We start from the raw sequence: 288,358 nt of genomic DNA on the forward strand, positions 1-288,358 counted from the left end.
TGAGGCAAGTGCTCTATCACTGAGCCATAACCCCAGCCCTGTGTTTTCTTCTAGCAGTTGCAAAGTTTCTTGTCTAATTTCTAGGTCTTTAAGCCACTTCGAATTGACCTTTTCACACGGTGAATGAAAGGCATCTAGTTTCGTTCTCCTACATATAGATATCCAGTTTTCCCAGCACCATGTATTTTAAAGGGCTATTTTTTCTCTAGTATGTGTTTTTGGAACATTTATTAAGTATAAAATGATTGTATCAAAGAGGGTTTGTGTCTCTCTCTTTTACTCTATTCCATTGAACTTCAAGTTGGAAAGACCTCCCATGTTCTTGGATAGGCAGAATTAATATTGTCAAAATGGCCATATTACCAAATATTATACAGACTCAATGCAATTCCCATCAAAAGACCAAAGACATTATTCACAGGTCTAGAAAAGGCAGTCCTAAAATTCATAAGGAGGAATAAAAGACCCAGAAGAGCCAAAGCAATACAGAACAAGAAGAGTGTTGTTAGAGGCATCATAATACCTGATCTCAAACTCTACTAGAGCTACAGTGATAAAAACCAGCATGGTATTGGCATGAAAATAGAAGGTAAGACCAATGGAATAGAATGTATAACACCCTTAAATGTTTAAGTACCTAAACCAAATGACAATTCACACATGGATGTTACGCTTTCTGGCTGTCAAAATATATTCATTAACTGGGTTTAACTTTCAAAAGGGTCTATACCAGTATTGTAGCTATGTTTCAATTAGGTTAAGGTCATTTTGCAACCTTGTCTCACAGTTTAGAGTAAAAATTAATCTACAAACAACAAGGATCCTAATCCTATCTGTCACTAAATAACTAGGCCTTCCATCTCCACTGGACATTCCTCATGTGGTCTTTCTGAATTCTGTCATCACACTCTTCTGATGTCAAAATCCAGCACAGTGGAGGGGTAAATCTGTCTTATAATAAGCATTTCAGAAATATTAGCTCTTGCTTTTTTAATTAACCTCAAGTTTTACTAGGCTTATGTACTTTTAAATTTTTAATGTTTGTTTAAACATCTGAGACATACATTCCATCAAGGATAAAGTTCTATTTCCTGTAGTTTCAGTTATCTGGAAACATGATCAACATTCTTCAAGTTCCTGATGAGCAAAAAAATGTTGTTGCCCTGAGCTCTCATTGGAAAGCAATTTTTGTTTTTAGATTATCTTTAACACATGTCCCCAAGTTCTTCTTTTCAATTGTATTATTTAGTTCCTCAACATGGAGCCTTCTCCAATCGGGCAAAAGAGAGAGATGCCTTCAGAATCCCTTGCTTCTAACCCCCCCAGGAAGGATTTGGCTGCACAAAACCTCAGGAGGGAAGCAGAGCCGCAGCAAAGAGGGAGCAGAGGACAAGGGATTGCTTCTGAGCACAGAGGGCTCTTGGTTGCAGGCTCAACCTGAGCATGTGGGGCTCTATTACTGAAAGAGGCATAAGAGAGTTCACCAGTTACATAGGGGTGACCACTTGAGGGAGTTACAGTGTGGGAAGTTGAATAGGAACTATATAAAAAGAGAAGACTCCAGGCCTGGGATTGTGATTCAGTGGTAGAGCGCTCACCTAGCATGTGCGAGGCCCTGGGTTCAATCCTCAGTACCACATAAAAATAAATAAATAAAATAAAGATGTTGTGTCCAACTACAACTAAATATATATATATATATATATATATATATATATATATATATATATATATGAGAGAGAGAGAGAGAGAGAAAGAGAGAAGGCTCCACTTACATAAATAAGCAGATAAAAAGGAACTGGTGCCAGTGGAACAAGCACTCTGATTGTATAACCCTTCATATTCTATAATTTATCCTCACATATGTTGTCTCATTGAACCTTGGTCCTTTACCAGTACTATAATAAATAAATAAATGTTTATGGAATGTTTGGTAGGATGTAATAATAAAAAGATCAACAAAAATAATGAACATGTTGAGTGATTTTTATGTGTCTGATGTATTTCTAAACATTTCATAAAATTATCCCCTTGGGTCTTCATAACAACCCTCTGAGTATTTATTAATGTATTTATCCACTTTAAAGATGAGGAATCTAGAGTTCATAGATAATAAGTCTTTTGACTAAGACGTAGTGGTAGAAGTAAAATAAGATGTGACTCCTGAGACAGATATCATGAGCACAATTACAGCATATGGTACCGTATACAGTATGGTAGTGTCCAACATAGGAGCTACTGCTGGAATTAAAGAAGTGCTAGAGCAGTCAAAGGAAGAAGCAACTCAACATGCTGGAATGTGTTTGTCCAGGAACTCTCTGATAGGAAGGTACAGAGGGAGGCATTCTTTGAAAGCCCATGCAAAATCATAGAGGCATTAAGAAGGATTGAAGAGTGGCCTCACTCTTTAAGAGAATTAAAAATTGATTCAGGGAAACAGAAGAGAAACCAACAGCAATACCAACCATGTGAAGTAGAAGCCACAGGGTTTCCCATGGAAACTGAGGAAACAGAAATCCCTAAGGATTTGATATTAGTGTGGCTTAGATTTGGTGCCTAAGTGAATCCAACATGAACATCTGCCATTAAGAGAGCTTGGAGGGTCATCGGGAGGGACCCCAGCTCCTTCAGGACATCAGTTTTCCAATGCCTTTTCCCTATAATATGGGAGTGAGAGAGGAAAGGATAGGGTTTAGCCTTGGAAGGTCTTGGTTGAAAACCCAACTCTGTTTCTTCCTCTTTGAGTCTTTGATTTCACACATGTGAAATAAGCACAAGGTCCCATGCATAGCTAGTATGAAACTTGGGAATTATCAAATAGTTTGAAGCACTAAATTATAAATAAATTGGGAATATGAACATGATTCCTGTTTTAGTCAGCTTTTTCATTGCTGTGACCAAAAGAACAAGCAAGAACGATTTCAGAGGAGGAAAAGTTTCTTTGGGTCTCATAGTTTCAGAGGTCTCAGCCCATTAGATGGCTGACTCGTTCCTTGAGGCTTCAGGTGAAACAGGACATCATGGCAGAAGAGTGTGGTGGAGAAAAGCAGGACAGGACATGGCATTAGAAAACAGAGAGCTCTCTTCACTGCAGACAAAATATAAACCCCAAAGACATGCTCCCAATGACCCACCTGCTCCAGCCACACCTACTTGACAACAGTCAGTTGAGGATCCTATCAGTGGATTAATGCATTGTTCTTATGACCCAATTATTTCATCTCTAAACTTCCTTGTATTTTCTCACACATGAGCTTTTGTGGGACATACCATTTACAGAACATAACAGTTCCCTTTCATGCCACTAAAGGAGAATATACAGAGGTAACCAAAGATTAGGTCTAGAGTACAAATTTTTAAACAGAACAAACTCAAATCTTCTTTCTGCTTTTGGATTACTAGATATTTGACTTTCAATAATTTATTAACTCTTTAAGCCTTAGTTTCCTCATCTGTAAGAATTACTTTCTACATCATAGATTTATTGTGGGAAATATATTAAATGCAACAGATGCACAAATCACTGGACTTGTAGTAGGTTCTTAATTTATGATACGCGATAAAGTAGGCAGCATTGTGGTCAGCATTGAAAAGTGTTAAAAACTTTAGCTAAGAAGATGGATATGAAAACAAAGGAGGAAAAAGAGAAGGAGGAGGAAGAGGAATAGGAGAGGCTGAAGAAAGAGAAGAAACATCATGAATGGACATGAGAGAAATATGCAGTTTTCATAAGAAGAGAAGTGGTAAGAATTTAAGTAGTATGTGCAATTATAGAAGTCTGAGCTTGCTTAACCTTAGCTATTTTTAGTAATATGAAAAATACAGATATCATCATTGCTGACCATGGAGAATCCCACACCCAAGCTGGACAATTAAGAGAACTCTGTGGAAAGTTTCAAGCCTTCTCTTGACATATTTTCCATAATGGGCTGCTCAGTGACTTTCTTTCTAGGCTTGGGTGGCAACAGTATTGTCATATGAGTAGCCAACATCCACATGTCCCACATGGTCAACAGCCTCTCCAGCTATATCAGTGGCTCTGCACTGCCACTGATCCTTGGGCTGGATGCTCTATAAGCTCAAGAGTATCAAGTTAACCTTTAACTTTCTAGCCCTTGTCTTCTTCTGACCCTCATCTCCATGACCACTGTGCTGTGCTCTTCTGACCAGTCTGGTCCTTGACCACTGCACTCCAAGCAAAGCATCTGTGGGAGTCTCGAGGACTTGGATTTTAGCAATCCCCCTCACAGTGCCCTACTTGATGTTTAAGGAAACAGTCATAGCAGATCATCTATTACCTCAGCCAATATGATCTGTGGAATGAAACTCAAGGAAGTCACTGACCATGCAGAAGAAATCATCTTCTTCAGAAGCAAACACTATTTGCCAACAGGATTTTTTCCCCATTACTTTATTCTCCCTAAGGCTGTCATCACTGACTGCTATATCCTTGCAGCCCTGAAGTCATGACAGTACCAGCCATCCAGGCTCAGCTAACCTTTTGGTGTCTTCATGGCCAGAATGATTGCTTTCTTATTCTGCTGGTTGTAACATCCCTTTGGGTGAATTTTGCATCCTCCTGAGAGATCAGGGGAAACATGATCAGGTAGCTTGCTCATAAGTGTCCTGGCCTCATCTATGGCCTTTATCAACAGCTGCCTCCGCTCAGCTCTCAATGTCTTCACTGGGCACAATTTTCATGAATTCTTGCTTCACTCTCCACCAGGTACCTTAGAATGAGTGCCCAGTTTCCAGCTCCCAGACAAATGAATCCTTTATAATATGACCCAATTCCCCACTCTATTTGATCACAACTCACTACATATCCCTAGACAGTTCTGTGGGAATCCAAGATGCAACAGAACTTAACTCACACAGCAAAGATAGGAATCTTGATGTAGAGCTGGTCTAAAGTAGGATCAGGACACAAAGCAATGACTTAATGCTAGAATCTACAGCATTGACAGGAAACTGCTTAAATTTTTATATACAAGGCCAAGCTTGGACATAAGCATCAGGCAAAACTTGGTGGGGATGAGCTAGTTTAGTCTTGAAACTTCAGGAGATAGCTCAGTGTCAGTGAGGTCCTTTTGATGACTTGATGATAACATGGACTCTTTGGATGAAGAAATTGAGAGAATGAGTCGAATGCTCTGCTTATGTATATGTTATATACTAGGTTTGGTGAATTTTTACTAAGGTTAAAGAGTGAGGGAGGAAAATTAGCAAGACATTTCAGTCATAGTCAACATTCAAAAGAACTTCTAGCTGTAATAATGCATGTTTATCTTTCAAAACATCAGCACATAAACTTGCACACACACACACAGAGAGATTTTTAACTATCTTAATAAACATAAGAATGGTAACTCTACCCCTCCTCTTGCCTAAAGAGAAGAAATGTTTGCATCATGGATGGTCCTGGTAGTAAACCTAACATCAAGGAGGTACTCAGCAAAAGAAAAACAGGAAGAATGCATTTTCCCTCTAAACTCAAGTTTCCTTGTTAGTTTATACTCCCACCTCCCAGGCTCACTTGTGACACTGGACATTGTGATCATAGCTGCCATCTGGCTTCCTAGAGTATGCCTGGTAGCCAGTAACCACTCCTATTTCACACAGAATGGAAGAAGAATCCTCTCCCATTTTTGTACCAGCCCATACATAAATGGCAGTGATAATCTTCCACTTCTTAGGAACCGTAAAGCTATTCACAAGAGAAAAAACTGGGAGTCACCAATAGAAGGATTTATAGGCCCATACAGGATCAGGGCACCAGGTCCTGAGTCTTTTGATTGTTCACCAGAATTCTGATAAGGTGACTTGAGTTGAAGAAGGGTGTAGGAGGGGAGTTTAATGATCATCTAACCTGCGAAGGCCAAAACAAACAGGAATCTTTCCCGTCCTGATGTTCATGATATATGGGATGTAACAAAATCCCACTGGGTTATAAGTAATCAATCTGTATTTAAGTGAAGATGATTCTGATTATCAATTTTGCCTTTCTAAGCCCATATAAAGGAAAGATCTAGAGAGAGGACACAGATCAAATACTATAATGAGAACCTAATTCCTTATAAATAAGCAGGAGATAAGATAGAAGATGTTTGCCATTTCAAAGAGAACCCTATCATATCAGGAATCATATACAAGCAATAATTCCAAGATTGGTGCCTATGCCAGAATTAGAAAAATCTAAGAGAATAAAGATTTGAAACACCACATTTGAAAGACTAAGGAGAAGATTTCTTAGGCCAAATTAAATAAAATTGTTTCCACTTCATACCACGTTTCAGAGTTGACTTATTGCTAATAAAAGAATGTTAGGTGTACTTAATCAGAGGAAAATTGTCAAAGGGCATCAGGAGGACTGCTGTGGACTCCACCACTACCAACTGAAGGTAGGCGGGGCTTGTTTTAAACAGATGCTGTGATAGTAACAATAGGGATGTCATGGAGAATGTTCTAAACAGTGCATAAAAAGCTAGGCTCAGAAGTGCAGGCCTGTAATCTCAGCAGCTTGGGAGGCTAAATCAGGAGGATCACAAGTTCAAAGCCAGCCTCAGCAACTTAGTGAGGGCCTAAGCAACTCAGTGAGACCCTATCTCAAATAAAATACAACAAAGGGCTGGGGATGTGTCTCAGTGGTGAATGCCCCTGGGTTTAACCCCTAGTACCCAAAAAAAAAAAAAAGAAGCCCTTGACATATAGCAGAAATAATACCTGAAATCTAATAAGTATTCAATAAATGTTATCTGCAATTATAATTAGGCTTATTATTATTAGACAACAGATGGCAAAAGAGTCCATTTAACCTATCAGGTCACTTCCAAATAAAAATAACTCATGATTACTTGATTGCTTCATAGAATTAGCAGGAAGAAGAGCCCCAGGAAATGGGTCTCCCCCTGGAACCCAGAGGTAAAGCCAGAATCTTTACATGACTGGATCTTTTTTGGTTTTCTGATCCCAGTTTAAATGTCACCTCCAAAGAAAATGCTTCTTTTTGATCATCTCGTCTAAAACACACTCTGCCACCTACCCAGGTCAATCTCTTATACCTCTATTTTCTTTTCATTGAGTCATGCATCCATCACTAACTGATGATTTCTTGTGGAATCATTTGTTTATTAGTATGTTTCCATTCATGAGACTATCAGGAGTATGGGAGCAGGGATCTTGTCTGTTTCATACCTATCTTTACATCAGATGAAGAAAAGGCCAGACATACTTAGTGCTTTTTCAAAGCAACAAATGAATGAATACACAAAACTTGGAGAAAGGTGTTCATCTCTACTAAGTCTCCATTCATATGCCTCTTCTCCATGAGTCTTCCCCAGCCTCCTATACAAAATTTTAGCCTTTCTTCCTCCTCCAGCACAAATACAACTTCCTTTTTCCTTCTCTGCTTGACCTTTTATAACAGCCCTTGCCAAGTGACATGCTGTGCAATTTACTTGTTTATAATGTTTATTTTCTATCATAATTGTTCCCTTAACAATGCAAGTTCCATGAAAGTAAGGATTGGGGGTTGGTGCATTTTTGATTCTCTACTCTCTCCCCACTACACAGAATAATCCTGGGCACAGTTTGTGTTCAACAAAAAATGGATTGGAATAGAGAACAAATGATTCATCAAACAGATCAGATACCCCTTGGTAAGCCAGACATGGCCTAAACTGCCAAATAAATTGTAGCCTGTGTTGGCTAGTCATGGCATTGCCCTCCCAGATGGAAAGGCTTTTTGTATAGAAAAGAATCATCTCACCTTTACCCAGGTGGGGGGTAAATGTTGGCATTGGCAGCTCCCTTTCTCCAGGGAAATTTCTGGAAAAGCACTCAGCTGTGAGCCATCAGAGATGTTCACTTGGGAAATAGGAGCCCCTGTCCCGAAGGGCATCTGGGTGGTGAATTGCAGCATCCACTACAGTCATAGGTACTTTGAGTAAGAAAGTTATTGGAAGTTTTGAAAAGAAGGTAAACAATTCTTTTTAAAATTAGTTTAATAAATCTTTAGTTCTACCAGTGCACACATTTAGTCTCAGCTACTAGGGTCTAACGCAGAATGATAACTTGAGCCCAGGAGTTCAAATCATCTAATCAACATAGAGAGATAGATCTGCCTCTAAAAAAACAATTCTTTCAATAATGCGAGAAACTGATTTTTGTTTAAAGTTGTTAAAATCATCTTATATAAGCAAACATAAAAAGGCTAAAAGAAAACATGAAAGTATTAATAATAGTTGTTCCTGGGTCATGATGTTTTTTAAGGAAAAATATTTACTTTTTATATTTAATTAATATAATATAATATAATATAATATAATATAATATAATATAATATAACATAATATATTTAATTTTGACCATATTCTCTATCATAAACATGTTTTATAGTTGAAAATTGAAACTTGTTTTTTTAAAATCTTAAACATTAGATCCTTGTTAGAAACACTTTGTTTCCTTTGGTAAACACCATATTAGCCACCAGTGTTTGCCAAAAGTAATATGTAAACCTCAGCAGATGAAGTAGGAACCTTAACACTCTGATCTCCATTCTGAATTAAGTAGGCAATGTAAAGTTCAACTAGGAGATATCGTTAAGTGCTTGAGACTCAACATATTGTCTTTGAAGACTTTCTCCATAATCTTTTTCTGATAAAGAAGAAAGAATAGCCTGCTCACATAGTTAAGACATAAACTGCTTTTCCAGAGATAATACATAGGTATTTCAACAGCACCAATTTCTTGAATTGAGCATAAAGATATCTCCTGAATAGAGATCAGAGCCAATAAGAGTGTTAAAGTTCCTGCTTCATCTGGTAAAGTTTACATATTACCCTTGGCAAACACTGGTGGCTAATATGGTGTTTACCAAAGGAAACGAGGTGTTTCCAGCAAGGATCTAATGTTTAAGATTTTTAAAATTAAGATGTTGGTCTATCTCTGTGGTAATGAAGGACATGTACTGTGAACTCGCTCAAACCCATAAATATCAAGCCTAAGTTCTAACAGGATGGCCTCAAGTGCAGCAGTTATTATCCCATAAAACCTTAGCTTTTTCATCTGCTTGGTGTGTATTATAACTATCACTAATGTGTATAGTATCAAAGGGGTTTGATGACATTTCACAGACCTCTTGACATGGGATAAGTACTTTGTGAATTAGTTATTTCATTATTTATCACGGTTTTTGTTGCTACTGGTACCTTTATTATTCATTTGTTTTTGGTTTCTCCATTACCACTGGCTGAAGAAGGGTTACTTTTTCTTCCTAGTTAAAGACGTACCAGTAACACAACTGTCTTCCCAGTCCTTCCATCTAGTATCCTCACACCAATCTAGGCAGACGTTTTCCTGAATTCTGTCCATGCAGTAATTTACCTTTGATAAAATCCAAATCAAGCATTTTTGCCAGCTTTAAAGACCACTTGTGCCCAAGAGTCTTCCTCTCCTCAACTCTGACAAAGCCTAGACTTAGGGGAGAAGCCAACTGGGAATGGGGCTCAAACATATATTCACCCAAAAGGAAGCATCAAAACCTTCCAAATTTTGAATTTTTTGGCACATCCTTTATCTTTTTGTTTCCTTAAACTTGGGGCAAGGAGAAATCCCAATGGAAAACTCTTTAAGGCCCTGATCCAAAGCCCAACCCATATCTTGTAAAAATTTATTTATCATGTGGTCACCAGCCTCTCCCAAGGACCTCTAGGCAGCCTATTTCGTATTTGAACAATTCAGACCATTGATAAGTAAGTGATTTACGATATTTATGAAATTTCCAAGTTATGACCTTTACTCATCAGTCCTACTTCTACCCTGGAACACACAAAGGAACATGCTCCTCTTTTTGCACAACAGCCCTTCAAATGTCTTAGATCCCCTTATGTTATTCCTACATGTTTCTTATCATACATTTAATTATTCAATTCATTCAGGATGAAGTATTCACTTTCTACACTATCAGAAACTACCTTTACTCTAGGGGAAGTCAACAAGAGGAAAGATGACACTGTCTCTAAAATTCTGAATTTGACTTTGCCTTGTCTTTTTCCCAGGACAAAATTGCTCAGATTTCTTTCCCCAATTATTAGATGTATAGCACAGTTTCACCCCTCTCCCTCCTACCGCACCCTTCTGACCATACTCTAATGCATCTTTGTTTCTCTTAAGGGTTGGCCTGCAGCCCGTTGAAGTTGTGTTCTGATCAATGTAAACATGCAAACACTGGATGAACCTACTGCCCCCAATATCAGTTCCCCTCAAACCCTTATCATCTGAAGTCACCAAAGCATGAGTTTTTGAGATTTTATTCTATTCTTGGTATCCAGAATAGATTGGTATTCTATATCTTGGTATCTATTTCTTTTTAGGTTTTCCTATGGAGAAATTTCTTATATCCTTCCTTTGTTTTCTATATCTATTGTATTGCTCCAGGCTACAATAGTATTGTCAGACTGTCATCATTCCATAGTTCCTCCCAATTATAATCCATGCAAACCATGAGCAAAACAACATTCCTAAAACACATCCTTTCATCAGGTAACTTACCTGCTTAAAGGCCTTTACTATATCTCCTTTACATTCAAAGTAAATTCCAAACTTTTAATAAGACCTTTTCCAATCAGTTTTTAGGATTTCTTTTTCCTCCTTCCTGTCTGATTGCTTGTGCACTTAGGCAACCAAACCTGGGGTAGGGCCATGTCTCATTCACCTCACATTCTCCCCACACTCAGTAGATGCTCAAATGATGTTAGTCATACAAGAGGCTTTGCACCAGCTTTAGGACCTCTGCACTGTTCCTCTTTACTCTTATCACACTCTGAATGTCAAATCCACTTTTTACACATGAAAGAAGCTAGCTAGCAAGTTCCCCTGTATAACAGGAAGCACAGTTGCCCTCAATGGTAATCAAGCCAAGTACTCCTTTTTCATCTTACCTTCCAAGTTCCATCTTTCCTACTCTCTTCAAAGTAAACAACTTTGGGGGGCTCTGCCCTGTTGAAGAATAGAGAAGGGTTAATTAAAATAATGCAGCATGCTCCATTCTTTATTCTATTTTCCTAGCACTATTTGTAACTGTGTTAAATGATTAAAATTCACATAGCATTTTCACAGGTATAATTCATTGTACCCAAACTATTAATCTGTAGTAATCTATCACATTTATTTTGCAAATAAGGGCACTGTGGTCCATTGCTACTGTGAGGATCACAATATTATTCACTGAATGCAAATGATTCATAGCTTAACACCATGTGGTCAGAGCAATATGGAAACAGAGGTTTAAAGCCATGTTTGGAGGGGGAGGGGATTGTTGATGTACAGAGACTTCCCAGAAGAGATGAAATGTAAATTGAGATGCAAGTGAATTGGTTCATAACCAATCACAGAGAAACTACTAAGCCCTGATAAGGAATTTGTATTTTATCATAATTACAAAAAAGATGTCAATGGAATTTTTAATTAAGGCAGTTATATATCATTGTATGAACAGGGATGTCAAAACATTGTTATAAAGGATGGGTAAATCTAGAGATCTAAGGCATAACATGAGTATTATAGTTAAAAGAATTGTACTGCATATTAAAAATTTGCTAAGAGTAGATTTTGATTGCTCTTACCACACACATAAAAAGAATAACTATGTGAGATGAGAGATGTGTTATTAATTGGCTTAACTGTAAGTTAATTTTGCAACTAATTTTATTTGTTTGCTAAATGCCTTCCATACTTGTTATTGTTTTGAAGCAATAATTTAAATATGTATACCAAAATATCATCTTGTTTTTCTTAAATATGTGTAGTAACAATCAAAAAATATTTTCCTAAAAAGAAAGAGAAGTCTCAAGCATCTTGTAGTGCCAGAGAGTAAAGAACCATTCAAATAACAAAAGAATAAGGGCCTGCCAAAGAGCTGCAGGACCCGTGAGAAAGCCTTCCCCATGGAATGGCCAGCAAGGAGCCAGGTGCCCAATGAGAGAAAGATAAATAGCATGGTACTGTTATTATTTATCAAAGTGTCTGATCAGGGAAAATGATATCTTGTTACAGTCTGATCACTAATATGATTGCATCAAAGGGTTTTCTTCATACATTGACTTTTCCTCATCTGTAAATGAAATAGGCGAACTCAAGGATAGAACCTTTCAGGTCTGAACTTATGCTGTTACTGGTCCCCCCTCCCCACTTTCCTTTTTCTTTGCAGTAGCTTTGGTACTATTTATCACCATCTCAAACTCATTTTTACAACTTTCTGGACTCTTATTTCATTAGTTTTGGTCAGAGTTTCATTCTGTTATAACCACATAAATATGGTATGTATACTGAGATATAAGTCAATTATTCGATACACAAATTAAGAAATATGAGAGAAGAGACAGATCTTCCTTATGGATAAGTTCTAAATAATTGATGCAGATGCCCAACTCTTGGGAAGATGGAACTTAACTGTCTTCTCCCCGACATGGGCTGCACTCACTGACTTTATTCCAAACAGTAGACTATGAAAAAAGATAAACAGTAACTTTATAGTTGAGAAACACTACTTGGACCACATGAGAAGTTTTAATATCACCACTTAAGTTTACCATCCTGTTAATAGCATCTATCCTTAATATGTTATCAGAAGAGAACCTCATCTCTGTGATGTTCTCCTGCCAGATCCATAAATCCAGTCAAACCATGAGCAAAACAATAGAAAAATACCAAGACATTGAGAACATTCTAAAAACTACATGACTACTTTTCAGAAGTGTCCAGATCATGAAAAACAAAGAATAACTGTGGAACTTTCATAGACTAGGGGAGATTAAGGAAATGAAAAACTAAATGTAATGCAGCTTCCTGTGTGGAATATCAGTGCAAAAACTAGTGAAATTTGAAAAAAGCCTAGACTTTACATAAAGTGATGTACCAGTGTTTGATTCCTTAGTTTAGACAAATGTATCCAGGTAATATAATAACAAGGAAAACTGGATTCGGGACACACAAGAACTCTGTTCTCTATTTTCAATGATGTGAGTCTGTAAATCCAGAACTATTCCAAAATAGAACATCTATTTAGAGGGAAAAAATGGTAAAATGTACGGGGAAGGCAACTACTCAACCAATTGCTCTTGGTCTGAAATAAGGAAGCATCAGTCAAAGATAAAGGAAAACTGAGATTTTGGAAGTAGGTTCAATGTGACTTGGTGACTAGTTAGAGGACAAGGGAGGCTGGAGAATGAGGGGCAGAAGTCAGAGTGTTGGCAAGTAGTAGGACCAAGTCATAAATCCAGATACCCTGTGCCTTTGTATGACCATTAGATACACAGCCCATTGCACACAGGGGAGACCACCCGAAAAATTGGGGGACAATCCAGGCACAGAACAGAGTGGATGTAGGAGGAATAGAAAGCAAGATGTGGATAAAAGCTAAATGAAGAAAACTTATGACTGATTCCATTAAGGGCCATGGAAGAGCAGGGACCAAAGATCACTCTAAACATGAAATCTGAAGTAATGATATGCTTTCAAGAGAAATGAGAAAAACAAATGGAAAAGGAGAATTGACAGGAAGGTTAAATCGATTTGTTTGATTTGTATGCACGAAATGTAATCAGGGCAGCAAGTGGAAGTGCACCATATCATATATCATTCTGGGAACGGGAAGGTCAAAGAGTAAAACATTGTTATAAAGGATGGATAAATGCACCACTGTGGGCTGAGGCCAGGTAGAGTCTGGAGATGCATGCTGTGCTTTAGAGATGTGAGATAGGTGGGAGGTTTGGTTAGGAGTGGTTATTTGAAAAAAGCCTGGACTTTACATTAAGTGGTGTGCCAGTGTTTGATTCCTTAGATTAGACAAAGATATCCAGGTAATGTAATATGATAACTAGGAAAACTGGGTTGGGGAAACACAGGAACTCTGTACTCTATTTTCAGCAGAAGCTGAAATCTACTTCAATTGTTTTTACTGTCTTCAGGTGCTCTCCCTTCTGATATGAGTGTTCCCTATTTCCTTATTTGAAATATGGTTACTTATTAATTGATCTTTTGTCCCCAAAAATATGTTACTTCCTTTAGCTATAAGATTCTTTGCTTTCTATATATCACACACAAATTATTATTTTTCCAGTAAACATTCATAGTTCTTAACTGAAATACTTCCTTATCTTCCTGTTTGAACATTTAGTTAATCATTGCTGGAGGGGATCAGTCCAGGCTGGGAGAAGAGCAAAGCTGCTAGAAAGTGTGATTCAGGGGACTATTAATGAGGAAAGCTGTATAGAGGTGCTCACAACAGTTCTGTCTGTGTCCAGCACAGGTGGTCTCCAACAATGGCTTGCCCTTCTAAGAAAAGTTAAAACAGAAGTTTCCAAAGGTTTCTGAAAATTAAATATATAATAAAGACAGGTCACAATGATAAGAAAGAGAAAGGGCAGGTAGTCAATGCCAACATTAACATGAGCAAACCAATAGGCAGCAGTAATAACATTTACTAAATCTTTAGTATCATGGTCTAAGCCATGAGCTTTTCATGCATTATCCTCTTTACTCCTTGTAGTAAGTACAGGTGCAAAGTCCCCAATTTGTAATTTCAAGCCCCACAGAAATCTGAAAACTAAAGTATTTGCTTTGTTTAAATTTGTAGCTCATTTGAGTGAAACATTAAGGAGATAATTTAAGGCTATTTTTAATACATTTTTATATTTTTATTTGTTCTTATTAGTTATACATGACAGTAGAATGTATTTTGACATATTATACATATATGGCGTATAACTTCTCATTCTTCTGGTTGTACTTGATGTAGAATAATCATATGGTCATGTAATCATATAGGCACATAAGATAGTAATGTCCAATTCATTCTACTACCTTTCCTATTCTCATTCCTCCTCCCTTCCTTTCATTCCCCTTTATCTAATCCAAAGTACTTCTATTCTTCAATCCCCACTCACCTTATTGTGAGTTAGCATCTGCATATCAGAGAAAACTTTCAGACTTTGGGTTCTTTTTTTTTTTTTTTTTTTTTTGTATTGGCTTATTTCACTTAGCACAATAATTTCTAGTGTCATCCATTTACTGGCAAATACCATAATTTCGTTTTTCTTTAAGGCTGAGTAATATTCCATTGTGTGTATATACCACATTTTCTTTATCCATTTATCTGTTGAAAGGCTCCTAAGCTTTAGTTCCATAGTTTAGCTATTGTAAGTTAACTGCTATAAATATTGATGTGGCTGCATTACTGTAATATGCTGATTTTAAGTCCTTTGAATATAAACAGAGGAGTGGAATAACTGGGTCAAATGGTGGTTCCAGTACAAGTTTTCTGAGGAATCTTCATATGCTATCCACAGTCCTACTAGCAAATATATGAGTGTTCCTTTGGAAATCAAACAAAAAAAAAAAAAAAAAAAAAAAAAGGAGTGAGGGGAGACCTCTACAATGAAAACTACAGAACACGAAAGAAAGAAATTGAATAAAACCTTAGAAGATGAAAAGATTTCCTATCTTCTTGGAGAGACAGAATTAACATTGTCAAAATGGCCATACTACTGAAAGTGCTATACAGATTTAATGTGATTCCTATTCAAATCCCAATGACATTCTTCATATAAATTTTTTAAAAAGCAGTCATGAAATTCATTTGGAAAAATAAGAGAACCAGAATAGCAAAGCAACCTTAGTAAGAAAGTGAATCAGGTGATATCACAATACCAGGCCTTAAATTACACTACAGAGATATTTTATTATTTTTAGTAATAAAAGTGGTATGGTATTGGCATCAAAACAGACACATAGACCCATGATACAGAATAGAAGACACAGAGACAAACCCACATAAATAGTTATCCAATACTAGACAAAGGCACCAAAAACATTCACTGGAGAAAAGATAGCCTGTTCAACAAATGGTGCTGGGAAAACTAGAAATCCATATTTAGAAAAATGAAATTAAACCCCTATGTCTCAGCCTGCACAAAACTCAACTCAAAGTAGATCAAGGAATTAAGACTATCTATTTCCTTATGAACAATCCCCAACTCACAATGGTTCAACTTACATTTCTGCTTTATGAAAGTACCAAAATATGTTCATACAATCATTCTAATTTTCATTATCAGTATAGATTCAATAAGTTACATGAGATAAGCAACACTTAATTATAGAATAAGCTCTATGTCAGATGATTTGCCCAACTACATACTCTAAGGGCTTTGAACATGTTGAAGGTAGGCTAGACTAAGCTAAACTGTTCTGTAGTTGAGTGCCGCAGTCCGGCTGCAGCAAAATAACCGGGGGTGTCGAGCAACTTATGTACATTGATACAGCAGGAGTGGGAGCCGTTTATTGTAGGACAACAGAGGTATTTATACATTACACACAGCTTATCTTAATTAACATAAACTAGATACAGCAGTCAACCAATAAGGAATCTCCACACTTAATGGCTCGCTGGCGTTACTTCACAAACCACTCCCTCTGGCAAAATGCCAGGCGCCATCCAGACTTGTTTACAGACTCTAACAGTTGACTTAAATTAAATGCACATTTGATTTTTGATATTTTTAATTTACTAAGGGCTTATCAGGACTTAACCCCTTGTAAGCCCAGGAGCCTCTGCATGTTACATGTTTTTCCAAGGAATTATTGCAGTGCTTGATTAGAGGATGCTCCCCCAGACACTTCTGAGCTTTCTGTAAAGCATTGTTCAACTTTTCTAAAATTAAAAAAACTGAATCTCAAAATTCATCTAGCCACAGGGGTTTTGATAGAAGATTATGAAAACTGAATCATAAATGTGAAGTTTAGCTCAGACTCACATGGAGTTTGAACTGAGGTCTGTCCTTCTCCAAAGATGGGGAATTCAGTCATTTTATAATGTTCTAGAAATATCATTTTAACAGATGGAATCAGAATTTATCTTAGGGAAAGAGTTATCTTTACTTAGAAGTCATTCTGAAATGAATTTGTTGTGAATGTGGTATCTGCTGGGCTGGGGTGTCATTTGGTTCTGCTCTAGACAAGAAGTAAAACTGGTTGTTTGGTTCCAGAGTGGAGAATGTAGAAAGAAAAGGCCAAGCTCTATAAGTTGGCCACTGCTGGGAGCCAGGGGGTGGGAGATGGGTGGGAGGCAAAGAAGATTCCCAGGTAAGAAGGGTCATAAAGACTGACAACTCTTTGGAATTATTTTGTTGTCTTGTATATGGCACAATCTCCTCCACCATTCCTTTGCAAAATTATTAAATATACTATGACCACAAATGACTGGAATGAATTATTTCCATTTTATCAGATTCCACTGAACTGAAAGGTATTTTGACTCTGGATGTGAAATGAAAGGTCATGATGCCAAGGAGTTTAGTCTAACAGAGGAGAGAATTAAGAAAACTGAAAAAATAGAATTCCCTATTTAATATTCTGTAAGGGAGACATGCTTACGTGCAGAGTTTACTGGATGGGGGAGGGTCACTTTCTGCCCGGCTGAGGACCATTATTCCAGCTCTTCAACTGTGCAGCAGCCAAAGCCGGGAAGATCATGTTCTCATGATGCTGAAAAGTGCTTCTTTAATACTATGTGGGAGGTCACTGATGAATTACAGTTTTGTTTGAGTCTTCACAAGGCAGAGGGGTTGCTTTTCTGAGAACTCCTGATGGGAATCTATCAGTTGCAGATTGCTCAGATTAAAGCTGACAGCCTACATTAGCCCTAGGTTCAAACTCAGCCCCTGGAGGTGGATGTAACCTTCCCAGCCCCAAACAACTTGTTTTCCCCATCTTAATCCTGTTTTCCTCAAGAGGCCTGCCACACTGAAAACTTTTGATGTATTTCCCCTTAAATAAAAAATTGGGGCCTTGTTCCTTGTTCAGTTCCACATCCTTTCAGGGCTGGAAGACCCACCAGGCCCCAGCTTTTAAAACTATTTTCTATCTTTTTTTCCTTATTGATTATTTTCAGAACTTTTATTTCCCCACTCACTTCACACCTCTGAGCAGGAATTAGCTCTCGCGATGCTGGTAACCCAACAATACTGTTACTTGGAAATAACCCACCAAGATTCCCAGTGCTGAAAGACATTTGCCTATTGAATTCTACAGTTTTTGTGTTTTTTTTTTTTTGTCTGTTTCTCAGAAATCCATCATTCAAAAATAAGATTATCTCAAGCTATTTTCTTCCTTTATTACTCCAAGAGGAAATACTTATCACCTGACTTTTTATGTTGAAATACTGGAAGACTTTATGGAAAGTTTATGACACTATTTTTTTCCATTTTGGTAACTGATTAAAGGAATTAAGAGTTTTGAGTTTGTAAAAGAGAACATTGAGGAAGGGCCTCATAACTATCTTCCAAAATCTACAGTTGAAGTATATGTCCCCTCTTAAAACCCTTTTTAACACTACATCTCCTTTCAGACAACACCCCCTATTTCCTACTTCCTTTAGAATATAACTTCTTGCAATAGATGTCAGAACCTATATCTCCATTACCCCTCATTTTTTAAACTTATTTTAAATAAAATGTATATATTCCTTCTACCAACACTTAACCCATGTTAAGTCTAGGTAAGTGCTTGTTGAATTTAAATGTCAGTTCCATGGCTTCCATGTGCTATGGAAGGGGTCAAGTTGAGGCACTTCCCCATTTGTCTGACTCCAGGTAAAACCCTAAGCTGAGTGTCAGCAAAAGGGCAGAACCAAGACCAAAAACTTAGCAGCATCTCATGAGGGAAAACGAGATGGAAGAACAGCCTACATGTTAAGGTAAGAAAATGAATGTGATCCAGACATATTGTTAGAGTTTCAGTGTCTAGAGTGAGAGAGGGGGTGATATGCTACAGGTTAGTGCATTGTCAAACTGTCCCAGAATAAATTTCTAGGCTATCTACTTTAAAAACACAAAGACACAATGGAATGACTCTGAGGACAATCGATAGATTGTCATCATTATTAACAAATATGAGAAGGGATATCCTGGAGAAAATGGAGTAAAACTGTTCTGAGGTCAAGGATTAGGATAAATAGATGAAAATTCCAGAAGAAAAGATTGCAGCCTCATATAAATAACTGCTATTCCTTTTCCCCTGAAGTATGAAGCAGTGACTTGACAATCAACAGCAGATAGATGGGACTTAAATATCAGAGTGAGGGTTAGAACAGATGACTCTTATGCTTACGAGGAACATGGTTATTCTAGAGAACAATTGCAACCCCTGGAAACACATGGTGAGATGGTCAGCTGACACTTACTTTGCTTTAAAATGTTTTTTAAAAGACATTCAAATTCCCTAAGACTAACTAACCATGGGGTTTTCATAAAAAAAAAAAAAAAAAAAAAAAATGATGCTGCTGACATGTCCAGTTGATTGGAACAATGAGGTGCACCTAAGCTCAGTCAGTCCCTCACTGATGCCTGCACAGGGATGTGCTTATCACTATCTACAACATTCTTTCACTATCAAAAATCAAGCCCAATTCACTCATACATTGCTGGTGGGACTGCAAATTGGTGCAACCACTCTGGAAAGCAGTAAAGAAATTCTTCAGAAAACTTGAAATGCAGTTATCCAACTCCTTGGTTTATATCCAAAGGACTTAAAATCAGCATACTGTAGTGACACAGCCACATCAATGTTTATAGCAGCTCAACTCACAATAGATAAACTATAAATGTGGGGGAAAGAATAGAAGTTCCTTGGATTAGACAAAGGGAAATGAATAGAAGGGAAGGGAGATGCCAATAGGAAAGACAGTAGAATGAATTGGACAGAACTTTCCTATGCTTACACACAACCAGTGCAACTCCTGTCATATATATCTAAAAAGAACAAAAAAAATCAAGCCCAAGAAGAAATATTTTAACTCCAATTTATTCTTTACAGTATTAGTTAAAGGCTGTTTTAAGAAAGTGAAGTGGTTTGATAGGTCACAGTGAATTTTTCATAGCTTTTAGGGCCTCTACAAAGTAAAAAAAATGTTAGCCAATAACAAAGACAAGACATAGTGGGGACACAACTATATGTAATGTGCATGACAATATACAAAGAAAGTGCAGTGGTGAGGGAAGAACCAAATGGCAGAAAGGCAAACAGATGCTAGAGAGAGAACACACATTTGATTAAAAATCCAAGAGGCCATCTCAGCAAGGACAGACAAGAGAAGAGTATCCAGAAACTTCTCTACAATTACGTGGCCAATTGGTTTCCAACAAGAGTGACATCACACTGCAGTGGAAAAATAAAACAATATTTTTAGTTATTTAAAATAAGTTGATGGGGCTGGGGCTATAGCTCAGTGGTACAGGATTTGCCTAGCATGGGATTAAATCAATTAAATCAAGCACCACAGATATTTCAGCCATGCTTTATAAGTTGGGTACAAGTAAAATCTGGTTGGAGAGTAAGTAGTGAAAGGAAAAGAAGAGTGGTTTTGGAATGGCTATGCTATTCTCTGGATAACAAAATCAAAGGCTGAAGAGTAAAGACACAGTGATGTCAAAGAGGTCTTCAAATGTCAGGCCAGATATCACAGGCTTTCTATCTCTAGTTTCTGTCAATTTCCTTACTAGGCAAACCCCGGGTCATAGGGTGTGAAAATCAACAGGTGCCCAACCAAAATCCCCACCCCAGTGAGTTTTATCAGCACCCATTGGAGCAGTTCTCTTAAGTTTCATCATTCTTTAATCAGGTGAATAATGAGTCCTTGGGACAGAAGGGAGTAGGTCATGCCATATTTGCTCAAGTTCCCAGGGATAGACATGCAGAAATATGTACATAGAGGTAAAGAAGGGGGAGTAATTTACACAGGCTAGGCAATATAAACACAATAACTATGACTAATCGTCTAGCACAGTAGCAGTATTGCTCTACTCAATGCCACCCAACACTGCAGGACAAACAATATTTATTCCATCAAGAACTTGATCATGAAGCCTAAATGTATATCCATTGCTCCAGTCCATGAAAGAGGGTGATAATATTACTAGCTAGCAATTGTACTTCCAGGTAAAATGGAGGATAAAGTAACTGCACAGTATTTATATACAATTTCTAGTTTTATTTTCACACCAAACAAATATATTATGATATGCATTTTAGTTGTTAAGGATGTTGATTCACTCAGTGTCAGATCACAGTTGAAATGGCAGATTTATTTTTGCATCCTGGCCTGTCTTCTCCGTGTATTTCATTCATCCCCTTCTACTTGCTGTCACCAAAGGTCCATTACCTATCATGATTTTAGGTCTAATTTCTAACCAGAATTAGAAATTTCTAATTGCTAACCAGAACAAAGAAATGGCCATTAAAGCTTGGTAGAATGAGCAAGGACAGAGCTGGGGGTGGGGGGCAAGCAAGAGAAGAAGAAAGGAATCAAGTCATTCAGAGCCTACACTCTTCCTGGGGAGTTTGGACAATCAGAAACTAGAAAATAACATGACTATATCTGCATTTTACAAAGTTAATTTGTTATTTCCATGGGTAGAGTTTTGAGTAAAGAACAGTAGATGTTGGGAAAACATTTGAAGGAAATTGTGAAAAGCTGAAGAGGAAATACTGGCCTTATTTTAGATATGGCAGTGGAAGGTGATGAGCAGCATCCAGGACTGAGGTCATCCTGGGCATAGATCCAAGAAGGATCAATTAGGTGTGGAAGATGGTGCATGGTAAGGGGAAAGGGAAGCATCAAGGAGAACACTTAGGTTTGGACTTGAACAATCAGCTAGAAAGAAAAGAAGCAGTGGGAGAAGGAAGAGAAGAATATTGGTGGGAATGATCAAAAGAGTAGACTGGGATGCATCAGATCTGAGGTGCCTGGAGGAAGTCCAGATGAGGATGTCAAGAAAGCACTCAATGTCTTCTGAGTATTTCTCAACAGTAAAATCCAAAGTGCTTACTATACACTGCATGGCCCTGCATGATCTAGGCCCTCATTGTTTTCCTTATCTCATCTCCTATTTTTCTATCATTTTGCTCCAGCTAAACTGTCATCCTAGGTGTTTCTCAAATATCTCTGCCTCAGAGCCTCTGCACTTGGCCATTCTGTCTAGAATGCAAATTTTTGGATATTCACTTCCTTCTGTTTGGAATGTCACTTAAATAGCAAAACCTCTCCAACACAAATATATCCGAAATCCTCCTTTACCTTCTGTATCTTTTTCTCCTTAGTATTTATCATAATATATTTTATCATCATTTATGATACTTGTTGTCTGTCTCCCTCAACTAAAATAAACAGAAGCTCCAAAAGGACAGAGATCTTGTCATTTTTATTGACTAGGATATCCCTAGGGATTGGTACAGTGCTTACTAGATGTCAAGATCTGGAAAGGGTCTGAGATTTTACCCTATTTGGAAGCTAACAAGTTAGGCTGCCACAGTTTAATGGATGCTAGCAGAAGACAGACTCCTGGGTCAAGAAGACACCTACTTATTCTGTAGCAATGGCCAGAGGGACATCATTTGCTCTGGTTTCCTCAACCCCAATTTTCACAGGATGACATGAAGAGGTACAAACAACACTCACACAGAAAGTGACTGTGTACCAAGAAAAAAAAAAGCCAAGCTTTGCAAAAATTCTAAATCTTTTTAAAAGGACACCTGAATTTTGTCTTGCAAAAAGATATTCCTGTTGCTCTAGACAATAAACAAACTGACTCCTTGCATCCAAGGGTGATATTATTTTGTTTTTCAAGAACCTTTGTTATACAAACACCCTGGAAAAGACAGTCTGAAACAAAGGTGATGGATCTTCTAAACACAAGTCTTGCAGCAATATGAGAGAACAGAGAATCATCTCCTAATAACACATGATATACATGCAGTACATATTATTTTTTAATGAAAAATCAAAATTTTGAGTTAGATACTAATATTATTTCAATTTGCAGGTGAATCAATAAAGGCACAGCAAAAGTGAATCAACTATCCGGGAATGCACAGCTGCTAAGTGGTTCTTAGCAGCACCCTCCACCTCCACAGCATACACTTGATAGAACTCAATCCTCCCTAGCTCTGACCTGTCCCTCCATCAACCCCACCTGAGTCTTAGTGAATAGGTGATTGAAAAAGAGAAGAGAGAAAAGAATAATAAGAGTGGAGAAAGGGAACAAAGAATGGAGAGGGTGTTTTAGCTCTCCTTACTTGCTCTTGTATCCAGATCTACAGAGTAGACAGGAACTTTGAGTTCACCTTACACCTAGAAAACTGGAGTTCCAGAAGGGAAGAGCCTTCCCGTAACCGCAGAGAGTAAGGGTTCGAGTTAACTAGCTAACCGTCAGAACTGCTTTTTCCTGATAGAATTTGAGGTGCCTCTTCCTGTCACCTCTCATGCACACAGCTCTCTCTGAGCCTGGAGGCCAGGCCATGACAGTCAATCAATAACCAGGGGCACCTGCTACACAACACAGCAGGTGGAGCCTGTGCTGCCCATAGCCTATATGACCCTCCAGTTCCAGGGTTGTTGAAAGCAGTGGTAAGCTCTGTGCCTTTTTCATCTGACCTCTTGACTCAGAACCTCAGCTATGAAGTTGACAAGCATCTCTCTTCTCTGTGCCTTGACCTTGTTAAGTTTATGTGGTAAGTGATTTGCATATTTCTCAAATTTAAAACTGCTTGCTCTATTGCATTGCTAAACAAACATCTTTCTGGAAATTTAACATAGTCTAGACTTAATTAAAACTAGTTAGTCTTGGCTAGCCTTTTGGTCCCAATGAGATAAAATAAGATCAATAGTTAAGAATTATAGAAAGAAAAATTTTTAACATAAAATGAGAGAAACAATTCCAGTGGGAGGTGCCCAGAGATAGAAAGGTTTTCCTCTAGGCTGGAGCTGACATTCTATAAGGGATATGATAGAGAGAAAGTGGGGATACCTCAACCTTAAATACACTCTCACTCTGTAAATGCTTAAGGCCAATTTACAAATTTATAATTTTCATGGAATTGCATTAAATAGATAATAATGGTTGCCAGTTATTCAGTATAAAACGTATGGTTTGACTGATTAAAATTTTTATTTTTGATCTACAGAATGTTTCAAAGGAAAATATTCTGCTTGAGTAGATGGTATACATAGGTCCCCAAACTGCCTCTTGACAAGGTTAGCAGACAATTCTGAACCCACAGCCTTCAGATTACTTTTTATCATTGAAAATGTCTAACATTTTCAACTTCATCTCCAGTCCAGGAGAAAATATTACTGAGAGCCAAACCCGTACTTCGCTAAAGAGTAGAATATCATTTGTTATATTTGCTAAATATTTATGGGAGCAGAGGTCCCTTTTCCCTCCTCATACATATTAATTAATGCAAATAGATGCCTGTGGTGAGCACCTGCTCATCAATTTTTAGACTCATCTAGATTCTAAAACCCACGGGGACCCCAACAACAGCATCAGGTTCTGACTATTCCAGCAGCTCTTCTTCTCCATGCCCTCAGAGATTGTTGATATCAAAATTATATCTCATAAACATTTCCTACTTTGGGTGCTATCAGATTAATTTCCCTTCCTTTCAGGGAATTCTTCTACATTTACCATCCCCTACATGATGTTAGCAAGACCTGCAATTTTCTGAAGAATGCAGTGTCTATTTTGCTATTTGTAAATTCAAGAAATATGATTTGATCCATAGTCAGTCTGTGTCATAAAAGTGTGAGGAAAGGTTCTTGGGAACTGATGGTGAATTGGCAAAAAGGGTCTGGTTTTAACTTATGAAAAGGGGACTTAATGCAATTATATCTGAAGATCTAGTCAATGTTAGTGAGAACTATTTCATAGCTAGTTATGTAAATACCCATACCTTGACCCATAAACTCAGATAAAGATACTTACACTTCACTCATTGTGAAATCAAAGATCTAATGACTGGTTGTGAGAATGTCAGTGAGCCTTCAATGTCATTTACTCAGCACCAATTTCAAGCAGTAAGTACATAATTTCTATTTTCAAGGAAATGAATCAATGTTTCTGAAATACCAAATTGAGATACTTTTAGTCATAATAAGATTTTTACTTAACTTCTTAGGATTTTAGCAGACAGGGAGTAAATGGAATCCAATCATATGTCCTTGAAAGAGGATGGAAATAAGAGGTGGTCAGTGGAAAAGGCCAGCAAAGAAGTCAAGCCTTCTGTGAAAGCAGAGGGTTCTGGATAAGAATAGGTCTGCATCTCTCATTTACGATCCAGCTTAACATGTCTGGTTTTTTTCATTTGTTTGTTTTCTAGGTAACACTGAAGCTGATTCCCAAGGAAGAAAGGTAAAGAGAATTTTAGAATTTTGTAAGAGGCTAAAACTTTTGATCCAACAGAAGTGCAGTCTGTCAACTTTCAGTTTAACCTGAGGTTAGGATGAAGAGTAGGAATGCTAGGAACACTCAACCTGGTAAATACAGGCGGTAAGGTAGTTCCCCAGCCCACAGGCCTGTGTTGGAGGACACATTCACTGACGCCTGGGCAACTTCTATGCAGATGTCTGATGCTTGTTGTGAAGGAATTCAAGTATGCACTAGGACTAGCTGGAAAGACAAGCATTTGAGGTGGAAGCTTTCTCTAGTCCACTGAGTAGCCCTTCCTCTTAGGGCCAGCTTGATCATGTTGACATAAGTTTCCCCCAGTCACGGAGGTGCACCTCGAGTTTACAATGAACAGCAGAAAATAATGAACCAGGTTCTTCCTCTAGAAAAATAATTTTACACCTAACTTTTCCATATTTTCTTTTTTCCAAAAGGTAATTTCATTAAATTTGGTGACTAGGAGAAGAAGTTTCCATCTCTCCTCACACTTATATCTAGGCAGCTGATGAACTAAATGTTTATAAATGAATAAATTATTGCATTTGTGATAAATGTTATGAAGAAGCTCTGGTACCATTAGGAGCATCACATGGTTAAAAGAAGATGCCTCTAAATAAGTGACAGTGATTTTGAGCAATGAAGGATAAATAGGGCTGGCAAAACACAGGTGGGAACACTGTAACAGCCATTTGGTGATTATTAGCTCTTACTGGAGCAGAGCACACAGAGGACAAAGACTCCAAGAACGGAAGACACCTAGTGCTTTTGCATGCTTAAGGGAAGCATGTGTAGGAAAGAACATGCCCCAGGTAGCAACTAGCCTGAGAGAAGCAAGCACCTGCCATAATTGTAACCTGGGACATCATCTTCCTCACCTGAGGGAATCCTCATGACAGCACTATGACATTGATGGGAAATGGTAACATCATTCCCATTTTATAGATGAAGTGACTGAGATTCAGGAACCAAAAACACACCAACATCACACAACTTGCACATAGCAGAGACTTTACTTAGAACCAGATTTTTTGACTCCAGGTTTTAGATTCCTCTCCTTGGAACATTCAGTGTAATTCTCCAGATTGTAACCATGCACAAAAAAAATTAAAACCATTTAGTAATTTTGCCATCAACTCAAAGAATAGAGGATGATGGGAAATGATTGTGTTTAACTTCATTTTCAGGCTAATTGCAACAATGCAATTACTGGATGCACCAAGATTTATGACCCTGTCTGTGGAAATGATGGAAATACTTACGCCAATGAATGCATGCTGTGCCTTGAAAATCAGTAAGTACAGACTTTTCTTTTTAATATATATTTTAAGTTTACTGTCTTCAAACTTTTATATATCTTATTTTCCTAAAAACCCAATCAATATACCAATAGCATGAATCTTACTATGAAAAAATGTCAACTTTTTCCAAAACTAAGTTTTCCCTTTTTTATCTCTCTGATACGATAATATGATTTTAAAATCACTTAGAGGATAAAACTCATGTTTTAGAATAAAACAACAGATAGTCTAGATTCATAAAAAGCCTATACACAAAAAAGTTACTTTAACTTTAAAAAGTCATTCTTACTGACAGGAGTGATTGTATTTTCTAAAGCCCCCAAATATACAAATATAAATTATATAGATTTGGGTGCCAAAAAGTGAATTTTTGTATCATTTTAAATCATGGATATGATAGCTAACCTCAAAGAAGTTTCATTTTCTGAAGTGCCCGTAAGTGGGTGAAAGGAATTGGATTCAGGGGTGAGATGTAAGTGTGCCACCGATTTCATATTTCATTCAGCAATAGAACAATTAACACTAGCCTCTGCTTTCTTAATCTTATGACTAGGAGAATATAGGTCATGAGCACATGTAAGCCAGCACCTTATAATTTGTAGCAAATGCCAGCAGAAAAGACATAAGTATTACAGAAGTACAGCAGAGACTTGTTTTTAAAACTAGTGCTAGGATCAAACTCAGAGGTTTGAACATGCAAGAAAGTGCTTCATCTGCCTCTGAGCTACACCCATCCCTAGAGATTTATTCTTGATGAAAGGAATCAAGAAAGTATTCATGAAAAGAATGCCATTTAAACAGGATTCTAAGTTTTTGGCAGCATCAACAAGGATCATTCTAGGCTAAATAAATATGTGAATAATCCAAATAAAAGAGGTTCCATAAGTGATTCAGTAAACAGTTATTTTGGGGTTGACTTGTTATTAAAGACTTTGACTTAGGCTCAATGACTATATACATTTCCACTATTGCATGAATTCTCTTCCTATTAAACAATCCCTTTTTTGAGCAGTTTTAAACTGTCTCAGAAACTTCTCAGAGTTTACCAAGAAGTGTGAAAACAAAGATTCAACACAAAACAATATGTATTCTGCTGTATTGTGGGGAATTTGCTTCCACAGGAAAGACTTACAAAAAGAATCTGCAACCACTTGTTACTTTTCCCATGGCCCATGCTGTTGACATAAGATCAACTATCATATTTCCACCTAAGGGGAAAAAAGCAGAACAGCCCTGAGACTTGGGAAATTTCCAGATGCCAACTTCAAAAAGCCCAATATTGAGGGTGACACATTGGGAAAATATGAGCAGAGGGCTGGGACATTAGTTTGCCCTTTAAGACCTATTAATTCCTGCTGGCTCTTTTTATTCTTTCAAATATATGTAAATGTGGAGGGCAGAAAAATGTAACATTTCTTGCTCTTTCTATTTTTCTTAGATAAGAAAACTTAGGGGCTGGGGTTGTGGCTCAGCAGTAGAGTGCTCGCCTAGCATGGTGTGAGGCACTGGGTTCAATCCTCAGCACCACATAAAAATAAAATAAAGGTATTGTGTCCACCTATAACTAAAAAATAAATATTAAAAAAAGAAAACTTAGGTTTATAGGTAAAATTGGCTCTCTTAAATTACAACTTATTTCCTAATATATGATATTGCCTTTATTTCTATCATGTATTAAAGGCCCTCCCCAGGTGGAGATGTTTCTTGGTGGCAGAATGCTTGCCTAGAGACTGCAAGGCTCTGGGTTCAATCCCCAGTCCTGAAATACATACATACATACATACGTACATACATACATACATACCCCAAACAAATCGGTTGCACAGTAACTAGAGCCAAACTCTCATCCTAGATGCCAGGTTTTGAGGTAAGCAGATAATATCAAACAAGGGCTGGCATGTGGTGATCTCCTTTGTCAATATGCACCTGGAGGGTATGTTCAATTAGGACTTTTTCTCTTTGTTCTACATCTTTTTTGCTATAAGATCATAACCATCCAACAGAACTTTCTGTAGTGGTAGGAATGCTCTCTATCTGTACATAGCTACTAGCCGCTAGCACTTAAATGTGGCTAATACAATTGAGAAACTAAAATTAAAATATATATATACTGATACATACCAGTTATACAGAATAGTGGGTTTTTACTGTGGTGTGTTCATATATGCATGTGACATAATTTGATCAGTTTCTTTCCCTAGTACCTCTCCTTGCCCATTCTTCCCTCCCTGATGCCTTTCCTCTATCCTAACAGTCTCCCTTCTGTTGAAAAACTGAAATAATATATTATTTATATATAATAATATAATTTGTATATTATTTATATTATTTAAATTCAAATAGCCAAAAGTGGACACCAAACATGCTGACCCATATTAAACAGTAGGGCTATAGAAAACCAATCACCTCATGGGCTCTGTTTAGATCATTGTACTTACTGTATGCAGCTGATTTAGAAATCATTATTATTACCAGTTAATTGATTATGGGACAAGAAAGAATTAACTCTCTCAAAATAAACAACCAAAAAAGTCCAGTTAAATGGACATATACAAATAGAAGTATCAGATATTTTCCAGTAATGGAGAAATAGAGGAAATTTTGTAGGCCAGTATATTCAAGAAAAGGATGGCTAGAAACATGAGAGATCAGGATCGGTCTCAGGAACAATTACAGGATTTAGGGCTATTTAGCTTAAAGAAAGCTGCAGTATAAAGAGAACAGAATTTTTTATCTGGAAAGCAGGATACTTACCACTAGCTGACATTATATGGGCTACAGAAATGATTTCCCTCAACAAGACCTCACAGATTTGGATCCCCAGTTTTCTTTTTTATTTATATTTGTTTTATTTGTAGGTGGATGCAATATCTTTATTTTATTTTTATGTGGTGCTGAGGATTGAACCCAGTGCCTCGCGGGTGCTAGGGAGCACTCTACCACTTGAGCCACAACCCCAGTCCCATGGATCCCCATTTTTCTAAAACCAAAGATCAACTAGTTCTGCAGCAGCCTGGGCACCAGCTACGATGGAAACCTGGTAGCTAGGGCAGTAGCATCAGGAGCAAAAGAAGCAGCAATAGATAGGAGATTAATTTCAGGGGTCCACTGTAACACTAGACGTATAAACTCAGTAAGGACAATTTTCCTTTCTGTTTTATGGCTAGTGAAAGTAATAGTTAGCAACAAATACGTGATGAAAAAAGTGAGTGAATAAATGAATGAGAAAAAGACAAAGGAACACATCTTAAAACTTATATTTGTTTAATAAAGCTGGTGTTTTTCCCATTATTTTTCTCCCATAGTCACTTTTTGTCAATAAACTTTTAAGTTGATTTTCTTTTTCAATCTCTCCTACAGGAAGCGCCAGATTCCTATCCTCATTAAAAAATCTGGGCCTTGCTGAGAGCCAAGGCGTGAAATCCTTTAAGATCACCAAGATGTCCAGCTGACATGCCTGCTGAATAAATGTATTTGAACACAGTCGTTCTTCCCAAATGCTTTTTCCTTAAACACATGTGTGATTACACAGGGGACAAGGAACTTGGGAAAGACTCAGAACAGACCCAGTGTTAGCAACTTCACAATCCTGTGAGCTCAGACGGTGTTTCCCTTCTAATGCATTTTCCTTCCTATCTTCTTACATCCTGATGCCTCTGTCTTGGGAAATGTGATGCTGATACTGAATGACAGGACCCAAGGGACTGTGGACTCCTGTAATCCCAAATATAATTGCCTACTACCATAGGGGATAGTTGGAAAACTCTCAGTCCAGAAACATGTTACCTGTCACATTTCACTGATTGAAATAATTCCTTTATGACAAGCATGTTGGCACACACCCGTAATCTGTAATCCCAGGTACTCAAGAGGCTAAGGCAGGATCATCTCAAATTTGAGGCAAGACTCAGCGATTTAGGGCTGAGGATGTAGCCTAGTGGTAATACTACTACCACCATCATCATCATTCCTTTAGATTTCCTTGGGATTTAATTGGGCATTTATTTTGTATGGCACAGGTCTGTATATGTGGACACAGAGCTACCCTCTCTGGTAGAATAGAGTTGAGTCCTTGAGAGGTTTGGTTTGTCAGCCTATTGAACAAATTCATCCTATCTGAGAACTTAGAAGAAAGACATTTCTTAGGGCTCATAAGGATACCAAGCTGGGAACACAATCTCAAGCAGTAATGGGTCTTTGCTTCAACACTTTGCAAAATGGAATCTGAATATAAAGGGGAGAGAGGTGACATGCATCTTGTAAGGATTTTGGATTGATACTGGTAAAGGACATGTTGTCTTGTTAGTGCAGGACTGGACAACTATGATCATTCTCTGGACAGATTCTCATAAAAGCAAAGAAACGTTGCAGTCCAAAAGATTTGCTGAAAACAGCACACAGTATTCCAGGGAGTGATGGTTTCTTTGTTTGTTTGTTTGTTTTTTCCCAAGACATGAGCTAACATTCTGGTACCTATTGTAAGCAACAGAGTCAAAAGTTTGGATCTAGACATATCTGAGATCTGACTTAACTGCCATTTCCCAACTCCATCTTTTGTATCCAAAGACTTGCTTTGGATATCTGCTTTGCAGCTCGTGGGTTTGCACTAAGGATGGGGGGGGGGGGTCCTGATTCTGAATTAATTTGAGGAGTGGACACTTGTATCATCAAACCATGCCCAAGATATGAGATGATCTGGCAAGGTTAAAAGGGGGTGATATTCCAGAGGAGCTGATGGTGAGGACTTGGCGAAGTGCACCATGGTTTATAAGTGAGCCACAATAGCACCATTACATTACTTTCACCTTCTGAGTAAACTCAGCAAAGTGAATACACTTGACTAATATCACCAGCAAACAAAGTGTCAGAGTTAGGCTTTTAATTCAGGGCTGATTTCAAGTCCAAATCTTCCCTGAAATCACAATCTCCTCACATGGATTACTCACTATTCCTTGTATAGAAAACATCCTTCTATTAAAACAGTCTATGTGTTTATATTCAGCAATAACTAATAAGAGAGAAATAGGAAGTGTCCCAAAAGAAAAAAATCTACAACTACTAAAAATAAAAGGAGAAAGAAGGAAAAGCAGCTTGAGATCCTGTGTTTCTTTAAAAAAAAAAAAAAAAAGCCTAAAGTGGAGAAGTGGGTAGAGAGACTGATGGAGGCTGAGTTGCATCAGGTTTATACATCTTGTGGAACATACCACCCATTCAACTAGAAATAACAGGTGAAAAACAATTCTGCACTTGCAAAACATAGTTACCTGGCCCTATCAGGTTTAAGTTAATTTCTTGTGATATTTAAAATACACGTCTTGGGCTGGGGATGTGGCTCAAGCGGTAGCGCGCTCGCCTGGCATGCGTGCAGCCCGGGTTCGATCCTCAGCACCACATACAAACAAAGATGTTGTGTCCGCCAAAAACTAAAAAAAAAAAAATATTAAAAAATTCTCTCTCTCTCTCTCTGTCTCTCTCTCTCTTTAAAAATAAAATAAAATAAAATAAACGTCTTGAGGTTTAACTGTGACCACTAGAGGGTGCTGGCCTGCCATGTGAGTCAGCGTAAGCAGATCCTGAGGGCTCTCACCCAATATTGTGCTAACTGCAGTTGTGGATGCAAAATGGCTTCCAGCGCCTCCACTGTCATGCTAGAGGACATTTGAAGGGCACCCCTAACATTCAGGAACTTTGCCATAGTGAATCGTTGAATACTACAAATCTTCATATCTAATGGGACCATTCTGCAAATTCAGAAAGAAGAGTTTGGAAATTATAAGCAGAAGCAAGACAAAAATCCAGATTATCTACCTCCAATGGCTCTGAGCTCACCTCTTCTCTCTTCTCTCCTCTTCTCTCTCTCACTCTCTCTGATCCATCAGAAAACATAACCTCATGCCCGGTGGTAATGCTTTAAAGAGATAATTTACAAATTAGAATGTGTATAAAAATGCAAGCTATCAAAATTGTTAAGATTTTGAAATTGTTTTATGATGAGTGATTCAAAGAAGTAGGAAAATTTTAGCTACAGAAGAAAAATTCTCAGATCTTGGTGGGTTTTTCAAACAATTTAAGGGACAATAGTGTCAACACAGTGAAAGCAGAAACATTGTCCTATTCTGAGTGCTGGATTATAGGCTCTACCACCGAGGAGATACCAAATTAATATTTTTGTTACATAAGTGAACAAGAAAGAGAAATGAACACCTTTTGGTTGTCCCCAAAGGGTAAGAATTTAGACTTTATGAGGTAGAGAATAAAGATGGACTGACTTTGGTCAGTAAGAAATATACACTACAATGATTAAAGGGCTCTGTTTTAGCATGCTTGGGCTTGCTGTGGCTCTGCCACTATGTAGCCAAGGGTCCTGGCAGAAGTCAGAGACTTCTCAAATTTCACTCCTCATCTCCACTATAGGTTAGTTATAACAATTCCTTCCAAGGGCAATGAGCCCAGGGCTTGGCAAATAATAAGTGTGTAAGAAGTATTAGCTTTTGTTATTATTACTCTTATTCATATTATAACCCTTATAGCTCATTAAACAAACATTCGACTACCTTTTGGTAACTTTACTTCTTCAAGTAACAATTCATTATATTATTGAATTGCCAGGGATTTTGTGGAAGATATTCTCAACTGGGTAGAAGTGGACTAAAACTCTCTACTTATATATTTGAAAACATTTAGGATTATAAACCATAACTACAAAGTTCAAACTCAAGTATAAGGACTAATCACAAATTTTATGCATTGAGAAGGGTATCATGGCCATGGGAGGGAATAGAGTAGTAAACCCAGTGCCCATTATTAGGTCTCCTTCCCTAAGTGGAGGTAAGAACTAATCCTCATCAAGTGCAGGACCACAGCACTACACCATGTAGTTAAAGGACCAATTCATTCCTGAAGTTTTCTTGATTTGGTCTCAGAGTATTGAAATATGAACTATCTGATGGGAAAGGATATTTTTAAAATGTTGCAAGGGAGAAGGAAACTTGTTTGAAATGAAACATGTAAAATAATGAGTTATACTGAGCCACTTGAGAAAAAGGAATGCGAAAAATATTGAGCATTTATTTCCATTTCTCTGATCCAATTTATTTCCTAAAAACCTTAGCTTAATCCAACTATGTAGAAATAAATTTTATTTGTATAAGAGAGAATTAAGTAAAAAACACACACAGCTCCTACTTTTTCAATATTTAGCACTGCCAACAGTTTCCTTTGTTTTCTTTCATTGTTTAAACAGTAATTAACTTCTAACTAAAAACATGAAATATGTAAATAATAAAACAGTATGCACAAAATGAAATAATGTAGATCTTTCCTTATAGCCAAGTCAGAAGTCACTAAAAAGCCAACAAACAATAAAAATAAAAACAGCTAATTGGAGATCAGGTCAAAACCCAATTCCTTGGAAGGCAGGGTGTATGGGAGCAGAAAGATGGTGGAATATGATGAATATCATGATCCTAGGTACATGTTTGACTGCACATATGGTACAACACTACATTGTGTACAATCAGAGAAATGAAAAGTTGTGCTGCAATTGTGTACAATGAATCAAAATGCATTCTTCTGTCATATATACCCCCCATTAAAATAAATAAATAAATAAATTTAAAAGAAAAAGAATATAATCAAAAGAGACCCAGGAAGTTACAAAGCCAGAGCCAGCTATCTGGCAGAATTAGTTTTGTTCTTATACAGCAGTCACTAACTCATAATGGTTCAATTTAGATTTCTTGACATGACATGATGCAAAAACAATAAACATTCATTTAAAAAACGCCAATTACTTGAATGGAATACTTTTGCAGTCAAGTATTTTTTAAATGTGTTAAAAATAAAAATGGAGATCACAGTTTAGATACCTCAGAGTTAACTGCCTATTGTCATTTAACACAATTTAGAAAACCCAACCCTGAACAAAACACTAAAGTTAGTTTTTTGTCCTTATCAACATGATTCTTTGAAATGAACCAGCTACCTGTAGACAAATCAGCTTCAAGCGCTCTGCACCTTAAAGAAGATTATATGACAGTGAGTCACAAAAGAGGTCAAAGGTCTTCCTCCTCTACTTTGCAAGTTGTGCTGCAGGTGCTGTAAAATTGAGATTTCCTGCTATGTTCCAGCTTAGGATTTCCTAGTTCATGAACTACTATTTTGTATTCTCAACAAAATCTTAAAATTCTAACAATCTGATTTTATTTTTGACAGATGGTAATAGGTAACTCATTGTTCTCAATTGATTAGAGTCATGAATAAGGAGTGTAAAATAGATAATGTTTCTTGATTTTATATTATTCCTTGTTAAAAGAAGAAAAAAGAGAAAATGCGGGGGCAGGGGGGGGGGGGGAATGAAGTGTTTCCAGGGGAAAAGTTTTGTCAAAAGTAGAAGCAGAAAGCAGGTGGCACACATGACTAGAGAGGCTGAGGCAGGAGGATCCAAGTTCAAAGCCAGCCTCAAGGTATGGAATATATATAGCTCAGTGACAAAGCTCCCCTGAATTAAATACCCATTACAAAAAAAAAGAAAGAAAGAAAGAGGAAAAGGAAAAGAAAGAGAAAAGAAATAGAGAAGCAAAAATAGGAAATTACCAAAAAAAATTAAGAAAAATAACAAAAAGTGGAAGTGAGAGGACATAAGCAGGATCATACATATTCTTATTAAAATATAGAGAGAAGCACCTCAATTGACAAGGAATAAAATGCAGAGAAAACCTAGTGAGCTTTTTAGTGAATGTGGTTCTGGACAGCCACATTCCAAGTGAATCACCACACTTCGAACTGCTGGTGCTTAATTTCGGCTTTTTTTTTTTTTTTTAATTTTTTATTGTGGGTTGTTCAAAACATTACAAATTTCTTGACATATCATATTCCACACTTTGATTCAAGTGGGTTATGAACTCCCACCTTCACCCCATACACAGATTGCAGAATCACATCAGTTACACATCCATTGATTTACAAATTGCCATACTAGTGTCTGTTGTGCTCCACTGCCTTTCCCATCCTCCACCCTCCCCCCTCCCCACCTCTCCCCTCCCCTCCCCTCCTCTCTCTCTACCTCCTCCACTGTATAACCCTGAGGGTCTCCTTCCATTACCATGCAATTTCCCTTCTCTCTCCCTTTCCCTCCCACCTCTCATCCCTGTTAAATGTTAATCTTCTTCTCCTGTTCTTCGTCCCTACACTGTTCTTAGTTACTCTCCTTATATCAAAGAAGACATTTGGCATTTGTTTTTTAGGGATTGGCTAGCTTCACTTAGCATAATCTGCTCTAATGCCATCCATTTCCCTGTAAATTCTATGATTTTGTCATTTTTTAATGCAGAGTAATACTCCATTGTGTATAAATGCCACATTTTTTTTATCCATTCGTCTATTGAAGGGCATCTAGGTTGGTTCCACAGTCTTGCTATTGTGAACTGTGCTGCTATGAACATCGATGTAGCAGTGTCCCTGTAGCATGCTCTTTTTAGGTCTTTAGGGAATAGACCAAGAAGGGGAATAGCTGGGTCAAATGGTGGCTCCATTCCCAGCTTTCCAAGAAATCTCCATACTGCTTTCCAAATTGGCTGCACCAATCTGCAGTCCCACCAGCAATGTACAAGTGTACCCTTTTCCCCACATCCTCGCCAGCACTTGTTGTTGTTTGACTTCCTAATGGCTGACAATCTTACTGGAGTGAGATGGTATCTTAGGGTGGTTTTGATTTGCATTTCTCTGACAGCTAGAGATGTTGAGCATTTTTTCATGTACTTGTTGATTGACTGTATGTCCTCCTCTGAGAAGTGTCTGTTCAGGTCCTTGGCCCATTTGTTGATTGGGTTGTTTGTTTTCTTATTGTCTAATTTTTTGAGTTCTTTGTATACTCTGGATATTAGGGCTCTATCTGAAGTGTGAGGAGTAAAGATTTGTTCCCAGGGTGTAGGCTCCCTATTTACCTCTCTTATTGTTTCTTTTGCTGAGAAAAAACTTTTTAGTTTGAGTAAGTCCCATTTGTTGATTCTAGTTATTAACTTTTGTGCTATGGGTGTCCTATTGAGGAATTTGGAGCCCGACCCCACTGACTGTAGATCGTAGCCAACTTTTTCTTCTATCAGACGGCGCGTCTCTGATTTGATATCAAGCTCCTTGATCCATTTTGAATTCACTTTTGTGCATGGTGAGAGAAAGGGATTCAGTTTCATTTTGTTGCATATGGATTTCCAGTTTTCCCAGCACCATTTGTTGAAGATGCTATCCTTCCTCCATTGCATGCTTTTAGCCCCTTTATCAAATATAAGATAGTTGTAGTTTTGTGGATTGGTTTCTGTGTCCTCTATTCTGTACCATTGGTCCACCTGCCTGTTTTGGTACCAGTACCATGCTGTTTTTGTTACTATTGCTCTGTAGTATAGTTTGAAGTCTGGTATCGCTATACCGCCTGATTCACACTTCCTGCTTAGCATTGTTTTTGCTATTCTGGGTCTTTTATTTTTCCATATGAATTTCATGATTGCTTTCTCTATTTCTACAAGAAATGCCGATGGGATTTTGATTGGCATTGCATTAAACCTATAGAGAACTTTTGGTAATATCGCCATTTTGATGATGTTAGTTCTGCCTATCCATGAACAGGGTATATTTTTCCATCTTCTAAGATCTTCTTCTATTTCTCTCTTTAGGGTTCTGTAGTTTTCATTGTATAAGTCTTTCACCTCTTTTGTTAGGTTGATTCCCAAGTATTTTATTTTTTTTGAAGATATTTTGAATGGAGTGGTTGTCCTCATTTCCAATTCAGAGGATTTGTCGCTGATATACAGGAATGCCTTTGATTTATGTGTGTTGATTTTATATCCTGCCACTTTGCTGAATTCATTTATTAGCTCTAATAGTTTCTTTGTAGAGCCTTTTGGGTCTGCTAGGTATAGAATCATATCATCTGCAAATAGTGATAATTTAAGTTCTTCTTTTCCTATTTTTATGCCTTTAATTTCTTTCGTCTGTCTAATTGCTCTGGCCAGTGTTTCGAGAACTATGTTGAACAGAAGTGGAGAGAGAGGGCATCCCTGTCTAGTTCCAGATTTTAGAGGGAATGCCTTCAGTTTTTCTCCATTCAGAATGATGCTAGCCTGAGGCTTAGCATAGATTGCTTTTACAATATTGAGGTATGTTCCTGTTATCCCTAGTTTTTCTAGAGTTTTGAACATAAAGGGATGCTGTACTTTGTCAAATGCTTTTTCCGCGTCTATCGAGATGATCATATGGTTCTTATTTTTAAGTCTATTGATGTGGTGAATAACATTTATTGATTTCCGTATATTGAACCAGCCTTGCATCCCAGGGATGAATCCTACTTGATCATGGTGTACAATTTTTTTGATATATTTTTGTATCCGATTCGCCAGAATTTTATTGAGGATTTTTGCATCTAGGTTCATTAGAGATATTGGTCTGTAGTTTTCTTTCTTTGAAGTGTCTTTGTCTGGTTTAGGTATCAGGGTGATGTTGGCCTCATAGAATGAATTTGGAAGTTCTCCCTCCTTTTCTATTTCCTGAAGTAGCTTGAAAAGTATTGGTATTAGTTCTTCTTTAAAGGTTTTGTAAAATTCTGCTGTATACCCATCTGGACCTGGGCTTTTCTTAGTTGGTAGTCTTTTTATGGTTTCTTCTATTTCCTCAATTGATATTGGTCTGTTTAGGTTTTCTATATCCTCCTGACTCAATCTGGGCAGATCATATGACTTAAGAAATTTATCTATGCCTTCACTATCTTCTAATTTATTGGAGTATAAGGATTCAAAATAGTTTTTGATTATCTTCTGTATTTCTGAAGTGTCTGTTGTGATATTGCCTTTTTCATCCCGTATGCTAGTAATTTGAGTTCTCTCTCTTCTTCTCTTCGCTAGCATCGCTAAGGGTCTGTCGATTTTGTTTATTTTTTCAAAGAACCAACTTTTAGTTTTGTCAATTTTTTCAATTGTTTCTTTTGTTTCGATTTCATTAATTTCAGCTCTGATTTTAATTATTTCTTGCCTTCTACTTCTTTTGCTGTTGTTTTGCTCTTCATTTTCCAGGATTTTGAGATGAAGTATGAGATCATTTATTTGTTGGTTTTTTCTTTTTTTTAAGGAATGAACTCCAAGCAATGAATTTTCCTCTTAGAACTGCTTTCAATGTGTCCCATAGATTCCGATATGTTGTGTCTGTGTTTTCATTTATCTCTAAGAATTTTTTGATTTCCTTCTTGATGTCTTCTATAACCCATTGATCGTTCAGTAACCTATTGTTCATTCTCCAAGTGATGTATGCTTTTTCCTTCCTTCTTTTATCGTTGATTTTCAGTTTCATTCCATTATGATCAGATAAGATGCATGGTATTATCTCTACTCCTTTATATTGTCTAAGAGTTTCCCTGTGACATAATATATGATCTATTTTTGAGAAGGATCCATGTGCTGCTGAGAAAAAAGTGTAACTGCTTGATGTTGGGTGGTATATTCTATATATGTCAATTAGGTCTAGGTTATTAATAGTGTTATTGAGTTCTATAGTTTCCTTATTCAACTTTTGTTTGGAAGATCTGTCCAGTGGCGAGAGAGGTGTGTTGAAGTCTCCCATGATTATGGTATGGTGGTCTATTAGACTCTTGAACTTGAGAAGAGTTTGTTTGACGAATATAGCTGCACCATTGTTTGGGGCATAAATATTTATGATTGTTATGTCTTGTTGGTGTATGGTTCCCTTAAGCAGTATGTAGTGTCCCTCTTTATCTCTTTTGATTAACTTTGGCTTGAAATCTATTTTATTTGATATGAGTATGGACACTCCTGCTTGTTTCCGAAGTCCATATGAGTGATATGATTTTTCCCAACCTTTCACCTTCAGCCTATGTATGTCCTTTCCTATCAAATGCGTCTCCTGTAGGCAGCATATTGTTGGGTCTTGTTTTGTGATCCATTCTACTAGCCTGTGTCTCTTAATTGGTGAGTTTAAGCCATTAACATTTAGGGTTATTATTGAGATATGGGTTGTTCTTCCAGCCATATTTGTTTATTTCTGTTACTAAACATGGTTTGTTTTCCTCTTTGATTATCCCCCCCCCCTTTACTGTCCTACCTCCCACTGTTGGTTTTCATTGTTATTTTCCATTTCCTCTTCCTGTAATGCTTTGGCGAGGATGTTTTGAAGAGATGGTTTTCTAGCTGCGAATTCTTTAAACTTTTGTTTATCGTGGAAGGTTTTAATTTCATCCTCCATCCTGAAGCTTAATTTCGCTGGATACACAATTCTTGGTTGGAACCCATTTTCTTTCAGTGTTTGAAATATGTTATTCCAGGATCTTCTAGCTTTCAGAGTCTGTGTTGACAGATCAGCTGTTATCCTGATTGGCTTACCCCTAAATGTAATCTGCTTCCTTTCTCTTGTAGCTTTTAAAATTCTCTCCTTATTCTGTATGTTGGGCATCTTCATTATAATGTGTCTAGGTGTGGATCTCTTATGATTTTGCACATTCGGCGTCCTGTAGGCTTCTAGGATTTGGGATTCTGTCTCATTCTTCAAGTCTGGGAAGTTTTCTTGTATTATTTCATTGAATAGACTTCTCATTCCTTTGGTTTGGAGCTCTGTACCTTCCTGTATCCCAATGACTCTTAAATTTGGTCTCTTAATGTTATCCCATATTTCTTGGATGTTCTGCTCATGGTTTCTTAACAGTCTTGCTGAGCTGTCTATGTTCTTTTCCAGTTGAAATACTTTGTCTTCATTGTCTGATGTTCTATCTTCTAAGTGTTCTACTCTGCTGGTAGTATTCTCCATTGAGTTTTTAAGTTGGTTTATTGCTTCCTGCATTTCTAGGATTTCTGTTTGTTTGTTTTTTATAACCTCTATCTCCCTGTATAGTTGATCCTTTGCTTCCTGGATTTGTTTGCGTAATTCGTTGTCGAAGTGATCTTTCATTGTCTGATTTTGCTGTTTAATGTCTTCCTTGATACTCCAGATCATCTGAAGCATGTATATCCTGAATTCTTTATCTGACATTCCATCTGCTGCAGCTGTTACCTCTTCTAAAGTTGCGTTGACCTGCATTGCTTGTGGTCCTTTCTTTCCTTGTCTTTTCATACTGCTTGCGTATCTTTCCTGCAGGTGCGGGCGGCGGCTCTGCTCTCTTCTTATTCCAATTGGGGTGTCGTGGCTACCACGCCGGCAGGTCACTGGGCCTGTTCTGGGAGCTGGCGGCGGCTCTGTTCTGCCCCTACTCCAATTGGGGTGACGAGTGTACCACGCCGGCAGGCCACTGGGCCTGATCCGCCGGTCGGTTGCAGGTTTGCCTACCCTGCAGGCGCGGGCGGCGGCTCTACTCTGCCCCTACTGCAAATGGGGTGACGTGTCTGTCGTACCGGCAGGCCACTGGGCCTGTCCCGCTGGTCGGTCGCAGATCTGCCCACCTTTCGGGCACGGGTGGAGGCTCTGCTCTGCCCCTACTCCAATTGGGGTGTCGTGACTACCCCGCCTGCAGGACACTGGGCCTGTTCCTGGCACGGGCGGCGACTCTGCTCTGCCACTACTCCAATTAGGGTGGTGTTTGTACCACGCCGGCAGGCTCCTGGGCCTGATCCGCAGGTCTGTTGTAGGTCTGCCTACCTTGGAGGCGCGGGCGGCGGATCTGCCCTGCCCCTCCTACCACGCCTGCGGACCCCTGGGCCTGATCTACAGGTTGATCCCTGGTCTGCTCACCCTGCGGGCACGGGTGGCGGTTCTGCTCCGCCCCCGATTGGGGTCACGTGACCACCACACCGGCAGGGCCTGATCCGGGCGTGGGAGAAGGATCTGCTCTGCCCCTACTCCAGTTGGGGTGACGTGTGTACCACACTGGCAGGCCACTGGGCCTGACCCGCCAGGCTGTCACAGGTCTGTTTACCTTGCACGCTCATTCGTCACAGCGCGAACCGCGGCTCTGCCCTGCCCCTCCTACCACGCCCATGTACCACTGGGTCGCGGGTCTGCCCACCTTGCGGTTGCGGGTGGCGGCTCCGCTCCGCCCCCTCTCCAATTGGGGTCACGCGGTCACCACGCTGGCAAGCCGCTGGGCCTGCTCCGGGTGCTGGCGGCGGCCCGGCTCCTTCCCTCTGGCTCGACGACAAATTGAGGAGACTCGGGTGACTGTGCCTCACCCCCCCTACCAGGAGACCAACTGCTTATGTCACCACTGGTATTGATGAAGTTCCCTCCTCCGCCGCTTTCTGCAGACATCAGATCTCTGCCATGTTGGTATCCTATGCGAATGGCAGCATTTCGTTCCCCTTGCCGGGCAACCAAAGCACCGGGTGAGTCCTGACCGGCCCTCAGCAGGACCCGGACCGAGAAGCAGTTTCCGCGGGCTCCTAGCCCCGGGCCAGGGAAGTTCCGGGAGCCGGAACTCGGCCACTCCGTGCTCGGTGTAAGCTCCTATAAATGTAAGCTCCAAGAAGCAGTCCCCGCGGGCTCAGTTCCGGGAGCCGTAATTCGGCTGCTTAGTGCTTGTTGTATGCTCTGGTAGGCGCAGGGTCCAAGAAGCAGCCTCCGCGGGCTCAGCAGCCGCTCCGCGCTGGGTATTCACTCCAATAAGATCAGCTTCTAAGAAGCACCCAGGCGCTGAGCCCTAGCAATCTGTCTGCAAGCCGCAGGCGAATTGCAGCCTGAAATTACCTGTTCTATGGCTGAATGAGCTTAATTTTGGCTTTTTGAAAGCTCTTTTATTTACTGAAATGAATTGCATGCACTTTTCTTAGTAACTTACAATTATAGTTTTGGGATCTTTTTTACATCCTGGAGACATGTAAAATCTTCAAAATAATAACTTAACAGAAATTAACTTTAAAAACTTACAGATGTAAATGAGTCCAAGGTGAAAGTTGAAGAATAATGAGGATAGTAAGAGCTAACCTCTCTGAGTATCTCTGTGTGCCAAGACCTGCACTGACTCTCTCCCTTCTGTTGTTCCATTGAGTGCTGACAAGAGTCTTGAGATTCTCATTGTAGGAATGAGAAAACTGAAATTCCAACTCACTCTGGTTAGAGCTGGTCATACTACAGTTCTTGGCCTGTCCATTATGTCACCCATTGTTGACACCTCACTTAACTTCTACTGCTGCCTCTGCCTTCTGTAATATCACTGATGACCTCCTTTGAAAAATCTTCACTCTAAGTCCCTGAGGCATGCTTTCTGGCCTCTGCCCTACTTGGACTGTTGATTTCCTCCCCACGACTGACTGACTGACTGACTGACTCTCTCTCTCTCTCTCTCTCTCTCTCTCTCTCACACACACACACACACACACCCCTTCTAATTCTTTCTCAGCTTCTTGGAATGCAAGCATCACCTGCTCTGGACATCCTTCATGCCCTGCTACCCAGTTCAGCATCCTCCATTTCTTGCTCTTTATTTGTGCTCACCAGTTTATGAGATGTTTTTCTAAGATCTCTGCCACTACAAAAGCCCTGGACTCTGCAAAGTTTTTTTTTTTTTGTTTTAAATCTCTTTTATCTTCCTAGTTTTCTAAGCATCCTAAGAGTGGCATTGGAGTGGGTCAATAAGTTCCATTTCATAGGCAAACACTGTAACCCTTTCCCCACCCTGTGCTCAGCAGAATCACTGGTGTTTTAGTCGACTTTTTCGCTGCTGTGACTAACGGATCTGACCGGCACCACTACAGGGGAGGAAAAGTTTATTTGAGTGCTCAGGGTTTCAGAGGTCTTGGTCCATGGAAGGCCAGCTCCGTTCCTCAGGCTCCAGGTGAGGCAGAACTTCATGGTAGAGTGTGTGGCAGAGAGAAGCAGCTCACATCAGGCTGATCAAGAAGCAGAGAGAGAGACTCCAGCTCCAGATACAAATATATACACCCTAGCCATGCCCCCAATGAACCACTTCCTCCAGCCACACCCCACCTGCATCTAGTTACCACTCTGTTAATTCCAACAGGGATCAATTCACTGATTGGGTTAAGACTCTCACAATCCAATCATTTCTCCTCTGAAACTTCTTGCATTGTCTCATATGAGCTTTTGGGGGACACCTCATATCTAAACCATGACAACTGGTATCTACCATGGCTAACTATCCAGGATCAATAAAATATTCTATGAAGCCTGGACCACAGAATCCATTCCTGAAACACATAATCTCTCGGGGTCTGGGTTCACAGCTCAGTGGTAGAGCACTTGCATTGCATGTGCAAGGCACTGGGTTGATTCTCAGCACCACATGTAAATAAAATAAAGGTCCATTGACAACTAAAAAAATAAAAATAAAAAAAAACAAACCTTTATAATCTCTCAATCTAATCTTGTCTCCTTTCCATCAATTGCCCTCAGTATGCCCAGCATTGCTTCTGACAAAGTTTAAGGTAACTAACCAGGGGCTCTACCTGCCTGGGCTTACTCAGCCCATCTTCCCTCTCACACATCCTTCCAACTGCACTCAGAAAAGTGGCACCTCATTTGGATCCAGAGAATGCATCTACACCACAAAGTAATCATAGTGGTGTCCAAAAAACCTACAGTGGCCACATGTTAAGGAAGTCCTAATTCAGCTGGTGGCTGTAGGCCCTCAGCAACACAGAGCCCCACATGCTCCTGTTGTTAGGCCTTTTTCCCACTCATTTGTATTTCTGCACACCTTTATCCCCTGTCAAATTGTACCTGTTTAGTAGACATTACACACACACACACACACACACACACACATGCTGTCAGTTAAGATTGTGTGTTTCTCAAACTTAGTATGCATTTGAATCACCTGAAGAGCTTCTTTGGGATTTGGGTGGCCTCATCCTCCTGATATTCTGATGCACTCAATTTGGGGATGGGGCTCACTGATCCATGCTATATCATTTCAGGAGTTGTTTCCCAATGAATTTGTTCTGCTTTCTTTAACTGATCTCTTTTATATTCCCATAATGACTTGTTGGTCCCTGTCTAACTGTAGTCAACCTGTAAGTAACATGTGCTTTCTGAAAGCCTTGTTCAATGTGTAATGCAGCTTCCAACACAGATTAAAGGGCAATTTTTTTTTAAATCAATGAGTCACTTTGACTTAGAATATCTATCTACTGTCAGCAGTAGAAAAGCAGGAACATTTTTGTTCAATACTATATTCCCAAAACCTAGAAGATATTGGCACAAAGCTGTGCTCAAAAATTATTAAATGAATGAATAGTATGGAGATATTTAAATGAGATTATATAAATGAAAAAAGTATGTGCATATATCTTTCTCTTTTTAGCTTCCCACATATTTATCTTTGTGGTCTGCATTAACAATCACAGCACATTTCTATATACTGTCTCAAGAAATAAAGTTAATTTTATATCAAGAATATTGAAGTACTCATTTTTTTAAAATTCTGTTTTATTTCATGATATTATCTGAAAATTTCTGTTTGGAAATTGATCAGATCAAATGTTTAAATAATTTAATTGAATACCTTGATTTAATGAGGTTGTAATGAAACTTTTAACAATAGAAATCTAAAAAGGAATAAAAACATCCTTATAGGGTAAAACAGGCACTTAGAAATTAAATATGTGTTGCTCTTTTCAGTTTCCAATTTTGTACTTAATTTTCCATTTTGTACTTAAATATTATTTAAATATTTTGCAGTCTTCAAAATCCAAATTAGATTTTGTTTTAAACTGTGTAACTAATATCCAACAAAGATTCATAGTATATTCTACAGATATACTATGTTTTAAACTGTGTAACTAATATCCAACAAAGATTCATAGTATATTCTACAGATATACTATGCCACAGTAATTAATGAATTTTTTTGTTCCCATTAAATAATGCTCCCTCTAGTGTTCCAAATATCAGACATCAGACATTCTTCTATACTTCCAGCAAAAATAAAAATAAGAAAAAAAAAGTCTGTTATATATTCTCTGAAATGTTTTTAAAATGCTAATTAAGAGCTATATATAGTAAGGAATATCTTACCTATTAAAGACAATTATTGCTCTGGATTTAACTCTTTCAGGGTTCAGTAGAGACAAGCAAATACCTACAAGCCACACTCTATACACCACACCAGCTGAGATCTGTACCTGAGAAGACTTTACAAGTCAAAGTGGGAAGAGGGCTATTAGTTTATGCAGATATGTCACACTGAGGAAATAGGGGACACAATGAGCAGTGAAAACAACAGCTCAAATGTTATTGAGAATCTAAATAACATTTTATAAGTTTTCAAAATTGATGGGAATACAATCATCCTTTCAACTGAAAAACATCACAATAATACCTTCTGAGGAAATAATCTCCTTGAGGAAGGGGAGCATGGGAGGAATGGAGGAACTTTAGATAGGGCAAAGGGGAGGGAGGGAAGGGAAGGGGGAAGTGGGTAGGAAAGACAGTGGAATGAGATGAGCATCATTACTCCAAGTACATGTATAAAGACATTAATGTTGTGACTCTACTTTGTGTACAACTGGAGACATGAAAAATTGTGCTATGAACGTGTACTATGAATTGAAATACATTCTGCTGTCATATGTAACAAATTAGAATAAATAAATACATTTTTAAAAATGTACACTTTAACAGTTCAATGTTTTTATTTATTTATTTATTTATTTATTTTTGGTGGGGGTATGGTACCAGGGATTTAATATTTAACCCAGAGGCACTTGACCAGTAAGCCACCGTTCCAGCCTTTTCTTGGTTTTTTTGTTTGTTTGTTTGTTTTTGAGACAGGGGCTCACTGAATTGCTTAGCACCTTGCTAAGTTTCTGAGCCTGGCTTTGAGCTCTCAATCCTCCTGCTTTGCCTGGGCTTCCTGAGCCATTGTGATTACATGTGTGCACCACCTCTCTGGCCAGTTCAAAGAGTTTTTACAAAGATGTGTGGTTATGAAATCACACTGTGATCAAAACAGGGCATTTTCCTATCACCCAAAAGTTTCCTGTGCTCCTTTGCAGTCAGCACTGCCCTCTCCAGTCCCAGGCAACACCTGATCTGCTGTAGTAAAGATTAGGTTTGCCTTTCCAAGAATTCTGCAATGGATATTTTGTATTTTTTTTGTGTCTGCCTTCTTCCACATGCCATGATTTGAAATTCATCTATGTTGTTGCACATATCAACACTTCCTTTTTTAGTCCTTAATAAAATAAAATATTCCATTGTATGAAGATCCCATAATTTGTTTATCCATTTATCTTTTCTTAGCTTGTTTTTTCTCAACTTCTGATTTAAGCAATTTCCACCTATTACCATTAAGGTTGCTATAATCATTCTCATAGAAGAATTTGTGGGGTATATTTTTATATCTCTTGGATCAGTACAAAAAAGCACAATTTCTGAATCATGATATATGTTATTTCACAAGAAACTGCCAGCTGTTTTCCTGGTTGTATCATTTTACATTTCCACAGAGATGTGTGAGTTCTAATTGTTCCACATCCTCACCCACATGTGGTATTGTCAATCTTTTTTTTTTTCATTTTTAAGCAAGCTAGTATACTAATATCTCATTGTAGTTTTAATTTTAATTTTATTTCTCTGATGACTAATTTTGCTGATAATCTTTTTATGTATTTATTGTCCATTTACATAGTTTTCTGTATTTATTCATATATTTTGCCCATTTTTAATTGGTTGGTTTGTCTTATTACAGTCATTAAGTTGTGAGTATTATTGATTTTTCTCCCAGCATGTACTTTTGCAATTTATTTTGTTAATGGTTATTTTCAAGGAGAAAAAGTTTTAATTAGGGGCTGGGGTTGTGGCTCAGTGGTAGAGCACTTGCCAAGCAAAAGTGTGAGGCACTGGGTTTGATTCTCAGCACCGCATATAAATAAATGAATAATAAATGCCCATCAACATCTTAAAATATATATATGTATTTTAAATGTTTTAATTATGAAGAAGTTTATTTCATCCGTTTTTCCATGTATAATACTTTCTGTTTTATCTAGGAAGTATTTGCCTACTCCAAAGTCAAAAACTTTTTTCTATATTTTCTTCCAGAAGTTTTTTAAAATTTTATCTTTTATGTTTAATCTTTGAATTATTTTGAGTTTATTTCTGTATATCTTTATCTGTAATATTTGAGGTCCATTTTTTCATGTCATATTCTGTTTTTCTGGTACTATTTAATCATATCCTCATTTTAAGTTGAAAGAATAAATTAACAAATTTGTAATTTTCCACTCGAACACAGAAGGAATAATGTCAATTCTATAAATAAGAAATAGCAAAAGAGAAAAGAGGAATAGAGAGAGGATTGAAAGGAGAGAGAGAGATAGTAGGAGAGAGGGAAATAAAAAGGAAAATGTAGGAAGAGAAAAAGAAAACAAAGAGGAGGAAGAATAAAAGATTCAAGAACTCTTCTGAATCAACACCACATTTTTATGTTTTCTATGCTAACTTCTTAAAGTCAAGCGATTGTGTACGTATGTGTGTATAATGTGCATACATACACACATATATGTGCATGTGTATACACACACTCATTGATTCAAGAGATACTTCTGAATAGGTTAATGTCTCAATCCAAAAGAGATCAAGAAAAAAATCATAAACTATTTAGTCAAAGAAGCCTTTCTATATTTTCTTGTGAGTTTTATAGGTTTAAATATCACCTAAAGCTTTAAACTATTCATTTAAAGGTGTGTGTCTGTATTGCAAGAGTATGAGCCTTGTAAGGGAGGAGAAGATCAAAAACCTTCTCACTTATTGCTGGGTTCTTGGCTGTGGTACCTAATAACAAAAGACAGATTAACAGATTAACTATTATATAGTCCCCCAAATACTATATATCCATAAATTAAAATGAAGTCTTACTTTTCAGACTAAAACAAACTCCAGTTAGGATAGATAGATAGGATAGATAGGTTCTTTTATTTTGGATATGATATAATGATAAAATATAAAAATACTTTTATCGGTTGGAAATGGTTCAATAAATTTTCTTGATTCTGTCTTAAAATTATGTGAAGTTAATTCTAGTTGATTCTTTTCAGCTTCAAAAGAAGCTTCTGCAGAAAGCAGGTTACAGTAGGATCAACTGGATGACTTAATTCTCAGTTATTGAACAAAATAGTAAGGAAACACTTACTCAGAGTTGATTGTAATTAATTGTTCAGAATTTGAAGAAGAAAATAAAGCAGCATTTCAGTATTATTCTAAAGCCTCCTTAGAACACAAACAGGCCACTAAATCTTTTTTACCATTCTTTGTACTTCTCACCTTATCTTCAGCTGGCCCATCAGTTTAGCTCCCAGAAAATATTCAAAGGAACCAATTCCAAATCACAGTACATGCTGGCCCACAAGTTTCTCCTGTTGAGCCAGGTGTTCTGAATTCAATTGTTCATTCATTGATTAATTCATACAATCATCATAAATTGATTGTCTACCATATGCCAAGAGCTGGTCACTCTAATCCCTGGAGCTTTGATAATCACTAAACCAGAAAAGATGTCTTCCCTCCTGGAATTCACAGTCAAAGGGAAGAAGGAGCACTCATTACCAAAAGGAAACAAATACACGAGCAAGGTAACTATACAAAATGTTGAGAACTAGAGAGGAAATAATATGAGGATGTAATAAGAATGATGGGCAGGCCCAGGAAAAAACAGTCACACATTAACTGCAGCACTTCTAATCAAGAGATAGGAACCACTTCCCATCTTCACTTCAGCTAGACTTGTGAAATACTTTGACCAATGGAATGAGGCCTAAGTGACATGTGCATTTTTCAAAAAATACCTCAAAGGAACTTTTAGTTTCTGCACTCACCTCTTGAAGCCCAAGTATGTGAGGAAGCCTGAGCTAGCCAACTTGGCAGGTCCTGAGGGTAAAAACTAAGGCCCTCCAATTAACAGACTTGCCAACTTCCAGGCAGAGGAGTGAGCCCATTTAGAACCAGCCCCCGGTAACCTTTCAACTGACCACAAATGCATGAGTGGACACAGCCAACAGGATGGAGTAATGACAAGCAGAGGCCTGTCCAAGGAACTGGTCTACTGAGTCTTCAGCAAATAAGTGGTTGTTTTAAACCACGATGCTTTTGAGGAGTTGTTATATGGTAAGACGATAGTTGAAATGGAAACAATGGTAATGCCAGCACTTTAGATGGGATGGTCAGGGAGGGCATCCAAGAGCGGGCAGTACTTGAGCAGAAACCTAAATAACAAGAAGCTAGCCCTGAAGAGATACACAGGACATGATTCCAGGCAGGAGCAAATGCAACTGCAAAGGTCATATGGCAGAAAGAAAGAAAGAAAAAAAGACTAGGTGTGCAGAAAAATAGCAGGAATAGCATTATGTCTGGAGCATGGGGAGCAAGTGGAAAAGATAATATTGTCCAGATGAGGTGGAAGAGTGAGGCAGGCCGCATCAGGTAGAGCGACTGCAGCGACAGTGTTGGATTTCATTCTAGATAGGATAGAAAATTACTGAGGCTTCTCAGAAGGGAAGTGAGATGTTATTTTTACATGCTTAAATATTATCCTGGGGCTGGGGATGTAGCTCAGTGGTGGATCACTTACCTAGCATGTATGGGACCCTGGGTTTGATCCCCAGCACTGAAAAAAAAAAATTTTCCTGGTGACTGTGAAAAACAAAGAATAATTGAACATGACCTGCTAAAAGGCATTTGAATTATTCTCCACATGTATTTAGTATTCCAGGTTGTGGAAGAACATAACTATGGCAAATTTAGATGGAGATACAAGTCTTGATCATGTAGAGATAATATAAAAAGAGTAGCCAGTTAACTATGAAGAAAATAAAAAAGGTGTGAGGCTATGAATTATAAGATATAAAATATCTTTTTTTTAAAAAGTGAGTAGTCAGCTGGGTCACATGCTACTGGGAAGTTCAACAATGAATAGGAGGAAGATCTGCTGGATATTTTAACAGGGAAACAGTGACAGAAAAGAGAATTTCAGAGATATGTTTATCAAATGAAAAAGCTTGCATTGAACAAGCTGAAGAATGAATGGGTAGGGAAGAACTGGAGAGAGTCAGTAAAAATAACTATTTCAAGAAATTTTGCTAAGATAGGGAGCAGACCAACAGAGCTGCATGCAGAGGGAAATGTAATCAATGGATGATTTTGCAAGGGTCAGAGTATGTTTGTGTACCAATGTTTAGCCAAGAGGGAGAAACTGATGATGCAGGAAGGTGGGGGCTAATGGTAGGTGTAATGTGGTTTGATGATCTGAAATCTTAATCTCTCCAGATAATGTTTTACATTCTTTTTAAATAAAGCTTTTGAAAATGATATTGTGAGCATGCTTTGCAGCCCTGGATAGTACCCGAGCAGATGGCTTAGACTCCTATAGACCTACTCCTATTGCAAAGATTCTCCTCCTTCAAGGGCACACCTATGGCCCCTCTAGAATTCTTTATTTCCAGTAGATAGTCAAGGAAGTAAGCAGGGTCTAATTACAGATGGCTTTGCATATTCTGCTAGCATTAAGTTAGAAATGCACTGATGCAGCATTTAGCCCCATTAAGGGCATTTTTATTATAAAGTGCATAAAGGAAGGCCTGTAATTTTGAATAAATTCCAGTATGCATTTGTCTTTTAGAGACTTAGCTCCAGTTGTCCTATTTCCTGGTGACTATAATGGGCTGGCCAGATCCTCAGAGACTTGGAAAGAATGGGACTGAAGATTTGATTATAAGGATACCTAGGGGAAAGGTATATTCACAAACTCCTCAGATGGCTCTACAATATGAGGACATTTGTGTTTCTTGTGAATGTTCGCCCAAGGGTCCCACTGCAGAGGATGGTCTGAGAAATCTTATGGACAAAATGATATGTTTTATAGACATCAGTTAATCTCTTTTCCCAAGCACTCTAGTGAAATTAGACTTGCATGCCCATAACTGTATGAATGAAAGTTTTGCAGTCAACAACATGGATTTCTCCAGGGCTGATGTGGCTGCCATCATTACTGAGATACCCTACTACCACAGCAGACACGGAAGCCCAATTCTTATAATAGAACATTCCTGAGGGATCAAACAGCTGTGCTGGGCTAGGCTGATTTCACTGGACCCCTTCCACAGTGGAAAAGGAAATGACTTATCATCATCAGAAGAAACTATTCTGGAAATGGACTTTCCATTCCTACATGCAGTGTCTTTGTAGGTACTATTTATTATAAATGCCTTGTTTGGTGTTATAATATTCCACATAACATTGCTGCTGTAGTAGTTTCCTATTGTTGCTGTGAAAATTACTATACAGTCAAAGACTTAAAACACTCTGTTGCTTTGCCTTTTTCGGTTTCTCATGGCCCAACTGTGTTCTTTAGCTTGTGACCCTTTTTCCATCTTCAAAGTTCATCACTCCAGTCTCTGCTTCCATCATTACACTGCACCCTCCTCCTTTGTAAAATTATCTCCCTCTGTTTCCCTCTTTGAAGGATGCTTGTGATTATGTCATTGGGACCACCACATAATCCAGGATAATCTCCCTTTCTCAAGATCTTGTCACACATGCAAACTCCCTTTTCATAGGTTTCATGGATTAATAGGTAGACACACTCGGGAACCACTATTCAGGTGACCACAGTAATTGACCAATGGGTTTATTCTATAGAAAATAAAGCATGTTAATGGGACCACATCTATGAAATTCACTGGCTTTTTTCTATGTACTGACTGCATCACTCAGAAACATTCATCCTTATAGAACATTTGATTCTACTACTGGAGATATACATCACTTTCTGGCTGAGAACCCCTTCCAAAGATGTGATGCTGTTCTAAAAGGCATATGCTTTGAATAGCAGTTAAAATATGATGCTGTTTCTATCATTACCAGAATTTACAGATCTGGGAATCAACAGATAGAAGTATATTCAACAATCAACTTGGATAATTTTGGCTTCCTGTGCCCATAAGTTTAAGTCCCACTTTTTCTTTTTCTTTTTGAGATCTTAACTCCCAAGGAAGAATGTGTCCACCAGATGACATGATGTTTCCATTGATTTGCAAGTCAGGACAATCACCAGCTCATTTTGTTAATAACAAATCACAGATGGCTGATGGCTGTGGTAGTTACACTTGATTTTTATTTTGTTAATTTATGTAACATTTATGCATATTAATCAATTATTTCTTTTTCTGTTCTTCCTTTCCTATCCTGTATTATATAAGACAAGGGATGATGGCTAATTTTCCAGTTTAGTATTTAATTTGTGACTATCCAGGATAAGCATATTGTAAAGTGGATTATTATGTTATGTAAAAGCATCCTGTTGTCGTGATGATGGTTAAATGAAGTTTAAAGAAGGAAAGGAGGCAAATGAACACGATGTAATCAGGAGGTGGACTATTATCAACTCTATCCCATCTCGCCAGGGCTCTGCTCTGTATAGGTGGCAGAAATAGGAGCTCGCAAGTCACATTTCCCTTATGAGTGGAGGTTAAAGAGAGAAAGAGGAAAGCCATTTTATTATCTGCTATTTGCATACATTCAGAAGTGGAAGCAATGTCAGTCAAGGGGTAATCTGAGTTCCTGTTCTACTGCAGTGGTGCGGATCCTACTGTAGAAGCAGCAGCAGCAGCGGGATTGTAAGCTCAAGAGCAGGGAGGCCGTTCTGGCACCGACAGCAGCACCTCCAGCAGACAGCTGGCAAGAACAGCCAGGCTCCAGTCCAGGTTCAATAGCAGCTTCTGGTTTCTGAGCAACAGCCTTCTCTTTTGCTCTTTCAGCATTTCCAAGTCTGTTGTAACCAATTATCTGCATTAAATCCCTTTTTGCTTCAAATATTTAGAATAGTTTCTGATGCCTGGCCTTGATACTAATATAGATTTGAACCTTTGATTTATAAAATATATAAGAAAACAATTTCCCATGATTGTATGTTCTTTCTACTATTTCCTACCCTGGAGTAGACTATTGTTGAGGAAATTGGGATGACCATCACAGCCAGGGAAACAAGGTGTCATGGTAAAAAAAGAGTTTTGTGATTTTTTTTTTTTTTTTTAGGCATGTTAACATTACCTTTCAGGTTATGTTTCCTTTAAAATGGAATAACAGATATAATGTTATTGAGTGGATTGAAATAATGATGTACTCATTTATAAACATTAATTATGTAATTTAAGAAAAATGCCTGAAATTAATGGAGAGAAACAATCTGCTATAAGGATGTCAGAGTTTCTATTTCCTCTTTCTCTGTGTCTCCCTTTTATTTACTTTTTTGCTCTCATTCTCTTCTAATTCTACCTCTCTTTCTATATTCTTTCTTACCAATTTCCTAGTCATGATTCCTTCTTTCACATGGAGAGATAGTTCAGTAGCCAGTTATCCTAGTTACCTCTATCAATAACTAAAAATTTAGTTTATCAGCTATTGTAAGTATTAAAATATTTATTATAGAACATTCCCCTGTCATGTAGAGTCTGTGGAACTGCAACTCAGACATCATTTCAATATTGTATATTATACCAGGGGTAGATACTTAGAAACAAACCTGGAAGCTCTGAAGAGCATGGCTAAGGAAGATATTGTTCCAGGCTAAGGATGAGGAGTCAGGGTCCTATCCAGATATGAAGTCACTTTGGTGGGCAATCAGTCTTGGGCAGTGGACAAGGATCTAAGGAATAAGTGGTCATGATTGCAAGATTCATATAACAATGAGGAGTTATGTGCTTTGGTCACAGAAGAGGAAATTGTGAATATACCTACAAAGGGTGAACTTACCTAGCCAGACCAGGTAACCACCCTCTCCACTATGACCTGTGTAACCTTGAAAGCCCATTGCCAAAGATAAAGTTTCTCTGGGAACTCAGAAGACTTACATGGGAAAACAAGTTGCTCTTTCTGATGCCCACCATGTCTCCGACACTAGACAATCAATTGCTGTGTAACTATCTACCCATCCTTTCAGATTAAGGGAATCATATGGGTCATTTCTTTTTCTTTTCCTAGAAAAGGAAAACAGAGGTTTGGTGATCAGAGATAAGCATCTGGCTCTGTCCTCCCCAACTTCTGGCTTCTACATTTGGACAGTCACCAAAAAACCAATTGTTTAAATTCTACTTGAAAAATAAAAAATAAAAGAAGAGTATGTACTTATGTTTTCCCCTTATGATGCCTCCACATTACAGTTAAGCATGCTCCAAGATAATTATTTACAATTATATTTAGTGGGCAAGTTTTCCTAGGATTAATTGTTCCCCCTGAACTGGAAGAAATCATGTGAGAGAAGGAAAAGCAAAACTGTAGGTACCTTGAGTATAAGATTTGTCAGAAAGTGTAAGAGCAAAATAAATAAGGCTTTAGGCCAGGATTACCCAGGGACACATCATACAAATATAAAGATCAAGACTATTTTTAGTGTTCTCTTTTCTGCCTCTCACCTAAGATCTCCAATTCTCTCTGCCAAGTTCCATATAAATTTAGGCATTCACCAGACCTAGCTTCAAAATCTCACCTTTACCTGTTTATCTTGCTCTTTTTTCAGGATTTCTGGATGGATGTTCAGTTGTCCAAGAAAAACCAGGCTTAAAGCATGTACATCTATCTCTCCAGATCAATTTTATTTAAGTGGATATGTCCTTCTTGCTGCACACAGGATTTTCATTGATATTTCACAAAACTGGACTAGAGAGACTTGTCCTGAGAGAGTGTTCTGCCTTTATTTCCCAGAGCAGCTAGGAACAATTGATTGAAGATCCAGAGTTTTTGTTTCACCATAAACCAAAGGAGCATGCATTCTATGTTACCATTTCTCTCAAAATGAAGAGAAGGGAAAAAATATTTATTATAACAAAAGGCATTTACTCAGGTGAACTTTTTAGTTTATTCTTAATATTAGATTACAAATGAACTATTTAAAGAACTGATATTCATAAAGTCATTAAGTAAATACAAAATTAGTAAACCTCAGTGCTTAAAAGAGATGGTTCATGTATATTGAAGCATCTGAAGACTTTATTTTTATCAAAAATACTGATTCTCTGGCCTGTGAGACTACTATAAATATCATTGAGAGATTTTGATCAAAAGCCTTTCTTTCAGAGATTTGTGTAACATTTGTGTATGACATTGTACAACCTGAACTCTGCAGTCAGCCTGCCTCTAAGCTTAACCTGCTCTTACCATTTCTGCTTCCCTTGACTTTCTGATCAGTCTTGCTTTCACTGCTTTTCACCAGGAATTTCCTTCTAAAATGCTAAAATTACAGGGAACCTTCCCCCATTGTAGGGCTAATACCATATTTACCATGTTTCCCTTTTAGCATGGACTAGCAGAAAAATCATCAGTCCCAATGTAGTAAGATTTATGAGAAGATGAAAAAGCAGAGTCTAGCTGTTTTGAAACTCTTCTCAGGTAAGTAGGAGCTACAGAAAAATTAAACTGTGACTTCTTGAAGAAAATTTTCATAATAAAATTGGTCAACAATGAAAAGTGTTACTGGACCAGGTGCTGCACTTAAGACATTCTACTAACCACTAAATATTCCTACTAAATATTCAGCTTAGCATCCTTTTCAGGTGAGACTCATGGAGAAGATGCTGAGAAGTTAAAGGGAGAGAGCCTGTATTTCCTTTCCGACCTCTTCTACATTCTGGTTTTACTCATGTACTCCAAACTAAGCATCCTGCCCATTTGGCTGCTATATCAAAATATCACAGACTGGATAATTTGGAAACAAGAGGAATTCATTTCTCACAGCTCTGGAGACTGGGAAGTCTAAGATTTCTCCTTCCAGGACAGGCCCTGTCTCCGTGTCCTTACATGGTGGAAAGTATTAGGGTAATAAGAGGCTTTATCAGTTTTTCCTGGCCCTTTTATAATGTCACAATCCCACTCAGAAAGGTTTTGCCCTCAGGACTTAATCAGCTCCTAAAAGCCCTCAAATCTTCATGCTATCGCCTTGGTGATTTAATTTCAAACATGCATTTTGGAGAACATTCAAATCATACCACTAAGTGTGCATTTTCTTTATGCAGTCATTTATTGTCTGGCTTTATCATCTTGGGAGAATCAACAAATTAGAGGACAGTAACTCTGAAGAAGTAATTGCTCAGTGACATCTAGACTTGTATATTCCAGAGGCCTAGAGAGGCAAGAAGAAGGAGTTTCTTCCAACTACACCAAAACTCTTGCCTTTTTAATCAGGATAAATATTCAAATATAAAACCTTCAAAGCATCTCCATATTTAAAATTGGTCCAATCTCTGTGCAGAGGAGGAAATAATAGATGCTTATAGAGGCAACTATTTTTAAATGTTATAATTTTAGTATATTTAGAATGCATTCCTCCAAAAAGTCAGGAAGACTGGTAGAAATTCTCAGGGAAATAAAAACTCATCTTGGGGCACAGAATTAAATCTGAATATTTCACTGGGGATTGAGAAGAAAGTAAAGTTTACAATATGTATCAAATTTTAAGGAAAAAAGTTCCTCAATATTAGGGCTCAGAGAAAAGGACAGAGGGTAGGAAGGGCAATGCACTATGACAATCTCACTATAAATGGGTTCAGAGTGTGTGTATTATAAAAGACATATTCTAAGAGAGGTAGACCAGAAGGCAATGTACCTTAAATATGTATTCAAAGTTGGCTTCCCTTAATGCAAGATGCCTACTCAAGGCAACGCTATAGAAGGCATTTGCTTAACCTCAGAAGACTGCCTACAGTTAAATGCCTAGATGACTTGTAAACCACTTGTCTGGAAGAACTGATCTCTAACCTCAACTGTAGATGATGCTTCTAGCAGTTTATTTGTAAAAACTGTGTGTGTACAGGTGGAGGGAGAGATAACCATATCTACAACTGATTACAGGGGCCCATCTTTAATTTTAGATGTATATGAGTTGTTATGTTTGGTATCTCAATTGTCTGACTCATACCAGGTTCTCCTTAAATAAATAACTAAATCTAAGATTTGTTCCTTGAAGGAATACTAGGAAAATGACCAGAGGGGCACAGAAAAGAATGTCCCAATGGACTCCAGTTCTCTAACCAGCCTTGATGTCTCATATGCTTTCAGCCCCAAAGATAACACCAACACAGTTCTCAGGAGCTCCAAAGAGGCCTTATCAGAGCCCCTTTTCTTTATTTAGTTAGGCCTTTCTACATCAGGTCTCTGCCATAAAAAAAAAAAGGACAAAAACGATATAGCCACTTGGCAATAGTTCAGGAATATGTGAATGCGAACTTTATCTAAAGCCCTCTACATCATTGTCAGAAAGGTGGATGAGGATTTCCCAGAACTTATATCCACTTGCATAGTCTGGCTCCTTTATAAAGAGAGGTTTTTTTTTAATGGAGAAAGACTTGAGAAAAGAGACCATAAAACCAGGGCACTTTTGAGCAATAAGAGAAGCATAGAGTGTCCTCCCTAGACTTCACAAATCATAATGAGTACTGGGCCTCAGAAGCCCAGTATCAGATCGCTCTGGCAAGTTTAGGGAATCAGTTCTTCAAAGATCAGTCCCCAAGCCCACCCCCACCTTTGCTTTCTTGGGCAGAATAAATGCTGTTTTCTACCACATACAAAGTCTGCAGAATGGGCAGCATCTCAGGGGCCGAAGGACTTGGCACAAAGCAATTTCACTCTTTTCAGGGTCTTCTATGACTCTGTATCCTGGATACCAAGGGGGTAGGAATCTCAGGATCATGAGAATCTGAAGTAAAGCACAGGATCCTACCTATCAAGTCCCTGTACATTCCAAAATATTATCATAGCTCAGAGACATAAGCAAAGGGGGGTGGAAAATGAGGGATGGTCATAAATATTGTAGATCAAGTGAAAGTTTCCCTTAAATCTGCCTGTGTTATTCATGACTAAGTTTGGCTTACAGAAAATTTCTTTTAAAATTACAATGAATCCTATGCGATCATTCAGATTCTTCCTCTAGTGCTGATTGATTTCTCTTTCTTTCCATGTGTACACACACAGAGAAACATACACAGGATGATCGAACAAAGAGAGAAGAAGAAAGAGAAAAAACAGGAGGAAGTGAAGGAAGAAAAGGAGGAGGGAAGAGGAGGAGGCATAGGAGAGAAGAACCAGAGGAGAATAAAGAAAGGGTAGAAAAAGGGAAATTTTTCAGGGAAGTTACAAACATTGTGGTCTTTCCCTGAAATACAATGGTATGTATTACCTGAAAACAAAGTTTCTTTCATACCAAGAGTTTATTTATCAAAATGAAGGAGTCAAGATTGATATGATTCTAATTTAAATATTTTATCCAAATATTGCCGATTACATCATTGAAGTCCTTTATTGTAAGTTTGTGCTTTAAAAATTCATCTTCCCAGGATTCAGTCCAAGATCCCATGGTATTTAATTATATCTCTAGACTCCTTTAAGTTAGATTTTCTCAGTTCTACTTGGTCTTGTACTGCTTTGAGATTTTGAAGAATGCCAGCCATGTATTTTGGGAAAAAAAAAGTCCCTTGAATTGGATTTTTCTGCCATTTCCTCAAGAATAAGAATCAGATTATGCATTTTGGCAACTATTACAGAAGTGATGTGTCATTTTCAGTGCATCATGTTCAGAAGGCTCGTTATGTCTATCTATTTTTTATTCTTGGTAGTATTAATTCTGATCAGTTGATTAGAGATATCAACCAGGTTTATTTGTTGCAAAGTTACTATATTTCTCTTCATAATTAATAAGGACCTTGTGTGGAGATATTGTGTATTTTAGTCAGTTTTTTCACTGCTGTGACTAAATGACCTGGCCAGAACAATTTTGAAGGAGGAAAAATTTATTATAGGTTCTCAGTTTCAGAGGTCTCAGTCCATAGAAGTCTGGCTCCAAATTTCAGGGCTCACAGTGAGACAGGACATCATGGTGGAAGAGCGTGGCAGAGGGAAGCAGCTCACATGATAATCAGAAAGCAGAGAGAGACTCCATTCTCCAGATACAAAATATACACACCCTAGCCATGCCTCCAATGAACCACTTCCTTCAGCCACACCCCACCTGCCTCCAGTTACCACTCAGTTAATTCCACCAGGAATTAATTCACTGATTATGTTAACCCAATCATTTCTCCTCCAAACCTTCTTGCATTGTCTCACACATAAGCTTTTGGGGGGACACCATATCTAAACCATAACAGTGGGAGATTCAGTTGATATCCTCTTCCTAATCAAACTTTTACCACTATCTTCAATATCCATTGATGATTCATGCTTAAAAGTCTTACTGTGACGTTTGATAAATGACAATTTGCAAACATTGGTTCATTCCTCTTGTACTTATTAGTTTGCATTCTACTGTAAGAATGAAGGTTTTTTTTTTTTTCCCCACCTACTTACTTCATTTTATTTGTCCATAAGAGCAAGTAGTCATGGATTCTAATTTTATTCTATGAATTATATGCCATTACCACCATTATTTATTTTGATGATAAAAGTTTCCCAGATTTTCTTAGTGGGAGTCCTGTCATGCCAGTTCCTTTGACTTTTGAGGTAACCCCTCATTCATTGAGTACTTCTGTTCTTTGTAGTACAGCAATATGTTCCAGGCTCTTCTATATTTAACCATCCAAGCCCTAGAATCAATCATTTCTCCAAAGATTCCTAGTTTCTTTTCTCTTAACAAAGTATGGCATTTGGACTTCATGGTGTGGGTACTTGTGTATCATTGTTGCTGATATAGTCCCTCTGATTTGGCTGAACTAGAATATGTGCATAGAGTTTTTTCCTCCTCTTCTGATCCCATCACTATTTGTACCCACACCAACAATCTATATGGATCCATTTCTAAAAGACTTTATCCATAGAAGCTGTTTTTTAAGAAAATAATTTTATTGTAGAAATTCATTAAGTGTTCTAATCATGAAGGCCAGACTTATACAGAACTGAGATAATGAAGTTTAGTATGGAGGCACAGGGTCATTAGATTTTCCCAAAAAATTCCCCTCAGAATGGCAGTCTAGGACTGAAGTTCTGCCTATAGCTCTCACTGGAAGGTGGGTTAGATATTTCCTAGTGAACTCCATCTGTTCCACTGTATATGGTAGGCATAAGAAGAAGGACCAACAGAAACCAGAGCATAAATCCCCAGAGATACATGAAGCCTTGTCTAGAGGGCTGCTCTCTGATACTGGATTAATGATTATTATGACCCCTGCTAATTCTGAAGCCCTCAGGAGTGGATCAATAAAAAATTAAAATCTCCTTTGGCTTTAAAGACTGCATATAAAAGTTTGTTTCGAAGGCAATTTAGAGTAGAAAGAATCTTGAAGAGATGAGCATATGATATGAAGCAAAAGGGTTCTATTATTCCTCTTTGGTCTTCCCACAATTCTAAAATTCTGGGACAGTGTAAAACAGTGACTAAAAAGAAAAATAGGATTAAAGGGTTAGGAGGAAACTCTGTTCTACCTAATTCTTCCATAGCAAATTTACTCACCAAAATATACATGTGAAAACCAATCCCAGAATGTTTATAGCACGAGACCCAAAATATATTCATAGTTAGATGAGGTCCTGCCCAAAGGCATGACCTGAAAAGGTCCTGGCCCTGATGGCTAGACTCACCAACTACTGGGGATGCTCTTGGGAGGGGTGAGATTAAATGTTCTATTGATGAATTTTAATGGAGCCAACACTGGGGAAGAAAAGCACCATTCTTGAGTCCAGCTACAATTGCCATCTACAACCACAAAAATAGGATTTTGTGGGGATCCTGATGATAGCATGATGTCACTTCACTACTGAAGAGTGAGATAGAGGGGTGATATTGGAGATGCATCCCTCAAGTACTTGCTCAGGAAAATAAAATAAAGTACATCAAAATTCTTCTCCAAATCTGGTTTCTCAGACTAAGCTCTGAACTAAGATATTATGATGGATTATCTACATAAGAAGTAAGAAAAAATTACCATATACTTGGAATTGTTAGTATCATCATCTTAATTTTCTCCCTTTTCATTTTATGCATCATCATCTGGGTGTCAAACAGAGGAAAGTATGAGGATTTAAGAGAATGAAATAAGCAACAATTATTTTGTGATATATGTTAGCCAAAGCTTAGATTTAAAAAATATGGGAAATGCAGCTTCTTTTCCTTGATCTCATAGCATTTGCATTTAAAATTCTGCTCATAAATTCTTACCTAGATTGATCTGAGGGATTGAGACTCAAAAGTGAATTTTTTTTTCATTTTTTTATTAGTTTCTCAAGACAATACAATGAACTTGACATATCATATATTTGATTCAAATAGGGTATGAATTCTCATTTTTCCACATGTACAGATTGCAGGATCACATTGGTTATACATCCATGTGTATACCTACAGCAATCCTAGTGTCAGTTGTATTCTGCTGCCCTCCCTATCCCCCCTCCCCTCCCCTCCCATCACTATTCTCTACCCATTCTACTGTGACACTTAATCTCTCTCTTTTTCTTTTCTTCCCTTCCCCCTCACACCATCGTATATGTATTTTGTGAACCCATGAGGGTCTCCTTCCGTCTTCCCTGCAATTCCCCTTCTCCCTCCCTTTCCCTCCCTCCTCTTTTCCTTGTTTCATGATTATCTTCTTCTCATGCTCTTCCTTCCTACTCTGTTTTGAGTCACCCCCCTTATACCAGAGAAGACATTCAGCATTTGTTTTTTAGGGATTGGCTAACTTCGCTTAGCATAATTTGCTCTAGTGCCATCCATTTCTCTGCAAATGCCATGATTTTGTTATTTTTTAATGCTGAGTAATATTCCATTGTGTATAAATGCCACATTTTTTAATCCATTCATCTGTTGAAGGGCATCTGGGTTGGTTCCACAGTCTAGCTATTGTGAATTATGCTGCTATGAACATTGATGTAGCTGTGTCCCTTAAGTATGCTACTTTTAGGTCTTTTGGGTATAGTCCGAGAAGGGGAATAGCTGGGTTAAATGGTGGTTCCATTCCCAGCTTTCCAAGGAATCTCCATACTGCCCTCCAAATTGGCTGCACCAGTTTGCAGTCCCACCAGCAATGTACAAGTGTACCTTTTTCCCCACATCCTCGCCAGCACTTGTTATTGTTTGACTTCATAATGGCTGCCTTTCTTACTGGAGTGAGATGGTATCTTAGAGTGGTTTTAATTTGCATTTCTCTGATAGCTAGAGATGGTGAGCATTTTTTTTGTGTACTTGTTGATTGATTGTATATCCTCTTCTGTGAAGTGTCTGTTTAGATCTTTGGCCCATTTGTTGATTGGGTTATTTGTTTTTTTTTGTTGTTTAACTTTTTGAGTTCTTTGTGTATTCTGGAGATTAGTGCTCTATCTGAAGTGTGAGGGGTAAAAATTTGTTCCCAGGATGTAGGCTGCCTATTTACCTCACTTATTATTTCTCTTGCTGAGAAAAAACTTTTTAGTTTGAATATGTCCCATTTGTTGATTCTTGTTTAACTCTTGTGCTAAAGGTGTCCTATTAAGGAATTTGGAGCCTGACCCCATGAGATGGAGATTAGGGCCAACTTTTTCTTCTATTAGATGCAGAATTTAATTTCCATTTTAACCTTTAGTTCAAAACATACAAAAGATTGTTTGTATGATTTATAAAATATATAGGCATTTGGCTTACTCTAATTTAGATCATCGAGGTCAGAATTATTTATAAAATAGTCTTTATGAGCTTGTTAACTCATACTTAAGTCAGGGACATGAAGACTTCTTCAGGGAAGGTGCATGAAACAAATCTACTGTTTTCTTAAAGGTCTCTGTAGAAAGTCAGATGTAGGTTATTTTCCAGAAAATTCTGGGAACTTAGGATCTTGTATGATGCAAAGGACTTGCTTCTTTTTCCTAGACATCACCACCCTACAATGTCTTAGGAGCCAAAATAGAAGTGGTTATAACAACTGAGAAAATATTGGGAGCTCTATTCCCTCTGATTCACAATGTATTTTAATCCCAGTAGTTAAATACCTGAACCAGATAGTCATTAGTCATTCCACTATGTCAAAAGAAAGAACAAAGATCTACTCTCAATTTCGAGGGCCAGCAAACCCCAAGAAACACAGAGGAATTTGCATGAAGCTCAATGTGCCACATATTCTTTGCTTCTATGTTCAAAAATTGCTCCATGTTAGTGACAAAGACAGATAACAACTTGCTAGGAATCCAGGATAAATTGTCATGAAGCACTGTGACCTCTTTCTCCTCTCTGGGTCTCCAGCTATTCTTTAACTATAGATAAAATAAGGAAGGTCTGTAAATTGAGCTGTTTGTAGATGTTCAAAGAAGTGACATTGTTAATTTAATCCTGAAGTAATGACCTTGAAAACCTCATTCAGAATAATATGGTAGCCTGAAAGAGTGGTTAAATCCACCACTCGTGGCATTATTACATGTGAAGTCTTTGGGGAGACAAGAGCATGTTCTAAGAACAGTCTTGAATTCTGCTACTGATACTCTGTTCCCATGTTGAAGGCAAGATACTTAGTGTTCTGGGAAAGTTCTTGGCCCAATTTTCTATATTATAATGTGAAAACTCAGTTTTCCTGGGATTATTAAGTGACCCCTCTGTAGGTGAAGTAAAAACAGTTTTTCTCACCTTGTTTTAGAAGAGCTTTCAAAGCAAGATTACTTGGGCCCCCATGAGTGAAAGTGTTTTTTTGTTTGTTTGTTTGTTTGTTTGTTTTTTTAGGATGGATCTCCAGGTTTCGATACAGAGCACAGCACACCAGACACCCAGTGTGAAAGGATCAAGACTAGCACAAGGTCCAGCGTCCACCTGGAAATATTGCTTCCATCTGTTCTTCTTTCTTCTATTTTCATTTATTTATCTATCTGCTGTAAAGTGGGAGGACATTATAAGAGATGAGGACATGGATGTAATATTTAAGTTTGGGCTTATTGTGATTCAGTAGAAGCAGTTAAAACAATTTGGCAGGACCAAAGAAAGTTGGGATAAAAGGTATAAAATTTCATTTATCTGACTTTAGTATCAGACAATTGTGCCTTTAATGTCCTGAATGAGGTTCCCTCAGAAAGACAAAAAGAGATTAATATTCATTCTAGCTACTGATTTAGGTGACACAAGAGCTAGCTACTATGACCTAGAAAAACTCAACGATTGACTCAGTTTATTGGGGATCCTAGAGATCCATTGGTTGCACAACATTTTATTTCAAGTTGTAAGATCAATTGAGATAGCATGAGTAAATCTGCTCTTCTCCTCCTGTATACATTGCCTGTAAATACCTAGTTCCTCAAATATTTTGGATTTTTTTTTTTTTTGTACCAGGGATCGAACTCAAGGGTGCTTAACACTCTGGACCACAAGCCACATCCTCAGCCCTTTTTATATATAATTTTGAGACAGGTTCTCACTAAGTTGTTGAGGCTGGCTTTGAACATGAGACCCTCCTGCCACACCTCCCAAGTACTGGGATTATAGGTGTATGCCACCACGCCTGACTTCCTCAAACATTCTGGAGGTCAGTTTTAACATCCAATTCAATAATTAACATGAGTTATATATGCATTTTGCATTTGTCCAAGAGACCTGATTTTATCACTTTGGAAAATTATGTTTCCACCAAAGTTAAGACTTTTTCAGATTTATTTGGAAAATGGGTTGGGGTTTTATTAAGGATTGAGAAATTTATTAGAAGAAAAAAACAGGTACTTAGAAAAAGGTAGGATTTTGGTCTTCGGGGAAAGAAGAAATCTGAAAGAGTTAAGGTAAGAATAGCCAGGTGGGAGTGTAGCTCAGTGGTAGAGCACTTTCCCAGCATGTGAGAGATTCTAGGTTCAATCCCCAGGACCACACACACACACACACACACACACACACAATGTGGGCATGGGAGGGATGACGAAAGCTGCTTTTCTGACATTTAGTTTCCCTCTATAGACTTGGTCCTATGTTTCCTTTTATCTTCACTCAGAGTTGAACCCACTTGGTCCAGAGCAGTCATTTCCAGCACCTCAGTAAAGTTCTCCAGCTTATATAGGAGCTGAGGCCAGAGCCAGTTAAACAACAATATCCCAGGAAGAGGCAGGGAGGCAGTGGGCAAACACAGCCCTCCCAAGGGTTTGTTGTCCTTGGTGGAGAAAAGGAAAAAGGTGTGTGGGGGGAACCCCGAAAAATTCAGCTTCTTTATTGTCCATTTTTCTAACGTGGAAGTGTTGGCAAGCTCTAGGCTCTCAGTTTCACACTTCAGATCAACTGTAAGAAATAAGTCGAATAATAATGAAAAGTAAATACAGGACGTAAATATTTAAAGAAAGCTGACTTATGAATACATGATTCAGACCATGAAATCTTTACTCTCCCTTTTCTGACAACCCTTTTCTCCACCAGCCCCCTGCATCTGGGCTGTCTTCCAGAGCAAATTAAGTACTCTGCTATTGCAGAGACCTATGGGATAGTTTGAGGATGGTGAGGTAGGAGATATTCAGAAAGATTTCCAAACACTTGAGGACCTGAAGGAAAAGGCTAGGGCTTTCAAGACTTTCATAAGAGGCAGATATGGGGGAGGTGATGACATTGCAGAACAGCCAGAATTCAGAGAGACCCTTCCACATGCCAGGCATGGGCTCAGGTTTCCACAAAGATAATCCACCTGAATATCCATTTATTAGGCCAAGGTGAATATTATCTTAACTTCTTCATAGATGAGGACATTGATGCTGAGAGAAGACATGGTTACAAGTTCACCTGGTTATAAGGTGGCAGGATAAGGACGGTAACCAAGAAAGAAGCCAAGCTGGCTGCAGAAGTGAACGCAGTTTGGAGGTGGGAGACCCAGAGGAGAAAGCTCATTTCTTGTTTGTAACCTACTTTCCAAGGCCCTTGGGAATTTTCTGAATGAAAATCCTGGTTTTCATTTCAAGGCCTCACCTAGCCATCTCAGCCTCATTGCTTTCATGGTAACAGCACAAGTCCCAAGGTGGTTTGCCCCCACCTCCCCGACCCCCTGCACTGCTTGGGAGTTAATACCTAATTCTCAAAAACACCAAGCTTGAGAAGAAAGGAGGAGATGCCTTGCTAGCTGTGTGCTTAAACTCTGTCCCCCAAGTTTCCAGACTTTCCCCAGAACTCTGGGGCCTTTCCTCACCATAGATGGTAAAGGTCAAGCCTTTCTTATTAACCTTTAAAGAAGTAGTTAATTACTACAGAAGTTGAACATTTTTTTTCATATATTTGTTGATCGAATGTATATCTTCTTCTGAGAAGTGTCTGTTTAGCTCCTTAGCCCACTTATTGATTGGATTGTTTTTTTTTTTTTTTTTTTTTTTTTGGTGCTAAGCTTTTTGAGTTCTTTATATATCCTGAAGATTAGTGCTCTAATATGTGTGTGGCAAAAATTCACTCCCAAAAGGTAGGCTTTCTCTTCACCTCATTGATTGTTCCTTTTGTTGAGAAGATTTTTAGTGTGAGCCCATCCCATTTATTAATTCTTGATTTTATTTCTTGCACTTTGTGAGTCTTCTTAAGGAAGTTGGGGCCTAATCCAATGTGATGAAGATTTGGGCTGACATTTTTTTCTCTAATAGGTGCAGGGTAAAATACAAATCAAAACTACTCTAAGACTTTATCTCATGCCAGTCAGAATACCAAATATCAAGAATACAGACAACAATAAATGTTGGTGAGGATGTAGGAAAAAAGGCACATTCATACATTGCTGGTGGGACTGCAAATTGTTGCAACCACTCTGGAAAGCAGTATGGAGATTACTTAGAAAACTGGGAATGGAACCATCATTTGATCCAGCTGTCCCACTCTTCAGTCTATACCCAAAGGACTTAAAATCAGCATACTATAGTAATGCAGCCACATCAATGTTAATAGCAGCTCAATTCACAATAGCTAAACTGTGGAACCAAACTAGATGCCCTTCAATAGATGAATGGATAAAAAAACTGTGGAATATATAAACAATGGAATATTACTCAGCATTAAAAGAGAATAAAATTATGGCATTTGCAAGTCAATGATTGAAGTTGAAGAATATCATGCAAAGCAGAGTCAGCCAATCTCAAAAAACCAAAGGCTGAATGTTCTCTCTTATAAGTGGATACTGATCCAAAATGTGGAGGGGCCATGGGAAAAATGGAGGAATTTTGATTGGGTAAAGGGGAGGAGGGGCATGGAGGCAGGAAAGATGGTGGAATGAGATGGACATCATTACCTTAGGTACATGAATAACTGCACATATGGTGTGACACTATATCATGTACAACCAGAGAAATGAAAAGTTGTGCTGCAATTGTTTAGAATAAATCAAAATGCATTCTGCTGTCATATATACCTGTGATAGTAAAAGCAAATGTGACTCCATTTTGTTTTGTGACTCTGTAAAACAACCATGCCATGTACAAGGGTCATGACTGTGGCAAGATGTTCTTTTCCTTTTGCTATAGAAACCTTTAAGAACACGGAACTACCTAATGGGGTATTGTTTCTGTAACTAGGGTAACGGGGCTCTGTTTCTGTAACTGGGATGACTGGGCTAACTGTGATTGGTTAGGTTTCCCTCCGCTTGACTGCCTGTCCCGCTTCTGTAACCTGGCTTGCTTGCATTGGCTAGACCCCCTGAACATCCCTTTTGTGGTTTTCAGGCTTATAAGGGTGCCCTTGCAATTATTCGGGGCTGATCAGGGGAACAGCTTTGTGTTCTGGTCAGCTGCCATCTGTGTGGTTCAATAAAGGCTTGATTCGATTATATGTGAGTGGTCTGGAAGTCAGTTTATGAAACCCTGGGACAAAGCTTTAACTATAACATACCTAATTGAAATTAATTAATTAATTAATTTAAAAAATTTATAAAGGAGTTAATTGTCCGCCTAGAAATATCCCTCAAACCTCCCTCTCCCTCAACCCCAAGATCAAATTCATCCTCAAGTCCTTGTAATTCCACTTCTAATATGAGTTAGAAAAAGTCCAGTTTTTCTTTTTTTAATTATTTTTTTATTATTAGTTGTTCAAAACATTACATAGCTCTTGACATATCATATTTCATACATTTGATTCAAATGGGTTATTAACTCCCATTTTTACCCCGTATACAGATTGCAGAATCACATCGGTTATACATCCACGTTTTTACATACTGCCATACTAGTGTCTGTTGTATTCTGCTGCCTTTCCTATCCTCTACTATCTCCCCTCCCCTCCCCTCCCCTCCTCTCCCATCTTCTCTCTCTACCCCATCTACTGTAGTTCATTTCTCTCCCTTGTTTTTTTCCCTTTTCCCCTCATTTCCTCTTATATGTAATTTTGTATAACGATGAGAGTCTCCTTCCATTTCTATGCAATTTTCCTTCTCTCTCCCTTTCCCTCCCACCTCTCGTCCCTGTTTAATGTTAATCTTCTTCTAATGTTAATCTTCTTCTCATGCTCTTCCTCCCTGCTCTGTTCTTAGTTGCTCTCCTTATATCAAAGAAGACATTTGGCATTTGTTTTTTAGGGATTGGCTAGCTTCACTAAGCATAATCTGCTCTAATGCCATCCATTTCCCTGCAAATGCCATGATTTTGTCATTTTTAGTGCTGAGTAATACTTCATTGTGTATAAATGCCACAATTTTTTTATCCATTCATCTATTGAAGGGCATCTAGGTTGGTTCCACAGTCTAGCTATTGTGAATTGTGCTGCTATGAACATTGATGTAGCAGTATCCCTATAGTACGCTCTTTTAAGGTCTTCAGGGAATAGTCCGAGAAGGGGAATAGCTGGGTCAAATGGTGGTTCCATTCCCAGCTTTCCCAGGAATCTCCATACTGCTTTCCAAATTGGCCACACCAATTTGCAGTACCACCAGCAACGTACAAGTGTACCCTTTCCCCCACATCCTCTCCAGCACTTGTTGTTGTTTGAAAGTCCAGTTTCTCTATTGCCACTGCTACTCATCTACCCATTATTGTCTGGAGATTGATCACAGCCTACTAACTCATCCACTTTCACTCACCACTGATTCGTTTCCTGTAATGCTTGAAACCAAATTCAAATTTTCCAATGGTTTTTCATTGCATTTAAGGAAAACTCCAACAACCTCACAATGGGGCACGAAGTGCTGCATGATTTGGACCCATCCCAATTTTACCCTAATCATTATGTTCTAGCTACATAGGCCTTCAGCAATATTTCTCATTTCTGGTTTTTTCTCTCCTCAGAGCTCATCATTCTACCTGAAACTCTCTTTCTCAGCTTTTCCACAATACATGCAATCCAAATGTCACTTCTTGGTGTGGATGTCACCCACAGAGTCATCCCACCCTCTCCATGTACAGTCTTTCCTCATCCTCTCACATCACCACATTTAGTAAAACTCGTTGATGTGTTAGTGTCGTTGGTGTTCTTTGGCTGTCCAAGTCCCTGGACTCCATGCTCCACAAGGGCAGGAGTGTGTCCGTTTTGTTCACTGTGGGTTGCATGGGATTATTGTACTTCGTGGATCATATGATTTCTAGGGTTATAGTAAGGTATTTTGAGTCCCTAGGCCCCGCAAAAACTCTGAAAACTATGGTGCTTCCCAAAGATAACTTAAAGTAAAAACTATACTTAAAGTTAAAATACTATTTGCCTGGCTGATTTATAGAAATTTCTGGTTGTAGAAAGTTTGAAAAGGGTCACTAAAACAGAATTTTTCAGTTTTCTTTGATATCCCCGATTTTTGCCTGTGTTGTCTGACATCAAGTCATTACAACTGTCCAGGACATGAAAGGGAAGAATTGCTTCTCCTTTCAGCATCAAGCAAGGGTTTGGGTTATCACTTACACCTTACTTAGCAAATCTGTAATACAGCAGGGGTCACTTTGAGAGAGTCATACCTCTTCTTCTCCTGTGAGAAGATCAATCTTTTGACCTCTCCTCATTCACATTATCCAACATAGGTGGTCATCTGCTTAGCTATTGATAAATCATAATCCTTCAAATAAATTAAAAGAAAAAAAAATCAGGAAAGAAGATGTGTGAATATGTGTTAGGAGGGGACAAAGGTACCCAGGTACAGTGCCAGGTACTAGGACTACCTGAACGCTGAATAACTTTTTCATTTCCCCCTTCTCCTCTCCCTCCTCATCCTCCTTTTCCTCTTCTTCTTCCCCCTTCTCCTCTTTCTCTTCCTTCTTCTTCATCCCTTGTCTAAAACCAGCTCCCAACCCACCCCATGATCCCTTCAGTAATATCTTCCTTAGGCTCCCAAACAGGTTATAGCCTTCCTTTATCTTCTGCCAGAGATCCCTGTATTTCTCTGTGGTAGTCCTCGACATAATTTGTACTTATGCAATCTCTCTTTCCTTTTAGACTGTGAGCTACATACAGGAAATGCTCATATTCTCTGATTCACAGCTACATCCCTGGCACCTAGGATGAATTTAATAACAGTTACCAGTAAACATTTGTTAGGTTAATATATTAATAAATAAATGAATGAACATTATCCCTGACCTCCAATTGCTTTGTAAAATAGGAAAGACAAAGAAAAAATATTTGTTATTCATCATCATGAATGTAGTAATTAAGATGTGACAGCATCTGTTGACATCAGTTATAATGCTAATCCTTGTATCACTGAAGGTACCCTGCAGGAGATTGTGGGTAAATGCTAAAGGTTGAAACAATAGGGCAGAGAAGAGACTTCCAAAAAAAAACAGGGGAAGCAAAATGTATTAATCAGCTTCATATTACTATAACAAAATACCTGAGACAATTAACTTTTGAAAAGAACGTATTCCTTTTGGCTCATGATTCTGAAGATTCCAACTGAAGATTGGGTAGCACAAACTGTTTCTGGCTTCTGCTGAGGTGGTACATAATAGCAAGAACAAAGGCAGAGCTAATTACTTACCTCATAAGCCAAAAAGCAAGAGTGAGAGCAAGCGAGGGTGAGACCAAGGTTTTATGATCCCTTTTAAGACCATGCCCCCCAATGATGTAAGGACTTCATATTAGGTCTCACCTCTTTTTTTTATGGTAGGAAGGGGTTGAACCGAGGGACTCATTCTTGTTAGGCTAGTAATCTACCACTGAGCTACATCCCCAGCCAATGCCTCACTTTTTAACTGGTTCTGCCACCCCTCGATACTGTTTCCCTGGGGCCCAACCCTTTGGGGAACAATCATTCAAACCATGGAACAAAGATGTCCACCTGCTATGCAAGGAGTCACCCAGAAGTGGTAGAGATGTGGAGTTCAAGGGAGAGTTATTCTAATGCACTTGCTTACTGATTCGATTAATAAAGGACGTGCAGTGAAGTCATAATCCTATCCCTATTCTTAGTAAGTGCAAGCAGATACTGATTGGTCACATTCAATGTTGTCTGTAAACAGTATGTTAATAAATCTCTTACAGACTAGACAGGAGATCAACAATAGTCACTTCTGAACTCCTCACTGTTTTGCCTCTTGTTGGGGGACATCAGAGGGCTGGTCTATGATCGAAACATCTCCAGATGTCCTCAGGGTCAGCTGCCAGCCAGTCTGCAGTCATGACAGCAGCTTTGTAGAATGACCCCAACTGATCTGAGTGTTTTGGATTCACCTAGAGAAAAGGTATTATGTATAATTGTAGTTACTAAAATTATTTTCATAATAATATTATCTAATATTATTTATCATTTATCACTTTGCAAGTACTCCTTAATACTATACGCATACAAACTTTGATGTTCAAAATCAGACAACCAAATAGGGTAGGTATTGCCACCATGTTGCTGATGAAGAAACTGAGGCACAGAGAAATTAAGTTATTTGCCTATGAAAGGTCACATGGGAAACAGATGGTAAAGCCTGAACCAAATCCAGGCAATCTGTCTCCCCAGCCCATGCTTTGCAGCTTCCTCCCACAATGCTGTGGTATCTCCTGAAATTTTAGTGCTGCTTGGAGCCAAGTACCACACCCTGTATTTTTTAAGACTTCTCTCAATTCAGAAGTCTAAGTTGGAAAGGTCCCTGGAGAGGTAGACAACCTGGTTCCCATTTTTACTATTGGATAAGAAACTGTTAGAACGAAATCAGCACCACACACACCACTGGGGATGTGCTAGAGAATTCTGAGTGTACCTGTGTAAAGACTTTGAATAGCTATTTATAAATTGTGAGAGATTGATATTATGCTAATACACATGCAAGCTAAATAAAATAATTAGTATAATTGTCTTAGTTATTAACTATGAGAAATATCAGAAATACATAATATTATAATAACATATCTAGCCTTGATTCAGTACAGGAAGTTGTTATTGCATTCATTTATTGGTTTATTCAGCAACAAATATTTGCTAAGAACTAATATGGCTTAGGCACTGATCACAAATAATGCACAAACATAAATGTCTGCCCTTGTATAGCTTACATTCTAGTTGGGAGAAAGAAATCACACAAAAAAAATTTTAAAAAATAAGTGATCTGCTATATTATTAATATTATATGGTACTTTATACATTATAGTAAAAAGTATGTTAAAGTATGTTAACTGTATTATATAACTATAGATTATAGTGTACTATAATATTATATTATTAATACTACTTACAGAAGGAGATCACATGGAAAAATAAAGCATTGTAAGAGAGGAGATGATAATAGAGAGGAGTAAAATTTCAAAATTTTTTAATTTAAAATTATTATAAATAAAGTTGAACTTTCTGTTTCACAAAAAATAAATACATACATAGGTAATGGCTTTCAGTTTTATTCTCTGGGGATCATCTATTTAACTTTCCTATTTTTAATTTATTCTAATTAGTTACACATTCAGTAGAATGCATTTTTACATATCATACATAAATGGAGTATGACTTCTCATTCTTCTGATTGTACATGATGTAGAGTTACACAGGTTGTGTAATCATATATGCATATATAGTAATAAAGTCCAATTCATTCTACTATCATTCCAACCCCCAAACCCTGTCCCCTCCCTTCACTCCTCTCTGTCTAATCTGAAGTGCCTCTATTCTCCATTCCCTTATTGTGAATTAGCATTCACATATCAGAGAAATCATTCAGCCTTTGGCTATTTGGGATTGGGCTTATTTCGCTTAGCATAATATTCTCCAGTTTCATCCATTTACCAGCAAATGCCATAATTGGACTTTTTAAGGCTGAGTAATATTCCATTGTGTATACATATATCACAATTTCTTTATTCATTCTTCTATTGAATGGCATGTAGGTTGGTTCCACAGTTTAGCTATTGTGAATTGAGCTGCTGTAAACACTGATGTGGCTGCATCATTGTAGTGTGCTGATTTTAAGTCCTTTGGGTATATGCCAAGGAGTGGGATAGTTGGGTCAAATGGTGGTTTCATTCCAAGTTTTCTGAGGAATCTCTATACTGCTTTCCATAGTGGTTGCATGAATTTGCAGTCCCACCAGTAATGTGGTGGGACTTTTTCCCCACATCCTTGCCAACATTTATTTTTGTTTGTGTTCTTGATAATTGCCATTCTGACTGGAGTGAGATAAAATCTCAGTGTAGTTTTGATTTGCATTTTTCTAATGGCTAGAGATGTTGAATGTTTTTTCATATATTTGTTGATTGATTGTATTTCTTCTTTTGTGAAGTGTCTGTTCAGATCCTTAGCCTATTTATTGATTGGTTTATTTAATTTTTTGGTTTTATAACTTTCCAGTTTTATTTGTGTTCTGCTGAAGTCAGATAAATCCCATTTAAATGTGAATACATAACAAATAAACTAATTCTCACATAATTAAAGTTAATATTTAAAGAAAACTATTATCAAATCATAATTGTCTGCATGAATATGGCAAAAAAAAAAAAAGAAAGGGAGAATAGTATTTGGGTGATTAAGTTGGAGAACTGTTCAAATAGGGACCACCAAACTTTTCCTTCCCAGTTGCCTTCAAAGCATCTGTGTTTAAGTTGATAGGAGGCGGAGGAAGACCAGAATCACTTACTCTGTGTTAGCACTTGGCACTAAAGGTGAGATGCCCTATCACCAGCCAATGGGGAGGGTCCTGTCACCTCAGCTTGTCTGAGATACACAGTCCTCTGTTTCCCCCTCTGCTTGCCTACAAGACCGCCTCCGGGGAGAAAGAAGAAGTTGAAAAGTAGAGCAGACAAAAAGAAGCAAGTTGATTGCAACCCATTATTTATTTTTGGTACTGGGGATTAAGCCCAGGGATGCTTACCCATTGAGCTACATCCCCAGTCCTTTTGTAATATTTTACTTAAAGACAGGGTCTCATTGAGTTGCTTAAGGCCTTGCTAAGTTGCTGAGTCTGGCTTTGAACTTGCAATCCTCCTGCCTCAGCCCCCTGAGCCGCTGGGATTATAGGCATGCGTCACCATGCCTGGTACAAACCATTCTTTTATGTTACACATAAAAGTGTAACATAAAAGAATGTTATGGTGATTGGTGGTGCATGTAGGCAGTGTGTGTGTATTGAGGCTTTGGGAGAAGGCAGAGGCCATGAGCTACACAAAGCAGGATACAGGCTTCCCCTCCAAGAGGACACAGGAGGTATCAAGCGCTGGGGAGGAGTTGCAACCCTTTTCTCACCACCGGGTCACCTTAAGTCACTTTTGTCAGAATAAGTCTTTTCATACTTTTATATTCATTACTTATAAGTGACAAATAATTACAGCCAATATTTGTGGATCACCTACTGTACACTAGACATTGTGCTTTACATACATCTTCCCATTTAATTCACACAACGATCCATGAGGATCTATGATTACTATACAGATAAAGAAACATAGGTTTATAGAAGTTCATTAATTTGTCCTAATACATGCCAGTAGTAAACACTGGCACCAGAAATGACCGACTCTGGAATCTGTATTAATTCCATTTGAACCTGTAAATAACTCCATGAGTTATCAAGAATAAGGAATATCTTTATTCCGAGCAGAAACGGCAGACAAGTGTAGTGATTATGAGAGAGATGGTAGTGTTAAAAGAGCTGGTTTTGATTACGGTTCTGCCATTTATTCATCATTTAGAGTTGAGAAAATTATCTAAGCCCTCCAATACTTAAAACATTTTTAACTGTCAAGTTTTAGAGAACATCTCTTGGGGTCTTGATATCTTGGCCATCTTCATCACCATCAGAACTATCACATATTTAGTCTTTTCTCAACTTAATTTTTTCTCCTACCTGAAATTGCCATGCTCTTCACTCAAAAGCCTTATATTAAGTGGTGGCTACCACGTACTACTATACTACTAATAGTAATGATAGTAAATATTTATTGTACACTTACTACATGCCAACTGCTTTTAGTGCATTATCTCAATCAATCTTTACAACTACTGCAAAAGATAAACACTAGCATCATCTATAATTTATACTTAGAAAAACAGCATGCTTAGTACTCAACACTGCTGATTTCACTTGCATTTTTCCTACCTCCCACCCTAACTGCCAGCTGGCTTTGGAACTCCAAACAGGCATCCATGAAAATAGCATGGGATTGATTGCAGGAAATGGAACACTCCAGGAGTTTGACACTAAAAGGGTTTGGAACTGTCCACCAACTAGTGCTGCTGAGAACCTGGGTTGTTCAAAGGAAATTCAGATTCCTCTATTCCAACTTCCTTTTCCTTAGGGTAGTTCCAATACCAACAGGTCCTCTTCATGGGTGTATATGGGGAGTGGGGAGCGCTGGTAAAACAGCAAAACCTGAGACCTAGCCTGGAGTCGTGCAAAGGAATCAAACAGACTTGGTTTATTAAAAAGTCCAGTCATTTGCTTTGCTTTTGAACAACCTTGAATGGCATTGTGGGTGGGTGGGTGGGTGGGATGCTATTAAGTATGAACAAATTTGGAGTAAGAATCTGCTATATCTGCTATCACACGACATAATTTTCTCCATTTTTTTTTTTCTGATCGCAGATTTAATCCATTTTATCGGAAAAGTAGAAAATGCAAAAACAGCTAGATTTTCATTAAATTTTAATTATTGTCTTCCCGTGCCTTTTCTCGCTTGCCCCATATCTTCCGAAGACCTGGAGTGCAGGGTAGGGGAGACCCAAGAGCATCTCAGAGGGCAACAGCTCAACTTCACTCCCCTGCAGCCCCTGCAGCTTGCTGCGCCCCTCACCCCTCCCCCTTACCCGGCGCTTACCATTGGTCATTGCCATGACAACCAGCAGCTGCCGGGTCGGCCGCCTCTACCGCAGCAGGGGTGGGGCCTTCGGGGTGGGGGAGGGAGAGGAGGAGCCAGTGGAGGTGTCTGCTGCAAGTTCCTGGCTGCTTCTGAGCTCACCCCATCCTCCAAGAGGGAGGAGGCCTGAGCGGTGATGCTGCGCTGCTGTCGCTGCCGCCTGCCTCTGCTGACATTCTAGTGGGGCTGGAAGGGTGGTTCCTGTTCGCCACATCGCCAACCAGAGAGCAGGAGGAAAAAAAAATCCCAGCAGCCGCTGCTGATGTTGGGTTCGGAGGCTGCATCCGACTCGGTCACAAGGAAAATGGATTCAGTTTGCATCTCTCCCTCCTTTCTACAGCGTCTCCGAGTCTCAGTATGGTGAGTAGGAGACCTAGGGGCTACCTTCTTGGTTCAGCTGGTTATTAAATGACTTGTGTATACATTTGTGGCCTGGATTTGAACAATGACTCCCGTCTCTCAGCCTAGGAGGGGGAGATGTGGAGACAGATGAGGGGAGAGAGAGAGAGGAAGGTTACCAGGGAGAGGAGTGAGAAGGCATCCGCTTGTGTTTAAAAAAAAAAGAAGAAAAAAAAAAGTGTTGCGATTTTTATCACAAATTGGCTCAGAATACAGACTGAGCCACTTGATTCCTTCCCTCCCAAGCTTAGCAACAAAATCAGGGGGTGGAAAAACCGCTAACAACAGGAAAAGGGTGATGTTGAAAAGAATCGTTTTCATTTGCAGCTCTTATATGTAGGGTTTGGGCCTTCCTCAAAGCCCCATTTGGTGTCTCAACCTTCTCGGCCTAATTATCAGGTGGTTTTGTTTATTTTCTTCATTGCTAAGGTGGCCCCAGAATTTAGCCTTCTATTTCATACTCTAAAGGACTCTTGTTGAGAAACAATTTGATGGATCCGGAGCTTCATTTTTAGTACATAGATTTGATTGTGAACATACAGACATGCACCTTATGGTTATTCATATCAGACATACACATTACTTAGCATTTATATTGCATTTATGAAGCATATTTATATGTGGAGGATGCTTGCTTTACTATCATTTTTATGGGTTTTGAATGGCCCTGCATGCTTGGAAGTAATTGCATTTTTTTGAAACTATGTTTCTGGTTTGTATTATTATTCATTGGCTTCCTTTGGATTAATGTGAGATTTATTCTTGTTATTGTCCCTTAGTTTCATTGTGACCAATTAAGACAGATGCCTATCATTTGATCTGCATTACACAACTAGATGTGAATTCATAGAGTGGTTCTTTTCTTTATTTTTAATTGGGTTTGTTGGGAGTGATATTGAGGGCCCTGGATTTACAATGAGGGGAAAGGGAGGTGGCTTGTGGTATTATTTTGCATCCAGCATCTTGCCAAATGAATGTTGGAACAAATCAGTTTTCTCAAAATTCCACCCCAGTCTTTGTATGTGTGTACCTTATGTCCCGTGAACATGAAGCACAGCTGAGCTGGAAGGTGAAATGCATTCATTTTATTTAATAGTGCTGCTATTTGCTGTTCATTCCTTCAGTATCCAGGCACCATTTTATAGTTCTCCCAAATATTGTGTTACAGGTCTGCTTCTGTAAGTAATTAAGTAGGAAAGTAGGATTGCTTTTGGAAATTTAAGTATTCCCAAGAACACTGGGATAGCTATTTCCAAATCAGCCAGCTTATACAATGAAATGAAAGAGAGTGAGCAAAGCTTAGCTGGAGAAAGGCTCATGCTACTATGTGCTGAAATAGGAGGGGGGTGTAGTTTATAAATGCTTACTAGGATCTATCTGCTTGACCTTTTATTATGTCAAGGTTTTAAGGCAGTTCAGGAAGACTAAAGATGCCTGATATGAGTAGCATACAGGGCTCCATTACCACCTAGGATAATGGATTTCATTGAACTAAAGCCAGAAAAATCCTTGCAGGTAAAAGTATATTATAATATCACATTCATCATATATACTGATTTCAGTCATCTGTCTCTTCTCCAACAATATTACTCTGGATATCTTAAAAACATTTTTTGCGATATAAAACCACATAATTTTTTTTGCCTTCATCTTTCATTTTATTTTAACACTTCCCCCTCATTTATAATTTTTACATGTGTCAGATTTATTGTTTAATTTTTCTGAGAATAATTTTTCTATTTGGTTTATACATGGGACACATCCTTAGTGAGTTAATTTAACCTGCTCATAGTATGTCATATGTTATATAGATTCACAACTCTGTAAACTCATGCTATTATGTGCCTAATTGTAACAACTATATAAAGTAGGGCAAGAAAGGAGGTACTGGGCTTATATGTCATATCAATTTTTTATAACACTTTGTGTCCTGAATATTTTAATGATAACTTTGACTGCCCAAAATTAAAATTTCTGACATATCTACAATAAACTAAAAAAAAAAAAAAAAAAAAAAAAAGATATGTAGCAATTGGCCCTGTTTCATACAATGAAAGCAGATAGCATAGGGCTTTGTTGTTATTTCCTTTGTGTTGAGTTTCCATTTGGATGTGGTTTTATGGACAAAGTTGGTACAGTTTGAACAGAGGCACATCACCGTCCGCCTTAGGCTTAGTACTCACTGTAAGTAGTCTGTTTCAGCTCTATTGCCAGGCCCTGTGTCTGAGGAAGGATACAGACACTAGAATTCTTTCATTTGAAGAAGAAAAAACTGAGATATCAGTTTTTTGTTTGATAACAATTATTTGTTTCAAATAAGCTGATGTTTTACATAGGGGTTGTATATTGCTATTTTGGGGAATGTAAAATATGTTCAATGGGCTTCAACTTCATTAAGAAGAATGAAAATTAAAAATATGAAATGTAGAAGTTCCTCTTAGTAAGTGAGAATAGTTACGTGGATAATCAGATAAGGTGGTGCATTCTTCTCTCATTGAAACCTCCAAAAGTGTGACCTACATATGCATTTATCTGGGATGGACTAGTATACTTCTCAAGAATTCCTCTGGCTTTTTCTAGAGTTAATCATCCTTTTAAGAATGTGAGTTGTTTACTACCAGGTACTTCTAGATCTACAATAGCTAGACTCCATTTTGTAATTGGCTTCTAAATTACGAAGTCTGGATATTTAAAAAAAAAATCAATTGATCATCTGCTTAGAGAAATTTTTATGTAATTCTGCCAGTATGCAGGGATTAATCTGTTCATTAGAGCCCTTCTTTCTCAGCAGCTTAATGAAATGCAATGCCAAATACCTACACTAAAAGTTTTCCCTCAGCAGGCAAGGTGGTGAACACCTGTAATCCCAATGACTCCAGAGGCCGAGGCAGGAGGATCACAAGTGCAAGGACAGTCTCAGCAACTCAACAAGACCCAGTCTCAAAATAAAAAATAAAAAGAACTGGGTATGTAGCTTAATGGTAAAGTACCCCAGGATTCAACCCCCAGTAAAAAAAAAAAAAAAAAAAAATTACTTCCTGTTGTGTGGTTAATGTATTGTATAATGAAAAATGTATTATGTTACTTAGTAGAGCCTAGATACAAAGTAATTCAAGAGCTACCAAGTTGAAAAAAATATATCTAATGAAGAATACATACAAAATGATTTTTAAAATATGCTATTTAAATGTGTTGTTTGAGTAGAAGGTACTAATTACCTTTTACCCAAACACTGTCTTGAAAATGCCATTCTTGTTGGACTATTACAGTTCAATATTTTGACAGCCATGAAAACCCTTAGTAAAACTTGTTTTAGTTAAAACGCACATACTTTAATTCTTTACTTGGTAGTAGTTATTTCCTAATTTTTCAAGTGACCTCAGGTCATATTTTAATTTTATGTTCACACTCTCAGTTTCCTTAAAAACTACGTGGAGGGTAAAACTGATTTAGAGTGTCTTAAAAAATATTTGGAGACTAAAAACTCTTTTCTGTATTTCTAATTGATTCATGAAAAGGTTAATGTTTTGTTTCTTGTTGTAGAGGCTTAGAAGAAAAACAGATTGATCATGGAAATTTCAACATAAGTAACTCAATAATCAGCTTTCATTGAAATAAATAAACTAGGTTAAACTCCGGTGTAACTTTGAGAATTTAGATAAATTCCTCCTTTATATATCCCACTATTTTTCTTCAGGTGAAAACATGCTTACAAACATGATGAATTAATGAATTTGCTAATAACTATTAGTAGAACTCTTATATGATTAGCATAACTTGTATATGCCAGCAACATAAAATTTCCTTGGCGGATATAAGATACACATTAAAATAGATAATGATGAAAACAATATAGTTATAATTAGTACTATCATACATCTTATTTTAATATAATCACTAATAGTTCATAAGTATACTTCCCTTTTTTATTTTTTGTTTTATACACTCAACAGATCAGATCACTTGAGTTTTTATCATCATAATTATTTTACATAAATGGAAACAGATTCACTGAGGTTATATTTGTCCAAATTTGTGTTTGGTTCATGGTCAAACAGGGAGCTAGATTTCAAGTCTTCCAGGCCCAAATCTACCATATAAGAAGGTATAACAAATTGCTTATTTGTTTTATAAAATTTAAAATATTGTAAAACTACATTATTTGGCTCATTTTTATTTGAATAGTTCAGGTACCACAGTTTGCTTTTTGACCATATTGAATTGCCAAACAGACTAAATACATATGTAAAATATCTGCAAAAAAAAAAGACACAAAATATTTTGCAAAATGTCTGGGCTTCTTGATATTTCAGGAAAGCATAGAAGCATTTGTCTAGGTGAAAACCCAAACTTTGTTGTACTGTGATATGAACTAAAAAGCTACCTGCTATATGTCCTGAGCATCTCTCTACTTACATGTTCTTAAAAATAAAATAAATGTTGTTACAAAATAAGTGCACTTCAGTTTAAGAACTTTCTGATGTTTTCCTGGGCAAATGCTTCTAAAACTTTTCTGAAATATCAAAACTTGATATTTTTCCAAAAACAATCTAATATTTTGGTTTCCTTTACTTAATTTTGGGAGGGGTACTGGGAATTGAACCCAAAGCACTCCACCTCTGAACTATATAGCTATATCAGCCCTGTTTTTATTTTTATTTTGAGACTGCATCTCAAAATTGCCCTGTCTCAGCCACCCAAGTAGTTGGGATTACATACCACCAGCACCAGTACTCACCAGTTCTTGATTTTCCTTTAGACGGTCCAAGGCATACACTTTCTCTGACTACATGGTAATTCAACCCTGCAACTAGCAAATCATGCCATCTGAGCTATCATTCCATATATGGAAAAAGGTGTCCCTCATAATTAACTAGCTTGCAATAAAAGTAAGACCTATTGCACTAAAGATAGTCTATTTACAGCATTATTCACTGATACAATTAAATTTTGTCTTTCAAATTTTTTTCACTTGAAAAGATCCTTCATTGTGGGGAATGACACTATACAGAAAAGTCTAAGAGGAAGATGTCAATCACCTGTAGGCCTGCCTTCAGGAAATCGTTCCTGTTTGCATTCTGGAATCTTTTTTTTACATTTTTTTCCACATGCACATAGAAATGCCCATAGACACATCATTTCATAAATGCACCATACTCAAAAGATTGTTTTTCATGTTTTACTTTGTAGAGAATAGCCATCTTTTCATGTTAATAAATAAATTTTAAAAAATTTTTAAATCTCTGTTCATTTTTCTTGATGATTTCAGCTGTTTTTCCCCCCCACTTAGAGGTCCTTACACTTGGGTTTTAAGTAATTCTCATGACACAGGTAGAATTTGCTTGATGTACAACAGCTGTTGAGCCAGGCATTATTTTCAGGAAATACGAGTTGCTTTTCCCCGATCTGTTACTTCATCTCATAATGGGTATTAAATTAACCTAGGTCATCCCTTGTCTGCTGATAATGAATGAGTTGAAAACCCAAGTCAGTGAAATCCCTTCATGAGGAAGTTCACCACGTGTGAGCGTCAGTATCAGTTAAAAAAAAAAAAAAGAACAAATTTCTTTCAGGTACATTTCCCTCCGCCATATGATGGTGTATGCTGTAGTTTTAACCTCTGTGACCAATTGACATCCTTTACAGAAACATATTTAAACAATATACATTAGCTGCCATAAGACTTCTCAGAATAAACCAGTATGTATTTTTGTCATCTCTTGTTCACTGTGATCATTGTACATGTATATGATGGTTTTTCTAATGCCAACCTGATGTCTGACTGTTTCTCTGTTTAAACATGAATGGTTGGATTCATTCTAAACCTGATGTCTGAACTTTGAATATAACTGTGTGGAGAGGATTTCCTAGATGTGTTTCCTCTGTCACTCCCTGTGTTTTCTTCATAGCACTTGCCAAAAGTCATGACTATAGAGCTATTTGGTTTTTAGTTTTTTCCCTTCACTATATTACAAGCTCCAAGGAAATAAATCAAATAGTCTTGTCCACAAGTTAATAATAAATGCATCAGCACAAGGTGGTTGCAATAAAGATTGGTTGACTGACTGACTGACTGAATGAATGAATCGAATCGAGGTTCCCATGAAGATCCTTTGTCCTAAGATTACAGAAATTTTCACTACTAGTTCTTTAGACTGTGATTTTTATTCTTTTAAATTATCTATAGAGCTGGGGATATAGTCCAGTGGTAGAATACTTAACTAACATGCATGAGGCCCTGGGTTTGATCCCCAGCACTGGTAATAAATAAAGACAAATAATCTGTGAAATAAAGTAGATCATATTCACATATTTGGTATTCTCAGAATGTTGTTAAGCCCTGGATGGGGAAAATCAAATTCTTAAAGGTACCAAGTGCAGTGATGGATTCATCATTAAAGATAGCTCACTATGTGCTATGATGTAAGAAAGAAACGCTGTGAACACTTCTATGGCTCCTTTTATGTCTTTTCAAAACTAAATTACAAATAGGAATAGTGATATTGTTAAGGGGATTCCTTTGAATTCTGTAATTTATTAAAATAAGTTAGTAATTTAATTATTATTAGTAGTATCTAATTACATGCTACACACAGCTATTTTGCTATTCTAGAAATCCATCCTACCAAATTCATTAAAGAATCAGACACTCAAGGAGAGAGAAATTTACCTTCACCTGGTAAGTGGAAGAGTATCCAAAGATTTATGGCTATACATTTAAAACTACCATGCCCGTTAAAGGCTTTCATTCCAAAATAGGCATCATTCATGTAAAAATAAAATAACACACAAACAAATTGCTAAAGGTGTTTGTCATAGACTTTTTAAGTGGTGTCCTGTTTACAAAAACTGACTCATAAAGAGAGAATTTATCCTTATGTTGTCACTTAGTACTTAGTGTTTATCTATTTACACATGTGGGACATGAAATCAGAATGGGGAAAAAAAAAAAAAAGAATCATTCCTTCATATCTTTACCCAAAGAGGAAGCCGAATAAGAAATATATTCTAAAAATAAACTAAGGCAGCATTCTGCTTTCATGAAAGTTTGGAAATCAAATATAGAAAGGGTGACAGGGGAGGGGTGTACTTGGCAGGTGCAGAGACTTGCCTTCCAGCCACCTGGGACAGCCTCCCCCCCCCCCCCCCCCCCCCCGCCCCGTGGGTTCCTAGCCCTCTGACACACCGAAGCTGAAGTAGGAAGAAAACAGCTCTGTTGCCTTTGTTTGGCATCTAAGTCAAGATCATGGCATTGACTGCAATCTTGAAATTCTGGAGTCCCGCTGCAGTTAAAATGCACACGGAAGAACCAGATCTGACCAAGTTTAGCTGACACTATCTGGTTAGAAAACAACTCTTTGGTATTATTTTCGAAGAAGGAAATTTTGCTGAGATTATTATGCCTAAAAAAACCTGTGAGTATGTGCTGAAGAAAAAAGGATGATATTTTCATCATGCCTTCTGTTTCAAACTGGAAATATTCCCCTGGAAAATGCTTCCCAGCATAACCACATCAAAAATGTAAACCAAGCAAATGTTTCTCACCCACACTCCTTGCCGACTCTTTCTTGTACAGCATTTCATGGAGAGAGGTAGTTTCCAACAATAAACTTAGTTCTTACTCTGTAGTCATCGATGATCCATATTTAAGGGCTTTAAACTACTCATAAGGACAAACACACCTAATTTGAACACATTTTCCAAAGTAAATGTTGTTCACATTCTTAATGCCATAATACTAATAAAAATAGAAATTTTAATTTATTATTTATCTTTATTAATTAACTTTATTGACACATTATAATTATACATAACAGTGAGATTCATTGTGACCTACTTGTACTTATACATAACATGATTTGGTAATATCATTCCTCTGGACCTCTCCCCACTCCCACCCCCAACCCCGTCCCCTTTCTCCACTGGTTTCTAATTTTCATAAGATCCCTCCTCCCCACACACACACCCTTTTTTCCTCTCTAGCTTTAAATAACATTCTGTTTAAAGACGTTCTGTACCATCTAGGCTATTGTGTCATTCTGCCATTAAGTGATGAGCAAAACAATCAATAATTAATTTTCATAGAATGGCAAACAATTTGCTGGATTTATAAAAATCCTATGCTGGGAATTAATATGAAAATCCACAACCTGCTTATTTGGCTAATTGACACTGACTACATAGAAGGACCTATTTTGAAGATATGTGTTACAGACATGAAACTTGCTTTCTTATGAAGTTCCTAGATAATTTGAACTGTGGAAATGGATACTCTGAAATTCCTGGGGTTTCTCTGTTATCTGCTCAGCTCTAGTTACCTACAACCAGAGGCAGGAATTACCCAGGCGCCAGTGGCTCTTTGTCTCCTGCGTCCATGCAGGAATAGTTTAAGTGGTAGATACTCAACAATAAGACGGGTTTTTTGTGTTTTCGTGAATATATGTTCTTTTTTTGCTGTATTATGGAAAATATGTGAATTTTTACTTCTTTTCATTTCTTTATTTAAATAAAGAAATGGAGGCTGGAGATCAAACCCAGGACCTTGTACATATTAAACATATTCTCTACCATGGAGCTCTATCTCCAGTCCTGACTTCCTTTTATTTCTAAAGCATTTCACTTAATAAAATCACCTATAAAATGTAGAATTTGTAGTATTTTAAGTCAGATGGTTAAAGCATTAGTAATATTTAAAAATAAATCTTAGCTTTCAAAAACTGAAGTAATAATAACTGTCCACACCATCCTGTTCTGTTTTGTTTTAGTACCAGGGATTGAACCCAGAGGCACTTAACTACTGTGTCACATCCCCACCTTGTTTCTAAAAAAAAAATTTTAATTTTGAGATAGGTCTTACTAAGTTTTTCAAGGCCTCACTACATTACTGAGGCTGGTTTTGAATTTGCAATCTTCTCGCCTCCGCCTTCTGAGCTGCTTGGTATTAAAGGTGTGTGCCACCACACCCTAACTAGGCCCATTGATTTAACACATACCCCACTCTTCTTAGCTGGATTGTCACATTTTTAGAGCTGCAGGCTGCATTGCTGCACTGGGGAAGATGAGAAAGGAAACCTTCAGCTTGCAACAACACTTGAGTGACTGTCAGGTTTACAACCTGTGTATATTCATTGGTGTGTAAGAGACCAAAGTTCAAATGCTTGCTAGAAACATACTGAAGTAATTATAATGCTCATATTTGAGCAGGTTTGACTACAAAATACTGTCCAATCTCTTTTGACTTGGTATATGTATATTTTTCTCTATTTATGGTTTTTAAAGCCAAGCCTACATAGTTTAGCCAAGGCACCTAGAAAGTATTAAGAGACAGTTAGTGATTGGTTACTTACTTACTGAACTTTGACATTTGTATAGTCTGAAAACATTAACTGTCTATATTTATTTTGTATAATTCTTTCGTTTTGGAACATTGATCTTTGGCCATATAGTCAACTATAATCTAAGCAGAATTGTTTGGGTCTCAGTTCACCTGGTGTCATCAGTAACCACATTCTTGAGGTGCTTTATGCTGTCTGACTAACCAGGACAGTCACTGATGAGATGGCGGAAGAGCATTTTGTTCAGGAGGTAGACTTTGTGCACAAATGAACTTTCCCCTGGGTCACACTTAAATTGCTTCAGATTTGAGGCTGACTCATCTCTACTCTTTAGAAGAAATGAAGAGATCCATAGTTTAGAGTTTTTCTTATAATTCAAGTAAGACAATTTATTCCAACAACAAAAGGGATAGTTCTGACCCTCTTAAATAACAATGATATGTGATATGCTCAGAGTTTATAGGCATGAAAAGTAAATCATTCAGAAAAGGAGAAAAGCTGTTAAATCCTTTGAGCACTTCTTTGGTATGGATTATGCTGAGTGTTTTCATTGGTGTAGATTTCACCATCTTCAAAAGTCTAAGGTAATAGGCGTTTTTCTTCCCATCTCACAAGAGGAAAATGAAGCTCTGATAGGTTAAATGTCTTAGAGAGGCATCTGGCCAGTATATTTTAGAGTTGAAATTGGAGAGAGGTCTATTTGATGTTATAGCACAGTCATTAAAACCTGGAGATGTGGGGCCAGGTCCCGCTGCAGGAAAATGCTTGTAAACTTGGGTAAAATGTTAGTAAAAGCAGTATGTGTATCCAGCACGGTATTTTTTCAAACATACTTTTACCTGAAATTTCATGAGTTTGACATGAGAAGAAATACCAAAATATCTGGCCCTTTGAGAAAGTAAGAAAACTTGGCAACAACAGGCCTACCTGTCTCCCCGCAGAGGTGTCTGTAGTTTAACAAGAACCCGCAGGCTGTCTTCTGCATGGGTATTTCCCTCCCCATATGCACCATCTCCACTCTCCAGGATCCCTCCCCAATTGGTGGCCATGGTTCTTCAGGTAAACATGGAGCTTTTGTTAACATAGAAGCCAAAAATGAATATACATAATAACCCAGCAGACAAACGTTTGTTAAAAATGAATTAGCTGTATGAAAATTAATGCTGGATATGGTTTGTGGACAATCACAATGACATTTCAATAGGATAATTTATAGTTTCAAGTCATCCCTCTTATGTCCCATCAGTTATTTATTTTATGCCTTTCATGACTAGTAGGCTAAGGTTTTTTTCCTCCCATAATTAACACATATTTAGGACTTTATTTTATAATACACAAAGAACTTTTAATACTTTTACTAAATCCGCAAAAATACAGGTGAGGTAGATATCATACTAATGTGTGTGGCTTGGGTCTTTTGGTCATCCTTGCCAGATCCTTCTTTCACTTACAAGCAAAGCCAGCCAATCCATGGGTGCCTGTATAAGAAAACAATAAGTAAGCCAAAGGCTTTGTGTTGTTTATTTGGTGGGGTGCAGGGAATATGCATGGGTAATTCTCACAAGTGTACCATTACCATCTTCACCAACACAACACAGCTTTCCTGAAGATCCTCAAAATAGAAAGTGTCTAGGCTCCTGATTATTAGCCCCATCCTTGTCCCAAAAGATGTATGTTTTTTAAAGGGAAAAGAGCTAAATTTAAAGAGAATCTTAACATGTAACTATTACAGGAAATAACTAATACCCAGTTTCTTGCAGAAGTCTTTGTTTCAGTAAACTGACTACTGTAGCTGCTCGCCAATGGACCTAAACTAAAAATGTCCGTGCACATTTTGAAGAAGTTGGGTTTCAAAATGTCTTCAAACTTTCCTTTGTTCTCTTAGATCTATCTTTCATTTGATGAGTCAAATATAATAATATTTAAATTAGTAAACAGAAATTATTGAAATATAGCAATTTACTTTTTGGACTAAATCCAGGTTAAAAATTTTCTAAGGATTTCTTTCAAAACATGTTTAACAGTAATGTTGTTGTTGTTGTTGTTGTTGTTGTTGTTGTTGTTGTTGTTATCATCATGCTGTACTGATTTTTGTTTTGCGTTACTAGAGGAGTTCCCAAAGAGAGGGATCTCAAGACCTTAAATCAGGACAAGTGGGATGCTTTTTCAGTATCTGTCAGTCAGAGGCACAGGTAGATTTATTTAGGAAAGTAGATACACATTCAAGGGAAATGCAGGCTATCTCAGGGGAGAGAAGTCTTTTTGGGAAGTGGAGGTAAAGTAAGAAATAAATATTCAAGGAAGAATGCCATCCATCTTAATAGTGAGAAACGTTGGGGGTAAAGAAAGGAATTCATATTCAGAGGACAATGTGGGCCATCTCCAGAGGGAGAGACAGCAACCCCTTGTTATAGGGTGTTCAGATTAATAGGGGCAGAGTGACACAATTTTTTCCAGTTTTTCCACATTGCCCTCTTACTTTTTTCCAGGGAAAAGTGGGCCTAGTAGCTCTGGAATGCTTGTTTTGCATTTCCAAGTTTCAAGGGCTTTCCCTGCTTTCCAGTGGCTCATAGAGATGCTTCTCTTTTGAGACCTAGTGGTTCATTTTCTGTATCCCAAAATTCTGTCTCACCAACGTATATTGAAGAAGGTAGTATTATCCTTATTTTATATGTAACTAAATGAAGGTTAATTGAAATAAAGCAACAACCTTTATTCAACATCATCCAACTAACAACTGATAGAAAAGATTCTAACTTTAAGTCTGACTCCAAAGTTGCTCTTAAATAATCTACCCCTCTTCCCTCTTAATGAAAACTTGATTGTCCTCTTGAAAATTAAAGTAAATGAAGGAAAAGACAAATGTATTTCTAATGCTACTAATGTTAAGTATTAATTAAAATCCAATTTTTACTATTAGGGATGGCAACATTCTTAAAATTTGCATTCGAGAACCAAGTCCACATAACCACAGTTTTCTCAGCGAGGACACAAAATTAGGGCCTGAATGAATCTCAGTCCTAAAATAAACCGTTTGAAGGTTTTGAGTTTAAATAACTATTAAGAGATCATGTGTGTTTTGTATACTTGCAATATTGGGGATTGAACCCAGAATTTCTTTACCACTTATTTTTCATTTTGAGCAGAGTCTCTCTAAGTTGCCATTGGCCTACAATCTTCAATCCTCCTGCCTCAGCCTTCTGAATTGCTAGATTTATATGTGTATACAACATGCGCAGCAAGTTTTGTGTATTTGTACTGTGTCATTCAGAATTTTCTTTTTAAAATAAAAATTTAAATAAGCATTATTATATTTTTAAAAAACAATTACCTAGTTTTCCTTCCTACTCTTCAAGCAATAAATACACAAGAGAAAATTTGTTTTTCACAGTTCTGCAAACTATAACATTTTCTTTTCTTTTGAAGAGATTCAGGGAGCAGTTTTGTAGAAATTTGTTCTCTGGGAAAATGCCTAGCAAAATAACTTGAGCAGCATAAGTCCCAGAATTTAATATCTGAACAATACCATCTTCCTGTGATCTTATATATAGTTTATAGTTTCACAGTATTAATCCATGAAACTCAAGACTCTTTTGTTTCAATTTTTTTGGAAAAAAGCAGAAGTTATATTAGAAATAGGTTTGGATAAGAGAAAACTTAAATCTTGATTTGTTTATCTCTGTGTACAGATCAAGTATGTAGGATGAATTAATTGTGACCTATCCTAATCATTGAATACAACAGGACACTTTAGCTGTAGAAAAATATTTAGCAACATACGAAAATATGTGAAATGTCCTTTAAGTTTTAAAAAAGGTTCAAGAATCAAAAGATGAATTTAAACCCAATTTTGTGGAGAGGGAAACTATTACACAAGCGTACCCATTTTTTAAAAGGATGAAAACAGTGTAAATCAAAATGCTAACAGAAAGTGATTCTAGGTGGCAAGTTTATGTGAAATTTTTTCATTGGGTCTCTTATGATTTCTGAATTAGCAAAATGAGGCAAATATTTTTGAAGGAACAATTTTATTATCAAAAATTCTAAAACATCCACAAACACAAATACTTGACCATGTGGAATGCCTCTGCAGGGCTACTGGAAAATGGTTCTTTTGTTCTACCTGGATCTGAGGTTCCAAACTGGTTCTCAGATAAAACCACAGTGTTCCTGGTGAGCCATAGGGAGAAGCCAGAAGGAGGTTAGGACCCAGCCTCTCTATGCAAAATACCCCATTGGGTATCCTCCTTGGTTTTGAGAAAAGATCCTGTCTCAAAATACTCAGAAACTCAATGACATAATTCATGTCATTGATATTTTTTGTGCCATAATATCTAATTTCTTTAAAGCCTAAACATTTCAACTTGCACTTGAATATCCAGCATCTTATTTTTATTATTGTCTGTGGTTTTAGTTCATAATAGTTATTAGAATTCTTGGGTATAGCATAATACTCCATGTGTAACCCTGTGTGGCATAGTAATAATCCATTTTTTATTGAAAAATCTCAACGAAGGGTTACTACATGAGAAACCAAAAATCCATACGAATTCTTCAAAATCTTAAGCTTTTTCCCTTTGGGAGGTAGGCATAGCTATTCCCATCATGAAGGGCCTGCCTGCCTAAATTTTGATGCATTTTCTGAAGTTTAGATGATATATTTTTATTCTTGAGCCTAATAATGCGATGGTAAAGGTGATGCTGATGCTGATGATAACTCACACTTGGAGGGTGCAGCCAAGAGTGACACAGCTCCCAGGAGGACTGTGTGCATGGGTCTCCCTCAGCTGTACAGTGGTATAATAGTGAATTAGCATCTGCTGTGTGCTATGAGGTTCTGGACACTTAACAAACATAGCATCTTTGGTGTCGCTTCTATATACTTTTCTTTTTTGGAGGAAACAATGATAGAGAATTGTTAAGGAACATGTCCAAGTTCAACAGCTAGTAAATGGTGTGTGTAGTGAATAGCTCCTAAGTGCTGGTCTTGATCCTAAATGTAAGGGACAAAGATCAGGAACCCATACTCAAAAGGTGTATAGAGTAGTAGGGATACAAGTCTGTAAACAAAGTTAAAAATAAAACATCACAAACATTGCCAGAGAATAGTTTTCCCCTCCACCCTCAAAGAATATGGTCTCAAACGAAAATTTAACAACTTAACACTTGCCATCCAAAAGTAGTCTTATTTCACCTAAATCATAGTTGTCTTTTTTACTGAAGAAACAAAATTGGAATGTTAATTATTTTATAGTGCCTATTTCCTGCTGTATATTGTACATGGTAATGCTGTACATTAGTATATTTTAATGTTATTTGGCCAAATCTAGCTCAATGGTGAATATTAAGATAACTCAAATACCTTAACTCACATGTGAATTACTAATCAAGGATTATATTTTTTTTCTCATGACATCACCTGGTAAACTGTTCAGTTATGAGCAAGACAAATATTTGGACATTTTAAATCAAAACCAAACTATAAAATATTCTTCAAACAAAATGGAAAAGGGTGTTCTTTAGCTTTGTGATCATGATTTTAATATAGGAAAAATTAAGTTTAAAATAATTTTGACACCTATGAGCTATTCTAAGTTAGGTGTGTGTGTGTGGAGGAGTAAGTAGTGAATGGGGAACCTGCAAAGATGAGTAAGACTGAGTCCTAAAAGTACTGTAAGCAGTAAGCATGTAGGCACAGAAATTGTGACAAGATACTCTGAAGTCTTTATCAGAACATGAAAACATTTGCAACTGTGTATTGAGCATGTGGAAATCTATACAGGGAAATTTGGTTAGGAACATCAATCAAAACCCATGGATCAAGAAAAAACACTAAAATCAGAAATATTGGGCTTAGGTACCTGAAATGCATGTGGGGATGTTGTAACCTGCATTGCCTTAAAGTTAAAGAAGAATACTACAAGCTGGGTGTGGTGGTGCATGCCTGTAATCCCAGCGACTTGGAGGCTGAGGCAGGAGGATTTCGAGTTCAAAGCCAGCCTCAGCAAAGGCTAGGCACTAAGCAACTCAGTGAGACCCTGTCTCTAAATAAAATACAAAATGGGGCTGGGGATGTGACTCAGTGGTCGAATGCCCTGAGTTCAATCTCTGGTACCCACCCACCCCTACCAAAAGAATACTACAGCCATAAATGGCCATTATTCAGGGAATAATATAGAATGTGGATATGTAAAATTAAGCAAAATAAAATCACTCAAACAAAGCCCTGTGCAGTTTGGATAGTTTGCTGTGTTCCAAATTTCAGCCTACATGAAGCTTTATGGCTTGGGATATATTGGAAAATGAACTATGAGACTGAAATGAGACATGACTGTCAAATCCTGAAAGGAAAATTATGAATGGCCTTCTAAAGTTTTTTTCCCCCATCTGAACCCTTCCTTGTGTGTGAATCTAATGAGGCCATATGCACAATAAGTATTGGAAAACATGTTAGATACATCGATTGCAGTTACAGTCAAGGGACTCTTTCATTATTATTTTTCTACATTTAGTACATAAAAAGTAACCCAGAAAGTGAGGAAAAATATAAACCCAGAGGAAAAAAGGTCACTGAGTGTTTAATGGGAGTATTGATCCCCGCTAGCTTGCCTTTGCCTTGCTGATTTTCCTCCTCAGAGCCATAATTATTAGTACTCCAGCCGTGGTATTAAGTAATCTGTAAAGTCTCCCTCTCTCAGTGTATAGTCATTTCACTGAGGCAGGAGGCTGTAAAACCATCTCAAATCCCTTAAACTCTTTATTTCTCCTTAAGTAAACAGAAAGTCCAGGTTTAAATTATCCACAAGGACGCTTCTGGCTGTAAACCTCTTATGTTTATGACTCTGTGGTAGTTCCTTGCACTAGCTGTCAGCACTGCATCATAATAGATGTTTTCCAAGGTAATTAGGCAATATCAGCTTTTAGTCCTTTCCCCCTTTTCTGTGGGTGTACCTGTGTGTACACATGTGTTATATTGTCATCCAGTTTAGCAAACAAGTTCTTTTTTTTTTAATTGATTTTATTTTTCTTAAATACACGACAGTGGAATGCATTACATTCTTATTATGCATATAGAGCATAGAAGGAAGGGGCAGGGGATTAGCAAGGATGGTGGAATGTGACAGACATCATCATCCAAAGTACATGTATGAAGACACGAATTGGGTGTCAGCATACTTTATATACAAACAGAGATATGAAAAATTGTGGTATATATGTGTAATAAGAATTGTAATGCAAAAAAGAAACAAAACAAAGTACATGTATAAAGACACGAATGGGCATGAACATACTTTATATACAAAGATATGAAAAAGCAAACAAGTTCTTAAATTCAAACTACCATTTTAAAAATGCAGGTAATGTAGTATGCTGCTAGGCTAATTAGTCACGCACTGTATAAAGGAACTGAGTTTACTTCTAATCCAGCCTAGATAAGGCATCCTTTGGTGCTCAAGTGCAAGGTAAATGCTTGATTAACAGAAATATTACTGAGAGGTTTCTGGCTTATTATTGGGATATATATTAGATCATATGTAAGAACTCTTTCCACTCAATATTGTGAACATGTTGTTAGTGGAGCCCCAGTGCAGAGGCATTCTCTGCCCTGTGAAATATTTGCCTTTGCACATTCAGATAATCACCATGTAAGTTTCTCTTTTTAGGGGCTGTATTGGAAGCCAGTATAGTCATAAATGTGTTATTTTAATATGTGTCTGAATGTAGCTCTGTTTGGAAGAAAGAATCAGATAAAGGGCTAAAGATTATTTTTTTCCCTTCTCATGTCTCAGGACACATATTGCTGTCATGTATGGAACCAGGAGACTGTCACATAATCAGAGACTTTCTTGACTTGACAGCTATTTTTTTTTTTCCTACAGTCATCTAGGTACTTTAAGTTCTCCTATTCCAGGAGCCACGTTTTTAGGATGGATCAATATGACACAGTGCAAAGGCACAAAACTGGGATTCAGAAATCCTGGGTGTAATCTTGGTTCAACGACAGCTAGTATATGGCAAGAGCAGGCAGGATATCCTGTCCATTCTTGAGTTTTGCTTTTTCAATTGTGAAAGGAGAGAAATAAAAGATATCGACTCCTTTCCTCATCTTGAGAGGAAGATAAATGGTAAGAAATATATATATATATATATATATATATATATATATTTCTTAATTCTTTTGCTTTCAGGTATGTAGGCATATTTGCAAGCTGATTGAAGAAATCAGTACTGAAAACCTGAGTCTTTCTATGTGCTCTATTATCTGCCAGTCATAGGGACTGCAATTATTTATGGAGCTGACTTAGACTTCCATTAGCCTAATTCTGCTTGAGAGAGTGAGGTAGAAGGGTGAAGGAGGAAAGGAGGGAAAAATATATATTCCTGAGGATGAGATCATAACCCAAGGAGGAGTGAGGGAATTGCAGGTGGCTCAAAATGCATATTAATAAAATAAAGGTATTATAAACATGCATATTAATTTTATCTCTGTTTTGTAATATCTATCTACACAAAATATAAAACTGCATAAAATTACCTTGACTGGCTGGGACATAGGGAAGATATAGTGAGAGAGCATCACAGAAGGCATGTGTTATAAACATTTAAAAAACTATTATGATAAAAATGTTAATGAAATGCAAAGGTGTTTAGAAAACAGTTGGTGAAAATGTAAGACTTGAAAACACCATATCTATTAAAAAATGTTTGACTATGCATAAAGAAAAAGGACCTAAAGGAAACAAAAAACATCATTTGTATTCAGGTGGTGGAAATAGTAAAATACTAATTTTAGTGTTTTTCTTCTTGTTAACTTCTGTTTCCTAAGGTTTCCCCCCCCCCAATGAACATATAATACTTGGTTAATAAGAAAAGAAGCAGGACTGAAGATGTAAATCAGTAGTAGGGCATCTGCCTACCATGCTCCAGACCCTGGGTTCAATTCCCAGCACTGCAAGGGGGCGGGGGAAGCAAAACAGAAAAAAACTTTTTAAAAAATTACCTGATCATTTCAGAGAGCTCCTGATGGATATTAGGTAGGAAAAGATAGGCCTCGTATTCTTTTCTTCACCACTAAGGTGAGTGATTTTTATCCTTGATCTTTTTTTATTATTTTAGTGTGAATTAACATAATTATTGACCACAAATAAAGGTAGGATGTGAAAACTCTAGGATTTAGACAAGCCTATTGAGAACAGCAGCATTGTCCTGCCAGAATTCAAACTAATGCTACTGAAGGACAAGCCACAGGATCAGGCCACACAAACCAAAATCATTGCACCATCACCCTCAGTAGAAAAGAACGGAGCTTTCTTGGTGTTCTGCCTACTAATGGTTATGAGGATCAATATTGGGATTATTTTTGTTTTGGAAAGATGTGACCAGTTGGTTTATATACACAAATCCTTCTTAATTCCCAAAATGAATTCTGATAAACCAGCATCGTCCCCTGTTAGTATTTATTCAGGGTGTACTCATACTGGAATCCTTTCTAGTCATTCTAGTCTTTTTAAAATGTATTTATTGTAACCATCTATTTCTTTTTCCATAAGTTAAAGACCAGTTGTCATTTCTATTTTGCTGAATTCAGTATCACCACCACTTTTTGTCTTTGCTCCTGCATTCCATCCTGACCCAACCAATTTTCAATATACTCTTTACTCAGCTAGCTCCTCTTTCATTGCTTTTCCCAGATACCCAGTGTCTAGGACCCCACAATTCCAGGAACCTTTCACTGGCAGAGTAGTCCAGTGCACTCTGATTTCCCCCGGCTGGAATTCCTGTCGCGTCTGTGATCACTACCATATTGTTCATTGCATAATTGTTCTCCATGTTTCAGTTGGTCTCATCTGAACATCTAGATTCTGCATCTAAACTGAAAGTCACTTGAAGGATTTACAGTCCTCTTCCTGCTCTTAGGAGTGGCAGGAAACCGCTGTTTGAGGAGTGAATCCTGTATGCTGTGTATACTGGGTGTACATTGTCTCCTGAGCATGAAGATTACTCAATTAAGATGGTTTTCAGATCATATGTCATGAGGAAGACTGGAACTCAGAAAGGCTATGTCTTTTCCTGAGGCTGTATAGTTGGTTTCCATCAAACTTGTTTATCTCCTGGCCAGTCAATGTTTTCATCCTGACGTTTGGTAGCTCACTCAAAATTTCATTTCATTTTCTACTTTTCCATGCTCTTTATTTTTTGTTTGCTACAATTACGAGGCAAAATTTAATGGTAAACATATTAGCTCTAACTGATTCTTAATTATTTCCTCTTAAATGTCCTTCCCTGTTCATGCCCAGTTTTCTTTTTTGGCATCTTTCTTTCACATGATATTTTTTCTGCTTACCAAAACCAGATTAAACTTTAAGTGCCCAATACACTAAACAACTCTTGTATCCCAGGAATCAACTTGAGATTCCTGTCTACCTCTAAATTAAAATATTCACCCAGTTGTGAAGACAGTGGATTCCAGAGCAAAATGAAACAGAGGAGACAGTGATTCATATTTAAAATCCTATAGTGCCTCTAGGACACAGAGTAACCTAATGACCGCAGGAGACAGTAGAACAGAATACTTACTGAGAGAGTGCTGACAGAGAAGGAGGTCCACTATTCTAGCTTAGGGAAGAAAGAGAAGCCAGTCTCATCCTCCCCAAGTGAACCTGCCTATTCCCTCTCATCTCTTTTTCCCACAGTGTTTCTGTTTGTCATCGGAATAAACTATCTTTTTTCTTCCCATTAATGCACTGTGAAGAAATTAAAGAGAATAACTTAGAATACAGGCATCCTAAAGGAAATGTCTGAATGTACCATCTGGGCCATTATAACTCTGCTTTCCTCGCATGGTTTTCCTTTGCTCTTAGAATTCAGGTGGAACTCAGGAGTGAGCACATTGGCTGCTAGAGGTCAGATGCTGGGAACAGTGGTAGTCTGAGACCACTCACCCCTTGTCATGGATGATCAAGAGGTGATGGTCTGACCAAAGCTTTATTTCAAGCTTAGAGAATTTTACATGGGTATGTTACTTCTTAAAACTGTTTTGTTTGCATTCTCACGCTCCACTGGCACAAGTCAAAGGGAAAAAAACTGTCCAAAAGACTTTGTCTATGAACTTAATAGTTCTAGTTAAACATCTTAGACATATACTTTGATCTAGCAATTATTCAGGTAGGATTATATTATACGGAAATAACTGGATAAAATCACTTTATAATCTATCATCAATGTGATTTATACTACTAAATAGTTGAAAATAATCTCTTATGATTGGAATTGTGCCTCCCCCAATACATATATGGAAGTCCTGTCTCACAATGTGACTCTGGAGACAGGACCCTTAGGGAAGTCATTAAGGTTAAACAAGGTCAGAAAGGTGGGGTACTAATCCAATATGACAGGTGTCCTTTGAAGAAGAGGAAGGGACACCAGGGATGTGCATGCACAGAGAAAGGCCATGTGAGGACACAGCAAGAAGGTGGCTCTCTGAAAGCCAATGAGAAAAACCTCAGGAGAAATTAAACCTGCCATCACCTTGATCTTAGACTTTAATCTTCAGCACTGAGGAAATAAATTTCTGTTGTTTAAGCCATCTCATCCATGGCATTTAGTTATGACAGCCCTAGAAAACTAAAACACAATGCAGTCATCCAATAATAGGAGAAAATTACATGAATTAGAGTGCAATCTAACAATAGAATAAATATAATTAAAAATAACAGTTTATATAGTACCTAACGATATAGAGAGTGTTCCTAGTATGCTTTCAGGTAGAAAAGGAGGTAACCAGAAACTATGGTGCTATTTGTATAAAAATGAGTGTGTGTGTGTGTGTGTGTGTGTGTGAGAGCGTGCACACAAACACACAGTGTCAGGAAAACATGCAACTAACCCTCAATCCTTTCTAGATATAGTTTTCCTCTTCCTTTTTGCTTTTCCTCCCTCCTTTCTTTCTTTTTAAGATTGTCTGTCAGTCAAGCCTATTTCCCCCCAAAGAACCAGAATTATTTTTGGAAATATTCATAAGATACATGTATTTTTATCTCATGTTTTAAAGTACATTTCAGATGGAATTATACTTATCCAGATTGGAAAGTTCCTGAGATCAATAACTACCAACATCTTATAAATTCAAGCCTATATATATATATAATTATTTAATTATCTTCATTACCATTATAATTTAATCTGCTTTCATTCCCATGATCCAAAAACATTTCCTTTCTGCACTTGTCATAGCTATTCAGCATTTTTGAGAGATGAAACACTATTTACTATTTCTCAAATTTAGTATAATGTCAAGTGATGAGAATATGCACTTGCAGAGAGAAAGATCCAGATCTGAATACTTGCCAAGTGACTTAAAAAGTGTGACCTTGAGAGAAAGTTACCAAACTTTTCTGAGTCTCACTTTTCTTAGCTGTTAAATATCGACTAATTATACTTTCCTTGTAAGTTTGTTGTCAAGATGAAGCTAGCTACCAGTGGGGAGGATTAAGGGGAAGGATTTTGCGTCTTTTCTATGTTTGTTGTTGTTTGGGATTTTTTTTTTTTTTTTTTTTTTTTTGGTACTGGGGATTGAACTCAGGGACCTTAACCGCTGAACCACATCCTTGGCCACTTTTATATTTTATTTTTAGACAGGGTCTTCCTGAATTGCTTAGGGCCTTGCTAAGTTGCTGAGGCTAGCATTGAACTTGCACTCCTCCTGCCTCATCTTCTGAAGCTTTTGGGATTACAGGCGTGGGCCTTTGCACCTGGTTTTGGGGGTTTTGATCTCAGCTTCCTGATTTGTTAGATGTGTGGTTGTAGACAAGTTACTTTAACCTCTTTGTGCCTCAGGTTTTTCACATACAAAATGGGAACAGCAATGCTTCCTGTACAGCATTGTTTTTGGTATTAAATATATTAAAATGTAAAAAATTATTTTAACAGTACTGGCATATAGTAAGACTATGTAAATATTTATTAACTATATGAAGAATTAATACAGTAGCTGATATATAATATTATTAGCTCAATGTTTTGTATATTTGACAAAGCACTGTGTATTTTTTTAGCTTTTTTCTTGTTGTTCAACTGATAGGAATACCTTGATTTAAGAGCTTTTTCAAGGATCTGTTACTTTTCAAGCAGATATTAAGGGATTCTAGAAGAAAGAACCACCTTGTGCCCTCAATTAACTCTTCAGCCACTCGCATTTCCTTCCAATCTGCCTTGTATGCATATGAAGTCCAATTTAGGATTAGAGTGCACATGCCTTTGGACATCTGCCTCACGCTTTTCACACGATGGGGGAGATTACTTGTTCCCATCCAGGCCATGGAGGAGCCTGTGGCTTCTGCACCCCCTCTCCTCTCCTCTCCCAAAGACTTTTCTTTTGTAATTATACTCTCATTCCTTTAAACCATTCGTTTCCTCCTCTCACCTGGATCACTCACACCAGCCTACAGATATGCTCTTGTATCACAGATTAAAAGTTCCTCTTTTGACCTCTGCATACCTTTCAATCACAGTCCATGGATGTCTCGCTCTTCTTAGCAAGGTCTGCTGAAAATATTCTCTTGAAGCCATCTACCCCTCACCTCACATTCTCCCTAAACACGCTAAGTGGCTTCCACTTCTTTCATTCCACTGAGACTGCGCCTGTTACACTCCTAACAACCTCTGTCTGTACTTCAATGCCAATTCCAAAGTCTTTTATTCTCTGTTCTTTTCCAAAATATTGGTCACCCAGATAAGACTGTTGACCCCTTCCCTGTTTAAGCTTTTCCTTCATGGTTTCTTAAACTACGCACTCATGGGTTATTTTCTTTATTTCACCAACTGCTTCTTCTAATTCCTGGGGCTGCTCCCTTTTCTACTTTCTATCCCTAAATAACTTGAGTTTACCAAAGTGCAGAGCTAGACCTCCTTAAGCATGCTGGCCACACCCTGCCCATGTAACACCACACAGGCCGTCTAGAGGACAGCGCAGCCAGTCTGCAGTCCTGCTTCTCCTCAGGATTCCAGGGTTACACTCAGTCATCCACTTAACGTCACCCTGCTGTGTTTGCTAGACCTTCAGACAGAACAGGGACATGGCAGAAGTCACGTCTTGCATGCAGAGTCCACAGCAACACCAGCTTGCCTTCCCTGGCCTCCATCTTAGTACATGGCATTAATATCCTCTAAAGGTTTAAAGCCAATTGGAAGACCTGTCTTTGATTTTTTTCTTTCTCTCATTTTATTAACAACCCTGTTACTTTTACCTCAAAACATTTCCTACTTTCTCATCTTTATTTCTACTTTCCTATTCAGAGCCACCCTCTTCCCCTGCCTGATAAAACTTTCTAACTCATTAATGGGACCCTCTGCCCCCACCACCCGCCCTGCTATACACAGTAAATTCTCAGAAAAAAATTGCATCGACTCTTTTAAACATAAATATAATTACAACTTTCTCTCCCAACGCATCTCATAAGTACAAATTTTTTGTCAAAATGTACACAGTGCATGTCCTCAAACACCTCTCTCTACTGGTCTCTTCCTCATATTCTCCTCTTTCTATTCCTGAGACATACTCTTCTTGGTGCTTTCCTCTCCCTTAATAAGTCTGTCTACATCTTGTCTTCAAACTGCAGCTTGTCCTGTTTTCAAAAAAGCTGTCTTAGGTCATCCAATCTAGATGAGCCACTAGATGCTCCTCATCACCTCCTGCCATGTGATGAGCTATGGAATACTCATCACTGATTGACATTTGGAGTTCTTGGCCACCAGTACTCTTTTTGTTTATTTTTATATCCCTGAAGCCTAGAACAGGGTCTGAAGAGTAGGTACTCAATATGTGTTGAATGAATGTTCTAGAGTAGAACTCACTTAAACATTTCCTTGTATGATTTCATGGTTCTCAAAGCTGTCTTCAAAACAATGATCTGATTACCATCTTAGTTCCTGAGACCTTCAGATCACTTCCTTTTTTTTTTCTTCTTTTCTGGTTTTTCCTCTTCCCTTTCTTTGTTCTTTTTTCCCCTCCCCTTCAACCTTTCTTGCTTTATTTTCTTTTGTTTTTCATGCTTAGATAATACTGATATAAACATTTCAGCCTTACATCTTTACCCTTCCACTGGGTTATTTTCTGGCAATAATTTATCCAGTAATGGAAATCATTCAAAGGGTAAGGCACACCCTATAATCTTTAAAATCAGTCCAAAGAGTACGTCAGACCTACAACCATTAAAATCTGTCGCTTCTCTTTCTCCTTCCTGTTAGGACTTCATCACCAAAATATAAGGTGGAGGTGTGAAGAGAAAGAGGGTTCCAAGAGCAATAGAGCAGAGGGACTAGTGTCCCTTAGCATGTGGGTCAGTGATTAGACCAGTCAGAGGACATTTGAGCCTGGACTAAACATGCCTTCACAAGTTTCACTCTTGGGATTTTATTTTGCTTCAGTTTTTTTCCATGGACATCTGGTATCTTTATGTATGTTCTAAGGGAGTTTTCTTTGTATAAAACTCAAATATTTTGTATTCAATTCTGTTGAATTTATTCTTTGATTTACTGCTTATAATTCTCAAACATTTGAAAGGCATCACATTTTCAGCTAGTTTTTGGTGATTTGAAGATAAAGTTAACTCATTAAACAACCTGAAATTTACTATGAAATATCATATAAACTACAGGTTATCTAGGTTTGTTTATAAAATAATTGTCTTTGCTCTCTTTCAGATTAAATATTTGTTTTCAAAGAAATCATTTCTCCTCTCTTAAAATTAATTTTTCATTTGAATCTGAGTAATTAGTCAGTAAGGCTTCTGTTCATTACCAACAGAAATTATTTAAAATATTAATAATTAATAATTAATAATTAAAATATTAATTGCTACATTTCCATGGACATGTCTATTTAGATGAAGTGTAAGACTGAAAATTAGCAGACACATTCTAATTACCCTAGTACTTCTGTGTTCTCATTATTGGTCTAGTAACATTTTAGTTGGAGGAGTTAAATTTAAGGGACCTTTATTATTTTCTGAAATTTTACTAAATTATTTCTACATCTGATTACATTGCCTAAAATAAAGTATATGACAAATATGTTTTATTAAATAAATTTATCCTTTATAGGTTAAATAACACACAGTACAGCTTATACATGAATTTAAGAAAATCATGGAGGGTTGGGGTGCCTCAGTGGTAGAATATTTGCTTAGTATACACGAGGTCCTGGGTTCGGTCCCCAGCACTGGGGGGAAAAAATTCATGACCTTATTTTGAACTTAAAAATAACTTGATTGATATTATTTGTATTTGATATAACCCAAAGAATGGCAAAAAAAAAAAAAAAAAAAAAAAGGAGGGGGAGAAGACGAAGAAGAACCTATAGATAGAAGTCACTTCCAAATATATCTACTTTTTAGCATATCTCTATCAAAAATAATTATAATAGGGGCTGAGATTTTGGCTCAGCGGTAGAGTGCTCGCTTAGCACGGGCGGGACCTGGGTTCGATCCTCAGCACCACATAAAAATAAAGATATTGTGTTGTGTCCATCTACACCTAAAAAATAAATATTTTTTTAAAAATAAAAATAATTATAATACTTTAAATATTGTGCATAAATTGATACTTAGTCTTAGACACAAATGTATCATTGCTCAGATTTTTTAAAAAATGCTACCAGCATAAATTAATACATGTTGAATTTTTACCACATACCTAGTACTATGCTAAATGTTCACATGTATTACTTTATTTCATTACCACAACTGCCCAGAGAGGCAAATATTTTAGACATTGTTATGGTCATTTATCTTCTAGATAAGAAACCCAGGGGCTGAAGATTCAGAACTAGGTCCAACTTCAGGGGCAGAAGCTAAATGTACACCCAGGCCCATCTGACTCCAGAGCCAGTGAGAGTCTGTTTCTCACTTAGGTGATTTGACTAATTCCCATCTTGTGAAAGCTAGAACTTCTCAGAGGTCTTCTTGAGATTTTTTTGTAAAACATTTTAGGACCAACTTTAATCCTGTGGGTGAAGAGATGTCTCCAAGAACATGTTTCCCTAATGCCACATCACAGTCTGTTTTCTGATTTCAAAGTTAAGATTAAGGCCATGATTTAGTCAGTTTTTGTTGTTGTTGTTGTTGTTATTTGTTTGGTTGTTGTTGTTTGTTTGTTTGTTTGCCACTGTGACCAAAAGACCTGATATGAATAATTTTAGAAGAGGAAAAATTTGTTTGGGGCTCATAGTTTCAGAGGTCCATAGATGGCTAACTTCATTGCTTTGGGCTCAAGGTGTGGCAGGACATCATCATGTCAAAAGGGTGTGGTGGAGGGAAGCAGCTCAGGACATGGCACCAGGAAGCAGAGAGGTCCCTGATCACTGAGGACAAAATATAAACCCCAAAGGTATGTCTCAGTGACCAATCCCCTCCAGTGTCACCTACATGTCTACAGCTACCAGTTAATCCCTATCAGTGATTAATCCACAGATTAGGTTACAATTCTCATAATCTAATTATTTCCCTTCTGAATGTTTTGCATTGTCTCACAATGAGTTTTTGGGGGACGCCTTATGTCAAAACTAGCAGGCAGTAACTTCATTTGTGAGATGTTTCTCCCTACCCTAAATATTAGTCCACTTCACTAGAGGGAAGGTCTATGAAAATTTTGTATTCTGTCCCAGTGGCTGCTTTTGTCTATTGGGTTCTTCATTTTTGGTAAGCAATATTTTCTGTGAATGAATAGGTCCCAATGGGATGTAATCACCTTGTGAAACATGCAAACAGACCTTGACCCAGCACCATGCCTTTTCTTTCCGGCTTCCAAGCATGTGTAAATTAGTTTCGTCCATGATCAGCAGCATTCATTCACAAGGACTCTCTTCTTCTTCCCTACAAAAATTATTTTTCTTTAATCAAATAGCACAAAATATGCGAAAGGGAAGAAAATAAGCATTTTATTAAATTAAGCACTTATGATACATGTGACAGCTTCTGGCACAGTTTCCCGAGCATGGAAAATACTGTGCTCCATATTGTTTGTTTTTGTCTCCCTTCTTGCCTTCCCACTCTCTGCACTTCTGGTGTTTTGTTCACTGTTGCTCACCTGAGTGAACAGATGGCAAATCCAGAGACAACAGCTAGCACATGGGAGGGCTGAGCACAGGCTATTTATTTTGCTGGTCCTACCAGAGGACAAACGTGCAGTCCTCCACTTCTCTAGTGACTTTAGACAACAGCAGGCACCTGTCTACCCTCCTCTTCCTCTCACACTCTCCATTCTCCCTTTACCTGATCCAATCTCCATCTAGTGGGCAAGAGTTTCCATAAGGAGTTGTATTAAAAGGATTTATTAGGCCTTGTTTGTGAAGCTCTTTCAATTCCTCAAACAAAAAGAAGCACGAATACAACATATCATGCTGAGCAAGTTATTTTCTGTTTCATGTCTTATAGTCATGAGAACTTTTCAAGAACAAAGGCTTTTTGAGAAGGTGAGATATGGGATTTTTCTAAGGATGAGTGGCTAGGATGCCCTGATCCCTGTGTGTACCACAGTAAGGGGTAAAGGAAGGACCCTTCCTGTTATATATTTATTTTTACTGACTTTTACTGACTTAAATGATTTCTTCCATAAAAACAACACAAATAAAATGTATTTGATAGAATTCTTCTCCCTGACACTTCAGCAACTACATGAAAATATAAAGTGCTTTGGAATGAAATTTTTGATACTTTCCTTTAGTTCACTATAGTCAGACCATGAATCACAGTGAATCTTCCTTTTAAAAAGCATTTTAATATTCATATTGGTCCCTGCACTGATACGTTCATCTGTCAGACATTTTTATGGATTGTGTTGATCAGCTTTTCATCACTGTAACCAACATACTTGACAGGAACAACTTAGAGGAAGAGAAGTTTGTTTTGGCTCATGCATTCAGAGGATTTAGTCCATGGTCTGCCAGCTCCATAGCTCTCGGCCTGAGGTGAAGTTGGACATCATGGAAGGGTGTGGTGGAGGACAGCTACTCAGTTCATGGCAGCCGTCAAACAGAAAGAAAGTGAGGCTCACACTCTGCATGCCTGAAGGGTCCTGATTGCTCCAGCCACACCCTACCTGCCTACAGGTACCACCCAGTACAGTAATCCTGTAAAATTATGAATCCATAAAATGGATTAATCCATTGATTAGCTCTCATAATCTAATCTTTTCGCCTCTGAACATTCCTGCATCGTGTCACACATATGCTTTCAGGGAGACACCTCATATATAAACCATAATACAGATGTTTGTAAGGACATTCATATAAAGGCCTGTGTTTCTTTTTACAGGATATACCCGTATTTAGATCAAATTAAATGATCTCAGTTCTCCTTGTGGGTCTCCAAAGCTAACATATTAAATTTGTGGATACCCTTGTACCACTAAATGCTCATAAAACCTTAGTGCCTATTAATCCTTGTAGACAAACTAATTGTTTTCTTAAGAAGTTACCCTGTCAGTTTAATTGCAATCAAATAACAAAAATCAATTACAGAGACACTGAGAAGAGCAGTAGCTAATATCAGGTTTACCATTATCAATAACTTCCATGTATGAGAAAAACTATTACTGCTATCACTATTGTACCTGAGGTCTTTATCTCTTTGTATTCCACACAATTTCCCTGGGTGTAGATAATCTCCCCTTTCTTGTGGTTCCTAAATCTGTTTTCAGCACAAATCTACATTACCAATTACTTCTTGGACTTATCCATTTGAACATCCATGGACCTTCCTGTTGTGTTTCAAATTTTAGGTCAATATCTACCTAATTATTCAATCCAGAATCCTGGATGTCATTCATGAGACCTCTCCTTCCTCACTCCAGTTAATCAACTCTAAAATCATGCCGATTCTCCCTGCACAGCATCTTCATGCATTCCTATCTCCCCCACTGTCATTACTTTTGTTTTGACCATCGTCACCTTACATCTGGATTATTTCAATAACGTCTTATAGATTTCTAGTATTTGGTTTCTCCTAAGCTTGCACAAAAGTCTTGGGTTTATCTAATGAGCTTATTCTTGATCTTGCTACTCTGATTCTTACAAGCATATAAAAAGTCCTCGCTGCCTATGAAGTAAAACTTCAATTCTGTAGTCATAAGATGTGAACCCAGTTTACTTTGCAAACTTTATGCAGGTTGAACATCCCCAATACCCGAATCCTTCAAAATACAAAATATAAAAGCGAGTGCCAATATAATGCCACGAGTGGAAAAATCCCATGCCTGATGTCATGTGACAGGTTATAGTTAAAACATGGATGCTCTAAAACTACTATATAAACTGAACTATGGGCTATGCTTGTAAGTTTTATATGAAATAAAAATGAATTTCTGGTTTCAGCATGGGCCTTACCCAGCCCTCTATCTCATGTATATACACATTTTTCAAAATGTGAGAAAATATGAAACCTGAAGCACTTGTTGTTCCAACCATTTCAAATAAGGGGTTTTCAACCTGTACTGAAATACAGCTGCTTTCTCCCTGTTCACAGGGATGTAAGCTACCTTCTACTCATAATGGACTAATCTGTCCTCAAATCAAAATATTTTATGTCCTCCTGCTGTTTACACTATCTGATAACAGAGATGAGTGTTTAAAATATGAGGCTTTCAAATTATACAGACCTGGAAAGGAATTTATATTTTTTGCTGATAATTAGGTAAGGATTTCTGATTAAGTTATTTCACCTTTCTGGGCCTTATTTTTGTAATATGAAAAGTAAGACTTTAAAATAAGCTTCACTTAACTGGATTGTGAGGAGTGAATTGTAGGTGCAAGTATAGAAACCTCCCTGTGGAAAACATTGTATCTATTAGCTAGTTACCCAGAGTGTACCTTTTCATATACCTGAAATCTGAAATTCTAGATATCCTGAAAGTTAAAACAGATCAGTAAACTTTCTGTATAGGTTTCCTTGACCTAGACTTCTCCCTCATGAAATCATCATTAATCATCCTTTTATCTAACTTCCCAGAGCATCTGTAATCCTCCTATTATAGCATACATTGCAATGTATTATTTTTATGGGCCCTCTTTCCAACCAGACAGTGAATGTTCATGGATGGGTACAATGGCTTATTCATTTTGTATCCTGGGACACAGCACAGATCCAGCCTATAATAGGCATTCAAGAGTTGTTCCCAAAATTGAATTAGTGAGAAATTTAAACATCTTTAATATATATATATATATATATATATATATATATATATATATATATATATATATTTAGTTGTAGAGGGAAATATGTATATACATATATTTAGCTGTAAACATACATTCAGTTGCAGATGGACACAATACCTTTATTTTATTTATTTATTTTTAGGTGGTACTAAGGATCAAACCTAGTGCCTCACTCATGCTAGGAAAGCTCATTACCCCTGAGCTACAATCCCCAGCCCCATTAAACATCTTATTTTGGGGCTGGGGATGTGGCTCAAGCGGTAGCGCGCTCGCCTGGCATGCATGCAGCCCGGGTTCAATCCTCAGCACCACATACAAACAAAGATGTTGCGTCTGCCAAAAACTAAAAAATAAATATTAAAAAAAATTCTCTCTCTCTCTCTCTCTCTCTCTCTCTCTCTCTCTCTCTCTCTCTCTTCTCACTCTCTCTTTCTAAAAAAAAAAAAAAAAAAAAACCCAAACATTTCCCTCATTACACTATTTAGAGGTTATTATGCTGAAAATTTTAAAAAGATAAGCCAACAATCAGATTTTCAAATCTCCCATTTTTATGAAATTATTTTGAGTTGGAATGCAATGAGATATCTGCTCTCCAGAAACCAAACTTAATGACTAGAATCGAATCTTTCAAAAAGCAGGAGGAGTGGGTATTCAGTATCTTTTGTTCTAAATTTGCATGGCTCTTTGGCACAGTGAAGTCGGCAGGATTGCATCACTGCATTAGGAAAACTACAGGAATTCATTAGCCACTCAGACAATATGATTTGGTGTTTCATTCTAGTCATCAGGCAGATGTTCAGACCTCAGACAATGGATACAATGTTCTAAACAAAAAAGCAAATGCTCAGTGCAACCCCTTAGCTATTATAGGAAACATCTTCAATGGAAATTGTATTTGGCTAAGCACACAGGGACAGTGTGATACACCAGATTTACTAATAATATTCACTAAGGATGGATTAGCTTTTCTCCCCACTAGAAAGAAAGATAGTACACAAAAAGTGTGAGAAATAGCTGCTAGAGTTGGTTTTTTGTTTGTTTATTTTTGTGGAGAAACTACATATGTATAAAATAAACTGGATTTCCAGCTCCCTCTGAAAAATCAGACCTGGAAATACTGAGTGGCTGCATTTATACAGAGTAATGCTCAGTGGTGGCTGGGGAGCAATTGCCCATCTGAGGAAGGCTATTGTCCTTCCAGGTCCCATTAGTCAGTACCTGGTTCCCTTCAACCACTTATGCATCCTCATCTGACCCTGTAGGGTACGCATTTGTATTTTTTACACTTTCCTCTAAGCCTTAGTTTCCAAATGTATTAGTATAGCAGCAACTTGCATGAAGGACTTCAGTAAGGATTAAATAAAGTAATGTTACTTACGTTAAGTGCCTCAGTCAGTCCCTGATACTGTAGTAAGTTCTCTGTAAATACATGCTGACTATTTCTTCTCCTCAAAACCAATATTTTTTGAGCTTCTTCTATGTGCCAAGTATGGGATTAAGTATGGAGATATAATGATAACTGATACATGTATGATTCCTGCCTTCAGCGAATTTATGTGTTAACATCCAAAAAAAAAAAAAAAAACACAGCCAGTGATAATGCTATTGGGCAATGTGGATTTTGTTTGTTTTATAAAACAAAGAGATCCAGGTCATTGGGTCACTTTCAGAATCGCTGCACTGTATTGAGAAAGCAAAAATAGCAGAGAGGTCCTATCAAACGGTCATTGAACAGAACTTCTAACCGATCCTCATTTGCATCCTTCCCATGGCGGCTCCTTCCCCAGAACTCTCTATCTCAGCAGATGGTCCTGGTATCCACTCAGCTGTTCAAGCCCAAAAGCCAGAAATATTTTGATTCCACTCTTTTCCTCTCTTCTGTCTTTCACAATTTTAATTCATCAGCAAGTCCTGTCACTTCTTCTTGTAAAGCATGTTCTCGGTCTGTCCACCTCCCACGTCTGTACTGCTACCAACCCCTGTGGTCCAAGCCATCATCCCCTCTCCACTGGGTAACCCCCACAGCCTCTTGACCCCTCCTCCTGCTTCCACTCCAGCAAACTTTTTCTGTAAAGGGCCATATTGTAAATGTTTTAGATTTTGTGGTGTCTGTCGCAATCACTCAACTCTTCCCTTGTAACACAAAGGCAGCTATTGATGATAATTAAATGGCTGGGCATGGCAGTGTCCCAGTCAGCCTTTATTTACAAAAACAGGCTGCAGACAGACTAGTGAGGGTGATTTTGTAAAAGTGAAATAAGTTCATGTCACTCGCTTACCTTAAACCCCTGAAAAATGGTTTCTCAAAGCAGGAAGAATACATCCCCTGCTTTCTCCATGATGGCCAGCCTGGCCCTCTTAGTCCAGAGCCTCTTTCTACCTCAGCCACTGCATTCTCCATCCTGATTTTCAAAGGAAACAAGCAAATGCCCTTCCCAGGGCTTTTATGCTAGTTGCCCTGCACTGTCCTCACTCTTCACATGACTGACCCCTCCTTACATTCATCCCTGAGAAGACAGGAATTCCTGACTTCATTTCAAGACTCCCTCCAAATGACAGCATTATCCATGACTCTACTTGTAGGTTTTTCCCCATGCTTACCACCATCTGAAAACTTCTTATGATTCATTTGGTTAATTTTGTAGGATGCTCTTTATTTACATGCTAGTTATAAGCAGGGGGCCAAAACTTAGACTACTGTTCTGTCCTCACAGCTTAGTCCAGTACCAGGAATAAAACAGGCCTCAAAAATTGCATATTGGGAAAGTAACAGAGGGGGTTATGAGGGTCCCGGAAGGGAAGGGGGAGGGTAGAGAGGGTAGAAGGGAAAGTAGACATAATCAATGCCCCATACAGGCATAGACGGAAATGTTACAGCAAAGCCCATTAATTTGTACAATTAATACATATTCATTTTAAAAGCACTTTTTCAAAGGAAGAATAAATACTCTCAATCAATGTAAACCGGAGGACTGGTTCAAGCCTGCAGTCCTAAAAGGCTTGCCGAACCTGAACCTCATCCCTCAGGGCAGACCACAGCTTTATTCTGTCTTCCCTAACCGAAAATTATCAAGTACAACTGGCCTCAGAAGATGGAATTGTAAAATCCTTTCAACCAGAAAGAATTTAAATTTCAGAAAGCAAAGGAATAAAAATCCATCTAACAAAGAGCCTGTGTCACTGCTAAGTGTGCCCGTGGCTGTGTGGCTGGTCTTTGTCTCCCTGTGGCCCTCTGCCCATGCATGATGTCTGGAGGGAGGTACTTAAGGAAGAGATTGCTAAAATGAGACTTTACAAAGCAAGGGCTTTGCTTGGAGATGTTATTAATCTTTCTCTTTCTCTCCTTTTCTTTCTTTTCTTTTTAATGTGGTGCTAGGGATGCTAGGCTGAGTCATATCCTCAGCCCTTAATTTTTCTTTTTGTTTGAAGTATGAAAGATAAAAACTATGTCCCCCAAACAAACCTTTTGACTTGAAAGGGACACAGAAATTCTTTCTCTTAAAAGTCATCCTTGGGCTGGGGATGTGGCTCAAGAGGTAGCGCGCTCGCCTGGCATGCATGTGGCCTGGGTTCAATCCTCAACACCACATACAAACAAAGATGTTGTGTCCGCCGAAAGCTAAAAATAAATATTAAAAAAATTCTCTCTCTCTCTTTCTCTCTCTCTCTCTCTCTCTCTCTTAAAAAAAAAAAAAGTCATCCTGACTCCTCACTGGAAAAATAAAACTATTATTTTTATAGGATGATGGGAAATAATTTAATAAAATGAAAGTATTCTTTTGCTGAGAATGTCATAATAGAATACTACCGACTGGGTGGCTTAAACAACAGAAATTTACTTTCTCATAGTTCTTGAAGCCAGAAGGTGGTGGTGGGCCTGGTTTCTGGTGAGGGCTCGCTTCCTGGCTTGCAGATGGCCGCCTTCTCACTGATTGCTGCAGGGCCTCTGCTCTGTGCACTAGGTGAGAGATTTCTGGTGTGGCTTCCTCTCCTTATCAGTATACCAGTTCTATCAGATCAGGGCCTCCACATGTCCTCCTTTAATCTTAATGACCTTCTCAAAGGCCCTGTCTCAAATACAGTTGGAACTTCCACATATGAATTTGAGGGGGACAAATCCAGTCCATAACAATGAGAAGTCAGGAGCATTCAAACATTGCAATAGTACTTAATAAAGGCTTTATAGTGGAAGGAGGGGGCTGGGTTTTGTGGGGGAGGGGTTTTGAGTGAGGATGTCCATTTGTATTTTCTGGCAACATGAATAGCATCCTCTTTGATAATCTGTGCTTATTCTCCCCCACCCCCACCCCGGCGTGGTGCTGGGGATTGAACCCAGGGCCTTGTGCATGCAAGGCAAGCACTCCACCAACTGAGCTATATCCCCAGCCCACTCTTTTATTGATTGATTGATTGATTGGCTGTCATGCATTCCATCACTTTTAATAATTTTGTAGTTTTTACCAAATTGGAGATTAGAATTTCTAGATCAATGAACGCTCCCTGTGAAATTCACTTTGTCAGTGAGACTGTAGAACAAAGGAAACCCCTCCCATGGGGCCTTTCTCAGGTGTCTTAACAACACACAGGTCCACAGGGGACATCCCCATCCCTGAGGATGAGAATGAAGCTGTTTACCATCAATGGCCTCCCTTCCTGCCATTGCTCACATGTTTGGCCCTTTTGGGGTGCCTTTCCCAAGTGAGTTATTTATTTTCTGTTCTCTCATATTCACTTAAGTTCATTTCACTATATTTTTTACCTACCCCAAGGAAGATGTTAAATCTAGATAAGAGCAATTGCTTAAATGATAAGAATTTATTCTTTAATTGTTTGACCTGGAAATAATAGGTTTTTATCTATCAAACCTTTATTGAGTACTTGCCATGTATTAGTCACAATTTAAAGTGGTTTTCATGAGTATACTCTTTTCATCACGTCAGCAATCTTATTTTCTCTTTTCAGATGAAAAAAACTGAGGTTCAGAGTAGATAAATAGAACAAACAAAAAAGTTAGTATCATGCTCAAGGTTAAATGAGAAAGTCATTTCTTGTTTATTAATCATCCACAGAGGAACTAAGCTCAAGTGTGTTCTCTTTTAAGTGTCCAAACGTATGCCAAATGCTTCCTATGCACCATTTGATTATTCATAGTCCAAATTCCACTATGAAGTTTAATTTAGTCCAGGATTGTTTAGGTATGTAATGCTTAGAAGACATTCTTAGGTAGGCAACAGTGTGAGTGGCAGGTCCTACTCTTAAGATGATTAACAGGCAGGCAGGTATGGATGGTACATGCACAAGTAACAAAGCACCAAGTGACATAGCAACCACTGAGAGACCTAGAAGAGCAGAGGAGTAAGGAATAACCAGCTGAGCAGGATCTCCATTCAGGGAAGAGTCTATGTTTGAGTCCTGGCTCTGTCACATGTAAGTTGTGGGACTGAATGATTTTCCCTAAAGCATAGCTTCCTCCTCTGTTAAGTGAGGGTAAAGATGATCCCCACTCACTAAGTCAGCTGTGAGAATTAAAGGAGATAATATATGAATAGCACTGATGACTGTGAAAACTCAATAAATATTGGCACATAGTAATAACTCAATAAATACTACTACATATTGTTGTTGCTCTATTATTTAGCTCTCAGGAAATCATTATGTTAAAAGTAAAGACAACCAGTCTGCTCATATTGCAGAAAATAAGATCACAGGTTTAGATCGGAGAGATTTATTTGTATGTGTTCCAGGTATCACATATTAGTTGTATAGCTTTGGACATGTTTTCAACCTTTCTAAGCCTCCATTTCCTCCTCTCTTAAATGGGAACAATGATGACATCAACTTGTAGCATACTATGAAGTATAATGATAATGGCATCAGATATTTATATTGTAATTGCAATGTGCCAAGAACTATTCTGAGGGATTTATAGGTATTATTTCATATAATCCTCATAATAACCTTATTAAGTAGTACCAGTCTTATCATTGTCCCCATTTCATATCTGAGGACTATGAAGTACAAATTCCCAAGTGCATACACCAAGTGAGCGGTAGAGCCAGGATGCGAACCCTGGCGTTCTGTGCTCTTTAACACTATGTAATCCTCTTCTCATTCGCTAGGTAAGTCTGTGAAACCCTCAGCAGAGTGCTCAGAGAAGTGTCAGCATTCAGTAAATGTTCCCAATTATTGTCATAAATAATAAGTAAAGGAAAGTGGCTTTTCAGAGGAAGTAGTACATGAAATGCCACTTAAATAATATGAACACATTTATTTATAATAAGCATAAATGAATGAGAAAATAGTTAAGCAAACCCAGAGAATTTTTGTACTTCAACATTCCAGATGGTGTAAATGGTTTTATAAAGATACATAGGCAGAAAGGCACAGGACATCTAGGGAAAATAGTTCAGTTTGGTTGTAACATGGCATGAGGGAGGTAGTCCATGGCAATAGCTCTTAAAAAGATAGCCTGTGGTCAAATTTGGGGATGGTTTCAACAAAATGTAAGAAATCTGGTGAGAGGAAGTCACTTATGGATTTGGAGTATTAAAACACTGAGTCTCATTTGATGGCATCTTGAGATGGTTTGTAGGACAGTGTGGATCAAGGGAAACCTAATAAAAGGCTGCTGAATTCATTCACAAAGCATATGATGAGGTCCTAAGGCTGACCTAGGAGCCATGAGACTGTATCAGAACAGAAATTCAGCCTCTGTGTTGACTTACATCTTTGATAATTGCCAAACGTAATTGCTAGAAGCCTCACGTTTTCAGGCCAGCTTTTTCCTATGTTGTAATTTGTTTTCCTTCACTGGTTTAATTTATCCTCCGAACAGAAACTCTGGTCCTTTAGAAGTGATGTTTTAAAAGCCTTTTTTTTTTTTTTTTCCCCGCCAGGAATGTTTACATCTGTAATGATTTCTAGGCTTTGTCCCCAACTGAGAAATGGAGAAGAGTTCATTTCCCTGTGCTCCATTGTCTGACTGTGCTTAGCAGGATGCCTCTGTGCTGGTGAGCATTCTCTGGTTGTACTGCGGCACTCTCAAAATACAAAAGAACCTTGTGTTTAAAAGAGCATCTAATGACTACTGGGCAAAAAATACAGGCACTCCAACATGTGGGCAATAGGGGGCGTTAATGGTTCGTGGAGTCTCTTTCACAGCCTGTGAATCAGTGCTGTGTGATCATCAGTAAGCACTGGACTCTGGGTTGTATTTTCTGTCTGTAGTGCTGGTCCTCCTGGAGAGCATTAGGAGAAAAATTCAGTCTTTTGAGTTAAAGCATAAACTTTATGGGGCACTGGCTCCTTTGGTGACTTCACTTTTGGGGGTGGATTTTTGTTTGTGTGTGTGTGTGTGTGTGTGTGTGTGGTGGTGGTGGTGTTTTATAGTGGGGATTGAACCTAGGGCCTTTTGCATGCTAGGCAAGTGCTTTATCACTAAGCTACATCCCCAGCATTTTTATTTTACTTTGAGACGATATCTCGCTAAGTTGCCAGGATGGCCTTGAACTTTCAGTCCTCCTACTTCAGCATCCCAAGTAGGTGGGATCATAAGCAGGTACCATCATGCCCACCTTAATTTCATGTTTTTCTTAGTGAAATAAATGGCTTAACTGTTCAAACATGTAGGAATCATTAACAAACTATGCTAAAGCAAACAATTGGATTGCTATGTCACCAATATAATATACAAATTATAAAGTTAAATATATGATCTTCATCAATGCTTTAATATAATGAATATATATATGAGAATTTCTAAGTAATAACCATTTTTAGAAAAATGTGCTTTTATCTTAATGAATGAATGAAGATGTAGGTGTAAAACATGAGGAAAACACAGACTTATATAATTAATTAATATTTTGGTGATTACACCATTTACTCTGCAATAATGGAACTAGTTAATTCTTCTCGAGCATTTTACATAGTTCAGGCTCCATAATAAATTGTGTATTTATATATGTGTGTGTACAAAGATTTATAGATCACATATTTTATTTTGTATACCTATTGTTTTATATATTTATCACATTTATTATATTTAGATAATATTTATATATTTATATTTGCAAACTAGTTTATAAAGCATAAGAAAATCTAAAGTCCCAGAAGAAGAGTTGATTCCAATAAATTGTCATTCTGGCATTTTTGGAGTTCTTTGTGTAAATTCTATTCATGCTTTTTCCTTTTACAATTTACATCCCCAGGTTTTCTCTAGAAGAGGATTGGCTGAGGAAATACCTCTAACCGTCATATCTGAATAAAGGGCCATGAAAAGTTTTTAAATTCTGATCAAACCTTGCTACACCAGGGTTACTTAGTTTATCAATAGAGTCCTCAAGAAGTATTCCTGTTTCCTCTGACTGGGTCTAATACATGCAAAAATCCTGTTATTTCTAATCATATATTTACCTTTAGAGTTTCCCCCAAATTTGATATCATCTCCCCAGAATTCAACGCTCTAAAAATGTTCTCTATCTTCCACACAACCTATAATCAAAAATAATAGTAATTTTAAGTATTAGTTGATATTAGTTAAGTATAATTTCATATATAATAGTGTATTCCTATAAAACATGAGGTCTATTTCTATATACCATATGAATATTTTAATCTTCATCCAAATTCTAGATAAAGTGTTATGAGTGAAGAATCTGAGGCTCAGAGAGTCTCTGAATAAGCAAATATACAAAAATAAATTCATTAAATTCATGCACTAAAATTGAGGCCCTGTATCCTGTGTTGATAATAACATCTCCCCAAGACTATGTCTTTTCCTAAAAGACACAGCCAACAAAAGTTGGTAATTTAAACTTCTAGTAAATAAAAAATTACAGATTGGAAGAGACTCTGTTACTTGTAGACTCAATAGCATATGTGAGAAATATAATCACTAACAACAAATGAGAACAGTACAAAATGCCATAAAAATCAAACTTGACTCTCTGAGAGTGGGGGATGGTTAGGGAACAAGAGTCCTTGTCCTCCTGCATAGACTCTATGGGTATAACTTGGCCACAACAAATGGCATCTGAACACAGGTCATAATCATGTTGACACAGAGATGACAAAGACTTGGCTGCTTCTGGCATTCTCCATTCATAAAGCAAGGGGTGGTTAATAAGCCAAAACTTGGGGAATCGCAAAGAACAGGTCTCAAGTTGTCCAGATCATTTTAAGACAGCTCCATCTTCCTTCCCCATGCACTGATTACTACTTTACTGGTGTGCTGTCCTCAGGGCACTGATAAGTGTTTGTTAGTATAATCTAACTCTCATCCCCTAAGGTTAGTGTGTCTGTGTTTTCCCAAAGGATCTGGTATTCAAGACGCACTCAGTGCAGCTTGCAGCACCTAGAATAGGATACAGTCACAGAGATGATGTGTGAGAATGAAAGACATGCAGCAGCCATTCAAAATCTTTACATTGCAAAATACTACCTTAGCCTATAGTGACTAAGATTAATTTTGTATAGTAAATGTTGGAATTCTTTTTGTGAGGAACCCTTATATTGCTTTGCAACTTTTGCTTAAAACAGAATTAATTGGTAATAGGATTAAAATACGGAACAACTTTTGGAGAATTGTTTTGAAATTTTTCTTTTTCATTTTAACTATAATTATTAATGCATATTGATTGTACAAATTAATGGGATTCAATGTGATACTTCCATACATACATACATATATTGTGCATTCGTCCTGTCCACCCACCCTTCTTCTGCCCTTGCCACTCTCCTCTCCCTCCCTGATGGCTGCTTTGGATTTGTATTCACTTGTAATGTAACTGGAGCCTCCAAAGTAGAAGTGGCCTAATCCTCACTTGGTCTTTAAATATTGAGCAATGCATTTGTTAACATTAAAGTCCAGTGAACGTTCAAGAATCTGAACATGTTTTCACAATGGCATATGAAGGGTCAAGTTGGAACCTAGCCTTATAGGTAGCCATTATCACAAAACATGACATGACAAGGGGGAGAAGACTTTTTCCTTTGGCAAGTAGAGTTGGGGAAAATTTCAGTGGCACCCTAGGTCCTCTCCTGGTACCCTTTGGAAACAGGCCAATTTTGTGTTGGTTCATTTGTTTGTCTTTTCCTCTTAAAAAATAAAAATGAAGCAGTTCATTTGAGAAAGAGAGAAAGAGGGACAATGACGGAGGGGAAGAAATAAAGGAAGGACCCAGGAAGGACAAAAATTTTTTTAAAAAGAGTGAACAAGGGAAGTATATCGCTTTCAGGCTTCTGATGAAACTTGGAAAAATGCCAGCCTCCACAGTGGAGCATAATTTTCAATTCTGTTTTTCAAGTCTGAACCTTTTGGAAAGGAACTCTGTTAAAAGGTTAAGGGCTTCAAGGGCCTTTCTGGTAGCTTCAGAGAATTCACCAGGAAATCAGAGCCAACTTGAATATAATACCCTGGACAAAAACCAAGAGGGGAGAAAAAAAATATCCATAAGCAGATTTTCTACATCCATTAGAATAGTAGGTGGCATGGCACATTCCCTAGTAAAGCCCAGAGTAGTATTGCACTGTCCAAACAGGTAGACTCACTGAATTATTTTCTGGGATAATGGAGAGAATAGGGATAAAATTGTTAATTCTAAACCTCAATCCATTAGTGCACAAAAGAAGTTTTTAAAACAGACTTTATATCTGTGCTATAAGTTTCCTTTGAGATCAAGGTCTAATGCGTGCATATTTGCAGGGATTGGGATAGGTACTGGGAATTGAAATCGGGGGCACTCGACCACTAAGCCACATCCCCATCCCTAATTTGTATTTTGTTTAGAGACAGAATCTCACTGAGTTGTTTAGCACCTCGCTTTTGCTGAGGCTGGATTTGAACTCACTGTCCTCCTGTCAGCCTCCTGAGCCTTTGGAATTATAGGCGTGAGCCACCTCACACAGCTAATGCCTGCATTTTATTGTGAGAGATATACAAATTCTAATTAAAATAAAAGATTTCTCCACACCCACCCACTTTAGTACTAGTAGTCAAATACCATTAGTGATATCTGCATCTTTGTCAGGTTCAACACCCTTCAAGTTCTAAAAAGTTACTTCAAACTAAATGGATAACGTAAGATTTGTTTAGACAATGTGCTTGAAAGTGACAAAGAACACTGGTTTGCCTCAGCTCAGCTTTCTTGGCTCCAGAACTATGGTACCTTCTGCAAGCTGTGTGATGAATAGCAGGTAATCTCGAGATGTACGTTTCTCACCAAATAAGTAAACGAATAAGTAAAAAAAAAAAAAAATCAAAAGGATCAAGAAATACTTTCCTCAGTGTCATGTGCAAATTCATGAGATGATGCTCTAAAGAACTGATACAGCAATTCAGTTATTTATTGTAGTAAGTACTCATAACTGATTATGATTATGATTTGAAAGGGTTTTCATTGTAAGAAAGCCGAATATTGAAGGTTGAAAAATACTGTGTGAAATTCTTGAAAGTGAATCAAAATTTAGTGCTGTTTTTGGTTTATAGTGGTATAAATCAAGAAGTCTTGAAAAATATCTGCCGTGTGCCAGGCATTGTGCTAGACATGTTTTGTAAGCCATTCCTCAATAATTAATTTTTTCTAACACCAAAATAGTGCAGGGATGATAAACAATAAGTTGAAAAAGAAACACTTGGGGAAGGGATCCAGGTCATCATTTCTTTAAGGACCAACTAATTTAACAAATGCAGGATTATGTCCACAATAAGAGTGCCCTGCATTCTGCTTTCTTGACCATGCTGCTTGTATTAGCCCCTGTCTCTCTATTCCTCACCTTGCTTTACTTTCTAAGTAGCATTATCATCTGCCTCACTGCATGCACATTTTTAGTTATTTTCTGTCTCCCTTCACATGTGTGCAAACTTCATGGTGCCATACTTCATCACTTGTCTCCCAGACCTGGAACATAGTCAGTGCTCAATAAATTTCTTCCATATTAATGAAGGAAGGAATGGAATTGCTCCTTGCCACAGAAGGGCTCAAGAATGGGTTGAAATATTAGATGGCGTGATCCTGGGAGTCCAGAGCAGGCTGTGCTGCATCCTAATCGCATTGAATAAATAAGCATCAGGGTTTTTGTGACAGCTCGACAGCTCATGAGTTCTCTGGTTATCTTAAGGAGCATGTTATAACCTTCCCAAACTCACTAAAATATAAAATACAGTAGAATAAATATGTCTGTAACCTCAGTGGTTGTGGACAACAAGAAAGAATGTCACAGATAAGGTAGTTACAAATTGTCTGTCTGTCTGTCTCTTTCTTTCTGTTTCTGTGTTGGGGGTGAACCCAGTTCATACCATATCATATGCTACCCAAGTGCTCTACCACCAATGACACCGTCAGCCCCACGTAGCTGTACCGTTTTTAGCAGTGTGGTTTTACAGCGACACAGCTGTTGTTCTTTGATGCAGCGTGCCTGCGTGTGTGTTTAATGAGATTTCCAGCTGCACCTTTCATTCTCTGGCCAACACTAATACTATTGTCACCTTCATGGTTAAGGTCAGGTGATGTGGGGTAGCAGATGAAGTTCAACTTGAGCGCTTCTGCTTTTCAGCAGTTTGCTGATGCATGTGCCCAGAGTTTATTCAGTCTCTGGTATTGATTGTACTGACCATCGATTCTAAACTAGGAGTGTTAACTCAGTACTTAATTATAGCTTTCAGGTTTTTCCTAAAGCTAGAAAGAAAACAATTCCTTGTGCCTCACTGACGGAATGATGTTTTTCTCTAGTTAAATACCTGGAATGAATATTACCCATCTCTATCAGTTTTCTGTGCAACTGTTTTCTTTCACTGAGTAATGAATATGTTACTAAAGGCTCTGGAATAGACAGAATAAAACAAAGATTTCTTATTCTGATAAACTAATCAAAGATGTAGGCAAAATTATTTGCTTCTAGGAAAAAGCATATACTTATTATACAACTTATGCATTCATTTTAGAAAAAATAATGCAAATCAAAAGGATAGACATATTAAATGCTATACATAATTCTCCTCTCTAAGAAAGAGCATTTTGTATCATATTCTGAGGCTAGAAAAGTTACTTTTTAAAAAAAAAAGTATGTCTCCTTAAATGAAGGTATTAGAATTCTGGTAAAATATATTTTGTGAAAATATTTTAATTTTATATTTGGAGAATTACTGAAATTGTTTTAGTATTTACATAAGGTAGAAGATTTTTTTCATGAAGTAATATCCTAATACCTAAATTAGCTGAGCAAGTTGATATTTTAATTAATCATTGTTTTTGCAGCAGAATATATATGTATCTATATATGTATATGTGTGTGTGTGTGTGTATATATATGTAACATACTTCTTTTTTGGTGCCCAGGGATGCTTAACCATGAAGTTACTTTTCCAGCCCTTTTGTTATTTATTTATTTTAGACAGGATCTCACTAAGTTGCTTAGAGTCTTGCTACATTGTTGAGGCTGCTCTGGAACTTACGATCTTCCTATCTTAGCCTTCTAACCTGCTGGCATTACAGACATATACCACCATGCTCAGCTATAATATACTTCTCAACCTGAAGGGAGAGGGCTCCCCATACTGATTAATTTCATCCTAAGAAGTCAGGGCTAGATGTAAATGAGGAGTTAGATTCCAAAATACTGTCAGGGGTGACAAAAAATGCTCTCATTGGACCTTCCAGCTCTAGCAATTTGTGATCACATTAGGATGCCTCCCCACATAAAAGAAACCCACAGCTCATTTTAGAGACAATGTCCCTTCTCACCAACCCTATATGTGAGGCTTTCTCTTCAAGACAGATTGTAGTCATGGTAATAAGACATCATACAATTATAGGGGTAAGGGTCTGGTGTCCAGAAAATAAGATTTTTCAGTTTCTCTCTCTCAAGAGAGAGCTATTTATTATGTTTGTTATCAGTCATACTTTTAAAAAATATAGCTTGTGGAACAAGAATTAAAACACTTTATTTTTATTTTTCCATTGCTTTCTTTACAACATAGATACTAAACATAGTATGATGTTAGGATGGGAAATAGATGCTATATGTTTTCTGGTCAGTCTAGATAGTCCTGCAATCTCTTTTAATGATAGTCTCATTTTAGAAAGTAGACTGTCTAGTCTAAGAGATGAGCACAACTCTGAATTGATTTATTGTGCGTGGAGTCCCCTTGTCTTTTTTCTCATTCTCCAGTCTCCTCTCACTTCTCATCTCCCTCTCTGAAGTGGGAGCCCTGGAAAGGGAAAGGGTAACTGGGACAGAGAAGGTATTGCTGGATCATGTGCTGCTTCCAGAGAGCTTCATGCTCTTTTCTCCTGTGGATAATGATGATGACAATGACAATGATGATGATGATGATGATTGGTTGATATTTTTGTCCACAAGAGAAATAAGCTCACAGCTGATTTTGTCCCTGTGGGCATTTGTGTGAGTCCCCTAAAGCCTTTTCCATGGGCTCCCACAGCTGTTACTCTCAGGAGCCAGGCAGTGTTGATCATGGCTGGCCACCCCTCTGTCTGCTGTCATTGTGTAAGCACACGCCACATAGACCATGGAAAGTCCAGCATTCCTTCCAGTTGCTACTTTGGAACACAAGCAATAACAGCCCTGGGCCACCCCGTCTCATGTGGTATGAGTATGAGAAGCTCACATATTCTTTTGACCTGTGAGAGAGACAAGAGAAAATGCAGTCACCCTGCAGATGCAGAACACACCCACTCCACTGGGTCCATAAAGCAGCTCACCAGCCTTTCTGCTGCTCTCCATACTTCTTGGTGAAATTGCCTCCAAGTTCAAGTCCATTGCCTCAAGGTTCTAGGAGACCCATCAAGCTCTCACAGAGAGCTTGTGAAAGCCCCTCACTGGGTTTCTAGAGAGGAAGCCCTTCCCCTTGGAAAGAATTAAGGAGCAGATGAGACATACCATCTTCCAGAGCCTCTTTCCCAAAATCACCCAGACGAGTCCCCTTTTCATGCTCAAGCATTTGTATCCTATGTCTCAATTGAAGATCCTCAGATGAAATGTCCAAGGGTCATGAAACTGGTGTTCAAAATGTCCATTTTGGTTTGGTTTCTGTCTTTGATTTGAAGTATTTGTTATACTTAGGACTTAGAACTTTAACATCAACACCCTGTTACTCATGACCATATTATGACCTGCTGGAATCTTAATAACCATCATGTGAGATAACTGCAACTCTTATCATACTTTGTCTTCAATGTAAAGATTAAAACTTAGAAAAGTAATCAGTTCAAGTTCATATAGGAGGTAAGTGGCAGAACAGTATTCGATCCAAAGCTTTTCTCACTCCAAAGCCCAAGCTTTTAATCATCAAATCTTCATATTTACCAACATTTACTTACCATTGTAAATCCAATATTCTAAGAGGGAAATTCTGAGGCGTGCTAAGTAAGTTGTCTGCCTGACCTATATATTGAATTTCCATATATTGAGTTTTCTTGAATTTTTCTGCAAAGCTTTAAACCCATGATAACATTTTGAAAAAAAAAATCCATATATATGCACAAATAAGACACTTGTGTTAACCTGGCCATTTAAAATCATCCAACTTAATTAAAAACTGTGGTTACTAGTGACAGAGAATAATAGGGAAAAGGGCAGGCAGAGAGGTTGATTGATGAGTCCAATGTTACTGTTTGATAGGAAGAATAAGTCTTAATTTTCTATGACACGGTAGGATAAATCTAATTAAAATAAGACATCATAAATCTAAAAATAATTATAAAAGAGGAATTTGAATGTATTCACCATAAAAAATTGATAAACAGTTTTGTTTTGCTTTGTGTTTGGTTTTTTAAATCTGAACCAAAAAGGCAAATTGCCATGAGAACAACCTGGAGAATACAGTACAGAATCGAACAGTATTCAACAAATAAACAAGCTGTAGAAGCATTTGTTGAATAAGTTAATTATACCTTCATTGTTTCCCAAAATGATAATAGTAACTTGATTATTTGGATATAAAAAAGCAATTATGAAGTTAATAAAAAAATCAATAAAAAAGAATAATCCTGGATACCATTAATGAGAATATTACTTTCCAGTAGAGGAAACATGTTTCATGAGAAGAAGCTCAAAATCAGTCACCTTCTGTTGGAATCAGTCCTCATATGTTATTATAAATAGCTAAACCTAGAGGTCTATCACAGTGCAATTGCATTCTGGGTCACATGTCCTAAAGATTATGAAAGTAGGAAAAGTTGTTGGAAGATCCTGCTCAGTGTAACAATCTCTGAGGACTTCAAATCTGAGTTTAAATCATCACCATTTTGTTGAGGGAAGTTAAAATCTCATCACTATTTGTTAGTGAATGCTTTCACCTTCATGTATTCCTGTATACAGAAAAAAGGTACTTGAATATATTGGTCTAAAAAGATATTTAAAGTCTTTCTTTCTAATTTGATAGTGGGAATAGAACCCGGGGATGCTCTTCCACTGAGCCACATCCCCAGCCTTTTTCATTTTTTTTATTTTGAGACAAGGTCTCAAGTTAGAGGCCCTGAGTTGCCCAGAGTGAACTCGAGTCAGAACAGAATTGTCCAACTCCCAACTTCCTAAGTTACTTTGGGTTTGCCAAGTCACTGAGGCTGTCCTCAAACTTAAGATCTTCCTATCTTGGCTTCCTGAGATGCTGGGATTATAGGCATACACCACTGCATCCAGCAAAGTCCTGCTTTATAACACAGCAAGAAGAGAGTCACATGCAGAAAAGCTAGAACAGGGAACCAAGACAAAATTCACAGTAATCATGTGCCTCAGCTTTATTACCTAATTTTTTTAGGGAATATTTTGACATAAAAGTGGGAAGTATTTTCATTCAACCAGATGAAGCAATATTTAAGTTTCAGAATTCAACATTCAACATTCATGATCTTTATTTTTATAATGAATATTTGTATACATATCCTGGATTAGGGTTCAAATCTGTGTTCTTTAATAAAGACTCCTGGGCCTAACATGAGGTAGTCAAAAATATTTTACCTGAAGGATGATGCATGTTTATCCCTGTGGTAAGAGAGGTGAACAGCACTTAAGGTGAATAGCAATTAAGGACATCTCAGATCTTACCCTATTAAACTCAGGGTATCTTCTAGAAAATCTCTGTCTTCTTCCCTAATTTGGGAAGTCAACTGGAAATAGTAATACTCAGCTGATGGGTTATAAGGTTTGAACCTAAATTGCTCCCAGTTACCTGAATATCTCTAGTAATAACAATACAGGAAACACATAAAATTTGTGGAAAAAAAGAACATATAAATACTCAACCTCAAAAATCTTTAAAACCCAGGGTTTTGATTAAGTCACCTCTAAGAAAAATCCTTAGCAGCTAATGTTCTTTAAATCCAATGGATTAATCTTCCTAGAATGTTTTTGGCAATGTTTGAAATAAAATTTTAATTTTATTTAATCAGGAAATTAAATTAATTTAATTAAATGAATTAGAAAATCCCATCTCTTGAAAAGCAACTTACTATATTTCCTTTTTAAGTCAAGTCCTAACCTAAGAGGTGGTTAAGAGGACTGGTTTACAGTCATTGCCTCAAATTAGAGGCCCTGAGTTGCCCAGAGTGAACTCAAGTCAGAACAGAACTGTCCAACTCCCAACTTCCAGTTCAGTGCTCATTAGACTCTTCCGTGCTGACTTCATTATTTCTACAAATGGAGTTTCACCGAGTTACTGATACGAATGTTTTCTAGAAAGTAGCCCACTGAAAATCAGTAAGTGCTAGGCCTATAAAAGAATATTGTTAACTAACAGATAATGGATCATTCAATTGGTGGAAACTTTTGCAAGATGATACTTGAAATAATACTAAGCAATATTTGAAGTATACTTTACCATTTGAAAATCACTTTCATATTCTGTATTATCACCAGCTAGCCCGGTTGGTGACCTATGCTGGGTTCACAAAATCTGGCTACATCAATAACTGAGAAAACAGCAAAGAGAGCATGCAAGCATACAGAAATATCTTTTCAAAATCTGTGAATGGCTCTCAACCTTAGGGGTCCTTTAGAAAGAGAGAGCTTGCTCCTGTATTCTTAATTTTTATAGGGTGGGGAGGGGCATGCAAAGGGAGGTTCAATAGAATGTTCTTTCCAAATAAGGCAAGTGTCAGGTTTCAGGTGGTTGAGTCTAGTTTCATGATATCTTGTGGTCAGCAGATTGACTGACATCTTGGGAAGCCATACCCATCTCCGATGCTGTGTAGGATCAAAGGCAGATCGAGAGGAAAGTGCCCGAGTGTATTGCACAGCCCAAAGAGCACCCAACACCAGGCCAGTCCTCCCATAAACTCAAATGCTCATAGCTCACACACACTGCCCGGGGCTGGCTCACAACACTGTATTTTGTCTGATTAGAGTTTAAGTAATCCACTTTGTTCAAATATGGGAAGTAAGATAGCTTTGGTAATCTAGTCAAGGTCACATTATTGATCCCATTGTTGAGCCAGCACTTCAACAGAGGTCTGGCAGGACAGAGACACGTTGAAGTGGAGATGCCTGAACAGCAAGAATCTCAGAACACACCATCTTCAGGGTTCTGACCCATCATGTGCTGATCCAAAGGAATTCCCTGAAAAGAATGTCTCTGTATTTCATCTTGCAAAACTACTGGAAGGAGGTGTTTGCTTTGCTTTTTCAGCCCAGTATTTCTTTTTTACAAGACATCTGCAAGGATCCTCATTCCCTGCCCCCAACACAGAGGATAAATCAAACTCTTCACACCCATGAGAAACATAAGGCAGTTTATTAGCAGTTTGCTATGATCTGCATGTAGTTTGTAAATCTTACCTCAAATCAATATCTGTTGTTCTTCTTGGAAAGTGGTTGGTTTTGTCAATAGCCTCTCATAAAAAGATGCTGAAGCAGCAATGGTGAATGGAAAGATGAAAGTTAGTCAAGAATAAACAGGGAAACTAAGAGGCAGGAGAGCAGAATAAAAAAATGCCAGCACTCAATGATAGTGATTAGGAGAGGCAAGAATGAACTAGGGCAGGCACAGCCTGAACCTTATAAAGATAAAATTATCACCCCTTGCCTTGATGAGCACAGCCCGTGATGTTGCTGGGTTCAGTTTTCCTAGCTCTATCCTGCTCTCAAATCTAAAGTGAGTGTATTATCACAAGTATTTTTTCCCATTTTTATCTACATTTATTTAATAAGTATGACTTAGTAACAACTATCTATTACTATTGTGTTTATCAATGGGAATGAAATAATACTATCTCTCTCTCTAAGAGCCTTGAAGTTTTAATAGATTTTTAAAAATCTTCACCTAAACCATGATTTAATTACAAGTAGTTTTTCACAGCTAATTTCTTAACAATTTAAAAACATTTAAGCATCATAAAGATCCTAATCTTAGACATATTCTTAAAGGTGCTAGGAAAACAGGAATTTTTATATAACATAGTAAAATCAAGTGGCATGATGGTGTCAGATATGTCAGAATACCATGTAATGAAAGAGAAATATCACAGCATGACCTAGGTTTTACTCCTGATCTCATGAAAAATTACAAGCTGTGTGACATTGGGCAAGTCTGTAGCCTTCGTCTCCTTTCTCAAACAAGAGGGATAGCATTTACCTCAATGGGGATTCATGAAGACCAGCAGCGTCATGCAGGTAAGGCCCTCAGTACCTAGTAAATGCTCAACACACAATTGTTATTATCACTACTAATGTTAGTGCTATCTCTTCTTATTATTATCTTAAAAAACACTATAAGCCCTGTGTTGTCTCCTAAATCCACATTGAGGCAGTCAGGAACAAATAGCCATATATAAAGTATGTGTGAAGTCCTAGGTTCAATCTCTAGTGCTCCAGGGAAAAGAAAGAGAGAGAGAGAGAGAGAGAGAGAGAGAGAGAGAGAGAGAGAGAGAGAGACAGAGAGAAGGGAAGAGAGGAAGGGAGGAATGTAGAGGAGGGAGAAAGAAGGAGAGGGGAGGAGAAAGGACAGGAGAAGAAAGGAAAGGAAAAAGCCCTATATAAATTCTAACTTTATTACAAGTGATGGTGTTATGGTCTGGATGTGAGGTGTCCCTCAAAAGCTCATGTGTGAGATAATGCAAGAAGATTCAAAGGAGAAATGATTGGGTTGTAAGAGCCTTAACTCATTCAGTGAATTAATCCCCTGATAGGGATTAACTGAGTGGTAAAACGGAAGTGGTAGGGTGTGACTAGAGGAGGTGGGAATTGGGGTGTGGCTTTGGGGTGTATATTTGTATCTGGCCAGTGGAGATCTCTCTCTGATTCCTGATCATCGTGTGAGGTGCTTCCCTCTGCCACACTCTTTGGCCATGATGTTCGACCTCACCTCCAGCCTCGAGGAATGAAGCTGGCCTTCTATGGATTAAGACCTCTGAAACCCTGAGCCCTCAAATGAACCTTTCCTCCTCTATGATTGTTCTGGTCAGTCCTTTTAGTCTCAGCAGCAAAAAAGCTGACTAAAACAGAAATTGGTACCAAGAAGTGGGGTTGTTGCTGTGACGAACCTGACCTTGCGGTTCAGAAGCTTTTGGAGTTTTTTGAAATTGGTGGGAGGAATTTTCAGATATTTAGCATGTGAGCTGTTTCTCTCTCCCAAGCTCTTCTGCCATGATGTTCAGCCTCACCTTAAGCCCCGAAGAATGGAGTCTGCCGACTATGGATTGAGATATCTGAAACCATGAGCCCCCAAATAAACTTTTCCTCCTCTACGGTTGTTCTGGTCCAGTTTTAAGTCACAACAGTGAAATAAGCTGACTAAAACAGATGGAGACATGGCTGTTTTCTGTGTTGATAATCAGCAGCTCTGGACTGAACTTCAGTGGCCATACAAATACCTGCTGAAAGACAACACTAAGAATTACTCCATCTAGCTGGGCACAGTGTTGCACACCTGTAATCTCAGTGACTCAGGAGGCTGAGACAGGAGGATCATGAGTTCAAAGCCAGCCTCAGCAAAAGTGAGGCATTAAGCAACTCAGTGAGACCCTGTCTTAAAAAAAAATAAAATACAAAATAGGACCAGGGGTGTGGCTTACTGGTTGAACATCTCTGAATTCAACCCCTAGTACAAAAGAAAAAGAAAAAGAATTGCTCCGTCCAAACTGGAGAACATCATGCTAAATGAAATAAGTCAAGCTCAGGAACTCAAAGTTGAATGTTTTTTCTCACATGCAGAAGCTAGAGTAAAATAAAGGAAAGGGGTAGGGTAGGCTCACAAAAGAACCAATCAGATATAAATTAATAGATAAGCGAAAGGAAGTCTAGTAGACAATGGAGAATGGAGTGGGGGAGGGAAGACTAGAGGGAAACGGGGGAGGGAAAAGGAGAGATCATGAACTGAAATCAATTTCCATGCCTGTATGAGTTTCTCAGGATGAATCCAACTACTATGTATAACTATAAAGTTCTAATTAAAAAGAGAGAGAGAAAAGAATTACTCCATCTACATGGAGGAAGGGTGCAAAACTGGCAACGATTGCAAATGAAGCCTCTGATCTTTTTTATAGTTATTGGGGTTATAATGGGAAATATACAGAATCACATGATCTTCTTTCTTAGATGCCATTTAATTAAAGCTTTATACTGAGTCAACTAAATGTGCTGAAAATAATTTAGAAAAAACATGGACTGGAAACACAAAATGAAAGGAATTTGGAGGTGTACATTTGGAGTCCTTATTAACCACCTTTCTTAAAAGAAAACTCAAGGTCAAAGGAACAGGTCACTTGTACAGAATAGGATTTAACTTACATCTGCTCAGCAATATTCAGTTTTTAAAACCCATGTACTCCATCATGTTCTAAGATTTTCTGTAGTTATGTTTTCTATGCAGGACACACTGATCCCAATTGAAATGCTGAGTAGTTTGTTTCTCTGAGACTCAAATTCTCAATACATCTTCTGAATATCAAATACCAAGAACAATGTTACAACACTGGGAAATGTGCAGAATAAATGTGTTATGTCAGGTTTCTGCCATGATACCAAGAACAGCTAATTTCCAAACCATCCTCAGCCCCAGATGGCTTGAAATAAAATAGTTTTGAAATCTAGGTGACCTATTTTTCAAAACTATTGTTGCTATTATCTTGGAGAAAAATAATCGAGACAAGAGGAAGAGAGAATGGTTGTGTTTGCTGGGACTCTGAACCTGAAGTCCTTTTTCCTGGATAAATATGATCATGGATTTAAGACATCATGAATGTAACTGCATGTTATTTCAGGAAGTACTGTTTTCAGAACTCCTATAAAAGCCTCATCCAGAATCTCTCCAAATATTCTTTCTGTATTCTGAAGACTTCAGAAGTAGAAAGACTCTGTGTAATTTGTTATCCAGATCTGGACACTTAGAGCACTGTTAATAGTTATGCCAGGACAGCAGGTGTGAAGCAGGTCTGTCCACAGTGAACTGGAATATGGCCATCATTTAATTAAGTTTAAATTACTTCACATCCCCCAAAGGATTTCTTTTGTCTTTAAACATTTCTTTTTCTAAAATTTTAAGCAATGCCTTTTAAGGAAGCCTGGATCTTAGTGGCTTCATGGACCCATCCTTCCTAATGCATTCAAAATGGAATCAACAAGATTCTTGTTTCGGCAACACATTGCCTCTGAGGCCATTCATTTTCTTTCAGTCTACCAACCTTACCTCTGTTATTCTGCTAAAGAAAAAAATATTCATGATACATGATAATGCATAGTAAGGAAGACTTTATTCAGGATTATTACTAGGTATGGGGAATACTGCATTGGTGTCTTATAGTGGGGAGAAAGATTACCTGAGTGTAGCAGGCAAGTGGGAACTTACAACCAGGGAGCAGCGAGGGGCCAGTGGATGGAAAATTACTAAGAGAAAACATCAGGTCAAAAATTCTGACCTGCCAGGATTCTTGCTGAAGACAGTCCATGGTGATCAGACATTACCTGGGGGTGATGGAGAATGAGCAACTCAGGCAGATATAGAGGTTCAGGAGTGCTTCCTAAACTGACTTCCAAAGTTCTTTGTTAAAGCTGTATTTTACAATTGTATATAGATTGACGAGGGCAAGGTTTAGAGCCCTGATCAAAGTTTAGTCAAGCAAAAAACTCTTTGTCACTTCCAGACACTTCTAATTGGTTTGTATTCATCATCGTCCTTCTAAAGGAACCTAAAAATTGCTCAGGTTTGGGGTATAGTTAAAAGAACAGGACGGTGGATATATCCCAGTGGTAGAGCGCTAACCTAGTATGCATGAGGTCCTGGGTTCAATCCCCAGCCTCAAAACAAAAACAAAAACAAAAAACCCAAGCATCTTAGTAGGAAATCACCTAGCATTATCAGTCTCCAGGGACCATTTATTGAGCATGTTCTAAGTGCAAGGCATAATGGCAAGCACTTTATCTATGGTAATTTTATTTAGCTTTTGCAACCACCTTTTCAGATAATTGTTATTACTAATTTATAGATAGCAAAGTGAGGCTTAGAAAATTTAAGTTATTTCTATGGTCTTGTAGATGACATATCCAAACTCACTTTAAACCACACATAGCCAAACTCACGTCTGCTTTCTTATTCACAACTCTCTGCTGCATTTTCTTTAAACCTTCTGTATCCTCTACTTTGTTCAGAAGTTTTTCAGGGAATAAATATTTCACAGAACAAAGTTTTTGTTGGACGACATCCAACCCTGCTAACCTTTGAAATTATAATACTTGAGGGACACAAAGCTTGGTGATTTTTCTGTATTCCTTCCCAGCCCAGGTTTTGTTTTGTTTTGTTTTGTTTTTTATTCTACCAGAGCATCTTCTTTTGGTTTCCAGACTGCTGTCTCAGACATCCTTTAAATTACCCTTAAGAACTGAGGATGCAAACTAGGCAAGATTTGAATTGTGACTTTATAACTGAAAAATCAAACATAGAAGAGGTGAATGAATGTCTTAACTAAAGTCATGGATCTATGACTAAAATTAATATTGCCCAACACTTAAGTCAAGGGCATCCTAATGTACTATGTAAGAAATTCCATCTTCCTCCCTTCTTCCTTTTTCTTCCCCCCCCCCTTCCTCTTCCCCTTCCTCCCTCCCTCCTTCTCTCCCTTCCTTCCTTCCTTATTTATCAGGACAGTGGTTTTAATAGAAAAGAGAACTTAGCACTCTTCTGATGTAGTTGTGAGAATCAGTTCCCCCTTCCCAACCCCGGGCAGACTGGAGCACGAAGAGAGAGCCCTTCTTTCTTCTGTGTTACTGTTCCATTAAGAAACCTGGCTGAGTTTGAGCTGAGCCTCCCCTTAGCCTGGTTTACTCGAGGGATTTAGCAAATGGCTCTGAACCTGAATTTCTTCTCATTATATTAAAATGTTGGTAGTTCTTATCTTGTAAAGTTTTTTTTTTTTTTAATGGACTTAGGGGGCAATGCCTATAAGGCACATAGCCCAATGCTGGGCACACTATATATACAACACACTAGGTATTTTTCTTTTTATTGTTATTATGATTGAAAATTAAAAGAAAAACATAAGAAGATAGTGCTGAACATAACTTGCCTCATTATATGAAGCTACAGGTATGGTAAACAAATGGAAGGAAGATGACAGAAATAAGAAATAATGTTGTTAGTTTTGTGAATTATAATTACATGTACATATCGTAAGTAATATTAATATTTTCAAATAATAAATATCAATTTACATAGGCCCAGATATTTATCCCTTTTCCTACTCTTCATGCCCTCCTATATCTGTGAGCACATGGCATGGTGAATGGCATGGCCATGCATTGAAGTACTCTATAATGAAAAGTAGAGTTGGATCTCTGAACCTGTATCTTTAGACCTAGCTCAGTGCTCAACAAATACTAAGAATTCAAAAAGTAATTTGTGATTAAAAGATCATTTGTTTAATTAATGTCTTACTTCTTGAAATCCTATCCCCTTGCAGTATGTCTGACATGAAGTCCTTACATGTCTGCATAAGTAAATTGTTCTTTATCATGAATAGCATCTTCTGGGTGGTGAATTGCATTTGATTGAAGCCCATTTGGAGATGTAAATATGTTTTGCACAGGTTGTGAGAAAATATTAGGTCCTTGTACCACAGTGTCTTCCAAGTATGTTCTACACCTTTCCTTTTGGGACTTAGAGCACTCATTCTAATTTTTTAAAGAGATGATGTGTTTAGGTTGCTTTTCCTGGGCTACTGTAAAGAGGCAGCTGGGGGATAAGACAGAATGCGTGTTTTTTAAGCCAAGTGGTGTTCTTTCCTGTAATCTCTAGTGGTGATTTATAAAGACTGAATAATGAATGAGACATTAGGCAGAGCAGCAATTGCTAAAAATAACCATGTCAAAGGTACAGAGAGTAAGAGAGAATTATCTTGTGAATATTAAGAAGTATCAACTATTTGACCAATGATTACTTAATTTCAAAAATTGCTTATGATTAGACATGTGGCATGGAGAGAAAAGAAATTCTTTGAAAACTGACCTAACAGCACCATACAGTATTGCCCAAATTAATGTTTGTAGCCCAAAGAACATTGTAATAGACCTAAAATGTAAAAATTGTAATAGACCTAGAATGTAAAAAATCACTGTTAGATAATTTTTGAATATTTTAAAATTATACAAATGTTTCATATTTTTGGAAGAGTTATTTTACATGATCTATATTAATTTGAAAAGCTTCTAATTAACATAGGGTGGACAGCTGCCAATTTGTGGAATCAAATTTTATTTTATTCTCTAAAGATGAAACATATTTTCATAGCTTAAGTACAAGAAATGAAACTTATATTTTTCTTAAAATTTTATGTAAGCTAGAAAGTGGGGTTAAAAATTACAGTATTATATACTAATTTAGAATATGTTTATAAGATGCTAAAATATAAAATGCCAAGTAAATCAATATATTCGTAAAATGCACATTTCTGGATTTTGTGTGGGGTTATACAGGATGTGTGGTGCTTTTTCTCTCTAGTATGATATTAAAATTAGAATGACAGGATAGAAAGTAAAAGTAGTTTAGAAAGGCAAACCCTAGTGAAATGCAAAATTTATGAGTTTTATTCTAAAATTTTCACTGTCACTTGATGCATGGTTAAAATTTTTCAAAATTCAAAATGTAATTAATTAATCACATAACATTCTTATGAAACTCATGATGCAAATCCAAAAGGATGTAGATGTTTGGACAACCATTGAGAGAAATTTTCAGGAAAAAAACTGCTTCTTACATAAGGAACCTCAGATGTATGCAAAGTACACAATTTAAAAAATATATGAAAGGAGAGAAAATGCAGGGAGGGAAATGAGAGAGAGAGAGGAGGGAAGAGAAGGAAAGAGGAGAACAGAGGAGAGAAATAACTAAAAAGAGCAAGGAGACAAACCTGAAACCTGTGATAGCAAGTTACAACAGTGTCCTTAAATGATTGCACAGGTATTTATAAAACCATGGGGGTGACAATTGCAACCAGATGCAAAATACTAAGATCCATCATTTGCAGTAAAATTGGGTAGAAGTTACAAACAGCAGCCAGTTGATTTTCTAAATGTCATAGATATATGGGACCCTTTAGGAAGTCACCTGCTTTAAAATGTCACACCATCAAATACTTCTGTTGTAAATGATTTATGAAAGCCCAGGATAAATAGGAGTGTTAGCCATTGAAAGGAAGGCTGGTGTTCCATAGTTTTTTGAAATACTTTCATCTCTAGGTGAGTGTTTCCAAAGAGGTCCTAGTCCTTGGAAAAATTAAAGAATGTTCTCCCCCTTTCCTCCCCGACTTCCTTGTGTGAGAAATAGGATTTAAGCATAATAATATTATTAGATGTTTTGAGGGGCTATCTTTGATTCAGATAAGTTTTTTAAAAAAACTTCTGCTATGATTATGGGTTTGTCCATTTCTCTTTGTAACTTGGTTGACCTTCGTTTTATGTCTATATTGAATGTATATTAATAAATATATTAAGAGATGGCTTACAAATTATCCTCCTAGGGGAAATTGAATTTCATCATTATAAAGTTACTCCATTTATATCTAGTAAAATCTATTTTTCTGTCATTAATGTAGCCATTACAGTTCTCTTTAAATTTTGTTTTTATGTTGTATATGCTGAAGTAACACACACACAAACACACACACACACACACACACATATGGATTTAACTCAGGGGCACTCGACCACTGAGCCACATCCCTAGCCCTGTTTTGTATTTTATTAGAGATGGGCTCACTGAGTTGCTTAGCGCCTTGCTAAACTGTTGAGGTTGGCTTTGAACTTGCAATCCTCCTGCCTCTGCCTCCCGAGCTTCTGGGATTGCAGGAGTGTACCACCGTGCCCAGCCATTTAAACTCTTTAACGAGCATATGACTTTGACATTTCTGCTTGCTTGGCTTTTTCCCCACAGTGCTTATTTTTATCTTTTAATTGGCATATTTTAATTCATCCACATTTAATGTAATGACTGATATTTGAACTTACATCTGCTACCTCATTATATGTTTTCTGTTTGCCCAAGCAATTCTTTTTTTCACCTCTTTCTTGAGTTCTTTTGGATTGTAGGGAAATTATAATCAATTTCTTTCTTCTATTAATTTAGAAATTGTAGACTATTGTTTTAGCTTTAATTATATTTTTGTTGTATCAAAGTCTAAAATTAACATACACATTTTCCTAGGCCTTCTAACCATATTTACCCTTCTTGAATTATAGCATTAGATTTTATTAGTTTTGTGAATTATAATTACATATACATAATATTAATATTTTCAAATAATAAATATTCATTTACATATGCCCAGATATTTGTCCCTTTTCCTAATCCTCATTCCCCCCTATATCATCTTCCTTCTGCTGGAAGAACACCCTTCATGTGTTTCTTTAGTATGCATCTAGAATGTCTTTGTTTTCTCCATATTGTCGAAGGATGCTTTCAGTGAATACACGGCTCTAATTGGGCAGTTACTGTCTTTCAGCATATTGAAAATACTATCCCACTGTCCTCTGCTGCTCCCGCTGCTGTTGAGAAGGCAACTGTCAGTTTAACTGTTACTTGTGTGTAGGTTAGCCATCTCTTTTCCTCTGACAGCATATAAGATTTCATTTCCTCTTTGCCTTTGATTCTTGCTGATATTCACTGGATTTCTTGACTCTTCTCAATTAGCATATTGCATCAATTATAGAAAAAAAATTAGCCATTATCTCCTCCAACATTGCCTCTACCCCATTCCTTCTCTGGAATCCTTTCATGCCTCCTTTGAAGATACCACAGGCTTGCCTGCTGTATCCTCCATGCCTTTTACCCTCTTTTATCTCTTACACCATTTTCCATCTTCCTATCTCTCCCTGCTTTTGACCTTTCATTCCTTGATTCTCTTTCTCTTCTAAACTTCCAAGAAACTCTTGCATCAATTTATTAAATTTGGTTGCTCTTTTTCGGTTTTGTGATTTCTATTTTGTTCTTTCCCCATCTTCTGTATCACTTTTAGTATTTTCAGGTTGCCTTTAAAAAAATGTTCAGTGTTGGCTTTTATCTCCTTGAATTAAGGGAGCATAGTGTCTTCCAGGACCTTTGTACAGACCACAGTTTCTGAAGTCTGTGGGTGCCTGGTGTCTCTTGTTTCTGCAAATCTTGTCTCCTCCTGTGTTTGGTTACCTTTGTGTGCTGAGAGGTTGGTATCTTGATAATAATAGAAATAGTTTGAGTTCCCCCCAGCCAATTTCCTCTTGTCTTTCCTAGGTTTGTGGGAAATAACAATCTGAAATTACTTTAATCTAAATCAGGGTTTGAATTTTTCCAGGTCACCCAAATCACTTTCAGTCAAGCAGTCCTTAAAAGTTCCCATTTACCTTTATTTTACCTTTGCCTTTAAGATGTGACACTCTGAGGCCCCAGCCTAAAACAAGGATAGTTCACCTAGATTTCCCCTCTCACTCCATTAGTCTGTCCAAAGCTCACATCAGCCTCTTAGCCATCTCTCCTAGATCAGCAAATACCACTGTAGCAAAATCCCCTGGAGGGCTCTGTGTTCTTGGGTGTGGGCTCATATTTCCCACCTAGACCTCAGTCTGGTAATTTTTTATAATTTTGTTTGCTCTTTATTGCTTTTTGAAATTGGAGGGTTTTTTTTTTCCCCCCTAGTCTTTTAAATTATCTTCATTGGTTGGAGATTGGCCAGAATCACCCAGTCTGCCATTAATTAAATAGAATCACCATTGTATTCACAATTTTTACCATTTCTTCCTACTTTCTTTGTAAGTAAAACAAAGTGTGTGTGTGGGGGGGGGTCAGCTATCAGCTGTTTCTTTGGACTGTTTTAAATAAATCGATACATGCAAAGCCCCAAGAATAATGCTTAAGTTTAGTTTATGTGTCTTTTCCTAATATTGTATTGTTTAATAAACTTATTTATTTATTTATTTTGAAGCCCAGGATTGAACCTAGGGGTGCTTAATCACTGAGCCACATCACCAGTCCATCTTATTGTTTATTTTGAGACAGGGTCTCACTTAGTTGCTTAGGGCATGGCTAAATTACTGATGCTGGCCTTGAACTTGCAATCCTCCTGCTTAGCCTCCCAAGCCACTGGGAATACCACCATGCACCCCACCAAGCCAGGCTTGTTTATTAAAATTATCTCATGTAAGCAAAATCTGAGCCAGCTACATTCTATCTTTCTTAGCTGACAAAATGAAAAGTGAAATGTACCAAGTTAGTTTTATACAATGTATCATTAATATTCAGAATTATTTTTGGATCTTTCCAGTTTTGACAGTGCCTTTCCCTCTCACTCCCCTTTCCCATACACACACTTCTAAATAGCAGCCAAGTTCCTTAAAGGAGCCCTGCCTACCTAGAGTTACTCTGATTTATGAATTCAAGGTAACAAAAAGAATATATCTCAGTCCTCAGCGTTATGGACAGTGCTACTGCTCAGGCTTTTGAGAAGGAGAATGAGAAGTGAATGCCTTTGAAGGGAAATGAGCACCCATTCGTTTCTGCTTTTAAATGTTCATAGGTGTGACCATTATTTCCATCAGAGTGGAAGAGGTATGTGCTCGGTGCTATGTGGTTATGTTGTCTAAATCAAGATGGATGAGGGAGCAATCAAGTGAAACACCCAATTCCTTGCTTTAAAATGTCTCCTCCTGCCTCCACTAACTGACATTGGCAAAGCAATTTTGCAATGTGAGAAAGCCTTACAAAGAGATGGGATACAGCCCTGTGAAAGAACTGTCAGTGCAAGGACTGGAGTCTTTGTTCCCTGGTGTATCTGTTCCTATTGTTTTAGATTTTATATTATGTTAGAAGGCAATCTATGCAAAGTAGAATCATTTTCATACCAAAATAAATTTTCAAAAATAGAAACAAAAATTTGCAAAGCAGCAAACAAAAAGGCACTGTCTAATCCATCCTGTCATTTAATGGAGGTGGAAACAATCCTAGAAAGCGTAAGTTACTTCATTACAAATACAATTGGCTGAATCCCTTCCCCTGGCCCAGGCAGCGCAAGGGAACCTGGATTGGTTGGGCTCAGACAGACATTTCCTGGCGTTGCTGGAAGACATGACTTCTTCAGGTGAATGTGGGCTGTAGCCAAAAAGGACCAGCCAGGGAAGGAGAAGCAGTTTGGTCTGATATTAGGTAAAAACCTGAAGACAGAAGACAGAGCCAAAGGTCAGGATATGGGAGATTCAGATCAGAAAACAGAGTTCAAGGTGCAATATAGCATAAAATTTCAGGTTGTAAGTTATGAATAAAGCAAGATTGATTAATTCATAACTCAGAATAGCTGACCAGAGGTTCTAATGAAGCTTAAGTTGTTTTTTTTTTTTAAACTTACATGGCTGAAAAACATCTTTATCAAGATCATAAAAAATCTATAATGTATTCAAAATTTGCTATGTATTACAGGCTATGATTTATACCAGTTCATTTAATCTTCTCAAAAACCCAAGATATCAATGATAATACTATTTCATTTTTATCAATGAGGAAACTAAGGCTTAATAAAATGAGGTCACCTCCAAGTCCCATAAGTATCCCTCTTCCTTAAGAGGTATGCACTCTAACCAATATACCATCCTGCCTCTGTGTTCCTTGTAGAATGAGCCAATAAATGACCAAATAAACAGAGTGTCATCATCACTTTTGTAGGTTGGCAACTACCTGGATATGACTCTAGGAAACTGCAGGCTCTGGGTTTGATTGGCATTTCTCCTTGTAACAGGCACAAGCTTCTACTTCTTGGCCTTAATAGTTATTTCATTTTTGTCATAAAGCTCATTTTCTCAAAGTTTCCATGAAAATAAAAGAAAGAAAAGGTATTTGTGTTAAGATAGATTCATTCATATCTCTACTATTGTTAGTTGTTATTTAAAGTATTATTTTTTCAACATTTATGAACAACATTCAGAAAGATTTAAGAATATAGACTTTTGGCTTAAATAAGAAATAGCACAATGACTTTTATTCCTCTCTGTTCAGAAGCATTTGCTTTTCACCTAGACACTTTACTGCTTGGAATGCATCTTTATAACTGATTCAGAAATCTACATCAAGATATAAAATAATATTACTCTACATTTGCATAATGCAATTAAGTTTTCAGAGCCGTTTCCCGTCAAATCTATAATTTTACTTTATGCTTCTTTTCAGCAGAGCCTTGGTGAATTTTGAATTGATAGTGCCATAATAATATACACTTGAATATCATTAAAACATTGATATGAGTGATAAAACTACAACCTTCATTTGGACAGCATTATATAAACTGCTTCTACATATATTATTTTAATGGATCTCACAACAACCCTGAGACAGAGATAGAGTAAGTGTTATAATCTTCATTTTACAAACCAGGAAATGGAGCCACATTTTAACTGAAAAAGTTAATTGACTTGTTCTGAAGGTCACCAGCTAGTAAGTGACAAAGCCCAGACTAGATTCCAGGACTTTTGATTTTTTAAGCCTGTGCTTTTTAAATTCTTTGTTCTCCCTGACACTTTGCTGTATATAAACATAAAAGCTTTTGACTTTAGATATTTTTTTGACTTTTATTTCCTTCCTTCTTTCTTTTCTTTTCTGAGCTAGTATGATGGAAGAAATGTTAAAACTGTATGTTGTAGCAAAATGTATGTATCTCTATAATGTTAAAAGCAGGCTGAATGGCAGAGCACTTGCCTCACACATGTGAGGCACTGGGTTCGATTCTCAGCACCACATAAAAATGAATAAATAAAATATATTGCATCTATGTATAAGTAAAAATATTTTTAAAAATATGCAAAACAAACAACTCCAAGATCCCTTAAAAAGTAATTAAGCTCACCCTGCAATTGTGCAGATGAATACACTGATTGCCAAGGAAATTATGATTTTTTCCCAAGTCCAAGAAGTAAGTTCATTGCCTTTTAGGCGCATAATACAGCTTGTGTTTCCTAACTCCTTTATTGACTCAACACTTCTAGATTTTATTAAGCTTCTACTAAATGCAAAGAACTCTCTTAGACATCAAAGGATGCAAACACAAGTAGAGCATGATTGCCTTTAAACAATTTCTAGCCCAATCAATCAATGAGCATGCACATTGATAAATAAAATGCTATGTAGTATATGATGGGGTCTTTTAAAAAAAGTACAAACAGATTAAAAGAGGAAAGACTGAAATAATATGAGCATCTCCTATTTTCTTCACACTGAGTTCTGAGAAAATCATTAGTATATCAAGGACTTACTTTATTTTTAAAAATCTTGAAACATTACTATATACAACAGTATATGTACAGCATATATATCTTATAGAGAAATGTTTTTATAGCATCATGTGATTATGTATAGGACTGTTTACATATGTGCATTTCTACGTATATATATATATATATATATACAACTAAGTATAGATGTACACATAAATGCTTTTAGTGGTGTATGTGTATTTACAGATTCATGCACATATATATGAGGGTTTCATAATGCAGAGCCTTAACATTCCTAGTAGGTCCTAAGATCTTCTTAACTTCCCCAGTGTAATTTAAGTTTTCACAATACAATTACAAAATATCACTTAAGCGCTGGCCAGTTCCATAAAGCCAAGCTGTATGTCATTCACTGAGAAGATTTTACAACTGCCAGTTTAATGCATTGATTAATTTAGAATGCTCCTCTCTTTTATTTTTTATTTTTTTTAATATTTATTTTTTAGTTGTAGATAGAACACAATATCTTTATTTTATTTATTTATTTTTATGTGGTGCTGAGGATTGAACCCAGGCCTCGCACGTGCTAGGCAAGAACTCTACCACTGAGCCACAACTCCAGCCCTGCCCCCCCACCACCCCCCCGCCGCTTTTGGATTAAACATCACTCCTAGACACCTATGCACCCATCACCAGCTCTAACCGTTGGCTAACTCTCGGGGGTGATTTTCACAAGAAAACAAACTGTGCTGTTGAGGTGGTGATGGCTGTTTCACCACTCCAGGTGAATAAGGCCCTCCTGCTCATCCGGCAGCAGCCTGGGCTCACTCCGCAAGCAACCCCAGCTGCACAGCCAATTCACAGCACTCACGGATTGAGCCAGGAACCCCCAGCACTACAGATGCCCCATATCCTGACCTTGGAGATTGCCAGCAAATGTGGTGCTTTCTTGAGAAAGACACAATTTTTTTGCATTTTGTAATATTGATTGGGGCTAATATCTTTTTGTTGGTGGTGGTGGTACCAGGAATTGAACTCAGGAGCACTCAACCACGGAGCTGCATCTCCAGCCCTATTTTATATTTTATTTATTAAAGACAGGGTCTCACTGAGTTGCCTAGCGCCTCACTTTTGGTGAGGCTGGCTTTGAACTTGCGATCCTCTGTCTCAGCCTCCTGAGCTGCTCGGATTACAGGAATGCACCACTGTGCCTGGTTTGGGTTAATATTTTTTTAGGAAAAAATCCAACTTTAAGAAGCAACTCAATTTCAGGAAAACTGAAATATGGTGGGGAAAGTTCAGGTTAGAATAAAAAGAACAAGTGAAAACTATGAAGGAAAAATAAGAAATTTTTAAAACTATTTTTAAATTTTTTTTTTACTCTGATTTGTTATATATGACAGCAGAATGCATTACAATTCATGTTACATATATACAGCACAATTTTTCATATCTCTGGTTGTATACAAAGTATATTAACAACATTAGTATCTTCATATATGTACTTAGGGTAATGGTGTCCATCTCAATAACTATTTATTCTGTAGCTTGATTATTAAACTAATCCTAATTAAAGCGTAAGGGTTGGTAATCATAATTCCAACCTGTTTCTCCTCCTTCGTGACTAGCAGTTAATTAAGTCAGGATCTTGAAATGTGATGTCTTGGGAATCACTGGGTGCTTGCTAAACCAAAGATTCCCAGTCCTCACCTTACAGCTCCTAAGTCAGAATTTACCTGGAGGGTGGAGAATAATGTCTGTGTTTTTACCAAACTCCTCTGGTAAGACTGATATTCTTTAAGGCTTGAGAATTAATATCTGAAACCTAAAGCTGGGGGAAACATGAATCTTTTTTTTTTTTTTTGGTTCACATTTTATTTTATTTTATTTTGACTTTACAGTTTTGCTTGCCTTATTGCTTTCTTTATTTTTTTCTTCATATTTTTTGCTGCACTGGGGCTTGAATCCAGGGCCTCACACATACTAGGCAAATGCTATACCACTGAGCTATGTTACCAGCTCTTTTCATTTCTTATTTTGGGATGGGTTCTCACTTGTCTCACTAACTTGCTGGGGCTGGCCTCAAACTTGCAATCTTCCTGCCTTAGCCCCCTGAGTAGCTAGGATTACAGGCATGAGCCACCACCCTCATCTTGCCTTATTGTTTTCAAGTTGATATTATCTTTCCTTGTCACTTGAATGTTAGGTCCAGTTTTTACACCTCTTTTATCTAAATGTGTAAAATATTTTCGTATTCTTTGACTCAATAATTGCACACTTCCAAGAATATCTCCTAGGGAACTCTTTTAGAGAACAGGCAAATACTTAATATAAATGTGAATCACCCTCTTCTCTGATTTATGATCTTTGGAAAAAATGCTGAAAAATTATCCTAGTTTAAGCTATTTTTCTAACTTTCCTCAAACCAATTGATATAGTTGATATTAAACAGTCCAAGTTCCATCCTGTGGAAGCCAGATCAAGACTCTCTTTTTTGCTAAGACTCTTCACTTATTATTTCTGACCTGATTTAAGAGCAGTCATTGATTCATCACAAGTTGATTAGCAAAACCTACTATTATACATTACAGCTACAGTCAAACATTTTGGAAGAGCAGTACATGATGGAAAACACTCGATTTTGGAGTTGGATATGTCACCAGGGAGACTATGCCAATGTTTGGGAAACTAGTGGCCACACATTGCATTTCTCTGAGCAGTAGCAGCTACATAAGTTGAGTTAGAGTAACTCAAGTAGTTTGGGAATGGGTCCTGTTGCTCTGAGACAGTCAGATATTAATCCAGTATTTCTTATAATGTGGTGTTGGATAGTACCATGAGTAGATTTCTTTTTCTGGAGTACTATATTTATTGTTGCATATATTAGAAAAATATTAATAGCATACCACAACTATGGTTTTATAAGGTTTACCTATGTTGAGGCTAAAATAATGAACTTTAAGGGGGGAGAATGAGTTGGTTTTAAGAAAAACTAATTGAATAATATTAAGTTGGCATGTGGATAGAGGGAAATTATGATGATGGCGGCATAATTTCCTAATAATGCCTAAATTCAGAAACTCTGCATTGATTAATACTGGTTGTACATCTGACAAGGGACCCTGGCATCATGAAGAGCACATGTTCCTTTCTGGGAGTCGACAGCTTGGCTGTTCTTGCTGGGGACTTCACACAGTGCCTGGCACGTAGGGTTAATTAATTTATCTATATTAAATCACAGTGTCTCTCTAGATGCCTGTATAGAAAAATGTGTTTCACACACCCTCAAAGAAGGTCTGGGAGCTCAACACACAGCTGAACACATAAGCTCTGACAGAGAAAAGAAAGAGACATAAATCTCAACCCCTTACTGACTCACCTTCTCCACATAAATCAGTCAACTTCTCTAGAGTCTGAGTTTTGCCATCTGACAGATGGAGACAATATTTAGGTAGATTCTCACTTTTACAATAAATGGAAGAATCAACATAAAATTCTAGTCATAGTACATGGCACATGGTAGGTACTAGGTATTATACTATTATTGCTGTTGTTTGCTTTTTTTTTTCTTTTTATATTTTTGGTACCAAGGATTGAACCCAGGGGCACTTAACCACTAAACCACATCCCCAGCTTTTTTCTTTTCTTTTCTTTCTTTCTTTCTTTTTTTTTTTTTTTTTTGAGATAGGGTCTCACTAAGTTGCTTAGGGTCCTGATAAATTGCTGAAGCTGGCCTTGAACTTGCCAACCTCTTGCCTCAGGCTCCTGAACTGCTGGAATTACAGGTATGCACCACTGCATGCAGCATTATTTACTTTCTTATAAAGAAATTGTACTAGGTGGCTATAAAAGTATTGAGAAAAAGAGTTTGTGAGTAATCATGATAAAAGATATTAACATACAGGCATCCTGGGGAAGAGAACAATTGATGGAAGAGGGATAAGGTAGAGGAAGAAACTACTAATGGTATATCTCAGTCAGAGTCCCCATTCTCTTCTTGACAATGTGGACTGAGCATAGTTGCTGGCCTCACACCCATTCCTGATAGGCACATCTCAGGGAAGGTAGAAAAGGGAAACAACCCTCTTGAGCCCTCTAGAAATTTAACCAAGGTCAGTTACTTTTGTGAGAGTCCTTAACATATTTTAAGATCCTCCTATCAAATCTCAATTTTATTTTTTCATAGCCACATGATATTCCATTATAAATACGGATACTTAGGCTGTTTCTAGTGTTTTGCTACTGGAAAAATTACTATAATGGTTAGCCTTATACAAACATCATTTCACCTGTGCACAAGTACACCTATTAGCATAATATCTAAATCAATGTGTAGGTGCTTGTTCAATTATCAAGTATGCTGTCAGATTGTTCTACAGAAGCTTGTGCTGGTTTACACATCCATTGCAATACAGGCATGTTTCCTCACATCTGCAGCAAAACAGTGCCTTTAAAACACACTTTTTACTCTGTAAAAATATGCATTATAGTTTCAAATTGCAAGTCCTTAATTACACATAAAGTTGAGCTTCTGCTCTTCCAACGCTCTCTGTCAAACTGAAGGACCAACCCTGTAGCCACATATTGTATCCTGAGGATAGGTCAGAACACTTCATTCTGGAATTGACCTTGATTCACACTTAGCCCACTTTCCTCACTTTGCAGATCTGATAGGGAAATCCCAAAGTAGAACAGATTTTACCAAGGTTCACAGAGGACCTCAAACGTATTCTTTCCTTAACAAATTGCCATTCACTGTCTCTGAGCTAAGTCTGTTCTGAATTTTTTTCCCCACCTCCAGTAACCAACTGCTTCAATGCAGAAACCAAGTGACTTTATAAGAATTTTGCAATTCAAACTCAGCTCGATCAACCCAAGTTTTCCCGCACATTCATAATGGGCTTAATTGATGCAAAAAGCATTCCAAGGAACCAAGAAATCAGAGGACAATTATCATTAAAATCAAAGAATATTCTCTCTTGCAGCACCAATGAGCATATTCCCAGGAGATTTCACATGCATCCTGGGCATGGCAGATGATGAGATAAAATCATCCTGCCTGATTTTCCTGCAGATGTTTTCCTGCACTTTGTCATTCACACCCTGCTATGTTGTTAGTGCTATTTTCTCTCCCTGGCTCTATCCCATAAGTGCTGTGTCCTTTAGAAATGTGAATAAACGCAGCTCCGCTGGGCCTCTGACTGCCTTCACACCCATCATGTGAAGTGCTGCTCCTTTGGAGAAGCTTCCTCCCTCCACCCCACAGCCTTTTTGCAAAGTCAGAATAATCAACAGTATCAAATATAAAGGTGATTAATAGGCAAAGATATATAGAAGTCAAGGAAGTAAAACCTCTGCCAGACTTCTCCACTGAGTATGGACTGACCCAAGGGATCCTTGGAGAAGCTGACTGATTATTGCTGGGTAATTTAGTGCTCTGGGTGGGTGGATCTCTCCTCCCTGGTTGTCTTTTTGCCCTTCCTTGCTTACTGTGATGTTAGTGACTCCTTTTCCTTTCTTTACAACAAAACCTCCAGTAGTAAAAGATGTAGAGGGAAGGAAAGGTGCAATGTTACCTCACGGAGAAAAAAAGGCGAACTGGAGTGTAGCACTAGACACCCCGTTAACTCACTCTGGGACTGGAAGCAAATCACAGCATTTCCCTGGATATCTTTATTGCTGAGGCTCCCACTGCTTTGAAATTCTAGGACTGGTTTTCTTCCCCTTATGGAAACTCCTGTTGCAGATTCCATCCATTTCACACTTTCCCAAGTGTACTTGTGAGGAGTCTTCCTTTTGCAGGCCACAGAAACACTAAAAATGGCTGTTGCAAGAAAGATAATATGTTATCTCGTGTAAATGGAAAATCTTGAGTATCTCTTGAGTATAGAGACAGAGCTGTACTCAAGCATGTTCAGTTCATTGTTTTTATCTTGTTTCCTCTCAGATTCCCTCCCTCTTGGCTTCTGCTGTTCTGTCTGTGTTAGTTCTTCCTTTGTGTGGGCAAGGTAACCACTAGCAGATCCAAAGCAACAGCCCATCACCTCCAAAATTTAAATACTCCACTAAACTCCTGGAATGGAGTTTCACTAGAAAAAAACTGTGTCCATCCTAGAAAAAGTTGCTCTGGATTATTATGTGCCAACTATTTTTTTTTTAATATGTATTTTTTTTAGTTGTAGGTGAACATAATATCCTTACTTTTTGTTTTTAAAATGTGGTGCTGAGGATTGAACCCAATGCCCCATGCATGCTAAGTGAGTGATCTACCACTGAGGCCCAGCCCCAGCCCAACTTTTTATCAGGAAAGTAGGAGAGAGGTAGGAGCAGAAAGGCACTCGACTCTATTGAAATCATACTAAGAATGGATAAGGGGTGGTTCCCCAATGGAGGTCCTGTTATTAGAAGAATATAGAGATGATGGGCAAGAAAATGAATGGTCAGTAATGCTAAACAAATGCCTTTAACTGGGTAATTTAGAAACACAGAATTAATTGCTCACAGTTCTAGAGGCTGATAAGTCCAAGGTCAAAGAATCAACAGATTTGGTGTCTAGTGAGAGCCTCTTCCTCCTAGATGGTACCTTCTTTCTGCATCTTCAAATGGCTAAAGGGTCAAATAAGCTCTCTTGCTGATGGCATGTCACTGAAAGCATCCATGAGAGTGTAGCACTCCTGGCTTGACCAACTCTTAAGGGTCCCACCTCTTATTACCATCACCTCGATGTTAGGCTTCAATGTATGAATTGTGTGGGGGGAAACAGGGATACACCCATTCACACCACAGCAGTATCATAGAAACCTAAATTTTGCTCACAAGAAGACTCCTTCCTTACCTTCCAAATAGACACTGCCTTTCATCTTGCACTCACTGGGAGGGTGACGAAAAGGAATCAGCATTCTCTTCATCTTAAAACATTCTGCCTCTACCATCCAACCACAAACCAGTCTCTGGCCACAGAGTGAATTAAGTTACTCCTCTGCCTTTGGATCTAACCTTCAGTCTATTTCCAGGAAGCTATTTTCCTGTTATCCAGAATCCCATTCCCTTTCTTTATTTCACTTCTTTCATTTGAGACTTTTTCTTTCATGGCATCAGGTCCTTATCATATTTTGACCACACATTTCCCTAAAAACAAAATTATCACCATAGCCTCCAGGTTTCTACATGTCATGCACCGCTATGAGGAAGACTTGTGGCCCCATGTCAGGAGATAGTTTTACCCCTTCTCACATCAGCAGGTTAGAAATGGTGTTCCATTTGGTGTTCCAGTACAGCAGGGTGATTTCTGTTTTCTTTAGGAACCCAATTTTATGCAGGCCTCTCGTGAAAAGTTAGCCCTACATTTGAAAGAAACACTAGGGTTTGTTTCCTTCCCCAGTGCCCAACAGTCATCCCACTTAGAAGATACTGGGAGAAAGCTACTTGCAGTGTTGGTTTATATTTCTGGAATCCTGGTTTTATTCTGTTATTGGCTTTTACTATTGTTATGATGCCAGAAAGTTTGTGATTTTTTAAAAAAGTGGGTAATATGTTCAAGAAAATTAGGTCACTCTATCTAGAAAAGAAACTCTTCTCAATTCCTCACTATTTCTCCAGTCATCCAGCCCTAGCCCCACCTCAGTTGCCTTTCTATCTACCCCCTTTTCCATGATCTTACTCATGTTTAAGAAACCCTCATTGTATTTCCAAAGTGTAGTAACTTCTGAGGATGTCTGTCAATTATCTTCTGTTGCCCTGGAAATCTCTCAGCATTTGTCTTTTTTATTTCCACCTCAGGCTAGAGCCTGAGTACATCCCGTGTAACAATCACAGTAGTTTTCTGACTGTAACCCAGCTTGACTTACTAGCCCACTACTCTGCTCCTGTCACGCATCTATTCAAACCATCAGTGTCATTCATTAAATAAGGAATTTACTTGGCCTAAACTGTCTTGCTTGTTACATTTTCCTTAAAATTTCCCTTGCCCTGCTGCTCAAACATAGTGTGCCTTGGCGCTTTTCCTACCATATGTAATAGGTAGATGTACATTTATATGTTTTAGTAGATTATAAAGGAGAGATACAAGAATATAGGCCAATTTTAGGAAAAGCTAGGTAGTGAATACATCCTCAATAGCCTTAGATAACACAGACTGTGATAAGTGAGATTCAAGCCAGATTGTGAAGAGTTTTCAATGCTAAGGAGGTAGTATCATTCTGTGGGTCACATAGCACAAACCAAAGCCCATATTATATTTACTTTTGTACTACCACTTCTGTGCAACTTTAGGGAGCATCCATGAATGACATCCCCTGAAGCTATACAACATGTCAGTCCTGGTATGCCTCAAACTCTGTTGAGCAACATCTTAAACATGGCAGGCATTCAGTTAATGCTCACTAAATTTTGTCCAAATGCCCTAGGGATCTGTTTTGGTATTCTGTTTGTTTCCTTATCTTTGCTGAGATAGGAAAACTAAGGCTGTTAGCACCCCCTGTATTGGGAAGATCACCATAGATTTATTGTTAAACCTTTGTTTTTCTTTTAAAATGGAAACAAATATCATAATACTGTATTCACATCTTAGTAGATCTGTTAACAGCTTTAAAATAATAGAAGTATTATTTTGCATAAGCTCATTAGAAAAATGTTTCAATTCATATTTAGCCTGTGTCTGTTTAAGTAAAGCAGGTATGTGGACATGTAGACCTTGACTTCTAAAACCAATGTACAATGAGTGAATACCAATTACCAGGAGAAGCCATGAGTACTCTCTCTCTCACACACACATACACATGCACATGCACATGTATGCGCATACATACACACATACACACCTCCACTTCTGTGATAATAAGGAAGGAAAATAGAGAAGCGAGACTCATTTCTGATCAGAAGCTAGGAAGGAAGGGATGTTGCAGCTGGAGCATTGCCATTCCCATTAAATAATGCCTGAAGAGGGAAGCCTATTCAGGCTCTCTAGACAGGAAATGTGGGAACCATTAGTCCAATGTCCTTCATAAATTTGCCCTATCTCGAGTCTAAGAAAAGAAAGCCTACATCCTTGAGAGTCTTCTATGGGTGGGTGTGGATGGAAGCCAGGCAATTTGATGCCATTTTACTGTTTTTTTTCCCCCCTCTCAACTACTAAATAGGCTTTTCTTTCTTTTAGCTTGTGTTAAAAAGCACTTAATTGAGTTGGATTGTTGGCAGCTATCTATAAACTGCCAAATTTAGTACAAGAATCATTCTGTAAGAATCTTGGGCATTAATACTCATCATTTCTTAGACTTAATCATTAATATTCATCCCTAGCTAAAGCATAAGAACAAGGGGGAGAGAATCCTTCCAGTCTCTAATGATGGTTCTGTAAAATCAAATTGCTTGCTTGCATGTACTTTTATCATTCTGTGCTTAAAGTTATTCATCCTTCAGTGGGAACTGCAAGCACACAAAATTTCTCACAATTGGTTAATTCTGAACCCATATGTGAGTATTTTGGACAGAAGAACAAGAGTCATGAAATTTAATGTTTATGCTTGACAAAACAGTTTAATTCCCTGAGTTTTATTTTCTTCATTTGATACTTGTGTCTGTTTTTACTATATATTTTTCAAAGATGTACTGTGACTCTTCAACAGCAAGGAAGAGTGACTCAACGATACTCGGAAATGAGCAAAGTTTGAGAAATAGGCAGATTCAGAAGAAGTAACACGAAGGCACATGTGAGAGGCCAAATTATGCACCAGACTGTCCAGGCTGCAGATGGAAATTGCCAGCCACAAGGAGAGAGGGAGGAGGGAGGCAGGAAGGAAGAATGGCAAGCAGCAGCTTTGACAGGCAGAGCCTATCTATTCCACCAGACAATGAAAGGATCTGTGGGAATTTTGTTGGCAAGGGTCATTTTCCTGCAGAGCCTTCCCAGCTCCTAGGAAATCCCGACCTGGAATAAGGACTGTTTGTGGTGTAGGCTGCCCATTGAGGAGTCCTGCTTCTCTTTTATTTGTTCTTGATATGACTGTGACTCCACAATTAACCCCCAAATAAAATGGGAGACACCCAAAAATGGGAACAAGCTGCTGGAATAAATTCCCCAGGAAAATGAACTTTAATCCTCTTTAGCGAAAATAGAACATTAAAGAAAATTTGAAAACATTGATATTTTTCTATTGCAGCTAATAGTGACTTGCAGAAGACAATTCCACATTAAACCTAAGACCAAACAAGAGTAACCATGTTGGACATCAGGAGAAGAGACAAGTTCTAGTTTGGCTATTGTATTCAATTTAAATATTAATTAACCATAAAATTCTTTGTTTGTGCTATTAGAATGAGGTCTTTGTTTGTTTGTTTGTTTTTGGAACTGAGTGACTAAACCCAGGGGCACTTAACCACTGAACCACATCCTCAGCCCTGTTTTTATTTTTTATTTTGAGACAGGGTCTCACTAAATTGCTTAGGGCCTCTCTAAGTTATTGAGGCTGTCTTTGAACTTGTGATCCTCCTGCTTCAGCCTTCCGAGCCACTCAGATTATAGGCATGTGCTGCTGTGCCAGGTGCAAGGTCTTTTTTCTGAAAATAGGAAACTTTGAAGATAATGCTTAATGGATTTGTTTTTCTGAAATCTGACTTGTCTGATTAGAAATTCAATCTTCAAATGGATTATAACTCTGAGTATAAAAATCATTCAGTTAAGCTGAGTTTTTCACAGTTGCTAAAATTTTGACTTGACAGGACTGGAATTGAAGTACAAAACCTTGCAATTAAAAATTGTCATAAAAATAAATTGACGCCTTTAAGGAAATGAAAATAAGGAATTTTAATTCCATTTTTTGAACATTTAATTTCATGCCCCTTACTCTATTGCCAAAACAAAAGGTCTAATTAAGATTTCAGCATTTTTTACTGTAAGAAATGTTTGCAAAAAATGTCTTTCCCATCCCTAACCCCACATGTCACTCCTCTGTTTTGTTCATTGCTTTTTAATTCCTAAAGATGAAAGAGGAAACTGATCTGTAATTTGTAGTTATGACCTAGATAAGTGAGGTTATCTCGATGACTACTTGCCATGGTCTCATCAAATATCAGATGCCAATAGTAATCATAATGGCTAGAATATACTGTGCTTTTCTCTATGCCAGTTACTTCTGTATGTGTTTGCATTTGTGAACTTAGTAGATCCAAACAACTCCTCCAAAAGGCAGAAGTTAAAAGCTTGGCAGAGAGGAGTTAATATATACCCATGGTTGTACAATTAGCAATTGGTTACAGCTGGTCCTTAAATCTGTGTTCTGACTCCAGAGCAGTGTCCCTAAGCCCAAACAATATCTTCTTTTCAGTAATTATTTTTAAAAAATGTGAATATGTGGTTATTTTTATAAATAGCTAACTTTTACTGTTTCCATTAAGCAAAAAATGTGTATAATCTATATTATATACAGAAGTGATGGCACAAATAATTACTATTGTGCTATTTGATAATACAGTGAAATGACAAGGTATGTCCGACCCCTCTAACTTACAGAAAGGAATGAATTGTTTTCCTACTTCACAGTCTTTCCTTCTCTTCTCCACCATCAGTGTCAGTGCTGACGGTTTCCCTCGTACCATGAACTGTTTTGTCAATGTTGTCATCGCCCACAGACTTTTAAAAAGATACATGTTCTAAATCTAACTCAACAAAATCAAAAAAGCAGGGAGCTATGGGAAAGTGGGCATTAAGAGAGCAAAGCTTTGCTTTGCTTTTGGATGGACCCTTTCCCCATGTCCCCAGGCCAAGACTGCAAGTGCCCTGTTCTCTTTATGTCGTTCACCAACTCACACATGCACTTGCTCTCTTTTGTTTAAAATTATGTATTGGCTTCTGCCCTGCTTGTGGGCTAGTCCCACTCACAGCACTATCCCTGCTTTTGCAGGGCTTCTGGTTAGTGAAGAAATGAATATGGATCCAAAAATCAGTAGACCACAGTCTATAATAACCTGGCTTGGTCTGGAAAGCCTGGGAAGACTTCTGTATTCGTTTCCTAGGGCTACCATAACAAATTACCACAAACAGTGAGGCTTACACCACAGAAATGCGTTCTCTCACAGTGGTGGAGGCAGAAATCAGGTGTCAGGGGAAGAATCTAGACCTTGACTTGTAGACACATCACTGCCTTCAGCCTCTGCCTTCATCTTTTTGTGGCGTTCTTCCCTGTAGGAGTCTGTGTGTTTGTGTCTTAATTTCCTGCTTCTTCAATGGACATTAATCCTTGGATTAGGGCCCATCTTAATGAATTCATCTGAACTTGATTACATACAGAAGACCCTCTTTTCAAATAAGGTGACCTTCCTAGGTACTAGGAGTTAGGACTTGTGTTTCTGAGGGGCACAACTCAACCCACGTGAGACAACTTCTTCCTGGAGTCAATTGCATTTGAGCCATGATATTCAAATCTAAGGAAGAAAGGCCTCTGCAACGGCCCTAAGGCATGGAGAAGCATCCTATTTGAAGACTTAGGAAGACAGACAAACATGTACACAAGGAATCACAGGAGCAAAGGGTCTCAAGGTGTGCACCCACAGCTGCTGGCCAGAGGTTCCCATGCACAGACTCCCTTTCCAGGAGGAGTGGGCATCACAAACCTGGGCACCTGCACCCCAACTCTGCTGCCCACTGATCAACCTCCTCCTGTGTCCACAAGTAGAAAGAGGGAAAAGAAAATCCCTGATTATAGGCTGCTGAGGGAGAGAGAGCCTATGAGGCACAGCTGAGCTTAAAGCTAAGGCCTGGGTTGTGGTGTGGAGCTTGAAGATGACTTGGATTAAATCTCAGCTTTGTGAGAACATCAGTAGGTGAATACAAGATTCTGAGCCTCAGTTTTCTCATCTCAAGTGCGAGGGGAGTCGAGTGTGTCCCCGGGTGCCACTGTGGACATTCAGTGAGATAAAGCATGTTCCAGTACTTCCTCAACTTGTAATGAGAAGAAAGAATGCCACTTGAAATAGGGAAGATAGAAAAACTTGACCTTTTAAACCTCACACAGTTCATCCAAATGACTTCATGGTGACAGCAGAAGCTGAGTAGAGGAGAGGGGAATTACTAATAGCTTTTCCCAATCTGTATCTCATGGAGGATGTGAGAAGGTTAATAATAACAATAACATCCAATCTGTGCACAGTGGAGAAGGCGGGAGCCTTAATAAGAATCCTTTTAATAACTGGCCACAAGCACGGTGCTTTATGGTAACAGTGCCTTCTTGGATACAGTTTCATGAAATGCTTGTGTCTTCCAAACTCCTTTTAAGAGTAAAACTTACATATCTTGGGGATGAGAGAGCTTTTAAATGTGAACCTTATCTGCTAGTGCACTGCCAGGAGTGGTTGATCAGCTTAATTTGGAGAGGTTGAAGCTAGCAGGCGAGAAGACCAAGGCAAGTGAGAAAACGAGGACCCAGAGCAGAGCTTCAGACACCCAACCCACAACTGCCCTGGATTCAGGAGAGAAGCTGGACCTAGGACAGATCCTTTCCACTCCAAAGGTTTAAGCATCTGCAGAAACAGGCTCAAATATGTAACTTGTCAGAGTTGTGGTCAAGGTGGGGTTTAATCAGCTGGAGTGTGACACAAGGTGTATTTTACAGTGGCCAGGAAGCTGCCGGGAATGAGCTGCAGATTCACGGGAGAGTGGAGGGACTGCCGCGCATTCCCAGGAGACTTTCAGGTGTAAAGGATTGAGGAAGACTTTTTGATCCCATAATGAAGAGGAGATCTTTACCCCATATGTTGGTCCAAAATGTCTTTGTGCACTTATATACAAACATGTACACTCAGGAGTATATGTGTATCTATGTATGTACTTGTGCATACATATAACTAGTTTTCTTTTTTATAAGAATGACATTGTACTTTGTGCTTCATTCATCATTTTTCTCTTGAGTAAATAATGTTTTGACATTCATCTAGGAATATTGGTTTATGTAGATCTACTTTTATACTTTTAGACTACTGTACAGTCCCTGACATACCACTTTAGAAAACTGGTATCAAGTTCTTCATTGTTACTTTTTAAAATGCTATAAAACTTTTATATTTACCTTGCTTATCTTTATTTCACTTTTCTAGGATGTAAAGTCCATAAGGGCAGGAATTTTTGTATATTCTAGTCAAAATTCTAACTCCAGCACCTAAAACTGTGTACCTCCAAAAGATAAAATGTACAAATGCTCTGTGGCTGTATTCTGCTTCCACATAGTTATGATGTACCCCTGTTGTCCTGTTAATAAGAGGGTATTCATCTGGGCACAGGGACCATCACCCTCCACTCTTAGCTACAATGCCAGACATAGCACCTTGCCTAGAGCAGGAGCTCAGGGTTTCAGAGACAAACAGTGTAGCACACTGTTTAATACTTCAGTCAGATTGATGTGGCTCTACATCTCAGCTCCTGTGATTCTGATGAAATAGCAATCTAAAGAGGGTTGCCATCAGCTTCCATCTGCTGCTCTCTCCCCATCTCCTCTGCTCCCACTCTGGTCTACTGTAGTACCATCTCTAAGCTGCAGTTTTGCAGTGGCCTCAAACCAATCTCCTAGCCTTCACCCTTATGCTAATTCTTCTGCTCTTACCAGAGCTGTCAGAGTGAAAGGTGAAAACCTCAGTCAAGTCAGGACACTGATTCCCTTGAACCCTTCAGTTGCTCCCACCCACTCTGGATAAAAGCCCAAGTCAATGTAAAAGGGTCTTAATAGCACAGCAGGGTGTACATTGCTGCCCTCTGGTGGGTGCCTGCCCTCAGCTTGGCTGCTTTCCCAGCTCTCATTCCCTGAACCCCACTCCCATCAGCCTCCCAGCAATTCCTGGAACTTGGACGCCTAAGCCACACTGGAGCTTTGGTAACTTCTCCTCCCTCATCTGGAAAACTTTCCTCTAGGCACACACATGACACACTCTTCCAGCCCTCAAAGATATCCAAATAGCATTTACTTAGGTCTGAAATCACAACCCAGCGTGCACAATTCCTATCACCCTCTGTCCTACATTAATTTTTTTCCATAACATTTTATCATATGTATGTATTATGCTCTTTGCGTGTCTCTCCCTGCAAACATGAGCCAACAATGTTATATTTTATTTGTTCATTGCTATACCTTCCATGTCAAAATAGTGCTCAGCTGGGCATGGTGGTATATGCCTATCGTCCCAGAGACTCAAGAGGCTGAGGATTGCAAGTTCAAAACCAGTCTCAACTTAGTGAGACTCTAAGCAACTTAACAAGATCCTGTCTCAAAACAAAACAACATTTTTTTAAAAAGGGCAGGGGATGTGGATCAGTGATAAAGTGACCCTTGGTTCAATCCCTAGTACAACCCCCTTTCCCCCCTCAAAAATACCAAACCAACAGTGCTCAGCAGCCATGAAGTGTTTAATATCCATTGGTTGAAGAAACTGATTTTAATACAGAGCACTTTTGACACATACCATACTAAACTTTACCTGCATTAATCCATGTGACTTTTAACACCAGTCAACAAGGAAGGCACCACAGTGATAAAGAGAACAAGCTCTACAGTCAAATACATCTTCCCCAAATCCAAGTTAATTAGTAACCTCAATACAACCATAATTCTTACCAAATCTTCTCATAAAATATTTACCCAATTCTTCCTTATTCCCTGGACCACATGGCAGATTCTCTCTCATCTTTCAAGACTCAGCATGGCCATCCCTTCTGCCAGGAGTACTTGCAGACCTCCCCAGGGAACTGGGTCTCCCCTGAGTGCAGGCAGTGCCTGGTCTGCTGTCTGGTATGGCTCTTATTACATCTTCGGCCTGCAGTTCATTATTTACATGTTGGTCTCTCCCCGTAGGGAAGAGTTGTAGAGAGGCTTCATAAATCATACACTCAGGGCAGAACTAGAAGACTTTTAACACCCAGCTTGAAGCATTAAAAAGATAATGCATGTAAATAGCACAGTGACCAGCAGTAGTAAGCGGTCAATAGTAATTATCATGATGACGATTAGCAATGGTACTAGTATTCATCTGTCACAGTACGATGTGAATAAGCAGGTGAAGTGTAGTAATTATTGCCACAAATGCTATTTGCTAGGATATTATAGGCCAGGACCCCAGAGCTTTGGAATTTCAAATATTGCTTACTATACAAGAAGGAAATACCAGCTATAGAATCTTCTGAGATTCTAGGATGTGGATGAAGCAATTTTGAGCCTTTGAGATTCTGTTTTCACTAACAAAGATGTCCATAGAAGAGTTTAAAACTTGAAATGAGAAATTATAGTTCCTAGTTTCAGTGCTAGAAGGTAATAAATCAAATAAAATATGTTTTCTTGGATATTAATATCTAACTTTTGAACATGCATTGTGCATTGCTTAATTTTCTAAGTCCTCCCCACTTATTATTGGTGTACTGCAAAGTTCAATGTGGGGCAAAATAACACTATGATTAACACAATGGTGACTTACAACCTTTCCTATAATAGTCATGTTTAGGGGAAAAATGTTAAGATTTTGTGGGTTGAAGAAGGTTATTATTGCCAATGACAATTTCATTTTGGCTTCTCTTATGTATTTTTCCAACAAATATTTCCTTTTTGAGTACCTGCTGTGAGGTATTGTGCTAAACACTAGGGATAAAGTGGTGACCAGGCCCAGGGAAATCCCTGTCTGCAGAGCCAAATCAAATGGCAATACTGAGAAAAGAAAGTATTATAGGAAAGGGCTTTTATTTCCTCCAATGATTTTGTATCCTTAAGTTCTGAAAGATGTGCCCGGACGGAGGCTGGTGGGCAGGGAAGGCGTCCTTAAGAAAGAAAGGCTGATAGCAAACAGAACCTCTGTGATTTCCAAAAACAGACCCATTCAAGTTGACGTCAGGACTGGGCAGCTCAGGAGAAGGGGCTGTTGTCCACTCAAAAGTCTGTTTTGGCCCAGTCTATCCCTATTAAGTCAGGTTTGCAGAGAAACAATTGTTCTGTAACCTGCTATGACTTATGGCTTATTCCCTCAGAAGAGAGCAGAGGCAGCTTCAGAGCCACGGCACCCCAGACTGAGCACCAAGCTCTCTGTGTTTGCCTTGATCCCCGTCTCCTGGCTTCAGTTCATCATCTGCCTTTATATTTTCTCTTTACCCTACTTTCCTCACTGAACACTTCCGTGTTTTGTTTTGTTTTGTTCTATACAGAAACATTATTTTGTTCAGATTACAGAAGCAATATCACAATTATTATAGAAATCTTTTGGGTGGAGAAGAAAAAAACCTCAGTTTAAATTAAGATCTTTCATCATCCACCCCTGGGGGGGTGGGCGGGGACTTACTGCTCTCTGAACGAGTCTTTATATAAGTAAACACATGGACTACTTCCTTATAAATGTTCTAAATCATATTATGTTGCAGTCTGTTTCTATAAAATGCTTGAAAATTGATTTCAAATAAGGTGTGGAATAAAGTTTCATAGGTCAATCAATCAATCAATCAATAGTAAAAAGAGAGTGCTGCTCTTCCTCAAGTGTGATTTCTATAAAAACACACTGGAGTATTTCTGGTATGGCTGAGTTTAGAGGCTCTAGACTAAGGTTGTCTGTGTTGTATACTGACTTGCTTTTTACATCTACATAGTTTTATATAGTCAGTATTTCTACTTTGATATTTTTCCTTACTGTAATATTTAGAGTGCAAAAATATTAGTTCATGTTATTTCTAAGCACATGGATGACTCCTTTAATCTCAATGGATTTACTGACATCTCAACATTCTTCCAATGTCCCATGCACAACAGTTGTGTATCAATCTGGCCGTTTCTTTATTACCTCACTACTTCCTAACTATTAGCACATTATTTACTTGAGAACATTCATGACTAATATGTTTCTGCAACATGTACACTCAGAAAAATAAGAAATTACATTTCATCTATGTATGATATATCAAAGTGCATAAATGTGTTCTACTATAATGAATAATTAATTAAAACAAATAAAAACATTAATTTAAAAAAAATAAGCTTCAGGTCCATATACATCTTGATTATACCATTGACCTCACTCTGACTTTGAGTCACAGACTTGCCTCCTATTAATTTAATTTTCCATCCATTATTGGGAATAATAATTGTATATATGACTGCATAATCTTTTTATTAAGATTGTGCAGTCAGACATACTTTTTATTAAGTCCAAAATGGGAAGATCCATATAATTTGCTGCATTGCACAAGGCTTAGCACAAAATAAGTACCCCATAAAAAGAAGTTGTTGAATCATGAAGAAAATGGTGATGGTGAGATGGATTAGAGTTCTTTCATCTTAGGAAAGTGAAAAGCCCTCTACCCTGCATCTAGCCCACATTTTACTGTTTTTACATGTACGTCAGCATTAGATTCTCCTTTGGACCTACCTTTCTGGTTTCTTTGGGTTCTAGTCTACTTAAAAGTAAATTGAAACATGCCTCTTAAGAAAGCTGATCAAATCTTGGTCATTATTAAATAAAATGCAAATTCAGTATCTAGGCAGTCAAGAATAGGCATCATTTATCACCTCATTTTCCTAACACTACATCTGTTGGTTTTTCAGAACTGAACCTTCCACATCTGATGCAGTAGTAGCAATATTCTTTTAACTATTGATTGATTAATTGAACTTGTATCAATACTACCTTGCAGTGACTTTCTGACTTCCCTTGATCCTATTTTTCTTTCATGTTTCAGTTTTAACCCTATTTGTTCAGAAATAATTATTCAAAATCTGCTTTGTGCCAGCACTGTACTAAACACTGAGATTCAAAAATGAGACAGGAGGCAAGTGGACATAATCCTGGTCCTGAGATGCAATCAATTCCTTTGGTCTTCACTCTGTGTGTGTGTGTCCACGTCTTTTGCATTTATGCGGTCTCCTTTGGTAGATATATATTGTATCATCTTCAGCTCTAACATTATGCTTTGCACATAATTATGGTTTAAGAGATCATTGTTAATCAGATTTTAAAATATTTTTCCTATGGGAAATGGCTTATGGTGTTACATTAAGTACTTTTCATTAGTTGACCTCACAATCTTAATTCCAAGAATCCATCAATTGGACCCCCCCAAAATTTATATATATATTTCCCCCCCTAAGCATTCATCTCTGGGACAAAACTCAAAACAGATTCCTAAATATTTTTAAAAACTAATCTTTGTCACTCTATATCTTGTTATTATATTATGCTATAATATAGCACAGTAGAAATATTGATAGCTAGTCAGAGTGCAGATCATTAAATATAATTCTTTATAATAAAAAAAACTATCTAATATATCCCAAACTATTTTATTTTAAAAGTTTATGTACTTTTACCTAAGTGATATTAATCAGTGTAAATTTTTGTAAATTGAATTTATTTTTGTAAATTGAATTTTTCCTGCCTTTTTAAAAACAGAGACACATATTATTCCTCCCCTATATATAGAAATCTCTGCTCATGTTTGACTCTTTGCAAAGGTTTGGTAGGATTTTTTTTTTCTTTTAATTCAAGGCCTTTGAAAGCAGTTACCAAGGAAACTACAGAATAGGTTACATATGTTTCACTTAACACCTAAAATAGGAAATCTTGCTGTCAGCTATAAATATAATTCTATGAAAACCCCTCCCTCCAATACTTTCAGTGTGTTTCTTTAACCTACATACCACTTTTTAACAATAGTGCACACATACTGTGGTGCCTGCACTGATGGGGCCCTGATGGATCTTCCTGGCTCTGTCTAGCTTTGAATACATATTTTTCTCCTATTGTGTTTGGGGTTTCTCCCTCATGTCCAGTGAAGTCGATACCTGTCACTCCACAACAGCTGTAGAACACTTTGAATCCAGAGAGAAAAGACAAAGACAATGACATAAAAATTTATGGCACTTAGAGAATTAACTTTGCTAAACTCATCTTTGTAGAAGCCTTCTAAATCCAGACAAAAGAATACGAAGCAAGATGACTTCTTCAGTGCCGGGATAGCAGCAGTGATTTAAAAAATGTTGGCATATGGCTTAACATTTTTTTTTAATTTTATGGTTTAATTCACTCTTGCATCAAGCTTTAACTTTTGCCTGAACTCAAAACAGTTATTCAAGGGATCTCATAAAGTAATTTCCCATAATAAATCTTATCATAATTATCTTTGTAGAAACTGTGAAATAAGTTTCTCAGTGTCAGTGTTTTCCATTGATCAGGGTCAATATTAATTAAGCTGAACTTGGTGGTACTATGAGAACAAAGATGAGTAAGACACAGTTTTACTCTTAAATGGGACTTAGTCACCTGAAGATTAGTAATATACAGGGTTGTGGCCCCCTCCTCCTAACTGTTCTTTCTATGTCCAGTCTACCCCTTTAATCTGTGCTGTCCTCTATTGCTAGAGGATCATTACTAAAGTCAAACTTTTCTCAAGTCTCAAGGAAATCCTTGATGACAACCCATAGCAATGATGGGTGAAGCCCAAATCTCTTAGCACTGTCTATCCTGTCCCCCTCCATTGGCCACGCTCATGTCTCCAAGCTCATCTCTTGTTGCTTTACCACTCACTTTGGAAACTATTACCAAAAATTTTTAATACATATTTTTAGTTGTTGATGGAACTTTATTTATTCATTTATTTATATGTGGTGCTGAGAATTGAACCCAGTGCCTCATACATGCGAGGCAAGCACTCTACCACTGAACCACAGCCCCAGCTCCCACTCTTACCAATATTTTTCTTCAACTATCTTTCATATTCTTTCTTACTTCTAGACCTTCATATTCCATCCTATTCCTCCTTGACCATTTTCTAGATGATTCCCTGTCATCTTACAGATCTATTTTTATATATCACTTTGCCTATGGAATCTTTGCTGATTCGCAACTCCTATCATTGATGCAATTATCACACTGTTTTAAGTGTCTGATTCTCCCTCTGGGAAGGGAAGGGATCCTGCCTTTCTTGCTTAGCACAGACATGTCCTCCACCAGGCATTTTGCAACTATTTATAAATTAACAAGTGAATGAATTAATGAATGAGTGACGAATGCTATAGAAACCATCTTCAAATAGAAAACAAAAACCCATGTTAGGTAAAAATTCATTCTACCCAGTGCCTTGGTCAGCTTGCTTGCCACTGTGACTAAAAGACCTGACAGGAACAATTTTCAAGGAGGAAAAGTTAAGGCTTTCATAACCCAATCATTTCACCTGAAAACTCTTGCATTAAGCTTTTGAGGGACACCTTTAATCTAAGCCATAACACCCAAGGAATAGCAAAGAGGTGTAAAGGAAAGTAATATGAAGTGATATTTGATCTGACTTTAAAAGATGAGTAGTCAGGATTTCACCAAGAAGTTTAGAATAGAACAGGGAAGTCAGAGAACCACCAGGGCAGTCGACGGTTTGCATAGTAGCTCAGTTCTGGATGAATGCCACGTCATTTAGATCTCAACCTAGACATCACTTCTGCCAAGCCTTCCTGACACTCCCCTGCAGGAGGTTCAATGTCTCTTATATTTATGCTAAGAGCTCTCTCCAGCTTTATATGCTATGAATAATGTTTCTAATATGAAATTTTAAACCTGAGATCTATAAAGCAATTCATCAGGAGCAACCACTTTTTGTTGTACATATGTTGCACTCTTTTGTGTAAAAAACTTAATGCATTAGCATGAAATAAGTTTTAATAGTAATAATTGCTTTTATTGTTAGAGATAAAGAGGGTGGTTTGGTGGAAAAATAGGAAAGAGATGAACATAAAGAGATACACAAGCCTAGCATTTTACAATTCTGAAGATGCACAATCACTACCATGCTGAATGTCAGTATTTCAGTTTCATTTTCTTTTAACAGATCTGTAATGGAGTAAAAGCCTTTTGACCCCATAGCCATGCCACCACATTTCCTTTATACAGGGAAACTAGAGCTGCAGGGTTAGACTCACTTTTAAATAGCAGCCTCTCTCCTTTACATTAAATTTCAGTGTCAAATCTCACAAATGCCCAGTGAGACATTCTTCCTGTATAGAGAAAGGTTTCAGGAGTGTTAGCATGTCTCTGCAGGCTACCAGGAACTGAGTGTGCAAGTTTAATTCATACATTTTAAACAACAGCATCTCACTCAAAAGTGCCATCTTTGGAAAAGAATGTAGACTTAGACAAACTAACAAGGCTTTCTTAGAGTGGACATTTCCAAATATTAATTATGAAAAACTGCTGAAGCATTTAGCCGCATACATGTGAATTCCAGCTATTTTATGACAGTTGCTTTCGAGAATCATAACTTGGTGGCAACAGCCTTATTGAAAACCCTGAGATTAGTAATGACTTTATTCAGCACATAGCTGGAGGCAAGACTGGCTACAAAGCCAAGGCCCCTGAGAATAGTGATCCTGTCATTGCAGGTCATATTTCTCCAGAAGCGTAAGCATTAATTTCTTTCGTCTTTTCAGGGGTCTCTGTGCCCTCCCTGCCCTGTCTTTTTTACACAAAGAGGTGATAAATTTATTGCTTCTATCCTTTGTATTAAGCTGGTGTTTAGTGGATAATTATGTCCTGAAAAAACTGTAAGTATGATAATAATGATAATAATTTACTAGTCATTTCTTATACTTTAACCCATTTATTCTTAGAAAGAGCTCAGTAAGGACTTTCCCTTCCCCAATTGCACAATAAGAGTACCTGTAGAAGTTTAAGTAACTTCTCTAGAATACATTGCTAGCAATTTAATTCAAAGCCAGTTTTTCTGATTTCAGATTTCAGGCTCTTGACCACCATTTTCTACCATTCTATGTTCTTAGGTCCCCAGCTGACCTTTCCATTCTGAGCCATAGCTGTAGTCTACTGGCAACGGAATCTGAATTCTGCCCTTTAAAATGCATTGTAACTAAGAAGCTCTGGAGACTGACAGATGTGTATTTGAGCTGCAGCTCTGACATTTCATGATTGCAGTATTTTCCAAGTTAATTAAATCTTTCAATTCTCAATTCCTCTATCTAAAAAATAATGAGTAAAAATTAGGAAGAGTTGAATGGAGTAGCTCTAGCATTAGTGCTTAGCACCAGGCATGACACAGAGTAAGGGAGAAGTCCACTCTGGGCCAGCTCCCATGCCAGGTCCCTTATGAAGTCTTCATGCCTTCTCCAGCCACATGGTGCTGTTCCACAGCTTTTACCCTTCATAGCTTTCTAGAATTTGTTTTCTCTTTGCAGCTACTTGTTTCTTCTTTATAGACTGGAGGTCAGTGAAGGATTGGATTGATACCTGCGCTTCTTAACATCTACAAAAAGTCAAGCTCAGTAAATAGTGCCTATCTTTTTTGATCAAATATGTGGCCACATTTCTGTCAAAGAATTGTGTAGTATTTTAGGATGGAAGAGCCAGTAGAAATGTAGTTAGTTCTCACTTAGGCAGCACACATACTGAAATTGGAACAATACCAGGAAGATTACCGTGGACTCTGTGCAAAGATGACCTGAAAATTTGTGAAGCATTTTGTATTTAAAAAATATATAACTAGACACCAATATTAGGGTTTCTAGGATATTATTATTTTTCTGAACAGACTCTGCAGCCAGGATTATAACCTGAGATCAATGCATAGATTTATCATGTTTTAAATACTTACAGTAGCCTAGATATGGAATCAACCCAATTCATAGATAAACAGAAAAAGAAAAATGTGCTGTACATAGAAAATAGAATACCACTCAGTCTTTAAAAACAAGGAAATCATGTGCCATGGATGAACCCAGACAGCATTGTGTTAAATGAAACAAACCTGGCACAAAATGACAAATATTGCATAATCTCACTTATTTAGGAAATCTAAAAAGTCAAGTTCATAAAAGCAGAGAACAGAACCGGGGTCACCAGGGGCTAAGGCAGGGGGTTGGGTATAGAGAGATGATAATTTTAAAAAAGTAGAGAATTTCAGTTAGGAGAAATAAGTTCTGGAGATCTATTATATAACATAGTGAATACAGTTAATAACAATATATTATATAACTATAAAATTGATAAAAGAGTAGATTTTCAGTGTTCTTACTTTGATAAGATAAGTATGTGAGGTAATGCATACATTAATTAGTTTGATTTATCCATTCCCTAATGTATGCAAGTTTCAAAACAACATATTTTACAACACAGATTTTTGTCATGACAAAAAGAAGGCTAAATGGGAACAGTTATGGTTTAAATATGAGGTGTCCCTCAACAGCTCATTCATGAAGCAATGCAAAGAGGTCAAATGAATAGATTATAAGAGCCTTAACCTAATCAGAACCTTAATCCAGTTGAATGGATAACTGGGTGGTGACTATAGTCAGATAGGGTGTGTGTGGCTAGAGGAGGTGGGTCACTGTGGACATGTACCTGGTGAGCAGAGCTCTTCCTCTGCTACCTGATGGCCACTGCCTGCTTTCCTCCTCCACACCCTTCTGCTTCACTTTGAGCCCAGAGCTAAGAGTCAGCTGTCTGTGGATTGAGACCTCTAAAACCATGAGCCCCAAATAAACATTTCCTCCTTGACTTTGTTCTTCATAGATCTCTTGATCACAATAATGAAAAAGATGACTAAAACAAACTTCTAAACCTGGAAATTTTATTTAAAGGAACAGATTCTGAGTTTACCTGAACACTAAAAGGACTACTCCTGGGAGTAGGTAAGCTCAAGATTATTTCAAATGTGGCGCCATGCTTGTGGTCTCCAAAAGTCATAGAGGAACAGCCTTGGTGAGAAAGAACAGGGGTGTCATTTGCTCATGTTGAGTTCACTCCCTTCTCTGTTTTTCTCACTCAAGAAGTTCTTTCTTTCTTTCTTTCTTTCTTTCTTTCTTTCTTTCTTTCTTTCTTTCTTTCTTTCTTTTCTTTCTTTCCTTCTTTCTCTCTTTCTATCTTTCTTTCTGCCAAGATCTAAATAAGTCTGTAAAGAACCAAGAACAGAAGGGCTTTTTAATATAAGAAGCCTCCCATAAGTGTAGACCCTCAAGGATCATAATTTTTGCACATCTCCTAAAATTCATACCCAATTGAAGTACCTTAAGGACAGTGCTTATAGGCTACTTCATATCTTCCACCTAAATCAATGGTAGAAATGGAAAACAATCAGATTGTCCATTTTCCTGAGTTGTGAGCCCAATAAGAGCACAACTTGCCTTCTTTGGTTAAATTGTCAAACAGTCGAATGTCGTAAGTACTGTAGATCCCTGTGCCTCTCACCCCATTTTAAAGGTGAGAAATGTTGAGGTCTTGAGAATTAAATGGTTTATTCCAAATCACATAGGTGACAGTTAAACTCCATAGCATATACTGTACCAGATGCCCTCGAAGAGGCCTGTGAGCCAGAATCCCCTGGCAGCAACTATAGAAAAATCCCCAGATCACCAAGGCTCTCCCATATATTTCAATGCAATCAGACCAAAAATTTGGGTAGCTCTACTCTAAAACACTACATGATATTTCCTCCTCAGTGTCTGTTAAATGAGTGAGTGGTGTCTGTTATTCTTCCATTAACAATCTATTCCTGCATTAAGTCTTGCTCTTGATCAGCAATCCTCCGTTTAAAATGCAAATAATCCTGGGAGTCTTTCCATCGTCTCTAATATCTTCATCAGAGATGTCATAACAGAGAACTCAACCACTGTGACTGTAGGAGGTGCCTGATATAATGGAGTAGGGCCACAAGGATAGAGTAAAATTCTATTTGATACCTCATAATGTTGTCAGAGGCTTCCACTGCCTGACCCTGTAGCTATGAGAAGCTGACCTTAAGGCACTTATGCAAAAGCAGCACAAGTGTCCATCAGGTGATGAGTGGATATATAACTTACAGTTTGTCCACACAAGGGAATATTATTCAACAGTAAAAATAAATGAAGCGCCAGATGTGGTGGTGCCCACCTCTAATCCTAGCAACTTGGGAAGCTGATCAGGAGGATGGAAAGTTCCAGGCCAGCTTCACCTTAGCAAGGCCCTTAAAACCAAAAAATAAAAAGAGCTGGATATGTAGCTCAGTCAGTGGTAAAGCACTCCTGGGTTCAATCCCCAGTCGTCCCCGCCCCCCCAAAAAAATCCTATAAAAAGAAATGAGGTATCAATATATGCTGAAACATGGATGAATCTTGAAAAAATTACACTAAAGTAAGAGGTCAAATGAATAGATTATAAGAGCCTTAACCTAATCAGAACCTTAATCCAGTCGAATGGATTAACTAGGTGGTGACTATAGTCAGCTGTACATGCAGAAAATAATATATGTTGTATGATTCTGTTTATACAAAATATTCAGAATGGGCAAATCCATACGAAAAGTAGATTAGCAGTTGACAGGGAGAGCTAAGAGTTTGGGAGAGAATCTCAAAATGACTACTAACCAATACAGGTTTTCTTTTAGGAATGATGAAAATGTTCTAAAATTGAATGTGATGATGTTTGTACAACCTTGTTAATATATACTAAAAACAACTGAATTACGCACTTTATGGGGAGTGAGTGACTTTTAGCTCATAAAAAGCTACACCTTTAATAGTGAATTTAGAGAATGAAATTGCCAGGCACCCTTCACCACTAGAGAAGATGTTAGAAAGTTCTATGCCATCAGAGGGGTGCATAGGACCATGGTTGTGTAGTTTCCCACCTTAAGATATCCATAAGCTGATTCTAATTTCCCATGTTGCTTTTTTCTCCCCTGAAAATTTATCTAATTCTTTTACCCATTCTTTTTCTTCAGCTTTTATGGGATTACGTTCCTACTTCCCAGATTAAAAATACATGAAATCAGGTGCATAGTATTATAATTCTTTGGAAAGGATTATAAATGAAAATGCAAAATGTATCTATTGTACCTGTTGCTTTGCAGATTTTGCCTACAAGCAGTTCCTGAAAGTTTGCACTTATTATGTGTAACAGGAGAGAATGTTCAAACCAGTAACAATGTTTAAAAAGAGAACATAATTCCATCAACGTCTCCTTCTGTTAAAGTTGCCACTCTTTTTCATCCCTTCGGGCCCATGTCACCTCTCACATGGATTGTTGAAGCAGTCTGATTTCCTCCCTCCCATCTCTCCCTCTTTAGTAACTCATCTTTCATAACCACACAGTTTACATTTCTAAAACACAATATAAAGGAGTGCGAACCAGAGGATCGGAGTTTGGGTCCCAGTCTCAGACAGCCTGGATTCACACCTGAGCTTTGCTGCCAACACTTGATCGGCTTAAGCAAATGATCTAATCTTTCTGTGAATGATTTGTCCCTGAATTTTTGTGAGAATTAAATGAGAGTAGAATATTCAGTGCCTAGTCCAAATGATGGACTGCTTGATGGGCGCAGAGTAAACTTGAGAGAATGAGGTTTTAGGAGACTAGTAGTAAAGGTAGTGCATTATTTATGTTAGATTTGAGATGCCAATCAGATACTCAAGTCAGTCACCATCAGCTCTTATTTTTATTATTACACTTAATAGTCAAATATTGCCATTTCCTCACTTCTGCCTAATCAAATCCAAACTCCCTGGTTATCATGCAAGAAACTTTGAAATCTGACCTCAACCTATCTTCTCCCAGTTCACAGCCTTTTCTGAATACATCAGGCAAATCTGTGGCTCCAGGTTTTTGATCAAGTTCTTTCCTCTGCTGCTCCATATTTTCCATTTTAAAATTCCCACTCTTCATTCAGGAAAGCCATGTGAAAAAATAGGAAGTTTTTTTTTTTTTTTTTTTTTTTTCCCAAGCTCCTTTTTCTTGTGTCCCAACAGCACTTTAGGGGTTTGAGAGAAGTTGGATAAAGAGAATTATTTGAAAGGTAAAGCAGAAAGAACATCCCAGAAGACTGGCTAAGAAAAATAAGGAATGAAGTAGAAGAAAATAATGACTTCCAAGCTTGTGTCAGGAACAACATGTGACAGTCCCATTTAATGATACGAGGAAACTTGGGAGAATGTGGTTTTAGGAGACTAGTTATAAAGGTATTGCATTATTTATGTTAGATTTGAGATGCCAATCAGATACTCAAGTGAATTTGGTAAATAAACAGTGGAATCTACATACAAGTGTGGGGTTTGAAGAATGCTTAGAGCTAATGATATAAAACTGGGAGTCACAGGAGAGGCCAAGAGATATGCTCTGGAGAAGCCTGGGGAACTCCAACCAAATGAAAAGAAACCAGTTAGCTCTGATTATACTTAAAAGCAATACCTACTTGGTTTTAAGTATAAGTATAAGTATACTTATCTTTATGCCTAGTAGTGTTCAATAATACTTGCTTAATTCATTTTACTACTAACTGCAAGGAAAGGTTGCTTTTTAGAAGTCTTCCAGCCCTCCAGTTTAATGATCAGGCAAGATTTGCAAAAGCATGAAGGCCAACTCTGGTATCTAGCCCAGGATTGAACATGGTGGACAGTTTAATGACTGTTGTAGACAGGCTCACCCTCCCTGACTCTCCCTATTCCCATGTCTCCCAGACACACTCCAAAGGGCACAGCTCCAGTGCTCATGAGGGATGGCACACAGCCCAGGATCCCAGCATAGCCCTCAAAGATAAATACAAGACCCTTGAGAGCATAGCAGCTGCTGGAACACATGGATGATCAGCAGAACACCCCCCCACACACACACTTAGGTGTGGACTGAAGCACCTCAATGTACAAAACACTCTGTTTTTTGAACAACTACATGGGAACCTTTCTCCAGTATCTTGTCATGTTTTTCCCATTGACATTAACCATTCAATCCTCATAATTTTCTGACTTCCCCTTGTTTTTATGAAGTATTTAAGGATTTGTAACAGGCATTTTGATTAGGCCTTCATCACCCATCACCTAGATAAATTCAATAGCATTCTGGCTGATCTCCCTGCCTCCATTCTCTCCCCACTCTGCCATCAGAACACCACACCAAATCTCTTTCCTGTTAGTGCTCCCGCCTGCCAGGAACTTCAACAGCTTCTCCACTGCTGACTGAAAAAATATTACAAAATTCTAAGCTTAGAATTCTAGGTCTCTCACCGTCTTTCACTTCCAGGAACCTTTCCATCACTAGTGCCCACCAGCCATATCCATATCCAGACTGTAATTAACAAGACCCCATCTTTTCCATACAATAATCACTGTGGCTTGTCTCTGCTGTGTCTCAGCATTGGCCATTTTCTCAGCCCAGGATGCCTTATCTGTTTCTCCATCTGTTGATGCTGCACCACTCCTTAAGTATCAGGACAATGGTGCCTTCCTCAGGAGCTTTTCTTATTCACCCCAGGCAGAAGGAAAAGTGCTTGTCTATACTTCCGAAACAATTGGTGTGTATTTCTTTAAAACTCTAATCAGAGAGATGATAGTGGTGATGATGGAGAGGATTGTTCTTCTGCCTTGGAACTCTTATTTTATTTTATTTTATTTCAACATACAGCACCTAGCAAAGCATATGGAAGAAACTCTTAACAATATTAACTGAATGTCTGCGTAATTCATTTAACCCACTAATCCATTAATACTTAATCCCCACGTCTTGTTATTTAGCCATTATATAATCTTCAGTCTACATACATTGGATTTTCTTAAAATTCGAGTTCTGAGCGTTTGGAGACAGCCACATAGGTGACTTTCCTTAAGACCCATGTTCCTTAATGGCCAGAGTATCAGTGACTGACCTGGAAGGGATAAGGATAGAAGAGTGGGCAGATTCAGGAAGAGCGCTCCAAGATGGGAAGGTCATATGCTTACAGCTGGAGGAGCAGGGCGTTGACATGATCAGACTAGGCTTTTGGAGAAACCACTGTAAATTCAGTGCAAAGTGTGGAGGAGATGCCAGAGACAGGAGAGCCTCAGGAGGAGGCAGCTGCAGGCCACTCAGGCAGAGAGTGTACCTCCTGGCTCCAAGCCCAGGTCTTTGCCAAACAGTCACTGCTGTCTCTGCCTCTTCTCAGGGCTTCCAGGGCAGATGTGGACACCTTACCAAGGAGCGCCATGCAGTAGATGCTGAAACCACGCACCCCAGGCTAAGAATCAGTAACATGGCAGCACCTGCTTGAAAGGATTACAAACCAACAGACTCCACTTAGAAAGGAACAATGTCCAAGAAAGGGCGAAATAAGGGCGAGAAGCCCGAGGCACTCATTGTCGCCCTTCAAGCTGCCAATGAAGACCTCAGGACCAAGCTCACAGACATTCAGATAGAGCTGCATCAAGAGAAGTCCAAGGTGAGTGAGGGCTTCCTGTGGCCGTGGCCTTGGGAAAGTCCTGGCCACATTCACCTGCAGCAAGCACAGCTCTGTCTGCTGGCCCACCCCAGTATGTCCTTTGCCAGAGGGCAACAACCTCTGTATGTATGGTGGTTCTCTGGTTTAAAAATGGTGGAGGGACAGAGAGTGAGATGAGCATGCTCACTAGATGCAGCTCTACCTCCTCAGGAAGCTGGTGCAGGAAACGAGACAGACATACTGAGACAAGGACGGCCGCCACTGTTTCCTAACGCTTTATTGTACAACCTTGGACGAGTTCCACCCTTGCTCTCTGTTGAGTATTCCTTCCACAGCATTCAGAGCAGTCCTTGGATAATACATCATTTTATTTCACTCTACTGCCCAGTATATTCCAGTGGCTTCCTAACCCTCTTTCAGTGGAAGGATTTCCCTTACCATTACCGGATATGACATCTAGCCCCCTCTTTGATTCATCCCACACTACCTACCTTCTCTTGATCATGCTGCTCTAGTCTCTTTGCTGGATCAAGAGAGATATGCTAAGCACATTCAGAGTCTTTGCCCTTGTTCTTCCCCTGGTCAGAAATTTGCTCCTTTCCTCACCTCCCTCTGTGGCTGTTCAAGCTTCACTCATCTGACCACACAGATCATTTCCCCAGTGCCGAGGACTCCCTGTGGACTATTCTTTTCATTCTCATTTCATGCTAATTTATATATTTATTTATGTATTTACTTCCTTAGTGCTCATCTTTCCCCACTCAAGTGTCATCTCTACGAAGGGAGAGACTTGGCTTACTTGGTATCTCTAGAGCCTAGATAATATCCAGAACTTAAAAATCAACATCTGTTTATTGAATAAAAGGTGATTTCTTCTTTACAACTCAGTTTCTTCATCAGTAAAGTGCTGCCACTATCTCCTGGGGCTGTGAGGAGATATAAGATAGGTACATAAAAGTACCTGTGAGGATTAAGTAAGAAAATTGTTCACAAGTGCCCAGAGAGCTGCAAACACTCAAAAACTTATTAATATTAGTGTTCTTTATAATATTCTCTGAACTTCAGTCAGTTGCTAACCAAATTTAGGAAAATCTTGTTACTTCTCTGAATCTTATCAGTTAAATGGATAAGTTAGCACATATCTCACCAGGGAAGAGTCAATATAAAGCAGTTGTGGCCAAGAAAGCATTTTGAAGTATCCATTATGTACTAAGACGTTTTTGATCCCTGTCATCTGGAGACAACCATATCGGTGTCAAGAAGTCTCATTCAGATAACTGTGTAGTAAGAAAGCATTCTAGATCAGCAGCACTAGGTCACAAAGCAATGAATGTTCTGATTCCATTTTGTATGGTTCTTATTCTGTGACATCACTATTAAATGTTAATTTGTTATTTCCCCCAAAATTCTATTCCTCCTTGTTTCAACAATAATAATAAATGGGCTTTGGATCAGCGAAACCCACTGCCTCCTGTTTCAGCTAAGCCTTGGCCTTGGATAAACAAACGCTAAAATAAAGTTTACAAAAGAAATTACTTGGTTTCCACAAAGCAAAAGGAATTGTGATTAAAAAAACAAAACAAAACAAAAAAAGCATTAGTTTGAGAGTCAGAAGTCCTAAGTGTTATCTTTCCCTCTGGAGGAAAATTTAAGTGTCTTAATGTCTCTGTCTGTAATTTAGATGACTGATTCTGTGACTCGATATCTGTGTCTTCTAAGCATCACTATGCAATAGACCAATCTTGGGAACTTGTTAAGAATTGAGATTCCCTGAGCCTCCAGGCCAAGAATTCTAATAATAAAGGAGACAGAGTGGGGACCAGGACTTGTACCACAGCCCAGGCAATTCAGATGGAGGGGCTTCCCAATGCCAACAACCACTCCACTCTAAGACCCCTCCCAGGTCTCACTGCCTGCGAACCTGTCCTTGGTTTTCCCTGGGGCAGAATACTATTTGAAGGGAGATAGACTCCTTTAATTATAGCAACAACAGGATGACAAATGATCTTCGTAGGAAGAGGCTCATTGGTAAGAAGACTGGTAACCATAAATTGTCCCTGCTTGTCAGAAAAGCTCTATAGATTCCCAAGAAACAGAGGCCCCAAGGAAACCACCGTTATCATTTTCCTATACATTCGAGCTTGAATGAGGTTGCCTGTCCCTCTGGGAATGGGCACAGGTGTCCTCTCCCCTTCCTCTGCAGACACTGACAGGACACTAGCAGCGGAATCTCGAATAAAAACACAGCCCTATCTTTCCCTCTCCTGGCTGCCCCTGCCTTTCACCCTGTCTGAGGCAGCTAATTACAACCCAGCACAAAGTCTCACCACCCTTCAGCAGCCTTCCCCAAAGAGCACAGGGAATCTAGAGGGCAAACAAGTCATGAAGCAGTTTTATTATAAATAAATATGATTGTGTTTTCAAAGAACCAGGCTGTAGCAGAAAGAACATGAACAATAGCAAGATGTGAATTTACACCCTTGGTTTGGCTCTGAGGTGCTGATGATAAAATGATACTGCAACTATTGGGAATAGAGTAGTTAAAGAGTGGAAAGCTTTGGGGTGATGGGCCATTACTCATCTTTCCAGCAAGATATATAATCACTTTGACATTTACAAAACATCTATCATGCACAGAACAGAGTCATAAATACTGATAATGTAAATAGCTACAATGTATTGAATGTTTCTATCCATCACACACCTAACACACCCACTCCAGCCTGCCATGACCCCAGCTCTTATCCTGAGCACCTCAGTGACTCTGAGTAGGTCATAGAGCCCTCTGTGTTTTCCTCTTCAGTCATATGAGACAATGGTGGCATCTGCTTCATAGGATATGTGTGTGTGTGTGTGTGTGTATGCAGTTTGTGTCAAGTGTATTAAAGGTGTTCATGTATCTATCTCATTTGACCCTCATTACCTGCCTTGAGGTGGGCATTGTTGTTATCAGAATTTTACAGATAAAGAAACTGCCTGGCAGGTAGGAGGTGCTCCAAACTACTTGCTGAGTAAACTCACTTGAGCCTTCCTAAATGGTTTCCGGACAACTCTGTCTCATAAGCACTGTTATAATGCTTATTTAGGTGGGAAGCCTCAGGCTTGGGAGGGGAAAGGATTTCCACCAAGGTCCATCTTTTCCCAGAGCCAATAAACTATAATATTTTCCTCTGTCTTTTCTCTGGATACCATGAGGCTGGGTCCACTGTTCAGTGTGCATGAACACACCAGGGATGGCAGTGAGATAAGAAGTCCATCCACTAGACTCTCAGTGACTTGTCCTCTCCTTCTAAGACAATATAATTGTAGTGAGCAGTGTGATCACGTGACAGGGGGGATGAAGGGGCAGAAGCAGAGAAAAGGATTCAAGGGTAGAGGCAGCAGAATAGCAGGCCAGGTGGCAGGGTCTGGGAGGAACTGGCTCCAGACAGGAATGAGTAGTCTGCACCCGAATAGCCCTTCAGACTGCAAAGAGCTTTCACCTCCTCAGAGCAAGCCTGGGACAATGGCAGAGCGTGACTAGTATTCTGATTTCACTGAGGAAGAAAACCAGTTTCAAATTGTTTAACTCATTCACTCCCAGTGACACAGCAACTGAGAAGCTAAAATGGGAATTCCCTCTGTAAGCAAAAGAGATCTGGGGAATGCTGAGCATCTAACTCCACTGTGTGCCATTGTCCCCAGGGCACTCTCAGAAAGCTTTCTCTCTCCTCAAGTGCTCAGACCCTTCAGGTTCAAGACTCAAATTGGGGGTTGGATATTTATTTCAATCTGCACCTTTACCACTGTTTTCAAGATAACTCAAAGCAAGAAATTTAAAAAATATTAATCCTTTGAACTTCCTCAAGTTGTAAAGCTTCTTATAAGCAAACTTTCTGTAGTGGTAGCTTTTCCCTCCTCCATATCTCCTGATGGAACGTTACAAGGCACACATGAAAATTCCCACCAGTGAGGATATGGGGAAAAGGTACACTTACACATTGTTAGTGTGACTACAAATTAGCCCAACCACTTTGGAAAACAGCACAGAGAGTCCTCAAAAGACTAGGAATGGAATCATCAAAAGACCCAGCTATCCCACTCCTTGGTATTTATCCAAAGGAACTAAAACCAGCACACTATAGTGATGCATGCATACCAATGTTTATAGCAACACAGTTCATTTAGCTAAGTTATGGAACCAGCCTAGGTGCCCATCAAGAGATGAATAGATAAGGAAAATGTGGTGTATACACACAATGAAGTTTTATCAGCCACAAAGAATGATATCATGTCATTTGCTGGTTAACAAATGAAACTGGAGATTATCATGCTATGTAAAACAAGCTCAACTCAGAACATCAAGAGTCAAATGTTTTCTCTTATGTGAAAGTTAGGGCTGAGGGGAAGGGGGAGCTTATGAAAATAGAAGGGAGATCAATAGAGTGGAGGAAGCAGATGGAGAGGGAAGGAGGAGCGAGCATGGGGAAGTACTGGGAAATGAAATCTACCAAAGTAGTCTATGTCCATACATGAATATACCACAATAAATTGTATATATATATATATACACACACACACATATGCATACATATATATATATACACACACACATACACATATATAATTATAATCACTAACAAAATAATAATAATAATAGTACTAATAATAATAGAAGGGAGATCAGTAGAGTAGAACCAACTGGATCAGGAGAGGGGGGAGGGAAAGAAAAGGCAAGGTACTAGGGTATGAGATTGATCAAAATGTGTTTTATATGCATGTATTAATTATGTTACATACACAATGAATGCCACAGTTATGTATAAATATAAGGCACCAATAAGTTAAAAAAAAATAAAAGGAATGAGGAAAAAAAGAAAAAGAAAGCAAATCCTCACCAGCTGACTGAGAGTTTAGCATTCCAGGAACATCCAATGCAGATAACCCAAGTGGAAGCCTCTGTAAGCTTGTTCTGCTTTGATAACCTCTTGGCCCTTACCTTCCCTTTGACTGGGATCCAGCTGCTAATCCTAGTTCTGTGATCACATTAAAGTTCACACCATCACCATCTTTACCTCAGCAGAATTTACCTGGCGTTTTTCAAAGGCCAGACTAGAATGAGGACAGAAGATAAAAATACAACGTGCGGCCTGTGTAAGGTGGCCATGAATTCTCTTCCTTCTGTCATCATTTAACCTTTCCCTAGTAGGATTAATGCTTCCTAATGATCATTTTTCCCCATAGGACTCCAGGGTGGAAGGGATGTGAAAACTCATCCTTCAATGACCTGTTCACAGCTCCCTCCAACCTTGCCCTGGCCCGCCCTCCACCCCACAATTTGTGCCTACACCTCTTGCAGGTGTCTTCCAAGCTAAGGGTCCATACCACCAGTGCCAGCAAACTCAGTACAGAGGAAACCCAGTTTCACCTGTGAACTTCTCTTTCTGTTTGGAAAGCAGTTATGGTCTTCATAACATTATATAGTAATGTCAGTCTTATCACAATAATATAGGTCCTTATGTTTTTGTTGGTAGTATTAATATAACATTGTATGATAGTATATTATTATATGCAGCAGTATTTATCAAAATCAGCACTATAGTATCTACCATATATTAATGGTCATGAATCTCCTATATGCTGCAGGCTTTCCAAAGGATTTTTGATATATTGTTTAACTGAGTCCCCACCACAACCACCTGAGAATGATATCACCAATATTAATTTACAAATGAGAAACTGAGGCTGACAGGTGAGGCAGCTTGGACAAAGGCCGGTTCCCTGACAACTAAAATAAGTGGACATTTAAAAATGTTAAATATTACTGTATTCCTTTGAACTTTGATTTTATGGGTTATTTTAATTGATAGGCAGGAAGGGAAGTGCTTTTTTTATATTTGGTTTTGACTTCAGGTTGGAATGTATTTTCCCCGCATCTGTATTTTCACATTTTTCTTTTTGTTCATCTCACCTCCTATCTACACAAATAAAAGGTTAATGTTTATAATTTGAAAGAAATGACAAAATCACAGGGAGACACTGTCTCATATACCTGAAGAGAATTAATAATAATTAATTTTATTTATTTATAATTAAATTATAAATAACTTTATATGGGTGTCTTCTATCATAGCTAATGATAATATTACCTTATATGTCATAGTACTTTACAGGACAAGTTTTTTTCCCATGTGTTTTCAAATTTAACCCTAGAAACAACCATTTCAGGAATTTTCCAAGTAAGTTTCTTAGAGATAGCAGATGATAAAAGAGAAATGTAGATCCAGAATTTCTTATCCTTTTTCCATTTTTACTACAGTTTTTCATTGTTCTAGGAAGAATTGTTAGAACTTCCCATTGTAACTTATTACCTGATAGCTCTTGTGGTTGTGACACTGTGCCAAACACCTAACATAAGTACATCCTGCTGAAATTGGAAAGAACTAAGTTTTCATCACTTGAGATAAAGTGTCTTTCCAATGTCTTATATGGAAGAAAAACTGAGTTTCTATATCTATTAAAAATAAGACCCTTTTTCTATAAAGATGCATTTTCTAGAATAGGGATTAGCAAAATTTTCCTGTAAGGGGAAACGTAGTAAATATTTTAGAGTTTAGACACAGAGTATCTGTAAAACTGCTCAACTAAACTGTACAATATAAGCAGCCTTAGGCAATATGTAAATGAATGGACATGCTGTGTTCCAATAAAACTTTATTCATAAAAGCAAGAAGCAGGATGTATTGGACCATGGCTATTATTTGGCCCATCCTCGTCTGGAAGATATGTTCTTCCATTCACTCTATTCAAAATATTGCATTTTTAACTTATAATTACTATAAAAATGATTAACAAGAAATTTCACATTCCTTACCTTACCATAAGTCTTCAAAATCCTGAGTATATCAGAGCAAATCTCAACTCAAACTTGCAGCATTTCAAGTGCTCAGTGCATCTAATGGCCACCACCCTGGACAATCAGCTGTAGAGCATTCAAGAGAACAGGCATCTAGGAAGGGGCCTTAGACCTGAGCTGGAGCAGAGTAGGATGAAGGTGAGTTAAAGATGCCTGACTACTTATTTCACCAAGTCCCCTTGGGTTCCAAGCTCTTTTAGAATAACCATCCTGAGAATAATCACTGTGCCTTTAAAAATGAAGTATTCATAAAATGCTATGTGGACCTAGCATATACTCTTATAGATAAAGGTAGGTAAGCTATTGAGGTAAATAAAATCTCAGATACTTAATAATTACCATGATTTAAATAGACTTTGAATCTTAAAAAAAAATTATAGTCAGAAAGGCTTCCAACTATTTTGTGAGATCTTACAGTTTGAAAAATGGCAGAGACTCAATATCACTCAGCTAGGTAATACTCCTGGGATTTTCTTCTCTTCCAAGTTATTCTAAGTGTGTGTGTGTGTGTGGGTGGGTGGGTGGGTGCATGTGGTGATAGAGATGGAGAAGACAGAGGCAGGCAGCAGAGATGAAGTCAGGGAAGGAGGACACAAAACAGGGTCACTGAGAGGCTTTTTCGAGCTACTAATGCCAAATCCTGACATCCTCAATCAGAGACTTACTCAGCCAAATTAAGGTAGCGAGTGTCATTGCTCATCTACTAGGAGTCCTCCATTGTTACTGGAAATGTAACAAAACACAGAATATCATCTTAGCCAGAATTCTTAGGAGGTAAGATGGTTAGAAGGAATATTTCAAGCTACCTGGTCTGTTGGTTTGGGGACAGCACAGGACAGGGATTCTACTAATAGTGGAGAAGGATGTAAAGAGGCATCCTTCTCCACAAGTGGATGTAGTGTGCCTGAATGCTGAGACCAAGAGAGGACTCTACAAACTGCAGTATTTTCATTTTGTTAGTTTGTTGGTTGGCTTGTGTTTCCATATGTGCATGTGCACAGAGCTTAGGAAAGGAGCTAGGTTGCTGTACCAAGACAGATAAGGTTAAGGCCATTATCAACTATTTTTCACCTTCCCCATTAGCAGTAGCATATTCTGTTCCACCCAAAAAGGAGGAAAGAGAACATTTCATAATATCATCTTATTCACCAATGTATTAGCCTAATCACAGTATCAATCTATGAGCTATCTGGAGATGCCAGTTTGGATCCAATGAGGGTTGTAGAATCTAAAAAGGTCTCCAGCTGCTCGGTATTAAACTCTTCTCCTTTCAGGGGAAACCCATTGGAGCATTATACATTAATTTTAATGTATATTCCAATTGCCTGAGCATTTATTAAATTGCACATTCTAATTCATAGGTCTAGAATGGAGCCCAGGATTCTATGTTTCCTGCCAGCTTCTGGATGATACCTTCCTTCTTGTCTGCAGGTGACATGTTGGATAGTACGGCCTGCAGAACTTCAAATATTTGTCTGAACAAAGTCCCATAAACCGTCTTGGGTATTTCCTCCTTTTACACCCTGCATTCCTAGCTCTAAGGCTCCTGATTCCCTCCCCTCTAAGCACAGGCTGGCCTGGAATATGAAAAGAGACGAGGAATCAAGTGATCACAGCGGCATAAACTATAAATCCTGTCTGGGCGCACACCTTTTCTTTGAGGCTTATTTCTTTTCATCCTTTTGCCTCTCTGCCTTTAGGTATCAAAGCTTGAAAGAGAGAAGACCCAAGAAGCAAAGAGGATTCGTGAGCTGGAGCAGCGCAAGCACACAGTCCTGGTCACAGAACTCAAAGCCAAGCTCCATGAGGAGAAGATGAAGGAGCTGCAGGCCGTGAGGGAGAATCTCATCAAGCAACACGAGCAAGAAATGTCAAGGACAGTGAAGGTGCGGGACGGAGAGATCCAGAGGCTCAAGTCGGCTCTGTGTGCTCTCCGGGATGGCAGCAGTGACAAAGTAAGGACAGCGCTCACCATTGAGGCCCGGGAGGAGGCCCGGAAACTGTTTGACGCAGAGCGCCTTAAGCTCTTACAGGAAATTGCGGACCTGAAAACGGCCAAGAAGCAGGTGGACGAGGCTCTGAGCAATATGATCCAAGCGGATAAAATCAAGGCTGGGGACCTCAGGAGTGAGCATCAGTCCCACCAAGAAGCCATCTCCAAGATCAAGTGGGAGTCGGAGCGGGATATTCGGAGGCTGGTTAGTAATCCCATCAGACCATGCGGTGCAGAAACCTTCTCTTTCTAGGCTCAGAGCTCCGTGGGACTTGCTTTTTCAGGTGTTTCCTGGTCAGTGGATGGTATACAATGCCTAATTATTGTCCAGTGCTCCATTCAAAATGCAAGATAGGTCAACAGGTATTCAGGTAGCGAGATAAACAGATGGATGTGCCCAGGCCCAAAAGAAATTATAAAACGTAAGAGAATTTGGAATCACCCTTCTCTTATTAATTGGCTCTTCCTAGTCCTACATTTTTAGAGAGTATCTGTTCCACGATCATGGTTTTCTTTGATTGACATCTGTAAAAAAATATTCTAGATTATGAACTCTTCCGATGTTTACATGTTTTTATGGACTTTGCATTTATAAAACCTCACTGGGATTTTTACAGGGCACAGGAGATGGTTCTGTAATTTTTCAAGATGTCTGCAAATGGTAGCCACTGGAACATCCTAAGTGATTCACCAATCTTTTTTTCCATGAACCATGTCTGAAAACAAGAGACAGAGCTATAAAATCTTTAATCATTTTGAAAATTGATCTTTTCTCAAAATAAACAGGGGTCATTCAAAATAAGAATCATTATAATTTCTTCATTGGATGTTATTCCTAAGTAGCTGGTTAGCTATTTGCAATATTCAAGATTTACCTCAGCCCCTGCAGTTTGGATCTTTCCTTTTAACTTGTATAACCCCAAAGCACACAGATCTTTCACCATACTAAAAATAAATAAATTAACTAATTAAAAAAAAAATACAAATGTAACCATCATCTAAAAGCTAAAATGCCCTACATTGGCCATTTTAGTTATTTTAGAAACAACATTTATGTTCATCTACACTTAGATGTTTAGTATTAGTTGTATCTTAGTTAATCTTATTAAATTAACAATCACCTATTAGAATGTACTTTATGCTTCTCTAAAAATAGTATTTTCTTAGAATAAAAAAAAAAAAAAAACAACTATACTTTCCTTCCTGCGTCTGCCAATTCTAAGCAATTGTTTTCTAAGAATTCTAATAATGTTCTTTGGCTATACCTAGTATTTAAATTTTAAGGTAATAGTGGTTACCATAGAACATTTTTAAATAGCTAAATGTGTGATTTTCTTTGTAATGTAATATAGTATGACTGTAAAATATTCCTGTTGCCACACCATCTGAATTTTTATATCTGCAATTCATTCTACGCCATGGTTTTTACAATAAAAACCAAACACAGTGCAGAAATATTGGTTCCTGCCCTGTCTTTGGTTTTGCAAGTGACAATGGCTGATGAATAAAGAATCAAAACTGTGAAAGCTGGAGTTGGCAGATAGGTAAATGAAAAAGAAAGCTCTGCAGTAAATATTTTTGTTAATGGGTTTCAATGTAAAATGTACAAGTACATGTGTTTGTTTATCTGTGATTATTTATCTGTTTATTTATTTAATTTATGGTGATACTAAGAATCAGTGTGGTGATAGACTCTTACATCCACAGATACATCTGCAACCCTTTCTTATTTTTTATTTTTGAGATGGGGTCTTGCTTAGTTGCCTGGGCTGGCCTTGAATTTGAGATCCTCTTATCTCATCCTCCCAAGTAGCTGGGATTACAGGTGTGTGCCCCTGTGCCTGGCCATAAATTTCTTCCATGGCTTCCTTACTAAGGTACTGCTGAAGCAGACAAGAAATCCCCCTTAATAACAATGTAAAATTTAGACCACCTGAAGAGTGGTCCAAAAACTGAGTGCAAACAAAATACCAAAGGAAACCTTTAATAATACACATGCATTCGTCTTCATTTCTTCCTTCTTCTTACCTATCCCTACCCACACCCCAGCTCCATTTTTGGAACTGGAAGGGACATAAATGGAAGCTGTTCTGTCTAGAAAAACTTATCTAAGAATTTGGTGCATACCCCTTTTTATCTGAGAGCTAGAGCTTGGCTTTATTTTCAGTATTTGGAGATCAGAGTCCATTCCAACCACCACAGTAATGGAGAGCCTCCTCAGTGCCAGCTACAGAGAACCATCTTGGGGCCAGTATAGTCTAGGGCCTGACAGAATGGGCTCTAGAATCAGAAGATTGAATTGAAAACCAGGCTTCCCTACTTCCTAGCCAGCTGCCTATGACCAAGATTTCACCTTTCAGGTTCTCAGTCCATCATCTGTAAAGGGGTAATAACAAAACCCACTGGATAGGATTATAACGTTTTGACTATTGTGCTTCAAATATGGTAAAAGATCAGTAAATCTCAGCTTCGATGATGGTGGTGACTATTTGGGCACTGATGGGATGATTCCCCCAGCAAGCTGGGTTAGGCAGAGTGTGTCGGAATTCAGAAGACACCCATCTGCAGCTGTGTTTTAACTATGACGAACATTACCTGTGGTGACCTTGACGAATGACTGGGTGAGTTAAAAATAATACTGGGGCCGAGAGTCCGGTGCATGACAATAAAAACTAATATTTTCTCTCTTTATCAGAGCAGTACCTGATTACTTACCATGTTATCATGATGTTGTAGATCCTACATACCTTAGCCCCCCCCCCTCCCAAAATGGACCTAAAACGTGTGACTTAGAAGCAATTGTTTACTGGCATTTCTGTGTGGAAAACACTTTACTATGTTTAACAATTTCTATCCCAAATGCTTTTCTCTTTTTTCCTCTAGTCTAAAGAGCATACAAAGAAAGTGATTTGTTAAATATAAGGTGACATTTTAGGAAGAGAAAAACAGAATGATGTTTGTGTTAAATCTTTTCCCAGTTATATTTCAAATATTTACATATAATGTAATAAAACAGAGAGAAACTTTTCACCAATAGCTATTGTCTCTTCAAAAATTGTTTGCCAACATTTATTTCATTAGCTCTCATCCAGGGACAGCAAAAAGATTTCAGTCCGATGGAAGTCTGGTCAATTGTTATTGAATGTGTGTGCCCTTTAGTTGAGAAATACTTCTGAGGCCATACCCAAGCCTAGCACAAATGAGTATTGAGATCAATAAATATGTCCCACAGATGCAGGAGGAGAAATAGTGACTATTACCAGGTATTTTCCATTCCAGTTCTAGTCCCAACCATGATTTTCTGACAATAATGGCAAAAAAAAAAAAAAAAAAAAAAAAAAAAAAAAAAAAAACAACTTTGCCAAGTACAGCCTGCTCTGAAATAGGGATGGGAATTGGAAAGAACCATATAACATGAACCACTGAGAGGACCCTCCTTCAAAGTGGCCAGCCAAATGCAAACATCTTAGTCTTGAAAGATCATTAGGCCACTGAGAAGTCTGCAGTTACAAATGACCAGCTGATATTTGCTATTTGGATTGAACTCAAATGTGCATTCCCCTGAAGAGAAGGCAACATAAAAATTGCCTGGGAAACATTGTAGTAGAATATTCAGTATTCGTCTTTATTAACATTAATGACCCCATTCTCAAGTTAGCCTTTCCTTTCCATATCTAACCAACCCAGACCATTTCAAACAATACATTGAATGAGAACATCTGTACAGAATATACTAGAAAGGAAAAACTGCTCTACTTGCCACCTAATTAAACTAGGACGACCCTTTATTACACATTGTTGCCCCATCATATTCATGTGTTCAATACACTTGTCATATTCATTTTTCCCCCTGAATAAATCAGAAGAAATAAGTTAAACTCCTACCATTGAAAAATGCATTTCTTTACAGCATTGTTAAAATGTCCTGGGTCTCATTTCATTCAGATGGATGAAATCAAAGCCAAGGACAGGATCATCTTTTCCCTGGAAAAGGAACTGGAGACCCAGACAGGCTATGTACAGAAACTCCAACTGCAGAAGGAAGCGTTGGATGAACAGCTCTTTCTGGTTAAGGAGGCTGAGTGCAACATGAGCAGTCCCAAACGGGAAATCCCAGGAAGGGCAGGAGACGGCTCCGAACACTGCAGCAGTCCTGTAAGTCCACTCAAGTTGGGGTTGGGAACTCAGGAGTCATCTTTTATTTAGCCCCCAAGTTTTACCTTTCACTTAAGCTCTTTTCCTGTTTACTGCCCAGAAATCAATTTGATCTCCTACTATAATACCGGCTAATATCTTGGGAACAAGGTTTTCTAAATTCATAGACAACAAAGTGGTCTGCACTGCATTAGCAGATCACATGAGAATTATAGATCTCTTCATAGACTGCTTCTAGCCAAACAATGCCTGTGCAAACTTAAGTCGATTATAAGAATCATAAATTAAATGAAAATATTTTGCCTCTTGCCAAGACTGGTAATTTTCCCTTGTGTGAACAGTTGGGTTAGAAATTGGTAAAGACAGTTATAATCTACAAAGGTCAAAACGCATATCTGTAAAAAGACTAAACCATTTATAATCATTGTGTGAAAGCTTCTAGTTTGATTGAACTTGCCATTTATTTACCTGGATTTTCATCATTTTATACAAGAAATTATTTTGGGAAGTACGGCAAGAGAAGTCAGCTTGTATGTAGTTGGCTATTACCTTTCAAATTATTTAGCTGCTAAAAAGATGAAAATGTATTATTTAGGAATAGAGATGAGTTCCAAAGTACTACTTAGAACAAAGTAATGAATAATTAATGAATTGGTTTTCAGGATATATATATAGCCTTGTAGGTGGTAGAAAGCATACCGATCTAGGATGTAGCAGATGTATGTTTTAGTTCTATCACTGACACTTACCTACACTGTAGCATAATTGTCAGAGAATGAGCCCTAGAATCAGACTCCTTGGTTCAAATTCTGGATCTGACATTAACAGAATAACCTTAGGCAAACCACTTCACTGTACAGAATCTCCTCATTGGTAAAGTAGAGGCTATACTGGTATCCCACAAGGCAGTTCAAAGGATCAGAAGAAATGGTATATGAAATGTTGAGCACAGTATCTGGCATGCAGTTAACATCCAATACAAATTTGCTATTAATCTGCAGACATAAGCCATAAGACCTTGAACAAGCTATGCTTCCATGAAGTTTACCTGTCCTGCTGAATCCCCTAGGATATTGTAAATCTAGGGGTATAATGGTTGTGAAACTGTTCTGTCAACAGCACTCTTAAATGATATTAGAATTGCCAGCATATGATAATGATAATGACAGCCTATGGGCTCTAGTACAGAATTAAGTCATGACTGCTGTGTAAGGTGATTCATAGCAATTCTACCCATGGGAAAGCCAGTTACACTGGGCAAAATATTTTAGAGTAGACTACCCTATAAACTACTGCCTTTTATACCGAAAGGAAAAGTACCTTTCTTCAGTCTGATCTTTTTCTCCAGGAGTATGAAGGAATTTACAAAGCCCATACCTACCTCCTAATCTGTCCTCTCTGTGGCGAAGTGTAAGAGCAGGATGGTTGTCTAATTCGTAGTAGAAAGCAATGTGCAGCCCTGACATGAGGGATGCTCCTTGAACCTCATGTAATCACCACATGACCTTGGTCTCACAGCACAGAGCTCCGATACATTGATCCAAAACTCTGCCATAGCCCCTGCCTTGATTCTGGACCCCTGAGTGTCTGCCATGTAGAATTCATTTACCATTTCCACCCAGCTTGATCTTCAACCCAAGTGGTGAATACTGGGAGTTAGAAAAGGGTAAATATTTACTCTTCTCTGAACAAGAGAAATTTTGGTGTTATTTCATAAAGTAGATAAGGAAAAGTCAGCCTATTACTTTAATAAATGCATTCCAAAACTTTGTGAAAATAATTAAAGATGAAATACCCATTTTAATTTTCACGTATAGGATTTGCGAAGAAATCAAAAGAGAATAGCGGAGTTAAATGCCACTATAAGAAAATTAGAAGATAGGAACACTTTGCTTGGAGATGAACGAAATGAATTGGTGAGTTGTCCTCAGTTAAGCCCTATATCTTGGAAATAGGTATTATGTTTTAGCAATGTAACATAATAAAAAAGTGAGCATATAACAAAGGTACAGTTCAATAAATACTTGCATAGTGGCACACCCAATCCACCTAACCACCACCCAGATGAATGAGTAGATTACCAGCTCTCAAATCCTCTCTTGGGACCCCTCCCATTCGCCATCCTTCTAAAGATGACCACCGTTTTTGCCTTCTATTCCCATAAACATCACCATTTTTTTTTTTTTTTTTGTAAAAGGAATCATACAATTTATACTCTTTTGTGTCTGACTTCTTTTGCTCAGCTTTTTATGTGTGTGTGATATTCATCCATTGCTATGGAGGACACTTTCTTTACATTATACTATTCAATTAAAATATCATAAAGTACTTATTCATTGTATGGTTAAGGGCTATTTGTGCCTTGTTCCACAACACTTTTAAGCTGTTAAGAATGGTGTTGCTACATGGTGAAAAACATGTCCATTACTACTAGAGTATCCTAGAGTAGCATATAGGCAGCCTCAGCGGTAATTGCAGTTTCCTAAAGTTTTTTTTAACTGTATACATCTCCATCAACAATGTACGGGGGTTTCAGTTTCTCCACATATGTGCAAAAATGCAAAGATAATTGTTAATTTTAGCCATTTCGGTGCCCATGAGGTATATCTGTATTTTTATTTTAATTTTTACTTTTATCATTATCAATGAGGTTGGGTAACCTTGCAAACATCTCCCAGTCTTTTGGATTCCCTTCAGGTTTTGCCCTTAGTCTTTTGCTTAGTTTCTGTTGTACTGCCTCTAATTTTCTTATTAATATTAAGGCTAAAATGATGAGAAAAAAATCATTTGTGGGATATTGCATTTAAAATATCCTGCTCTGTGGCTTACTATTTACATTTTTAATGGAGTTGTACATATAGAGGAGTTATTTTCAGCCTTTCAAGTTTTAAAAAATACATGCATTTTAGGCTATAATTGTTTTTCCAAGTCTGATTTTTAGCCTCATCTCCCAAGTGTTGAAGTGTCATAATGCACTGCTATTTTACTCAAAATCTTTTCTAATCACGTGTGATTTCTTCTTTGCTCCATGGCTACTTAGAAGTATATGGCTTAATTTCCAAAAATTTGGAGATTTTTTAGTTATCCTTTGATTATAGATTTCTCCCTTGGAAGGCTTCTTTTGGAATTTGTAGAGATTGGCTTTGTGGACTGAGCATATGGTCAATTTTAGAAATGTTTCATGTTCACATGCAAAGAAGATATACTCTATGATTATTAGTTATAGTTTGATTCAAGTTTGTTAAGTCTATTTAAAATTTTTGGTAACCTTGCTGATATTTTTGCCTGCCTGCTTTCCCAAAAGTTTTATCTATCTGCTTCACTCTATCAATTTGCTTTACATATATCTGAAGTTATATTACTAGATGCATATAAATTAGAATTCATTGCATGTTTTGGCGTACTACCCTTTTATCATTATGAAATACTTTCTTTTCTCTAGGACTTGACTTAAAATCTATTGTTAATTTAACGGAATCACATTTTTTTCTTTTAGTGTTTTCATGAATCTGTAAGTGTATATACATAAATATACACACAAACACATATGTATATACTTTACTTTCAATATTTTGTTGTTACATTTAAGATATATTTTTTTAAAAGGAACATTTTGTGGGGGCACCACGGAACTGATTATTGGTCTATGTTTTGTTAAAATTATAGAGATTTCCCTCTCTTTGTGCTTATCTATGTTTTCTGTGAATAGTAAAAGTAAGTAAACTTAGATATTTAAAACTCATGTCATTGGCCTCCAGAAAAGAGATAAAGATCAAAATAATGAACCTAGTAGAAGAATTTATTTGTCCATATGTGTTTTCAATATTTACTACTAATGATTCAGGCACTGAAGCTCAAGAACTGAGAATTATGTCAGGTTATTTATGGAAATCAATACATATCTGGACTTCCTTATAAAATGGAAGTTTTCAAATGGAAATTAGAATGAAGTAGGAAAGGTGCTGTTTAAGAATCTCCAAGGCAACATTTTCAAATATTCATCCAGCCATTCCCCCTACCTCAGCACCTCCCCAAACCACAGACTCTCGATGGCAGGAGTAACTTTAAAAAATCTTCTCAGATGTTTCTGATAACCCTTCCCTTTCCTTGTGTTGGTCACTCCTTCCCTAATAACTTTTCATGTTCAGAATCACTACTATGCAAAGAATATACTGATCATGAGAAACTTAACATGGAAACCCATAATATATAAGTAGACTAGTCATAAAATACATCTCCAAACAGGAGAGTTTTGAGAGTAAAACAGGGACCGTTTACATTTACCTCAAGACAACATTCAAAAGTTTAGGTCAGTGGTTCTAAATTACAGAAGCAATTTGAGCAGCATTTACATTTGGTTATCACAAATGGCAGGGTGTTACTGACATCTAATGGGCAGAGAGCAAGAAATGCTGCTAAGCATAGCATAGAACATAGAACAACTTCTACAACAAAAACCTTTCTCCAACAATGTCAAAGGTGCTGAGGTAGAAAACCCCCTGCCTTAGAACTGGGAAAATGAGAGTCACCTTTGGTTATGCATGGATAACAATAAAATCATACTTTGCCAAGACTTGGTGAAAATTGTATTCTTAACAGAAACATCAATGCAGTTTTTGTTCAATATATCTCTTCTTTAAAAATAAATAGCTTTAATATGAATCAAGAGATCTCAGCAAAATCTCTGAGGAAATGGATGAACTTTTGGAGACGAGCAGGCTTGGATTCAGGACGTGCTTACATTACTTGGTGACCCTATGATCTGGATGAGCTGCTTTGTCACTGTGAGACAATGAGAGGCCATCCCAGTTCCAGGGAAGGGGGCTGAGCATAATGGGGTAAACAGGCAGGAGTAGCTAAAGAGAGCTCTTACTCTTGAGTGTTTCCAAAAGCATTATCTCTGCAGCACCTCCTTTAGGGTAATAGAGATACAGGGTTTTAAAGAAAGTGATGAAAAGCCTTAGAGGAATCTGGAAACAAAGAAGCGGACCTGTTAAATGGAGGATTGGAATGTCAGTGAAGCAGACAAAGGGACTCTGAAGGTACTTTCTCTCCCATCAATTGACTCCCCTCTCCAAACCGAGACAAATTCTGATGTTCCTTCCTAGTTAAAACGTGTGCGGGAAACGGAAAAGCAATGTAAACCTCTCCTGGAAAGGAACAAGTGCCTCGCCAAGAGAAATGATGAGCTGATGGTGTCTTTGCAACGCATGGAGGAGAAACTAAAAGCCGTCACCAAGGAAAATTCAGAAATGGTGCGTACTGCAGGCTCAGCAGAACTCAAGTTTCCTTCCCTATATTCCTTCCTTCTTTGTAATAGCCTGACTTACTGTTTTCTTTCTGCTTATTTTTGAAGTATCTTGCTATTTGGGTTTTTCCTTATGTAAGCAAGGAAGCTTTAAGGAGGAAAGCAAGGGAAGCCTGCTGCCTCAGAATTTTATGGGGTTTCTAAATTTACAGAACTGGAGGAGTGCTTCCAGGAGTCTGCACACTCTCCAAAAGCAAAGCTTCAGTGTGTTTCCTCTACCATAGAAACCTTCTTCCAATGTACCCTTTACAGAACTGTACAGAGGGACACCTCTAAGAACTGGCATAGTAGTTGGAAAATAGAAACCGTCACTGGCATTAGGTGTGGACAGGTGATATGGTAATGCACTCCTTAACAGATTTCCAACACATCTATAGAGGTCTCCAGAAAATCCCCCAATGACTTAAACATAGTATCACAGATAAAACACACTTGAGGTTTTGAGTTGGTGTGTGTAGAAACACACATTCTAACTGGAAAATGTTTAGGTGGAGCCTCATAAACTTCCTGCCCATGTTTTGTAGTAATGACTGAACTTTGGCATTTTTTAAAGTTTCCACGTGTATCTCTTCTTTTCAAATCCAGAGAGAAAAAATAACATCGCACCCACCTTTGAAGAAATTAAAATCTCTGAATGACCTCGACCAAGCTAACGAAGAACAAGAGACAGAGTTTCTAAAACTTCAGGTTATTGAACAGCAGAACATTATTGACGAGCTCACAAGGGTAGGTTCTGGATCAATCTGTAAACTCTACACTGATCCCAAGGACAAGTAGTGTGTTGTCAGCTTTTTATCACTGTGATGAAAAAAACTGAAAAGAACAATTAGAGGAGGAAAAGTTTATTTGGCTCACAGATTCAGAGGTCTCAGTCCACAGACTCCATTGCTCTTGACCCAAAGTGAGGCAGAACATCATGGCAGAGGGGCGTGGAGGAGGAAAGCCTAGGTCTTGACAATCAGGAAGCAGAGAGAGCTCCACTCATCGGGGACAAAATATAAACCCCAAAGACATGCACCCAGTGACCCACTTCATCCAGCCATTCCCCAACTATCTACACTTATCACCCAGTTAATCCACATTAGTGGAGTGATGCACTGATTATATTAAAGTTCTCATAACCTAATCATTTCACCTCTAAACTTTCTTGCATTGTCTTATACATGACCTTTTGAGGGATATCTCATATCTAAACCATAACACATAGCCAACAAATCAACATACACTGGAAGTACTTAATGATTTTGGATTAACCCCAGAGGCCCAAGTTTACATGTTCAGTATATAATTATGTTTAGGAGACTCTATTTCAGAGATATTTTATATTGTTAAACTGCTTTAGACCTTTTCATTTATAATCCTTTGTTAACCAATTTGGTAGCATAAATAATAGCTGCAAAGCACTTTAAAAGAACCTTGAAATGAATTGTTATGTAAGTTTGCAGGGTGAGTGTGTGTCTTACAATTGTCTTCCAGTATTAGAATCCTGAGACTAAATATTTTGCTTATAGTAACAGGACCATATATCTCTTGCTACCCAACACTGAATCAGTGTCTAACACAGATGCCATTTAGTAATTATTTTCTGAATAAACAACAACATAATTACATGACAGAACTGGAATTCCAGTCCAAATTTTCTGACCATGTTTCAGTCCCTGCTGTATAGGTAGGACAATTACTGCTACTGATCACATCTGGCTGAGGTTTGTGTTACCTGCAACAAGGGCTGAGACCTTGGAAACCTTTGAGTTCTCTTCTTTGCCTCTCTGCCTTTATTCTAAGAATGATATCCTTGATTCCTTGCACTTCAGGATCAACCAAGCCCCACACTTGAAAAACTAGAGACAGGGGTTAGGCAATAGTCTGCCAAGTGGTTGAGCAAGATAGTTCACTGTCATTAAGAGAGGGAAACTTATGACTTTGGTTGTAAATTATTTATTGTTTATCCTTCAAACAACTTCTATGTTGACTATATGCTGTAATGCATACACTAATTAGGAGGGTTATCTAAGTATTGTAATGCATGTACATTTCAAAAGTCTCTACATCACTACAGCTAGGTGCAGTGATGCATGCCTGTAATCCCAGTGACTCAGGAGGCTAAGGCAGGAGGATGGCAAGTTTGAGACCAACCTCAGCAACTTAGCAAGGCCCTAAGGACTTAGGAAGACCCTGTCTCAAAATAAAACATTAAAAAAAAAAAAAAGCCTGGAGATGTGGCTGAGTGGTTAGTTAAGCAACCCTGGGTTCAATCCCCATTACCAAAAAAAAAAAAAAAAAAAATAGTCTCAACTACAGTGAAGTGTCAAGGTCAAAATGTTTTTAACTTGTAAAGACAAAAAATCAAAAAGCCTAAATACCATTTGCTTAAAACACATTACTTTTCAAATGTGGTATGAAGCTCTGGGTTCCTCACATCATTTCCACAATGTAATAACTCATAAATATCACATTTTCACAAGTCCAGGAATTTACCTCACTTTAAAAATCCTGGATTTAAGCTATAAGTTTCATAAGAATTCTGGGCTATTTAGGCATGTTGATCAGAACATCTGCTTTAAACTTGTGCAGTAAATACACAGAGTGCTTAATAAGTAATCCCCAAATTCCCTCAGTATCTCCATTCATAGCAAAAACAAATAAAAAAAAGATAATATAATTCCCCCATAAAAATAAATAAATAAAAATAAAACAAAACAGAAACACTGAATAAATCCAGTGAACTAGGATCCAAACAAGTTTCCACAAATAGCCAAAAGATAGCTTTCTGTACTTTACAAATGAAAAAAATAAAAGAATAAAGGTTCATTTTATTGTGAAATGCTACTTTCTAAACACAAATCTAAAGTAATCTGGGGTCTGGGAAAATAGAAGAACTGTGCTTTGTGGATACATAAGTAATGATATATAAAACTGTTCGATTTTTAAGTATAAATAAAACCGAGGGATTCTGATTAGGAACACAGTACACTTCCTGATGGTGAGGCCTCAAAACCAAAAGTTGCCAAAATTTTCCAAACAAAAATCTTATTTTGAGGGGCTGGGGATGTGGCTCAAGCGGTAGCGCGCTCGCCTGGCATGCATGCGGCCCGGGTTCGGTCTTCAGCACCACATACAAACAAAGACGTTGTGTCCGCCAAAAATTAAAAAATAAATATTAAAAAATTCTCTCTCTCTCTCTCTCTCTCTCTCTCTCTCTCTCTCTCTCTTAAAAAAATCTTATTTTGAAGAAAAATTTGTAAGGCCTCAAGGGAAAAACCAATTTGTTTTTTGCAAAAAAAAAAAAAAAAACCTGTATGGATATACCAACTAGTTCTCAAAATCCGTTATCTGTTTTACAGGACAGAGAAAAGCTCATCCGTAGGAGAAAGCATAGAAGAAGTTCCAAGCCAATTAAGGTAATAAGAAAACTAGGTTATCAGGCATTTGCCACAAATAGCCAGAGAGGTGAGCTTACCAAGGAATATTCCTGCAAAAATGTGATAAATCAGATGTTCCTGAACTCAGCAAACCAGGAGCTTTATTTGCTGAAAGAAATTTCTTCTCTTGACATTTCTCAGAGTCTGAAAATAAACGTGTTTGCTTTAATATGACTTCTCTGAATGGAGAAGCCACTAAGTTCAATGTAGAAAGGCTTGCTTAACAAATTGAAAAGTTACAATCCAAGAACACACAAGATGTAGACATGCTTTGATGTCTCCCTCTGGATAATATCAGAGTTTCTGCTCATTCTATCAGTACATTTTCATTATTCACTTGAACAATAAATTTTATTGATAATGACATTCTTAATCCACCAGTATCAGGATGGCCTCTTAGTGCCCACAGAAGTCTTGTTATTTAGTTTGTTTGGTTTCAGTGTTTGTTTTTACTAAGTGCCTCATTTGATTTGGATATGGAATTAGATGGCCAGACTTAAGTTCTGATGATCCTCTTCATAAATGCCTAACTTTTTAAAGAATATTTTATTGACCCTAAGAAAAATGGTTTTTTTGTATGTTCTTACCTGTAAAATTAGGTTAGAGAAGGCATTATATATTGCATAATGTTAGCATTTAGATGCCTGGATTTTCAAAGTCCTGTGAGCACATTTTAAATACCAGAAAGAGTAAATTACATTAACTCTTCAAGATAAAAAGTGTAATGTAAAAGAGGCTATAATATTAATTAATACCCTTTGAATAAGTCAGAAATGAAATAACATGGGAGAAATATTCATTGCTACTGTTGTGCTTCTGCCTAATATTTTTCTCTCATCAAAGAAGCATTACAGGATGTCTCCCGTGCTCATCCACATGTATGTCGGCATGGTGTTTTGACATGCCAGCTTTCCCATGTGTAGTTGTGTCAGTCAACACATGCTTTCCCTCTGCTTAGAGGCCTGTTTTGGACCCATTCATTGGCTATGATGAGGACTCTATGGATTCAGAGACATCTTCCATGGCCTCCTTCAGAACAGACCGAACACCAGCTACTCCCGACGATGACCTCGATGAGGTAAGCTCTTCTGTTTCTCTAGTCTTGTGTGATGTTGTCACCAAATCTTTCCTTTAAGGGAAAGAAAAAAAATCACTTTTCATCTCCTTTATGACCCACACAGAGTGATCTCATAACAGTGACCATGTCTGAGACCACAGTTTGCCTTATTCCTTCTTGATAAGTAACATCATCTGTGTCATGTGAAACTTCTAGAAACTGCTCTGCAATTCAGCTCTATAAGTTGAAGACTTCTTTCAAAATAAAAGTTACTCTCCAACATCCTTCATCTAGGGAAATTGTGAGCCCACAAACAAGCTCAGGGGTTTTCTGTATAGAATCTAAGGCTCTCTGATCCACCCTCAACAGACCAATCTAGGTGGTTTCATTACAGTGAAGAATCCAGGACCCAAACACACATCCCTTGACTTGGGATCTGAGGGGTAAATATTCCCCAGTCTTCAATTTTCACAAAACTCCCTAGTGATTGTGTAAGTCCTGAAGTTTAGGACCTTGAGCTATAAACAGGGTTTTTTTTAGAATAATTTATCTGCAAAAGAAGTCATGGATATGAATTATTGAAAAGAAGTAAAATTTTGAGTATCATCTTACTTTGATTTAGATCCAAAATCCATGTACTTATTTGCATTTGGATCTAAGTTGTCTGATATCCAATCATAAATGGGTAATAATCAGAAATGAACAAGTGAGTAAATGCTTCTTTTTAAAATTCGTTTCTTACACATTTCTGCAATGTCTGTCTTGAGAGTATTACAGTACTTTTGTCCACATATACACTTGAGAATTAAAAATGAAATCAAACAGAATGTTAAATCAAACAACTTTCCTTCCCTATAAACAGTGGGTGAATGTTAGTTATTGCTTACCTGGAACACAGAACCTGAATTAACACAATCACTTTGGGCCTTTTTGTTGTTTGTTTGTATTTTAACCTCAAGAGTTTAGCAGCTGAAGAATCTGAGCTACGATTTCGACAATTGACAAAAGAATACCAGGCCCTCCAAAGAGCATATGCCCTGCTACAGGAGCAGACAGGAGGCATCATCGATGCTGAGCGAGAAGCCAAGGTTGGTGCTCCACTGCCCAGAGCGCTCTGAATTAGGTTGGAGAGGTTGCATCATGGATCTCAGCAACAGGAAAATGTCAGTCAGTAGCACCCTTCTCTCCTCCAAGGCTTTTGAACTGTTTTAATTTTTTTGTCAATACACCTTGGATCTAAAGACATTAAAAACAACCTAGATTGATGCTTTTGTTGAGTATGTAGTATCTCATTCTTGCCATCTGAAAACTTTGATTTTCAAAGCTAGACAATATTGGTTTTAATTTCTTGCAAAGAAAAAAAATAACTTTTATCTTTTTGGCCAGCTAGTTTCTTTTCTTTGTAAATAATTACATAATATTACACTGGACAGCTCACCGAGAATTTTCACAGACTCTATCTCACTTAATTCCAGTGAGAGCTCCCTAAGGCAGTTATTTTATAAAAAGGGAGTTTAAGACTCAGAAAGGTTAACTTAATTGCCCAAGTTCACACAGCTGGTAAATGGCAAAGCTGGGATATCACTCCTCTCTCTCTCTCTCTTTAGTTGTCAATGGACCTTTATTTATTTATTTATTTACTTACATGCAGTGCTGAGAATCAAACCCAGTGCCTTACACATGCTAGGCAAGTGCTCTGCCTCTGAGCCACAACCCCAGCCCTCCACCTCATATCTTCCTGGGTCAAATGTTCTTTCTCTTATATCATAAGTACCTCGTACAAGCCTATCTTGAAGGAAGGAAGAAAGGCAGGCAGGAAGGGAGGGGTGGGGTAAGGAAAAAAGGAAAAAAAATTAAAACATGCTACTGATATTTAACATTTATTGAGTGCTGACTGTGTTACAGACACTGTGTGGAGTACTCTACATGCATCTATGTAATCCTAAAAAACTCTATGAAAAAAAATCACTTAGTAGAAGTTAAATGTACCTAGTTTAAGTTAAATTATTTACCTTAGGTCACAAAGACATGAACCTAGCCTTCTGACTTCAAAGTTATAGTCATCACAGTATTCCTACCTCATAGACTGAGGGAGCGTTTGTATCCAGTGATTTTGTTTTTGAAGGGACTACAATATACTGAATTTTTTTTTTTTTTTTTTTTTGGTGCCAGGTATTGAACTCAGGGGCATTTAACCAAGGAGCCACATGTCCATTCCTTTTTTACATTTTATTTAGAGACAGGATCTTACTGAGTTGCTTAGGGCCTCACTAAGTTGCTGAGGCAGGCTTTGAACTCCCTCCTCAGCCACCCAGGCTGCTGGGGTTACAGGTGTGCGCTACTACGCCCGGCCAATATACTGGAGAGTACTGTAGCAACTGCTGTCAGTTGTTTAGAAGGAAAGATGGCTATTACAATTATATATGTTAAATGGTAGCATACACGTACATATACACATTTGAATACATAAGGGAGTAAGCATTTTTTTTTTTTTAATGAAACTTTGGCTTGGAACAGACAGGCAATCCTTCATTAGAAAGGGGTATACCTGTATGCCATCATGTATTTGCCTCAAAACTGTAATATTTGTGTTTTTCACTATCAGTATTTACTGAGCATTGTTACTGACACAGGAAAGGGTAGTTAAAATATTAGGATTTGGATTTAGATTTAGGTACAAAGTTGTCTTTGTAAGAATGGGTAGATGTGGACATGCAAAATGGGCCAAGGCTTTCCAGAAACAGAACTCATTCAAATGCAGAAGTGGCAAGTTAGAAACTAGGATTTAGGAAACAAGAATGTCACCAGCAGGTAAGGGGTAGACTCCATGCTGAGGAGGAGTAGGAAAACATGGGCTTTTTTTGATTGCCATGCTAAAGGGCTTGGACACTAACCTGATGATAAAGGGAGCCACAGAGGGTTTTAAGCAGAATTTAAATCATGGAGGCAGTTTAGAAAGATGTTTCCTACTTTTGTCCTAGAGGACAAAAAAAAAAAAAAAAAAAAAAAACACATGCCCATTCCTTTTTTACATTTTATTTAGAGACAGGATCTTACTGAGTTGCTTAGGGCCTCACTAAGTTGCTGAGGCAGGCTTTGAACTCCCTCCTCAGCGACCCAAGCTGCTGGGGTTATAGGTGTGCACTACCACGCCTGGCCAGAGTTCTTTTTTCTCTCTCATCTTTGTTGTTTGTTGAATAACTCATGAAGGAACAGGAGAGAAAGAAAAATGTCACATTGATGTAGGATAGAAGAGGCTAGACACCTGAGCAATTTTTAGGAAGCAGAATTATCTAGCTGCAGCAGTCCAGAGTATCTATCACCTAAAAATCTCTGGACCCTGAGTCTGGAAATTCTTTTAGATTTATACTCAGTGGGGTGGTGACATGTTAGTAGGTGGGTATATAACAGTTACTCTTTGTCCCGTATTTTTAGGCTAGACAGGTTTTATGATTTTTTTTTTTTCCTGCAACCCTAACCCTAGCCCTAACCCTACAAAGCACAGTGTCCTCTGCAGAAGTTATTACTGATATCCTGTGTAAAAATCTTTCTGATGAGAAGAGAACCTTAATTATGGTGTTGGGGGGGTGTCCTTGGAGAAGCTTATATATTACAAATATCATAGGGGGGTCTCTTTGGTAGGGGTACTGGCCATTTTGCTTGTTGAGTTCTGGAATTTTCATTTTCACCAGGCTCAAGAGCAGCTCCAAGCAGAGGTGCTGAGGTATAAAGCCAAAATCGAAGATCTGGAAGCAACGCTGGCTCAGAAAGGGCAGGTAGGCATGCGGTTGCTACCTCCTCTGCAGATGCGGAATTCAATCTGACCCTCCTCCAGCTCACTCCATGCATGGGCCAAACCAAGAACACACCTTGGCTCTCCACAGTGACCTTTCTCAAATTGTGTCAGAATGTTCACTCTGTATTTCTGTCCCTGGTGTTTTGCTGGCCAGAGTGTGAAACCAGCCACAACTGGGAATGAGGTGGGGTGAGAGAGAAGAGGCCAGAGGAAGAGGAACCCCATACAAATAGCCTAGAGTTTTCACAAGCTGCTAAGACTAAGACCCACCCGACCCTCAGCTGCATTCTTTGCCTCTATGCTACATCTATGGTTCTGCATTTTAATGTTTCCATTCATATGTATCTAGCCTGTGTGCATTCTGACCCTTTTCACTTTTTGCCTGTGTGGTCACTTCTGAGTCCCCAGAAGGCTGGTCCTGGATTATTCAGACTGAAAAAGGTAGAGGTAGCCAGTGAGAGGGAAAGGGGGTGAAATCTTCCTGGCAACTTTGGCCCCAATGTCTTTGAAGAAGGAGCTGGCAGGGGTGGGTGTCACTTACCAGCTGTTGGTAGGCAAAAGCACCAGGTAGAGAGAAGACAGCTCTGGCCAAGTGGTTTGCGGACACGTGCTCTTTCGTGCCACTCTGAAATGCTGACTGCGCGATATTCTTTGTCAAACAGGATTCACACTGGGTAGAAGATAAACAACTTTTCATTAAGAGAAACCAGGAGCTTTTAGAAAAGGTATGTTGGGCGCAACACCCTAGTGGGGCAGAGGAGAAAATGACAAGAGATCCAGGAGCAGCAGGGGGTGCTCTCAGGAGTGGCACAGGGGCCAGGGAAGGGGAGGCTTTTCCGGTGCTGCTCTATTCTCTGCTGCGTGCTCAATTGCATCCCTGTCACCACCATCACCATCAGTTAAGTGGCACGTGTGCATGGCTCCACGCTGCGCGTCCTACAGACTTGAAGGGTGTGATCCCTACAACTCGCTGATCTGTTAACCATGTATATATATATATATTGTACACATATACTGTACACAGATATATATATGTACACACGTACACATCCTATGTGGTTGTCCACCTACCAAAAAAAAAAAAAAAAACGCAGCTCCTACTATAAATATTGTTTTGTGCAAGGAAATGAACATGACTCTTAAGACTATGAGGCAACTCAGCAGATTTGTGTTCTCACATTTAACCTTTTTCATTAAGCTTGACTGTTTTTTTTTTTCTTGTTTCTTGTTTCTTTTCTTTTCTCAAATTGAACCCAGAAGTGCTCAACCACTGAGCCACTTCCCCAGCCTTGTTTTGTGTTTTATTTTTTGTTTTTTTTTTTTTTTTTTTGCTTAGAGCCTCACTAAATCACTGAGGCTGGCTGCAAACTTGAGATTCTCCTGCCTCCTGGGCCCCTGGGATTATAGGCATGTGCTATCATGAGTGGCTCTTTTTTCTTTTCTTAAGAATTTTTTTTTTTAAAGATGCATCCAAAGCAAAACAGCACGTCCAGGAAAATTGGTCAACAAAGTGAGATACAAAAGCATGATTTCAAGCCAGTATATGTAATTCATTTTGGCTGCCCAAACATTGGCTTTTGATTTGAGGCAATTTTACATTAACAGAGAATGATTTAAGTTCAAAGACAACTTTCTCTTTACTATTTACCTTCTACAAATTTAATCAAGGATAAAAAAATTTTTAAAAAACTTATATTATCCTTGATAGAAACAGAATTTGAAAGCTTATTTGAGTAATGAAAATAATTCACTTAATTCACTGGATTAGTCCAGAATTATGTAAAAATCATTTTGTAGATTGTTTCTACCAGCATTTTCTGCCTTTGACAAGTCATAAAAACTAAGCACAATACCCTGGTCAGCATGGGAAGGAAGAAACAGATGCATGTCTCCTCTCCCCCAGCCTCTAGCCCTGCAAGGTCTTATTTCCTGCATGATGTAAGACAGAGCTGAGATATAGAGGGTGTGTAGGTATCCAAAATCGAGAACTGGTGCTCTTGGGAAGGTTGAGTGTTCCTATAAGAAACCTCGTTGTCCTTAGTGCCAGCCCATGAACTCAACTCTGTGGACAGCTGATCTAATTGTTTCACTAACTACCAGGACCAGCAAATATCCCATTACTGACCCAATTCAAGATTTCAGAATGTAGAATCTCCTTTACAGTCTGAGTCAATTTCTAGAGATATCTGAAAGTTCATTGAACCACTGAGATCTAGAGTTAAAAAAATAAAAAATTGAGTTAAGGGCTGGGATATAGCTCAGTGCTGGAGCACTTGTATAATATTTGTGAAAGCCTGGTTTACATCCCCAGCACTGCAAGAAGAGAAGAAGAAAAAACTTGAGTTGATTACATTAATTCATATCCCATAATTTCACCACCTTTCCTTTCCTATTAATTTCAGAGATGTCTAATAATAAGTGTTATTTCATTTTTATAATGAAAAATTATTCCCATTATTTCTTAAATCTGATTTCCTTTAGGTTTTTTTTTTGTTGTTGTTGTTGTTTGTTTTTTTTTTTTTTAATTTGGTCCAAAAGAAGAAATTTTGAGCTCTGGCTTCTAAGAATAAATTTAAAAGTAAATATTTTTAACTTTAAAAGTATATGTTTGGGTGAGTAAGATTCATTCTGTGATAAAAAGAAATGGACTCTGGGTAAGAAAGTCCTATAGGAAAACAGAAAGAAGAGGTGTCACTTCCAAATGGGTAGACTCCCCCCACCCCAGGAAAGTTCTTATGGACCTCAGAGCTTGGTGCCCAAGAAATGTAGGGTTTTGTCTGTAAAAAAGGAGATAGGGAAGTGCTTTTCAGAAAGAAAAGACAGAGTTCTAGAAGAATCACTTCATCTGGGTAGATTGAGGTTGTCAGATTCTAGTGTGTATGTGGTTGGTCACGTGAGTACATAGAGGATTTTTAGGAATGATACTGATACATTTAAAACTGGATTTAAAGTTAGATGGTGAACAGATTACTAAAGTATTTGAATTTCATAATTAGGAGTTTGCCCTTATTCTGTAGGTAATTGGAATTTAGTGAAGTTTTGTATAAGATAAATGTTGTTTTTAAAAAATTATTTTACATTTCAAAACCCTTAAGAGCATAAATGTCAAATATTATCACCACAAAAATGTCAAGTATTTTAGGTTCTGGATGAATTAACTGGCTTGACTTAATTATGTCACATATATTCACAAATTATAACATCACTTTTACCCTATAAATCTATACAATTATAAATTGTCCATTTACAATAAAATATACTTCCCTGACAAGTGGTATCTCCAGAATTGAGAGGTGTCGATACCCCTTATAGAAATTCTTGACTTTGTTCTACTCCACTATGTCTGTCCCACAAGAGCATATGAGTAGCTCACATTTACTATTCACAGGAGCCTTGGACTTTATTTCCCAAAACAGAGATTTCTTCTATCATTTTTCTCTATGACTCAGACATCTTAGCTGGAGGATAACTAAAAGGAAAACCAAAAACTATTTTATTCGCATCTTCTTGGGAATTTTTTCATGGCCTAGATGATTGATTCACCAAGGGAGTTAACACTAGCCATGCTTGCTTTGCAAAGTTGTAGTTGCTTTTTACAATGCTCACCTAACTTCAGGATTTACTTTATTAGATAGAAAAACAAGAGGCAGAAAATCACCGGCTACAACAGGAACTACAGGATGCCAGAGACCAGAATGAGCTGCTGGAGTTTCGAAACCTAGAACTAGAAGTAAGGAGATGATGATGATGGTGATGATGATGATAAAACCCACTGAGCACCTTGGATAGGGGCTGAAAGAAGCATTTCAAATTCATACTCTCACATGGACCTCACAATCACTCTCCAGATCTTATCACCAAGGCAACTAAAATTAAGTCCCCCAAGTCCCCCAGGCTGTGAGTGGTAAAACCTTGAGGCAAATCAGAACTGTGTGCTCACATTCAAAAACAGGTGCTTTTCAAACACCTATGCCTTTATACACAAGTCTGATGATTTTTAAATAATTTAAATAATAAATTTAAACCTCATTATGACTTCATTGCTTTTCAATAATATCCATCTTTCATTGAATCTTGACTCCGAAATGTCACTTCAAGAATTATATTTCAAAATATGTTAGAGAAAATACTTTAGTTAAATTTGAATTGCTAAATAAACTTATTAGTCTATAAAACATTTATGCAAAAGTATACTAAGAAGCAAGGTAACATGTTTTAGGAAATACTTGATTAAGTGGGGGAAATTCAGATGTTTGACTTTGGGTTTTTTTTTTTAAATACAACATAAATCAAATCAGATTTTGATTGTATCATGCAAAATTTGGCTTATGGTCAAGTTGAATATGTTAATATGTAAAATTGCAAGGAAAATTACTGTATTATTTTTCTGTTATTTTACCAGTGATTTCTTCTTGAGGTTATTTCAAATTAGACCTGGATTAAAAGTTAGTAGTTTATATCCTTCAGGAAAGAAGAGTTAGGCATCTTTTACATCTACAGATCTCACTCAAAATGATTGAGTGGATTGAAAAGGCTATTTGCTACCATAAACTTCCTTGCAAGGCCACTCTTCGATATCTGAAAGTTCTAAATATTTATACAGTTGAAACAGGAACTTCGCTTTCTGCATTTCTCTAATAAAAATATTTGCAAGAATGAATGTCACTATCTATCCATTTTTCTCCCATTTCACTTAGTTGACTGGTCAGTTTTTTTCTATTAAATTTAAGCATGAACACCTGGAGTTTAATTTTTTGGGTGGGGAGGGCAATAGACATATTGATACACTGCTGAAATTGCATAAAGAGACAACTGGTTTAGTGTTTAATCAGTTGCTCCTTATTTTAAAAATTCTCACATATTCTTTGCTGTATTTCAAGGAGAGAGAGAGGCGATCCCCTCCATTTAATCTACAAATCCACCCATTCTCAGATGGTGTGAGCGCTCTACAGATCTACTGTATGAAAGAAGGTGTCAAGGTAGGCACACATGAAATTTTTTGTTTTTAGAAATTAGAAAAACTGAGAATTGGAAAAGGGGAAATTGTTCATGATTGTTTTGTTTTTCAATCACTGAATACAAACCATGTAGGAATTGCAAATAGTCACATCTGTTGGAAAAATCAATAAGAATATAAATGTGTCACACATACATGAACAGTAAGGACACAGGCAGTCATAATTATTCAGAACAGAGCAGTTCTGTTCTAATATCTTATTTATTAAGATAATTAGCCTTAATTAATGAGGGGAAATGTGAAAGTAAGTCAATACTTCACGTAGCATATATCAAGACTGAAATGTAGCTCTGTGGTAGCGCTTGCTCAGCATGTGCAAGGTTAAGGGTTCCATTCCCAGCATTGCAAAAATTAAAAATTTTAAAAATGAGAGAGAGAGAGAAGCATATTGCAAGTCTGCAGATAAAAATGTATCTGATGAGCCCCTTTGTTGTGACTTTCTAGGTGCTGTGGAATTCATTATTATGGGATTTGGGAATTAGAAGACATCTTTGAAATCATCTAGTTTGCTTGATATATTTAATTTAGAGAGGATTTCCACTTTGGAAGTGCTTCAGTTTTATAACATGTCACTTATTTAATAAAATAAAATCTACCCTTAGTGTTAACGGAATAAGGTGAAATTGAAGTATCTGCATTTCCCAGAAAATGTATTGTCCTTCCGTGTAATGAAATTGCACTGTGAGTTTCTCTTCCCGAGCTGCAGCTGTTGTGCCTCCTGCTAGTCCTGGTCTCTCTTTTACCCTCTGCATGGCCAGACTGCTCCTACTCTGAGCTGCCAAACATGCCTGCTTCAGTTGCCTTCTCTCTTCCTATCACATAGAGATAGACTTTGCCTTTCCTGGTGGCAGGGCTCTGCTGTGCTGTTGTTTGAACATGAATAGGAGGAGGGAGTGGTATAACGAGGTTAAAAAAAAAGTGGGATATAAATTAGTCAATAAAATTGTGCATCCTTGGCTTCCATCACTTCAACCACTTCATAGTGTTTAAACTTCTGGCCTTTTTCCTAGGTTACATGAAAATTTGTAAATTAATCTAACCATATAAAAAAAAAGGAATTGCTTTGTAGTTTTCTACACTGACAGTCAAAATTAACCAAACCAGGATTCCTTTAATTAGAACAAAATCGATTCTTTATATTACCTTTTTTGATGCCTGAAACATATCATAATTGGAAAAAAATTGGCAATTATAAGAATAAAAGTTAATACCCCTAGTCCGTACTTCATGCTAGACTCTCACACAGCCTCATTCTGTACACCACCCTATGAGGTAGATATTTATTATCTCTGTTCTGCATCTGAGACAGCTGAGAATGAACTGTTAAGTAGAATTCCCAAGTTCATACGGCTGTTAAGAAGCAAGAGTGGAAACTCAAAACAAGGTATGCCTCATGGAAGACAGCCCACAGACATAATGGCCCTAAAACGACTTCACTGAATTGGTGACTGGCACTGGTAGATTGGGAAGCCACATTCATCTCTTTGACTTCAGTGCATCTTCTTGATTTTGCAGGATGTGAACATCCCTGATCTCATAAAGCAGCTTGATATCTTGGGCGATAATGGGGTAAGTAATGAATTGATTAAGTATGATAAAGATATGAATGTGCCTAAACAAGAGATAAGAAATACTTACCAGTATATCATGTACATGAAATAATAGCAAGTGAGACAACATTTTCACTTACAGATGTAGCTCCCTTGGGAGATTCTACAATTTATTAAACAACTTTGCCAAAGGGGATGTTAGGATCTGTAGGAGGTAGTAGCAGAAATGGGACCTGGTAGAGTGCTTTTCATGGGCAGGTTTCAGATCTGAATGCTGACCACATCTGCAGTCATTAAGGCTAATTACCATCTGACTGTTGCTCAGAGGCATCCAGTATAAAATTAATCAGTCAGGCATTTGCAAATGCTGCTAAATACTAGGGTTGCTGGCAGCTCCATAAAAACGAAGCAGAAAGCTATAATCCTTTTTCTTTCTAAAAACTCCTTCTAGACAGGGTCGAGGCATATTAATTCAGTGGGGGATCATTCATTGTGATACTAGCTGAATGAAGTATGCAAGTTCAAGCAGTCACTGTTTATTCTGAAAAATTATCAAAGGAGAAAACAAAATCTACGGAATCACATCAAAACAGCTATGAAGAGTGTTCTTTATTTTATTTGATTTCTGTTTTTCTCATAAAATAGCTATTAATGAAGTATCCTTGCAGTGACACAAAATCAAATCAGAATTAGGGAAATGTAAAAAAAAAAAAAAAGAAAAGAAATCACACTTGATATTCCTCTTTCAGGTTTTGGATTAACTACTGGGAATTATTACTAAGCAATAGGAATTTGTTAAGCTTTTGTGCATACATAAAGAGTAGCATCTATGGCATTAGTTATTTTCTGTAGTATAAAAATAAATATATTCAGCTTATTGCCTTTCTCTTTTATTTTTCACAGAATTTAAGAAATGAAGAACAAGTGGCCATCATTCAGGCCAGTACTGTGCTGTCCCTAGCAGAGAAGGTAGGTAATAAGTCCTATTAACATATCATCATCTCCATGTCTGGTTTAACATCTAAAGAATAGGGTAGAATATGGAGGACATTCCCTTTGCACAGGACTTTGCATTAATGAATATGTAATAAATGTGACCCAACTCAGATTGAATGAGAATATAAAATATGAGTGTGTGTGTGTGTATGTGTGTGTGTGTATAAATTTTTTTTTAAGTATACACACTGATTTAGGATAATTTTAACCTTGAAGTCCCTATAAAGTATATAATTCTTGGGGCTAGGATGGTGGCTCAGTGGTGGAGCACTGGACTAGTGTGTGTAAGGCACTGGGTTCAATTCTCATTACCACATAAAAATAAATAAATAAAGGTATTGTGTCCATCTACAGCTAAAAAATTGATAATATTTTAAAAAACGTATATTGTTCTTAAAAAGGGGAACTTCTGGGCTACATTGTTCAATCCATCCTAACCAAGCTGGGAAGCCAGTAAAGAAGGATTTTGTTGAGAGGAGGTAACCTGGAGCACCATTCTTGTCACATTCTTCCTTGGGTGTACACATACATATTGTTCTCCATTGATTCTGTAGCTTGGCGAGGGTTCACTGCAGTCCCATTCAGAAAGCCCTGTGTAGGGACTGTCAGGAGAAAAGCAACACTGGTGTGCTCTTGCCCCCTTGTGTCCAACCATGGTAAGTGGCAAGGAAAGAAAGAAATGGAGAAGCCAGATAACTGGTTGTGTTCAGTGCACCTCGGTACAAATGCATACTTGAGAGTCACGTGCACGCCTTTGGGTAAAATTAGAGTTGTACTGTATACATTTACTGAGATGCTTTTTAAGTTCTGAGATGCAGAAAAATCTGTTGGAGATTAAATGAAGCCAAGCACATATAGACAGCTTTCTGTAATCTGAAATGAGGGAATTCTACAGGTCAAAATATGTTACTCCAGGGGCTGGGACTATATAGCTGATTGGTAGAGCACTTGCATAGCACAGGTAAGGCACTGGGTTCAATCTTCAGCACCACATAAAAAAGTAAACAAATAAAGTTATAATTTTTTTTTAATATGTTACTCCAAATAGTGACACAGAAGGGAAAAGGTAGATGGGGGAAGGGAAGAGCAAGAAAGAAGTTTTTTTACAAAATAAAAAGGATACTTAAGAAATATTAAATTCTCCTTTATTAATCCTGATGTAGGGAAACCAAGTGTTGTGGGGGTTTTTTGTTTTTGTTTTTAAAGACATTTATTTTGGCTAAGCAGATTGGCACATGCCTGTAATCCCAGCAACTTGGGAGGCTGAGGAAGGAGGAGCACAATTGTGTTCAAAGCCAGCCTCAGCAACTTAGTGAGACCATGTCTCAAAATAAAATATAAAAAAGGCTGGGAATGTGGCTCAGTGGCTGAGCAAAAAAAAAAAAAAAAGACATTTCACTGACCACTGGAGAAATTTTAATATGGACCAAGTATCAGATAATGAGATAAATTAATGTTAATTCTGCAAAATATGAAAATGGCCTTGTGATTTCTTTTCTTTCTTTTTTTTTTTTTTTTTGGTCTTTTTAAGGCTTTATTTGAAAGAAGTGCATGTTGGAGTGCTTACATGTGAAATGATGTGAAAGCTGTGCTTTGCTCTTTTAAAATCTGCTTCCCTCACAGTTTACTTACTAACCCAACGGCTTCCCTCTCCTTTCTCCAGCAGATTAGTAGCAGCACATTGTCCCTAACCCAAAATCCAGGTCCAGTATCCAAAATTTGACAAGGGGACCCCCTGGGATTTGACTTACTGCTTACTTTTCCAGCACCTCTTCTTCACTTGCTCCCTTTCTTCCTCCATCTCTGTCTCTATTCCTAGTTCCTTTACCCCATTCTTCTTACCTAGAAGATGCTCCCATCTTCCCATTTTCTCTCTGTCTGGCTAAATTTTTGTATGTATATGGGATGCTAGGAATTGAACCCAGGGTCTGGCACATGCTAGGCAGGCACTCTACCACTGAGATACATCCTCAGCCCTTTTTTAGAATTTGAAATATGTTCTCACTAAGATGTCCAGGCTGGCCTTGAACTTACCATCCTGCTGCTCCAGCCTGGGATTACAGGCATGTGCCTTCCTGGCTAAATCCTAATAAGAAGGCTTCCCCAGGCAGGGCTTTGCTCTCACCATGTTCTCAGTGTTTTCACACTGGCCTGTGCTTTGCTCCTGGAATTTTAACCTTTGCATTGCACCTTCCCATTTACTTTTTCCTTTTGCTATCCTTCCCCATTTATCTGCCACTGGACTCTAAGCCCTATGAGGTCAAAGATGGTGTCCTTTCTCCCTCCCCTTTCCCCTCCAAGCTTTCCAACCAGAACAGCAGGTGAATAGGTGATCAGTAAGTGTTCACTGAAGAAGTAAACACATGAATTTGTGAATGCTCACAGGATACAGTTCCTGTGACCCAAAGGGAGAAAACATAATCGTCCTGCCAGTTCTAAGTATTTATTTAGTAATGGTAGAGAGTCTCATGAAGTTGAGTTGTGATGGACTGCAATTCTTTAGTGCAAGAAAAACTGCCTTGAAAACTACCAAGAAAATGGGCGGGGGGTAATTCTATGAAAGGTATAGACTAGAGAGATGAAAAGAAAAATGACCTTGTGTGCTTCATATTTATTTAGATTCAACAATCTAAATCCATTGATTCCCTGTGTGAGTGTGGTGCAAAGTACATTCAAACATAATGAACACTTGCAGTGTGTCTCTTTTGAGCATTAACTGTTGACTCTAAGCATTATTATCATTCAATTTTACAAAGAGAATCTGAAGCACAGAGAAGGTAGGTCTTCTTCTGTGTGACTGCACAAGGTCACACAGCTAGAAGTTGATTAGATTCAGAGTCAAGGCCCAAACTCCATAATCTTAATGTTGATCAAACTCCTCATCAGGCATCATATTAAAAGCAGGCAGTAGACTGTGCCGAGCACATGGGAGCTGAGTTATTAGCACTGTGGTGAATTGGTGCATGCCTCCACTTACCTCCTTTGCAAGTCAGGTGTCTGTGGGGTTCAGTTGAACAAACACAGAGTGATGGTATGAGCTGAGCACTGGGTTAGAAACTGAGGAACCAGATGAATAAGACATAATCTGCCCTAACGTGCTCATACTCGATGCAACTGCTTTTTGGAGCAGATCTTTGCATTTCACAGATCACAGTCACTTCCTACTTTGGGGGACTCACAGATAAGATTCTACTCCCAAGTATTTCTGAATGTCAGCCTTGAGTTTTCTGAAACCATGAATTTGAATAGCATTGTACTATATGGAAGTTCTATCTTTAAAATTAAAATATAATAATAATGAGTTTACATGAGAGAACGCAGACCAGGTACTGCAGTAAACACTGTACATATGTTATCTCATTGTTTCTCACAACCAGTCTACATATGTCTCTATTTTAACTTTATGCATGAGGAAACCAAGACTGAGGGTATTCAGTAACTTGTCCTGGAGTGCACAGATTGTAAGGGGCAGGACCCAACATAAGGATCTATGCTAAAGCACATAATTAAAGATTCACAGTACTCTCAAAAACCTGATTTAAAAAAAAGAACTTGCTTCTCTATAACAAATGAGCCATAAGCAAAAAGAAATATTTTAGTAAAACTCAACAGTATAAAATAAACTGTGGCTTTGAAATTTTTTTCAAGAAGAAGCCACATGTATGTACAAAGAATGTGGAGAGAATCTTTCCAGCCTATAGGGAAAGAAACACCACCAAAGGGTGCTGAACATGATGTCTGTCTGTAAACACTAAGGCTCTACTATGCTGAAGTGCTCTGTCTACCACATAATGTACCTGGTGGAGAAGAACACGAGTAAATGCAGCACTTGATGAATAGTGCTTTACGTGGATTTTCTTTCTTTAACCTTCAGATTACTATTAACCCACTATATAGATAAGAAACTTGAAACAGAGAGGTCAGGTTAGCTTTTAACACCACACAGACATGAAAAACTAGAAAGCTAGGGTAGTCTCCCTGCAGAGTCCACACACTTAACCATTAAGCCCAGTTGCCTTTCTAACACATCAGCTGTTGGTTAACTTGATAGAGACCCATTATAATAAACCATATACGTGGTACGCTCACAGTGTATTAGTCATAGTTTAAAATCATTCAGGGTATTTTTCAATGCTAACATCAATACCATATAACATAATTATATGTTCTGAACACTAGGAAGATAAGTCCTTTATATGTGATTTATTAGAAATGCCTCCACTTAAAAATAATTCTTTATCACTTTGCTCTAATCAGTTATTCCTACTACAAAATCACTATTACTTATTATCTATCCTTCCTCCAACCTGGATATAGTGTCCTTTCTGCTGGGGATTTCCTTTGCAAATTTCCCCCAGGTGTCTTTCACTCTTACTTTAGACCTCAGTGCAATTGCCACTTCCAGGAGAGCCTCCCAAGGTGTCCTCCAGTGGGAGCAAAAGCCTGGTTGGTCTTGTTCACCATTGCAGCCCTAGCACTAAGCATAGTGCCTGACGAGAGACAGATGTCAGTGAAGGCATTTGTTGAATTAAATACGCATGGAAGACTCTAGCCTTATATCTGAACCAAGAGAAAAGAAAATGCATTAAGTTTTCACTAGAGTTCTCAGCCTGCTAAGATCTAAAGTGGGGAGACTGAGGAATGAGGAACCCATTAACAGCCTGCAAGGTGCATGCCAGATCACTCAGACATGTCAGATGTTTTGTCTTGTTAATCCCTAGTGGATCCAGCAGATTGAAGGAGCAGAGGCTGCCCTACACCAGAAAATGATGGAATTGGAAAGTGACATGGTGAGTGCAAAGACAAAGTACCATGAAAATTAGCAAACATTTATAAGGCAAATGGAAAATGAAAGTTGCCTCTTTGGTTTGATCCAGCACTGATGGAAGTTTGTAATTTCCCTGTTTGCATACAAACTGTGGAATAAAATTTGAGAAGTATTCAACAATTTCAAGTTATATTCTCCAAAAAGAGCAGTTTACGTATTTTGGTGATATTTACAAAACTAAAGCTGCAGAAAATTGAATAAGGTGTTTTCTTTTTTGGGCTAATTTCTTTGCTGCATAGAATTATCAAGTAAAAATTATAGAAATGGTGACTGAAAGTCTGATGGCTTAAATTCCCAAGCCACCTCACATCTGTTTGGATGATTATTATTTAAAAAAAAATAGAAATCAACAAGTGTTGGAAAAAATTATGGAGAAATCAGATTCCTTATACACTATTGGGAAAGGTGCAGCCCCTCTGGAAAACAGTATGCTGATTACCCCCAAAAATTCAAAACAGAATTATCATACAATCCAGAAATATCACTTCTGGACACACACACACACACACACACACACATGAATTAAAAGTAGGGTCTGGGAGATTTGTGCACTCATAGTCATGGTGACAATATTAACAATAGTCAAAAGGTGGAAGTTATCAAAATGTCCATTTATAGGTGACTGGATAACAAAATATGGCATATTTCTAATATAAGTTAGCCTTAAAAGGGAAGAAAATCTAACATAAGCTACAGTGTAGATGAACTTTGATGGCACTGTGTTCAATGAAATCAACTAGTCACAAAAAGACAAGTACTGTATAATCCCACTCATGTAAGTAACTAGAGTAGTCAAAAACATAGAAAGAATGAAATTCAAATTATTTTAGGTGCATGTACAAATATGTGACCATGAATCCTACTATTATGTCTAGTCATCATGCACCAATTAAAAAATAAGTAAAAATAACAAAATCACTATTTGATTTGTAAAGAGAGAGAGAGAGAGAGAGAGAGAGAGAGAGAGAGAGAGATTGTTGTTACCAAAGATTGAGAGGAAGAAAAAATAGAAAGGTATTTAATGAGACTAGTTTCAGTTTTGCAAGATAAAAAATGTTTGCACATTAGTTGCATAACAATATGAATATGCTTCTCAACACTGAACTGAACATTTAAAAATGGTTACAATGGTAAATTTTATGTGTAGTTCAGCATGATTTTAAAAATTAAATTCCCAAGTGTCAGAATTGGTTATCATTAACCTACAGCAATGTATAAAATTTTATGACAGAATTCATAAATATTCTCATTATCATTAAAAAAACATATAGTTTATTCCTATCAGAGAATAAAAACAACTTGTATTTTTATAGCATATAAATCATTACTTATGCTCTATGTAAAGTTACCAAAAGGAATAGACTCTATAGTCAAAACATATAACAAGAAATGTCCGTGTTCAAAATCACCCTTGAAAGCTCTTGAAATGCACAGTTACTAATGAAGCAATCAGCCTGTATCAGCTGGCTGTAGGCAGTGGAACCCAGGGGTGATAAGAATGTCAACAGCAAAATTGCTTCATGTTGTCTCTGCACCACTGAGGCTTCCCCAGGACAGGAAAAGGTCCTTATCCCTTCAATTAAGCACCCAAATAAATAATTGACTTTCACTTGTGACTATGCTGTACACAAAGATGCAGTTTTAAATCCTAATGGCCCAATGTCCAGGATATGAGAAGCCCACAGGAACTGGGAGCAAGGGAGGAAGCATCAATGCTGTCTCCAGCTCACAGCAGGTCTGAGACAAGGGCAGACACCTGCTCATCAAGGGGCAGCATATGCACAACTGCCCACCCCACCACAATGTTATTTGTGTCTGAGTTTGCTAATTGTACACAGACAAATTTCAGTAAGTTAAATTTGTTTATTATACAAATTTCACAATATTCTTAAGAACATATACTATCACGATATAGAGTTGGTCCCTTTGTGCTCATAGGACTCTGGTTCCAGGACCCCCTGCCAATACAAAATTCACAGATGGACAAGTCGCTTATATAAAATGGCACGGTATTTGCATATAGCTGGCACACATCATCTTATATCCTTGACCTCATGTCTAGATTATCTGTTATACCTAATACAATGTAAATGCTGCATATTAGTTTTTATACTGTATTTTTATAGGAAATAATAAGAGAAACAGTTTCTACGTGTACAGATTTACAATTTTTCGAGTAGTTTCACTCCGCATTTGGTTGAATCTGGATGCAGACCTGACCATATTTACACAAATGGACTTATTATTTAACACATAGCTTGTCAAAATGTGTGCTTAATCACATTGTCTCCAATAAAAATCTTGGAGCATTCCAGGTGGATTTTTCATTATGTCTTTTATACCTCAGTCTATTGATTTTCATATTCCCTGTGTGAGACTGTGAACATCAAACTCTTTCCCTAACAAAAGTCTCTGATTCTACAAATACTAGTGATTTGTCGTTTCATTGGAATCCGTGAAAACATTAATCAGTGTGATTTATATACCACTTTCTATTTAACTAAGCTGACTCTTTTTCTTTATCAATGTGGCCCTTATTATAGGAACAATTCTGCAAAATAAAAGGCTATCTGGAAGAAGAACTAGACTACAGAAAACAAGCTCTCGACCAAGCATATATGGTAAGTACACCAAGCAATGGAGCCACCCAGAGAATTTACAATTGTACGCTATGGAGTCAGGGATTCTACTTAATTGGTCATGCTGTGTATTTGAGCAGACCACAATGTACAGGCCATATACTTACTGGTTTCTGGTTCTAATTTTAGAACAAGAACATCCTCACTCTTTTCTTTTATAGTGTTCTTAAAATATTAGATAAGTATACTTTATTTTTTAAAAATTAAATTTAGGCTGTTAAATAACATTGAGACACATTGGATGGCAGTTTAGATGAAAAAGAAATTTTATTTAAGCAACCTAGACATTTGGGAGTCTAATCTAGTGGTAGAGTAATAATGTTTTTAATGTTTGTAATGCAGATTTTTAATTAATTTATTTCTTATAATTACCTTGTAAGAAATGGATATCACTATTGCTATGTTACATAGAAGGAAAGTCTTGAGAGTAAAACAGAACTTTCCTAGGCCAGTCAGTGGGTATTGTATAGGTCTGGCTTTAGATTCTGTGGTCTTAGCTCTGGTCTTAGCTACCCTAATCCAGGCACAGCAATAAGGCTATGTCGGTAAGTGGACTCTGCCTTTTCCTCCCCCACAGATATGCTGATAGAGACTCATGTTTGATTTCTTCTCCATCAATTCATATTGCAGGATTGCTAATATTGGACTCCAACTCCTATTTCCTTTCTCCTCGTGCCCTGCCCCCATTAATTCATAGTAATAAATCAAAAGAAAAATAACAAACCAGAGGAATATTTCAAGAAGCTGCTAACAGAGGTTTTTATAATGCTTTCCTGGAAGCAGACTGAGTCACTTTGGGGGAAGAGTGATACACTTAGCCCCTTATTATAACAAAGATGAATTAGTCTTCCCTCTCCAAAATGAATAAGAGACTCTGGCATTGTTTGAAAGGAAAAGAAGAGAATGACAATTGGTTACTACTTAGAGAACAAAGAAGCAAATGATTTTCCCCCTCCCTTCCTACCCTTTCACCCTTGTCTCTTTTTACCTATACATACTAAAATTGAGCTGGGTATGTATGTGATTCCCAAAAGTATTGAGTCCTCATTTAGAAAACCATATTTAACTTTTCAAAGACAGATATGCTTAGTCAAGGCTAAGAGCTAGGAAAATATCCCCATCACGACATGCTCAGTTACTCCTGTCAAAAATCACAGGAGACACAATTATAGATTTTGGGCAACTGTATTTGAAGAGTATAAAAATACAAGTACAAACCCTGAGCCGTAAGAGACAGTAGAATCTTTTTATCACTCAAAGCAAGCATTCACAGAGAAATGTTAGCACTAGAGCTACCATAAATCTCAGTGTATTATAAACAGACCAATTCCAAGAATCTAAGCCGTATTTGAATCATATTCCCCAATTTTTGTTTCAAGGAAAAAAAAAACATGGAGACCATCAAGCCATCTTCAAGTACAGAGAATTGTTGTGTGAAAGAAAGGCAGCATTTTGTGGATGAAACATATCTTCAATTTCAAGTATTTTGTTCCAACTTAGATCACTTAATTCTAAAAGAATGGCCACCATGATAGATGCTTTTAAATTTCTGAAGGGCTTTTAAGTGAGAGAATAAACCTATTCTCAGTTATACTTGAGAATAGAGGTAGGTATGGCTATTTTAACAAAGGGCTTTCTAAAAATGAAAAGTATATGAAATGGTCAGGATCCCAAGACAGAGAATGAATGAATCTCTGCCACTAGAACAGTTCACAGGTGGTCTTCCATCATAGGAGGAATATCCAGAAGGGTAGTTGGGCTGGAGAAACTTTGAAATGTCTTCTATCACCAGGATCCAGGGAGACTCAGGCACCCCTCCATGTGCATATCCACCCACACCTGTACATTCCCACACCACACATAAATGCTCCATTCCAAAGTTAGACCTTTCTAATTCTATTTGCCAGAGAATCCAGGAACTAGAAGCTACTTTGTACAATGCTCTGCAGCAAGAAACTGTTATCAAGTTTGGTGAATTATTAAGTGAAAAACAGCAAGAGGAGCTGAGGACGGCAGTAGAAAAGTTACGGCGGCAAATGCTGAGGAAGAGCAGAGAGTATGACTGTCAGATTCTCCAGGAGAGAATGGAACTCTTACAACAAGCCCACCAGGTGAGGACCGAGTCCCTACATCCGTGTAGGCCAGTACTAAGCAAGTGGGACTTAGTATGAAGCACATGGTGTTGAGTATAAGTACGGAGAAGCTCAGGAGATTTTTAGACACTAAAATAAATATTATTTTCTACCATCACTCAATACAGGATGGCAGTTTGTAATAATTCTGTCTTCAGAAAATTGGTATTTCAGAAGCACTGCATACTGCTATCGTTTTAGAATTACTTTGTCATGAAATATCCTTTGAATCTCTTGGAGCAGAAAGAACACTGTCTCTCCAGGGCAGAAATACTGCTTTTCTCCTATTACTTATCCTAGTCCATAACTGAGCCTAAAAAATAATCTAAACAGGGTGAAAAAGAACAGGGCTTCTCTTTATTCCCAGAACAAACAGCAGCAACAACAAAACCTGGAAGCTATCTATACTAACTGACATTTGATGTATGTCAGGAACTAAACCAAAGGATTTACTTAAACCATTTTATTTAATCTTCACAATAGCCCACAAGGTAAGTATTCTTATTATCCCAATTTGGAGACAAAAATCACACAGATAGCAATTTGCCCAAGATCAAACAGAGAGTAAGTAACAGAACTAGGATTACAATCCAGGTCTGCCTGATCCCAAGACTGGTGTGTGTAACCGTTGTTCAGTACTGCACTATGTAGTTTAAATCATCTATGGCTCATATTCATCTAAACCAGCAAGACTTAAAATAGGACCTGGTGTGGTGGTACACACCTGTAATCCCAACAGTGTGGGAGGCAGAGGCTGGACTATCACAAGTTCAAGGCCAGCCCTGGAAATTTTAGCAAGATCCTACCTCAAAGTAAAAAAAAAAAAAAAAATCAAAAAGGACTGAGGATCTAACTTAGTGGTAAAGTGCCCCTGGGTTCAATCCCCAGACCAATCAATCAATCAATCAATACTCAAAATAGGCATCCTGGAATAATTTCCAACTAAAATTCTTAACTCTAATTCTTCATTCATGTTTTATCTTGACATATGAGGGATAAGGCTCTGGCCAAAAAAGCAGATTCAATAAGAATTCCAGAATTGAAAATGCCAGGCTGTAGTATTCAGTATTGTAACAAGAAACTGGTCTAAAAGCCAGATAGTATATATAGAAACTGAAATAATGTGGCTATCAGTGATGGAGGTAAGTGAAAAAAGAATTGAGATTATAATATGGCACCAATAAGAACAGTTGGGAACTTGAAATTGGCAGTCTTCAGAAGCAGCCAGGATCTTTGCAGGTCTTTAGAAGCTATTTACCCAAGTTAGCAAGGAAGTCTGAAGTACTTTGTCCCAGAGACAAACACATGTGTGGTTCTATTGACTCACTGTCAGAGCCCATCACAAAGGCCTGGATTTTGACCCATGTAAATTCTAAAGCCTTTAATAATGCGACTCTTTGGCACCCTTTGTGTTACTCCATGCATTCTTTTTTTTTCTATCAAGGGCAAAAATGACATTTAATTGATTTCAGCAAATTGAGAGTTATGTTTTAGAACCACAGAAATGTTTATTTTTGAATGAACTAGTTGATATCTAAATTTATGATTTTAAAAAAAGACAGTTTTCCCATTTGAGTCTCTCTCCTCAACCAGTTAGCTGAGGTACTTCACTCCTGAAAGAACAGCATTTATTTAATTGACCCAGCCCGAGCTAATAGGCATATTATATTTGTTAGCTTCACAGAGTTCCATTGACATTTTCCATTTCCCCAGCAGTTGTTCATTAGGACATGCCTTTTCCAGTTATTTCTGACTTTTCTTTCCTTTTAAATAGTAGCTTATTTCTGGGAGTTACTTCAGAAAATATTGGTCAGGATTTGTCATATATAATTATGTAATACAGTCTAAATGTGGAGCATATCACTAACCATTTGTTAGACATATCTGCTTAAATGTTTCAGAGTAAATTCAAATATGCATCCTTGTTCTTATAGCCTTCCCTCTTTTCTCCCCATATGCCTCTGCTGGTCAGCAGAATGACTTTATCTCAAATCACCTCTGCTGCAAACATTCTGTCCTTTGCCTCCAACAATTAAAGAACCCCTGCATCCAGCTGGCATTCCCCACCAAATGTTTTTGAGGCTGGTCCATTTTGTTCACACCTGTTATCATAGGCATGTTCAGGACCTTCAGTTACTGCTATAGCTTTCAGATGTTCCAAATGTTTCCTGAAGTAACCCAGTTCTATCATCTCTGCATTGATTCAAACATTTAAATGTATTTCCTAGTGCCAAATACTGTGCATGATAGAGAATTCACCTTAGATCCTGCCTTTACAAAATTTAGGAGACAGTTATGACATTACTTGATAAGTGGCATTTTTAAAAGCACCTGCAGGTGCCACGGGGACCTTGTTATGGGAAGGCTTCCTTCTGTCTTCTTTTCAGTCTACTGTGCATAACACCACAGGTTCTTTTTTGGCTCAGGGATTGAACCCAGGGGCACTTAACCACTGAGCCACCTTCCCAGCCCTTTTTATTTTTTATTGTGACAGGGTCTTACTAATTTTCTTAGGCCTTTGCTAAGTTGCTGAGGCTGACTTTGAACTTGTAATCCTCCTCCTTGGCTCCCTGACCCCACCCCATGCCGTGTCACAGGCATGCACCACCACACCCAGCTCCACCACAGGTTCTTGTTACCTTTCCTCATGGTTCATTCTTGCCCTAAAGTCCCCATGATCTCAATTTTCCATTGATCAAGTCTTGTGCAGATCTCTTCAGGGCCCTTATCAACCAGCTGCCCCTCTCTCCAAAACCTGACTTAAGACTATTTCCAGGGCATATTTTCCACTACTCATGCAATACTTTCTAGTACCATTTGGACCTTGATTTTCCACCTCTAAACCTTTGCGTGATTGTTGACCCCATAATATCCTTCTGTTGTCACTGCATTTAGCCAGTCATTACCATTTTTCCCGTTCCACTTAATCATCCACCTCATTCAGAGTCCTTTTCCTAATGAACAAAATGGACCACACATTGCAGAAGAAAATCTACATTTCATTGCTGGGCACAGTGGTGCCCATCTGTAATTCCAGTGACTCGGTAGGCTGAGGCAAGAGAATCACAAGTTTGAGGCCAGTCTGTGCATGTTAGCAAGACGCTGTCTCTAAATAAAAAAATTAAAAAAAAAAGGACTGGGGAAGTAACTCAGTGACAGAGTGTCCCTGGGTTCTACCCCCGTTACAAAAAACAAAAAAATTACCGTGTTATACACCTATTCCATATTGGGGCCTGCTGAGCACCAGGTGCTGGGAATATGATAATGAATAAAGACATCAGGGTCACTACTCTCATCTGTCTTACAGCTGGAAAGGGACAAAGCCACACACAAATGAGCAGTGACCAAGGCAATTTTTAAGAGTGGTGATAAGTGCTATGAAGAAGATTGTACAGTGCACATGAATGTGCACAAGAGCGTGGGAGCAGGATGGGCTGCTTTAGACCACTGGTCAGAGCAAGCCTCTCAAAAGATATCTAAAACCCAGGGAAACTGCCACCCCAAGATCTTGACAAAATGTCTCAGGAGATAAGAACAACAAGGGCCAGGTCTCTGGGGTGGGAATCATTTTATAACATTCAAGGAACTGAGAAAAGGCCAGTGTGGCCGGAGCACCCACACAGTCAGGGGACGGTTTATAGGTCAAGTTTGAGAGATAAGAAAAGGCCAGATCCTGTAGGGCCTTGCCAGCGTCTGGGTTTTGTTCTGAGCACAAGGCAGCAAACTTTTTCTTATTCCCTTTCTTCAGTTTCTTAAACTCAGGGGACTGCTTGGGCATTTTCACATTTTCAGAGTTCACGTGGCTGCCGTTGATGGATGAGAGACAGGCAGGAAGGGCTGGTAGTGAGCTCTCACACCATCCCGAGGGGCATGGCAGTGACTAGGTGGTGTACTTGGTAGCAGCAGAGGTAAAAGAAGAAGGTAGAAAAGGGATCTGTTTGGGCCCAAAAAGGTTTCCTGTTGGGTTGGATGGCAACGGAATGAGAACAAAAATAAATGAAGCCTTGGTCAGACAAAGTAGCTCAGTAGTTTCACTTGACCACTATGCAGGGAAGCTCCCCCATGCCAAGCATTGTATCAGGAACTGGAGATTGGTGATGGAGTTATACATCATTTTTGCCACTGTTTACTTTTCTACATAATTTTGCTAATTCCTGTGTTTTAAATTTTGTCTTCCCATCTGGATCTAATAGCTCTTTGAGATCAGGCCTTGTGCCCATCTTCTCCACTAAATCCAGCACAGTCTTAAACATGGCAAGATGTGTCCAGCAAGCACAGAGTTGATGGCTGAACCAGTACTTCAGTAATCTCACATATTCATGATTTTCTCGGTATCATACTTGCCTCCCCACCCAGGATATATGCCAAGGAATTACTTGCATACTCAAGGTGGAAATGTGTAACAAATATCCTCTTTTACTGCATGGCTTTGGAGCATAGCAGCATCATGAGATGAACAGCAGCACACACATCACACATATGCACAAACCAGCAATATTCCAGTCCCATCTCCTTCTCTAGTATTCATTGCCCACATCATTTCAAGACCCCCCTTGATGGTCTCAACTCTAAGCAAAACACACCAGCCCCTCCTGCACAAATCTCAGGGCCTTTCTTGTAGAGCACAGCTTCTCAGTCTCAGCACTACTGACACTTTGGACCAGATAATTCTTTACTCTTTACTGGGGAGGTAGGGCTATCCTATGTATCACATTAGTAGGTTATTTAGAGCCTTCCTGGCCTCTACCTGCAAGATGCTAGTTGTACACACCTTCAATTATGACAATAAAAAATGTCCAGACAGTTAGATAATGGTGATGGTGCATAAAGTCATGAACCACTGAATTATACATGTTAAAATAAGCATACTAGCTTTTTAAAAAACTGTTCAGATGCTCCCAAATGTCCCCCCAGGGTAGGGGAAATAATCAGCCCCACTTGAGAGCTACTGTTTTATAGAGATCTAATTTCCAAGTTCAAGTACCCTTTGCCTTAGCTTCCCTTTTTTCTCCCCACTTGCATTATAAAAACCTCTCTTCATATATTATCACTGCATTTGGCTACCACTGTCATCTTCTTAGGCTTTAGTTCTCTTGTTTCCCAGTTGTTCCAGACAGAGGATGCAGTAATAAGCCTGCACAGTACGCTCGTGTGCATGAACATGTCAGGTTGCCAGGTGTAATCATGAAGACATTTTTACTTGTAAATAGTTGTGCATGTAATGTTGATATTTAATCTGTGCTATTAAAATAAGAGGGATTTTATTACCTAGTTAACCAGGTAAGTTCAAAGAGTCCCAGAGGTTTTTTTGTCTTTATGGTTCCTTGTAATATTTTTGCTATGATTTATTTATCTCTCAGTTTATCATTACCTTTCTGAGAACTTATTCTGAAGCATAATCCATGCTTGTTGAGTATTGACCAAACCTGTTTTATAAAAAAATTCCACCCTGAAGCAGTTAAAATAAGGTTGAAAAGAAAGGTTTAATAAAAAAGCAATGGGATTATTTATATTTGGACAAAAGAGCTTTTGCCATTTTCACTGTGCTAACAAACCTCCAAAAATCTCAAGCCAAATGTTTTATAACACACCTTTTTTTTTTTCTTGTTCACTAGTTCTAGAACATATTGCTCGCTCTACAAGGATGTGGTATTCCTGAATATCACACCAACTCACAATGCCCTAGTCAAAACAATTCTCATGGCCAAGCCCAAAGTCAGCTGGTGGGATCTATTCCTCTCCCCTGGGAAGGGATCTGCAAGAATAGGCCAAGTGTAAAGGGCTACAGGTGTGTTAGTCAGCTTCCAGTCACTGTGACAAAATACTTGAGAAAATCAACTTAAAGGAAAAGGTTTATTTTGGCTCATGTTTCAGAGGCTTCAGTTCAATGGTTGGCTCTGGTTTCTTTTGGATGCACTGTGAGTCTGTGCATCACAGTGGGGAGTCTGTGGTGGAACAAATCTGCTCACTTCCTGGCAGCCTGAAAGCAAACAAAGAGAAAGGGGCTAGAGTCCCAAAATCTCCTGTAAGGGCACACCCCCAGTGGCAACTGCCTTGTAGGACATGCCCCCAGTGACTTTCCTTACACTAGTCCCCACCTCCTAAATAGATGTCCCACCACCTCCCAACACTGCCACTGAGGACCACACCTTTGGTGCACTGGCCTCTGGTAAGCAACTGAGACCCAAACCATAACAGTTGAGAAATATTTTTAATATAACCAATGACAATTTTTCACCATAAGCCTGGTGGAAACAATCTTGTACGTACACACACACACACACACACACACATACAAAAAAAAAAAAAAAAAACTCTGTGATGTTTCTAGCTACAATACAAATGTAAATGTTTTGATCAGAATGGTTTGAATTTTGGTTTGGTTAACATTTTTTTTCTGTATGACTTAACACCTACAAATGTTTTCCTTTTAATTTTTTCCTTTCTTCAGAGAATCCGTGACTTAGAAGATAAAACAGACATTCAGAAAAGACAGATAAAGGACTTAGAAGAAAAGGTATGCGTCAAGTTCAATATCTGTTTTATCCTTTATTTATTTAATGAGAGAGTAGTATTGATTTTGCTCCCCGTGTCCTCTCTCTCTCTCTTCTCAGTTACTGTGGACCTGGCATAGGTAGGTGCAGGTACAGAAAATGTAGGACTCACCTGCAGTTAGGCCCAGGGTTCCAGCAGAGGCTGGGGCACCAGTCACCCACCCTTGACATTTTCGCATTGTGTGTTGGTTGTTATTCTTTTCTGTGTTTTCTGTTTTTGTTTCTTGTTTTCATTTCCTTTCCAAAACTTTCTTCTGAATTTCGTTACTCCACTCTTTCTTTTGAAAATATTTTTAGCACCTTAAAAAAATCTTTCCCATTATTATTCATTAAAAGCCCTTTTATCCTTGTGCTATAGTTTTACTTCAACCGTGAGTTCAGAATCTTAGGCTGACACATGATAACTATGCCTCTTATCACTTTCTCTGAGATCTGAAAAAGAAAATGTTTCTTCCAAGTCAATCAATGTTTGGGGGGAGCAAAACATAGGGATTCTGAAAGAGATCACTTGGAAATGATTGTGTGTTGGGAGGAAGGCTGAGGCTCAGGAAGGGATGCTGTGAGTTTAACAGTCTTGCATAGTCAAACCTGTCCTCCCCAAAATACCAGGAGAGTCCCCCGGAGAAATACAAAAAGGACAGCCCCGAGGTTTTCTCTAGCATCCCAGTCTTACTGAATGGAAGTGGCTACCTAAAACCCTGTATTTAAAAAGCATATGGCTATTTTTCAGCCTGTTCCATGGACACATAAGAGTAAAACAGCAAACCATCAGCCATTCCTGAGATAATTGTCAAGATTTGATTAATCTCAAATTGCTTTTATAGCTATCCTTATTTAGTGAGGTCATGGGGAAGGAGTGGATTGCAGTGGTCAGGCCACCAAGCACCAGATTCTTAAATAGGAGCTACTTCAGGAGCTCTTTTGACCTTGAGTGAATGACCACACTCCTTATGTCTAAGCCATTCCTAGAAAATAGGAATGCCAACATTTCTACTCACTTCTCATGGGTCCCATGAGTAACAAGGTCACATGTGAAAATTAGGAAATACTAAGAAAATTATGTCAGATTTAGAAGTATAATTAAAAAGAAATTTCTACTCCTAAAGTACACATAAAATTTTAAATTCAAATTTCCCGTTCAGAAGTGGTCTGTATAGTTCTGCAAAGGCAGAGGTAAACCAAGAACCATCTCTAATCTCCCAGTGACTGGTAGTAAGACCTACAGAAGGCAGTGTTACTCCCAGCTTCCCTGGGGTCAGAGACACATCTAACATTGTCCATTCATACACTTTCAAGTGGCCAGCCCTTGGCCATGCTTTGCTCATTAATAAACTTGCTGGGTATGGCTCAAGGAGAAATTTGATGTTAAGGCAGTTCTGCCCCCAAAACTTGATGATGCCATTCAGTCCCCATTTAGCTGAGGTTTAGAAAAGTGGGGAGGGAACTATATTTATCAATGTCACCACCTTAGCCCCTCTCTAAATAAACCCTATGCAAATTTGGGGAAAAAATGAATTAAGATTTTGTTCATTGTAAGAACATAATGTGAAAATGTTCCCAACCCTTTTGCTCAATACATTTTACTTTATTTATGAACTTCCTAAACATTCATTAACTTCCTAACAGAAAATAAGGACTGTAGTTATCAAAGCCACATACTGCACATGAGATGGTAAGCTAAGCCACTTCAAAAACATCCCAGTTGTTTCTGATTAGAGAGATGAATGAAAGATGAGATTTATATTGAACCTTCTATTCAGTTGGCCTCACTCTCACACACTCTCCAAAAGGCTAAACAGCATTTATGTCAGAGATACTCTCCATTCTTTCCCTTGGACTTTTTGATCACCTACTGAGAGTACATGGAATCCCTTCTTTGAGGCCCATTGCCATGCACACAGTTCGTATAAATCAGGTGATAGCAGCACACCTTACAAAATTACCTCAACTATGTCCAAAGCATAGTCCAAAGCATTTCCAAAGTCGTCATCTCATATGATCCTCATAATTATGAGACAGACACAGCAGATGTTCTGGTCCCTTTTTATATAGATAATAAAACAATGGATCAAAGAGATTAATAACTTGCCCAAGATTATGTAACTAATCTATGGGAAATCAAGACTAGAAGTCAGGGTGTGTGACTGACTCCAAGTGCCATGATCTGTCCACCATACTGCAGGGACCAAGAATTTCATCACAGATTAAGTGCAGACATCTGCTTATGACCAAAGAAGTAGCTCTGATGTCAGACCTTCTCATAGTAATTGTGGGAAGCCTGCTGTTTTCTCTCCATCTCTAGCTTTCCCTGCTGTGGGTGTATCTTCCAGAATTTTTTTTTATGGATAAAATTTCTGCTTTTCAAAATTATGGAATAGTCACTAATACATGACCATGAGCACCATATTTATAACTTGATTATACAATTTAGCCACAGTGAATCAAGAACCTTATAAGCAACAAGAGTAAAGGGAATATGTAAATAGTATGTACACTATGAAAAGCCCATATCTGACCCTTAATCAAATATGCTGGAACCAACAGGATATTTCCAGTATGGGATAATTGAGCAAAAGACTTTTGGACTCAGTAATAAGTACATTACCAAGGAAATCAAAATGTTTTAAAACTCACCTAACCTATGACCTTTTATAATTAGCCTACAGTTAGTTGTACTCCAGTGTCACACAGTCTGTGTTTGTTCATCCAATTATTTGCTTTTCTAGTGAAAGTCCTCAGTAAAGAGAGATAAGTCAGACTTTATTTAGTAATCGTGAGTCCATTAAGAAATGGTCTATACGAGAGGCACAATAATGGGAACATCACACATTCATTATCTGACATGCCCATTGATGCAGGAGCATATTTCATACCAACAGGAGGTGTATAAACCCACACATACCAGGAATTCCCTATTGCCCCAATGTAATTACTAATAACAGCCCATTTCCCTCTTAGAAGTATTTCACTGTGTATAATTGATCATATGTTTACCCTACATATTAATATTCTCTCTGCTGCACCTTGATTCTAAACCTATCCCATCAACCAGACAATGATAGTTTAATGTGTCGTTACATGTATATTCTGATCATATTTTATGTTTTTGAAATATTCTCCCATACGTAGAAGATAAAGATACTGTAGGACTCGGGATATCTAGGTTCTAGCCTTCACTGTGGCACAAACTCGTGTGAAATTGAACTATTGATTTATTATACTTGTTTTACACATCTATAAAATTGGAGGCTTAGATCAAATATCTAGAAGACCTCATGCAATTCTAAATTATATGAATCAGCATTAAACTCTGGCATTGCTTTGCCAATAGATAAATGAAAGGTGTGAATTTTTGAAACAAAAAGGTACTTGTGCACATGAGAAATGGGAAGACCTGAGCAATGTGGAAATGCTTAGGTTTTGTACTACCTAAATGGCTCTACAGAAATTCAGATTTACATAATCGTCTTCTTTTTCTTCTGCAGTTTCTGTTTCTATTCTTGTTCTTCTCTCTTGCCTTTATTCTATGGCCTTGATGTCAAGGTGCCTCTTAAAGGTAAGATTCCTTTTAATTCTCAAAATGTGGTTTTAAGTGCTATCTGATAAGAACAGTGCTGCAAATAGTTATTCTGCTGGGTTTTTTAAGAACAAATGCCCTTGGTTTGTTTAGCCAAAAAATGAGAAACATATCCAATCCATTTTAGTGACTATTAAAGACATAGAAGGGTTATGAAGTGGGAATTAAGGGTTGTTAGTGGGAATTAAGAATTTTTTCCAGTTATCTATATTACTTTGAGAAGTCACAGTGCCTTTAGATCATGGTGTTCTCATAGCAATCTCCCATTAAATGGAAAGAGTTGCTTCTGTATATATAGGGTGAAGATATAGGACTGTGGTTTTAGTATTTCTTCCAGCTTGAAACTGCAAATTCTGCCAGGCATGGTGATACACACCAGTAATCTCAGCAACTCAGGAGGCTGAGACAGGAGGATGGCAAGTTCAAACCCAGCCTCAGAAACTAAGTGAGGCTCTAGGCAACTCAGCGAGACCCTGTCTCAATTTTTTTTTAAAGGCTGAGAGTGTGGCTCAATGGTTAAGAAGCACCCCTGGGTTCAGTCTCTAGTCTCCAATACCACCCCCAACTCCTGCAAAAAAAAAAAAAAAAAGGAGAGAGAGAGAGAAAGAAAGAACAAAAATGCTGATTTTGAGAATTTAACAATCCAATAATGACTACATATATACATATATATGTATATATGTATGTATATATTATATATGTATATATATGTATTATATATATATATTTTTATATATATATATATTAGTTGTAGAATGACACAGTACCTTTATTTATCTTTATGTGGTGCTGAGGATCAAACCCAGAGCCTCACATATGCTAGGTGAATACTTTATCACTGAGCCATAACCCCAGCCCATGACTACTATTTTTTTAACCCTTTTCTAGTCCTCTTCATGGGACTTCAATGAAATAGACTATTAAGTGACATTAGATCTTGTTTTTAAATAAATTACATTTCAATGTCAATTTTGGAAGAAAAAATGGGACTTGCCATTACCAAGTCCATAACTCATGAATACATGCATGAGTAATCCTAGCCAGTGATTTCCAATGCTTAAAAATAACAGATTCCAAAGCCCTACTGCAGACTCAATGAATCAGGTCACTAAAAATGGAGTTGAGAAAGAGGGTAAAAAGTGGGAAGCAAGGATTGATTTGCATTTAACCAGTGTAACAGGTGATTCTGCTGTCCAGCCAGGTATGGAAGCCATAAATCTTAATACATGGTTAAAAAGGAAGAAATTCTAGCTGCTATTCTAAATCCATTTACCATGGTGCATGTCAGCTTTGATTATCCTAAGAAGTTATTACTATATAAAGATCCTTCCTAGAACCCAGGTCATTTAACATTCTTTTCTAACAAGTTGAAAAATGGAAGAGAGGCCCTTTCTCCCTCCATAAGAATCAATTCTGTTATCTGCTTGTGAAGCAAACAAGGAAGAGGGCTTTATAGCATGGCCTGATACAAGGAGAGTGAAGGATGTCCTCTTATAGCCACCTCTCTGGCTTTATTTCTTCTTCCAAAAGATTGTCTTTTTAGACTGACAACTGTCCTTTGTCTGGTGAGAAGGGTGAGAGTCTTGCAGTACACAAAGAGGAAGTCTGAGTCTTAAAGTGAAAGATAATACCTAAATAGAAAAAGGGGCAAGGTTCTGTAGGAGTGGATGAGTACTAGCTACAAAACCACAAAGTTTCAATATTGATATCAATAATGGCTATGCTGTCATGTGCTAGGAGATGTTCTGAGCATTAGATGCATTTAATTCTTGGTGAGTATTGCTTTTATTCCCATTTTACAGTTGCATGTAACTTTCCCAAGACCATAGAGCAGCAACTGGCAGAACTAGAACTTGTATCCAGATAACTCACTCCAGAGTCTAATTTCAACTTCCAAAGGAGAGGGCATTTATGTTCACATGTGTCAGCAGTCAGAAGCATTGTCTACTGTTTCCTTAGTACAACTTAGCTGTTGGCTTTTGAAATTCTGATGTGCTTATCTCTATATCTCTTTTCTGTTCTGTGTAATTCCTTAAACAATGTGCAAAATTTGATTTGTTTTCTTCCATAGCACATAATTAAAACTCAGTAACTGTTAAATGATGTTATGATGACAAGTAATATAATTATTATAATAAAGTTAATGAATGTGATAATGGATCTGATCTGTTTAAATATATATGCAAGAAAATGGGTCAGTAGTGTAGAGTATAGAGCTTTGAAGTCAATATGTTTGAGTTCTGCCATTGATCAGCTATGTGATGGTAAGCAATTTATCATTAGGTTTTCTCTTCCATAAAGTTATTATGTTGTCTGTAGCATGATGTTGAGAGAACTGAATGAGGTTATGCATATAAAACACTTATCACATTGCCTGACAAAGTTAAAAAATCAACAACTCTCAGCTATTATCGTTAGAAAGCTAGCTATCAAATTTATTGAATTTTCAAATATAAACATTGGAAATAATAATTTCTAGTATTTCCAGGTAGTTTACTGCCTAAATCCAAATACAAAATTGCTTTTTATCACCTCTTTTTTGGTAAATAATCTGGATTTAATTAATGTAAGATAGTATGACTTTATAACTGAAAACTGATTAATCTGATTAATGCTACTTATGTCTCCAAAGCAGGCAAGAAAGAGATAGGAAGAAGTAAAGAAGAAAAGTGCTTGCATTGTTAGCAGGTCATACAAGTATACTGAAAATAACCATAAAATGGTTTTAATGAATATTAATAAATAACAAATTAATAAATAAATTATTTATCCTCTGCTCAGAAACCCAAGACTAACTTATGTATAAATTTATTCCTTCCTTAAAATGAAGTGACCAATACTTCTTTTCTTTTAGCAATTATCTAAGCCATTGTTTTCAGTGATAATATGGAAGCTACTAAAATATCCCCAGAGGGCACCTGCACTGCTCTTAGTGCCTGAGAACTGAATAACTCAGATGTCTGGATTATATGAAAATTTTTACTTTAAACAGGTCATTCCAGAGGTATCATCTGTCCAAGCATTCTTTTTATTCCAAAGAGCTAGTGTACCATTGTATCAGTCATATTCTACCAGAAACAAAAAAAAAAAAAATGAATAGAATAGAGTAGGATAAGTGGGCTCTATTAAGGGAGTTGACTCATATAGCTATGGAAGCTAACTCCCATGATGGGTCATCTGCCAGCTGGTGAACTAGAGAAGCCATTTGTGTGGCTCAACACAAGTCAGAAGGCCAGAGAACCAAGAAAGCCAGCGGTATGAATCTCAGTCCAAGGTCGAAGGTCAGAAAGTCCTACAAGTCCTCAAGTGAAAGTTCCCAAATTGGAAAGCTAAGAAATCCAGAGTTCTAATGTCTAATCCATTCACTCCACCTTCATGGCCTCACACCTCTCATAGGCCCACATCCCAACACTATTGCATTGAGAAGTAATGCAACCTCATTGTTGATTTTCCAATACGTGATTTTTGGGGGGACACACTCAAGACATAGCAATCACTAACTTTTCCATGTTGGACAGTTACACTGGGAGAAAAAGGAAGATAAAAATGAGAGGAGTAGAAAGATAGCTGTCCCTGGGTTAGTCATACCCAGGTTGCAGTAAACCAATGGAGAGAGAACCCACTCTTATGAACAGGAATGGATTAGTGAATAGGACAACACCTGACCAGACAACAGGCGATAGTGTCGTCTTAGCTACACACCCTGACCTAGTTCATTTCTAATGACACTTCTTCAGTGTCAACAACAAATTATTGAATTTATCAGATTAATATTCTTAGTTTGACACATAAAAAACACTTATAACTATCTTAGTCTTCTGATGTTAAAAAAACTTTAAATGCTATATTATAAAAATAGCTGCACTACAGTTAAATGGTTACAAATCACCTTAAAATATGCAAATGTCACTTTTTTTAAACATTTATATTTTTCAATCCCCTTGCACCAAAATTTACACGTGGCCTGAGGAAAACAAACGATCATATGGAATTTCTACTTTATTTGTTGTTTAAAATAGAAGAATTTTGTTTCTTATTGTTTTTTACATTAGTAAAATTTATAAGATGAATCACCATATGCCAGTTAATCATTCCTCTCGTTATGTAAATATATCCATTGGCTTTCATCTGGCCATACTAAAATTATTTCCACGTCTGTCTCAGAAATTGGACTCAATAGACATAGAGAAGGACTTATGCTATATTTGCTTTTGTAATTTCATTAGCTACAACATGCCTGATATATACTATAAGTGGTGCATAAAATTGAAGTTGACAGAATAGAAGATGGATGATTGAGTAAATACCTGAGTAAATGAATTTGAAAGCAGATTTGTGACATGTGAGAACAGAGCCATCAATAGTGTAGTACTGTAATAACAAAATAGCATCATGAACTTGTTCTTTATATATCATTGGGAGACTGACTTAAAGAATTCATAAACAAAGAATATACAACTAGATGCATTCTCCCTCTCTGCCATAGCTGGAATATAGCCTAACTGGGCTCACTGCTTCTCTATTGATACTCCTCACACAGCAGTGAGAGTGAGGTTTTCAAACCCAAATCTAATTTTACACTCATCTGGGGAAAGCCCCAGTGTTAGAATCAAATGCTGGTTCCTTAATATGTGCAGCAGTGGTCTTACTACAGACAGTTTCTCAGGCTTCCTGTTGCTCTGTTTTTCTTTGATGAGCTACACTCCCTCCTGCCTCCAGCAGAAGTTGCTCAAACTGTCTAGTGCACAAATACTTTCCCCTACTTCACCCAGTAAACCTTGCTCACTCATTCTGCTGATCTCAGCTCAGAGATGTCACTCTCGATGGCTGTTCTGGCCAAGTTTTACATACAATTTGGATGGATTCACATATACACATATGTATGTGTACATATATGTATGTATGTGTGTATGTACATATATAAATTTGAAAATATGGATATATAGTTTTTAATGTCTCTCTCCCTCATTGTATATAAATGTTTTTTACCCTTGTATCACAAACACTTTGACAGTGCCTAGCACATAGTCAATAATCACTAAATGCTTTTAAAAATAGTAGTAATGATATTATGAAAAAGAAGAAGATATCTTGGTTTATAGTTTTAAATTAATTTAATATCCACTACTTTATTTAATATTCATAACAACCCTGCAAAATAGATTACACTTTACTGTCTTGCTCTGTTTGTGCCACAATAACAAAATCCTGAGTTTAGGAAATTAATAAATAATACAAATTTGTTTCTCCCAGTTCTGGAAGCTGGGCAGTCCAAGATGGAAGCATTGGTAAGTTCAAGGTCTGCTGAGGGCCCACTCCGAGCTTCCAGAGTGGCACCCTGTGGCAGTGTTCACATGGTGGAGGGGACAGGAGGACCAAAAGTGCCTGGCTAGCTTCCTCCAGCCTGTTCACAAGGCACTACTACTATCCATGAGAGCATCCATCTCCTAAAGGCCCTGTTGCTTAGGGATTAAGTTTCAACATGGATTTGGGGAGAGCATGAACATTCAAACCATAGTTCTTCCCAACATTAATTTCCTGATATAAAAAAAAAAAATTAGCAGCTGTGGGGTATATAGTTCAGTGATGCAGCAAGTTATTAGCATGCGCAAGGGCCTGGGCTCAAAACCTAGCACACACACACACACACACACACACACACACACCCTGCCAGATTTAGCAAGTAATAGCATCACTATTTTTCTATACAATGGCCAAGTTTTTAAGACATACCAAACACTCTATCTTGACAAAGCAAAGAATTCACAACTAGATGCATTCTCCCCCTCTGCCACAGCTGGAATAGCCTAACTGGGCTCACTGCTTCTCTCTATTTTTTTTTTTTTTAAGAAAGAGAGAGAGAGAGAGAATTTTAATATTTATTTTTTTTTAGTTTTCGGCGGGCACAACATCTTTGTTTGTATGTGGTGCTGAGGATCGAACCCGGTCCGCACGCATGCCAGGCAAGCGCGCTACTGCTTGAGCCACATCCCCAGCCCCTCACTGCTTCTCTATTGATACTCCCCACACAGCAGTGAGGGTGAGGTTTTCAAACCCAAATCTAATTTTACATTTTACAATGTAAAATTTTACAATTTTAATGCCTTTTTTTGCTGGGGGGTGGGGGGGCACTGGGAATTGAACCTAGGGGTGCTTAACCACTGAGCCACATTCCAGTTCATTTTTATATTTTATTTACAGGCAGGATCTTGAGTTGCTTAGGGCCTCGCTAAATTGCTGAGGCTGACTTTGAACTCGCCATCCTCCTGCATCAGCCTCCCAAGCCACTGGGATTTCAGGCATGTGCCACCACGCTGCTTTATCTCATGCCTTTTAAAATGTGCGTTCCATCTACCTAGACCACATTTCCCACACCAACATCAACCACCATCCATTTGTCCTTCCCATCTCGATGGACAATCAGGGTTGCCTCCATCCCCTGGCTTCAATTAGGCTCCATTCAACATTATTATTTGCTTTTCCCAACAAGATTCTCACTGGCCAATTACTTAACAATCCTTAGTGTCAATTTCCTCATCTTTAAATGTAGATAGTGAAAGCAGTTTCCATTTACTGAAAACACTGTACAATATGATAAATTGGATATGAGTGTTGAAGGAGTGAAAAATGTGACGATGGCTCTTAGGTTTTGCAATGTGTGTAGCTGATTTGACGATAGAGCCTTTACACATACTAGAGTCCCAAATCAGAGTGACATGCAGTAGTCATTGACTTAGAGTCTGGTGTCCTGTTGTAAAGTTTCAGAAATCATAGCTGCAATTGCTGTTTCACAGAGAAGGAAAGTACAGCTCAGCACAATTAAGCAACCTGGGTGAAAGAATCCCTATGACCCCTATTGTGAACTGGATAACTGCAGCTATTCAGAAGTTCAGATTTATTCAAATCTGACTTTACTATAAATTTAATAGTTCCTTTCACAGTCTTCCAAATAGTCCTTAGGGTGGAGACTACCTGTCAATGTCAATTTACAGAAATGTAACATTATGGGAGAATTCTTATATGTTCATTGGTTTTTAAAAACAATATGTGTTTGCTCAAATGATAGGTTTTATTTACCTCAATTGTAAAAAGCAGAAATTACCTTTACAAGCTTTGACACAAAATAGGGTATGATCTCTATTGAAATATAAATTGAAAATTTGCAAGTAAAAGCCTTTTGTGTTGTATAGTTTTTATGTATACAGATACACAAACAAACATATATCCCTTAAAGGTCTTTTATATGAATGTTTAGATCAGTTATCTTTTTTTTTTAACCAGGGAATAAGAGATTATTATATTTGCAATTAGTTGTTTAAGGCTGTCATTACAGTAGTGTGCAAATATGAACTCAGTCTGTTTTCTTAGGTTCTTTCCTATTTCCCTCTCTCTTTCTTTAATTAAATTCCAAGGTGGTTCCCTGCCCTTTCAGTCAAAAGTCTTCCCCAGTTTAAAAATTCAGTCTCAGCCTTTGTTTGGCCTCATTTTCTCCCTTATCCTACCTAAGTTATGAGTTGGGTGCCCTGTGGAGAGTAGGTTCCTGGTTTGCTCTAAGAGGCATGGCTCCACTTCAAAGTTCTACCCTTTTCCAGGGAAGGAAAGGGAAAGGCATCCTGCCCCTGGACCAATTCACTGACCATGTTAACCAGGTCTTGATGTCTTTCCTCTGAGAGGCAAGAAAGACTGGTCATCCTGAGAGATGTGTGAGTTCTTCAGAAGGAGGCATGCCCCTGCAGTAGTCCCACTATTCCACTGCCATTTGGCTCCCATATTATTTTTGGTACATCCCACAGCTCCCAGCTGGGGAGGCAGTCTTTAGTTGAAGAATGGACTAGAAGATAACTACACTATTTCCTCCATCTTTGCCCTGTCGTCTCTCTCCAGGTCTTGGCTCAAGAGAAACAATTCTGTGTTTGAGCCAAAGAAAGCGAGTCTCTTCTTGCACCCAGCCCAAGTCTCATCATGCCTTTTAACACCTTATGCCCCCTCCCTCAGGGTGGCTATCCCCAGCCACTGCACTTCTTTCCAGGATTCCTTCTCTGTAACTTCAACTCTTTTATCCCAATCTAACCCAGTCTTGGGAGCAGAGTGGCTCTACAAATAAAAATCCCAAATATTTCTGACTTGTCCTACCAGCAGGAATTTCTCTGAATCTTAAATTTGCTAATATATGGTATCCTGAAAGTGTCCTTTGGGTACTAAGTGCCTTCTTTTCCCCCACTTAGGATCTTGATCAACATTTCAGGGACAATAATAAAATCTTTCTACTGATTAGTATCTTCATTTTATAGATGAAGAAATTGAGGTCTAGCAGGCTTATATAACTTGACCTTGGTCAAGCACATGATCGCACATCCTCTGCCATTTCCTGCTTTTATTGGAGGAGAAGCATTAGGTGATATTCTATCCAAGGGAAAACCCAGAGGCATGGACCTAAGGAGGAACAGGGTAAAAGTCTTGATTGGTGTAGCTCCAGAAAAACACCTTTTCAGAGACATCTGGGGGCCACCCGGGAAAACCCTGTGGCAGAATTCCAAGGTAGTCTTCCAAATAGTCCTTAGGGTGGAGACTACCTGTCAATGGCTATAATTATTGGGAGAAAGCATGACATAAAAGCTAGTGGCTGAAGGGCATATAGAGAACTGCTTCTAAAATAACCTTAAATTAATGTCAGGGCCATGATGATACAATTGAGTTTTAAGATACCGCCCTGGAAGACTCCAGAGGACAAGGCAATAAAGATAATAGCTAATATTTCAGGCCACTTACTATGAGACAAGAACCATTAATTACATACATTATTTTGCAACAAACTTTGAAATAAAGACTTTTATTTTCTCATTTAAAATTAAAGTAACTAAGCTTAGAGATGTCATCTAACTTGCACAAAGGCATTTAGCCCAAAGAGATAGTAAAGAAAATATTTTTATCTTTATAAAAACACATTTACACATTTACTTTTTTTTTGGTGGGATGGGTGGGGATGCTGGGAATTAAAACAAACTTGACTTGTGCTAGACTTTGGTTTTTTTTTTCTTTCTTATTCAGCCATTAACAAAAACAATGATTAAAGAATTTTTCCTTTGTTTTACAGAATAACCGAAAACAAGGAACAGACCCCAGAAAGGCAAATGCTTCTAAACCTTCAAAGATGGCAAAATTGTTTACACCAGTGCGAAGGAGATCAAAAGCTAAGAAGTACCCTGTAGCCAAGACTGCAACTTGTACTTTAAAGCCATTATTCAAGGTTTCTTACTTGACAGTTCCTACATGACCCTGTTGAAAATCTACAATATATGCTGCATTTAATGAAACATGTATATGTCAAACCAGAAGAAAAGAACTATAAACATATATTGTGTAAAGAAAAAAATCAGCAGTGAAACCAGTTTCAGCAGATCAAGCAAAGATGTGTCTTGGGCATGGAACCAAAGTTACAATGAAACATTCAACCCCTGCTGTGCAGGGGGGGTCATTTTAATGTAACACCACACCCCGTGGAAATACCAGTCCTCAAAATAAACACAATTTTAAAAAATCAAAACAAAACCAACAACAACAAAAAAATAAGGGTGGGTGGGGAATGAAGCACGAGGAATACCTATGAGGAGCTATTTACAATAAAATGTTTCATTTGAAAAGTCTGGTTTCTTACTACAGGGATTTGCTTTTCTGTCTTTATGATTGTTTTAAACTCAGGAACAGAGACATCTGCAGTGTGAAGGGAAGAAAAGCACTCTCCATTTTGATTTTCTGCAAAAGGTGAAGCTGGTGGAATGCATTGACAGATGACAGATGAGAAGTGGATCACAGTGACCCTACCTAAACTGGCAACCAAGTCAAAGGACTCCGGTGAATGTAACATAAGATGTAAATGTGGATTTGATGCTTCTTTATTCTTCTCTCACATCTGCACTCCTTCACCAACAACAGACTGATCTCATTCATATTATGAAGATGATACTCTAAATTGCAAGCTCCCTGACTTAGTTCTGTTTAGAACACCAACATCCATAGGGAACATGGGCCAGAGAGCACCTCTGAATCCTTCTATTTCCATAATTGCTGGTTTTCAGTTTAAAAATTGCCTGCAATGAATATGCTATATGATTTGGGTTAAAACACCATATAGAGGTGATAAGTAAACTTCTACCAACAGTTGGGTTTGCCACCAAAATGTGAATATTAAAATTTCCTGATATACCTAGAGCAATTTGACCTCTTGTCATTTAGAGTGATGACTTTTCTTCCTGGTCAGCTAGCAGCAACAAGATGGCTCTACTTTTCTATATAGAGATAACATTATGTTGCTGATAAGGCCATTTTATACCAGAGACAATTAGAAGACCAGTATTTTTCCTAAGTTATGCATTACTGAGTCTTGGACTCAACTCTGAGAGTAACTACATGTTCCTGAAAAGTTAATTTTACACCTCATTTACTATAGATAACAAGATAACCTCAATTTTTCAAAATGTCAAGGTTTTATTTGTGGGGTTAGAATTCCCACGCATAAAGAATGTGTGTAGGGAGCCAGAAACTCTTTTGACAAAATGCTACACATATCTTTCCATATGTGAGTTCAGCATCTTTATCCTTCAGTTTTAGTGCTAAGCTTTTTAAAGCCAGAACAATAACTGAAGAATCTGCAAGAAAATCTAGAACACTGGGGACCCACTTTTTGTCCTTGTACGTACTGCTGACCCAGATGTCTTTGACCCAGTCACTTAACCTCTCTGTGCCTCAGTTTCCTCATCTGCAAAATGGGGTTGAAATGCTTTTTCATGGAATATTTTATTTGCAATTCTGGAACAAGAGGTGCTTAAAGTAGCACAAAGTGCTTTGTAATTATTATAACTGCTATATTTGACTTGTGTTGTTGAGACAAAGATTCCCCTGTGTAATAAAATAGTGCTTCAGTTTGGTTAAATCTAAGTTTTGCAGCACTGAAGCATTGCCATCAAGCTACCTGAGACATTATTAGCAATAAAGATTGAGAGATCCCAAATCAGGATCTCTAGCCACCTATAGCAAAGAGTCATCTCATGCTATTGAACAGGACAGAAGAGTGTGTCATTTCAATGATAAGCATCTCCCAGCTCTCATGATTGCATCAAATAAAATTTCACTTTGCTCACATGACATCCAATCATGAAAGGCAGGCTTGGAAAGAATTGACAATATCATCCAATAAGCCTGATTATCACTTTCATTTGTGGGGAAGGTCAGATGATATGTCCAACTGGGAATGTACAAGCAGAACTATCCTACTAGATTCCTTGCCGTGTGTGTGTGTGTGTGTGTGTGTGTGTGTGTGTGTGTTGTGTGTGTGTGTGTGTGTGGTGCTGGGGATTGAATCCGAGGGCTTCCTGCATACCAGTCCAGTGCTTTACCAACTGAGCTTCATGTCCAGGTCATCCTACTGGATTCTTTGATCAACTAGAGAGGTTCTAAATTAAATGTGAACCGCGGGTTCACAATGCAGTAAATGTGAAAGAGGGTACTTCTGTGATGTCTATCACCTAACCTTAGCAAACATCATTCAGAAAATATGGAAGAGGACAAATGGCTATCCTGTATCTCAAACCTTTCTCCTCAGTTGCTCTGCTCTTACACTCCAGAGCCTGTCTGAACAAATCCATAGTCCATCTGCTCCACCAAACATACCTTTCTTCTCTTTATTTGGCATTCCCCACCAAGAAAGTTGTGGGTTGAAATTTAAATCCAATAACTATTTTCTAAATGATTAGAAATGTTTGCAAAACTTGTGTGGCTTCCTCATATGTCCTGTCGGCTTGTCTGCTATTAATTGGATTGTATTGTATTTCCAATTATATGAGAGTAACAATGATCACCTGGGAAGCTTTAGATGGGTTTAGGGCAGATGCAAAAGGAGATTTTTTTTTTTTTAAAACCCAGAACATCAAGCAAATTTCCCTAGATTGTAAGATAAATGGTGATATTTTTGTTAAGTCATGCTCATGATCTTCAAAATTAACTTATCAGATAAGTCTAAATATTTTTATTAATACATTTCTCTGTTATATATTTCCACAATTATAACAGCATCAGGAAAATTGTATATTCATGTTGCAGTCATTCATGGATCCATAGAAATGAACCAAATCTAAATGCATGGTTCCTCTTTACATTTGAAGTTCAGCAATAGTAAACAGGATGCCTTGTTAATAATAGAGAGGTCTACCATGGTTCCATTTCTTTAGGAAAGAAAAAAAAAAGATAATTCCCATTCAGATATTTAATTTTTATATCTGTACTATCCTGACATATCTGGCCAATGAGTTAATAAGAATCTGAACAATCAGGGTTCATTTATTTACTTTGTCTTAAGCAAATATTTGCACCCTCAGGAAAAAACATAAGTATTTAAAATAGTTTGAGATAATTAAAGACTCAATTTAGCACTGTTATTCAGGACAGAAAAATTTCTATGAAAGGGAAGAAATGAAGAGGCAGACTAGGTGACTGCCACATTAGAAAACATGTCACTAAACTGTTCTTTTTTCATTTATTTTTAAATACTACCCAACTTTCAAGTTAGGAGACAATAGAATAAGCTGAGAAAATCGTATTTATTTTAACTTATGTCTTGCAAATAAAATTATTGCCAAATTTTATTGCCAAACTTTAGGTTTTAGGGGCAGAAGAATTAATTTCACTTTGATTTTTCTTCAGTCTCTAAATAACTGCTCACACAGGTAGTATGGGTCTTCCAAACTCAGAAGGACAGACATGGAGAGGGCAGGGTCACCACTGGGGTAGAAAAAGGAGGATTGGTTCTCCACTTGTAATTGAAGAAATAAAGTTTGCCAAGGAATTTTTGTTACAGTCTTTTATTTCAAACTATTTGATTTTTTTTCTTTTTTTCTTTTTTTTTCCCCTTTGGTTTTAAATAAACCTCTGGCAAACTTGTTCCTTTCTGCCTATTTCTTTTCCTGTAAATCCATCATGTAATTCGTATGTTCCTGTCTTCAATGTAATTCATAAACTCATTATTTTTAAATGATGCATGTCTATATAACCTATGTGGGTTTTCATGGAAACTGTAAAAAGAATAGTTATTGGTTGTATGTTGATCTTTGAATTATTGGACCATCTGTGTGATTTTACATCAAGATAGATGGACAGTGCAGACATTTCATTTTTAAAATATTTAATTGCATCCTTTTGATCTGTCAGAGTGGTGCAGAATATATACAAATATACACACACACACAATAGAATAAAAATGGCTATGTTGTTTGGGGGTTACATTTCTTATTGTCCTTTGTGAAAATTTTATAACAAAGTTCTGGTAGTTTAATAATAGCTTTTATTAGTTTAATTTGTCACTTTAATAATTTAAATTCATCTACCATATTTAGAAAGCTCAATACAACTTTTGAAAGATCAGTAATCAAAGCAAATTTTAGACTGTTTATGTCTTGAATGAGTGCTTCCAGGATAGACCCAAGTCCCTCTTTAAGTGGACTTCTGTATTCTGGAGGTAAAAACATTAGGTCACAATTCTTAAGAGAGGAAGCTTCCTTTATGTCCAACTGCCTCATTTTTTTTCTGAATAATATTCTGTCTTGAGACTGAATTTCAGGCATACTGGCAAGAGGATTCAGCCCAACAGAAAGTTGGTGTTGATCCTTATAAAGCCTCTTCAACTGCCAAATTCTATGATTCCATTTCAGAACTGGGAAGCTCACATTCTTTGCTGTCTTTAGTTTGACAGTTTTTCCTTCTAAATGTATTGTTGAGAGTCCAAGTTCAATGCTTAATCAGAATTACTGAAGATAGACTTAAAGGGGAAATGTGGCAAAAAATAGGATTATGATTTACTATATTTAACCTAAATCAATTTGGTGAGGTTTCCTGTTCTTGCTTATTTGCACTGAGGTCTTTACACCCGTGCTTATTTTTCCTGCTTTGTTATAGGCAAAGTTCTATAGGGCGGAAGTATCATAGACAGACAAGTTTGAGTCCCATTTTGCCTATAATGAAGACTCCACAAACTTGCTAAAGAGTGAATGATGCGATTTCCCAACAAAAAAACAAATTGAAGTATCCATTAATAATGCAATCACTTATTTTAACAGACATCTCACAAAATGTGCCTATTCCCCAAATTAACCATAGCACCTTCCCACAAGGCAGATCAAAATCTAAGCATTTTATAAATATGTGATGTACATATATGCACATATATATTCTGTACATAGTGTGATGGAGTGAGCACTTACCAGGTGTGTGCTTTTGTTCTAGGATGGAAGAGGCAATTCATGTCTGTTTAGCATCTACTGTCTGTTCATCCGTCCTTGCCTGCCTCTTCTTTCTGCTCCCCCATCTTCTGTTCATTTCTACTATTTCCTATTATTGACTATAACAGAGACTATTCACTGAATTTTCAATTATCCAGACCCAAAACCAGCAATTCTTTTTTTTTTTTTTTTTTTTTTGGAATAGCAACAAAACACCCAGCACAATATTCAGTATTACTATCAGCCAAAGGTCCCATATCTTTCTCAACTAAAAATCCCATTCCAAGCAGGGTTTATGCATGATTTAATCTTTAATATTCAGTTCTCTGGGGACTCAAGTATTGAGCTAATCTGAAGACATAATTCCTCAGATTTCTATTGTATTACTGTAGCCAGAGGGCCAATTTCCCAAAGCTTCCCCCGCAATCGGTTGCATCAATTAGGGTTCTTTCCATCTCATTAGCACGACTCCATATACTGCTTCAGTGCTTGTTTATTAATGAAAGAAAGATATAATTTGCCTCAGTTTCTCAAGAACAGTCCTGTGAAGTACACTGGACATGTACATGTACTGTATGTATTACCGTAGAGATTGGAAACAATTTATTGTATGTAAAGTTTTATGAATTGGTTATTTTATAATTTATGTATTTAATATAGGAATCAATGAACTCTGGTGTTTTAGTTTCTATAAAAATAAAACAAGCTGCATTTTTTTAAAACATGATCTTGTATTGTTTGTAAGTGGTTGATGTGACTTTTTTGTTTTAATTTTTCCTAACGAACACTATTTTGGAAAAACCGGGTGAAAAATAGTCATGAAGACCAATGGAATAGAACAGAAGACACAGGGGAAAACCTAACATTTCACAAGGATGCCAAAAATATATCTTGGAGAAAAGATAATCTTTCTAATAAATGGTGCTGGGAAAACTGAGTAGCTATTTGTAGAAAAATTAAATTAGACCCTTATCTTTCACCCTGCACAAATCTCAAACAGAAATGAATCAAAGACTTCACAATTAGACCAGAAACTCTACAAATGCTAGAAGAAAACATAGGCTCAACTCTCCATAATGTAAGTGCTGGTACAGACTTCCTTAAGACCCCCAAAGGACAAAAAATAAAACCAATAATAAGTGGGATGATATTAAACAAAGAAGCTTCTGTACAACTAAGGAAATGGTGAAGGGTGTGAAGAGAGCTTACAGAATGGGGGGAAATCTTGGCCAGCTACTTCTCTGATAGCGGATCAATATCCTGAAAATACAAATAACTCATGAAACTTTGCAACAACAACAAAAAATAACCCAATCAATAAATGAACAAAAGAACTAAGCAGAAGAACACAAAGGGCCAATAAATACATGAAAAAATGTTCAACATCTCTAGCAATCAGCGAAATGCAAGTCAAAACTACACTAAGGGCTGGGGTTGTGGCTCAGTGATGGAGTGCTTGCCTGGCATGTGTGAGGCACTGGGTTGGATTCCCAGCAGCACATATAAATAAATAAATTAAATAAAGGTTCATAGACAACTAAATATATTTTAAAAAAGAAAAACTACACAAAGATTTCATCTCACTCCAGACAGAATGGCAATAAATCAAGAATACAAACAACAGTAGACGCTCACCAAGTTGTAGGGAGAAAGGAACATTGTACATTGTTGGTGGAACTGCAGACTAGTACAACCACTCTGGAAAGCAATTTGGAGATTCCTCAAAAAACTAGGGACAAGCCACCATATAACCCAACTATCCCACTCCTAGATATTTTCCCAAAATAACTAAAATTGGCATACTACAGCAATTTAGCCACATCAATGTTTATAGCAGCATAATTTACAATAGCTAAATCATGAAAGCAACCCAGATGCCCATCAATAGATGAATGGATTAAGAAACTGTGATACACACACACACACACACACACACACACAATGGAGTTCTAACCAGCCACACACACACACACACACACACACACACACACAAAAGAAACAGAAAAGAAAAAGAAAGAAATTATGGCATTTGCTGATAAATGGATGGAAATAGAGAATATCATGCTAAGTGAAATCAGCCAAACTCAGAATCTCAAAGGTTGAATGTTTTTTCTCATATGCAGAAGCTAAAGTAAAATAAAGGAAAGGGAGAAGAAATGATAGGATAACATCATTTATATAGAACCAATCAAATACCAATTAATAGATTAGCAAAAGAAAGTTTACTGGGCTAGAAGGAGAAGGTCTGTGGGGAATGGGAGTGAAAAAGGGTAGAGAAGATGGGGGATCAGATTTCTATACATGTATGAGCATGTTGGGATGAGCCCAAATACTATGTATAACCGTGTAACTCTAATAAAAGATTTTTAAAAGAAAAGGGAAAACAGGATGAGGCAAATCAGAAACATTAGTGTAATGGCAGGAAATACACTCTACATCCTAGATAGCAAACAGATTTCTTCTTATCTCTCCTCCAAAACTTTGAATAATTTATTGTGCCTGCAAGCTCACTGTGATAGGAGGCCAAGGTAGATTTACACACACAGGGAAAGAACCATGATCATTAGATTAGTGTGCCTGTTTCAAGTGTAGTTTGAGAGACACATGCTGGCTGTTTACCATCCTTGTTCTAGGTATTACTTCCCTTCATCTATCCATGTACTTTTTCTCAACTTTGTAGAACCACTGTATGTAACAACTGTTTTTGTACAACTGTTTTGTACACTGTATGTAACACTGTATGTAAAAACGTAACATCTGTTATGTTTTGTATGGACTGTTCCCCAAAGACTCATGTGTTAAAAGCTTGTTCCTCACAGCAATGTTCAGAGGTGGACTTTTAGCAAATTATTGGATCATGGGATCGCTAACCTCATCAGCAGATTAACCTATTTGATGAATCAACAATTTAAATGGTTTGTTGGGAGGTGGCAGCAATTATAGGAGGTGAGAGTAATCAGGGTAAAAAGTAGGGTAGAGAAAATGGGGGAATCTCCCTCTCTCCCTCTCTCCCTTTCTCCCCCTATCTCTCTCCCTCCCTCTTTTCCCCTCCCCCCTCTCCCTCCCAGGTCCCTCTCCCTCTTCCTCTCTCCCAGCTGCCATGAGATAAGCAATGTTGCTATGCCACACCTTTCTGCTATGACATTTCTGCTTTGGTGCCAGCTGACCATAGACTGAAACCTCTGAAATCATGACCCACAATAAATTATTCCTCTTTTAAGTTGTTTACGATACATGTTGTGGTCACAGCAACAAAAAGTTGGCTAACACAGCATTCCATTTCCAAGGCCTCTTACGTATGGACTTACCTCAAAAAAACTTGCAGCAATGAAACAAATAAAGAATCTATAATGCAAAGTATGAAGAATAATTTTGTAGATCCATGTGTTACTGTTTTCTATTACCATAACAAATACCTGAGATAATCAACTTGTACGGGAAAAAATGTCGTTGTTGTTGTTGTTTCCTCCGTTTTGGAGCTTTCAGTCCATGGTCAGGTGGCCCTGTGGCTTTCAAACCTATGGTGAGGGGAATACATAGCAGAACAAAAAGCTCATTCACCTCATTATAAGGATGTGAAAAGAAAGAAAGACATCAGGGTGCCACCTCCAAAGACCTAAAACCTCCCCCTTAGGCCTCACTTTTAAAGTTTCCACCATCTCCCAATAGTGCCATGGGCAGGCCACCAAGCCTTTAACCCACAGACCTTTGGGAGACATTCCAGGTCCAATATGAAGAACTATTAAACATAAATTTAATACTTGAGGCTGGGCTCAAAGAGATTCATACTAAAATTTCTCTCTCTCTCTCTCTCTTTTTTAATGTAATCCTTCCTGCTCCTCCTCCTCTTCCTTCTTCAGTTCTTGGACTTGAGGCCCTTCACATGCTGGGCAAGTACTCTACCACTGAGCTACTGTCCCAGCCCCTCTTTTATCTGTATTAGAAAAAACTAGGGTCACTCATCAGTTCACTGCAATGCTGTCTCACTCATTCAGAGAACCACCTATGTGCCAGGAAACACCCTAAATTCTAAACACAGACCAGAATAAGCCATAGCTCCAGCCCTAGGACATCACAAGTCATATTATTTCACAATGACTTATGACTGTCTATTGGAAATTATTTTCTTTCCTTATAACGAGATAATTTGCTATATTCTCATTTTGCCCTGTTTAGACATGCATAACAAATCTAAAAGTCAGTCATAACATCATTTTATTTACTTTTTAAATGGATCTTACTACTTTGCCTAAATTTGTTGATATGCCTTTGATATATAACACCTCAAATCTCTTTTTGAACAGTTACAGGATATAAAATCAATATAAAAATTCATAATAGATATTCTTAGAGGTACTTCAGAAAATAAAATATTCAAAACCTAGAAATAAGGCAATAGGATGACCGTATAATTTCTCTTCCGAGTGATTTCTAAAATGTCAAAAGGGAAATGCAACAAATTCAGAATTCAGATGTAACTCTATAAAGTTAGAGATTAACTTATAAAAATTAATAATATGATGCATTTTTTCCCAATTTGATAGAGGGGGAAATTCCCAAGCAAATAATATTTGAGTTTTTGTTCTATAAACACATTAATCACTAACATTGCTTTCATTTTTATCAGATCTTTCCCCATTCTTTAAATCCTTCTTAAACCTGCTCAACCATGCTACTTGTTCATTTAATTAATAAGCTACATAAACATTGGATACCTGGTCACTTATTTTTATGAGAATTACACTTTCAACAATTTCATAAAAATGCTTTTTCAAAAGGCATTGTTTGTTGAGATGATGGTGATTGGGTCCTTGTTCTTAGTGCACTTATACTAAAATGAAGCAGGTAAGGCTGAGACAATGAAAGAGAAGCCAATCCAGCTTGGTTAAAACGTAAGGGTAGCGTAAGGCATCTCAGATCCCAGATTAAACTTCAGTCTAGACCTGCTCCTCCTCCTGGGTTCCTCAACTCAGCAAGAAGCAACAGATGAAATTAGGATGGGATCATGAACTTAATTCTCTTTCCTTTCCCTCACCTTTGCATCGACTCCTTCACAAATTCTATTGATTTTAGTTCTCCAATCCATCCTCTATTCTTCATGATTTCTACTAAGAGTGCCTCCCCTGAACTCTCTCAGCAGCTTCCTAGTCATATCAGTTGATTCTAGGTTTGTCTCCTTTATATAAACTACACATTTTCAACTTGATTTAATGTGTAAATCATACCAGGTTGTCCTCCTATTAAAATTTCTCCTCAGTTTCCCACCACCTACCTACAGTGAATTCCCAAAAGCTATGGGAACTCAGAATTTCACGTAAACATGGGCTTTAGGACTGAAGTGAGACATTTCAGACAAATTGAACACAACAGTGTCTAACCTAGCACTAGACAATAAGGTCAAACTCTGTCTTTATGCGTTCTAGGGCATCAATCATTGTGTCCTATTTCCCCCATCCCCAATACACACACACACACACACACACACACACACAGCCTAGAATATCCTCCTATTTTCCCTCAAACCTAGATAAATTTTACACTTGAAAATTCAGTTTAGCCATCATCTTCAAGAGAGATGGACAAAATAAACTTTGTTCTCCCAAAGCCTTCTTGGTATACCCATCTCATATACCATGTGTATTAAGTTGCTTGTTCTGTATTTCTCCACTTAATTCCCTAATTACACCTGAATTATTTCAGGGCAGAGAATTCGCCTTTTTTTAGGTTTTTTAATCTTCAGCATCTAGGACAGGTCCTTGTACTCAGCAGAGCCTTACTAAATTATTCTAATTCTGTTGTTTTATACATTAAACTGTGGAGGAAGGATTTGCTTCTTGTTTGAGTAATCAGAGAAGATTCCATGAAGGTAAAAATTGCTAAACTGAGCCATTTTATAGAAAGTTATTTTGTTGGGGCTGGGGACGCAGCTCAGTGATAGAGCACTTGCCTAGCATGTGCAAGTTTCTGAATTCCATCTCCAGTATTGCAGAAGGGAATAAAAAGGCAAATCCTTTTACTATTCTTTGTGGATTTTTTCATTTATTTCTTCCTTTCATTCTTTTGTTTTGTTTTGGTTTTTGAAGGATTTTTTTTCCATAAACCAAAAGACCTTCCAAAAACATAGACAAACTAACATATCCCCTGCCCACTTGACAGTAATTCTCTATTCCTCTGTATTCTACTCTCTGACCACAGGAGGGGAGCATTTGTCCAAAACTCTAGGACAAAGTGTGTGCTCATAGAAAATCTGAAACTGATTTTACAGGATACTGTGTGTTTCCTGGTTTGCTTTTCTCTTCCCACATCCATATGAAAGCAATAACCTAAATATAAGCACTGCCTTGTCCACTTCTCTGGCATGATTTTTCACCATCTGAGTTTTTGCAGCCTCTCATTTCAGAGAAGCTGGGTTGTTTTCACTTGGGCAGCAAATTCATTTGCAATCACAAAGGACCAGGGAAACTTGGCGACCAGTTACAGTCTCCAAATATTCCAGACTGGCTCAGACTCAGACAAAAGGGGTCAAGGCAGTTCATCAGATTCACTCCCTAATTCCCCACCTCTGAAACAAGTTTCCCCCAGAGGACAGGGAAGGCGTGTTATTGTGTCTAGAGATTCTCTTACTATGTAGATAGTCTTGATTGTTTTTTAAATAACTGTGTTATGTTTCGAAAATTTTTGCCAAAACATATTATGTTTCTTAAAAAGTGATTTTTAAAGGAGAAACACAGGGTCCATAAAAAATTTACCTCCCAAGAAGCAAAAGAATGAAAAAGAGCAATAATTTTTTTGTTGTTCTTACAAAACATTGGTTACATAAACTTTTATTCCATTAGTTCACCATTCCTAACCATAAATAGCATTTTATAAGTCATCTACAATTGACGAAGGATTTTGGCTTCTTAGTATTGGCATCTCCCGAGTCATAGAGGGGCTGCTGTGGAAAAGTACAATTCAAAATAAGCCAGGTGCTTCGATTCATTTGAATTACACATGGAAGTAAAGCACAGACCCACTGATTTGGCCTTCTCTTTTTATGACCTTTTTTCTTTCTAATATGTTACAAGAGGCAATGCGTGTACAGGAGTCAGACAGACTTGGTCCCATTCCTATCTCTGCCTCTAAGATATGTGTCATTGAATGAGTAACTTAATCATTCTAAACTGCCCTTTCCTTGTGTGGAAAGTAGTATAATGTAATTATTCACCCTGTCAGCCTGCTCTGGGAATCAAATAAGATTTGTAGTAGGATTAGTACAAAAGTTTTAATCAGTGCCTGGTCTATAGAAAGGGTTCAATAAATCACACTTTTATTAGTTATGTTTTTCAACATATTAGTTAGCATAGAAGGTTATAGTATAAAAGGGCAGTGTAAAAGCATAAAGCATAAAAGGATCGTATGAAAGAATGCTTTTTACCCCAGACATCCCTGCCTTCATGATCCTTCCTAATCAACCCAAGAGTATCACAATGTTAAGTAAATAGACAGTGATTTATTTAAATAAAAATAGACACTGTATGTATATACGTGTCTGTATAACCAATGTGATTCTGCAACCTGTACACTTGGAAAAATGAAAAATTATACCCCATTTGATTCAAATGTTAAAAAAAAAAGAATCAAGCCAGGACTAAAAACTGTAACTTAGTGGTAGAGTGCACACATAGCATGTGCAAGACCCTGGACTGGATTCCTAGACGCACACCTCCCCCACCCAAAACAAACAAACTAAAGGACATAGCAAAAGTCTTCCTGTTCAGACTAGGTTTAAATGGCAGTAGAAGAGAAGCAAACAAGTCGCACAGCAAATCTCAGCTGAATGCAAGAACCAGGCACTGAAGGGAAGTGATGTTCAATAACTTGCAGTAACTGATGGCACCACTCGAGGCGCTATAAAGAAATGCTTTGATTTGGGACATCTCTGATGGAGATCTTACTGACTTCATTTGAGCATTAAATGTTTGAATTTTCATTTATGTACATCACAAGGAAAATCATTTTTTGGACCTGGAAAAGAAGTTAATATTCATTCATTCATTCATTCATTGTTTTAATAATATTCACTGAAGAGCTACTATATGGCAGGCATGCCTGTGTATGAATGAGGCTACTTGTGTAAGTGACTTTGCCTATCCTCAGAACAAGTAAATAAAAGAACCAGGACCTGGGTCAGATTATCTGATTCCACATTTAGTGAACTTTTCACTAAACAACAATAAGATCAATTTACTTAATCTATAACATACTGTAGAATCCTATATACTCTCGTATGTAAATATATTAAAATAATTATCACTAGAGGGAAGATATGCTTCATTGTGTATTAAATATCAACGTAACAACAACAGCTCTTATTGTATATACTTTCATGCATTTTTTCATATGTTCCGTGTCCTCTGAGTGATCTAAGTTTACTCACTTTGAAGCCCGTTTAAATCCAAGCTCTGTTCTCTGTTAGCCTATAACATTGACCAACTTACTGAATGTCTCAGAGACTCAATTTTCTCACTCACAAAATGGAAATAATACAATCCGAGGTTATATTAGTGAAAATGAAATTAAAATGAATTAAAATAAAGCATTGTAAAAATGAACATAAAAATCTTCCAAAAGGTTCAATCATTATTATTCATGCTCTTAAAAACTTTACTAATGAGGAAAGCAACACATAGAAGTTTAGTAACTTACCCAAGTTTATTCAACTAGTAAGTGACCAAGTCAGAATTCAAACTCTGATCAAACTCAAAAGCTTCTACTCATTCCACTATTATGGTTCCAGTGTGATTTGGCCTCCAGTTTCTTGGTCCATAAGAGGTTAGAACATCTTGTGCCCTCCCAGAGCTTGCAATGGGCTATCTATCTAGATTAATTGACACATATCTATTAAATAAGCAACACCTTTAGACAAGGGGAGAACACAGAATAGGAAAATATTGTTTTTGTTCTACTCTTTTTCTGTCTGTAATTGATATACTAAGAGTTTAAGAGGAAACATAGCTGTTTCTCACTAAAGATGAAGGATCTTTGTTCTTCATTATCTGGAAGCTTGCAGAATTCACACAGTGATTTACAAAGAATCCCTGTGGCTTTTGACTCCTGGAAATTTTAAATTAAGCTTATTTTCTCAGTTCCCATCATCTGACTCAACAGAAAAGACCAGTCCCTGCAGTTTTAGAGAAAATGTATGGAACCAGGAGAAGAAAAGACACGTCAGTGTGGATGAGACCAATAGTTGCCTGTTTGGTGGGAACTGAGAAGGGTGGAAATTCCTAACCCATGTTCCCCCACCTCCACATATACACACCCTCCATCCTTCTCCTGGGGTTAAATATATATATCTGTGCTCCAGAAAGTCCCTGGCAAAATAGAAGTGAGTTACTTCCAAAAAGGTTATTTAATAAGGTATTAGAATCCATTAACAGAAAATCTTGCTGTTTTATTAGATTATTTAGCTGTCTTTTTTTTTTTTTTTATAAGATGAAGGAAAAGAAACATCATGTATGACCAACCTTACTTTCTTACTAGGAAAGAGGGAAGGTATGTTTGACAATCCCAGATAAGAAGAGGAATACTGAGAACTGGGATTAACCAAGGAAACTGTAAATGATAAACTGACAGTAGCATGCTGCTAATCAGGCTTTTCTTCTTTTGTAGGACTAGAGGATTGAGCCCAGGGCTTTGCACATGTTAGGCAAGCGCTCTGAGCTACATCCCCAGCCCCTAAACAGACTTTTAGAAGGGAGGGGGAACCTTGATTTATGCTCACTGAAGATTTCTCTGAGGTAATTATTCCACCAGGGTTGATTCAAACTACCAATGACAGAATTTCTGAATGCTTAATAATTGGCTGCCGAGATGGTACAAGTCTTGCCCAAGCATATTACCAATAGTTTTGGAATGGTGAAGCTACTTCCTGATAATTTGTTACCATAAGAATAAAAGTATAGCATTTCAAAGGAGATAGGTGTCTACCGCATAAATTCCAAAATGCTCCCTACCCACCCTCACCACCAGTAGTGGTGAACACTGAGGAAAAAGTTAAGATGGAGTATCACCACCAAAGGGTGCATGTGGAACCTGGTGAAATCTGAATAAAGTTGGTAGCTGGTGTTGTACCAATGTCAATTCCCTGGTTTTTTTCTTGTACTGTAGTTACATAAGTTTTAAGCATAGAGAGAAGCTAAATGAGGCACTTTGTATTATTTTTCCAAATTGCTGTACAATTTAATTGTTTTAAAATTCAAAGTTGTAGAGGGAAAAGCAGGAAGGAGGAGGATGGAGAAAGAAATCTCAAACAAAAAGAAAACACTTTCAAATGATATAGGAAAATATAAAGATATAGGGAACCCCCCACACACACTTTATTCTCATGCCAGAGAAATAATCCCGATTGTTAGACAGTATTCAAGACATTTTTCTGTGGAAATATGCAAATACAAAAAGGAAAAGTTGGGGCTACTTTTAAAAATGGAGTTTCATAATAGATTCTACTTTAAAATACAGGTAAATTATCTAATTGTATTTAAATTTAATGAAAGACCCTGATGTTAAGTTGTAATAATCAGTAAACTTCAAATAAGTTTGTTACCATACACATTCACAGACACACACTGGAGTATTGGGTTTCCTGTACAACCAGACCACAGTCTGTGGGACCATTTCTTTGGCACTAAAATTAAGGCTTATAAAACTATAAATTGAATTAATGTATTTCTTGTTCTCAGAGATCATACTATTAAGAAAGAAAACGTTAAGAGAACCAGCCCAGGAAAGCTTCAGAGCTTCAGAAAAGAATGCAAAAACCACTGAGCATTAACTCTTCACCACTTTAGAACCTTGACTGAAAACTAGGACTTTTAAGTTGACTCCCTGCTTTATTTCACGGCAGAGTCTTTTTTTTTTTTTCTTTCCCCAAACATTTTATTATGAAACCTTTCAAACATATAACAAAGTTGAATTAATTTGAGTGGTTTCACATAATTTCACCTCTTAGATTTTACTATTGATATTTTACTATTTTTACTTCATTCAATTCCTATTTATCTTCCAATCTCTGTCAGTATTTATATACTTCAAAGTAAATTGTTGACATCATTTCATTTAATCCAAATGTTGAGCACGTATGTGACTAGCTAGAGTTCCATATTTATTTACTTCCTTTCCTTTTTATGTAAAATTTAATCACACAAATCTTGCCTATTTATTTATTTTGCTTTTTCTGGGGATTGAACTCAGGGCCTTGTACATGCTTGAGAACCTCTGGATTATATCCCTAGCCACACATATCAACAAATTTTTTTGAAACATGTTGTATTAGTGCATTATAGTTGTTATATAATAGTGGGATTCATTTTGACATATTTATATACGGATGCAATATAAGTTGTTCCATTTCAATCCCCATAATTCCCCTTTCCCTCTCCTCCCCACACTCCCTGGTTTCTCTCCTCCACTCTACTGGTTTTCCTTCTATTAAATTATGGTTTTTAGCTGGTATCTTATACATGAAGCTGCAATTCACTGAGGTATATTCCTATATGTCACATAGTATAATTTCATGAATTTAATTCCACAGTTCTTCCCTTCTCCTGTTCCTCCTCCCTTCTTCTCAATTCCCTTTTTCTATTCCGTGGATGTCCCTTCTATTGTCATGGGACCACCCCTCCTTCCCATATTTCTTTCTAGATTCCACATATGAGAGGAAACATTAGCCCATTGACATTCTGAGAATGACTTATCATGGTGTTCTCTTATTCCATCCATTTATCAGTAATGCCATAATTTCATTATTTTTTATACTGGAGTAAAATTCCATTGTGTGTGTGTGTGTGTGTGTGTGTGTGTGTGTGTGTAAACATCTGGACTAGTTACATAACTTGAGCATTGTGAATTGTACTGCTCTGAACATTGATATGGATATATCACTATGGTTTGTTGATTTTAGTTCTTTTGGATAAATATCAAGGGGTGGCAAAGGGTGAGATAGTTGGCCAATATGGTGGTTCCATTCCTAATTTTTGGAAGGAATTTCCATACACAGCAGAGCTTTTGACCATACTGCCCTCTTTTGATCTTTATCTTGAGGTCACCAGTGAGGTACAGTGTTAATGAAATTGAACATAAAAATTAACATTGATATTTTATCACAATTCACTTTGCAAGTATTTCAATAAACCACTTTACAAATGCAGCACATTTTACAATTTTAAAAGTTTGGCTCCATTCTTACCTCCTCTCACTATCAATAGCAACTCTGTATAACAGTCCATGATGATATTTCAGCCCAATTTAGAAGCAGTGAAGTGAGGCTCCCAGAAGGCAAGCAACGTGCCTATGTCATAGGGAGTAAGTGAAAGGCCATGTGAGCTGACAGATTAATGGAATTTTGCCCCTTTTATCACAAGTTAATAGAAGCCTCCTTTGACTTTAGAATTCTAGAATCCCCCATTCTATTACATAGTAAATGTAATTCAGCACAGTGGTAAAAGATACATCATGGCATTGTGCTAAATCTTTCACTGGTAGATTTTATACTCATTTTGATCCCTTGAGGTAGATGTTATTATTATTCTAATTTTGCAAAAAAAAAAAAAAACTATACTTTGGAAACATCAAATAGGTAGGAATTAAAACAGTATCTGGGACGTTAGCCAGTGTTTGTCTAACAGTAAATCCTGAATTTTTAACCAGATGGGGGCTGCATTATTTTCTCTGAAAAATAGATGAAGGTCAAACAAACAAAATCCAAAATTAATTAAAGTAAAACAGAAAAAAGAAAGAAAATTGGCCTTTGGGACCATCATGTGCTTTTTTCCTCTTTCTCTTACTCCTCTTCTCAGCTAGGTTACCAAAGCCACTGGACTCTCCCCTCTTCCATATGCCAAGGTGCTGTCTAAAGCACCTGGATCTCATTTATACTCAAGAGTGCTTGACTCAGGATTTTGAAATCCATTGTTCTTGAAGCCTTCATATCAAGCCTTAGCTCATCCTTTGGAAGCTTAAATTGCTCAGTCCTCAGTAACTAGAGATTTGGGGGTAGAAAAAAAAAATTCTTAAAATAATAAGGCATAGAGTCCATTGATTTTTAACAAGGTGCCAAGACAATTAAGTGGGGGACAGGGAATAGTCCTTTCAACAAATGTCCTCAGACAACTAGATATGTACATGTAAAAGTGACTTGGACACTTACATCACATTATATGCAAATTTAACTCAAATTGTATCATCAATTTAAATGTAAGAGATAAAACTGAAAAACTCCCAGAAGAAAAGTGTGATCATGGATGCAAAAGCAACAAAATAAAAAATGCATAAACTGGAAATCATCGAAATTAAAACTTTTATGCTTTCAAAAATACTAGTAAGAAAATGAAAATACAACCCACAAAATAAGAGAAAATTTGGAAAGTTATCTGTCTGATGAGGAGCATGGATCTAAAATACAGAAAAGGAAAAGCAAATAATTCAATTTACCAAAGAAGATATGCAAATGAACAATCAGGATAAAAAAAAAAGATGCTCGACATCATTAGATGCAAGGAACTTAAAATCAAAATCACAATGATTTTTTGATACCCACCAGGATGACTCTAATAAAAAAGAAAGATAATGACTTCAGTTAGCAAGGGTGTGGAGAACTAAAACCCTAATATACTGCTGACATAATATATGGTGCAGCCATTTTGGAAAATTATTTGGCTGTTCCACAAATATATTCACTATATGACCTAACAGGTATATATCCTGAAGTACTGAAAACATGTCCACACAAAACTTGCATATGAATATTTACAGCAGCATTAGAATATCCCCAAAGTGGAAACAACCTAAATTACTATCACTGCCACATGGATAAATTGAACATATTCCAACCATCCATGAGAATACTATTTGGCAATAAAAGAAAATGAAGTTTTAATGGATGCTATGAACATGGATGAACCTTGAAAACATTATGTAAAGTGAAAGAAAACATTATGTAAAGTTAATAAGGATCATATGTTGAATAATTCCATTTGTATTAAAAGTCAAGAATACACAGATATTTAGACAAATGTTAAGGAGATACCACTGACTACCACTTAGCAATGGAAGTTACGGAACTGTTGGTACATGTAACTTGGTTGAATCTCAAGGACATTGTCTGCATGAAAAGTGATATTCTCAAAAGATCAGCTATATAGGATCTCACTGATATAACATTCTCAAAATGTCAAAATTATGGATGTGGAGATTAAATTAATGGTTGTCAAGAGTTGCGGGTAGTGAATGGAAAAGATGGCTGTGGCTGTATGGGGGTAACATGAAGGAAATCTTTGTAGTGAAGAAATAGTTCTGTACTTCGCTTGAGTTGGGGAATGCTTACAATAATCTACACATGCAACAAAATGACAGAGAACTAAATACATCTTGGACAAATGTTAATTCCCTGGTTTTGATATTGTACTATACTTAGCAAAGGTATAATCATTGGGGACAGCAGACTGAAGTACACAGGGGAACTCTTCTGTATATCTTCTCATCTTCCTGTGAATATACAATCATTCCAAAATAAGGATATATATATGTGTGTGTGTATATATATATATATATATATATATATATATATATATATGTGTGTGTGTGTGTGTGTGTGTGTGTGTGTTTATACATAACTCCATGTACATCCATATGTGTACATATGTATATAGATACATATCAAGAGAGAGAGAGACAGAGAAAGAGAGAGAAAAGAGAGGAGCACAATGCAGTTGGCAGGCACTACCAATATAGACAACATGCATAAATGTACAAGAAATATGGAAAATTCACTACAGTTGAGTCTCCATCTCCTCATAGCTCCCGGGTGGCACACTGAGATAAAAGCCAAGAGAAATGAGGTCATCTTATGAAGAAGTTGTAATTCCTCGATGCCTTGTTCACACTGAGAATATACAAAAGTAGATATTAAACCAACATGACACACTCCCTAAAATTTGCCAACTTTTCAATATTCATAACCACAGTAGATCGATTCTCTGGTGATTTCTCAGTCATGGCCACGATCCTCCAGTTGGTGAGAGCCATGCCTCCATTTCCCTTCACGGCAACTTTTCCCTTCCAGGTTCTTAAAGATGTGAGAGCCACTTTGCCTTCACTCCACTTCTCTTTCACCGAAGGGCAGCTGGTTCCCAGCTCTGGAGTAAATTCAAACTTTGTGGTTCAGAACATACAAGAAGCTGCCAGAAGGATCCTAATCTTTCAGTTCCTGGACAATTGTGAAGAAGGGATTTTAGCCAAGTTAATCAAAAGACTGACTCCACTTCTCAATGAGAGCCAGACAGCAGGGTGGAGGGCATCCCCTTGGGAGCCAGACTTGGCTTCTCATCTTCACAAATTCCTTTAGCAGGGTCTCAGCTCATTCTTTTCTTGATTATGTCGCTTCCCCAGCAGGAGTGGGGCCAAAGCTCAATGTGGTTGGCAGCCAGACACAAAACAGGACTCTAAGGCTACAGGGTGCACTCAGTGAGGAAGCCGTCACCACAAGGGAACCCAGGTGCCTTTGCACTCTTCAGGTCTTCCACCCAACTTCAGGCCCACCTCCTAAATGTCCTACTTCACTTCATGTTGTCTATTTATTTTCTCAACTCCTACAAAGTCTCATATAGTCACATGACAGTTCAATTACTATTGCTAGCATTATTATTAACAGTTGCCATTTTACCAAAAAAAAAAAAAAAACTTAACTATGTTCCAGGACTCTATATACATTATTTAATTCAATCATGACAACAACCATTAAAGGTAAACGTACTCGTTACTTAATCATCAACCAAACAAAACATTGAAAATAACATAGGACCAAATACTTCCAAAGTCCACATTCTTCCGTGGTTCCACCATAGGGTCTTTCTGCTCTATGGAAAGAATTGTATATCCATGGTCAATGCTGTGACCTTTAGAGCATTAGACACCTGGGCTTGAACTCAGCTATGTGAGTCACTTGATAAATGGCACTTAGCATCAGATCATCATTTCCTCTTTTGTGAAAACTGATGAAAATAATGCCTATCTCACTAAAATGCTATGGGGTTAAATGAGAGAGAAAGGTATTTAAAGGACTCAGCATGATACCTGACAACAGGCCCTGGTGAGGAATGAACCTGTAGCAAGTAGCAGGAATAGGAGAGAGATGAAGAAAATGTTACAACACTAACAAGAGAGCAGTAATATTTGACTTTGTGATGTGGTCAGAGACATCTGCATGAGAACATTCCAGAGCTTTCTCCCAATTCCAGTGGCTGTTGCCGTCTGTTGGAGTTTAGTTCTAATGAAACCGCAGCCATGAGGTCCAATCCCCTGTGGCAATTCCTCTGCTCTGTTTCACTGGGACCCTGGTGACATCTCTAAGGCAGACATTCAAAAACACTGTCTTTGAAAGGGACAGGCCCAAAAATAGTTACATCTAAAGAGCTCCCTCTCATACCAGGCAAACAATTGCAAATCAGCAAGCCACCAACATCAAGGGAGGGACAACTTCACCCAGAGAGCAGGATTCACAGAGACACTGACCCACATCTCAGCTGGGCCCAGTATTTCTTTATCATCAGCTCACTGATCCTAGGACTCCAAAGTTTCTCTTACTGGTAAAATAGTGGGGTTTGAAAAAAAAAATAGGGAGAAACCTTTAAAAAGTATTTCATAAAAGAAAAGACATTTCAAACCAAAGAGTAGAAAACATTTATCTCCACCTTTTTCATGGTATAGAATTTGATTAACACTCATTTTAATTTTTCTTATTTTACTACAGACATACAAGATCTTTGTTATGGACCTTGCCCAGTATGTGGATAAGTATTTGAGAATGACTTTGTTTTATTATTTTTTTCATAAAAACCCAGAAACAGATATTATTCTCAGTTTACAGAGGAAGAAATTAAGAAATTTTCATAGGATAAAAAGAAGCTCCAAAGACACAGCAGGAGTAGGTGAGCTCAGACCAAAATGGTTTGGTGTAAGAAAGGTCACCTTATAAGTGGCAGCAATGTATGAGATACTAAGTAATTAATAAATACTTCATCATAGCAAATTTAAGCTGTGGTTAATATAATTGTACATACATAAAAGAAAATTGAAGTTTTTACCCATTGTTTTCTACCTTCCAAAAACCAGACCATATACTATACCACTGATATAAGGATAGTGTTTTAACTCACATATTGCATTTTATGTAGACTCAAATTGAGACACTGCAGCATCACCCTTCTCTCTCTTCCTCCCTTCGTTCACCTTCTTTTTCAAAGTCTAGAACACACTTCACTATAGTCTCTTTTCCTCCAATGTCCTGCCCTTTCATATGCTGGATATACTATGAGAGGAAAGAGTCAAGGTGAGTTATAATTTTATATAAGTTTTCAGGAAGAAGTTGATAATGAAAACATCTTGGAAACTCGGCTCATTAAAAGCCAGTCAAACCTTTGCTACAAGATCCCAATATCATGATAAAGTATTTTCTCCTAAGTCTGCCTAGTAATATCAGCTAAGATTTCTTAGCTTCTGAGTCTTCAGAATTTTTGCTCTTGAGAGCCACTACTTGAGAGCAATGCCTAGTGTCACCATAATTGTCATAAAGAACATTCTTTGATGGACTAGACACTCTACATGCAAACCCTGGTGCTGGCAGCGGACTGCTGGCTGAGTCAGTTTATAGCCAGCTCCTTTCTGGGGAATGATGAGATTGCAGAGCTCCCAGATCCAGATCCCGAGCACCTCTATCCCTCAGGAGGTCACTAGGTGCACCCTGTTGCAAACAATAGCACTGCACACAACAGCAACAGCAGGAGAAACAACAGAAAAATGCTTCATGCTCAAATTTATTTGATTAACACCGGATTATGTTATTTTTACATAGACCTGCTCAGAAATGTGGTCCTAATATTCATTATGAATTTCCAAATATACTCATTTTCATAAATATATTTGACTAAAAAACTTGTTTACAGGATTGGGCAAGACTACTGAGACTTCCAGATGTGTCTTAGAAAAAAACAACAATAACAACAACAACAAAACTTATTTTGTACCCTAAAGTGAAAACACAAATTGTAGATTTGTTATTTATTCCCCCCAAACATATGACTCGTTCTATCACTTTTCTCCTTTCCAGGACTCAAGGCCATTTCCCTCAATAAATCCACCCTCAGCTACCAAAGTGAAAATTTAATAAAAGCTAAAAAGCACTAATAAACACGATGCAAGCCAATGCTGTGAAATAACTATAATACTATCCCTATTTACAGAAAAGCTATCTAAGTCTTGTAGTAACAGGCATTCTCCAAGACCACATGGATATTTGCTGGAACCCAGGCACCCTCTATGGCAGAGCCATCTCCTTTCAAAACTGTTCCTTCTCTGCTGTGTCAGCACCAGAGCCCATGCGATCTGATCCTCCTCCATGCTCTGTCACACTTGGCTTTGAAAAAAACCTGCAGGAGAGAAGTGACTCTTTCAACTTCTCCCATCTCAGTGCCTTAAAAGTGTGGTGGGTGTTTAATCAGCACTTTTCAATTTGAATAGAGACAAAAATTATATCCAAAAGGATCAAAACATCTGCAGAGGGACAGAGGGCCCCGACTGGATGTCCCTTCTCAGACAAAGGCTGTGTGCCTCTCACTCCTTTGTCAGCTACTCCACACTTGAGGGATCTTTGAGGAACACAAAGGACATGTGAAAAGGGAAGAGCAGTCCAGCTGACTGATAAAAAGCCCTCTCTGTGTCCTGTCCCTCCAATTTGGCCCCCAGTGAATACCATTTGTTTAAATAATGATCAGAACATAATAGATACGATGAGGTTTCCAAGAGCCGGGTCATTCAGCTCTGCTTGGCTAATAGGAAAAAAAAAAAAAGAAAGAAAGAAAAAAAAAAACCTGATGCGGCCATGGCATGGTTCACTGGGCTCAGATTTCCCCACATTGCAGTTTGAACTGGAATCCCAAGACCCCTCAGTTCTAGGGAATTCAGAAGTTGACAAACAGACAGGACCTCCTCCCCTTCTCAATAAATTTTAAAAAATCCAAATAAATAAAAAATGGGACAGAGAAGACTGGTTAACTAACTAGGAATAATTATCAGAGCAGCGAACCTTAGTGCTAGTTCCTTCCCGTTAATCCCCCTGTTTGGGTGAGTGGGGAAGGTGATATATTTGAAATGGTAGAAATTATACACAGATAGGGAACAGGACCCTGGGCATCATTAGATTGAGTTTTGAGGCCAACTCTTCCTTGCTTAGATTATCCACTCTTTTATCAAGTTAGTATTACTTTGCTGATAGTTTCCTTGGCTGAAACAGTAGAGAAAATACAGGCATCAGTTTTATAAAGATTAAATGATTTCCTATGCCTAAAGACTGTGAAAATGGAAAAAGCCTGCTCATCCTTGAAAGCTAGAATCCTTACCATCAAAAGCATGGATGACACTTTATTCTCTTTCCATCCCTACTCACCCAAGTGGAGAGCTGTCCTCCTCCCTGCTTTGACCAATTTGCCACATTAAAAAAACAGCACAAAGGGACTGGGGTTGTGGTTCAGTGGTAAAGCGCTTGCCTAGCATGCATGCCACAGGGTTCCATCACTAGCACCACGTAAACAAATTAAACAAAATCAAAGTAAAGGTATTGTGTCCATCTACAACTTAAAAAAAAAAAAAAAAAAAAAAAAAGCACAAAACCATGGAGTGGTTAAAATCCAGTACAGTAGTTGCTTCTCATCATGTACCAAAACACAACTACAACGTAAGTGTTTTATGTTCAAAAGAACACAATAGGCCAAGTGTGGTGGTGCACACCTGTAATCCCAGCGACTCAAAAGTTTAACGACAGCCTCAGCAACTTAGGCCTTAAGAGACTTAGTGAAACTCTCTCTCATTAAAAAAAAAAAAAAAAAAAAAATTGAAAGGGCTAGAGATGTAGCTCAGTGGTAAAGCACCTCTGAGTTTAATTCCCACTACCAAATCAAAAAAATAAAAATAAAACAAACAAAAAACATCAGAAGAAACTCAGAACTGTTCAGAACTGCCCATTAAGAGATGGTCACTGAGGAATAAATCTGACATGTTTTCCTATGTACATATATGAATACACCTCAGTAAATCTCAACATGGGGTACATGCACAAGACTCGGATCCTAATTAGAATAAGATATATTCCATGCTTGTATAAATACAACAAAATAGATTTTCTACTGTCATATATAACTAAAAAGAACAAATAAAAGGGGGGGGGGGGGGTTGATTACTGAATGTTTTCCCCGCAGGTGGAGACTGGCTGTTGAAGTCCACACTTCTCTGTTTATCAAGTTAGTATTACTTTGCTGATAGTTTCCTTGGCTAAAACAGTAGAGAAAATACATGCTTAAGTTTTATAAATATTAAATGATTTACTATACCTAAAGACTGTGAAAATGGATAAAGCCTGCTCATCTTTGAGCAGAAGTTCTGTATCCTGACTAGTGAAGCCTGTGTCTCATAGTGTTCCTAACAGAATTCCCCTTCACCCAATTCTCTGTGTAACCTGGGGTGGTACCAGATGGCAGTAATAAACCTACCCAGTGACTGGAAACCTGCACACTTGAAAAATGGTACTTCCTACGTAGCAAGTGCTTAATAGACGGAAACCACTTTATGAATGTAAGGCACGGGAAGTGGGGCTAGAACCTTCTAAGATAGGAAGAATATACAACTACCTGTGGACCATCAAGGTGACTGCAGAATATTATCCTTACAATCTGTAAATGTCTTCTAATCTCCATACCTTTTATCCAGATTTGTGTTTTCTTTAAAGTCAAACTCCTTAATGAGCTTCCTGATTAACTTATTCTCCAAAATATACCAAAACAACATCCTTTTGGCTAGTTTTCCTCCATTCTTCTGTCCTCTTTTCACTCTTGCCTGACTTCTCAGGTGTATAAGTAAACTCTACAACTTATATCAGAAGTATACACAAATTATTCCAAAAATGATTCGGGTAATCTCATACTTATTTACAATAATGCTACCCTCCCACTCACACAATCACAATGTAAAATCAGGAAACTGAGAAAAAAGGGATCATGTCACAACAAAGCAACTACCCATTTCTTCGCCTCCCCACATCAGGGGGTTTGCAGAGAAGAATATGCTGCTCACATATTAAGATACTGGAGACTATTTCAGGTTCCATGGGATGAACAAAGAAATTGCAACACAGTGAATTAGACACAACTACCTAAAAATTTCAAGACAGCATTTGCTCATTAAGTATCTGAACATGTACTTCTCGAAATTTTATCTTGGCCTGATTTGGCCAACCCATTAAAACTATTTTAGTTCACTTTTTTCCTTTGCCTAGCTAGCATGATCTATCCCCAAGCTGAGCCCACCCACGCTGGTCCTTCAAACAATCATAATTGAGAAATTTGGATCTCAATGTGAGGCCTTCAGAACTTAATCACAGCAGTCCAGAATCAGACAGCCCTTAAAAATCAGTTCTGTCATTTTTCATACAAAGGACTTTGTGGAATACAGGCAGGCACCCAACAGCCTCAGCCCAGCATCTTTCCCTCCCAAAACCAGACCCAATGCCCTTGTCTCAAGTGGCTCCCAGTGCAAGTAAAGCAAGTCCTTTCTCCCAGGGCTTCCTCTGCTCCTACTTTAGGGAGGTCAAGCTGACTGACTAGTGATCTGCCCTTGTTAAGGAAAAAACAAAACAAAAAAGTTTTATCAGAGATTACAAAATGAAGTAGCTGGAAATTCCCTAGCTGAAAAGAGAAACATGCAAGGCTAATTCTATGCTCTTCTGCTTTTAGTAAAAGAATTCAGATGATAATGATCGTGTCAGGAAAACACAGGATCCCAACAGACTCCGGGACTGGAGCCTTTCTTCTGAGCAGGGAAGTGAGTCTGAAGTCACAAACCAGAGAAGCCAAGAACATGGACACAAAAGGAATGTCGATGTGTCCAGTGTGGGGTTTCTAGGCAGGAAGAGAAGCTGAAGGAAAGGGAGAGTTGAGAGAGAAGAACATATCTAGCATGTTGACAGAAAAAGTATAGGGAAAAAAATAGGAACAATGAATTTTTCAAAGTCTGGACACACATTTGAGATATATTTGTAAATGAAATAAATCAGCCTATAGGTTGCTGTATAGTAAACAGAGACTGCTACGAGCCCTGTCAGTTTAGGATCCTGTCCTTTATTATTATATACTTTGAAAAAGTGGGTTAATTTATCATTCTAAATTTGGTGAGATTCTTTAAACACAAGAAACTATTTAATAAACGTTTCTTTCAGTTTTGATGGCAGATTTTATTCTTTTAGTGGAGTGTAAGGAGGGAATAGGGGATATGAAATAAGATATAAGAGAATTCTTCTATCATGACTGGATTTCAATTCAACTATACTTTAATAAATTCAAGTTTCTTTTTTTTTTTTTTTTGCACCAGGATAAGAACCCAGAGGTGTTCAACCACTAAACCAGCACATCCCCAGATCTTTTTATTTTATGTTTAATTTAGGGACAGGGTCTTGTTAAGTTGCTTAGAGTCTTGCTATGTTGCCAAGGATAATTTTAAACTAGTGATCCTCCTGCCTCAGCCTCCTGAGTAAATTCAGATTTTTATGACCCTTTCTTTATTTATAAGAGATCCAAGGCCTAGAAGTTTAGAAATTTACCCAAAATAGCACGATCAAAATTTGGAGAACTGGGTTGGAGTTCATTCCACAACACCTGTCGCCTGGCTGTTCCTCAAAGTACAGGCCACAGACCAGAAGCCTCTGTTAGGAGCACGGGAATTGTGAGAATGCAGAAGCTCAGATCCAGCCCAGCTTTCCTGTGTCATAGTCTGCATTTTGCTGGATCCCCAGGTGATTCATGTGGGCACTTCAGTTTGAGAAGCTAGGGTTCCACCATTCTGCCCCTTCTAGATAGACAGCATTCATCTCCAGTGACAGCTTTACTCTGGCTCTTAAATAGCTAAGAAGTGTTCTGTAAGAAATCTGAAAGATCCATGCTGCTAAGACACTTCAGAGGTTAAAAAGCAAGCTACAAAGGAGTTCTTTATAGAGTAATCCTACTTAAAAATAAATTTTATATATAATAGCCATGTATATTCATGCAAGAAATAAAAACTGGAAGAATTTAGAATAAAAAAGTTCTCTCCGGTGATGGGATGATGGTCAATTTTGTCTCTTTATTTCTCTCTTTCAACTCCTATTAGTTTTCTTTAAGATATGTGTTAATATTTTAAAAGTTCATTTAAAAAAAAAAATCATCTGGCCAGCAAGGAATGAGGAACATAATGAACAGGAAAGCTGAGAACCGGCAGGAAAGATCCCAACAGAAAGTCACTGCTGAGGTTTCCCCAGTACCTAAGGAGAATATTTTACTGGATCAGCCTCCCGAAGCCGTGCATCCTCTGCCAGGAAGGGGCTCATCCTTTTGGCCCCCAGGGGGCAGCCCTCTGTAAGTTTACAGGAGCCTGCTCTTCTCCCACACAGTACCAATAAGCCGGCGTCACGTCGACCATAACTCGCCTACACTGAGGCTCTGAAAGATTCTGGGCACTCTCACAACAACAACAGAATACTATAGACACCGAGGAGATAATATTTTATAAACAGAGGGGGAAAAAGATCCCCAAACAGACATAAACTACCCACATGGTTCCTCCCCAGCACCAAGTTAACTCGGTACAATGATATCTTGTATTTGGGAGGGTGGGAAAAGGCTGGGAGCATCCTCCTAGCACAGACACCACCCAGGTTCCCACAGAGGAGGGAGAGGTCTGGTTCTATTCTTACCAGCCTTCTAACCTTGGGCAAGTCGATTCCCTGGTTCCACTTCCTGATCCTCAGCTTGGAGGATGGGATGGATGCTTTGAAAACTGTCCAGGGTACAAATGCACGAGCGTCCTGGTTATGCTGGTTAGTCAACATCTGTCCTTTCCCACAGTTCTGTGCTTTTCTCTTAACTAGTCTGTGCCTTTGAGATGCTGATGTATTTGGATCATCCACTCTCCCTTGCCCACTGGTGTCTGTTGGGTTTGGCCAGTAGCATGATTAGACTTCAGGAGGGAATGGAATGGTATTAACTCCTTCATTCCACTTCCTTCTTGCCAGATATGTGACCTTAGAGAAGTCATCCCAGGAGCATATTTATTTATTTATTTATTATTTGGTACGAGGGATTAAACCCATGGTTGCCTAACACTGAGCCGCATCTCCATCCCCTTTTATATTTTATTTAGAGACAGGGTTTCACCAAGTTGCTTAGGGTCTTGCTAAATTACTGAGGTTGGCTTTGAACTCACAGTCCTCCTGCCTCTGCCCCCTGAGCTGCTGGGATTACAGACGTGCACCACCATACCCAGCTGCAACCACTTTATTATGCAGGGCTAAAGGTAAAAAGACATTCTTGAGATGTTAGGGGTGTTTTGTGCTAGTTATTAAATACTAATTTTTCTTATTCACCTTGTTGCCAAAAATTGAATATATAAACCTTAGAATATTGGAAACAGGAGCAATTTTGGGTATTATCTAACTTAGTACTTCGTATGTGAGTGCCAATCACTTAGTATTCAAGGAGTTCTGGAAGGAAGAACCAAATGTGCTTGTTTGTGGAATTGCTTGCAGAGGGAACAAATCATGTGTCTCATACAAAAGCTCTGTTATTTTCCAAGCATACATAGATGGGATCATGACAAAATACAAAACCCTGTAAAAGCATTACTGAATCCTGCCAGGGGTTTGTAAAGCTCACATATTTTCTCAATGAATAGTAAATAGAAATAGAGTCATTATCATGAAAGTCCATTTTTTTTAATATCAAAATTTTGGAAACAACTCATCTAGACTCATTTATAATGAAGTAACTCTTTTTATTGTTTTGGTTTACATTTGAGGTAAATTATTTCCCCCGCCTTTGACTGGTTAAAAAAAAAAAAAAAAACTAATCGAATGCCTCATCTATGTTCAACATTGAACTAAACATTCTGATTCTTCAGAAAAGTGGAAAAGACCATTTCATGGGCCTTATGCTTATGACGAAGGCATTCATTAAACAAAGCAGTACAGAAATAGTTGTTAAACTTACATTTGTAATTAAAAATGATCACTATAGCTGGGCATGGTGGTACCTGCCTATAATCCCAGGGCTCAGGATGCTGAGGCAGGAGTATCTCAAGTTCAAAGCCAGCCTCAACAAAAGCAAGGTGCTAAGCAACTCAGTGAGTCCCTGCCTTTAAATAAAATACAAAATAGGGCTGGGGATGTGGTTCAGTGGTGGAGTGCCCCTGAGTTCAATCCCCAGTACCCCCTCCAAAAAACTGATCACTATACTCCTTTCCACTCTTATAACATTCCACTTGTTACTGTGTTTATATTCTAAAGATATTCACTTTAAGGATCCACAAACCAGTTTATAAAAGGATAATACAGTAGAAGTATTACTTTTATAATTAGCAGTATTTCTCTTTACTATTGGAAAATTAACCTAGAGGAGATGATAAATGTAAATATACATATTTGCCATTAAATATATTCTGAGTTATATTTGAACAAATATATTAGCCTTTGATTTGTAGGATAGTTTCTTGATTTTAAGTATATACGCATCACATCAGTTTAGAATATGGTTAAAATTGCTGTGCTATGGATATTGTCATTTTATGAGGTCGTGCAACAAGAGAAGGGAGCTTTTATTCTGTTGAGTGCAGTGTTGCCAAGAAGTTGAACTTAACTTAGTTTGTGAGATCTTTGAAATCCTGTAATGTTTAAGGAAAAGAAAACTTTATGTACGTTGAATAAAATAAATCAATGTCACCAAGGACTGTGGCAAGACCCTAATGAGTCCTCAATGAATGCAATCACAAAAATGGTGGAGAACCAATGAGTATGTCTGATCCAATGCAAAAGCTCCTGAGAATTGTTAGGACAGGGTTATACGAAAGCCAAACATGAAGCTAGAGTGCTCATGATGGAAAATTCAGGGCCTTTATGATGCCCAGAGGACATAGTTTTCAGCTACTTGCATGCTGAGAATCATTTTTAGTTTATATATATATACTTATTTATTGTGGGGCTGGGGACAAAATCCAAAACCTTGTGCATGCTAGGCAAGTGCTCTACCTCTGAGCTACAACCCTAGACCCAAAAATTATGGTAGAGACATATTTGGTTGATGGCATTAAGGATGAATGATGGCTTCTCACCTCATTGTTAAACCTAAGAAACAAACTAGTCTGTCATTTCAGAATGCCAATGAGCTTTCTTCTTACTCCTCAAACCACATAACACATAACCATTGATAATTAGTCAAATTCCAAGCCACACAGTGAGATCCCAGCTTCCTCGACTATAAAATTAGAATGATCCTAATCCTTTCTTGATTGCTGGGAGTTTTAAATGGGGCAATGCATGTAACAGATGTAACCACAATGGCTTACACATTGCCAAGATTAAAAACTACTGGTTGTCACTGATAGTACTCTCATTGTGGTAGTTAAGGAATGGACCACATGCTGCTCCTCACTACATTCTTAACACTGATTACAATGTCTGCACATAGAACACACTCAAAATTCATTGCAAGAATAAAAAAAATATTATCAAGAATCTAGGATGTCCACAGTTTAGAATTCAGAATGGTGAAAGTTTTCTTTTTGTTTCATTGGCCCTATCAAAAAATCCAGTCAAAGATCACCAAAAATAAATAAATAAATAAATAAATAAAAGCTGACTATGACATTGAGAAAAGTGAAAAATTCATTAGTTTTATCTGAAACAACAGAAAGAACGTGTTTCCAATTAGGGAAAATACTCTGACCACCAGTGTCCAAACATTTACTTCCTGGAAGAAAGTAGAATAATCCAAATCTAAATAAAAATCAGCAGCTTCTCCAAGACCCATGCTCAGGGCCATATCTTCTAGCACCTCGGGAGGGAGTAGTTTTCATCCAGGAATGAAGCAAGCTTCCCTTTGCAAACCCCTTTTTATAGGAAAAAAAATCCTTTCCTATTCCCCTTGGGGTTTTATTTCACTTTGTAGGTTATTTGCAATGTTCTGGTTTTAGGGAGCAAAAGAGAGAGAGGACAAAGTGCAGGATGAGTTCCTCCAAGTGTCAGGCTGGGCAGTGCCAGGACAGCTGGGCCTGAAACCCTGTACCCAAGGAGGGACTGGTGTGGCTGGGAAGAATGTGAGCTCAACCTCATCTGGTTTCTTTTAATACTCCCAGCAAAAGGCCTGAGTTATTGCATTCTTTTCTGATGTCTTACATAAAATCGGATTATTAAGTGCAGAGACAGTCAACTGTTCTCTGTCCTCCTGGCTAGCATTTTAGTATCACCGTAGCAACGTCAATAAACAGAGAAGTAAGTTAACCTCTGAAGAGCGAGAGTGCTGGCTTTGCTGTCCAAATTACTCTCACACTGCCTGCTTACACACACACACACACACACACACACACACACACACACACAGATTCATAGTTGTTGCTATTGTTGTTTTCCTTGTTAGATCCATCAGCTCTTTGCCCTAGTGATAAGTCCTAAGAGCACAGCGTGGTTCCTGGCATGCCTTTGTTTAAAAATACCCGTTATTACTCGTCATCACCTGTGGAATTAAGTCTGATTTCTTTGCATAGAGTCAAAGTTCTCCTTGACATCTTTCAAAGCCAGTTCTCCACTACTCGTTTTCAATGCTATCTTAAGCTTCATCCAAAGTGGAAAAGATCTAATTTCCATCTAAGATTTTTTTTTTTCTTTTGTACCAGGGATTGAACTGAGCCTGAGCCACATCCCCAGCACACCCCTGCCCTTTTTTTTTCTTTCTTTTTTTTTTTTTTTTTGTTTTTTGTATTTTACTTAGACAAAGGGTCTCACTGAGTCGCTTAGCACCTTGCTAAATTGCTGAGGCTGGCTTTGAACTCAAGATCCTCCTGCCTCAGCCTCCTGAGCCACTGGGATTACAGGCATGCGCCTCCATGCCTAGCTAAAATTTGTTTTTCTTTGACCTTGGTGCCTCTGTTTATGCCCTCAGCTGCCAACTCAATACCACCAAGCAACCTTTAATCCCAACTCCAACCTTCAATCCAAAACTTCTCCTCCTCTCCTTCTCTCCAACCATCAGCCTGGACAAAGCCTTCTCCAGAGCCAACAGGGATGACGTCTGTATGAACCTTGGAACTGGACTCAGCATTTCTATTCCTGCCCTGCGTGGGGAGAATGATGTTTTACAAATATAAATCTCATTAAATCACTCCCTTGCTTAAAATCCTTCAGTGACTTTCCTGGCATGTAGGTTAAGTCCAAAGAACTTACAATGTCTGCATGAGTGGCCTGGCCCATATCCATCCATCTGACTTCATTTCTAACCCCTTCTCCCACTCCTAGCCTTGATTTCCATTCCTTAAACATGCACAGTCTTTCCCACTTCAGAATTCAGCAGTTTTTCTTATCTTTCCTAAAACAGTTTCCTCTAAATTTGTGGGATTGACACGCTTTCCTTGCCATTCAGATCTCAGTTTGAATGTACTCTTCTCAGAGAATTTCTTGACCATTCTACCTATAATCAGCCCTGCCCCACTCTGGATGCTATCAAATTGTCTGATTTTGTTTTCTTAGTAGCACTTAACGCTATTCAGTATTATCTTGCTTATTTATTTGATAACTTCACTGATTCTTTCTGTTAGAGTAGAAAGAGGGCAGCAACCATTCATGATTTGCTCTCTACAGAAACTCTAGGACCTAGATGATGACCTAGCACACAAAGGCAATTAGTAAAACTATTTTTTAAATGAATAAAAAAATGTACCCCATCTTCTTTCTTTAGTTTTATTATTTTCAACAATTATCTGTAATTTTTATTTGTTCTTTTTAGTTATACATGACAGTAGAGTATATTTGACCAATTTATACAAACATAAGAGTTTATCTTAATTCTTTGGGATCCCAGTCTTATGTTGCACATGATGTGGAGATTCATTGTGGTGTATTCATATGTATACATAGTTGTGTCAGATTCATTCCACTGTCTCTCCTATTCCTGTCTCCTCTCCATTCCCTCCATTCTCCTTTGTCTAATCCAATGAACTTCTATTCTTCACTGCTCCCATTATTGACTGTTAGCATCCACACATCAGCGAGAACACTCAACCTTTAGTTTCAGGGGATTTTTTAATTTAGCATGATGGTCTCCAGAGCCACCCATTTACTGGCAGATGTCATAAAGTCACTCTTTTATGGCTGAGTAATATTCCATTGTGCATATGAATCACGTTCTTTATCTATTCATCCATTGAAGGGCACTGAGCTTGGTTCCATAGCTTAGCTATTGTGAATTGAGCTGCTATAAACATCGATGTGACTGTAAGTCCATTGGGTGGGTATATGCCGAAGAGTGGGATAACTGGGTCAAATGGTCATTCCATTCCAAGTTCTCCGAGGAATCTCCATACTGTTTTATAGAGTGGTTGTACCAATTTGCAGTCCCACCAACAATGTGTGAGTGTACATTTTTCCCCACATCCTCGCCAACATTTATTGTTACTTATATTCTTGATAATTGCCAGTCTGACTGGAGTGAGATGGAATCTCAGTGTAATTTTAATCTGTATTTCTCTAATACACACCTCATTTTCAAGACCCTGTTTACATGTAACCTCTCTGGTTCAGCCTTTATCACACATTTCTAGGAAAGTCCTCTCCTTCCCGCGCATGTCTTCTGCACAGCATTAATTACTTTCTTTTTATTTTCTTCTCTTTTTGTGATGTTTGGGAATTGAACTGGGGGCCTCATGCATGCTAGGCAGATGCTCAACCACTGAGCTGAACCAGCAGCCCACTTACTGTTTTATAAAGGGATGAATTGTACAGCTGTTGTATTTTCTCCATTATTAGTTACAGTTCTGATTCATTTGTGTAACCCACCCCACATATGCCTTTATATCAGAGATGCCCAAAAAAGAATATTAGAGTTTTGTTCTTATCCCTACAATCACCCACAGGTCCAATCCTGGTCCTACAGCTTGATTTCTTTACTACTAACACCAAAGACCCACACCTTTGAGGGCCCACACCACTTTCCCAAGTCCACATTTCATGCGTGAGCTGTTGAGGACAGCTTTCTGCATCCTTGCCAGGATCTTTGTTGAAGCCACAGGAGGCCATTCCACCCATACACGCACCCTTTGGGGATGCTAGAGCCCTGGCTCCTAGGGATAACCCTCGATCCATGAGAGCAAAAATTGTGGGGAGGTGCCCCAGTCTCCTGCCCTTTAGCTGGGCCATTTGGGAGGAATTCTAGATAGGTTTCAGATGCCCTGGCAGAATTGTGTCCTTGGCAGTAACTCCTTCATCTCAACAACAACCAAAAAATTACTCAATTAAAAATGAGCAAAATATTCAATAGATAATTCTTTAAACAAGATGCAAAAATGGTCAATAAGCACATGAAGAAAATAGTAATAATCACTAATCACTAGGGAAAGAAAAATCAATATCACAGTAAGATACCATGTCACACCCATTAAGTGGCAATTATTAGAAAAAAAATAATGTGTCTGTGAGGATGTGAAGGAAATGGAACTAGTGGGAACCTAAAAATGTGGAAAACAGTATAGAGGTGCCTCAAAAATTAAACATGGAATTATCATATTATCCAGCAATTCCCCTTCTGGGAGCATAACCAAAGTAATTGAAAACAGGTTCCAAGTGCTATTTATACCCTGAGTTATTATTGCTAATTCCAAAAACAACCCAAATGTTTATTGGCAGATGAATGAATCAACAGAATGTGCTATTAACACAGTAGAATATCACTCAGCCTTCAAAAGGAAGAATATTCTGACACATGTTACTTAGATAAAACGTGAAAACATTACACTAAGAGAAGCAAGGCAGTTACAAAGGAACAAATACTGCAAGGTTACACTTATATGAGGTCCTTAGAGTACTTGAGCTCCATTCTCCCCTGACCTCATTCCAGAGGTGCTCTCTCTATACCTGGAGGGAAGGACCCTCCTTATTGATGAGGACATGGGGACACAGAAGAATCTGAGTAACCAGGCCTTGCTAAGCTCACCCCTGCTCATCACCATCAGATGCCATCCCCGTTCTCCACTCATACTTCTGCACAACTGTCTCCCCTTCATCAAACCTCAGCCTTAACACACATGCTTTTTCCTGTTCCTTTGGGTCTTCATTTTCCAGGCTTCCATGCCACAAGGAAGCCCATACTAACTAAATTTGTACGCTGTTCTCTTATTATTCTGTCTTTTATCACTCATCCCTGAACCCTGAATCTAGCAATGGGGAAGGAAAGGAATTTTCCCCTCTACCTTGATGTTCATTGTACAACTCTCTGAATATATGAAAACCCATCCAGTTGTGTAATTTAAATGGGTGAATTATCCAGTAGTTGAATTATAACTCAATAAAGTTGGTATATTAATGAACGAAAAGGAACCTTCTTTCCTTTGCTATTTGGTAGCCCCTCTACTGAGGCAAGTCGTCCATGACTGGCTGTCTGTCCATGGCATTCTTCCTCATGTCCCCAAATTCAAATTCCTTCCTTCCTACCCATCAAAATTAACTATCATCTGTTCCACTTCCTGCAGTCTAAAAATGATATGATATGCACTTTTTTTAAAGGCCTGAGTATCTCTACAAATAAACATGTTTGATAAAAAGGCTATGATACTTAAAAGATTGCACTAATGTGAAAAGTCCCAATACGGAGGATACACTTAGATAGATGTCACAGCAAACATGGTAAATGCTGCCCTTGAGCCCTTCTCTTTTTGCTGCCAAGAGGCATAGAAATCACAGTCACAGGGCTGGACTTTCTAAACGGCATAAATGGAGAAAATGATGCCATATCCCAACAGCCTGAGTCACTGGACATGGTCAGTAGGGAGGTGGTGTTCTGGCCTGGTTTTCCTCTCCCGGAAGATACACTCCTGGGACTAATAGAAGGAGCTCAAGATTAGAAAGAGCAGCCCTGTGGTTTACAACCTGTGCAATTCCAGATGAGCCACAGACATCTCTGAGCCCTTAGTATCTGAGATCAAAGTCTAATTATTCGGAACCCAGTGTGTAATGCCCAACCCCTACTGTGGATACTCCTTGCCCTGAGGGGTAGGAATTTGCTTTGAGTCTTATTGCAGTACATACTGGCTTGGACAAGTCATGTAGTCCCTGGCTCTCAGTTTTCATAACCTCAAATGACTCCTCCAACGCCCCCCTCCCATGGCAAAGAATAGAATTTGTGGCTTCATTTTATTTTTTTGAGAATTTCAAAAGTATATGAAATTCTAATTAGGATCCTAACTATTTTGTATGGTAGAGTGAAAAATTTAAGAGAACTCAAATATCGTTCAGTAGAGGATTAAAGTTAATGGTACATTCACATAGTGGAATTGTAAATAAACAATTTAAAATACATCTTTATAGTAGATTTAGAATAAGGGACCCAGAACACTAAGTGGGAAAAGAAATCAAGCTGAAGAGCAAAATTGTTAATTAGATCTCATTTTAATTTTTACTGCATAAAAATTGTATAAGCAGTATATGAATATGTACATGAACTTTTTTATATCTACAGAGATAAAAGCTTAGATATATGTGGATTGTAGGATACTCTGTGTGTTATATGTGTATGTGTGGGTGTTGGAGATTAAGGGATAAATTTAATTGAAGGTTAAAATCTAATCACCAAATTCAGTGATCGATTTAATCACACAAGCAACTTGAAGGGTTATTACTACTACTAATAGTACTACTACTAATAGTACTACTACTAATAGTACTACTACTACTACTACAGTTTTATTGATTAAAAACACTAAGACTCAGAAAGGTTCAATATCTTGTCCAGTATCACATAGCCATAAAGTACCAGAGCCAACTGGGGTACTAACTTCACATTCTTTTCTCTGTATGACTATGTCAAAATGAACCCCAATATTATGTATAACTGTAATGAACTAATAAAAGCATAAAAAATAAATGATTATCAGCAGAGTAATTTCTAACTCCAACATGATTATTTTCATCAAGACAATACCACTCACAGGTTTTTCTTTTTCATTTCATGTTGAGGACACTTCCCAGGTAGGAGTAAGGGTGGGTGAAGGAACCCTTGTCCATATTATATTAATGTGCATCAATATATTTGTTCTTACCAGTACGTCGTTTTTAAATTACAATTATTAATTCACATGCATTTTATAATGTTTAAGCTACCTCATTGCTTCCCCTACCTTTATAAACAGTCAATAAAATGAGTGAAGGGGAAACCCCAATATTTAAACACAAAGAACACTCCACTCCTTACATGCTTCTGCTTATTACCTCTGTCTCCAATAATCTGAAGAAGAAGGAACATCTGCAGCTGAATCCCAGCACATCCATGTGACAGAAAACCTGGGTATTTTCCTCAGCATTCTTGAGAACCAAAATGGGAAGGAGAATGACTAGTGGAAAAGTTTCCTACTTCTTGAGAATAAAAAAAAAAAAAAAAAAAAAAAGTAGTAAAACTGGAACCCAAGTTGCCCGTTATCCAGAATGTTCCAAACAGAAAATAGTACACTATAGGAAAATGTTGGTTTGTCTCATAAAACTCTTTGGCTAGTCCAGCCAGTTTTCTAAACAAGAAGTATGGGAAACATAGCAACCCCTTCAACACACGCATACACACGCACACACACACGTGCACACACACACAGGTGTGACATTGAGTGATTAATGAGTTCAGATTCTCGTTCAGAATCCCTTTATATCAGGACTTTGACCTCTTTGCTTTCCCCTGGTTGTGAAATCACATCCTTCCTACTTAACTTTTCATAGGAAACAACTGCAAAGTGCAGATTTTTATTGAGTGCCTCAAACATGACGGAATTATAAATCAAAGCCGTTCTGAAGGCCAAACGACACTGTAGGGCTATTGATTCAAATAGACTGCTTCTCTTTGCCCCCTTTTCCTCTTTTGTTCCATATGAATCTTGGCCTCTTGCTTTTCTTATTCTCCTGGTCCTATTGCCACTGAAGCCTCCCATTGCTTATTTTTTACGCACATTCCTGTTCTGCCTTTAAGGGGAGGTGTTTATTAAAGATCCAAACGAAGGGAACTACTTTTGTTCCAGGAGGAGCTAGAGGAGGTGGCTTAATTCATGGCAGAAAAGACAGTCCCATGCTACTCAGGGACAGAGACTGCCAGCCACTCACCAGACCCATTTCCTTTTCTTCCTGGGCCTGACGCCAGAAGACATTTCCCAGACCTTCTTGTGGTTAGGTGCCATGGGCTCATCAAAATCTCCCAGCTGTCATGCTCCATGCTCTTTCTCCTTTCTATGACTTGATGTTTACAAAAAGCACAGGAGACACAGGCACTACGTGAGGAAGAAAGCAGAAGTGCAGAAGGAAAGGGACCTAGTGTCCGCCTTGCCTGTGCAGGAGGGAGCACACCAATCAGAAACACCCATCTTGCCCTTTCCATGGGCAGGAAATGAACTTCTTTTGTATTTGAGCAATTATGCATTTGTGGATGGTTTGCTTCAGCAGCTATTTTTCACTTAATTTATAGAAGTTTTCTTCCACTTGAAGAGAGTGGTATGAAGAATGCAAAGACTAAGATTTTGCTCAGGTCAATAGCTGATAATGTTAGCCAAACACCAGGATCGTCCATTTTGGTGGAGAGAACAAAAGGCCCACAAGATAACTGAAAGGCCAAGAAATTAGAACAAAAGAACTAAATTAGTTCTGTGTAATAAGACAAGAAGACTTTAGAAAAAGACAAGAAGACTTTAGAAAGCTTTCTAAAGTAATCTAAACATGGTGAAGAGGCTCTCAGATGTACATTCAGGATGTATATATATATTTATTATATATCCTTCTATTTATATATATATATATTAATATATATATATATATATATATCTCCTTCCATTTCATATTCTCCTTGGTGCTTCCTCTCGATCTCATACATATATGTATGAGATCGAGAATATGAAATGGAAGAAGCAACATGAGAGGACTTACAGAGAAATCAGCGGATTTCAGTTGCCTTGTGGTTGGCCAGCCTTACGACGCTGTGCCCATGAAAACTTTATATTAATTTTCATGTCACTGGCTTTTGGATGATATGACATGCCTCCCTTCAACTAATGTGACACCTCTTTACTGTATTGGAACCTCTTAAGGAAATCAAGAAAAACATGCTGGGTGTACAATTAGGTCACACCCAGCCTAGAAGAGAAGAATAAAGACCAATAGATGAGTGACTGTAAAAATCCAGTAAAATAAATAGGCAAAAATTGTCAGCCTCAATCTTTGAAGCTAGTGGGAAGGTGGTGAATTTTCTCCTGCTTGTGGATAGGTAGAGATTCAAAGCAATTATAAACACTGGCTCTGAAGTTAGACCACCAATTACTTAACCCTGGTGGATGGTTAAGCAGTGGTGTGACTTTGGGCAAATTCATTTATTGCTCTGGATCTCAGTTCTAGACCCTGTAAAAAGAGGAATCATACTAGAATATATCTTCTAATGGTATTATAAGGAACAAATGAACTAAAAAGTGAAAGCAGTGAAGAATATCTGGCATGTAGTAAGACTTCAACTGTTTTTATCCGTTATTATTGTTGTCATTTTTTAAAATTATTACCTGTGGAAAATATTGTAGGGAGGGTCAGGAACTGGTGATGACCAAACCTTTTAGAATATGTAGTTATAAGAAGTGATTTATGACATAAATACAGTTATCTCATACTAGACAAAGGCACCAAAAACATACATTGGAGAAAAGATAGTCTATTCAACAAATGGTGCTGGGAAAATTGGAAATCTACATCTAACAAAATGAAATTAAACCCCATCTCTCACCCTGCACAAAAATCAATTCAAAGTGGATCAAAGACTTAGGCACTAGAACAGATACCCCGTGCCTAATAGAAGAAAAAGTAGGCCCAAATCTTCACCATGTCAGTCTAGGAAATGACTTTCTTAACAAGACTCCTTAAGTGCAAGAAGTAAAATCAAGAATCAATAAACAGGGGGCTGGGGATGTGGCTCAAGCGGTAGCGCGCTCGCCTGGCATGCGTGCGGCCCAGGTTCAATCCTCAGCACCACATAAAATAAAGATGTTGTTTCCGCCGAAAACTAAAAAATAAATATTAAAAATTCTCTCTCTCTCTCTCTCTCTCTCTCTCTCTCTCTCTTTCCTTAAAAAAAGAATTAAAAAGAAAAGAATCAATAAACAGGGCAAATTCAAACTAAAAAGTTTCTCTTTAACAAAAGAACCAATAATATGAAGAAAGACCCTACAGAATAGGAGAAAATCTTTACCACATGCACCTCTGACAGAGGATTGATTAATCTCCAGGAAATATAAAGAACTAAAAAAACTTAATACGCAAAAAACAATTAACCTAATCAATAAGTGGCCTAAGGAACTGAACAGACACTTCACAGAAAAAGAAATACAATTGATCAACAAATATATAAAAAAAGTTCACCATCTTTAGCAACTAGATGAATGCAAATCAAAACTACTTTAAGATTTCATCTCACCTCCATCAGAATGGCTATTATCAAGAATACAAACAACAGTAAATGTTGGTGAGGATATAAGCAAAAAAAAACACTTATACATTGTTTGTGGGACTGCAAATTGGTGCAACCAATCTGGAAAGCACTATGGAGATTCTTCAGAAAACTTGGAATGGAACCACCATTTGACCCAGCTATCCCACTTCTCAGTTAATACCCAAAGAACTTAAAATCAGCATATACAGTAATGCAGCCACATCAATGTTTAGAACAGCTCAATTCATAATAGCTGAACTATGGAACCAAACAAAGTGCCCTTCAACAGACAAGTGGATTTAAAATATGTGGTTTATATATATGATGGAATATTACTCAGCCTCAAAGAAGAATGAAATTATTACGTTTGCTGGTAAATGGATAGAACTGGAGAATATCATACTAAATGAAATAAGCCCAATCCTCAAAACCAAAGGCTGAATGTTTTCTCTGATATGTAGATGTTAATTCACCATGGGCAGGGGAGGGGAGCTAGGGAAGAAGAGAGTTACTTTAGATTAGGTTGAGGGGAGTGAAGGGAGGAGAGGGGGTCTGGGGATACTAAGGATAGTAGAATGAATCAGACATTATTACCCTATGTAAATATATAATTATACCACCAGTGAGATTCTATATCATTTATAACCAGAAGAATGAGAAATTCTACTCCATTATATATGATATGCATTCTACTGTCATGTGTAACTAATTAAACCAATAAAATTTAATAAAAAGAAGTGATTTATGACAAAGTTACATTTATGTAAAAATAGTACAAATGGATAGAAAATGCTATAGACAAAGCATAGTGATAGCCCAAAGAAATGTTATTAAAATGATGTTATTTCCTACCAAGATGGCTAGAATTAAAAAAGATTAATCATTCTCAAATTCACACTGGAATTTTTCTATATTGTTAATAGGAATAAGAATAAGTACTAGGCACTGTGGTGCATGCCCATTATTTCATTGACTTGGGAGACTGTGGCAGGAGGATCTCAAGTTCAAGGGCAAACTCAGCAACTTAGCAAGGCCCTTTTCAACTCAGAGACCCATCCCAAAGGGGCAGGGGATGTGGCCCAGTGGTTAAGCACCTCACAGGTTGAATCTCAGGTACAAAAAAAAAAAAAAGAAAGAAAGAAAAAGAAAAGGAAAATTTTTAAAAAGGAAAGAAAGAAAAGAAAAGAATAGGTACAATCACTTAAGTGTTCTCAAAAGACCTCTCTCTGTATTAAGGGTTTGGTCACCAATGTGGTGCTGTTAAAAGATGGTATTCCTTTAAGAGGTGGGCCTTAGTGGGAGATATTTATGTCATGGTGGGGTGTGCACTTGAAGGAGATTGTGGATCTCCCATTCTCCTCCTGTCCCTCTTTGTTCCCTGACCATGTGGTGAGTGGTTTTCCTCCACCATATGTTATCTGCCATAGCTATCTGAGAACACCATCAGAGACCTAAAAGCAATGATTCTTCCTGATCATAGACTGGAACCTCAGAAAACCCTGAGCCAAAATAAACCTTTTTATCTTTATAAGCTGATTATGTCAAGTACTTGTTACAGTGATGGAAAGCTGACTAACACAACTACTTGGAAACACTGCTTAGTTCTATCTATTAACAATGAACCTACATGTGCCAGTGGTTAAGATATTTTATTCCTAGATGAATATTCTACAGAAATTCACATATTTGGTTATTAAAACTTATTACAAGTATGTTTATAACATTAATCTTAATATCCACAAGATGAAAAGAGTTTATCAAAGTTGAGTGAATGAATAAATTGTGGAGTATACATATAATAAAATACCACATAACAATATAACAAATAAAGGAAGTTCTATTACATACAACCTGGGTAAGCTTCACAAGGAAAACACTGAGAGCAAAATATGAGACAAGAAGGATAAAAACTATATGCTCATTATATACTATACATATGCAGTTACGAATACTAGATAGTGAGATGAATATATATACTGTTTCACTTAAGGGTAACAATGACCTGCGAGAGTCAGGAGTTGAGACTAGAGAGGATGTGATTGGGAATTTAAGTAATATTCTAGTTCTTTCCCTGGAAAGTGTTTGTAAAGGTGTGTTTACTTTGCCATAGTTTTGTGGCTTATACACTTTTTATTTGTGCCTTTTTGTACTTCAGTACAAAGTTATTTTTATAAAGAAGATCCTTGATAAGTTTGAACTCAACATTAGTCCCTACTAGGTTCAAGGTGGTACTTGCTCTTGGATCACAAATTTTTGTCTCCATCTTTGCTCAGAGATGGAATAAAAAAAAAAAAACCCTCTGGCATCACCACAGAATGACCTAAAAACAGTGCCATTTCTTAAAGGAACTATGCAACTTAGCCACATGTTACCACTGGTTATCCACAAGCCAAAAATCCCATTCAGATTTGCTCCCAGGTTTAAACTGAAAAAGATCTTCCATTTCCACAAACTTGTTTTTATTTTTTTTACATTGTCATTGCTCTTCACAGTAGGAATTTTCATTCTCTTTTTAAATTAGCTATTTTAGATTCAATGTTGAAAGGCATTTGAATAAGATCCTTGCAAAAAAAATATATAGAAATTTGTGTGTCTTAATGTTCCAGAAAGAATTCCATTTCAGTCATCTGACCATTTCTACATTTGGTGGTTCCATTTCCTCCCGAATATTTCATCATCAATTTAATAACCAGATTGCCCCATGAAGGACCTCATCTTTATCACTGCTTGTAACTCCCAATCATAATACATTTATTATGTGATTGCTTCTCTAATCTCCTTCTCACTCACAAGACTGAAAATTTCATTAGGATGGAGATTAAGTCATTGCTATTTCATTAAGTAATGCAGCACCTGTAAGATATATAAACAAATAAATGACTAAATATTTTTGGCATTTACCAATGCCAACATATTCTCAAATATTGAAGGAAGGCAACAATAAATAAAATCTTAGATACCTGAAGCATTAAATAAAGCAAAGAGGAGTTAGGGTACATGGTTGTCTCCAATTTGTCTCTATGAAATCCTTAGGATCTTCAAAGCAGAATATGAAAATCATCTGACTACATACACATATAATTACATAGTTCTGCAGTGTGTAGAACTATTTACATGTTCAGCTAAAAGTAAAGTTTCCTTGTACCTCTAGTAGACCTACAAAGAAGAGCAAGGTAATGTGGAAACTGGTATTCCATTAAACCATCAGCAGCAAGCTTGTTAGTCCACCAAATTATTTTATTTTGTATGGACTCTCCTTTTCCATCTTTCAGTAATTTGCTCAAACTCATGAAGATATCAAGTACAATAATAAAAACAAATCAATCCTATTCACTGAGCATTTACTCAGTGTTTATGCAAAATGCTTTACACACATTATTTTATGCAGTTCTGCCTACTGTTATTTTGTAGCTGAAAAAAAAATGATTGAGGTTAAAAAGGATTTTAAAACTAGACACAAATTGAGCATCTACTAAATTGGGATTTGAGTCAAAAGCATTGGTTTACTCAGTCATTTCACAAGTATTTCTGAAACACCTACCTTTTGGATTTAATCTGTAACATCTGTACCTAACAACTCTATTATATCACTGATAGTGTCCTGTACCTGTTAGAGCAAGATAAGGACACCCCATCTCCATTCATTTTCTTTTCATTTTTGTCACTAGTGATGAGTAAATTTTTTAGTTTACTATTTAAAAATTTTTATTACTCTCACTTTCTGAAAGACATACATTTTCAGTCAGGAAGAGGTATAGTTTGCTTTGAATGTTGTTGTATCCTAATCCCCTGAGAAAGTCTGTAAAGGAGTCGGTGCCCTTCTGCCAGATAGGGTGTCAGACTTGCCATGGTCTTGACCTTGATGCCTGATGGAGCAGATCAGTCAATGGAGGAAATCATGTAAGAGAAACCAGTCCCTCTGTTAACTTCATGGGAACTTAAAGGTCATCCAGGGAAAAAAGTAAAGAGGATTTTTCCATCTTATTTTCTGTATTTTATGTGTTCTCATAATCTACTTGATGTCTGGCTTTTTCTTTTCTGATCTCAGATTGGACCTGCATTTCTACTTAAGCACCAGTTTAAACTGAAAATCTCCAAAGCCCTTTCCCCAGAACTGGGATGTTCAGAGGGAAAAATAAGACAACATAATATGAAAAGGTTACATCATTAAACTACACACACACACACACAATAAAAAAAGAACTCAGAATCCTTTTCCAAACTATGGTTTGTTTTCCCTATTCGGCCATTTGGTAAGCTAATTAGAAAGCACAGTATATCTGTTATTTTGTCTTTTGACTCAAGAGAATTCACAGGCACACACAAAGTTGACAAAAATATGACTCTAAGACATACAATGTGTTGCAGGGTAAAATTACTATGGAGAGAGAATTTCATAGCTGCTAAAGAATATGTCAGGATAATGACCTGAAGAGGGAGAGTGCTTCTCCAGAAAATGTGGGCTCTAAGAGCTGAGGGCACATGAGACTCACCCTAGCCCTCAATAAACTTCTGAGTCTATACAAGGCCAACAGTGGTTGTGTGGGACTGTGCACTTCCCTGTGTTTTGGATAAAGGATACAATGCATAATGCATGCATTTTCTACTTTTTCCTGTATGATATTTTATTTGCAAGAAGCTATTGAACAGAACATTGTGAAATATTCATAGAAATGATAATGCATTGATATAAAAGGCATTCATGGCACCTCCACTGTAAAAAGTGCTTATTTTTATTTATACTTTCCTGGAGGATTTGTTCATTCGTTAACTTAACAAATTTGATAAATATTTATTGGGTCTCTATTCACATGTCCAGCACTGCTTAAAGCATTAGCATTTTCACAATGAAAAAAATGAACAAAATATTTACCTTCCCAGGGAGGACAGATATAAAATCAATAAATATATTAAATTACATGAGAGAAGCTGCTGGATTCTATGGAGTAAAATAAAGATGGAAATGGGGAAAGAGAGTGAAGAGGGAATTTTAAATAGGGAGGTCAGAGAAGGCCCCTTTAAAAAGATGCCATTTGAAAAGACTTGACAATTTTGAGTGAGAAACCATGATTTCAACTGGGAAAAGAGTGCTCTAGACTGAGGGAACTCCAACTTCAAAAGTCCCTTAGATTAAAAAAAAAAAAAAATCTGCTTGGTTGCTTTGGGAATAACTGTAAGGAGACCATACGGCTCTAGAACAGAGTGAGTAAAGGGGAGAATTGTACGAAATAGGTCAGAAAGGTAATAAGGAACCACACCATTTGCTGAAACATGGCCCAGATAGAGCAGAAATCAATTCAAATGACCAGAACTCAACAGTTCCCACATCCAAGTCTATTTGCTTGGAGATCAGTTACAGAACACAGGAACTGGATATTATTTGATTAATTAGCAACTAATAATTTAAAATATAGAGGAACTACTCTTTGCGAAAACCATTCATGAACCAAGAAAACTTCATGGAGGGAACATGTGTAAATTAGTTGACAACAGAGGAAAGCAGAGAGAATGCAGAAAATAAATGTGAGACTTTGATTAGAACATCTTAGATGACACTATAGACATATCTCAACACCTCAGAACGCAAATTTTGTTGAAATGGTGCCTTAATTAACTAAACAGACATTAAGAAAAATGCAATTCAACTGGGCTTAATTAACAAAGGAAAAGTAGTGCCTTTTATGACTAAAAGGTCAGAGCTAGCAAAATTTCAGGATTCAGTTGATTCATCAATTTGTCCATATCAAGGACCCATCTGTCCATCACTCTCCTCTGCTTCCATGCTGATGCTTTATCCTGAGGAAGGCTCCCTCATGGTGAAATGACTAAAGCAGGTAGATTTCATATCTTCACGGCACACAACCCAGAAGATGGGAGAAAGGATTTTAAGAAGCTCTCTCAACTCAGAAGAGTGAGGTACTTTTGAAATTACTCACCAAATATTTTCCTTTGTCTCACTGACCTAAACCAGGTCATAAGCACATTCCTTAGAGTCGGGTGAATGCCTTGCACACCCACCCCTAGGTGAACCATGAGCTACAAAGATGCATGCAATTCACTCAATCCACCAATATTTCCTTTGTGACAAATATGTGACCCACATTGCCCTAAGCATTTGGAATGTAGCAGTAAACAAAACAAAGATCTACATCATTATGTTGGAGAGATAGATATGAACATAACAAATCAATGAACTATATAGAAGTGTAAAAAGGAGAAAAATGCTGTGGAATAATAAAAAAGGGAAGTACAGCAGGTAAAAAGGAAGTTGGACTATGAGAAGTTGAAAGAAATGGTTTCAATTTTAAATGACAAGGCCCTGGGTTCAATCCCCAGCACCACAAACAAACAAACAAAGATTTTTTTAAATGAAATGGTCTTATTAGGATGGTGGCAATTGAAGAAAGCACTGAAAAGAGAAGGGAATTAACCATCAAAATATCTTTAGGTAAAGCTTTACAAGCAGAGTGAATAGCCATTGCAAAGACCCTAAGGCACAGATATGCATGGCACCTTGGGAAAGAGTAGTGGGAGGGGGGATTGCAGGTTAAATGAAGTTGGGGTGGGGTGGGTACTGGAACTGATCCTTAAGTCTTGTGAGCACTTGTAAAAGCTTGAATAGTGGGGCTATCATTTGGAGTGAAATAGGGGGCCACTGCACAGTTCTCAGATGAGGAATTAAATCATCTGTCAAAAGGTCCACCCTAGCTGGTGAAATGTGAATGGACTACCATGGGCTGAAAGTTGAAGGAGTGGGTCCAGTTAGGAGGTGGTTGAAGTAATCCAGGTGAGAGAAGACAGCTGCTCAGACCAGGGTGGTAGCAAGAAGTGGTAAGAAGTAGTCAGACTCAGGACATGCTTGAATATTGAGCTAATAGGATTTTCTTTTGAGTTAGATGTACCAAAAGGAAGAAAGAGTCAATGATGAATTTAATTTGGTCTAAGCAACTATAAAGATGGTGTTACTACTAAATGAAGTAGAAGAAGCCAGTGGGGAAAACAAGATTTCAGTGGGAGAGCAGGAATTCAGTTTGGGCACATTACTTTGAGATAAGAAGGTAATTGGGGTAGGATTGAAAAAATAAAAAGAGAAATGTGAAAGGACATACAAGGAAGGGAAAGGAGAATGTAACACTAGTATAAAGTTTAATGTTGAAAGATTTTCTTCATATCTTTACTCTCTAAGTCAGTTCTCTCTCTCTCAGGCCTGTCACTCCCAAATTTCTATGGAATCTACAAACTTCATTTACAATCGTAAAGTTACTGAAAACTCACCCATTTGTGAAAATTGTACTCTGTACTATGAATCAGCCCAATATACAAGATTTTTAGAGTACACTGAGCAAAGGAACATAGAAACCTACAATAAAGTGTACTTTGCCAATATCATCTATTGATCAGATAATGGAGAAAACATCAACTTAAGGATCCTGAAAATTGCCAGATCACTATAAAATATCCGTGATCACCAGACTGATGTCATCTCCACATACCTTCCTATGTCCACCCCTTTCAAAAATTTTTCCTTTAAAAAAAGATCCTGAGACCCTAAAAATTCTTCTCATTCTTGAGATAGCTCACATTCTTCTTTCAACTATACTCCTCACTTTCCTAAACAAATTTCTGTACCTCAGTATCTGACACATGCTGAAATTCTTTTCATCATCAAAGACTCCAATGTCCTAATTTCTGGTGCTCCGCTGTGAGACCTCCCTAACCCTCTCCATGACAGTTGATTATAGAAGTCTGGGATTTGTGAAGGATATAAATTTGGGAGTCATCAGCATATAAATATTTGAGATGATCAAATAAGTTGAGATCCTGCTAAGAGTAAGGGAGAATAGATCCTTGGATTTAACAATGTGTAGATTACTGGTGACCGTGACAAGAGAAGTCTCTGTGAAGTGGTAAAGGGGACCAAGAAGAACAGATGTGGTAGAAAATCTACAAAGATGGTTTCCAACCATTTCTTTTCTCTCTGTATGTGGATCCTACTCCTCATATCAAGAGAGGACTACATTTTGTGCATCCAGGCTAGCCATCATGACTTGCTAGACTGAACAAAGTGACATTCTGGGGATGTGCCCAGTCCTCTTCAAAACTTAGTCAGGGAAATCTCCCTCTGAGAACTGGACCACCATGCTGAGAGAGACTCAACTCACATGAAGAGGGCATGTCTAGAATTCCAACTGATAGTGCCTGTTGACAGCATCAACTGGCAGCCACGTGAAGGAGCCACCGTGATGTGGGGCTCTGTCAATCCATTAGATTAGTTCAGCCTCAGCCAGCACCTGAATGCAATCATGTTTCAGGTTGGGTTCCTCAGAAAGCACACTCTGAAACAGGAAGCTTATAAAACAGTGCTTTGAGGATCAATACCTATGAAAGGGAAGGGTAGAAAGACAACTGGACAAAGGGAAGAGTTGAACTAGTATGCGATTTCATCAGAATTCTCAGTTGACCTAAGCGGAATTCTAAAGATGGGATGATCCTTTATAGGTATACCAAGTTGAGATGAGAAGCCTGAGCTTTATATTTCTATATTAATCAACCATTGGATATGTGCCACCCTGGAAAAGGTGGGAGACCTTGGGCAAGGCAACCCTCATAGTCTAAGGCAGTTCCTCAGAGAGACTGACAACTAGATGCTAATTGCCAGCCATACCCTTAGCAACTGAGGTAATAAAACCTCCATTTTGGAAGTGGGATCTTATTGACATATCAGTGTTTGCACCAACTTTATGATAGATCCCAAGAGTGAATTGCCTAGTTAAAACCAGAGTCACAAGAAGTAGCAATAAAATGTTGTTCTAAACTATTTAAAATGGGGGTTGGTATTAAGCAGTCATGGATAACTAGAAGAGATGGTAGAGCTGAGATTTGAAACATCTCAACATTAAGGCATCAGAAAGAAGGGAAGAAACCAATGGAAAGGCTGAGCAGGACTCAGTAGCAAAACTGGGGATAAGGTGAGTCTGATCCAGACTTGGACTTCTAGATCCTCAATTCACCTTTCAGCCTTCTCCCCATCTGGTCTGTACTGAGTGGGATTGACCCTTCAGGCGGCTGGTGGTGCCAGCCGAGGTTAGGTTTCTAACTGGGATTACTTTACTCAGGGAAGAGACTAGAAATTGGAGGAAGGGAGAAGAGCCATTGGAGACCGTCCCTCTCTCCCTTTCAGGTGTATCTGCAATAATGGCTGTCTCTCCCCTGGCTTCAACTGCTACCAGATGAAGCCTGGTCCTTCTCACTTCTGCTGTGTCCTGCAGCCCAGGGGCTCTGCTACATCTCCTTCCCTCTGTTCCTCTATCCTTGATTGGTAAGACGTTGTCACCATTGCCTGGGGTTCCTCACTACAGTCTGTGGGCTTGTCGGGCACTTTTGTCATTGACGTCATCAGGACCCTGCATTAAATCCCCTTAGAAAAATAGCCAGAATAGTTTCTGTTTTCTTGATTAGATCCTGACTTGATTAGGTTCTGAAATACAAATGAAGGATGACTAGTTAACTTGATTAAATGCCGCTGAGATGTAGTAAGATGAGAATGGATGATGGACTCGGAGACTTAACCACACTGAGGTTTTTGGTGACACCATCAGAGCAGTTTTAATAGAGTAGTGAGCAGCAAGGGACTGATGAATCAGTGACCATCTCCAGGACTGAATTGGGGTTAATCTCCACGGGATCTCCACAGAATGTGGCAAAGAAACCAGCATATCTATTCCCAGCAGGAGAGAGGCAGAAGATGGGGGGTCCTAAGATGGAACTCAACTAACTGTAAAAGGCCAACATCAAAGCTGGGGTCTTCCAGGGAGCAAGCTCAAGCACCTGGGTACACAGCAAGACCACGCGCGGAAATAGGGAGTTAAGATCACGAAAGAGACTTTGAGAAGCTGGTTGAAGCAGCAGAAAACTCAGAATCCTTTCAGGGAACAATTACTTCCTACTTTCTAAACTATTTTGGGAGCTGGACAAACCAATTAACAGTATATTGTGGGCAAGTTTATTGTAAGTTTATTGTGCTGATAAAATGTCTCCTTGCAATAAACTTGAGAATGCAACGTTTTTGAGCGATGATTCTATTTGAGAGAAGCTAACTCAAAGACATGATCCTAAGAAAGGAACTATGTAGGCATAAAAATGAACTATTTTTGATTTGAATAGAAAAGTTGGAAACATCTTAGTTGATTAGGAATACATGGTCTATGTAGGGAAAACACAGAACATCCACTCAGAAGACTGTTTAAAAAAATCATAAAAGATTATGTTTCCACACACACAAAAATACAGACACGTTAATGTTCAGCTTTTAAAATGAAAGATGTAGAGGAAGGAAGATGGCGGCGAGGGGAGTGCATTGCCCCTGTGTGCTGCTTCACTGTGTGGGAGTATGACAAGTCAGGACGGCTAAAGGATATCTTGTTAGGAATTTCTGGCAATAGTGGGGTGCTCCGGAACCTGGAGGAAGGATTTCCATCGCACGAGCATCAGCTACGGGGACTCAAACGCGAGAGGTTTGTCGCACGGAAGGTAACACTGCTTATTCAGCAAATCGCCCCGTGGCTAGAATCTGCAGCGTGCGCTGGGATAGAGACGCAGGGTTACAGCGCTGCAGTTTCTGCCAGCCGCGCAAGCACGGTACTCAGGGCTGAATTCTGGGTTCGAGACGGGGGAAGGAAGCGGTCCATCTCGGTTCTCCACACCGGTCAGACCACAGAGGAGGCCAGCAGCCACCATGTTGGTAATCTGACGTCACCACCCCTGTTTTCGACTGACCGCAGCTCATTCAGCCATAGAACAGGTAATTTCAGGCTGCAATTCGCCTGCGGCTTGCAGACAGATTGCTAGGGCTCAGCGCCTGGGTGCTTCTTAGAACCTGATCTTATCGGAGTGAATACCGAGCCCGGGGCAGCCGAGTTCCGGCTCCCGGAACCGCCCTGGCCCAGGGCTGCTGAGCCTGCGGAGGCTGCTTCTTGGACCCTGCTCCTACCAGAGCATACAACAAGCACTAAGCAGCCGAATTACGGCTCCCGGAACTGAGCCCGCGGGGACTGCTTCTTGGAGCTTACATTTATAGGAGCTTACACCGAGCACGGAGCGGCCGAGTTCCGGCTCCCGGAACTTCCCTGGCCTGGGGCTAGGAGCCCGCGGAAACTGCTTCTCGGTCCGGGTCCTGCTGAGGGCCGGTCAGGACTCACCCTGTGCTTTGGTTGCCCGGCAAGGGGAACGAAATGCTGCCATTCGCATAGGATACCAACATGGCAGAGATCTGATGTCTGCAGAAAGCGGCGGAGGAGGGAACTTCATCAATACCAGTGGTGACATAAGCAGTTGGTCTCCTGGTAGGGGGGGTGAGGCACAGTCACCCGAGTCTCCTCAATTTGTCGTCGAGCCAGAGGGAAGGAGCCAGGCCGCCGCCAGCGCCTGGAGCAGGCCCAGCGGCTCGCCAGCGTGGTGACCGCGTGACCCCAATTGGAGAGGGGGCGGAGCGGAGCCGCCACCCGCAACCGCAAGGTGGGCAGACCCGCGACCCAGTGGTACATGGGCGTGGTAGGAGGGGCAGGGCAGAGCCGCGGTTCGCGCTGTGACGAATGAGCGTGCAAGGTAAACAGACCTGTGACAGCCTGGCGGGTCAGGCCCAGTGGCCTGCCAGTGTGGTACACACGTCACCCCAACTGGAGTAGGGGCAGAGCAGATCCTTCTCCCACGCCCGGATCAGGCCCTGCCGGTGTGGTGGTCACGTGACCCCAATTGGAGTGGGGGCGGAGCGGAACCGCCACCCTTGCCCGCAGGGTGAGCAGACCAGTGATCAACCTGCAGATCAGGCCCAGGGGTCCGCAGGCGTGGTAGGAGGGGCAGGGCAGATCCGCCGCCCGCGCCTCCAAGGTAGGCAGACCTACAACAGACCGGCGGATCAGGCCCAGGAGCCTGCCGGCGTGGTACAAACACCACCCTAATTGGAGCAGTGGCAGAGCAGAGTCGCCGCCCGTGCCAGGAACAGGCCCAGCGTCCTGCAGGCGGGGTAGTCACGACACCCCAATTGGAGTAGGGGCAGAGCAGAGCCTCCACCCGTGCCCGAAAGGTGGGCAGATCTGCGACCGACCAGCGGGACAGGCCCAGTGGCCTGCCGGTACGACAGACACGTCACCCCATTTGCAGTAGGGGCAGAGTAGAGCCGCCGCCCGCGCCTGCAGGGTAGGCAAACCTGCAACCGACCGGCGGATCAGGCCCGGTGGCCTGCCGGCGTGGTACACTTGTCACCCCAATTGGAGTAGGGGCAGAACAGAGCCGCCGCCAGCTCCCAGAACAGGCCCAGTGACCTGCCGGCGTGGTAGCCATGACACCCCAATTGGAATAAGGAGAGAGCAGAGCCGCCGCCCGCACCTGCAGGAAAGATACGCAAGCAGTATGAAAAGACAAGGAAAGAAAGGACCACAAGCAATGCAGGTCAACGCAACTTTAGAAGAGGTAACAGCTGCAGCAGATGGAATGTCAGATAAAGAATTCAGGATATACATGCTTCAGATGATCTGGAGTATCAAGGAAGACATTAAACAGCAAAATCAGACAATGAAAGATCACTTCGACAACGAATTACGCAAACAAATCCAGGAAGCAAAGGATCAACTATACAGGGAGATAGAGGTTATAAAAAACAAACAAACAGAAATCCTAGAAATGCAGGAAGCAATAAACCAACTTAAAAACTCAATGGAGAATACTACCAGCAGAGTAGAACACTTAGAAGATAGAACATCAGACAATGAAGACAAAGTATTTCAACTGGAAAAGAACATAGACAGCTCAGCAAGACTGTTAAGAAACCATGAGCAGAACATCCAAGAAATATGGGATAACATTAAGAGACCAAACTTAAGAGTCATTGGGATACAGGAAGGTACAGAGCTCCAAACCAAAGGAATGAGAAGTCTATTCAATGAAATAATACAAGAAAACTTCCCAGACTTGAAGAATGAGACAGAATCCCAAATCCTAGAAGCCTACAGGATGCCAAATGTGCAAAATCATAAGAGATCCACACCTAGACACATTAAAATGAAGATGCCCAACATACAGAATAAGGAGAGAATTTTAAAAGCTACAAGAGAAAGGAAGCAGATTACATTTAGGGGTAAGCCAATCAGGATAACAGCTGATCTTTCAACACAGACTCTGAAAGCTAGAAGATCCTGGAATAACATA

At 38.0% G+C, this 288,358-nt stretch overlaps 2 protein-coding genes and 1 non-coding gene across 3 annotated transcripts; all 3 read left to right on the top strand.

Annotated features, from left to right (window-relative positions):
• The first annotated feature begins 23,510 nt into the window (after positions 1–23,510).
• On the top strand, positions 23,511–29,987 carry Spink1 (serine peptidase inhibitor Kazal type 1). The gene is made up of 4 exons (XM_027927518.2): positions 23,511–23,565; positions 25,216–25,247; positions 26,468–26,574; positions 29,942–29,987. Exons 1-4 carry the CDS (start codon positions 23,511–23,513, stop codon positions 29,985–29,987), a joined length of 240 nt encoding a protein of 79 aa, XP_027783319.2.
• Positions 29,988–76,738: 46,751 nt separating this feature from the next.
• Jakmip2 (janus kinase and microtubule interacting protein 2) lies at positions 76,739–233,945 on the top strand. The gene is made up of 21 exons (XM_027927886.2): positions 76,739–76,976; positions 170,113–170,385; positions 178,981–179,478; positions 183,219–183,428; positions 185,246–185,344; positions 188,537–188,683; positions 189,322–189,462; positions 192,081–192,137; positions 193,117–193,236; positions 194,175–194,303; positions 196,908–196,991; positions 197,674–197,736; positions 200,643–200,741; positions 201,892–201,990; positions 203,544–203,597; positions 204,482–204,547; positions 209,296–209,364; positions 211,946–212,023; positions 213,949–214,152; positions 220,625–220,690; positions 233,399–233,945. Exons 2-21 carry the CDS (start codon positions 170,257–170,259, stop codon positions 233,576–233,578), a joined length of 2,592 nt encoding a protein of 863 aa, XP_027783687.1. The 5' UTR covers positions 76,739–76,976; positions 170,113–170,256; the 3' UTR covers positions 233,579–233,945.
• On the top strand, positions 163,592–163,698 carry LOC114086667 (U6 spliceosomal RNA). Its single transcript, XR_003581667.1, has one exon. It is a non-coding gene; the product is annotated as a U6 spliceosomal RNA (small nuclear RNA).
• Positions 233,946–288,358: the final 54,413 nt, after the last annotated feature.

The sequence above is a fragment of the Marmota flaviventris genome, chromosome 5 (assembly GCF_047511675.1).
Source record: "Marmota flaviventris isolate mMarFla1 chromosome 5, mMarFla1.hap1, whole genome shotgun sequence".
Taxonomy (NCBI): Eukaryota; Metazoa; Chordata; class Mammalia; order Rodentia; family Sciuridae; genus Marmota; species Marmota flaviventris.

Coding starts and splice junctions, on each gene's coding strand:
- Jakmip2 (XM_027927886.2), top strand. CDS start 170,257: ATGTCCAAGAAAGGGCGAAATAAGGGCGAGAAGCCCGAGGCACTCATT. Junction 170,386..178,980: donor TGCATCAAGAGAAGTCCAAG/GTGAGTGAGGGC, acceptor CTCTGCCTTTAG/GTATCAAAGCTTGAAAGAGA. Junction 201,991..203,543: donor GTATGAAAGAAGGTGTCAAG/GTAGGCACACAT, acceptor TTGATTTTGCAG/GATGTGAACATCCCTGATCT.
- Spink1 (XM_027927518.2), top strand. CDS start 23,511: ATGAAGTTGACAAGCATCTCTCTTCTCTGTGCCTTGACCTTGTTAAGT. Junction 23,566..25,215: donor GACCTTGTTAAGTTTATGTG/GTAAGTGATTTG, acceptor TTTGTTTTCTAG/GTAACACTGAAGCTGATTCC. Junction 25,248..26,467: donor CTGATTCCCAAGGAAGAAAG/GTAAAGAGAATT, acceptor CTTCATTTTCAG/GCTAATTGCAACAATGCAAT.